The sequence below is a fragment of the Delphinus delphis genome, chromosome 9 (genome assembly GCF_949987515.2).
Source record: "Delphinus delphis chromosome 9, mDelDel1.2, whole genome shotgun sequence".
In the NCBI taxonomy this organism is placed as follows: domain Eukaryota; kingdom Metazoa; phylum Chordata; class Mammalia; order Artiodactyla; family Delphinidae; genus Delphinus; species Delphinus delphis.
Genome location: NC_082691.1, coordinates 43,393,789 through 43,682,146, shown reverse-complemented (window position 1 = coordinate 43,682,146; position 288,358 = coordinate 43,393,789). Strand labels below are relative to the sequence as shown.

Here is a 288,358-nt window from a genome sequence, read left to right as displayed (position 1 = left end):
ACTATTACAAGAGACAAGGAAAGACACTAAATAATTATCAAGGGATCAATCCAAGAAGAAGATATAACAATTATAAATATTTATACACCCAACATAGGAGGACCTCAATACACAAGGCAAATACCAACAGCCATAAAAGGGGAAATTGACAGTAACACAATCACAGTAGGGGACTTTAACACCCCACTTTCACCACTGGACAGATCATCCAAAATGAAAATAAATAAGAAAACACAAACTTTAAATGACACATTAAACAAGATGAACTTAATTGACATTTATAGGACATTTCATCCAAAAACAACAGAATGCACTTTCTTCTCAAGTGCTCAAATGCTTTGGCCACAAAAAAAGGGATAAAAGTCACATCAATAAAATTAGAACTAAAAAGGGAGAAGTAACAACCGACACTGCAGAACTACAAAGGATCATGAGAGATTACTACAAGCAACTATATGAAAATAACATGGACAACCTGAGAGAAATGGACAAATTCTTAGAAATGCACGACCTTCTGAGACTGAACCAGGAAGAAATAGAAAATATAAACAGACCAATCACAAGCACTGAAATTAAAACAATGATTAAAAATCTTCCAACAAACAAAAGCCCAGGACCAGATGGCTGCACAGGTGAATTCTATCAAACATTTAGAGAAGAGCTAACACCTATCCTTCTCAAAATCTTCCAAAATATAGCAGAGGGAGGAACACTCCGAAACTCATTCTGCCACCATCACCCTGATACCAAAACCAGACAAAGATGTCACAAAGAAAGAAAACTACAGGCCAATATCACTGATGAACATAGATGCAAAAATCCTCAACAAAATACCAGCAGACAGAATCCAACAGCACATTAAAAGGATCATACACCATGATCAAGTGGGGTTTATCCCAGGAATGCAAGGATTCTTCAATATATGCAAATCAATCAATGTGATACACCAGACTAACAAATTGAAGAATAAAAACCATATGATAATCTCAATAGATTCAGAAAAAGCTTTTGACAAAATTCAACACCGATTTATGATAAAAACTCTACAGAAAGTAGGCATAGAGGGAACTTTCCTCAACATAATAAAGGCCATATATGATAAATGCATACCAACATCATCCTCAATGGTGAAAAACTGAAACCATTTCCACTAAGATCAGGAGCAAGACAAGGTTGCCCACTCTCAACACTATTATTCACCATTGTTTTGGAAGTTTTAGTGACAGCAATCAGAGAAGAAAAATAAAAGGAATCCAAATCAGTAAAGAAGAAGTAAAGCTGTCACTGTTTCCACATGACATGATACTATACTAGAGACTCCTAAAGATGCTACCAAAAATCTACTAGAGCTAATCAATGAATCTGGTAAAGTAGCAGGATACAAAATTAATGCACAGAAATCTCTTGCATTCCTACACACTAATGATGAAAAATCTGAAAGTGAAATTAAGAAAACACTCCCATTTACCATTGCAACAAAAAGAATAAAATATCTAGGAATAAACCTACCTAAGGAGACAAAAGACCTGTATGCAAAAAATTATAAGACACTAATGAAAGAAATTAAAGATGATACAAATAGATGGAGTGATATACCATGTTCTTGGATTGGAAGAATCAACATTGAGAAAATGACTCTACTACCCAAAGCAATCTCCAGATTCAATGCAATCCCTATCAAACTACCACTGGCATTTTTCACAGAACTAGAATAAAAAATTTCACAATTTGTATGGAAACACAAAAGACCCCAAACAGCCAAAGCAATCTTCAGAAAGTAAAACGGAGCTGGAGGAATCAGGTGCCCTGACTTCAGACTATACTACAAAGCTACAGTAATCAAGACAGTATGGCACTGGCATGAAAACAGAAATATATATTAACAGAACAGGATATAAAGCCCAGAGATAAACCCACGCACATATGGTCACCTTATTTTTGATAAAGGAGGCAAGAATATACAATGGAGAAAAGACAGCTTCTTCAATAAGTGGAGCTGGGAAAACTGGACAGCTACATGTAAAAGAATGAAATTAGAACACTCCCTAACACCATATACAAAAATAAACTCAAAATGGATTAAAGACCTAAATGTAAGGCCAGACACTATCAAACTCTTAGAGGAAAACATAGGCAGAACACTCTATGACATAAATCACAGCAAGATCCTTTTTGACCCACCTCCTAGAGAAATGGAAATAAAAACAAAAATAAACAAATGGGACCTAATAAAACTTAAAAGCTTTTGCACAGCAAAGGAAACCATCAACAAGATGAAAAGACAACCCTCAGAATGGGAGAAAATATTTGCAAATGAAGCAACCAACAAAGGATTAATCTCCAAAATTTACAAGCAGCTCACTTCGTTCCATACCAAAAAAACAAACAACCCAATCTACAATGAGATATCACCTCACACCAGTCAGAATGGCCATCATCAAAAAATCTACAAACAATAGATGCTGGAGAGGGTGTGGAGAAAAGGGAACCCTCTTGCACTGTTGGTGGGAATGTAAATTGATACAGCCACTATGGAGAACAGGATGGAGGTTCCTTAAAAAACTAAAAATAGAACTACCATATGACCTAGCAATCCCACTACTGGGCATATACCCTGAGAAAACCATAATTCAAAAAGAGTCATGTACCAAAATGTTCATTGCAGCTCTACTTACAGTAGCCAGGACATGGAAGCAACCTAATTACCCATCAACAGATGAATGGATAAAGAAGATGTGGCACATATATACAATGGAATATTACTCAGCCATAAAAAGAAACGAAATTGAGTTATTTGTAGTGAGGTGGATGGACCTAGAGTGTTTCTTACAGAGTGAAGTAAATCAGAAAGAGAAAAACAAATACCATATGCTAACACATACATATGGAATCTAAAAGAAAAGAAAAAATGGTCATGAAGAACCTAGGGGCAGGACAGGCATAAAGACGCAGACCTATTAGAGAATAGACTTGAGGACACGGGGAGGGTGAAGGATAAGCTGGGACAAAGAGAGAGTGGCATGGACATATATACACACCATTGTAAAGCAATTATACTCCAATAAAATGTTTAAAAAAAAAAGCTTACACGGATTTCCCTCGTGGTTCAGTGGTTAAGAATCCACCTGCCAATGCAAGGGACATGGGTTTGATCCCCGGTGTGGGAAGATCCCACATGCCGCACAGAAACTAAGCCCATGCACCACAACTACTCAGCCTGCACCCTAAAGCCTGCATGCCGCAACTACTGAGCCTGCATGCCGCAACTACTGAGCCCACGTGCTGCAACTACTGAAGCCCACTTGCATAGAGCCCGTGCTCTGCAAGAAGAGGAGCCACCACAGTGAGAAGCCCATGCACCACAATGAAGAGTAGTCCCTACTCGCCGCACCTCAAGAAGCCTGAGCGCAGCATCGAAGACCTAATGCAGCCAAAAAAAAAAAGTCTACAAATAACAAATGCTGGAAAGGGTGTGGAGAAAAGGGAACCTTCCTACACTGTTGGTGGGAATGTACAGGTACTGTGGAAAAGAGTATGGAGGTTCCTCAGAAAACTAAAAATAGAATTACCATGTGATTCAGCAATCCCACTCCTGGGTATATATCCCGGAAAAAGCTCTAATTCAAAAAGATACATGCACCCTTATGTTCATAGCAGCACTATTAACAATAGCCAAATCATGGAAACAACCTAAATGTGCATTGACAAATGAATGGATAAAGAAGATGTGGAACATATATACAATGGGATACTACTCAGCCATAAAAAGAACGAAATAATGCCATTTGCAGCAACATGGATGCAACTAGAGATGATCATACTAAGTGAAGTAAGTCAGAAAAAGAAAGACAAATACCATAGCATGTATATATCTGTATAATTGAGTCACTTTGCTGCACAGCAGAAATTAACACAACACTGTGAATCAACTATACTTCAATAAAAAAATAAATTAAAAAAAGAAATACACAGCCATCAGTTGTAATTTGTTGAATAAAATCACCGCCTCTCATAAAATCAAAATTGAGTCACCTCTGGTTTTATTTATCTGAGTCTTCTTTCTTTGTTTCTTAGTAAACCTGGCTAAAGGGTTTTCAGATTTTGTTTATCTTTTCAAAAAAACAACTCTTGGTTTTGTTGATTTTTTTTTAATGCTTTTCTACTCTCTATTGTTTATTTCTGCTCTTCTGATAACTTTGGGTTTAGTTTGCTCTTTTTCTACTTCCTTTAGGTGTAAAGTTAAATTGTTTATCTGAGATCTTTCGTTTTGTTTTTGTTTTTTTTCTTTCACTTTTAATGTAGGCATTTATTGCTATGTACTTCCTCAGTAATGTTTTTCCTGCATCCCGTAAGTTTTGGTACGTAATGGTTCGATTTTCATTTGTCTCAAGATTTTTTTTATTTCCCTTCTGACTTCTTCTTTGACCCATTTGTTGTTCAAAAGTGTGCTGTTTAATTTCCACATGTTTGTGAATTTTCCAGTTTTCCTTCTGCTATTGACTTCTAAAATGGCCAACAGGTATGTGAAAGCTGCTCAATGTTACTATCATCAGGGGAATGCAAATCAAAACCACAATATGTTTTACAAATGTCAGGGTGGCTATTATAAAAAAAAAGAGAGAGAGAGAGACAAGTGTCAGCAGGCTGCAGAAAAAGTTTTGGAACTGTTGGTGGGAATACAAAATAGTTCAGCAGCCACTGTAGAAAGCAGTATGGAGATTCAATTCAAAAAACTTAAAATAGGGCTTCCCTGGTGGCACGGTGGTTGGGAGTACGCCTGCCGATGCGGGGGACATGGGTTCGTGCCCCGGTCCGGGAGGGTCCTGCTTGCCGCAGAGCGGCTGGGCCCGTGAGCCACGGCCGCTGGGCCTGCGCGTCCGGAGCCTGTGCTCCACGGCGGGAGAGGCCACAGCAGTGAGAGGCCCGCATACCGCAAAAAAAAGAAAAAAAAAGAAAATTAAGATAGAACTACCATATGATCCAGTGTTACCACTTCTGGGTATTTATCCAACAGAATTGAAGTCAGGATCTCAAAGAGATATATGTACTCTCATGTTCACTGCACTATTCATAATAGCCAAGATGCTGAAACAAACTCAATGTTCATCAACGGATAAATGGATAAAGAAAAAGTGCTATCTATATACAATGGAATATTACCCAGCCTTTAAAAAAAAAGACAATTTTGCAATATGTGACAACGCAGATGAACTTTGAGGACATTATGCTAAGTGAAATAAGCCAGTCAGAGAAGGACAAATACTGCATAATTCCACTTATATGAGGAAATCTAAAATAGTCAAATTCTCAGAATCAAAGAGTAGAATGGTGGTTGCCAGGGACTGGGAGAAGGAAGAAATGAGGAATTACTAACCAATGAGCATAAAGTTTCAGTTAAACAAGGTGAATAAGCTCTAGAGATCTGCAGTACAACATTGTACCTATACAGTTAAAAATACTGTATTGTAAATTTTAAATTTTGTTAAGAAGGTAGATCTCATGTAAAGTGTTCTTACCATAATAAAATAATGTTAAAAAAAAGAGAAAGTCACCACACAAGTAGCAACCTGAAGAAAAGAAAACACACCATGCAAAAGTATGCACACACATATGTGCATACATGCACATACTATACAGGAAGGGAAGAAAGAATGTGGAGCGGGAGGGATAGAAGAAGAAAGGGGTGAAAGGCAAGAAAATACCACATGAAAAAATTATCAAATAACACAGCCTAGTAAGAACAGATAACCTACAGAAGAAAATTCCCAACAATTTATAGATCAACTTAATAAACATCAGTTCAAGAAAACAAAAGTTCCAAGATTGAATAAGACAAGACCAGAAGGTAAGAGAAAAAGTGGTTGTGGAGGTGGACAAGTCTGAAATATGCAGGGCAGACTGGCAAACTTGAAATTCCAGCAGGAGTTGAGGACTCAGTCTTGAGTCTCAGTCTGCAGGCAGCCTGGATGTAAAACACTCTTCTTCTTCTGGTGACCTTGCTCTTTTAAAGACTTCAACTGATTGGATGAGTCCCACCCACATTATTGAGGGTAATCTACTTTACTTTAAGTCTACTGATTTAAATGTTAATTACATCTTAAAAACACCTTCACAGCAACACCTAGATTTGTGTTTGACCAAACAACTGGGTACCATAGCCTAGCTAAGTTGATACATAAAATCAGTTGAGAAAGAAAAATATTAAGAGGGAGGGAGAATGGGAGAGAAAGAGACAGAGGTTACAAGGAAATAAATTGAGGATCAAAGCAACATAATAAAGATTATAGCTAAATTTAAAAGGCAAAAGATTCATACGATCTGAAGAGAAACTAGAGTATATAAAATTAGAAACCATAAGTAACAGAATATATATAGCTAACAAATTACCAACCTAGAGGAAAAAAACAGAGAACATCATGATGACGACAGATTTTAAAATGCAAATATATCGAAAAATAAAAGCAAAGCAAATATATGAAGGAGAAAGAAGGATGATCCAAAATAAAGTTAATTGATGTCCTCTAAGTAGAAAACTTAATAAATAAATTTCCATGGGAAAAAAATGAATTAATCTTCAGATCCAAAAAGCATATCAGATTTCAGAAAAATCCTAGTTAACTTACTGAACTTCAATCAGGCTGGCCTTAGATTTCTACATATAACATTTTATGCCATAAGCATAAGAACAATGTCTACAAAATTCTATGACAGCCTGAAGCCATGATATTAGTCAAGTATAAAACCAACAGGCAGTCAGTCATTCTAAAACATTAAAGAATTTGGGGACCACAAAACTCATGAGCTTTTCTTCAAAAACTGCTTTTTAAAATATATCAAAATTTAAAATTACTTTCATAGAATGAATGAAAATAACAAACTAGGGAATGGTGAAACAATGTAAAAATGACAAGTGATGAGTTGTGTCTCCATTTAAGTAGAGTACAAAGAAAAGATAATGTTTACAGAATAGATTATGTTTACAGAATAGAATGTAAATGCCCAAAACCTTGGCAGTATGAAAATAATAATGTTACTAACAAATACCAGGAGATTAAAGAAAAGAAGTAAAAGGAAACATGAGAGCACTAATTCCCCATCATCAAAAAGTCAATCAACACCCTCTTAAATTGAAGATGTAGTTTTAAAAAGGCTCCAAACTCTTAATGATATCCATAATCCTTCTATTTAATCTTTTAATAGGGATCTTTTAAGAAATAATGATTCAAAACTTTTGATGTTTAGCAACTTCTTTCACTTCACCTTATTTTCATTTGCTAGCTCTAAATTCAAATAAAACTTAATTTAATACATTTTATTCTTAAAATATCACATACAACATGATCCTATTTCATGAAAAACATTTTTCAAAGCTTTCTTTCTAGCCTGTTTGCATACATATACAGAAAGATAATGGGATAATGCTCACTTAATACGACGATTGCTTGGGGTAGTGAGATTGGAGATCACTTCTATCACTTTTCTGTAATTTTTTGAATTGCTTAAACCCTTCATTACAAAAATAATAAAGTAATTTTTCTATGAAAAGAAGTTTTGATGTCAAATGACAAGAATGAGTTCTACAGACATAGTAATGTCTTCTACATACATTTGAAAGTTACAATACATTGCCATAAGTATTAACTTTTCAAAGGCATGTGTACCTCATTTCCGGAATTAGATCATAATTTTCTTGGGGAGGAAAATGAAGGTTTATAGCTGTTAATATGCCTAGCAAATAACTAAGCACTTTAAAGTTACACGTTTATAATTATATATTTATACACAAACACACAAAATTAAGCTTTGGGTTTTTGCATTTTGAACCATAGAGAATCATTCTGTTAGCAATCAAAAATTAATCTAGTTCCTGTGGGGAATACTGGGGAAGGCTAGGGAGTTCAGGGGGGGCCGATCACTAGAGCCATAACTTGTTCAGGTTCCTGCAATTGAACTGCCTGTTTTGCAATTTGATCAGCTTTGCTGTTCCATCCATCCCTCTGATGGCCCCTACAGGGGATGACGGCTACCTGGGTCAGAAGCTGCACTGCTTCTAAAAGAGCCAGAATCAAATCTTTATGTTTTATGGGGGAATTTTTAGCAGTTAACATTCCTCTTTCTTTCCAAATGGCAGCATGAGCATGTAGCGCGTGGAACCCGTATTTAGAGTCAGTAAAAATATTTAATTGCCTATCCTTCCCTAATTGCAAAGCTCTCATTAATGCAATTAGTTCAGCCTTCTGGGCTGACGTCTGGGGTGGCAGGGCCTTGGCTTTTATGACTTCATTTAGACTAACTATGGCATACCCCACCTTTCGGGTTCCCATTTGCACAAAACTGCTCCCATCAGTAAACCAGTTGACCCCAGATCTGTCAGGAGGTTCTTCTAGAAGATCAGACCTGCTGGAGTAAGTTTGTTCTATGGTCTCTATACACTGATGCAACGTCTCCACTTGCGACTGCCGGAAGCAGAGTTGCTGGGTTCAGGGTTTGGCACACCTTTAAGGTAATGTCAGGGATGTCCATTAGGAGGGCCTGATATCTTGTTAACTTTCTTCCTGACAACCAATGATGTCCTTTGACTTCCAGCACAGATCGTACCTGATGAGGGGTTAACACATCTAAGTGTTGTCCCCAGGTGAGCTTGGAAGCCTCATTAACCAACAGGGCTATGGCTGCTACTCCCCACAGGCAGCTTGGCCATCCCAGGGCCACTGAGTCCAGTTGTTTTGAAAAGTAAGCCACTGGTCTCTGATCTGGTCCCAGCTTTTGGGTCAGGACTCCTAGTGGATCCCTGACCTCTCATGAATGAATAGGATAAAGGACTTGTCCAAATTTGAGCTGGTGCTCTACGGGAAGACTGGCAGTTAGATTTCACCCAAATGCCACCAATTAGGATTAGGATATAAATATCTTCTGGTGTTTGTTCATACTTTCACAGGATAGGTTGAAGCCTTCCCCACCCAAACTGAAAAGGCTATGGAAGACTGTAAGTCCCTTTTAAAAGAAATAATTCCTTGGTTTGGACTTCCAAAGTCCCCCCAGAGCAATAACAGACCCTCTTTTATAGCCAAAATCACACAGGGGCTCACAATGGCTCTAAGGATAGACTACAAGCTACACACCTCTTGGCACCCCCAGTCCTCAGGGAAGGTAGAGAAAATGAACCATACTTTAAAGAAAACCTTAGCAAAGCTCTACCAAGAAACTCATGAACCCTGTACCAACCTGCTTCCTATTGCACTCCTCAGGGTCCGTGTAGCCCCCAGGAGTAGTCTGAGACTTAGTCCATTTGAAATGACCTATGTGAGGCCTTTTCTTACTACTGACATTGTACTGGATGAGGAAGTGAACCAGGCCCTGAGATATATTCTTAATCTAGGACAAGTTCAGAAGGCAATCCAGGACTGTTCCCACAAGGCACTGCCAGCTCCCACTAAAACTACAGAGGAAGGAGCAGTTCCTTCACAAATAAACCCCGGGAACCAAGTCCATCTTAAAACTTGGAAAGAGGGGTCCCCCCAAGACCAACTATTGCCAAAATGGAAGGACCCCTATAAAGTAATTTTAACCACCCCCACTGCTGTCAAACTGCAAGGGATATCTCTTTGGGTGCATTTGTCCAGACTAAAGCTTTTACCTCCAGAAACCCCACAGGTCACCTGTGAGCCAGTGGAATATCTGAGCTACCTATTCAAAAGACAGGCACCATTGACAGATAAGTAAAATGATGTAGTGGGTTGGCTATTTGAAGCCTTAAAGGGACCTGGGACCCTCTCTTGTTTCCCTGGTTGATGTGGTTCTTGACAATCGTCTGGGGCCCTTCACTACCTTCTGGCAGAACAAGGTAGAGTTTGCGTGACAAGTAATACTTCCTGCTGCACTTGGATCAATGTGACAAGACAGGTAAAAGTTAATATTAAGGAAATATGTTTCAGACATGGAAAACACAATATATTGGCTTCAAAATTTTTTTAAAGGCAAAATTAAAATGAATAAACATTAAAAAAAAAAAAAAAAAGGAAATATACACCCGGGCAGAGTGGCTTCACAATCTTGGCAGGGGCGAGACCTTGTCTGGTCAACAGTTAAGGAAGCCCAAAGTTAATCTGCTTCCTTCCCTTTCTAGGCCCTTTAATGGCTATTGTTCTTCTCCTTCTTAGCCCTTGTTTATTCAACCTTTTGGTTAAGTTTGTGTCTTTTAGGCTCTAACATTTTGAAGTAAGGCTCATGATGGCTCAAGGAATTCAGCCCATTCCAGCAGAAAGTGGCCCAGGTCCTTACAGCTCCTTGGAACAGTCAGTGAGGGGCTTCTACACCTCTAGGGTAGGCTAGGGTCTGCGGCCCCTGTCCAGCAGGAAGAAGTTCAGAAGAAGAGACCTTTGGCCTCTTACCCCTTAAGAATAAGGGTGTAGAGTCTCTCAGCGGGGAATGAGACAGGCTGGGACCTAGGACCCTTTGCTGCAGTGCTGCAATGCTTGCAACTGGACACACGTCTCTTCCAACAACAAAATACAAAGAAACTATACAGGACTAAAAATAACTTCGTGCATGCACAGTTGGGGCAAATTCTGGACCAAAAGATATAAAAGACCAAAAATAACTCAACTGCCCCTTCTGAAGAGTCAGGAGCAAATGCAGGGTGTCGGGAGAAAAAGCAGGGTACTGAGCATGCCCCCTGCCCACAACACCACTGGAGGGGTGGGCAAACGACCTAAACCACCCCTCAGGCCCAACCCCTGGACACACCCCTACCCTCGTCCCATATAAAGAACAAGCTTGGCCCCCCTCAGTGAGCGGGCAAGAAAGGAAAACTGTTGTTTTTTCTCACTCCCCCCTGTTGTAGCAGGGGCCCCAATAAAGCCTTGCCTGAAAAAAAATTAATCTAGTATTCAAATATACGCATGCTGTTTTTTAAAATACATGTAAAACTTTTAAAACATAACACACAGAGTAATGTTATAACATGATTTCTTTGAAGGAAGATAATAAAAAGATATTTATATTTGCTTGTAATTTATAAAGAACCTCTGGAAGAATAGAGAATAACAGTGCTAGTGATACATTACCTTAAATCTTGCTAATCAAGCATACTTCCATCATCACTCCCTACTCTTTTTGTCAGGATTTTTAAAAAATATCTAAAGTGGCCAAAGCAATGTTTTTCAGTAATGCTTATTACTCAAACTTCTATGAATCTAAGTGGCAGCTTCAGTAAAGCAAAACTCCCCAACCATTCCTCCTAACCTTATTGGTTCCCTTGCTAGTAAAAAGGGTGTGAAAAGTGATTAAATTCTCATTTACCCAAGAACTCTCTCAAGTGATGTTCAACTCAAGATGTCTGGACTATAGCTGCTAACAACTGCCGTAAGGGGGAAAGATGCACATGAGAAGAAGAATAGAAAATTATGTACAAGCCAAGTATACATTTAAATACTTCCTTTTTGAGTTGAGAGAGGACATAGAAATGCACACTAAGAAATAGTTAAATAAAATGGTTGATTAATTATGCCCTATTAACTCCATCTTTGCCTTCAACGAGGAGGGTAGCATAAACATATATCATAGTATTCTGGTATTTTTAATTAGTTTGAAACTGCAGAGAATGGAGGGGAAAGCAAATATTCTTTAAGTTTCCTCCGCTTTGGACTTAGAGCCTCATTTTAAAACCAGGGCTCTAAAGTTCAGACCCGGAAGACTTAGGATGAAAAGAGAGCAGTTATCTAGGCCAGATCTTCTCCATGCACTCACTCAGTGTGTTACATTTAACAGAACTGATGTACCTTTGCACAGGAATGAGAGCCAAGCCACAATAACAGCAGCTTTGTCTTCAGTCTGAATACTCTTTAAAAGAGAGCAGGATTTTTTTTAACTAATTCAATAAACAGTAGCATAGTGAGTCATTTGAGCAAAGCTGGGTCTATTCTCAGAAAATGGGGGTACCTCAGCAAGGCCATTAATGAAATGACTACAAAGAAGTATAGCTGGAATAATTGATTTGGATCACTAAGAAGGTCAAGTTGGACACATCAGTATTTCGTGATCCTATTAGTCAGTCAAAGATAAACACAGCACTTTAATCAAATGTAATTAAATTATTGCTGTAAGTCTAAGTCTTAATAACCACAGCCAAAATGCCAGATGAACCACAAAAAATTCTCCTAAGTGTTTAAAAAAACCTCAAAACACCATTCTGTAAATTAAATGAAACTCTTTTCATGTTTGTTCCCAAATGTCTGTGTCAATGTATTTATGGGTATGGTATATATATGGAGTTAGAGTCTGAAAAATGATGTATGGGTATGGTGTATGAAGATAACATATATGTATGATTTATAAAAAGTATATATAGTCTGAAAAATTATTTATAAAAATGTATCTATAATCTGAACTGAAAATGATTTTCCCATTCTTCAGTATAACTGAATTCCTTTCTTTATGTTTTATAATTATGCTTATTTCTTATCTTTACAAATAGAAAATTTTACTGTAAAACAGCTTAGTTTTCCATTATTGTTTAATTAAAGGTAAGCAATAAAAAATTCTTAGGGAAAAATAAATTCTAATCAGTTCTTTTATGTACATGACTGATTCACATTTGTATCCTTCCTAGGTAAGTTTTAGAAGCCGCTAATCTATAGTGCATTTAACACAAAGCAGATAAAACATGGGCTACAGATGTTATTATAATGTGGCATTCTGTTTCATGTTGCATATTGTTTGCCTCTTTTCTCATAATACCTTTCTAGCAGTTGCTAGATGCTAATTATAAATTTCAAAAACTCCCAATCATCCAAACAGACATGTAGACACTGATTTGTATTAAAATAGAAATTGTGCACTTTAGGCTTTAATCATATAAATGTATGAAGATGAATGCTAGTCTATCAATGCTTAAATTGTGTAGATTAATATGTTCCTACTGTTACAACTCATGGGTGTTTTGAAAGCTAACCAAGTTGAAAACACCACTCCCACCAATGCAAGGATGCTTTTGTTATTGCTGCTAAATCAGAGTTTTGTCTGTAAATATATATAACACAATAATTTGAAAGACTTAAAATTCTATGAAAATGCAGTGATTAGTAAAACATAAATGACCTTCTAAATCTCTTTTTAGGCCATAGTCAATTGTTTATGAGAAACTGGTAATCAAGATATAGAAAAACAAACCTGCAAAATGGAACACCCCTACTCTAATATGTGGATTACAGCTCCTCCCCTCCCTGATCTATACCAACAGATTAGTTTATTTTTAAAGAGCTCATAATTTATATGAAAAGACATGGGTTGAAATGACAATGTGTAGAAGAAAACAATCCTCATAAAATGAAAGAAGGGCTGGCTTGCTAAAGGATGACATAACATCTATCAGTAAAATGAAACAGCTGTCTCAGAAAACAAAGATAAAAGCTGAATACCTTCATAAAGGAAAAGTAGATGGAAAACCACGCTGTATTATTCAAACTCAAGAGTCCTGGAGACAAAGAAAGGTCAGTCATTAACAAGTACATCAGCTGTTGTAGAGCTACCCACACTGAACCCTGAGGTCCAGGGGGTCAACTTTGTTCTGAATGGTTTCAGTCTAAATGCCAACTGCACAGAGATCTTTCTGGGCCACCCTCCCTTATATAGTTGCAACTCATTCACCCAACCCAGCAGCACTATTATTTACCCCTACACCCCATTCATTTCCTTCAAGGAACTTAGTACTTTACTGTTTTCCCCTCTGTTCCAGGAGGGCAGAGTTCACTTTGAATTTGTTCACCAGTATATTCCCAGCATCTCTCACACAGGGCCTAGCACACATAGTAGGCATGCAAAAAATAGTTATTGAATAAATTAACAAATGTTCCACTGCCACAGAGAGAACACCTAGGCCCAAATAGTCCTAAAAAGATGAGCTGCAACTCCCTCAAGAGGGGTTCTGGATCTTTTACCTCATCATCACAGTTTTCTCCCCAACTGACTTTATAGTATCACTGAACTCATCATTGTTAAAAATGTTAACAGATTTTCAACAGACTCCCAATATTCAACACAAAAATTCTTTCCTAAAAGAAAATGCTGGCCTATGCCTCCAAGGAGAATCTATGAGCCCGTGAGAGAGGTTGGACCTATGGGTAGTAGGTTTTTTGTATCATCTGTATGCTAAAGATATTATAATTATGTTACAGAAAGAAATATTCATTTACTGACAAAATTGAGGAACTTTATACTTACTGCAGAACCAAAAAGAAAATGGGCTGCAATCTGTAATTCAAAGACAGATGTAATATTTTTTAAACTTCAATGTAATGATTATTTTGGTTCTAATTAAATATAATTAATTTCTAAAAAAAATAAATCTCAACAGAAAACATGAGTTAATGTACTTTCCCATTTAAAAAATTGTGCTTTTACTAGACAAAATGCAATAATCCTACTTAGAATACTTTGTCCTAATAGTCTATGCCATAAGTAGTAATAATTATCAAAAAATGAAAACATACTATCCACCAGGCATTTTATATAACTATTAATTCATAAGATTGTCACAATTCTATGAGATGACTATTTATAGCCCTGTTTTACATTCAAGAAACTGGAGGCTCAGATGAGTTTAAAAAAACCTTTGTCTAAGGCCAAGGTGCCAGTAAATGGTATATAGAGGCCTTGAAGTTAATAACAGCACGCAATGAAATGTTGTGATGGGACAAGCAATAATCTCATATCAGGAGAAAAATATTTATCTAGAAAAAATACGGAAGAAAAATCATCAGTTATTTTTAGATACTGAACATATATATAGGTTCTGCAAAGCAAAAACCATAATTCTTCCACACTTTGTGCCTTGGATAACTTTGTTAAACTCAGCCTGAAACCTATCCCATGCCTCTCTTCTTTGAAAAAACTCTTTTCTAAGTTACAAACTTCATATCTTAAAATATTGAAGAAAGATGTGAAAGAAGAGTGTAAGTAATTTTATTATTATCAATAAAACTCCAAATTCCAAAGGTGCACTGTGGACTCCCCTGCTGTTGGAAGGTTCACAGCACGGCCTGTTAAGGATATTACACCCCACAGAGAGCCACAGTGTTTAGAAGGTAGATCCTGGGAAGTAGGAACAATTCAAAGAAAATCGATTTTCTTTGTCCTTCCTGCCTACCTGGATTGAATGTAGATTTTTTTTTTTTTTTTACCTATTTAATTGTTCCCTTAAACACATCTGCAAATAGATGCATCATATCCTGAAACCATTATACGTTCATCCACGCAGCTTTTTCTTGAATCCAACAAAATACTTTTTTTATTTATGATCTCATGTGTCTTGAGTGAGCATTGACTTCCTAACAGATGACCATGAAGTCTGACACAGGTTGCTTAGCAACTGCCTTATGCCCAGAAGTAGAAATAACTCTTTGATATACTCACTATGTGTATTTCTCCTGATTTACTTCATTTGTGTTTAGCATGGTAGATCAAACAGAATCATTAGAATCCTACTAACACCCCCAAGGGTAGAAGAGTTCCTGGTCCACTTTAAGCTAAAGTACCCAGAGATCAAAACAGCTTACGTGTCATCACAGAACAGTACTGCAGAGTAAAAGAACAGTAAATACACTGTGCCTGTCCATTACCAAGGATAAGGTGGATACAGTCTCATCAGTGCTGACACTACAATGTTGTTTGAAACTTGAAAAGAATTCTCAAAATTGTTATTTGTAAGCCTCACTTTTTTTGAAATGATAAAGGACTGTATTCTTCCCATTATGTTGTTTGCTACAAAGTCTTTGATATCCTGAAGGACAATCCATTGTTTTAATGCGTGATATAATGTAATTCATCATGCAGCAAAAACAATACTAATTACCCTGCTTGTTTGCATCAACCATCACTCTTCGACCCTCACTGTATCTGATCCAACCTAAGCTCATTTGTATTATTTGTGACTTGTTTATATAGAAAGAAGTCAACCAAATATGCAGTGGTACTGTACCTCAGAACAATAATCCATGCAGAAGTGTCGTGGGTCTTAAATTCAAAAATGAAAAACTTAAAAGCTTTTAAAATAGAATTTGGGGGTGGAAATATGCAGTTAATATTATGATGTAATGAAAATTAAAACTTACAATATCAGCAAGGATAAAAATTAGAAAGAATTTTAATACAGGAAACCAGTTAGGTTTTTATAAAGCATACTGTGTTTAGCACAAGTTTTAAAATTTCAGTGTTCCGGAAACCTGCAAACTTTTTTATACCAAACAAAATAACAAGTGAAAAATCTTTTCAAATTGTACAATGTTAATTTAGAAACCATAAAGTTATTAAAATAATAACATCAAGGCAAAATTCACACTGTCACAAGACTAGCATTTAAGGAGCTATTTTGTTTTAGACAATAATTAAAAATCCCCCAAATTTCTATGAAATGGAGACTAGTTAAATAAATTATAATAATCCATGCAGTGGGGACTTCCCTGGTGGCACAGTGGTTAAGAATCCGCCTGCCAATGCAGGGGACACGGGTTCAAGCCCTGGTCCAGGAAGATCCCACATGCCATGGAGCAGCTAAGCCTGTGTGCCACAACTACTGAGCCTGCGCTCTAGAGCCCACGAGCCTCAACTACTGAAGCCAGTGCACGTATAGCCCGTGCTCCACAACAAGAGAAGCCACCGCAATGAGAAGCCTGCACACCGCAACGAAGAGTAGCCCCCGCTCATCGCAACTAGAGAAAGCCCGTGCGCAGCAAAGACACAACGCAGCCAAAAATAAATAAATTTATATATAAAAAAAAAATCCATACAGTAGAATATAGTTACATAAGTTTAATATATTTAACAATATATACAGTGGAATACTTTGCAATAGTTTTAGCTCTTTTTTTCTTTCTGTCAATGATGTAGATCTCTACAAACTGACACAGAAACATTCCCAAAATAAATTGCAAAGTGAATAGAGGGGGGTAGAACAGTGTGCTATTACATTTGTTACACTTGTGTTCAAAAAGGGAAGCTTTATATTTGTATGTGAGTGTAAATATTACAAATGTATGTGATACATATATCTCTATAAGAATCTATAAGGAACTGGTAATAAATTTTGCCTTTGGGAACTGGGAATATCCGTGACATTTTTCACTGTACAGTTAGACAAAACTTTATTTCTCTTTATGTTCTGTTCATGTGAGACAGAAAGGTGGGCAGTCTCTTTTTCTTTTTTTTTTTTTTTTTTTTTTGCGGTACACGGGCCTCTCACTGTTGTGGCCTCTCCCGTTGCGGAGCACAGGCTCCGGACGCGCAGGCTCAGCAGCCATGGCTCACGGGCCCAGCTGCTCCGCGGCATGTGGGATCTTCCTGGACCGGGGCACGAACCTGTGTCCCTTGCATCGGCAGGCAAACTCTCAACCACTGCGCCACCAGGGAAGCCCTCTTTTTCTTATTGATAGAGAAAGAGCACATAACACATAGTGCCCACTAGATCCCAAGCACAGGTTTATCAAGAAAGATTTAACCACGATAATAAAGTAAGCAGCCATTGGAGAAAAATCAGAATATCTAATTCCACTAACCCAAATGCCAGCAAACAGAATTAACAAGATTTCAGAATATGAAAAAATAGTACTTTTCTTTGAAATATTATTTCTCTTAGATCTGAAACCTGGCTTTTCAGAATCCTAACAACAAAGGAGAATTTAATAAGGAATTATTCTAAATCAGTGCAAAAGATCAAAACTTCTTTTAAGTGAGTTTAATAATTATGGCAACACAAATGTGCTGTGCAAAAAAAAAAAAAAGGAGAGTGAGATAGCTCTAAAGTAATACGTTCCAAAGTGGGTTCCACAGAACACAACTCTCATGAGAAACTGCCACAAGAGAAGGTTCCTTGGTCAAATAAGTTTAAAATATTGTACAGTATATTTGCAGAAAAAAAATGTATTGGAGGCTCTGGGTAACTGATGTAGTTAGGAACTTGTTTTAAACTTCTTTGTCCACAAAAATATTTTCACACATACACAACTATTAAAATTCCCAGGAACGAGTACTTCATTGATCCCATTTTGGGAAACACTGCTCTAAGAATATAAAAGCCAAATTGATGACCTTTCCAATGGGGAAAAAGGGAAAAACACACCTTATCAATGAATCAGTAAGGCTATTATTAAAAGGCTATGATTAAACTGATTATTCTACTTTAGTTGGAGTCACATGAAGTTATTTAATAAGGTATTGCAATTAATTTTCAAGAATAATTAAGCTACTCTTAATCTACACTCTCAGACCACTCTGTTTTGTTTTCCACTACCTGGTTTTTTTGTTTATTTATATGCTTGTTATTGTCTATTTATTCCCACTACAATGTAAGCTCTGTAAGAACTGCGATACTGTCTGTCTTACTCAATGCTGTATCTCCAGTACTTTGAACAGCATTTGTCTGTACTAGTTTCTCAACAAATGTTGATAGAATACTTGAATAAATCTAGTACTTTTCTCTTTGTTACCTCAAGTCAAAAGAATACTTGTCACTTTTTCTCCTAAGACATGAGCAGTTAAAGGAATTTCTGTACTGATTTACTAGCTGTGTCACATTGAGGAGGTTACTGCACTGCTCTATGCCTCCGTATCCCTGGCAATAACCAAATTGTTGAGGCAAAGTACTTACAACAGTATCTAGTGTATGGTAAGCACTTCATAAGTGTTAGCTGTGATGATGATGATGATGATGATGATGGTGGTGGTGGTGGTGGTGGAAAAAAGTCTTAAATTTAAATGAATTTGAGAAATGCCTGACTTATAAAATTAAACAGATATTTTACTGCATTTTTAAGAGCTTTTAATATGCCTCTGTGAATCTTCAAGTAGACACAGTTAGAACAATTCCAAAAACTGACCCTTAGACTGTCTTTCACAGAATACACATTAATGTCTCCTAGAATACCAACATTTCCAGAAACACAGTTTGGAAAGAACTCAATTAGAAGGTCTTGCATAAAGCAAATAAGTACAGAAGACCTCACTCCACCCACTCCAGAACACATAGAAATTCCCATGATTAATAAATTAGAAAGTGAGTGGATTCAAAAGGCACTTAGGTCTATGGTCCAGTTACTATTAATTTCTCTTTTACCTTAAGCTCTGGAGGTCAAGCATGCTTTGGCTGTGAATGTTGTCTTTCCTTGAGGTTCCCTAATATTATTCCCTTATCACTTTAGCAGTTGGCTGGATGGTTTCACTGAAGCCTAATACTTGGGCTCCCATCTTCTGACTTCTGTACACTGGCACTAGCTTGGGACTGTTGCCATTCTTGTCTTCCAGCTACCTTATTTTGCAAAAGATCTAAGTTAACATTCTTTACCACAGTCTTTTCAGTCAATGAGACTTCAAAGGATAAAAAAGAATTTTACCATGATCAAAAGACTAAAGCTGTAGTAAAAGAAAGAAAATCTGAAGGTCTTTCACCTAACAAGCCACTACATAAACGAAAAGGATTAACGGTTGAATTTTTAATGCCTCTTAAAGGAAAAGAATTTTTATTTAAACATAGATCAAGACAAAATTCGAATCCCAGGGGCCAATAATGGCACCTCCTGACAGGAAGGATGGGAGAGCAATGGTGATGAATCAAAGCATAGTAGTGTGGTGTAGTGAAAACATGGGCTCTGGAGCATAATAAACCTGAACTGGAATAACACCACCACCTTCTCCCAGCTGTGAGCCCTCTCTGAGTTTCCATACCACTGTCTACAGAATTATAAAACACTATATAGATAACATTCATTGAACAATTACTTGGTACCAGGCACTATTTTAAGTCTTTTACATGGATTAACTCATTCATTCCTCATGTCAATGCCCTCTATCCCAGGACCACCAGGAACACACCTTTGGTCAAACAAGGTTGGGTTTATTGACTTGTTACAATAAGGGAGGCCATATATTGGGGAGAATTGTAGGGCACGTTAGCAAGTGGGTGTTAGAAAGGACTAGGATTCAGGCTTGTGTCAGTAATTTAGGGAGAGTTCAAAGAACTAGAACATTGCTTTGTATTTGATATGGTCAGAAAGTGAAAGTAATTCTATAATTGGTGTCTTAATAATTCTTATCTAGAAGGCAGGAAGAATAAAGCTAGATTTGTTATTGGTAAAGAAGTTATAGTCATTCATTTTAGCCAGGAAAGGGGGATACTTGGTTATTTTTGTGGTTTGGGCAATGTGCTTGTTTTTGTCTGTACTCAGACATGATTATAGAGTAGTCTTGTTTTTCTCTTGGTTCATCACAATCACAGAGTGGCCTTGTCTGCCGTTGATGGTCTATGAACTTGTTTATATTCAGCAAACGCCACAGCCTAGCTGCAGTATCAAGCCAGCTACTAGAACACCAAGCCCTAGCTGATACAAATGGGCCAGCTCCTGGCTCTCAGGTGTTGCTCTCCTCTTTCTCACTTACAGCAACACTATGGGATAGGTACTACTTATCTAGATCGTAAAGATGAAGAAATGGAGGTCGCTCAGCCATTAAGCAAAAGTGTGCAACTCGAATCCAGACAGGTACCAGACACTATTCTATGTGACGGAGAACCAGTGCTCTTAACCTCTATGCTATTCTATCTCTCAATGTTAGCTATCACCACCTTATAGGGTGGCTGTAAAGATTGCAGTCGATCCATGTAAACACCTGGCTCATGACAGGACTTTGATGAAAAGTGGTACCTGTTATTACTAAACAGAGAAACTAAAACATTTTAAATTTAGGTTTATTTTCAGTTCCTCAGGAGGCCCTGCTTTGTGAATTGAGTATCTCAAGAGGAGGAGTAGGGACTTCCCTGGTGGCGCAGTGGTTAAGAATCCACCTGTCAATGCAGGAGACACGGGTTTGATTCTGCAACCTACAACGAACAGTAGCCCCGCTTGCCACAACTAGAGAAAGCCCGCACACAGCAATGAAGACCCAATGCAGCCTAAATAAATATATAAATAAATTTATTTAAAAAAAAAGAGAGAGAAGCAGGAAACTTGACTGTAGGCCAGAGTTTTGTCACTAATGAACCATGCAAGTATGAGCCGCAAGATTCTATAAAACCCTGCAATGGTCTGTTCCCAAGGAGTTCTAAGTGTTTTGTTTTTTTTAATCATTGCCATAGAAGAGTTCTAAATGTTTTTAGTCAAATTATTTAATTCTGTTTCTAAAGATGGCCTTCTCTAAATATTCTCTGAATGCAAATATAAAATACAAATATTATGAGTTTTTTCATGTATAAGACTGGAGTCGTTTTTTAATTATCTTTAAATATATGTATAATTTTCATTTTACTCTAGTGATGACTGCATATTAAAAGCAAGGTCTAGCCGTGAGGGTCCCTATGCTAGATTAGTATCAAAAACAGGTACAAAAATAAGGCATTTTCAAATATGTTCTTAAAAGCTTGATTTTCCTCCAAACATGAATTCTCTGTATATTACTAACTTAAAATTATGAATAAGACAAAATTCATTTATTCTTTGATTTCAGCTCTGGCTGTCATTGCCTGTCACTTGAGCGTTCTAAGTTCCATTGTCCTTCATCTTACCACTCTTCCAAATTTCCAAATTTTCTCATCCCTATTCTCTGTTGGTTAACAAAATAGTTCATGTTGACTTGGTTATGCTGACAATAAATTATTGTCTTAACCCTCCAAGATGACATTTTTGCATATTTTGATTTTAAAAAAAAAGGTCGATATGGGACTTCTAGGCATCATGGTAGCGAATGGCAAGAGATAGCTTTGGCTATATATATGGAGGGAAAGAAAGAGCTAGAGATAGTTCCACTCAGTTCCATGAGTGGGAGGTATAGGTAACCTATACTTTGATGTTTTAGGAGTACTCAAAATACTCTTCATTCTCACTTCTTGAAAACCATACGTGTGATACATGTTTATGGGCAGGAGTGGGAAGGCTGCTCTGCAATCAGCAAATACAAACACACACACACGCAGCGCAGTGTTACTATTTGCCTTCTATGGAGTCAGAATTTAAAGATTTTCTATTTTGCAAAGTTAGTATCTAATAAGTTTTAAGTCATGAAATGACAGTCACATCAACAGGCTGCTAAAACAAAATAATCTCTCAACTCTTATTCTTGAAGGATTCCAAAAAGAAAACAACAGTAAAGGACAATATCTTGGAACTTATATTCCAGGAAATATCCAGAATTTAGTTCCTTAAATCTGCTACCTGAGATGCCCCCTAAACTTAGATTTGTTCAGTTTAAGTGTCATCTAAGAAAAAACAAAAAACAGAGAAAAAAATCAACGAACCCAAGTTTCTAGATTCACTTTTTTGTGAGAAGTATAAACTTTACTGCATTCATTACCATAAACTCCTAAAGAAGAGGGAACACCCAATATTGTAGATAGAGCACTGCACTTGTATCAGCATAACTCTAAACAAATGATTAAGTTACTTATCTGTAAACTGAGAGAGGTAGGGAAAAGAAATAGTTCCCCAGGGTCCACTAGAGTCCTGAAGCTATTTTCAAAATCTCAAAACTATAATAGAATTAGTGTATTTTCTCACAGTAAGTCTGCACTAAATACTAGAATTTTTTTACATGGTAGAAATTCATCATCTCAGGATGGTGTCATTGCTGAACTCATGCTAAAGAGATCAGCAGTTGTATGTGTTCAGATTAATTTAAAATGAAAAACCTAATTATCATTTAAGGAGTGCTTTTGGTGAGGAAAAATAGACAAAATATTTCAAAATGTTGAATCACTGGAGAAAAATTAATTAAAGGAGCCTTTGGCAGTAAAAAGGTTGAGAACCACTTGTACCAGACAAGCCTATGATATCTTCCTGCTTTAAAAATCAATATAACTATGCATCATTTTTAATAAGGTTTTTGAATTCTTTATATAAATTAGATGAAAAAGCAGATCAGATTTTGTTTAAAGCAGATTTAAAGTTGTTTGAAATTTTTAAATGTCTATATTCTACATTCTTCCATGTCTACTCACAAGAGGTGGTTTTCAAAAAATGTTTGTAGTGTAATAACAATAAAACAGCTTCCTCAGCCTTATCTACCTATTAAACTCTTTCATAAACTTATAAAGTTCAAGCAGCAATAACTTCCACTTTAAAATAAGGTTACAAATAAATTTAAAAGAAATTTGAAAATAAAAAATTGTTTGTAATCCTACAGTGATAGTTAAGGAAATGAACATTTTGACAATGTGTTTATCATTATCTAGTACTTTAGAATTCAAAAATATAAGCTCTGATTAGAAAAGTCTAAAATATCCTGAAGATCGTTTAAAGTCATCCTAACTCTAACTCAAAGTGTCAACAACTAAAGAGTTTGGACTCCAAGAGTGGGTTTTTGTGCATTCTTTTTGTTTTTCTGGGGTTTTTTTGTAAAGATTTCCCAAAGGCACACACCAGTGTATTTAAAACAGGATCATCAAATTCTGGGAAACCTTGTTCCTTCTTCCTCTTACATGAGTACACAGTATGAAACATCAAGTAGTCTGGTTTCTGTTTTTTGCGGAAGTACAAATAAGAAATGGTGGGATTGTAACACTCTCTGGCTAGCTACATGAAGACAGTTTGTAGAGACTAAGGAAAGATGGATGCTGGACTGCTATCTCACTCTACCCACACAGTGTAACTGGGTGATAGTTTTGATGACTAATCACCAATCAATTCGCTCCTAGAATTTCAGATATCTTAGGTATCTTAGAATTCATCCAGTCCAACCCCCCAATTTGTCCATGATAAACCAGAAGCCCAAGAAATGTAAATCACTTGTTCACAGTCATATAACTAGTTAGTGGATAGACTTTAAATCCAGCTCTCAGGACTCCTGCCCAATGTTCTTTCTACTACCATAAGTTAGAAACCGTTTTACTAAAATGTTACCTCTTTCTATAGCTTCCAAACCTCCCAAGGTTCTTATGCCTTAACATTTGCTCAGTTGCTGCCCTCTCAAGTGGGCTCTTCTATGGAGGGTCTGCTCAGATGATGTCATGTTGTCATAGCCCTCTGACATCACCAGTTCTGTACAGACATCTTGCTTTCCTGATACACTCACTTCAAATCTTACCACAGCTTTAACTCTACCCTCTCCATCGAATGAATAACCTGGTAACCCATGGCTTTTGGCTTAAACTTGGTGATTCTTGTTAGTCTCCATTTGTTTGTTTCAATCCTCCAAAAGGTTTAAGGTAAGTGTCTAATAAGTACCTAACCCTTTTAACACTCTTGTTATTCCTTTATTTTGTTGCCTTCTCAAGTAACTGAAAAGACCTTATTGCAGACTCCTTGAACCCAATCTTCTGTCTCAACCCTGAACAGATGGTTCCCCAGAGGGAACCAGAGGCCTGGGCCTCTTCAGCCTATTCATGCTATTGCTTTTCCTGCCAGTTCCTGGCTTCTGCTGCCCTCTAGTAGTCATTAGTAGCATGGCAGGATTTGAAACAAGAATGTCATACTTTTGTTGAATTTAATTACTCAATAGGTTGTTTCAGCATCGTGTAAATACAACCTGAAAAACAAATTGTGACATGTAATTGGTGCCACTATTCTGTGACTCCTCCACCTCCAGGCCTGAGTCAGAACATGATTTTAAAGTTAGGGCTATAATGGGGCTAATGATCATGTCTATACATGCAACAGATTCTTTTACACCTCAGTTCATTTGCCCAACTCTGACGCCCATCAATAGTTCCTTTCAAGAGTCCAATTCTTTAATCCCTTCACCTGCTCAACTGAAATCCCAGCATAGGAACAGATCAAAAGGAAAAAGTGACAAAAGTGACCTAAATGTCCAACAATCAGGGTTTTTTTGAATAAATTTTGGCAACATGTAATTACAATGGTATATTTTGTGACTATTAAAAATTATGTTTTAAAAATCCCCAAAAGTTTAGAAAAATACTATAATATTAAGGTGCGATAGCTGAATATTAAAAAAAGAATTACAGTAAGATCCCAATAATATAGAAAGGAAAGAAATGGTCTGAAATGTTAGTTGGTTGTTAGTTTTTGTATTATCTATAAGCATGTGTAACATTTTATAATATATAAATTATAATAATTTATATTTTAATAATTTAATTATATAAAAGCTGCATCTGTGGGTACTAAATAGTGGGTCACTCATGCCTGACTGTAAGACTAAGTAACAGAGTAAGATCTCCGGAACTACTGTGGCCTGTGCCGGTTATCATAGTGATAATGCCATTATCATAGCCAAGGACATGGATAGTATTAGTGTGGGTGGAATAAAATGTTACAGTGGCAAGCTAAACCAGAGGGTTAGTCACATTCTTTTGTTGTCTTTCTGCCTAGAGAATCCCTGGGAAAGACAATCCCTTTTGGCCAATTAAACCTACTAAATTTTTCAACAATTTATATGCGAGCAACTTCAAAAGTGAGTGACCAGATGTTCTACTGCATTGAGCATGCAGAGGTGTGAGAAATTTACGTGAATCACACAATGTGACATTTTGTGTAACCAGGCTGGTGAAGCAGGCCAATCCATGTACATAAACAACCCTAAGGGGGATACGGAGTGGGAATCGTGGTGTCAACTATCACAAATATGTTTAAGATTTCCAATATATATACTGTCAATATCCTTCTAGAAACTTTGTACCAATTGACACTATGGGTGTGGGATAAATGAGATAGACTGCAGGCCATGTACATTTTCTAGCATACTTGCTGCAAATCTGCTTCTCTCTCTAGTTCAAAAGAAGGGAGACCCTGTTATAATAAAAATAATCACATTTGCTCGTATTTAATTCTTTTAAGCAAAATCCTACTCAAATTTTGGTTCTTCCTCCTTGTAGGTGGTAAATTTCTTACCACTCACACATATGCACAAGAATTCACATAAGCAGAGCAAGTGAGTACCGATACCCTCAAGTGAAGAACCACTGAACATAGTCATAACCTTTCAGTATTCCTTGGTTTGGTAACAGTAAATATTTAAAAGTATATTTTTATTGGCCTTCTTGAGTCCTTTTCACTGTACTCACCTCACATTTTATCAGTTGACTAAATATAGGTTTCCTAATATTTTTCAGTGGTAATTTCTACACCCGCCATTAAAGGAAAAGATGTAAATTCCCCAAAAAGTACAAAAACTCAGATTCCTCTCTACTTTTTACTTTTTTCATTCAACTATTCAACAACTACTTGTTAAATATTTGATACATGCCAGGTATTGTTCTAGGAATTGGGGATACAACAGTGAGCAAAACTGACTAAAAAAAAAAAAAAAAATCCCTGACTTCCTTAAGCTTACGTTTCAGTACTTAAGTATTTGTTATCTATATATCTTTCATACTAAGCTCTATATCTAACCCATCGCAAATCCCATCAGCTCTGCCTTCAAAATGTATCCAGAATCTGGCCACTTATCACCACCTCCACAGCTAATTTCTCTTCTGATCATTCTAGGAGTATTTTAGCTGTTCTCCTTGCTTTCAACTTTCCTCTCCCTCCACCCCTCATCACCACACACATACACACAGTCTATTCTCAACATAGGAACCAATGTCATCTTTTAATGCCGAAGTCAAATTACATCACTCCATTGCTCAAAATCCTCCTATGGCACTCCAGCTCACTTAGAGGAAAGCCAAGGCTGTACAATGATCTACAAGGCCCTACAGAGTCTGGCCCCCTGATACTTCTCTGACCTGATCTACTACTGTCTCCTTTGCTCACTGTGCTCCAGTGATGGTGGCCTCCTTGCCTTGAACTCACAGGGTACCTTTGTGCCTCGGGGCCTTTGCACGTGTTACTACTTCTGCCTGGAAAACTCTTGTCCAAAAACCCACAGGACTCACTCCCTCACCAACTTCAGACCTTCCCTCAAATCTGATCTTCTTAGCAAGGTGTTTCCTGACCACTCTATTGAAAATGGCAACCTTGTATTCTTCCTGCCTTCCTAATAATTTACTCCAAAGCCCAGAAAGGTAAACATTCATGCAGAGTGGGGTTGAGGGGTAGCAAACCTGTGCATTGTGTAGGAATCCATGAGGTGAGGAGGTCACCAGTGCAGGGGCCACTGGCAGAGGAAGCTTGAAGTCAGATGTCAAAGTCTTAAAAGGAAAAGATGGGTGGAGAGTGAAGAGTTCAGCCATGAGGAAGGAGGTTGGTAGCAGCATCCAGAGATTGGTTCTACTCAGAGAGGATTGATCTAACACATAAATATGTTAAAGGTAAGGCAGCCAAGTTTCACCCAGGGGGAGAAGGGGATTACCAATATGGAAAGGGATAAAACTAAAATGAACTGTGGTGTTGGATTGGAGCTGGAGGCAAATGTTAACTCATGCTTTCAGTATATACAGATATAGAAATAAATGTGTATGTAAATATGTGTGTATAAGTATTATGTATACATGTGTATAATCATACATATAACTCCAGCTCTGTCCACTAAAAAGATCTGGGAGCAGCAATACCTTACTAGCCATAAGCATACCTTGCACTCAGATCTTAGTTTCCAAATATCCAGTGTCATTATCCACTTATGGGGTCCAGGGATCTTTGAAAGTTGCTGATTACAGAGCTGGGCAGAGAAATTACAAGATAAGCCTGAAGCATATATGCTAGAGAGAAAGGAAGTTCTCGAAGAAGTGGTTTTGTCAATATGACACAGGTGCCAGCTTGAAAGGGCCCCCCACTGGCCAAATCTAGGAAAATTTGAGTAAGAAATTTAATAATAATGCTAAAAAGTATAACTTGCTGAATAAAACAAAATTCATGAATTCATCCTGATATAAAGTTTTAAAATAATAAATAAATGCAGAGAAGAACAAGATTTTCTCTATAGTATCAATAGAATAACCAATAAATATAATGAAAGTCATGGACCATCATAGTAATAATCAACCAAGAAATATCAACAGATGCTAAAGCTATTGGATGAAAATTGGTGCAAAATGGGATATTTACATACTCTCAAAATACCTCCCCATAAAATGCTTTTTTAATTACAAAAGGAAAAAGAGTAACTTTACAGTGGAGATTGCCTCACAGGTGTCTTCTTAATGAAGTGATCAAAGTTAACATTACCAATTATGAGACAAACTGAAATCACTTATCACTTGACAGGATGACATAAGAACACAACTTTACTTATGTGGCATTCTTACATGTATAATTGGCATCTAACCATGAGGAACCATTAGATATACCCATATACAGGGACATTCTACAAAATGTTTGGCCAGTGATCTTCACAAGTGACAAGATTGAAAGTCAAAGAAACACTGAACAACTAGGTTTTTCCCCCAGCTTTACTGAAGTATAATTGACAAATAAAATTGTAAGATATTTAACGTGTGCAATGTGATGATTTGATATACATATATATTGTGAAAGAATTCCCCCACTGATGAAAAACTGTTTTTGATTGAAGGACATTAAAAAGACATGACAACTAAATGTAATATGTGATCCTGGATAGGGTCCTATTGTATAAAGAACATTACTGGGACAACTGATGAAACGGGATGAGATGGCAGTAAAGGATCAGTGCTAATATCCTGATTGTGATGGCTGTATTATGGTTGTATAGCAGAACGTCTTTGTTTGTAGTAAACTAGTCAGGAGTGATAGCCACTTACTCTGAAATGGTTTGCAACAACAGCAGTTTCTTGTAGTATTTTTGTTTTTTCTGTAAGTTTAAAGTAATTTCTAAATAAATATATAAACAACATTGTGAATCCGTTCAACACATTCCCCACTCCCTGCTCCACTTTATTTTTCTCCAGAGCACTTATCAACATCTGATATACATTTTTACTTATTGTTGTTATCTGCCTTCTTCAACTAGAATACAGACTATATGGATTTTTGTATTACTTTTCCTTCTGTATTCTAGCACCTTCCACAGTGTCTGATCCATAGATGATGTTCTATAGGTATTTGTCCAATGAATTGACTTTTCCTGTCCACAGGTGCAGATTGCCTGTGAGCTGGGGCTAAAGCAAGCACACAGTCTCAGCAAGCCAGTTAGCAGGCACAGCTCTGTTTAATGACATACATAGAAAAAGAATCTCTTCTCGAAAGGAAACACTTTCTGCAGAAATGCAGATATGCCTACTCCTAGACAAACACTGATTCACTATAAGGACAGTTTAGCCCCTTAGAGCCAGAGATTCCCAAACTCCTCAAATTTCCTTGGTAGTTTTGTGTAACAAAATGGCCCACAGCAGTTTTTTTCCAGAACAAAGAAACAGTATGCTTCTGACTCACAGATATAGAGATCAAACTAGTGGACATCAGTGGGAGAGGAAACGGGGCATGGACAAGATAAGGGTAGGGGATAAAGAGGTACAAACTAGTATGACTAAAAATAAGCTACAAGGATATATTGTACAGCACAAGGAATATAGCCAATGTTTTATAATAAATTTAAATGAAGTATAACCTACAAAAATATTGAATCACTATGTTGTACACCTGAAACTAATATTATATTGTAAATCAACTATACTTCCATAAAATAACTAATAAATTAATTTTTAAAAAGAAACAGTCTGAAGTTTGCTTCTAAATCAATTCAAGTTACCTCATTTTCAAGCCAGATTTAAAAAAACAAAAAAAAAGCTTCTGGGCTTGAATGGACAGTTAATTGTTTTTTCTTCTTCTACTAATCTTAGCAAACTTTTCAACATTCTTAGAGAAAATTTAAGTAAAGACATCTTGTTCAATCATCTATTGAGATTTTTAAATGTACACTGGAAAAAGCCCTATAAAATTTCCATTTGAAAAAGCAGTATTAATCTGAAACGTTTTTACTTTATTTGTATTTTCTTTACTAGTCATACAGCTCTCCAGAATTTAGTTAAATTAGTATGAAAATATTATGGGAGGCAGCAGGAGTATTATAGCATAAGTCTTATAACATAAGAATATGAGTCTTATAGTCAGAAAGACAAGGATTCATTCCAGCTTCACCATTTATTAGCAGTATAATCACGGGCAGGTTATTTAACCTTTCTAAGTGTCTGTTTCTTTATTATAAACCTGGTATGATAATGATAGTGTCTACCTTATGGGCTAATTGTAAAGATAAAAAAATACATAAAACACTTAGCACAAGGTCAGCACATGGTGAGGAACATATAAATATTAGCTTTTATTTTTTGTAAGTGTAATTTAAATGTAAAATCCATATGTCAAATATAAATACGCAATAAACCTAATTGAAGGAAAATATATAACTTATGTTTTTTTCCTTCTAAGTTTCATTCTGGTAAATTTTATACATGGAGTCTCATTTTCTGTAACTCACATTAGCATATCCTTGAAAAATATCAAAGTGTGATATAAAGGTAAAGATGTAGCTTTGACTTTGCATTGTTAATATTTATGGGCAGCTCAAATTGTATGCAGAAATTATATTATTTCAGCTCGAAACTGATTTGTAAGATATGACATTTCATTTTCATTTGCACACATTTTGTCTCTAACTGATTAAATAACTTCCCAGATCAGCTTGTATTTGTCATATATGTTTATAGCTAAAGATAACAAACAAATTGTTTGGGGGCTAATTTACATAGTAAGTATAGTGGAATTTTTGTTCTATATGAAGTATCAGATATAAACATTATTTTAATAAAATGTTAAAGAAGTTAACAATGTAACTTAATTATATGATATGTGTATATTTGTATTCAAATCTCGTTAAAATGTTAAAAACAAAAAGTGTTACATGGGTTGCTCTTTTCTCTTTTTCAGTTGACATGGTTAACAAGTCTCATATTAAATCTGGTTTTGTAAAACTAGAACCAGTTGCTCCTAATGCATTTAACTCTAAAGTTGGACGAAGCAAAACATCTCCAATTCTCAGACCTAGTCTTGAGTTTCAAGTCTTCTGGCTTATGCCAAACTCAGCTAATGGCAGGAAAGCTTACACTGATTGATGATGTGATGATGGTAGGTAGATACCTCAGCAGCTACAGCCCACAGGTTCAATGCAATGTTATTTCAACTGTGCCTTAATTATCTACGAAAGGTTGGCCCTTTCTTGGAGGAGCAGTTAAGCTTGTGGTAAAGATTCGATCAACCTACTTTATATATTCAGATTTTCAAAAAAAGTTTCCATGAACTGCCAAACCAATGGCTTTTGCACAGTCAGGATAGGATAAGTTGTCCAGCAATAACAAAAATACTCTCATATAGTCTACTGCAGATCAGCTGGTGGGCCAGGGGTGGGGGTAAGGGTGTCAGCTGGGGTTGTCATCACACAGGGGCACAGGCTTTTACAGCTTCTACCTAGAAGTGACTTGGATCACTTCTGTTCACATTTCATTATTCAGTGCAAGTCACCTCCAGGTACAGGAAAGTGCAATCCTAACTGTATCTGGAAACACTTAATGACTAGAACTAATCACTCTCTTACCTATTACAATTAATTCAATTTACATGGAAAATTAATTCAATTTACATGGCTATATTGTTTGGACATCTCCCACTTCATCAGTACCTCATCACCCAGGGCTAATTCTGTCTAACGGAAGGATTTTTCTCTATCATCCTATGTACTTCCTTTTTACAGCTGTCACTCTCTTGAAGAGGAAGATTTATAGGATAGAAGCAAACCCTTCCTTAGTCTATAATAGCTATGCTCTTCTACATGGATCTCAGCCTACTTTTACGATTCCAATATAATCTCCAAAACATATTAGCTACTTAGCCAAAACAATTCTGGAAAAGAAGAAAAAGTAGAAAGACTCACACTCTCCAATTTCCAAATGTAATACAAAGCAATGGAAATCAAGACAGTGTGGCACCAGGAAAAAACAGACTTATAGATCAATGGAATAGAATTGAAAATTGAGAATTAAACATATACATCTATGGGTCAACTGATTTTTGACAAGGGTGCCAACACGATTCAATGGGAAAGGAATAATCTTTTCAACAAACGGAGCTGGTTGGTAACAACTGGATGGTTACATACAAAAAACTGAAGTTGTTTTCTTTGTATTTTAAGTCTAATATTTCCTGTGCTGCATTGACTTCTTTGAGCCTCACAGGGCCCTAAAGTGCTAACCATGAGATTCCTTGCTCTTGTGAGATATGCCCCCCCACCCAGCAGGAAAGGCTTCCCATCTGACTAGTTCCTCTATCAGCTGCACCAGCTGCAACCCACTCAGTCCTCAGTCTAATGGGTTTTATCTCTCTGCCAGACCTTGAAATTCAAACAAGCCAATCACAAACAAGCCAATGACCTCCCATGGGAACCAGGGATCACCTCATCCTCTGGATGCTATGAAGTCTGACTTCCACAGCCTCTACTTATTCCTACTATTCTAAAGCACAACCCCCATGTGACCCTGTATGATATGCTGTGTCCCGCCCTGGGGCTGCAAGTATGATTGATTAATAAACATCTATTTGATTTCATCTGTCTAGTGCTGAATATCATGTGTTCAGCCATCTCATACTATCTATGATAGGTGATACCTCCCTCACCAACTGGGTAAATAGGAGGTGATCAAAACATCCTTACCTAACGACAGATACCAAACTTAATTCAAAATGGATCAAAAACCTAAATGTAAAAGCTAAAACTATAAAACTCGTAGAAAACATAGGATTTGGCAAAGAATTCTTAGATATGACACTAAATCATGAGCAACAAAAGAAAAAATAGATAAATTTGACTTCATTAAAATTAAAAACGTCTGTGCTTCAAAAGACACCGTCAAAAAAGTAAGAACACACACAATGAGAGAAAATACTTGTAAATCATATATCTGATAAGGAACTTACATCTAGGTTATATAAAGAATTCTTACAACTCATTTTAAAAAAGACAAATAACCCAATTTTAAAAATGGGCAAAGAATTTTTTTAACATCTTTATTGGAGTATAATTGCTTTACAATGTTGTGTTAGTTTCTGCTGCATAACAAAGTGAATCAGCTATACGTAAACATATATACCCATATCCCCTCCCTCTTGCACCTCCCTCCCAACCTCCCTATCCACACCCATCCCACCCCTCTAGGTGGTCACAAAGTACTGAGCTGATCTCCCACTAGCAGCTTCCCACTAGCAATCTATTTGACATGTACTAGTGTATATATGTCAATGCTACTCTACAAATAACTCAATTTCATTTCCTTTTATGGCCAAGTAATATTCCATTGTATATATGTGCACTTCTTCTTTATCCATTTATCTGTCCATGGACACTTAGGTTGCTTCCATGTCCTGGCTATTTTAAACAGTGCTGCAATGAACATTGTGGTACATGTCTCTCTCTCCCTTTTTTTTTTAACATCTTTATTGGAGTATAATTGCTTTACAATGTTGTGTTAGTTTCTGCTTTATAACAAAGTGAATCAGCTATATGTAAACAAATATTCGCATATCCCTTCCCTCTTGCGTCTCCCTCCACCCTCTCTATCCCACCCCTCTAGGTAGTAACAAAGCACTGAGCTGATCTCCCTGTGCAATGCAGCTGCTTCTCACTAGCTATCTATTTCACATTTGATAGTGTATATATGCCCATGCCACTCTCTTACTTCGTTCCAGCTTACCCTTACCCCTCCCCATGTCCTCAAGTCCATTCTCTACGTCTGCATCTTTATTCTCGTCCTGCCCCTAGGTTCTTCAGAACCATTTTTTTTTTTAGATTCCATATATATGTGTTAGCACACGGTATTTTTCTCTTTCTGACTTATTTCTCTCTCTATGACAGATTCTAGGTCCATCCACTTCACTACAAATAATTCAGTTTCATTTCTTTTTATGGCTGAGTAATATTCCATTGTATATATGTGCCACATCTTCTTTATCTATTCATCTGTCGATGGATAATTAGGTTGCTTCCCCGTCCTGGCTATTATAAATAGTGCTGCAATGAACATTGTGTAAATAACTATTTGAATTATGGTTTTCTCAGGGTATATGCCCAGTAGTGGGATTGCTGGGTCATATGGTAGTTCTATTTTTAGTTTTTTAAGGAACCCCCATGCTGTTCTCCATAGTGGCTATATCAATTTACATTCCCACCAACAGTGCAAGAGGGCTCCCTTTTCTCCACACTCTCTCCAGCATTTATTGTTTGTAGATTTTTTGATGATGGCCATTCTGACTGGTGTGAGGTGATACCTCATTGTAGTTTTGATTTGCATTTCTCTAATGATTAGTGACATTGAGCATTCTTTCATGTGTTTGTTGGAAATCTGTATATCTTCTTTGGAGAAATGTCTGTTTAGGTCTTCTTTCCATTTTTGGATTGGGTTGTTTGTTTTTTTGATATTGAGCTGCATGAGCTGCTTGTATATTTTGGAGATTAAACCTTTGTCAATTGCTTCGTTTGTAAATGTTTTCTCCCATTACGAGGGTTGTCTTTTAGTCTTCTTTACAGTTTCCTTTGCTGTGCAAAAGTTTTTAAGTTTCATTAGGTCCCATTTGTCTGTTTTTATTTCCATTTCTCTAGGAGGTGGGTCAAAAAGGATCTTGCTGTGATTTATGTCATAGAGTGTTCTGCCTATGTTTTCCTCTAAGAGTTTGATAGTGTCTGGCCTTACATTTAGGTCTTTAATCCATTTTGAGTTTATTTTTGTGTATGGTGTTAGGAAGTGTTCTAATTTCATTCTTTTACATGTAGCTGTCCTGTTTTCCCAGCTCCACTTATTGAAGAGGCTATCTTTTCTCCACTGTATATTCTTGCCTCCTTTGTCAAAGATAAGGTGACCATATGTGCATGGGTTTATCTCTGGGCTTTCTATCCTGTTCCATTGATCTATATTTCTGTTTCTGTGCTAGTACCATACTGTTTTGATTACTGTAGCTTTGTAGTATAGTAGTATAGTCTGAAGTCAGGGAGTCTGATTCCTCCAGCTCCATTTTTCTTTCTCAAGATTGCTTTGGCTATTCGGGGTCTTTGTTTTTCCATACAAATTGTAATTTTTTTTGTTCTAATTCTGTTAAAAATGTCATTGGTAGCTTCATAGGGATTGTACTGAATCTGTAGATTGCTCTGGGTAGTAGAGTCATTTTCACAATGTTGATTCTTCCAATCCAAGAACATGGTATATCTCTCCATCTGTTTGTATAGTCTTTAATTTCTTTCATCAGTGTCATAGTTTTCTGCATACAGGTCTTTTGTCCCCTTAGGAAGGTTTATTCCTAGGTATTTTATTCCTTTTATTGAAATGATAAATGGGATTGTTTCCTTAATTTCTCTTTCAGATTTTTTATCATTAGTGTATAGGAATGCAAGAGGTTTCTGTGCATTAATTTTGTATCCTGCTACTTTACCAAATGCATTGAATAGCTCTAGTAGTTTTCTGGTAGCATCTTCAGGATTCTCTATGTATAGTATCATGTCATCTGCAAACAGTGACAGTTTTACTTCTTCTTTTCTGATTTGGATTCCTTTTATTTCTTTTTCTTATCTGATTGCTGTCACTAAAACTTCCAAAACTAAGTTGAATAATAGCAGTGAGAGTGGACAACTTTGTCTTGCTCCTGATCTTAGAGGAAATGGTTTCATTTTTTCACCATTGAGAATGATGTTGGCTGTGGGTTTGTCATACTGGCCTTTATTATGTTGAGGTAGGTTCACTCTATGCCCACTTTCTGGAGAGTGGGCAAAGAATTTTTTAAATGGGCCTTTCTCTAAGGAAGATATACAAGTAGCCAGTAAGCACATGAAAAGACTCTAAATATCATTAGTCAACAGGGAGGAGCAAATCCAAACCACAGTGAGATCCCACTTCACACCCACTATGATGGCTAGAATTAATGGGTCAGATAATAACAGGAGCTGATGATGATGTAGAGAAATCAGAGCACTCATACACTTTTGATGAGAGTATAAAATAATGTAGCCACTTTGGAAAACATTCTGGTAGGCCCTCAAACAATTAAACATAGAGTTACCACATGACCCAGCAATTCCACTTCTAGATATACACTCAAGAGACATGAAAATATATGCCCATGCAAAAACTTGTATAAGAATATTTATAGCAGCATTATTCATAATAGCCAAAATATGGGGGGGGAACCCAAATATCAATCAGTGGACAAATGGAGAAACAAAGTATGGTATATTCATACAATGAAATATTACTTGGCCATAAAAAGAAATGAAGTACTGATATATACTACAGTTTAAATGAATCTTAAAAAACATTATGTTAAGTGAAAGGAGTCAGTCACAAGAGTCTCCATATCAAATGATTCCATTCATACAAAAGACCAGAATAGGCAATCTATAGATGCAGAAGGTAGATCAGTGGTTGCTTAGAGCTAGGAAAGTTATGTGGGAGTAGGATGGTAATAGCTAAAGGTTACAGAGTTTCTTTATGAGGTGAAGAAAATGTTCTAAAATTGAATGTGGTGATAGTTGCACATATCTGTGAGCATATGAAAAATCATGAAATTATACACTTTTACAGGGGTGAATTATATGGTATGTGAATCATATCTCAATAAAGCTGTTTAAAAATACTAGAAGAGTATTGTAGTATATTCAAAAAGATTGACACAAATTCACAGATGACTTATCTATAATAGGTTGTTAAGAAAAGTAAGCAAATTTGGTTTTATTCCTTGTTCGAATAGAATTATGTTTTCCTATAAAATATTTCTTGGTGCTAGTATTCGAAAAGGATAGATTTGGATAATCCACTGCTCTAAATAAATATGGCATGTTGTGTTTTTATATGATAGACAAAACGGGGGAAAAAAGAAAATGGATAGGGTTTTCAGAATTTAAGCTCTGCGTAAAAGATCCTGCTCTTTTTCCTTATTACAACTTCTCCTAGTTCCTTGAAACCATCATCCCTCTTCTGATTTGAGTCACCTCTTTACAAAACTTAAACAGAGTTCCCTGAAATGATGCTCCCTTTAACCTTGGGGAGGCACGGTGGGGCCTGGATCAACTACAGCACCACTTGGTAACCTCTGGCAGATAGCAACCTCCTCTGGGGCTCCTCAGGGAGCAACCCAAGTGCTGCCCACAAAAAATGATGAGTAACCCTTTGTGCCTCCCGTTTTGTCATACAGTGATGAGCGTGGACAAGGATGTGTTTTTTCTATCGCTTGGACATCCTCAAAATCTGCTTCAGCACTCAGTCACTGCCCATTGCCCACAAGTGAACCAAGAAGCTGTTGAAGGAGTTTGTGTTCCAGGCAACCAAGTAATACAGTCCATGCTCCAGAATGTTGGGGTGAGGAGGTCAGGCAGAACACAGGGCAGGCACAGCTGCAGACTACATCTCCAAATAAACAAGTCATGGTTAATTTGCCCTTTCAGCAGCCACCAAGCTAGCTACATGATGATTCTTCTAACAATGCATATGCATTTAAATGCTTGGTCTGGAAAAGCTTAATTGGATTTGAAATCTCTTTCCACTATCTTAGAAAAAGTTCAACATTACATTTGTCAATGAAAAAAAAGAAGAAAAACACTTTTTTTAAGTCATTTTTGGAACTGATTTCAATTCCTATAAAATTTTGTCCTAAAATTTTGTTTTAATTTTTTATTATATACTTACATATTCCATCAATAATGACTATCAGGAATTTAAATGGATGATCACTTAAAAGTCTTGATCAGTAATTGCTCATGGCTATTCTAGGGGGAAAATCCTGCTATTAAAATGATATGCTCTGTAGACTTTTGAGTCTGGCTTCTTTCACTTTGTGAAATAGTGAGATTTATCTATGTTGTTCCATGTATCAACAGTTTGTTCCTTTTTATTGCTGAGTGATGTTTCATTGTATAGATGTTCCACAATTGGTTTATTCACCAACTGATGGACATTTGGATTGCTTCCATCTTTGGTGATTATAAAGTTGTCATAAACATTGCACATAGGTTTTTATGTGGGCATAAGTTTTCATGTCTCTTGCATGACACCTAGGAACAAAATTACTGGTCATATGCTAAGTGTGTGTTTAACTTTATGATAAACTGCCGTAACTGGTTAAAAAAAAAAAGGTGATATGCTCAGAAAACAATATAAAATATGCTTAGAAAACAAATTGAAGTTTTCCATTAAAACATTTTAAAGGATTTTATTTAAAATTGCAGACAAATGCAACAATAATATTTTCTGTAGTATTTGCTATTCATTATTCTCATTAAGTGTATGTTACTAAAAGGTAAAACTGATAGTACAAAATTTTTTCCACCAAGACCTATAAAGATGCCTCCAAATGCCACAAAAATTGTCATTTCTATGTCATTTTCCTGCCATGACATGAAAAGAGTTAGGAAAGCATTAGTTTAAATCCAATGGCCCGCCATTTTGAGGATGCCATCATTAACAATATTTTCTCCTCCCCGCATCTACCCCCACTCTCTCAGACATTCTTGTTTATGTCTACTAATTCAATTCCCAATCCTGTTTAACCTCTGGCATTTATACGAATTTCCAATCCCAGGCTGCTATGTCTTGCTTTAGAATGGAATCAAACTGTAGTGTGGGTACACAATCTTTCCATTTTTATTACATAAAGTCAATAGGAAATGCATCCTCCTTTTCTGAGAAAAGCAAAACCATCTGTTATGAACTGAATAGTCTTCCCCTCAAATTCATATGTTGAAGCTCAAACTCCCAAAGTGACTGTATTTGAAGACAGGGCCTTTAGGTAATGAAGGTTAAATGAGGTCATAAGGGTGGGACCCTAATCGGACAGGACTGGCGTTCTTATAAGAAGGGGAAAAGACATCAGAAATCTCTCTCTGTGTGCACGTGCACACATACACGCACACAAGAAAGGTCATGTGAGGACACAGGGAAAAGGCAGTCTGCAAGCCAGGAAAAGAGGTGTCACCAGAAACTGAATTTGTCAGCACCTTGATCTTGGATTTCCAACCTCCAGAAGTGTGATAAAATATATTTATTGTCTAAGCCATCCAGTCTGTCGTACCCTGTTATGGCAACCCAAGCTCCACACTTGGTCCATTACTACATATTTTGCTGTGTCTGATTGCATCCTATCGTCTTTACTTGTTTCTTAGGAAAAGACAAAAATCGAAAACTATCATCTCCAAAATGAATCCTTCCATCCTTTCAGTCTTCCATCAAAACTCCTCTCTTTTTTTTTTCTCTTCTCTCTGGTATCAGTCACTTTGGAACACAGAACTATTAGTGAGAAGGTCGTTTGGGAGGCAAGAAATCAAAGTGAAGAGAGATAAACAGTCTTGGGGAAATTTTTGATCAGACAATAGTGAAATATGAAGAATTGTCCTTGCTCTTCATCAAAGCCATCTCTATAGGGATGAAAGCAATTCTTTCCAGGTTCATCATCACTCTCCCTCTGAGCCTATTGGACTAACTGGTAGATTCCTGGACTTTGGTCTCCCTTTTCTAGGTTCTACACTCACTATCACCTTCTGTCAATTAATTTCCACCTAGAGATAAGTAATATAATTATGAACTGGTAAATGTTTTATTTACTGGAGTATATTAAGTTGCAATTTAATTATATTACAGCTGTTTATATTTGATATGATTAGTTTAGGCCTGGAGATTTTATCTACACTCACTGTCTCCATTTCCTCATTTTACACTCATTCCTCAACCTATTCCATAGAGATTGCTCTTGCAGTCTGCATGTTGCCAAATTTGATGGTTATTTTGCTTTTTTCTTATTGAACATTTCAGCAGCAATAGCACAATTCACCACCACCACTACTCCTTCTTAAAACAGCCTCCTCCATCGGTGTCCATTATACAACACTATGTCTCACCGAGCTGCATCTTCTCAATCTCCTTTCCTGTTCCTCTGTCTCCACAGAATCTCTAAATGCTGGAGTACTTCCAGATTGGCACAGGACTTCTTCTCTTCTGTACCTGCACATTCTCCCTATTTTTTCTTAACCACTACCTGACCTTATAATACCATCAATATGTTGATGTCTCATAATGTGTATCTCTCCAGGTCTCCAGAAACACATATCCAAGTGCTTACTTGACACACCCACTTGGATGTCCAAAAAGTAAATCAAATTATCTGTCCAAGCAGAATTCTTGATTTTTTCCACAGATACTGTTTCTTTCCAAGTTTTTCATAGGTCACTAAAGGGTATATCCACATATTAGGTTGCTCAAGCCAAAAACTAGAGTCATCCTTGATCCTTCTCTTTCTTTCCCCCCTTACATCCATCAGCAAGTCCCACTGCTGCTAGTTCCACATTATATCTAAAATCCATCCTCTTCTCTCCACCCCCATTGCCACCACCCTAATCAAAAGTCCACTATGTCTCACCAAGATTGTTAAAAGTGTCTTCTAACTAGTCTCCTTGCCTTTGCTCTTGCCCTCTTCCATCCATCCTCCAAATGGTAATCAGATTATTCTTTGTAAAACAAAAAGCAGATCATATCACTTACTGAATAAAAGTCTTTCTATTATCAGAATAAAGTCCAAATGCCTTACCCTGGCCTGGCTCTTGCCTCCTCTTCCACCTCTTTTTGTACCAATTTTCCCATGGCTACATTCTGGCCACGTGGGCTTTATTTGGTTCCTCTTTGAAGCGTCAGTGTCTTTGCACTTGCTAACACTTGCGGCTGTAAAGCTATTCCAGCTCTTCCCTTAGCAGCTCATTCCTACCCTTTAGGTTTCAGCTATATGACTTCCTCACAGAGAAACTCCATTATGATCTAATTCAAAATTCTTCCTACCTCTTCTTTGCCCTCTTTTTGTTCTCTATCTTGTCATCCTGTTTATTCCCCTCATTGTACTTATCACAATCTATAACTGACATATTTACCTGTTCATCTATTTCTTCCAATAAGAAGAGGGACATTTATGTCTACATCCTTAGTCTCTATCAAAGCTTTTGTCCCCCAGTAAATATTGAATAAATTGATAGATGAATAAATGATTGAATACTATTCTGAACTTATACTCTAGTAACTGATAGCTTTGGAACTCCTTAGTTCATTCTCACATTTGCAGAACTCAGAAAGACCAATTTTCACAGGTGGATGATTTGCATTCATTGCCTGTATATTCTCCAAAATTTCACTCTCAGAGAGTAACTGACCTTAAAATTATACGTGTATTATTTCCACCATCACATGCATATGTACATATACTAACTTGAACCAAGAAGGTACTTGTTGCTAAATTTATAGTTCAGCAGCAGATCTGTTATCTTTTGGATCTGATTTATTTTCTGGGTTTCCTTCTAAACATCTGCTTTTATCATTTCTAAATTGATTTTATTTGTACAACTTTTCATATGTTTTAATATCTTAAACCACCACAATCTCTTTTATATGCTATGATCTGACCAGATGCTTATCAATACACTTTGTCTTCTTCCTGGGCACAGAACTAGTGTGGTAGTTCTTTGTGTTGTTCACTAAATATTTCTGACTCTGCCTTAAAGACACATGGTCAGTTGCTCTTCTTTGCCCACCTTGATTTTAGGCAATGTCATCCGACTGACTTAACACTAACCAATGAGAGGAAGCAGAAGTTGCAGGTGTCATTATTAGGTGGATGCCTTAAACATAACATTTCCTTCCCACTACTGTAATGATTTTGTTGAGCGACCAACCACCCCAATTTTCCCAGAACTGAGGGATTTCCTGGGACACAGGACTTCGAGATTCAAGATCACAACAATACCAGACAAACTGCTCTGGTTTGACTGGGTTCATGGGAAGCAGGGTTTCACTGCTAAGTCTGGGAAAGATCCAGACAAATGAGAATAGCTTGGTCACCCTATGATTTTGCAAGAAAGTGTTTACATGAAACCTCCACTAGCCTTGATTCCTTAGTGATTATGAACAAAACCTGTTACCCAACCCACACTAAGCATGTAGCATGAAAGAAAAATAAATTCAGTTTAGTAAGCCACTGAGATTTGGGAGTTTTTGTTTATATATCATAATCTGGCCTACCATGAAAAATGCAGAAATTAGTACCCACCAGTGAGATGCTGCCATAACAATAAAACCTAACAAATGTGGCACTGGGTTCAGGCAACAGGTAATGAGGAAACTCTTTTCAAAGGCTGAAAATATGGTTGTCCAGTACTATGCCATGGCAAAACATCTGACAGACCTGCCACCTGAAATAACTTAGATGGAAGATTATATAGCTGATGAACTTGTGATCCTAAAGGGAAAGGTTAGAAAGAAGTTTAGCAACATGTTCTAGTTGGTGTTGCCTACATTCAATGAGGTATCACAAGAAAATGAGAAGCTCATGAAAAGAACTGGTTGGTAATAAGCAGAAATATACGATTTAGAAAGAATGTACAAATTCGATGATTTATAGGGTTGACAGAGGTAACTCTCCTCAAACCTAAATAGTAAAAGATAAAGCAGAGAATTAAAACTGATTAAAACTGAGTCTCTGGCAAAGATGAAAGCTAAGGTTTGTGAATAAATTGACTTGACACCCAGTTATATGCTTTCAGTTGGTCAAAATGACCCAAGGGAAAAAATTAAGGGTACGCTTCTGCCACCAAAGTCTGATAAGTCCAAGGTACTCCAATTAAGGTGAAACACCAAGAGATCGTAATAAGATGAGAGTAAGAGTAACAGAGAAGAATCAGATGATAAGAAGGAAAAGATATACAGAAAATATAAGAATGTCTAGAAAAGAACTAGTGTGTGATAGGCAAATAAAAGTACCTGGAATCAGATTAAATGCCTATTAAGTTTACAAGAACATTATTCTGTCAAATAAATCATGAGCCTAGACTAGAAATATCTGAGACTTTCTGAGTTTTAGAACAACCCCTGGCCTCCAACCTTCCTCAGACAGAAAGCAGGGTAGAAAAAAAGCTACTCAGCCTGTAGGGAGGGCATATTCTCCAACGTTCCTTTTAGGTGAGACCAAGAGGAATATTGGAAAGGAATACTCCTCAAAAGGGAAGACCTGAGAGACACAGAGAACAATGGACTGAGCAGCACCTTCCAGAAAACAGAATTACCCAATTAAGGGACATTCCCTATCCCTAGGGTAGGGGACCCTTAAAACATGGAAAGATTTCAGAATTTTAATGGACCAGAGACTGCTATGTGTTCCCATTCATCTTCTTTCTGAATGGGCATGTTTATTGGGGTTATCTTATATCTTATATGATTATATATTATATATTGAGTATGCAGACAGTTCATCTTGTAATTCTTAAGACTCTAGATCAAGAGGAGCTATATTCAGAGCTAGCTTAGAAATAACTACACATCACTCCCTGATGTAGAAACTACTATGTATCATGTGGGGATCAATCACAACTTTGAACATGACCCATATTGAAAACTTCCTGCCAAGGAACACAGGTTGGACTTCACTAAATTCTATTGTGTTAAGCCATGAACATTTGGGGTATTATGGACTGAATGTTTATGTTCCCCCAAAATGTATATGTTGAAGCTCTGAACTCCAGTGGCAATTTGTGTTCTGTGTAACCATAACTTACTTAACTTCACTACTCCAGTTTCTTCATCTGTTAACATCGGAATAAAAATACCCAAAGGCAATGAAAAGAGCAAGCTACAGTTAAGGCAAATTTAAGCCATTCCCACCAGGTTGTGGACTTGTAATGCCAGATCATTTTGTCAGTGGCGTCAAGACTCAAAATTATTGGCACCCTCTGATAAGCATAGCTGAAAATAAAGAGAATTCTTGCCACAGACGAGGCACGATGCAAAGAGAATGGACTTTAGAGCTATGTAGATCTAGATTCGAATGCCTGCTCTTATAAGGTAGTAGTGTGACTTTGAATCACTTATTCAACCAGCCTCCCTGAAGTTTATTTTTTTCTATATGGAAATGAGTATAATAATGCCAGCCCAATTGGACTGATGTGAGGGTAAAAAGTGAGATAACCCATGTAAACAGCCTTGCACATTTAAGCAAGAGCTCCCTTCTCTCCCTTCCCTATCCATTACAGAAAGCAAGAGAAAAATTAATCCTCCTAATTCCTTAAGCTTTACTTTTTATCCCTAGCAATCTGATCATTCAATGTTTCTCCATGTTCTTTGCTTTCTAAGCATTTCTTTCCTAACACAGCATTATATTAGGTTTGTGCTTTTAAGAAGCAGTATATATTAGCTAAAATGTCTTTCTGTTTTCTTTCCAGCGAACTAATTCTCACTGCAATCTAAAATATAAATAGCACTGTATTTCTTGCAATTGTTTGTGATCTGTGATCATGTTTACAAATTGATATGCCAGCAAATACCAAACTCATTTTCTTCTCCTGGCAACATTTAGCTGAACTCAAAAATTATACTTATTTGAAAATCAAGTTCAAAACTAGAATTAAAATTATATTTTGTACCAATATTGACCAGTAATATGATCTATTTTGTTTCCTTGTTTATGCACCTAAAAATTAATTATAGGCATCTAGTGCTTATTTCTCCATGGAGTAATTTATTCTCACTATCCATTAGGTCCTTTGTTTCATTTGCCTGCTGTAAGGAAACTAAAAGAAATGGGCATTTCATGCTCATAGTCATTTTGCTTCAATATGGAAAACAAGTCTATAAATTTATTCATGATTGTTAGGCACTGTGGGATTCTAGTAAAATAGAGGGGGAGTATCACCATATTATAATGATAAACTAAAAATGCCTCTACACATTATTTTTCTAGAGTAATTCAAATTAGTAGCTTCCATCTAGAAACATCATATAAGGTGTCTACATGGTAAACTGTCAGTAATTAGGGCTTTTCAGTAGCTATTTTATTGCTGTTTCATATATGAAAGCTTGGGTGTTTATAAAAAATATTTTACTGCATTTTATTTTCATTTTAATAACCTATAAACACTTGAGTTTTCACTTCTAAACATTCATTCAAAATTCAGCTATCATCTACAAATTAAGTTACACTATCACTCAGAAAATGTCTATAAATCAAAAGCCTCTGCAATCACATTATGTTCTATATATTCAATCAACGAATACTTGCAGGTCTATTAAGTGCAGACACTGTCAGGCCCTGGAGATACAATGATAAGCAAAACACAAACTCTGTTCTCATGGATACAAAGAAAACCTCAGTGCAGCACTCAAGATGTGTGGAATGCGGAAGTAGATTAACTCATCAAGTTTTTGTAGCTGTCATAAATATAAAGTCCATGGCCGTGTGTTATGAGAGGTGCAAAGGGGAAAAGAATTGCATATTGGCTGAAAGTCACTGTCTGGAATTTTTTAACCTTCCTTTCTTTTCTTCTCTTCATTTTAATTAAGATTTTATTTTTTTAAGAGCAGATTTAGGTTCAAAGAAAAACTGAGGGGAAGATGCAGAGATGTCCCATATAGCCCCTGCCCCCAAACATGCCCGTTCCCATATAGCCCCTGCCCCCAAACATGCCACACGCCCGTTATCAACATCCCCCACCAAAATGGTACATCTGTTACAGTTGATGAACCTAAACCGACACATCACAATCATCCAAAGTCCATAGTTTACATTATGGCTCATGCTTGGTATTCATTCTGTGGGTGTGGACAAATGTGTAATGACATGTATCCATCATTATGGTACCAAGCAGAGTATTTTCAGTACCTTAAAAATCCTCTGTATTCCACTTCCTTATCCCTTCCCCACCCCCTACCCTAATCCCTGGGAACTACTGAACTTTTTACTGTCTCCATAGTTTTGCCTTTTCCAGAGTGTCATATAGTTGGACTCATACAGTATGGAGTATTTTAGATTGGCTTCTTTCACTTAGTAATATGTATTTAAGATTCCTCCATGTCTTTTCATGGCTTGATAGCTCATATCTTTTTAGTGCTGAATAATATTCAGTTGTTGGATGTACCACACGTTATCCATTCACCTACTGAAGGGCATCTTGGTTTCTTCCAAGTTTTGACAATTAATGATACAGCTGCTATAAATATCCATGTACAGTTTTTCTGTGGGCACAAATTTACAATTCTTCTGGGTAAATATTAAGGAGAGAAGTTACTGGCTCCTATAGTAACAGTATGTTTAGGTATATAAGAACCCCATGAAGCTGTTTCCCAAAGTGGCTGTACCATTTTTTATGGATTCTCTATTCTATTTCATTAATCTATTTGTCTATTCTTTTCTAGTAACACATTTGATTACTGTGGTTTTCTATCAATAGTAAGCCTTGAAGCTGGGTACTGTCAGTTTTCCAACCTTGTTCTTCTCCTTCAATATTGCGTTGACTATTCTCTTTTGCGTCTCCATGAAAACTTTAGAATCAGTTTGTTCATATCCACAAAATAACCAAGATTTTGATTGCGACTGCATTGAATCCATAGCATATAATGAAATACATTACATTGTTATTATTATTATCTTGAACAAACTGTTATCTAGTAGATAAATTATGAAGAAAAATTAAAATTTTTATTTTACCTTCACTTATTCCTTCTTCCACATTCTCCCTTTCCTTTAAGTAAATCTGAGTTTCTGACCTACATTATTTCCCTTATCTTAAAGAACTTCTTTTTAACATTTCTTGCAAGGCAGATCTACTGGCAACAAATTCCATCAATTTTTGTTTGAGAAAGTCATTATAACTCCTTTGCTTTTGAATGATAATTTTGCAGGGCACAGAATTCTAGGGTGGTACATTTTTTTTTCTCAAAACATTAAAAATATTTCACTCCACTCTCTTCTTGCTTGCGTGGTTTCCAAGGGGAAGACAAATGTAATTCTTACCTCTGTTCCTCTATAAGTAATTGTTTTTTCTCTGGCTTCTTTAAGGATTTTTTTATCTTTTAACTTTCTGTAGTTTGAAAATGATATGCCTAGAGGTAGTTTTTTGTTTGTTTGTTTTTGCGGTATGCAGGCCTCTCACCTCTGTGGCCTCTCCCGCTCCGCAGCACGTGGGATCTTCTCGGACCAGGGCACGAACCCGTGTCCCCTGCATCGGCAGGCGGACTCTCAACCACTGTGCCACCAGGGAAGCCCACCTAGGGGTAGTTTTTTGGCATTTATCTGCTCAGTGTCCTCAAGCTTTGTGAATCTGTGAACTAGTTTATGACATTAATTTTGGAAAATTCTCAGTCATTACTATTCAAGTATTTCTTCTGCTCCTTTCTATCTTCTTCTATTTCCATCACATGTATGTGTGTAGCTGTCCCACAGTCCTTGGATATTCTGTCGTTTTTTTCAGTCTTCGTTCTTTTTGCTTTCCAGTTTCCAATGATTCTACTGACATATCATCCTCTAGCTCAGAGATTTTTTTCCTCAGCTCTGTCCAGTCTACATAGAGCCCATCAAAGGCATTCTTCATTTCTGTTATGGTGTTTTTGATCTCTTGAATTTCTTTTTGGTTCTTTGGCTGGACAGTGACTAAGACCAAGTTCTACATGATTCAAACCCCGTTCTCTTTTTTCTACATGATCCTGATTTTTGACTTAGTTTCTAGTGAACAGTTTAAAAGAAACACTGTATAAAAGAGCAGCAGTTTTCATATTTGTGTAAAAACCTAAAACTATGTTGAGGACTTAATGTTGTTCAACTAAATGGGACATCATTTGTACTGTAGTCCCCCTCAGGAGTTGTTCAACATGATGACCTCATCTCATTTTCTTTCCCCTCCCTAGTTGCTTCCCACTTCCTACCTTCCAGCTGCCTTAGGTCCTAAGAGGAAAAAACAACAACAACAAAACACAAGAAAAGTAAATACTAGGGAATAGCTTAATGATAGTATAAGGTTTTCAATTAGTCATTTTTTGTTGCATTTATTATTCTACTATGAAATATAAGGAGAAAATGAACAAAACTCTTCTTATTTGAGTCTACTCAGTGATGTGCCGAAGTCAGTTCACATCAGCTCTCAAGAGCTAATTCTTTTCATCTTTTTCCAACCTTTGATCAATAAAAACAAGATGGTACCTTAAACTCTGCCGCAGTGGATGTATTAGTTTTCCCTTTGCTGCTATAACAAATCACCATGAATTTAGTGGTTTAAAACAACACAAATTTCTATCTTACAGTTATATAGAAGTCTGTCACAGGTCTCATTGGGCTGAATTCCTTTCTGGAACCTCTAATAGAATCCACATCTATAGATTTTCCAGCTTCTAGAGGTGTCCCACATTCCTTGGCTCATGGCCTCCTTTCTCCATCTTTAAAGCCAGTAACAGTGCATTTCTTTGGCCATTCTTTTATAGTCACACCTCCCTTTGACTTTCCTCTTCAGGCTCCCTCTTCCACTTTTAAGAATTCTTCTGATTACACTGGACCCTGAATAATCCAGGATAATGCCCCTATTTTAAGGTCAGTTGATTAGCAACATTAATTTCATGTGCAACCTTCTTTCTCCTTTGAATATATAACTGAATATATTCTCAGGTTCCAGGGGTTAGGAGGTAGACTACTCTAGGGGAAGGCATTAAACTGCCAATCACAGAAACTGGCAAATGCTTAAAATCAGGACTTTTCCCCCTGGAGAGCCGGTTGTTGAACATTTACCTGCACACGACAGCTAGAAGTAATCATGAGGGAATATGAGGCAAGCCCCTTGTAAAAATTATAAGATTTAATTTAACAATTTAGCAATTTAACAGGATTCTTCTAACAAAATTGCTTTGTAATTTAAGATGTTGAAATATACTATATAACAAGGAAGGATAAATTACTCTTTGACCAGTCTAAACAAATTAAATTTGCAAAGTATCTTCATTTAGGATGGATTAATATGGAGTCTGAAAATCTTGTGAAGTATTAACTCTTTTCTTAGAAAAGATTTGGTTAGAAACAAACAGAAAAGCTTATTATAGAGCATACAAGCTGTTGCCTTTTAAGATTAAAAAACAATAGCTGGGAAAGAGACCTGAGATAAATTTTTCCAGATGTTATTTATCATTCAAATAGCATCAAAAAATTCTTTCAATATCAGGCATGGATTAACTCAGCATCATTTTCAACCAAGGAGAGATGACCTACATATAAAGATTTTAATTCACTGAGTCATAATGCAAATCAGAGAGGGTGGAACATTATTATGGCATGCTATGTGGGCAGGCGTTGCTTGAGCAAACCTAGGGAGAAACATAAATCACATTTCTTAGACTTACAGCTCTGGTATAAAAGGGGGTCACCTTGTCTACATGTTGAAATCAATGATATTTGCAATAAAGAGTTATTTGATCAGATTATTGGTAGTTGGATAAGCTTTTACTAAACAGTCCTTTTCTTTCCTTTAAGTTTTATATAATATGGCTTTTAGAAGTCTCCCATTAAAGTTTCTGATGGAAGGAGAGAAAGAAATGAATTCCAGGCTTTATAAATATAATAGCTAATATTTAAGTAATACTTATTCTGGCAGGAGATACATTAAGCCTCTTACATATATTATCTTATTTAATTTTAAAAACAACCTTATGAAACAGGTCTAGAGGGTTCAGGGAATGAACTTTTAGTCAAATTGTCTGGATTCAAAGCCTGGCTCCACTACTTCCTAGTTAAGTTTGACCTTGGGCATATTTTTATGCCTTGGTTTCCTCATTTGTCTAAAAAAGTGGCGGGGGGGGGGGTGGTGGTCCAGTAATAAGTGTGCCTTACAATGTTGTAATTAGTAGTAAATGAAGTAATACATATCGTGCCTGGCTCAATAATGTTATCCATTATAGTTAGTTTCATCCTGATACGAGATGCCTTCTTACAACCCTTTCTCTTGTCTTTTTTCTTTACCTTCTACCTAACCAAGAAAGGTGGAGATTTCCTCCAAAGATGAATTCTACCAACCACCTTAGAGGAAAGGAACGAACTGCTACAGTGGGAAATACCAAAGAGTAATAAATGTATATATAATTTCTATGTACACTTTTACTGGACTTGAAATTTAAATTTCAAATTTAGAGGTTCTGTTTTTCTATACAGCAACTGCTATTTGTTAAGATAACAAGGTTCCTGCATGCCATATTTAAGCATTTTTGAATAAGGGGTTACAGAGTAGCATTCTAACATATCCTCTTATACCACTAAAAGTAAGCCTTGGATATATAAAAATGTTTCCTGTGAATTATTTTAATTACACTGAGCATGCACTGCTTTTACAATTGGAAACAAAAGAAAAAATGCGAAAAAAGAAAATGGATATTTTTTGGCAATGGTGACTACGGTATGTGGATTCTAAGAAACATTTTGCTGTTGTTAATAAAAGGAGGACATATCTAGTTTTATTTGTGCTTGTACCTGATTTTTCCTTCATTCAGATTCATCCTGACTGAAATGTGAAATAAGAGAACAGGCTGCAAATACCCGGATAGATGTTGTTTTAGTACCAACATAATGCTCTAGTTGGAAATTTAAAAGACCTATTAAAAAATTATCCACTGGGGGGGTGGTGAAGTAAAGCTCAGAGCCCTTTTGCTAAAGGTGTTCCATAATCTCCAATTCTGATTCTCTGCCTCCATCAAGTCACTTGTAGCCACTTATGATTAGACACTCGATGAACTGGTCTTTTATAAGTATCTCTTGAACACCAACTATGTGCCTGGTCCCATTCTAGGTGTTGAGGATACATCAAACAAAACAAAGAAAACGGCAAAAATTCTTGTCATCATAGAGCTTACATTTTAGTGGAGGGAGATATATAGAACAAAATAAGCTAATTATGTAACATATTAGACAGTAATAAGTACTGAGATGAAAACAAAGAAGGGAAAGGAGATAAAAAGTGATGAGAATGCAGTAGGTGTGATATTTTGGACAGGGAAAGCCTCATTAAAAAGGCACTGGAGCAAAGACAAGAAAAAAGTGAGAGCAAGCCATGCCAATATTTGGGGAAGAGAATCCCAAGCCAGGAAAGGGCAAATGCAAAGCCCTGAGTCATGTAGAGGATCTAGGATATCCACTTGGTGGTGTGGGAGCAAAACGGAAAACAGTCAAAAGTCAGAACGTTTTCTTTTTTTAAAGTATCTAGCTTTTTTTTTGAGTAAAATAGGGAAATGTTGGGGGTTTTGAACAAAGGAATAAAGATCACTTTGAGTTTTGTATTAAAGATCAGTCTGACTGCTGTGCTGAGAACAGACTGTAGACAGGGAGACCAGCTGAGAGGTTATTTTAATATTCCAAGTTAGATGACAATGGCTTAGGACCAAGGTGACAGGAGAGGAATTGTGTGTTGAAAATAGTGAGATTCTGGGCATTATTCTTAAGGTAGGGCAAACGTAATCAATATATGGATATGGGGTGTTAAAGAGTTAATGAAGACTCCGAGGATTTCGGCCTGAACTACTGGAAGGATGGTGTGCCTATAAACTGACATAATTGAAAACAGCAGGAATGAAGATTGTGGATATGGGAACTGAGAAGTTCACAAGTTCAAGTTGGACATGTTAATCTGAAAAATTACTTTGGACAGCCAAAGCATAGTATTTGAAGACATGAGACTGGATAAAGAGTTCAAATAGTGAAAAGGTCCAAAGTGTTTTTCCTTTGGGGCACTCCAACACTAAGTGAAGGTGTATCACCAAGAGACTGAGTAGAAAAGCCAAGGACGTAAAAAAGAAAACACAGACGGCATGCTGTTCTAGAGAGTGAAGGAAGAAAATATTTCAAGGAGCTGGGTCAACTGTTACTATAAGGTCAAAGTGAGCAATGATAATTACCTTTTGAATTTAGAAACATAGAGGTCATTGATGTCCTAAACAGAAGCATTTTTAGTTGGGTAGAAAGGGTAAAACCTGATCAGGGTGGGCTAATAAACTTGAAAGCAGCAAAAGTCAGTATAATTTTTGCTTGGCTCTTGTTTCACGTACCTACTGGGAAGCATTTGTCAATTCCCAAAAATGCAATTTTTCAAATATACATAAATGTTACCCAAGGCAAGATCTGTATTTAAATGTAGCTCTGCCTAGTGACCTCATTAAGCTGAGGAACTGACAAAGCAGTCCGCTGTATATTTAAATAAGCAGCACAGTAAAAGCATAATTTTAAACAAATTCATTTAAGGAAAAAAAAAAAAAGAGCACGTTATCTTTCCTGGCAGCATTGATATTTGTTGCAGTCCTAAGTGACAGTCAACTTCCACTGCCATTGCAGCTTCCTGAATAGCAGTAATTGGATGTAATAGTTTCTTCAAGACATATCTCATGCCAAATTTTACATTGTTTTATGTGGGAAAGTCCAGGAATACTGAACACAAAGAGTTTACTTAAAGTTTAAGAATCTTAAAAGATCCATACAATTGTCTTCAATATTAGAAAATGCTATTACTAATTTCTTAATGCATTTATTCAAAACTGCTTAATAAAATGTTTGTCTTTCAATTACTTAGCTATTTGTAACTAATGTGTAGTTTTTTACACTTTTAAACTTGGAGGTGATCTGTGCCAAAGCATCCAGTGGTTCCCAACATGGGTGGAAATGAGACAATTTTGCCCACTAGGAAACATCTGGCAATGTCTACATGCATTTTTGGTTTTCATAACCTGGAGAGGGGAAGAGTGCCACTGGCATATAATGGCAGAGGACAAGGATGCTGCTAACTATGCTAAAATAAAAATGCACAGGACAGGCCACTACAGCAAATGGTCTGACTCAGAAAGTCAGCAGTGGCGAGGCTGAGAAACTCTGCTCTGGAGATTGAAATTACCCAAGACACAGGAGCTTAAAAGTATGGACAGTCAAGTAACTGAAATGCACTCTACATTCATTTCAAGACTACCTGGGTTCAAATACAGTTGGCCCTCCACAACCATGGGTTCTGCATTCATGGATACAGACGGCTGACTGCACTATGCTACTTTATATAAGGAACTTGAGCCATCTGTGGATTTTGGTGGCTGTGGGGGTAGGAGGGGGGTGGGTGGCCTGGAACAAATCCCCCATATACCGAGGGACGACTATATCCACATCTGACTAAGAGAATGAACTGGAATAATTTAATCCAAGTCTTGGTTTCCTTACTGTTTTTGAAAAAAATTTAAGTATCTGATATAATCCATATAACATTTAATTCAGTTCCTGACATGTAAAATGTGCTATTACTTTGTAAACACAAAGATTTATTATACCTACATATTAAAATCCAAAATTGTCTCACTAAATTCCTCAAGTTTCTATAATGTCATGATTTACATATACCTATGTGGAAACTTGATATATGACATGGTTAATTCTTGATTAGCCACCACTGAACCATTGAAATGTTCTGCTCATCTGATCATTTGAGATCCAGCTAAAAGGTCAGAGCTATGTAACAGGTAACATCAATATACACCCAAACATTTTCTCTTACCAAATTCCAATTCCACAGCCCATTCTTAAAAAGTTAACTCTCACTCAAAATTGCTACTAACATACTTTCTAGCCTTTAAAAACCTGCCAAGGCTCAGCAGAAGTTCTCAAGAGCTCTTCTTGGCCACTAGTTCCATGGTTAGTAGTGATGGACTCAGATCCAACTACAATCCCCAGCCAGACCACAGCGACTAACAACCTTAAAAATCTTCAGCAAAGAGAATGCCATGGTAAAAACCAGCATTAACAACTGCACATACTTCGACATCAGCCAGTAACAGAAATCTAGAGGTTTTCATTTTGCCCATGCCAAAGAGGCTTGAATAATCTTGCCAGTCTACATTTGATTTCCAGTTCTAGTTCTTAAATATGCCCTAGTGTTACCAATGGCCTACACACAAAATAAAAGTGTTTTATTACAGCAGCTTAAAGTCTTATTTTCAAATTACACGAATACACAGAAATTCAAGAAACTCCTTAAATTCTAATAGTTTATTTCCTATACCCTAAGTTATAAAATTCAGAGTAGAGTTTCAGCATTAAATAGTGACACACATCAAGTTTCAAACTATTTATTAATCAGTGTAAACCCCATCACAATACACCAACAGGATTTTGTGCGTTTAGAGGGGAAATATTTCCTGGTTAAGTGGAAAATTGTGCGGATGGCTTCTGGAAGACCTTCATTCTAAGCAGCTTTATAGTGAAACATTTCATTTAGAAGTCTGGACCTTCTTTCTTCAGTTTGCTGTAATCTACATTCACTGAGTAGAACTTGGAAAAGAAAAAAGATATTTTAGATAATCAATCAAATACACAAAGATGGTATAGAAGTTTAAGATTATTTTTATTCAGCTTTCTATAGTAACAATTACAGACATTAATTTTGTATTAGGAATATTTAACAATATAAAAGTCATTCAAACAAAGACATTAAAATTCCAGTTCTTTAATAATGGTTTTGGTAAGGTAAAAATATTCAATCTTCCTCAGAAGAGCAGTAGTAGTATAATCTGGTAGAACCTATAAAAAAATTCTTCTATTTCAAGGTGAATAACTATGAATTTCTTCTGATATATACTTCCAATTCTTATGTTTTTACTTCCATCTCCACTACGTACACAGGTCACTCTCCAACAGAATAGCGAAATACCAGTTATCATCCCTATTTGGTTAGGAAAGGGCTATAAATTTAGATGGGAAAGATTTATAGCAATAAAGATTGGCTAGTAATATAAAGTAATACTTTGTTGTGTGTGTGTATCCATAATTTTTAGATACAAATTGGCCTGCTTTGATGGCTTTTCTGTCCATTTTCTCTCTCTCACTTAGACATTTCCTTAATTTCCTAACCCAGAATGCATCAAAATCAAATTCACACCTGACCACCTTTGGTACAAAAGCTTTTAAACAGTACAGTATTTCTGCTTTTAAATAATACTGTATTTTGCAAACTTTGTAATTTCCATAAATTTCCTTATATTCAACTTAAATTAATTTTAGAAATATATCTTACTATCATTACTTAAAATAACTGCCTCTAACTCTCAACAACTTTAAAAAAAATGATTTATACTTGATACTGCTCTAGAATTCCTACTGAGGAAACATTAGGATTTATACATAAGCTAAGATTTATACATAAGCTATAATCTTGAGTTTACTCATTCTTGTGCCAAAGAAGACTGAATTGTGCTGTAGTTACTTGGAGACTACATTATTTAACTCCAAAAGAACCAAAACTGCAGAATTATCATCATTTTCTTCAGTTTTTAAGGAAGAAGCTCATAAATCTGTGTCCATTATTTCTTCAAACCCTTTTATTTCTCCAAACATACCCTAACTTCTTTATCTCTAATTGAAAAATTCTTATTTTATTTGACTTTAAAAAAAAGAAAAATTCCCAGGTTGTGAAGCTTATCCTTGAGATACGTACACAGACTTTTATCAAGTTTATAAACATAAAAGTATGAATCAGTCATAAAGCAGTATTTTTTGTTCTGACAGTGTTCTCCTATGAAGCAACTGAACTAGACAATGAGACTTAAAAAGAAACTGTATCATCTCTTACATATTAACAAAATATTAAAGGGAATATTTATAAAAGGAACTGCAGGTTATATTTTAAGAAATAAATATTTGTTAGGCTCTTCTAATAGATCCCAGGCACTGTAGGCAGAATGCTTTATGTTTATCTTAATTATCACAACCTTACTCATTCTTACTTTATAAAAGAAGACACTGAAGATCAAGTTATATGACTTGCCAGAAGCAGGATCAAGCCCCTACACCCAAGCAGAGTGGAAAGGTCACAGAACCTCTGCTAATTTTCTCAACACTAAGCAGGTTTCTGATGTATTTGCTTTTATTCGGTTCCATGTGCCAGTATCAAAATACTCCGTTGAAGTATTTTCAAATCTGATTTATTTTTCAGCTTCCATGTCCACATTTCTTTTCTCAATTTAATGGTGGCTACCTTTAAGTTTTTTGTAACAACAGCTGGGAAGGCACAACATATTCTGATCTTGGCTTTGGGGCATTTTATTCAGATGATAAGTGTTGCTAGGCCTTTAATGCTTAAATCCTATTTTAGTCACCTCTCTTGTTTGTATTAGTTAGCTTCTCCTAGATTGTGAAGTAGCAAAAAATAACCACCAAATCTTAGCGGCTTATAAGAAAGGTCTATTTTTCATTCACATTATATGCCATTTATAAGCTGACTGCCCTGTGTTCTCTTCATTCTAATCCTGGGCTGAATGAGTAGCCCTTAACTGTCAATTTGGTCTCATGACAGATGGAAAAGAACAATGGGGGAACTACACACTGGCTCAGAAGTGGCAGATAGCACTTCCCCTCACTTGATTTGCCAGAGCAAGTCACATGGCCAAATCTGATGTTAATGGGCCAGAAAAAAAATTATCTTAGGTGAGGGGAAGTGAATGATAGAGAAAGAATAATCTAGTCTACTAGTCTTCTAGTCTAGAAGCAGTAGTAGGCATCATCCACTCCAGGCTCACAAGCTTCTGGACCTGGTTCCCTTTTATTTCTGCTTGCAAATGTCCCAATTCTTCTAAACTCATCTCTTGGCAAGTAGAGCCAGCAACAGTCCACAAACATCCTGTTTTCCAAAAATCTTTTCTATAACAAACTCTTTAGGCAAATGGTCTTTCCAAGTAACAGCAGGTGACACCTTATCAAATATTTTGCCATTACACGATTCATTTTTCCAGGCTCTAATACCAGTATCTTAGCTATTCACAGCCCAGTCTATGCTGCACACATTAGTTTTTTGTTGCTGCAACGTTCCATTTCCAGCTCACATGGCCTCATATTGGCAGGTATTTTCATGTTCCAGAACATGATAATAATTAGCTTCATTATCATAATTACCTGAGAAGCTTTCTAAACTACATACGCAGAGACTCCAATATGCTCTTTGGTGGAAGGACTAAAGGCCTGTTTTGTTTTCTTTTCTTTTTTAAAGTTTATTGGATGTGGAATCATTTTCTCCAGAATGGACTAAAATTTATAGGAGAGAAAAAACAGGATGCCAGTGTATCATTTTTTGAGTCAAAATGTGACACAGATTAGATGGTTCACTTCAGCTTCACCAGTGCATTTTTGTTTGTTTCTTGTAGCAAGATCAGTTTAGAGACTTGGAAGCCAAATTATAATCAGAAGGTTGAGTGGACAGCTTGGAATCTGTAAAAGGTGACAGTTGTCTTAAAAGTTGTTGTCATCAGTAATGACAGCATCCATCTCCATCAAGGAGGTATATCTGCTAAGGGGCCCTGAACACTCCTCGGTCAAGACACCTCTTCTTGAGAGTGCTCAAAGAAACTGCTATTTTTTGATGAAGCAGCCTGGTATAATGGAAAATTCATGGCAAGTTATATACTGTAAATGGGTAAATTGTATGGTATGAGAATCACACCCTAATAAAGCTGTCCCCCACCCTTTTTGACATTGCAAGGATTGTTTCTTTGTATGCAAAAATTTTACAGGTAAGTAAAGCTGTGTTTGGGGAATCAACGGTCTCAGATTTTTAACTACATGGATGGACCTTAAGGGCATGATGCTAAGTGAGATAAGTGAGACAGAGAAAGACAAATACTGTATGATATCACTTAAATGGAATCTAAAAAACCTGAACTTGTAAAAACAGAAAGCAGAATGGCAGCTACCAAGGGATGGGGGGGCGGCGGGGAAATTAGGGAGATGTAAAGGTACAAACTTACCACTATTAGATCAACAAGTTCTGGAGATTTAATACACAATATAGTGATTATAGTCAACAATACTTTATTATAAACTTCAAAGTTGCTAAGGAACTATCTCTTAATTGTTCTCAACACAAAAAAGTGATAATTATGTAACATGATAAAGGTGTTAGCTAACACTACTGTAGTAATCACAGTGTAATACATAAATGCATCAAACAACAAGTCGTACACCTCGAGCTTATACAACGTTGCAGGTCAATCATGTATCAACAAAACAAATTAAAAAAAGTAAGTGGCCTCAGTCCATGAAGTTATTCTTTGGAAGAGTAGTTTCACAAACCAGTTTTCCAGAAAGATGTTAAAAAGTTTATCTAGAAGGTTTATGGTAAAATATAAGTTTCAACTGATTTTCATTTCTTCCTACTAATTCTCAGCTGAAATATGTCAACCATACCAAGAAGAAAGAACAGCCAACCAAACTAGCCACTAGATTAGTGCTACTCAAAGTGTGGTCCATGGACCAACAGCATCAACATCATCTGAAACCTTATTAAAAATGCAAATTCTCAGCCTCCGCAACAGATCAACTGAATCAGAATCTCTGGGGATGGAGCTGAAGAAGAAGATGCCTATGTATACTGAGGTTTGAGAACCACTGCACTACACTACCCAAGAACAAAGAAAATATTAAACAAGAACTATACTCTTTTTTTTCTTAGTCGAATCAGTACAATTAAGACATTATCTTCATTTCACATACAGAGTCTAAAGCCTGTGAATAAAATCCTTAGAAAAAATATTTATCAGAAAAATATGCCATTCTAATTTCACAGAACAATCTAGCAATTCTTCTAAGTTCATTGTAACAGAATCTTACTTGCAGATCCAATTTCAAAAAGAACCTACCCCATGACAAAGTTTATTAAAATACAATTTCCAGCAATTTTGAAGCAATTTTGTAGCTTACCTTGTACTGATCATTGGGACCCAGTTTGTTCCAGGGTTCTGGGTTATTCTTTTTGTCCCAACTAAAAGAAATAAAACATTATAACTGTTAGAGTAATAAAACACTATTTAAAACAGTCTTGTACTCAAGAAGCTAACATTTCAAATATATCAATCCCACCTCCTATCAGGTGAAGGACGGTGTTATTTTCATTATGGAGTTGAGAGGATTCATAATAAGCAATCTCACATAATCAATCAGAAAAAGGTACAACACAGAGCCTCTTGGGGCAGTTGTCCTTGTCCCTATCCCTGTCACAAAAAAAACTTTACACTTGGCTTTTACTAGTGTTTTCTATTTCATCAATGAAGTGATATATAGAAAACTGTATAGAAAAACAATGAAACAACCTTTTCCATGCCTGTTCTTTTACAACTTCAGAAAGAAGCATTCCCTATTGTGGAACACAGGCAAAAAACACTTAAACATACCAGCAACCCTGACTGTTTTATAAAAAGTTATTATTATCTCGATCCTCACGTTACAAAATAGGTATAAGCAGTTCTACTCAACCAATGAGAAAATGAGACTCAGAGAAATTTAGATAATTTCATGAACCAGGAAAAGTAAATGACAACAGTAGAACCGGGATCTGAACTTACTGTATGACAACAAATTTCAGGTTCTTTCTACTACTTGATGCTGCCTCCCTAAAAAGGCTGTGGCTCCTGAATCAGTTTGATAAACCATCAAAATTCTAAACATTTTCAAGCACTTACCTGACATCTGGATTGAACAACGCCAGGCGCAAAACATACAGTGCTGCTCCAGTACCTCCCGCTCCAATAAATAGGAAGAGGGGGATCAACTGGAACCAAAAACAAAATAGACAAGAATCAAGAATCATCTTCAAATACCTACATACTGATAAAAATAAACAGAAAGACTACAGTAGTTTCTACACATTGATTTCCAAGTCTCAAGCCACCTTTTTATTTTTTTAAAAACTTTAACAGCTTTATGGAGATTTAATTTACATGCCATAAAATTCATTAATTTCAAGTATGAAACCACCAATGATTTGTAGTAAATTTATAAAGTTGTACAACCATCGCACGATACAATTTTAGAACATTCTCATCACCCCAAGAATCTCTCACGGCCACTGCAGTCACTCCCCATCCCCCCCCCCAGCCTCAGGCAACCACTAATCTGCATTCTTTCTATCTCTACAATTTTACCTTCTCTTCAAACGTCTTTTTAATCTTGTCTTAAAATTTGAAAAAATATAGACCTCATATTGAGATAAGATTTCTTATAACTACATTCAAAAGAAAGAAATGTAATTTCCAAAGGATGTAAAGATAATTCTGGTTTAAATGTAGAAAAAGTTACATTCAAATTTTAAATTTTCCCAGAAAATATATCGCCTTCTTCACTTAATATTTATACATCACTCCCATTAAATTTCCCAACTCAAGGCTTGCAAAACAAGCTCTTGGCAAATGACTTAAGCTTGCTTCGATACAGACGTTACGAAAAATAAAAATTCTGTTAAATAAAGAGTCTGAATGAGCAAACAAAAACACACCTATTATAAATACCGGTTTTACGCATAATCTCTGAAAACGTACTGCTACCAACGCTTAATGCGTCGTTAGGCAACTGGGTTTAAGATAAAAATTAAATACTGCGTAATTGATTTTTAGGGCCACAGCACGTTTATATGCAGGGAAAAATGTGAGATTCAAAAGAACTCAACTGCGATTAAACTCCACACTACAAAAATCCTCCCAAATATCAAGACGTCCAGACAAACTGAGCATTCCAAGATTAGGGACCTTCATATTTGCCTCAAAGCCTCATGGTGCAATGCAGTGAAAACGAGACTCTAAACAGCACAACAAATAGGGTGCCTGACCTTTCCTGGTCTTTAACCCACACAGCGCACAACTATCCCTCTTGGTCCGACCAACCTGCAAGAGGACGCGCGCCCACCACACTGTTCCAACATTTTATTTTCCTCGAGAGCGTCCCTCACCTTCCGTGTGCCAGGCCAAACCCCGCAATGCAAGGCCTGGAAGGTCAGAGCTCAAGGTCTTGGGGCAACCAGCAGAATATGACAAAGTGAGACAGGGTCCAGCCCCGAGGAACGGTAAAAGGCTGCGAAGGAGAAAGCTCAGGGGAGGCAGCCGCAACCCGACACAGGATGCACAAGTGAAAACACTGGGAAAGGGTTTAAGAACTTACGCTAGGATGCTTCTTGGCCTGACCGATGATCTGGCGGATCATGGCTGCGGCAGAAGCCTCGAGTCCAGACGGAGAGAACGACAAACTTGCAAAGCCCGGGACTGAACAGCCTTCGCGCCGAGGAAGGGCGGACGTCCAAAGTCAACCAGCACCTCCTATCTGAAGGACCCCTGCCTCGGAGGACGGCTTGCGACAGGAGGGCCCGGATAAAGCTGTCCTAAACAGTGCCTGCTTTGATCCAGCAGCTCTCGCGCCCGCCTAACCTGTCCAAACCAACAGCGTTCAACTGCAAAGTGAAACATTCTCATTCCTATGCTACTCATACTTCTGATGGGTAATTTTTTGCGTCAAAAGTAGAATCCTCCGATTGACTACACAGGCACTTGCTCGGTAGGCCCCGTGTTTAAAGAGGGGGCGGACAGGCGGACGCACGGGCCTCGTGCTCTGCGAGCCGGGTCCTTTCACTAGCCTCCAGGGAGCCGGGTCGGCGCGCCGAGACGCTGGGGACGCGCGTGCGGCTCGGGCGCCGGCTGCTGTAACTGCCGCTGAGGGAGCTGCGAGGCGCCTTTGGCTGCTGAGCGCCGGGCGTCTGGAGGGCAGGTCGAGTCTTTAGCCGCCGAGGTCAGCCACTGCGGTTTAAAAATACTGCAGCTGTTTCCTGTCCTTGACTGTCGTTTACGGGCAGAAATTAGAAACTAGTAAATGACTTAAAGATGGCAGTTGTCCTGTCACTGTGATCTGTAAACAGTTCCTGAGCCTCGCTTAAGTGTTCAACGCTGCAAAGACCTTTGCGACATTGCCACTATTCTCTCCCCGGGCCTGAAATTGAATTCTAAAAATATGTTTTTATTGGTCGTGTCGCTACACATAATCTTTTCCTGTACCCCAATACAATTGTCATTTATCTGTTTGTTTTTGTTTTTTAACCCGGAAGTCTTCCCTGAGACGGGCTTTAGTGGACACTCTGAACCCCCTCCAACCCCATAGGTAACTTACAGCATCAATCAAATGATCACACAAGTAATTGGGCCTGGAAAGAATAGGAAAAGTCACCTCTGAAAAAGTAATGTTAGACCTGAAGGAGTAGACATTAACCGAGTGAAAGGAAGGATGTAGATATACAGAAGAGAGGTAATAGGAGTGACGGTCTGAAACTAAAGAGACTTTTTTGAGAAGCGGAAGGAGGTCTATACGTATGGTTGGAACTTGGAAAGCAAGGTGGGAATCAGATCTGCTGGACCAATGGTCATTTACACAGCATGGGTTTTATGCTGAGAGCATTAGGGAGTTAAGCAAAAGCAAGATGTTGTGCTTTTAAATGATTGCCTGGTCTATGAAGAATGAATTCGAGGAGATAAACATGAAAGGGGAGGGACTGGTTAAGGGGCCATTACAATAGTCCCTGTGAGATAATGGTAGCTTGGACTAGTATAGGGGATGTGATGATGACGAAAAGATTCCAGAGATATTTAGGATGTAGCACCAAGACTTGGTGATTGGTCAGACATAGGGGAGTGGGAAGATGGGGGAGTCCAGGATAGTTTCAGAGGTTCAGTTCTGGCTGTGTGGATTTTGATGCCTATTATTGAGATAAGAAACAATAGAGAATGATGGATATGTATTTATGTAAAACTCAAGTGGACTTCTGTAGGGCAGAAGAGACATATAAACTAGAAGAATACATTTAGGACTCTATTTATTTATTTATTTAAGCCCACCACGCGTCTTGTGAGATCTTAGTTCGCCAACCAGGGATTGAACCCGGGCCCTCAGCAGTGAGAGTGTGGAGTCCTAACCACTGGACCACCAGGGAATTCCCTAGGACTCATTTTATTAATAGGAAATGAAGTCATGTGACTGAATGAGATTGTTTAGGGAGAGAAGGTTGAGTGACAAGAGAGACAAAGGACGTGGAGCTGGGGAATGCCAATATGCAATGCTTAGGAGAGGGAGATATGGCTAGCGAGGTAGGAAAAAAATAATAAGTGGTGATTATTAAGATGACATGTCATGAAGCTTTTGAAGACTGGTGTCTTTTTCATTCATTCAGTAAATCTTTATTAAGTACCTACTCTGCATCTGGCACTGTTCTAACTAGGGAGATAGCAGTGAACGAAAAAATTGTTCCTCCCGAATGGAGTTTACATGCTGGTTAGGAAGACAAACCATAAACAAACAATTCAGATAATTTTAGAGAGTAACAAACCAATAAAATACAATAATGAGAGAGAAGGACATGGGGGAGTGGAGGAAAGAAGTTTACTTTAGTGAGAGTAGACATGGAAGTTTCCTCTGAGAAGGTAATATTTGAGCTGAAACCTAAATGAAAAGAAGGAGGTAAACTGCTGAAGATCTGAGGGAGGAATATTCCAACTGTCAAGAAAAATGGTTTTGAGATTTTAAAAAATAATAAATAAAATGCTCAAGGGAGGCCAGTGTGGCTGAGCCATAACAAAATGAGATCAGAGAGGTTATAAAGGTCTCTCTGACATTGACCTTATAAACTATGGTAAGGAGTATGGTTATGTTAAAAGAAAATATCAGCACAAAAATCATAAAAGATACTTAGAAGTGAACACAGAAGCCTGATAGCAATAAGTATAGGTAGGCTTTCATTAAAGAAATTAGAAGCAGAAGACCTTTCCTTGCAATATTTTATTTTTAATGATAACACTTGGTAATAAAATAAGTAGGCATACAAGAATGCCACTGTTTAAGGGGCCATTGTTAATAAGAAAGTAAAATCCAGTGGCTTTCTGTTAATAAGAAAGTAAAATCCTGTGGCTTACTCTTTTGTCATTGACCTAGTTTCTAGAAGTAACAATAATATAGGTAGTCAAGTGATGCCTTTGGAATTGTTAACAAAGCAGGGTTAGAGAATATAAATTTCGTTAAAAAAATTTTTTTTTTGGCCATGTGGCTTGGGGGATCTTAGTTCCCTGACCAGTGATTGAACCCGGCCCTCTGGCAGTGGAAGCGTGGTGTCCTAACCACTGGACCGCCAGGGAATTCCCTAAGTTGCATTAAAGATTAACCAAAATGTCCAATTGTAAAAGTTTAAATTTTGCACATTAAAGTTAGGGGAGTCTGTGAGCAATATTTTAAGCAGAGATTGGAAGATTAGAAGTGACAGTCTGGAAAAAGAAGCCATAGTAGAATATACATATTGTAAAAACAAACTTTAGCTTTAGCAGTAGGATTGGTATGTGTGGTAGATTATATTGTGTACAAATACCTGCTGCCTCTCCCTGGAAGGGGATATCACTTACTTGCCTCATTAATGTCAGGCTTGATAAGATGACTTGCTTTATTCGCAAATGAGATGTGAAAAGTAGCCTGTGTCATGCACAGGCAGAAGCTTTAAGAGTCAACAAATGCCGTGTTCTGTCTTTTCTCTCTGCTACAAGATCAGCAGTGTTGTAGATAGAGCCTTCTGTGTCAGGCTGAAAACAACTTGAAGCAGATATGTTGCTGACCTACGGTGGACATGTACTGAGAATGAAAAACAAACCTTTATTGTTGCAAGTCACCAGATTTGAGAGTAGTTTGTTACTGCAGCATAGCCTAGCCTACTGTGACTAATACAGAATTTGGCACTGAAAGTGTGGTGGTGTATTATCATGATAAAAATCCTAAAATATATGACATTGGATTCAGGACCCAACAACGTGTGATGAGGTAACTATTACCACAGGCTAGAAGGATGGCAATCTTTATTATGCAGTGCTGGAACATTTTGTGAAATAATTCTCAATTAATTAGAAGGCAGTTAACATCCCTGATGAACTCAGAGCTCTCAGTGAAATGGCAGGCAAAGGGTATGTTAGGAACATGTATCAGTTACTATTCTCAACAGTTGACAAAGTAGTGCAATAGAAAGAAGGACTCAGAAAATAAGTGATCCGTTTGCAAGTTATAATGATAGAGAATGGAGCATCTAGAAAGTTAGAGAAAAAAAAAAAAGGGAGATTTGCTTCCATATAGATGATATAGCCTGAACAAGGCAGAAGAAATAAAAGTTCATAGTGTAAGTGCATCGTGTAGAAGGAATTGAGATGAGTTCAATGTGAGGGAGCTTACGTTGCATAAGGAGGAGTTATAGAAAATGAAATGGAAAAGGTTAACCCAGATTTTTGAAAAGTTTATTTGGAACTTTATCTTTTAGGCGGTGAAGATTCATAAGTTTTATATCTAAATACAGGTAAAACGACTACAGGGCATACTGTCTTAATCAATGAATTGGAGCTGTTTTTTTACCATTCCACTCTGAAGACATGTGCCCTCTAGATTTCTTATTCCTTTGTTTGATTTAATTTTGTGAACAATTTAAAAATCCAAAATATCAGTTGTTCAAATTAAACGCAAGTTGTTCAGTGAATAAATCTAAAAAATCTAGGCAGTATATCAATAGCACCCCCCAAAAATTATTTCTCTTGCATGGTTTCTCTGAAGATTCAAGCCCAGAAAATTCTGGAAGGTATAGTAATTATATGTTATTAATGTGTGACAGGAAAGAAATAGCTTTATTCTTAGAGAAGAAAAATTTGATAAGTGAGCCATGGAGTGTGACTATATTAATGCAAATTGAAAGCAGGATCTTATATTTTTTACTCTGTTTGCATTTAGGCATTTAATTATTTTTCTAGCAGATAAATTGACAACCAGAGTTGTTTTTCTGATAACACAAATACAAATTATACCTTCACTTATTAATAAAGATTCTGTAGCTATACTTAATCTAAAAATAAAAATGTTCTTCCACTCGTATTGTGGTTGCTTAGTATAAACTGTAATTATAAAATTTCTATAGGAAAAATGAAAACATAGTTTGTTCTGTGAAAGTTTACTTCCGCTGTTATAAATCTCAGAGCCTCACATACTGTCATCAGTTTAAATTAAATACCTGAAGCATTTTATGTACAAAATTCAATGAATAGTAAAAAGTAAAGAAACTCTAGCAATTTAAAATTGTTGTACTTCTTTTCACTGAAAACTTCTTAAATAATATTTTGGGGAAACTGTGTATTTACAATTTTTGGAAAATTATGCCATACACGTAGATCTTTAAATTACAGCTTTTTGAAAATAACTATGTTCTATTCTTCTGTGTTGCCATTTATTATCTCTCTGCAATTTCTATCTTTTCTATGAGTCCATTCATCCAGTCATTTGGTCATTCATATATTCATTCATTAAACATATATTAAGTGCCTACTATGTATTGTTCATCATGCTAAGTGCTTAGGATAAAAATAACACAGTCCTGTCTTTCTTCAATATCTTGTAGTCTAGCGGGGCTGGGAGTACAATTATTACAAAGCTTTACGATAAGTGCTACAATAGGCACTGATACACAGCTTACGTTACTTGGTGTATAGTGTCCTAACCAAGGTTAGGAACATGAATTCATTTTTGGAAATGTTGGGTCTAGGATATCTACAAAATATCCAATCAGAGATGCTCTGAAGGCTGGCAGAAATACCACTCTTGAGCTCAAGAGAAAAGTTTGGTCTAGAGGTACAATATAAAAGGAAAGGTCACGTATGTGAGAGTTACAGGAATTGATGAGCTTGGCTACAAAGAATGTGTAAGAAGGAAAGTGTAAGGAAAGAAGAGGGTCAGTGATAAAAGTCTAGAGAATACTAACAAAATGAGGACCAGGCCAAGAAGGAGAAGTCAGAACAGAAAAGCTAGAACGAGTTAGAAATATAGGCAGATATATCCATCAGGGTTCAACCAGAGAAACAGAGCTTCTAGGACATATGCATGTATAATGAGGGATTTATTATAAGGAATTGACATTATGCAATTGTGGGACATTATGCAATTGTGGGACATATGCATGTATAATGAGGGATTTATTATAAGGAATTGACATTATGCAATTGTGGGAGCATTTATTATAAGGAATTGACATTATGCAATTGTGGGAGCATTTCTTATTGCATCTTGAAGTTAGTGGGAAAGGTAGTCAAGAAAGGAGGAGGACATGAGTCACAGAAGCAAAGACACATTAGAACCTATGGGGATGGGTGGGACCCATGAGGACAGAGAGACCACGTTGGTCTCTCATTGCCCCCAGGCTCTCAACGTCAATGATGTGGGTATCCTGCCAAAGACACTAGAGCCCTTTGTCACAGAACTAGATATAAACCTAGTTTAGGAGTATAGAAACTGAAGGAGGAATTTGGCAAGAACTGGAATACTAAGAGCTACCCCAGATCTCCTGCATTTCTGACATACCTACTCCTCCCTACCCTCATTGAGTTGTAGTGTCCCAATTTCCCCTTGCTAATCAAAGTCAGTTACCCAAGCTAATAGAGTAACCTCCCATATGGCTGTTGATTGACTGGAATGAAGAGCGCCAAGTGACCAGGAGGCAGTTTCAACTTCCAGTTTAATAGAATCATTGCCCTACTCCCTGACAGAAGCATTCTTTTCTTGAAACTAAGGCTTCTAGACCAGCTAAGCTACAGTTGCAGGGGTGGTCAGAATTTCACTAGTGGATTATTAGGGAAAATAATAAGAGCCACTCCCATATTATCTGTCACTACTGTTCTTCAGGGTTAATCCAGAGTGGAACTAAAGTGCTACAGCTGTCTATTTGATATTGACAGCATTTCATACAGAAACATCTGTAAAACAGGCTCAAATATTTCTCAGTTAACTGGTCAAAGAGAGTGCTCTATGTAACCACAGGTGCAGGTTGAGAGGGGAGGGGGCATTATTGCAGGAGATAAACGCAGGCATCTGTAACAGTTACTCATGCAATTTACTTATACCTTCAAGACCAGCTCAAACTCATCTAGTTTCCATTTGGTGATGCAATGCTGCTCTGCATATTCAGTCTTACAGCTTTGTTGGTCAGACAAAACCCAGTTCATGATGGATAACTCAGGTAGCATGGTAATTTGCTTCAAGTACCAACAGATCTGCTAGGTTATTTTTATTATTGAAGTATAGTTGTTTTACAATGTTGTGTAGGTTTCTGGTGTACAGTTTACAGTGATTCTGTTATATATGTGTATGACCAAATATATATATGTATTCTTTTTCAGATTCTTTTCCATTATAGGTTATTAAAAGATATTGAATATAGTTCCCTGTGATATACAGTAGGACCTTGTTATTTATCTATTTTATATTATAGTAGCATGTGTCTGCTAATCCTAAACTCCTAATTTATTCCTCCCTTGCTTTCCACTTTGGTAACCATAAGTGTGTTTTCCATGTCTGTGAGTCTGTTTATGTTTTGTAAGTAAGTTAATTTGTACCATTTTTTTTAGATTCCACATATAAGTGATATCATATGATACTTATCTTTGTCTGACTTACTTCACTTAGTATGATAATCTCTAGGTCCATCCATGTTCCTGCAAATGGCATTATTTCATTCTTTTTTATGGCTGAGTAATATTCTATTGTATATATATACCACTTCTTCTTTATCCATTCTTCTGTTGATGGACACCTAGGTTGCTTCCATGTCTTGGCTATTGCAAATAGTGCTGCTGTGAACATTGGGGTGCACATATTGTTTCAAATTAGAGTTTTCTCTGAATAAATGCCCAGGAGTGGGATTGCTGGATAATATGATAACTCTATTTTTAATTTTTTTAAGGAACTTCCGTACTGTTTTCCATAGTGGCTGCACCAGTTCACATTCTCACCAACAGTGCAGGAGGGTTCCCTTTTCTCCAAACCTCGTACAGCATTTGTTATTTGTAGACTTTTTCATTATGGCCATTCTGACCAGTGTGAGATGATACCTCCTGGTAGTTTTGATTTGCATTTCTCTAATAATTAGCAATGTTGAGCATCTTTTCATGTGCTTGTTGGCCAATTGTATGTCTTCTTTGGAGAAATGTCTATTTAGGTCTTCTGCCCATTTTTTTAAAAATTTATTTATTTTTGGCTGCGTTGGGTCTTCGTTGCTGCATTCCGGCTTTCTCTAGTTGTGGCGAGTGGGGGCTGCTCTTCGTTGCGGTGTGCGGGCTTCTCATTGCAGTGGCTTCTCTTGTTGCAGAGCACGGGCTCTAAGCACATGGGCACATGGGCTTCAGTAGTTGTGGCATGTGGGCTCAGTAGTTGTGGCTCACGGGCTTTAGAGTGCAGGCTCAGTAGTTGTGACACATGGGCTTAGTTGCTCTGCGGCACATGGGATCTTCCCAGACCAGGGCTCGAACCCATGTCCCCTGCATTGGCAGGTGGATTCTTAAACACTGAGCCACCAGGGAAGCCCATTCTTCTGCCCATTTTTTGATACAGTTGTTTGCTTTTTTGATATTGAGTTGTATGAGCTGTTTGTGTATTTTGAACTTAAGCCCTTGTTGGTTGCATCATTTGCAAATATTTTCTCCCAGTCTGTAGGTTGTCTTTTCATTTTGTTTATGGTTTCCTTTGCTGTGCAAAAGCTTACAAGTTTGATTAGGGCCCATTTGTTTATTTTGCTTTTATTTCTTTTGCCTTGGGAGACTGACCTAAGAAAATATTGCTACGATTTATGTCAGAGAATGTTTTGCCTATGTTCTCTTCTAGGAGTTTTATGGTGTCATTTCTTATATTTAAGTTTTTAAGCCACTTTGAGTTTATTTTTGTGTATGGCATGAGGGAGTGTTCTAACTTCATTGATTTACATGCAGCTATCCAGCTTTCCCAGCACTACTTGCTAAAGAGACTGTCTTTTCTCCATTGTATATTCTTGCCTCATTTTTCAAAGATTAATTGACCATAGATGTGTGGGTTTATTTCTGGGCTCTCTATTCTGTTCCACTCATCTATATGTCTGTTTTTGTGCCAATACCATGCTGTTTTGGTTGCTATAGCTTTGCAGTATTTTCTAAAGTCTTGGAGGGTTATGCCTCCACCTTTGTTCTTTTTCCTCAGGATTGCTTTGGTAATTCTGGGTCTTTTGTGGTTCCATATAAATTTTAGGATTATTTGTTCTAGTTATGTGAGAAATGTCATGGGTAATTTGATAGGCATTACATCAAATCTGTAGATTGCTTTGGGTAGTATGGCCATTTTAACTGTATTAACTGTTCCCATCCAAAAGCATGGAATATCTTTCCATTTCTTTGAATCATCTTCAGTTTCCTTTATTAATCTTTTATAGTCTGCATGTAAGTTTTTCACCTTCTTGGTCAGGTTTACTCCTAAGTATTTTTTTTAGCATCTTTATTGGAGTATAATTGCTTTACAATAGTGTGTTCGTTTCTGCTTTATAACAAAGTGAATCAGTTATACATATACATATATCCCCATATCCCCTCCCTCTTGAGCCTCCCTCCCACTCTCCCTATCCCACCCCTCTAGGTGGTCACAAAGCACTGAGCTGATCTCCCTGTGTTATGTGGCTGCTTACCACTAGCTATCTATTTTACATTTGGTAGTATACAGAAGTCCATGCCACCCTCTCACTTCATCCCAGCTTACCCTTCCCCTTTCCCATGTCCTCAAGTCCATTCTCTACATCTGTGTCTTTATTCCTGTCCTGCCCCTAGGTTCTTCATAACCTTTTTTTTTTTTTTAGATTCCATGTATATGTGTTAGCATATGATATCTGTTTTTCTCTTTCTGAGTTACTTCATTCTGTATGACAGACTCTTGGTCCATCCACCTCACTACAAATAACTCAAGTTCGTTTCTTTTTATGGCTGAGTAATATTCCATTGTATATATGTGCCACATCTTCTTTATCCATTCATCTGCTGATGGATAATTAGGTTGCTTCCATGTCCTGGCTATTGTAAATAGTGCTGTAATGAACACTGTGTAAATGAATTTTTGAATTATGGTTTTCTCAGGGTATATGCCCAGTAATGGGATTGCTGGGTTGTATGGTATTTCTATTTTTAGTTTTTTAAGGAACCTCCTACTGTTCTCCATAGTGGCTGTATCAATTTACATTCCCACCAACAGTGCAAGAGGCTTCCCTTTTCTTTTTTTTTTTTTTTTGTGGTATGCAGGCCTCTCACTGTTGTGGCCTCTCCCATTGCGGAGCACAGGCTACGGACGCGCAGGCTCAGAGGCCATGGCTCAGGGGCCCAGCCGCTCCGCGGCATGTGGGATCTTCCCAGACCAGGGCATGAACCCGTGTCCCCTGCATCGGCAGGCGGACTCTCAACCACTGCGCCACCAGGGAGAGGCTTCCCTTTTCTCCATGCCCTCTCCAGCATTTATTGTTTGTAGATTTTTGATGATGTCCATTCTCACTGGTGTGAGGTGATACCTCATTGTAGTTTTGATTTACATTTCTCTAATGATTAGTGATGTTGAGCATTCTTCCATGTGTTTGTTGACAATCTGTATATCTTCTTTGGAGAAATGTCTATTTAGGTCTTCTGCCCATTTTTGGATTGGGTTGTTTGTTTTTTTGATATTGAGCTGCATGAGCTGCTTATAAATTTTAGAGTTTAATCCTTTGTCAGTTGCTTCATTTGAAAATATTTTCTCCCATTCTGAGGGTTGTCTTTTCTTCTTGTTTATGATTTCCTTTGCTGTGCAAAAGCTTTTTAAGTTTCATTAGGTCCCATTTGTTTATTTTTGTTTTTATTTCCATTTCTCTAGGAGGTGGGTCAAAAAGGATCTTGCTGTGATTTACGTCAGAGTGTTCTGCCTATGTTTTTCTCTAAGAGTTTGATAGTGTCTGGCATTACATTTAGGTCTTTAATCCATTTTGAGTTTATTTTTGTGTATGGTGTTAGGGAGTGTTCTAATTTCATTCTTTTACATGTAGCTCTCCAGTTTTCCCAGCACCACTTATTGATACCATTTTAAAAGGGCTTTTTTTTTTTTTACTTTCTCTTTTTGGTATTTCATTGTAAGTATAAAGAAATGCAACAGATTTCTGTATATTAATCTTCTATCCTGTTACCTTGCTGAATTCATTTAGCAGTTCTAATAGTTTTTGTGTGGAGTCTTTATGGTTTTCTATTCAGAGTATCATGACATCTGCATATAATGACTGTTTTACCTCTTCCTTCCCAATTTGGATACCTTTTATTTCTTTTTCTTGTCTGATTGCTGTGGCTAGGACTTCCAATACTATGTTTCATAGAAGTGATGAGAGTGGGCATCCTTGTCTTGGTCCAGATTTTAGCAGGAAGGCTTTCAGTTTTTCACCATTGAGTATTACATTGGCTGTGGGTTTGTCATAAATAGCTTTTATTACTTTGAGATATGATCCCTCTATACCCACTTTGGTGAGAGTTTTTTATCATGAATCAATGTTGAATTTTATCAAATGCTTTTTCTGCATCTATTGAGATGATCATGTGGTTTTTGTCTTTTCTTTTGTTGATGTGGTGTATCACATTGATTGACGTGCGTATGTTGAACGGTCCTTCTGACGCTGGGGTGAATCCAACTTGATCATGGTGTATTCCCCTTTTTATGTGTTGTTGGATTCGGTTTGCCAATATTTTGTGGAGGATTTTTGCATCTATATTCATCAAAAACATTGTCCTGTAATTTTCTTTTTTGGTAGTGTCTTTGTCTGGTTTTTGTATCTGGGTAATGGTGGCTTCATAGAATGACTTTGGGAATGTTCCCTCCTTTTTTGGAAGAGTTTGAGAAGGATCAGTATAAGTTCTTCTTTGTACATTTGGTAGAATTGCCCAGAGAAGCCATCGAGTCCTAGACTTTTGTTTGCAAGGAGTTTTTTTTTTCTTACAGATTTTATTTCACTTCTAGTGCAGATTGACTAGGTTATATCAGTAGATCTCAGTTGAAGAGCAATTCGCATGGCAACTGAGACCTGTTGCAGAGCCCTGCCAAAAACTAGCAGCTCTTCAGGCTACTCAGTAAATGGGTCAGAATAACACCCGGATGAGGTAAATGTTGCCTCCAAAATCTAAAGAGACCCACATAGTATTATGCATTTTTGTGATAAGAGGAAGCAAATGCAGTAACAGATTCCTCACTTTGAAAGGCTATCTTGACATGTCCCAGGCCATTGGAACCCTCGAAATTTCACTGAGGTGGCAGAAATACGATTTTTTGATCATGTTTACTTCCCACAATCTAGCCTACAATTATCAATATGTTAGACTAGGTGTTATTTCATTTTTAGTAGATCAATTCAATATGATACCATCAGTGTAACTGGCCAGCATGATTTCTTGTGGGAAAAAAAAAAACCACAAGGACACTGCAGGAGGGCTGCCAAGTTGATATATCCCTGAGGTAAGACAGTCAGAGTGTATTACTAATCAACAGGAAGCAAACTGCTTTTGATGGTCTCTAATAACAGCAGTAGATACAGAAGCATTCTCCAGTCCAAGATCAAGGTGCCAGCAGATTGTGTTTTTGGTGAGAACCATCTTTTAGGCTTGCAGATGGGGGACTTTTCACTGTGTCCTCACGTAGTGAAAAGAGAGAGCTCTGGTCTCTCTTCTTATGCTTATAACAACAGTAATTCCATCATGGGGACTCCACCCTCATTACCTTTCTAAACCTAATTATGTCCCAAGGGCCCCATTTACAAATACTGGCATATTGGGAGTCAGAGCTTCAACATATGAATTTTCAGGAGACACAAACATTCATATGCATAGCTGTTCAGAACAGCTATCAAACCTTCAAGGGATAGATAATTCCTATTAAATGTAACTATAACATTGAAAAAAAGAATCTTCCATATTTATAAAGCATTAACCTCATAATAAAACTTGACAAGAATCATCCACCCATACTTTCTTTAATCCCCACCAGACTAATTACAGCAATTTTATTAAAGAAATATCAAATTCCTCAAAACGTGGGTCCCTAGTAAAACATTATGGGTTAAAATTACTTGATCTTAAAACTGTTTACAGGGACTTCCCTGGTGGTCCAATGGTTAAAAAATCCGCCTTCCAGTGCAGGGGACAAAGATTCCATCCCTGGTTGGGGAACTAAGATCCCATATGCTGCGAGGCAACTAAGCCCATGCACCACAATGAGAGAGTCCACGTGCCATAACTAGAGAGAAGCCCGTGTGCCACAACTACAGAGCCCACGCACTCTGGAGCCCACGTGCTCTGGAGCCCATGCACCACAACTAGAGAGAAGCCTGTGCACCACAACTAAGACCTGACACAGCCAAAAATAAATAAAATAAATAAATAAATATATTTAAAACTGTTCACAACTTGAACTTCCAAGATTAGCAGATTAGGTTATTCAGACAATGCAGACTATATTTTTCTGTTCAAAAATTTTGAAGAGTATAGTGGGTTGAATAGTGTCCACTAAAAATTCGTGAACACCTGGAACCTCAGAATGTGAACTTACTTGGGAATAGGCTCTTTGCAGATGTAATTAGTTAAAGTAAGGTCATATTGGATTAGGGTGGGCACTAAGTTCAATGTTTGGTATCCTTATAAGTAGAGGAAGGGACACAGAGGCACAGAAAGAAGGCCATGTGAAGATGGAGACAGGTTGGATTTATGCTACCAATAAGCACAGGAACACCAGGAGTCACTAGGAAATGGAAGAGGCAGGGAAATTTTCTCTCCTAGAGCCTCTGGAGGAAATATGGCCCTGTTAACACCTCGATTTCAGACCTCTGACCTCCAGAACTGTAAGAAATTAAATTATTTTTATTGTAAGCCACCCAATTTACACTTGCAGTCCTTGAAAACTAATACAGATTTTGGTACCAGAAGTGAGGTCCTGTTGTAACAAATACCTAAAAATGAGGAAATGTCTTTGGAATTGGGTAATGGGTAGAGGCTGGAAGAATTTTGAAGTACATGATAGAAAAAGCCTACAATGCGTTGAAGAGAAAGTTGGTAGAAATATGTATATCAAATGCAGTTCTGGTAAGGGTTCAGATGGAAGTGAGGAGCACAGTAGAGAAAGTTTCTATCATCTTGGAGAACACATGTATTGTCATGAACAGAACATTGGTAGAAATATGAACATTAAAGGTGCTTCTGGTGAGGTTGTAGAAAGAGAACATGTTATTGTACATTGGAGGAAAGGTGATCTTTGTTATTAGTGGCAGACAACTTGACTGAATTTTGTTCTTTTGTTGGGTGTGAAGTAGACCTTGTAAATAGTGAACTCGGATATTTAGCTGAGGAGATTTCCAAGCAAAGTGATGAAGGTACAGCCTTGTTTTTCCTTGCTACTTATAGTAAAATGCAAGAGGAAAGAGATAAGGCTGAGAAAAATGAAGACAGTGCAAGATAGTGCCCAATATGTATGAAATTGAAGTCTTGGAAAAGACTAGGAGAATAGAGAAGAAAAAATATTTGGAGCTATGATAACAAAGGTTATTCCAAATCTGATGTAATATGTCAAAAAAGATTCAAGACTCTCTTCAAGTACCATGTAGAAGAAAAAGAAAACCACACCTAAATACATTGCTGATGTATACTTCATATACTTTTGAAGTATACTTCTTGTATACTTCAAAAATCTGCTTGACTTTTTCACTAAAGTTTAATATTTGAATACTATATGACCCACTAATTTCACTTTGAGATATAAACCCAACGGAAATGTGCGCTTATGTGCACCGAGACATGAACAAGAATACGTATAGAATCATTATCTATAATAGCATAAACTGGAAAGAGCCAAAATGTTTATCAGGGTAAATGAAAAATAGATTGTGGTACATTCAAGCATGTGCTTCCACAATGCAAATGAACTACAAATACACACAACAACATAGATGATCCTCACAAAAAAATATTAGTCAAAGAAACCAGAAACGAAACAATATATACTGTATGAGTCCACGTACATAAAAGTTGAAAAAATAGTGTTAGACTCAAGAAAATGACTATATTTATAGACTGCAGAGGGTATTCATTGAGGGGGCTCAAGAGAGGCTTTTTTGGTCTTGGCATGGATGGTGTTTATAAGGGCGTTTTGTTTCTTGATCCTTTCATCTGTATGTTTATTTTTCGCTTTCCTCCGATATTTTCCAGTAAAAGTTTTTTTTTAACTGAGTTGTGTAGATTTAGAACAGTGTTAGGGAGTTTGCTTATGTTCTGTCACTTAAAGACCTGATGGATTAAAAAGAACAGAAGGTATCATTTACATAGTCTTGTTTCTTTGAAAGCTTCACCACCTGTTGAGTTGATGACATGAAACCTCCTGTCTCTAACTAACCTTATTTGTCTAACATAAAATATTGTACACTTTATGATGTTGTGTCGCTGATGCTGTCTTCCATCTGCTTTGCTTTCTTGGGACTTGCCCCTTGTGAAACTCAGCCCCTAAGACTGCCATTCATATGCACCAAAGCATAATTAACTATCTCGGCTTGTCTAAGAGATCTAATACACAACTATTATAGCAAATATTGAAATACCTCTCAATTTCATCTTTTCCTCATGCAGAACAAATACTGATAACATTTCACAGTATCATTGTTAGTTTAAAAACAAGCTGTGTTACAGTGTGAACGAAACACTGAAAACACTATGAACAACATGAAAACACTATGCTAGGTAAAAGAAGCCAGACACATAAGATCATTTGTATGAAAAGTCTAGAATAGGCAAATCCCAAAGACAGAAAGTAGGTTAGTGATTGCCAGGGTCTAGAAATAAGGAAACAAGGAGTAACTGCTAATGGGTTTGGGCTATCTTTCTGTGGTGATGTTATAAATGTTCTAGAATTAGATAGTGGTAATGATTGTACAACTTTTGAATATGCTAAAAACCGCGAATTTTACACCATGAAAGGGTGAATTTTATGGTATGTGAATTGTATCTCAATAAAGCTATTATAAAAACTCAGTCCGGAGCTAAGCACCTTTTTTTTTTAATAGATCTTTATTGGAGTATAATTGCTTTGCAATACTGTGTTAGTTTCTGTGGTACACCAAAGTGAATCAGCCATAATGCATACATATGTCCCCATATCCCCTCCCTCTTGAGCCCTATCCCACCCCTCTAGGTAAGCACCTTTTTAAAAAAAGTTAATCTTGTTATGTCTAGAGAGATGACTAACTGGCTAGGGCACAAAGATTATTTTCATAATTTTTTGTGCATTAAAATTTTTTTACTGTGTGTACATATTATCTATGAAAAATTAATTAATTAAAAATTTTCATTATTGTTCCTTTTTTATATATGTGGAAAGTTTTTACTCTGTAATGCTAGAGCAGATCCTTGCTGCCTTGGGGGAAATTCTGTAGTCAGTATATTTTATATTATTTGAAAAGAGTGATTATCAATGAACCCTTTATTAGGAAACATTGAAATAATTTTAGAAGTTCCCAGTTATCCAAAGTTGCAGTTGAGAATTCTGATTCAAACCTGACTTCTATTCCTTTGTAGATATTCTGTCCTTTCGCTGTGGAAGCACTTAGGATTCTCTTGAAGATCAGATATTTCAGCACTATCTTTTTGTACTTCATCAATATTGTTTTCTCCTGAATATCTCTGAAAACATTAATTATCGCAAGATAAAATGATCCATGGACTCTGTACAGGGAATACCCTTAAGGCAGGGGTCCCCAACCCCCGGGCCTCAGACCAGTATCGGGTTGGGCCTGTTAGGAACCAGGCCGCACAGCAGGAGGTGAGCGGTGAGAAAGCGAGCAAAGCTTCATCTGCCGCTCCCCATCGCTCCCCATAGTTCGCCTTACTGCCTGAACCATTCCCCCCATTGCTCACATTGCTGCCTGAACCATACCCTCCCCCAAGCTGGGGAAAAACTGTCTTCCACGAAACAGGTCCCTAGTGCCAAAAAGGTTGGGGACCCCTGCCTTAAGGGATCACAAACGACAGCCATTTGTTTGGCTAGCTGCCTGCTCCAGCCCAAGTCAGTATTTCTTATTTTAATCCTAATAAAATAATAATTTCCTTCTGTCATAGCAAGCACTTGTTACCAAAGGCTTGCCTTCAACAGCCACCTCATTCCAGATGATCGCATTTCATACTGTGAGTAACTGTTCTACCACTGCATCTGTATCTTATTTTCCACTGGTCATGAAGTTGTCACTGATTTTTGACACACACCAAGTCAATTAATAAACTTTTAATTCCCATTGTTGAGAAGTTGGTTTATTTTCTGAACACCTTTCTGTAGCAAGCACTGTGTCAAACAAGATTTTAGTAGAAGAAATGGAAACCACTCTAAGTACTTTATTCTGAAAAGAAATTTGGTACATACAAACTCATTAGAAAGGCTGAAAGAGTGAAAGTCAGTGATCCAAAGAGGCTTTTAGTTTCAAGATCATACAACTGTAGCTGAGATCTAGAAGTCAGAAAACAAAGTGCAGCTGTTGCTGCTAACCTTTTCCAGATCTGGTTCTCCACCATGACCTTATTTATACCTTTGAAACTGGTGAGTAGATGCCAGAACGCAGATTCTATTTTCATAGATAACGGATCTTGATTTGCTGCTGCTACAGCTAAAAGAAGGTGGTCTCTGTCTCCTTTTCACCTTCTATATCTCATGATGTACACAAGAGACCTGATATAGATGAATTATATAATTGTCTTAAAGGTTTTTTAAAATTTAAAACCTCTCATGTTGGTAGTTTTACTTAAATGTTTATTGATTCTTGGTTGCCTATATGTTTGTATACATAATGTGGTTTTGGTAGACAGAATTTATATATGTTGCCTAAATAAGAAGTCCCGTTCATCTGGCAGGTAATGAATGCAAGTTCTGTTTGTAGATGTCCTTGCTCTGATGGTGGTTGTGTGTGGGAAAAAGATCAGTGATGTAGGGAGGGAGCATGTGAGTAGGCTCTCCTTTGTGGTTTATGAGTAGTTTTATATGCCGGATCTTCCTATTCCTTATGGCAGTTCATGACACTGGGTTCATTATCCTTCTTTCTCCTATAAACCTGGTGCCCACTCTGGTAATTTCTGTAATCAGACTTCTCACTTAATAAAACTGAACTTCAAATTATATACTGGGGAGAAACACTATTTTCAGCTCCTCTGAAACTGGACTGTATGTGGCTTTTTTTCCTTCTTATGAATCACCCAGCCCATTATCCAAGTCTTAGCTCTTCTCACAGCCCTCATTATCTCTCATCTGAGTGTTAGGCAGAGACTTTACTGGAAAAAAAACTCATTTCAGTAACTCATCTATTTCACCTGGATGCGATGATTCACTTTTTAATCAGGTGGGTTTCGTTGGCAATCTGAGCCTACCTCCATAACTGTCAACATTATTTTCTAGCCCTCAAAAGTTTGCTTGTGACACTCTTCTAAGATGTATAGCAGTATTATGCTTTTATGGCTTTATTTCTATTTTTGTGTCTCTTCTGTGATTTCAGTGAAATTTGGGGAGGGTAGAAAGGTAACTGACATGTTCAGTTACCCTTTGTGAGCCAGACCTATTATCCTTAGGTTTATAACAAACTGATTTCTACTTTTCTGGCTGCTTAAAAAACTAATCAGGATCTACAGCTTCTCACTCAAACCAGATAATACAATTCAACTTTTTTTTCATTTCTCTTGCTTTACTTCCACCAAGCACCCCATCTCTTTATCTCCAAATATCCTGTATTTGATTATAATCATTTTGAATTACGACTCTTCTATTTTACTTACCCTTGCTTATTAATTGTATTAAAACCCACACTTTTATTATCAATAATTATTCACATTTAATTGTAACTTTTATTTTCCTTTCCTTTTTACATCATGTTTTGCATTGCATGCCCTCCTATTTCTTGGATTTTTTTTCCTCCATTTTCCTGGAGTAATTATGGAGATAAGTTACTTTGTCATTTACTTCTCAAAAATTTTATTTAATGAGAGAGTCTATTATTTTCGTCTCCAGATTCTAAATGAAGAATCAGAGGCTCAAAGAATTCAAGTTGACTTTCTAAAGAAATTTCTAAACAGAAATTTGTTTCTTTCTAAACAGAAATTCAGTGGCAAAGCTCTGACTCAAATTCAGTTCTCCAGACTGTTTGTTGTTTCTTATGTATGTTTTTCCTATAGCAAGTGTCTACAACAACAGTTTGCTGTTTATGTCACTACCTTTTGTAGGAGTAGCTTGAAGGGCCATTTCTAAATATATATCTCCTTTTTATAATTATTGTTGATGATGCTTGTACAATCACATTAGGCTTGCTTCGTTGAACAGAATTGCGAATATTAAGAGTATTCTTTGGCAAAACTCTATTAAGACTGTGGTTGCAGCTATTAGGAAGTAATTATTCTTATAATATGTGTAGTAATGCATGAATACCTCAAATTTTAATGCAGAACAAAAAAAGAAACATGATGGATTATATAATAAAAATATTTTAAGAAGATAGCCGATTATTACAAGATTCAAAATTTTCTAAGAATGCACAAATTTATCATGTGTGCTTTCAAGATGTACAAAAAATTTATAGGAGATGATATAATTGCAGTTAATAAACAATAAAAATTCTTTATCTGACATAAAAATAATATTAAGTAATGCAATATCTCTTATGAATATAGATGCAAAAATAGTCAACAAAATACTAGCAAAACTGAAACCAGTAATATTCACCATGAGAAAGAGGAATTTAAACAAGTAATGCAAGGTTGGTTCAACATACGAAAATCAGTCACTGTATTATTGTACCGTATTGAAAAACAAACTGCAAAAACGCATGATCATCTCAATAGACACAGAAAGAGAGTTTAATAAAACTCAAAACTCTTTCATATAAAAACAACCAACAACCTAGAAACAGAAAAGAAGTTTCTCCACCTGATAAAGGGCACGTGTGAAAACCCACAGCTAAATATAATTAAATAGTGAAAGACTGGAGGCTTTCCAGAGAGAGAATTCAAGATGGCAGCATAGGAAGATACTGAACTCACCTCCTCCCACAGACACAACAAATCTAGAACTACATATGGACTAATTTCCTCTAAAAGGGACCTAAAAATTGGATGAACAGAACCTACACAAGAAAGGGTAAAAGGACAGCATTAAGATGCATAGGAGAGGCAAAAATACGATCTCACCAAGGGAAAAAAAGTTACACCTGAGCTGTGGTGATCCACAATCAGGAGGGATTATAAAGTTACAAATCTTTTCCCTGACGAGCAAGGGATTTGAGCTCCACATCAGGCATCCCAACCCTTAGATCCTGCACAGGAGAGAAGAGCCCTCAAACACCTAGCTTTGAAAACCAACAGGGAGTGGGGAGAACACATCCAGGAAAACTATAAAACTTTATAGTTTTATGGCTTTATGGAGGGAATGGAAAACCTGCTCTTAGAGGGCCCATGTGTAGACTCAATTGACCCAAAAACTAGCCCCAAAACACCAGATTAAAAAGTGCATGGACCATAGATAAAGGGGATGCATTTAGTAATATTGGAGTATCTACCAGAGAAGGAGGAACCAGTTGGGACATTCCCCAGGGACTGAGACACTGGCAGGAGCCGTTTTTGCAATCTCGCCAGCACTGGCAGGCACCATTTTGAAACTACTCTCCCTTTAACTGTCAGCACCAGGGGTCAAACCCCACTGAGAGCCCTGCCCAGCCCCGTTCCTTGGCTCGGCGGTAGCTTTGCCCACCAGCACTCTGCGGCAGTCATGGCATCACCACAACAGGACGGCACAAGCAGCCCACATAGGAGACACCCCTAGAGCACCTGGCTCTGTTGGCTGGGAGGGATTGTGCTTCCCAGCTCAACAGGGTGTCTCTTACATAAGGCCACTCTGTTAAGGCTGAAAAAGGTAGCTGATTTACCTAACACTAAGAAATGAACGCAGAGAATTAGACAAAATGAGACAGAGGAATATGTTCCAATTGAAAGAACAAGACAAACCCTCAGAAAATGAACTCAACAAAATTGAGATAAGCAATCCACCTGATAAAAGAGTTCAAAGTAATGGGCATATAAATGCTTACCAAGCTCATAAGAAGAATGGGTGAACACAGCAAGAACTTCAACAAGGAGATGATAGAAAATATAAGAAAGTACCAAACGGAAGTTATAATTGAACTGAAAAATACACTAGAGGGGTTCAATGGCAGACTGAATGAGGTAGAGGAGTGAATCAGTGAACTGGAGACAAAGTAATGGACTCACCCAGACAAAGCAGCAAAATGAGAAAAGAATTTTAAAAAGTGAAGATATCTTAGGAAGCCTTTGGGACAACATTAAGCAAAATAACATTCCCACTATAGGGGTCCCAGAAGTAAGAGAGAGAGAGAAAGGGTCAGTATGGCAATTCCTCAAAAAATTAAAAATAGAACTATCATATGACCCAGCTATTCCATTTCTGTGTATTTATTCAAAGAACATGAAAATACTGATTGACAAAAGATATATGTACCCCTATATTCATTGCAGCATTATTTACAATAGCCAAGATTGGAAGTAACCTAAGTGTCCATTGATTGATAAATGGATAAAGAAATTGTGGTATACAATTGTCCCTTGAACAACACGGGTTTGAACCGTACAGGTTTACTTGTACTCAGATTTTTTTCAATAAATATAGTACCTATATTTTCTTTTTAGAGATCTTTAAGTGTGGGGAAAAGTTTGTATTCAATTAGAGATCACAATATGTGGAATCAAAGGATCTAAAGTTTAAGTCCTGATTCTATCCGAACTGTTTCTGCTTCCTGCCCTTGGGTGAGTCATTTATCCACTTCTTTGTTTTTGAGGTAGAGATAGCAGTACTCATACTTTGATTGCAAGGGGGGGGACGGTCAGTGCCCCTAACCTCTGAGTTGCTCAGGGGTCAACTATACACACACACACACACACACACACACACACACACACACACACATATATGTATACACACATACACACACACACAAAGAAATACTACTCAGCCATTAAAAAAATGAAATCCTGCCATTTGTGACAACACAGATGGACCTTGTTGGTATTATACTAAGTGAAATGAGCCAGAGAAAGACAAATACCATATAATTTCACTAATATGTGGAATCTAAAAAACAAAACAAAACAAATGAACAAACAAAATAAAACAAAAACAAACTCATGTATACAGAGAACAGATTAGTTGTTACCAGAGGGGAAGAGGTTGAGGAGTGGGTGAAATGGGTGAAGGGGGTCAACTGTATGGTGATGGATGGTAACTAAGCTCGTGGTGGCGATTACTTTGAAGTGTATACTGATGTCAAATTATAATGCTGTACACCTATAACATATTCTTATATATGTAAGTTTTCTCAAAAACCTGTAAACTTTCCTCCTAAGATCAGAACAAAACAAGGAAGTCAACTCTCCCTACTTTTGTTCAATAGCATACTGGATATTCTAGCAAGGGGAGTTAGGCAAGAAAAAAAAAAAAAGGGAACTAGAAAAGGGGGGAAAATTTAATGCCATCTCCTGGAAGTTGCACGTACCTCTTCTGCTAACATTGCATTAGCCAGAACATAATTACATAACTGCACATAACTTCAAGTTATGAAATGAAGTATTCTTGGAAAGCTTGTGCCTATTTAAAATTTAGGGCTTTCATTTTTGAAGAAGAAAGGGATAAAAGGTACTGGGAGACAACTGTCAGTCTCTTCCATATTTATTAAATGCACATCAAAAAAGCAATTAGCTATTTTAAAATCCTTTCTTTCTTTTTTCTTTCTTTCCTTCCTTCCTTCTTTCCTTCCCTTTCCTTTCCCCTTCCCCTTCCCTCTCCCCCTCCCTTCGTTCATTCCTTTTTTTTTTTTCTTTTTAACACATGGATTGCAAAGTTTAAAAAGGTTGTCAATCTAAATGCAATATAGCCCCCTGAATTGGATCTTGGAACAGAAAAAGGATGTTAGTGGAAAAACTAGTGAAATTCAAATTTTACTTAATAATATTGTACTAATATTAATAAATAAAAACTAATAATTTTGTAAATGTTCCAGGGTTATGCAAGATGTTGACATTAGTGGAAGCTGGGCAAAGAATATACAGGAACTCAGTATTATCTTTGTGTACTTCAATAAATCTAAAATTACTTCAAAAGTTAAAAGAATGATTGCTAATATTCAATGATGAGGAGTTTGGAAAATTGGAGAGAATTCTCATGAACTCTTGGTGGTAATATATGTTAATATAGCCTGTTTTTAGAGAACAATTAAGCAGTATTTATAAAATTAAATGGTTTATGTATTTTCATTGAGAAAATCTACTTCTAAGATTTTCTCTTATAGAAACTTGAATGCCAGCTTTAGAAATCTCTTTTCCCTTTTAAAATAATTCAGAATAATTCCTCCCAATGAATGTAGGAGGTTGCCAGAGAGAGGAATGTTTGGTTTTATAATTTCAGGGATTAAACAATCCATAGTATGGTTAATGTTTGAAGCATGTAGAATGGAAATGAAGTTCCTGGAGTGGAGTTGTTTAAATATTTAAGTCGCTAGGCTTTTGACTGGAGAAATAACAGATCTGAAAGGCAGTGGGGAACATTAAGGACCAGATGCCACATTTGGATGTTGAGAAGATGAGTGGCTTCCATCTGAGGGGGCTGCAGGGTAACTTTCCACTTTATACAAGGAGGTACAAGAACGATCATTGAAAGGGAAAAGGATTTACTAAGGTTTTAAAATTTTGGAATGGAAGTTTCCTCAGCACGATAGAAAGATTTGAGCGGGTACATAGCAGTGGTAGTTTGGGTCAGGGAACTAAAGTTTCAGAGAGATTGGAGGGTCAGAGAGACTGCATTTTTAGCAGTGATTAGGAACACAAATATGAGGTTGCAGTAACTACTATTGTGGTGGAATATCCTGAGGCATTAGAGGTAGTCCTGCTTTCAGGGAATCTGACTAGTCATACTCTCTTCATCCTGGTCATTTGCACATGTCCTTTCTTTGGTCTGGAACCTCTGTCTCTTTTTCTCCCTTCTCTAGCTGGTTCAGACACTATGTCTGGATCTAAATATAACTTTCTGCAGGAAGACTTAGCATGTGTACTTTTTCTCTGGCAGTCCTTTTCACAATTGCTCACTGACTTCTTTGTATCCTCAACTGTACCTTAAGCTCTGGCAGGGAAAAGATAACAGCTTTCTTGCTGAAGGTTCAGCCTGTATGTAATCATCCCATGACTTGTACTATATAGGTATTTACTAATTTTTCAGATTTGTTATAAAATTTAATTACAGTTTACAAAAGAATTCAACACGTTTTCTTTAAAGAATAAGCGCCACTACTGCAATGTATGATTTGATTCCTGTATATTTCATTTACAGCCCTTTGTGACACGGTATTTCCCTATGTTACAAACATTACCACTCAGTGTGTATCTGGGGAATAAATGAATCAATTGAATCGGCTTCATTCAAATCTTCCTCTATCCTTGATATATAAACATTTAGAAAGTATTAATACTGCTCAGATTCTAACATTTTAACATTGTTTTTAAACATTGTTTTTAAAAATAATTAACCTGTATGTGAATAAACGTGGCGTTTGAAACTGTTGAAGGCCTGACATCCGATTGTACATACTCTCCTCATATATTTACGGATTTAAAAATTCTCCTTATAAAATAAATTATCTAAATGTATGCAAGGCAGTATTCCACATTCATGGGGCCACACATCCTGCTCCATCTTGTCAGACACAAAAATTGGCCTTCCACGGATTTGGACTGAGGGCCGGGCCTCAGGGACTTATTGGCCGAGAGTCTAGAACTCTCTACTCCCCCCTCCCACTGCTCCGCTCCTCTTGGCTCCCTCTCGCCTTCCGTTCGGTTCCTTCCGGCTCCGTTCGGCTCCTCCTCCCTGAGGGAGAGCGGAGGCGAGGCCGGCGCACGCGCCCTCGGCCCCTGCTGCTCTTAGGGCCGCTCTCTGTCTGGTGTTTTCACTTCCTTCTCTTCAGAGCTGTATCCGGGTCGTTGTTTTCCCTATTGTTTTAGGCAACCGGCCTCGGATTGTGTAAATTCTGAGTCTTTTGTTGCTTTTGTTGCAGGCTAATAAAGTTTTTCTTTCGTTTATTTTTTTTCTAAGAGTTTAAACAGGGGAAGTTAACTCCCCAGGGCTGCCGGGTTAGCCGCGCTGCCTGGGCCGGAGGGCGCCTTTGGCCGAGGAAGCGCCAAAGGAAGCCGCGCTAGCGGCCGGGGTCCGTTCTGCGAGGACCAGGGGCCGGGGGGCGGGAGGGGAACTGCGGGGCTGCACCTGGGGCGCCCCGGTCTGGTCCGCGGCGCCGCCTATTTTTAATAGCATCTTTTGGACTCGTTTACCTTGGTCTCAGTCCTCGACCTCGGCGCTGCCTGGGCTCTCGCAGCCTCTCCCTAGGTCTACTCCAAACGACCACCTCGGATTCCTTAGTAAGTGTGTCGGAGGCGTCCGCGGGGCGAGAGGTCCATTTCAGTCCTTCTAGAAGTCAGGGCCGGCTGGAGCAGGGCGGGGGTGGGAGTGTCCTGCGGGAAGCTGGACCCTTCGTGAACCTCCCCCTCCACGGTCCGTGGGAATGAACATAGCTTCTCATACTCCCTGGGCTTTGCAATTTCTATTGACTGTTACGATGTCTCAGTGAGGGATTACAAGCGAGTTTCAGAAGCAAGATGTTTAAGAGGGCCAGTTTCGATTTTGGTCGGCTTGGGTTCGTCTTTGCTGCACCTCGGGGCTGGAGCTGCCCGTGGAGCTGCCCGGCCCTCCCCAGCCAGTGTTCCCACCCCAACCTTCCCCCACACCTTTTGCTGAGAACTGAATTAAGACAGAGATTTGCACCACCTGCACGAGGTCATCTGTACCTTCCCTCAGTACCACAGCTCTCCCCCGTGCTTGCCGTGATTATGAATGACGGTGTAATGTTTTTCTCTTAACAGTGGATCGCAGCTCCAAGAGGAGGCAGGTGAAGCCTTTGGCAGCTTCTCTGCTAGAAGCTCTCGATTATGATAGTTCAGATGACAGTGATTTTAAAGTTGGAGATGCTTCAGGTAAATGTTTCCTTCTCGCTTCCCTTTTCCCAGCTTTCTGCAGTTGAGCTGATTTTCAGACTTTTCTTAAAAAGAATCCGTTTAATTAAAATGCCAATATAAAGTTAAAGCACATAAACTTTATTTTGTCTGTTTATTTCCCACCTTTCCCTAAGATCGTATCACTAGATACTGTCACTGCTTCTGGTTTTTTGATATTTACTTAGATAATTATCAGAGAAGGCCTTATTCCAAAGATGCAGTAAATACTGTAAATCACCTATACCTTATTAAAAAACAGAAAGATACAAAGATGCAAAAGTGTTTTCTCTGTTCTTTACTTTAAAATATATTCATGCTTATTTTATGGACAGAGGGGAAAAAAAATCTAGAGATATCCTGAAGTAGAGTGACATCCTGAGAATAACATGAGCCATGAACAGCCCAGGAACAGAGTTCTTCTCTTTTCAGATCACTTGGCATCCTCTTGAGGGGAGTTTTGCTTTTTGTCTGTTAGCTCCTTTACCAGAATAGAATTGACCAAAAAAAGTTGTACTTTGGTAGGTGCTGGATCTTGTGGATTGGGCCTTTTAAAAATATGAGGTACAAAGTATGCGTGCTTGCTTGTTATATTTTGTGATTTTAAGAACAATAGACTTCTTTAAAGAGTCGTATATTCACATGGTACAAAATTGAAAAACAGAAAAGTGTGGTTTTCCTTTTATCTTCTGTTCATTGTAACACACACACGGACACATATATACATATAAAGTTTTCATTGCAGGAATCTGAGAAATACAAATTATGTTTAAATATTTTATGTGAAAAATACAAATACATGAACAATAAAAATTACTTAATTCTGTCCCTTTTGACAGAAATTTAAATAAAGTGAGAAATTAGAGCCCTTTCAGTCTTATCTTTTTAACAGTTTTAAAATATTCTTCCAGAGAATTTTTGTTGCTTAGTCATATCTCTCTCCTTTCCTCTGGTTTTTCTTTTTCTTTCTTTCTTTCTTTTTTTTTTTTTTCTGTTCGGTATGGTAGGAAGGGATGAAATTTGGTTGTGTTTTGTTACTATTTTACTTTTAATGGCATCAGCAAGCAGAATTTGCATTGTGATTTACCAAGAACTTTTTGTTTCCACAATCTCATTTAATTTTTACAGTAACTCTGTGGAGGAGATATTATTTGACAGATAACAGGGGCACTGAGTTTAAGGAATTTGCATGAGGCCACTTAGGCCTAAATGGATCTAATCCAATTCTTTCGACTCCCAACATTTAGAATCTTTTTATTGCTTAGATCCTAAAAGTAGATAGGTGTAATCTTAAATTGAAACTACTTACTTACTGTATCAAGGTGACTAACTGAGGTTACTTCCAACAATCAAAAGTTAAGTTTGTCTTGATCAATTTTTTTAAAACTTTACTTCTCAGCTTTTTCATCTCCCATTTCGTTTACTGTTGTTTGGTACTTCCAAAGAAGAGAAAGAAAGGGAAGGTAAAGGAAGTAAAATTCAAACCTATTTTAGTGCTCTTGGTGAAAACCTTGGCAGAAAAGAATATTCTTGGCTAGAATGTAGCTTTGGTTTGTCATGGTTGAGATTGTAAACTGACAAAAATAGTTAGGTCTCAGAAGTTATGACTTAATTTGAATACCATTAGGGAAAAACTCCAAAGCTTAATTTCTTTAAGTATTCCATAATTGTTTTTATGAAAATAAATCCTGACTTTGTATATAATTTTTCTCTTTGTTTATTGACATGTATCACTTCCCTTTACAAGGGTTAAAACAATCTAATGATACAAATTACTTTCTCAAAATAATGTTTGGTATCAAGCAAATTAGAAACTCCTGACCTTGTTAAAGCTTAATCATGGTTGATGGGAATTATCTGTTACTTGTGACAGTGGTAGAATGAGTTTCGTTAGTTTTTTTGAATCTCCTAAAAGCACTCAAAAATGTATACTTTCTGTTACCTAGTCTGCTATACTTGTAATTTACTTCCTGGGCCCCAAAGGTCACAAATTTATTTGTGTAGTTCTTGATATGTTATCATAACTGAGAGTTTAGAAGAGAATGATTTTGTTTGAAATAGGTATTAGTAGAAATTGAGTTGTATTTTACACTCTTGGTTAAGGTGCATTGTTGTCTCCCATAGCTGAGATGTTGGCTTACTCTAGATTACCAGTGTTTCCTGTTTGAATCCTTTCTCGTCTCTGTGTAAGACAGTTGGACTCTTACAGGAAATAAGACATTAGACTTATCACTGTTTTCCAAACATGCTGAAGTTGTGGGATCCCAACCCTATTTAGTAATAGGTGATTAAACTGGAGGTGGAGAAATAATAGCTAAATAATCATCTTTAATGATAGCTAATAATAATCTTTCTGATCATAGCTTCTTTCAGAACAATCTGTAGACATGACTAACTCAGTGAACTACTGACTTCCTTCAAACTTAATGTTAAAATGGTTAGATTAGTGGCCCTCAAGTTTTAACTGATTCTGTGCATCAGTTTATTCTGATTTTCATTTTGAATTCTGAAATTCTGACGACAAAACTTTATATTTCTGTTTGGCTTTAAGAATAAATATAGAGGGACTTCCCTGGTGGTCCAGTGGTTAAGACTCTGAGCTTCCGGTGCAGGCGGTGTGGGTTCCATCCCTGGTTGGGGAACTAAGATCCTACATGCCGCAGAGTGCAGTCAAAAAGTAAATAAATAAATAAACAAGAATAAATATAGACATTTCTGAAAAGTTATTACCCTTGCTGATAGACATTATTTTTGTGCTTCTCAGATGATAACATAGAGAAAGATAAATATTATTCAAAAATGACCTGCCAATAAGATTAGCAGGTGATTATAAAGAGTTAATAATTATCAGGTTCTACCTTTAGAAAATTGTGAACTAAAAATAGATCATCTTTTATTTTATCTTTAATGTGAAAGTAGGGCTAAATTTCTCATTTTTGATTGAGGACAGTCAATAAATACATTTTCAAATTAGTCCTAAAACAGTGTGTAAGTGTATTAGAGTTATGGTGGTAACCACCAGAAGAACTGTATGTAGAAAAGTGAGCTGGTACCATATGAAATTATCAGCTTTATAGGTCTAACACAGTTGATTATTGGCAGTTTCATGGTTTGGCCTAGTTAAAGTGGTTATATTTGAGACTTGGACTTAAGATTGGGTATAGGATAGGAGATACTTAAGATAGGATTGATTACATTTAGTAATCTACATAATGAATGATTATGAAAATCAGTGCATATATTACTTTTATTAAACAAGACAAAATAGCAGTGCTGTGTCTTCCCAACCCCCTAGCCAAAGTAAGATGGCTAATTTTAGATCTTGAGCCATAGTTTAGTTGGTCCAAATTGCCAGAAAGCAATTTAACTGGAAGAGTCAGGCTGAGAGTTTGCCTTGGTAGTATTTTGTGCTTAACTTCATTTGGCTAAATGGATCAAGATATGTTCATTGACCTACTGTAGCTTTGTTTAAAAGCACTTTGCTGGACGTTATGGTGAATTCACAAAGAAATAATGATAATGTTAGAATAATTAAATAAAATAGCAGATAGATGTTATAAGGCATGATCAATCACTTGTGTAGTTCAAGTCTTTCAGAGGAGATGGGACTACTTGAGACTGGATTTACAATGATTCTTTGAGGAGATGAGACTTGAACTAGGAAATGAAAGAGAAGCAACCTAGGTAGGGGAAACATTAGGTGTTAAAAATGTGGAGGATGGAAAATATCGTTTATCCATGGAGATCAGGTTTCGAGTAAAAGCGCAGTAGAAGAGATGAGCCTGGGGAAGTAGAATGAGGTCAAATTGAGGTCTTACATGCTAGACCAGTGTTTCTCAATCTCAGCAATATTGGCATTTTGAGTTGGTTAAATCTTTGTTGTGAAGGCTTGTCTTTTGTATTGGAGGATGTTTAGCAGCATCCCTGTCTTCTACCTACTCAATGCTAGTAGCACTTACTGTACCTAACCCCTACCCTAACCCTGCCCTTTTGTGGCAACCACTGTCTCTAGACATTGCCAGATGTTTTCTGTGGGAAAAATTGTACCCACTTGAGAACCACTGGTTTAGATCTCTAAGAAGATGTAAAATGACACAGCTGGAACTGGAGTCAGAAGTAGAAGATGAGTTGTGTTCACTGATTGGCTTTTTAGAAAGAGATATACTAGATGAGTTAAAAATGTTTCCAAGATGATAACTGAATAGCAGACTGGTGATCTGTCTGTTATCTGTTATATATATTTATAATCCTCAATACTGTTGCACCAGATCAATAAACAGAATAGTTAAATAATTAAGGTTGATGAACAAAGATGATTTTTTATATTGCAAAGTTAACATAAAACTCTGAATTAAATCATATTGATTTTATTATTTAATATTTATCATGGGGGAAACTTAAGCATTGAATATTGTGAAGGGATTCTTGAAGGTTGGTTTCTAATCTCTGTAATTGTAAAACATTTAACTGTCTGTTAGCTGAAATAGCTATTGCTTAGAGAGGTTTTGATATATTGTGTGTTTTTTTTTTTTTTTCTTTTGCGGTACGCGGGCCTCTCACTGTTGTGGCCTCGGCAGGCGGACTCTCAACCACTGCGCCACCAGGGAAGCCCTGATATATTGTGTTTGAGAAAGGTTACCTTTTATTTAACTGAATAGGAGGTAGGGATTTCCATTTTAAAGATTTTTCTTCTAATGTAAACATTTTTATTGTAGACTTAGAATTAACTCTGTTCTTATGCCTGAAATAGCTGTATTTGAAATATCTGGTTTATTTCTCTAGTCTGTTATTACTTTTTTCTTTTATTTAAGGTTGTAAGAGTGATGGATTTGAAACGTTGTTTGAGTTGGTAGGAATGGGAAATTTTTCATTACAGCCTACAAAAATAGAATTATAGACAGCCAAGGACAGTGATTTTCTCATTGTCATTATTACTAAGTAGTGCCATAACTAAATATTGTTTATCTCCATCCCTCAAGTGTGTATGTACCAAAAAGAACTTATGACTAATCAGTTGAAGAAGTTATTTTTCAGAAATCAAAGAAAGATAAAATTTGATATATTCCTGATCCCAGCAGTTGGAGTATGGAGAATGTGATATATTTGGAGAATGAAGGGTTGGGTAAGCTACTAGGATTTAATTCGTGGAAAAATCTCACATTCTTCTAATAATGTTAACAAATATAAAGCATTTAAATCTTTTTAAAATTCTGCTTTCTATTTAGGCATGATAACAAAACAAAATCAGAATCAAAGAGTATCAATTTCCCTGTACTTTTGAAAATAATCGATTGGCATTGGCAACAACAACCAAAGCAAAATTGCAGAAATTCTTGACATTCTGTAAAATTTACAACTAATAGCAAAGTTGGATTGGTCTCAGTTTTGATCAGGAGCCCACGTTTGTGCCCCACTTGATCGTTCTTTTATATCTACTGTTATGTTTTTATTGGTGAAAATTATTAGGAGTACTTTTTAGTTACTTAAGAAAAAATTCTACAAGGTTAATCCAGAGGAAAAGTTCCTTTTCTCCATTTCCCAGGGCTGTTAATTATAGCATTGCTTGCTTTAGTCAGTGTGCACAAGGATCTATCTTTGCCTTAGAAGCGTTTGGTCAACTCTGCTTATTATTATATCCTTATCTAAAAATATCTAGGAACTATTATTTTTTACCAGGGGTATTTTTCTTGGTAGGTTGGATTTAATTGTTGTGAGTGGTATAAAAAAATCACTTCTTTTCCTAATGATTTGTAGAGCTGTTGGACTGAAAATAAGTCCCCTATTTGTAAGTGACATTGGGTCCACGCTCTTTTGGAAATTTAAGAAGCTCACAAATCCAAAGATGTTTCCTAAGTTTGGCATGAATTTATTTGATGGTAAAACCTGACTGGAACTGATAGGAGTTTATTTGTAGCATTTACTTATCATACTTGTAAATATTCATACTTTTCACTGCAGATGTAACGTATTTGATTACAGTACAGTACCATAGACCTCACTGGAGGTGTTAGTGTAATATATTGTGCATACACAATGCTACCTTTCTAAAATCTGAAAAAATCTAAATTCTGTAACATGTGTGGCTCCAAAATTCAGATAAGGGATTGTTGGCCTACATGATATTGCTCTTGTGTCCTTTACAAGATTGTTCAGGATGACAGTGTTTTGTCACAACAGTCCTGAATAAGATGTAGGCACCTGTATGATAATCTTGAGATTGACAGTGATTTTATAGGTTTGATCAACATCCACTAAATGTTAGTCTTTATTTTTTATGTGATTTAACTTGCAGGATTTTTTTCATCAGCCATTTTTAAAGGATTTCTGAGATATTTTAGAAACCAGATACTAATTACAGACAACTTTTTTTTACTTTGAACACCCAGGCAATTATAGAGGCTAACACTGGTTGAGTTAACAGAAATTAAAATGGTATGGAAACATGAATTTTTTTCACCATTTTATTATTAGCCTTATCTTGGTTATAGGTGCAAAATATTCATCACCCTACAGATTTTACTATTGATGTTGGCTACAACTTGACTGTGACTGGTTTGTTTCCCACTTCCTCCTGCTCCCCTTCCACCAATAACCCTCTCCACAAATATTTTAGATTTTTATTTATTTGATTATGTGTAAAGAGGATTAGAATGTTACTGAGCAGTGTTGGTCTAAGAGGGCCTGAGCTGCCCTAGACAGGAATGGAAGGCACTTGCTAGGAAGCTTATGGTCCTGCATGAACTCTTTAAAGTCCTCAACCTATCTTTTTAGTGACTACTGTGCTTGCTCATTTCCGAGATGGATTAGGTTTTAAAAAAATGCATTGATCTCTTTCATTCTAGGGTCTGTAGTAGTTACTGCCTAGAATTTTTGGAAGTTTTGGTAACTCTTTTATTGATATGAACAGTATCCTGATAATCAGAAAAATTGATAACTTATCTTGCAACTTCCATTTTCTGTGCCATTGCTATTGTCTGTTTTTCACTTGTGTATTTGGTGATCCTAAAATTGATTGGTATATTAGGGATGTGGTACAAATTGACTGTCATAAATGTCTATGTTCATTTTTGCTGGGTAAAGAGCGAGATAAATGGAACAAAGTTTTTGGGTCATATTTTTCTTGTTCTGAATGTGACTCAGTGCATGTAAGTCCATATAATTTATGAAAGAAAGATGTAAGAGAAGAACAATTTGGTATGTATTACATTATCATAAAGTTAAAATCAAGTGCTCAATTTAAAAAGAAGCACATTTACTTTTCAAAAAAAATTGCCTCTAGGGTACCAAGTATAGCATGAGATGTATGACACAAAATAGTGGTCCTCGTTTTAAAGCATATTTTAATTTAGAGTTACATATATTCATCTTCATTAGTGCTATATTGAACTAGAACCATTATTCCAGCTTCATTGATTTATTTAATCAGGTTGGGAACGTCTACCATTCTTTGACTTAAATTTGTTTATATTGTTTTGCAAGTTATTCACAAATTTTGGTGGTTTCATTTGTGTCAGCGTTGTGTGTGTGTGTGTGTATGTATATACATATGTGTGGTTTTTTTTTTTCTCATATTTTCAACAGATTCTGAAGGGAGTGGTAATGGAAGTGAAGATCCTTCAAAGGACAGTGGAGAAGGTTCCTGTAGTGATTCTGAAGAAAATATTTTAGAGGAAGAACTGAATGAAGATATTAAAGTAAAAGAAGAACAACTTAAAATTTCTGCAGAGGAAGAAATACTATCATCAGAAAAACAGTTAATTAAAGTGGAAAAGAAGGAGGAAGAAGAGAATGGAGAGAGACCTAGAAAGAAAAAGGAAAAAGAGAAGGAGAAAGAAAAAGATAAAGAGAAGGAGAGAGAGAAGGATAAAGAAAAAGCAACAACATCTGATAACGTGGCTGCTTCTGCTGCTTCCACCACACCAGCCACAAGTCCTCCTGCTGCTAACACATCTCCTTCAGTCCCCACGACAACAACTACAGAGGAGCAAGTCAGTGAGCCAAAAAAGTGGAACCTGCGTCGCAACCGACCACTTTTGGATTTTGTATCCATGGAAGAGCTGAATGACATGGATGACTATGATAGTGAAGATGACAATGATTGGCGACCCACTGTAGTAAAAAGAAAGGGAAGATCTGCATCTCAGAAGGAAGGAAGTGACGGAGACAATGAGGATGATGAAGATGAGGGAAGTGGGAGTGATGAGGATGAGAATGATGAAGGCAATGATGAAGATCATAGCAGCCCTGCCAGTGAAGGGGGTTGCAAGAAGAAGAAGAGTAAAGTTCTTAGCAGAAACAGTGCTGATGATGAGGAACTGACCAATGATAGCCTGACACTATCTCAGAGCAAGAGTAATGAGGTAGATCAACCCAATTTTTATGATATCTGTCTGTCTGGGGAAAAGGGAATTCTTCTTTAAACCATTCTACCCGTTATATTAAGTGGCTTCCTTGAAATCCTGTTATAGACAGCTGTGGTAGTGAGTGAGCACCCTAAATGTAACATTTATTCATTTGGTCAGCCCGCCTTTATTGAGTATCTGCTGTTTGTCACCGTCCTCAAGGAGCTCACAATCACCGTCCTCAAGGAGCTCAGTCTCTATTCTTAGAGAAATATTTCTATATCCATACCCTTGGGAAATAGTAGAGTTTTCCTTTCCTTTTTCTGTCCTCTCACTCCATTGTTCATAGGACTGCTGAATGGTGCTGAGTGGATTATGAAAACAAAGGTCACCTTTCTTTCAACTTAGTTACATCCATATCCGCATAAAAATTTAGACTTTTAGAATACTTTTGAGCAGGGCAACAAACAACTTAATGATTGTCTCAGGCTTTTAGAGATTCATTTTAAAGGTTAATTCCTTTTTCAGTTGTAGCACCCATCTGAATAGTCACCAGATTTTTGCTTTAGATGTATGGGAGTAAATACAAACTATATATTTACATATTTTTAGTGAATAAGTTCTCTCTACAAAGAAATGAAAACAAACAAACATTTCTTATCCTAAAACAAACATTACTATCATAAAACTACAGTAATGACTCAGTTCTTCCACTTGAAGTTCTACTACTGAAAGTTAGGTTTATCCATTGGGCCCAAGATGCAACATTCAAGACTCTTCAGTCAAACACATTTGTGTCTCTTTGTCTGTGTGTTTATGTATATGTTTTTCTTCAAAAGAAAGATTGAGTTGTCGTCTTACATGTAGATGTACCTGTTACATCACATGTAGAACTATAATAAGTCTGTCATGCCATTAATGTGTTTATAGTCTTAAAAATTCACTTCTTTAACAAGCACTTATTTTTTTGTTTTTTCATATTATTGAAATAGGTTAAATTGGTAGAAAGATTTTCCTTCTATGCTTTATTCTTTTACATTTCTTCTGTTTACAAATTTTACATAGCAGTGATTTTCTATTTTAAGTTTCATTAAAAAATTTGGTGTTTTACCAAAATAATATATAGCAGATTAAGAGGTGTTGTATGTCAGTAGAGAAGAAGCAGTTTATATTTTATATTATAAACATTGGTTAACTTCCAGGTTGCCCATTTTCTTAAGAAGAACATTGCCTGATTCCAGTGCTTACCTAATTCCTATCTTTAGGTAAAGGAAAATCGTCATTTGGAATATAGTATTCATAATGATGTAGCACAGACAGTTCCATATTTCCAATTTAAGGAAACAGAAGTATGGAAAATCTAATTGTTCATACTTGATTTAAACATGTATTCAGTTTATTTTATAGCACTTAATACTAACCTGTATCTACTGACTAAGTTTACCTTCTGCAGTATCACGTTCTTCATTTTTATTAGCCTGACATTCATAAAAGGAGGCTGGCTAGGATAGAGGCAGTATGGATTAGATTTATGCTAAGATGTGGGGGAACACCTGCATATGTCTAGAAATTTGCCATGTAAAATGTATACAAATTATCCATTTGTTAATAATCTGTAATACATAACAAATTGCTTAAGAGGTTGTAGACTCTTCTTTATGATGCATTTAAAGGCCACATGTGCTGTTTAGTTTTTTTCCTACTAAACAGAAGAGATTTTAGTAAATAATGGGACTTTATTTATTTAGGTTAATAGTCCGAAAGGAATGAGATTCCAGGGCATTTCTTGGATAAGTGCCTTGATACAGTTGTCAAGAAGATCCTTCTTATAGTAACTAAATTAATTCCTTTTGTGTTAATTTATGTTAATTTTCCTTTTGCTCTACCCTATGCAGAAATGTAGAAGAATTTATGTAAGGTTAATTTTCCCTCAATAATATTCTACCTGAAAGCTTGATAACTGGTTTTTTCCAAGACTGTTATTCAAACTCTTCAATAATTTTTGATGATTCTAGTCCTATATAAATGTCATTTAAATTAGATATTAAATTTTAAGAAAGAACTAATCGAAATTATTTTATATTTCTAAATTTCCTGTTCTTATAATCTTGATTTTGTAAAAAAGATGACTAAAGGTAATCCTTGTTGTCTTCTGGCCAATGTTTGTAGTTTAATCTTCCTGGTTATTTTAGGTAGTGATACCTTGCCAAGTGTGCATTAGTTAATATGTATATATTTGATTATATTTGAAGTTTTATTTTTCTATGCTTTTACTTTGTTTTCAAATACTACTTTGTAATAGAGATAGCTGAAAATGTGGTTTTAGAATACATAATAGAATTGTATTTAGTCTGTATGCAGGAAATTTTTTCTTGGATGCTATGTCAGGTGCTTTTGTAGGGATATGGTTTTGGGTATCATGTAAATGATGCCCAGGAACTTTCATAATTTTGAAATTTCTTAGGGGAATTTGACATTTTTTTTTTTTGAGTGGAGGCCTTTTATAATTATTGGCTCTTAATGGTCTTACCATGCCTATGCTGTAGGCCTTGAAATGCTCTAGAGCAGTGGTTCTCAAACTATTTGGTTCAGGACACCTTTATAGTCTTAAAAATTGAGGACCCCGATTATTATTCATATAGGTTATATCTTTTGATATTTGCCATTTCCAGTTAAAACTCAGAAATTTAAAAAAATGAGATGTATAGAAACACAAAAGTTATTAGATTGATGACACTGTCACGTGTCATGTAACTTCTGGAAATCTTCACCATACACCATGAGAGAGAGTGAAAAGGCAAATATCCTTAGTATTTACCTTTTGGATCCCCTGGAAGAGAGTTCCCCAGACCACGCTTTGGGAACTACTGTTCTAGATTTGGGCATTTGATAGCCTGCATTTTCTTCACATGGGCATATACCTTTGTCAGTGGCATTACGGCATTTTAGTGCTATCTGAAACAAACCCATTGGAATATGGTTACATGTCTTTTTCAAACTTTTATCTTGAAGTTTTTGAGATTCACCAAGGTTATCTTGCCTTTAGTTTTCTGAAATAAATTTTTTGGGGAGGGCTGTGTAGTATTTTCAGATAATGGTTCCCATTTTCAGGACTTTGAAACTAGAGCTTTGAATGAGAATTAGTATATGATAGAAAATCATCTCAGTATACATTTTCAGGTGGAAGTTTTTTGGGTTTTTTTTTCATAATGTTAAATAGATTAGATGTCTTGCCATGTGAAGAAATACCAATTGTCATCTGAATTTTGCTAATTAAAATGTAAACATTTTGCCAAAATTTTTAAATAGCCATTTCTTTTGGGGGCTTCTGACTTATTAATCATTTGTCTTTTTACACATTTCAAAATAAAACAAATTGCTCTAAAGCCTAAAAAAAATCAGTTTGTAACATTGTACAAAAATTACTTGAGATTCTTGAAAATTTAACCGTCTTTAGAAACTTCTAGGAAGAACTATTGGTCAAACTTGGTATAATAATTTTTTCTCATTTTCAGAGCAATAGGATTCTTTTAATTCTGGTTTTTATATGAAGGGTGCTGGAATTTCCTCCTATTAAACACACATATAGCTTAGTTAGAATTTACCCTGTTGTATATGTTATTTATAATAATCTTTGTGGAATACATATATAAATGAACACTAAACATATTTGAGAGCTGATAAAAAACATTGGGCAGAATCATTTTTGGTGTAAATTTTAAATCCCAAGGAGAAAAATGAAATAATTTACAATAAGGAGTCATTGATTTATTACTATAGTGCTCCATTTAATCTTAATAATTACCATTAGAGTCCATTAAATTATCCCATAGTATTAAAGTTATATCCTAGATGTGCCATTCAAAACCCATTTTCCCAAATTCTATTTTTATGTAAAAATCATATTTTCAAATGATGTATTTTGTGGTAAAAACTTTAGCTTAAATATTTTCTCCAGAAACTTGAAAAATGATATGTCTTTAGAAATACGCTATTAAAAATTGATACTAAATTGACTTTTGTATTCTGATCAGAAGTGCGCTTCAAGCCATGTTTGATCTATTGAAGACAACCTAGATAACTTTTTGAGAGGATGTATTGTTTAGATTTTCCCATTGAAACATTGTCAGCCATTTGGTTAGGGTAATATTGTAGGACTCTAAGTTATCCCCATTTCTATCTGTTTGTATTTAATGTCTAGTAAGAGTCTCAAATGATGGGGATCAGAGGGTCAAAATTGCCAGTTAATTTTGTTTTCTCTGCCTCTAAATGATAATATGTGTAGAGAGAAAATGGAATAGAGATAATTTAGACATTTACTGTTTTTCTGAGCAAAATGGCCAAATAGGAAAATAATAGAACTATCTGTTGATGCCAGTTTTTCTGATCCATAGACGTTTACTTGTTTCCCACATGGGTAAACCTTTTTTTTCAAGGGCTGATTAGTTGTAGTTCCACCAGGGAAATACTGGCAGAGCCCATAAACATGAATAGCCTCTCAGTCATCAAACTCTGGTTGTTTGCTAGATCTTTTTCTGCTCTGTGATTTTTTTTAACCTAGATGTGGTACTTTAAGAAAAAAAATTTTTTGGACTTATCATGGGAAAATATTTAAAGTACCAGTGTTCATTGAGGCTTATAACCTTTCTTTTGGGGTTCCAAGGAAGATTCCCCAGTGTAATAAATGGTCAGCTCATGTTTCTCTTTTTGGACCACCTACAAAGAAGTACAGAGGAAAGGAGAATGGGAATGAACATTTATTGAGTACCTAGTATGTCTCAGGAACATTCTTGCCATACATTATCTTGTTAAGTCTCACAACAACCTGATGAGGTAGGTTTTATTTTTATCATCCCATTTTACAGATGAGAAAACTATAGCTTCGAGGTTCAATAGCTATTAAGTGAGAGCTGAGAATGAAACCCAAGAACATTTGATTTTAAGGCAAATGCTGTTACATTTGAAGCATTGCTAATGGGATGAAAATCTGGGCAGATTTTTGTTTTGCTCACTGTACTAAAGTACTTTAAAACATGAGTTTTCTTTTTAGGAAGTTTTAATCTTTATTTGCTAGCCACGTCCAAAGCCCCAAACTATTGATACTTTGGTTTTATAACAAAAAGGAGCAAAATACAAAATTTTAAAGTACTAGAATTCTCAAGAGAAATGATGCCTCCTTGTTAACTTCTGCATTCTTTTTTGATTTGTTTTTTACATTAGCTGCAAGTTTAGATTTATTACACAGAAAATATATTGAAAGAATGTTATTGTGACAGTCACGTGTCTTTCAAATGTTATTTACAAATTGCTATTGAAATGACTCTAAAGGTTACGTTTGGATATTGGTCAGTTTAAAAGAATATAGAAATATAAAAATGTTAACATGAAACAATATAGTTAATGTGTGATATGGAACTAATTTATTTTGTTTCTGAATATGGTTAGGTTCTTAAATGAAAATATATAGACTCAAGTGCCATCTTTTATTATATGTAATGCTGAGCCCAGTGTGTTGAATATGACAAGAATCGTCATCATGTTAATTTGTCATTTAAAGTTTAAATTCATAATGCCGAAGGTTTAAATTAAATGGAGCACACTCTTCCCTTTATTTTTTTATATTCATTAATACATCTTCCTTTCTCCTTTTATATTACAATTAACTAGGTATCTTTATTACCAGTTTTCACTAGATATTTCTTGACATAAACCTAATAGAGTACTCTGACTCTTCTAGCAATCAGTCAATCTGGATTCTTTTTGAGATGGTTTTCTGTACCTGTATACACAGATTTCCTATGCAGGCTTTCATGGATCTATCATCCAGTGGTTTGATGACCCTGGAAATTCTGGATTCCCCAGCACTAAAGGAGTGTAGTCTGTAATATGCCATCACATACATATTTGCTTATACGTTATCTTGATTTTTTTTAACTGTTTAATATGTGTGTGTCTTGTCTCCCCAAGATAAGATTATAAGCTTCCTAAGTGTAGGAAACATGTCTTATAGTTTTAAAACCCATATATAGGGTTAGTAATTACTTATGGGTTAATTTTTCCTTTCTTGTAGTTTCAGGGGTCAGACTATATCCAGAATGGCAAAGCAGATGAAGGGTTGTTGGTTATAAGCTTGGTTTTATATTTCCTAGAGGAGAGAGAATATGGGACTTGGAGAGAAGTGAAAAATTAGAGAGAGGGTGCTTAGAGGGTCCTTTGACAAAGAGGTTCACTTCTCAAACGTACCATACTTTGAAATTACTAAAATAATGGAGTATGCAGCATAATTTTGAAAATGCGTAAAATGATTTAAGGTGCGAATTTTATTTATTAAAATCACCTTTTAAATATGTGATTTTCTGATATTTTAATATTAGGACTCGCTGATTCTTGAGAAGAGTCAAAACTGGAGTTCTCAAAAAATGGACCATATTCTGATTTGCTGTGTTTGTCTTGGAGATAATAGTGAGGATGCTGATGAAATAATTCAGTGTGACAATTGTGGCATTACAGTCCATGAAGGTAATTTTGCTTTGTTTTGTTTCCTTTTAGAAATGGCTGGTTGATACTGCATTTATATAAGTAATATCAGTTACTTTACGTATGTACTATACTAAGGTTTTCCTGTAATATTTTATGATATTTGAACTAAGACATACTGAATTTTCAAAGTATAATGGGTGTTATTTTTCAGATTACGTTCACTTAAAATGTGTTTAAAAAATTAAAATAGATTATTACTGTATGGAAATCAGTATTTCTTTGAAGGTCATTGTTACGATATTTTCCATCATGGCATTATTTCTAGTTTTTAACTGAAATTTAGATATAGGAAAACATCTAGTATGTTAGTCTAGTAGAATGTATTATTTAAAAAGTTATTGTTGAAGTCTAGTGGTATTATAGTTTCTTCTTTAATAGTTACACTTTTAAATTTTGAACTTGAAAGGAGAATTTGTAGAGTTCATCTTTTAAAATTTGAATATGTTGAAATATGTTGAACATATTTTTATATGTAATGTGTAATTACATATTACGTATAATATGTTGAAAATATTTTTCCTGATTATGAATTTTGAACCTTTTTTTATGTATTTTTTTGTTGTACTTTATTTAAAATTTTTTATTTTGACATAATTTCTGACTTACAGAAAAGTTATAAGAGTAATAGAATTTCCATATACTTGTCAGTCAGATTTCCAAGATGGTGACATTTTGCTGTATTTGTTTTATCTTCTCTCATATAATAATTTTTTCCTCACCTCTCTGAGGGTAAATTGTAGACAAAATGTTCAGCTCTACCCCTAATACCTCAATGTATATTTCTTAAGAACAAAGAACAAGGGCATTCTTTTACACAATCACATAATTATCAAAGTCAGGAAATCAGCATTGATAGAATACTATAATCTACCGATTATATTCACATTTTGCCAATCATCCCAATAATGATGATTCTAGCAAAATAAAATCCAGGATTATGAATTGCATTCAGTTGTCATGTCTGTGTAGTTTCCTTTAATCTAGAACATATTTTGAGTCTTTTGTGTTTCATGCCATTGGCATTTTTGAAGAATACAGGCCAGTTCTTTTATAGAATGTCCTCAATATTGGGGTTTTCTTACGTTTTCTCATGATTAGGTTCAGGTTATGTGCTTTTGGCAGGGGTGCCATAGAAGTTATGTTGTGCTGTCAATGCATGTATGTTTGTTTGTCCAGTTACTGGTGATGTTATTTTGATCACTTGGTTGAGAGGGTGTCTTCCAGGTTTCCCTGTGGTAAAGTTATTCTTTTTTCCTATCAGTTAATTTTTTCTTATCAGGGCCATGACTACTGCAAAACAGTGTTTCTATGGCCTTTTCTTACTGGCCTTTCTGGTATTATAGTCCTTCTCCCAAATAGTTCTGGGTGTCTGCTGGGCTTGAGACCTGTGGGGCCTGTGCTTCTTTAACCAGTCCTCTTGCCTTCATGTGAAGCTCCCCTCCCTTGCTGCTAAGACTCACTGTGGGAATGTCTCCTATTACTGTTATTCATTCATTTATTTTTTTCAGTAATGTTTGTTTAGTACCTTCTGTGTGCTAGGCATTCTGTTGGTTTTAGGCATGTAAAATAAATATAGACATTGCCAAAGTACAGTAAGAGAGACAGGAATGAAAACATAAAACAATAAGTATGTATCAGGTGGTCTGGACTATGGAGAAAATAAATCAGGAAAAGGAATATTGGGAGTGCTACGAATGGGGGTGGTTGAGTGGGTAGGTGGAAGTTTGTATTCATAAAAGCTTACACAGGAAATCCTCTCTGTTACGGTGATATTTGGGCAGTGACCTGAAGGATGTGAGTGAGCAAACCATGTGAATATTTGGGGAAAGAGCACTCCAGAATGAGGGAGTAGTGAGTAAAGATGTTGAAGTGGAAATGTGTTCAAGGTGTTTGTATAATGACATGAAGATTAGTGTGGCTAGAACTGAGTGAGTGAGCTGATTAGTGGTAGAGGCAGAGCTGGGGGCAAGCCAGATGAGGCCTTGAAAGTCATAGGTTTCAGATTTTACTGTGATGGATCTGGGAAGACCGACATGAGTTTTGAGCAGAGGATTAATATGCTTTGATATATGTTTTGGAAGGATCACTCTGACTGCTGGGTTGAGAGTAGACTGAAGTGGGTCCAAAGTGGGAATTTGGGAGACCATTTAGGAGACCATAGCAATGATCCAAGAGAGGAATAGGTTTTGAGGTGGAGAGTAAAAGTTTGGTTTTAAATTTTTAGAGTTTAGGTAACATATAGGGACTGGCGAGATAAATTTGGGACTCATCAGTCTGCAGATGTTATTTAAAACTGTGAGCCTGGACGTGCTATCTAGGGAGTAGTAAAGTGGTCCTAGCACGTCAGAGGAGATGGGGAACACATTGCCAGTGAGATAGAAGAACCTTAAGTAGTGACCTGGAGGTTAAGTAAGGAAGATGTTTCAAAAGAGAAGGTAGCTCTCAAATACTGTTTTTAGAGTAAGATGGAAACTGTCTTGTGGGAAATTACTCTAATGCAACCATAGACACCCAGTACACTAGCAGGCAAGCCATCCCAAAGGTCATGGGAAAAAAAGGGTTACGGACAAAATGTTTATATCACATGATTTATTAAATAAATGTAAAATACATAAAAGCAAGGGGAAAGATACAAAATTAGTTAACAGACTATGTACTATCATTTCTGCCATATTCTGTTGTTCACACAGAACAACGCTAGTCAAATGTAGGAGGGGACATTCCAAGAATGTTAATACTGTGGGCCATCTTAGAAGCTGCCTACCACAGATGCAGATTATATGGCATGTTAGTGTGCTGATGGAAGTGACCAGTGGAGAGAGAAAGTTGAAAATTGATGATGTAAGGAGAGAAAGGGGAGCAGTTGGTGGAGCAAGGGCTTTGAGTACAAGGCTAGAGAGGATGGGATCCAGTACCGTGGAGACATTTAATAGATAAAGGTAGCCATAGTAACTGGAGGGAAAAGAAAATATATGGATACAGATGTAGGTAGGATGTTAGATGTGGTGGTCAGAGCATGTGGAAGTTATTTTTTGAATGCTTCTTTTCAGTGAAATAGGAAGCAGTCATTAGCAGAGTGTTGGAGATTTGAGGAGTGAGAGGTAGGTGTAAAATAGTTATTTGGGGGAATAACACAATACTTAATATTGTGTGTGTGTGTATACATACATACATGTATTCACATGTATATATTATGTGTATATATCATTACTAGATAGCAATAAGGAACCGCTTTAGATTAGTAATGAATATAAATTGAGACCAGTCAACATGGTTGTATGTATGCATTTTTTTTTTCCCTCCAGGAGTGGTTCAGATTTCTTGGAGGAGTTGCAGAATAGTTGAACATCAAAAGCAGCAGCTGTGCTGCCATTGTTGTATTGATCACCACTGATGGTCACAAGTATGTTACCATTGCTTGTATTCATGACTGTCATTGCTGATGTGTGATGCAGGCATGATCAGTACTATTAGTGTTGTTGACATTTCATCATGCTGAGGGCACTATCTCTACTTCATAGGTCATAGGTTTGACAATGGATGTGATTTTTAAGGCTAGCACAATGGTTTTAAGAAATTGAATTGATTGCTAACATTTAAAAACTGGGAGATTTTGTTTTGCACATTCTGGAATTCGTTCTCTTGAAGTTCTGACAGCAGTAGGTTTTCACTCTCTTACGGCAACAATCCTCTGGAGCTGAATAGGGCTGCCTCCTGCTGGTGAAGCCTACAATCTTCAGTTTACCACTGTCTTCTCTCAAATCCCTTGCTCATTTTTGATAGTTGCCTGTTCCCTAGAAGTATTTGACTGTATAGTTCCTCATCTACTTTGAGGGTGATGTGTCTTGCTGCTGGTAGGCAGGCTCCTACGGCCATGCGGTCTCAATGTCCCACAGCTATGATAGTAAAGCAACTGTTTATTGTACTATAGGTCCTTCATTTTGGACTCAGGCCTGAGTCTCCTGGGGACTAGTACCATGTACAAATCAGAATGAACCCTCCCCTCTGACCTCTTGTCTTATTTATTTATTTATTGAAGTATAGTGGATTTATAATATTATATTAATTTAAGATGTATGAAGTAGTGATTCAGTGTTTTTATAGATTTTACTCCGTTTAAAGTTATTACAAAATAATGGCTATATTTCCATGTGCTGTACAATGTATCCTTGTTACTTATTTATTTCATACATAGTAGTTTGTATCTCTTAATCTCCTACCCTTATCTTGCCCCTCCTCCCTTCCCTCTCCCCACTGGTAACTGCTAGTTTGTTTTCTATATATTGAGTCTGTTTTGTTACATATGTTTGCTGTTTTATTTTTTTAGATTCCACATATAAGTGATAACATAGGTATTTGTCCTTTTCTGGCTGACTTATTCGCCTAAGCATAATATTTACTCTCTAGGTCCATCCACATTGTTGCAAATGGCAGAATTTCATTCTTTTTAATGGCTGAGTAATATTCAATTGTGTATACCAGATCTTCTTTATCCATTCATCTGTTGATGTACACTAAGGTTGCTTCCATATCTTGGCTGTTGTAAATAATGGTGCTGTGAACATTGGGGTTCATGTATCTTTTCGAATTAGTGTTTCTGTTTTCTTTGTATATATACCCAGCAGTGGAATTGCTGGTTCATATGGTAGTTCTATTTTTAGTTTTTTAAGGAACGTCCATACTGTTTTCCATAGTGGCTGCACCAATTTACAATCCCACCAACAGTGTACGAGGGTTCCCTTTTCTCTGTATCCTCACCAACATTGTCTTTGTCTTTGATTTAGTCTTGTACCTCTTCGATTCTTGGTATGAGTTCTTTCCCAATAGATTCTTGTTTAAATGAATGTAGATTTCTGGAAGGACACCCCATTAGTTCTCCTTATGTGTCTAGAGCTATTAAAAGTTCATAATGATACTTGTGCTTCAGATGAATAGTCTCAATAATGGCAACTCTACTTTCTTTCTAAGGAAGCTTTGATATTTTAGAAACAGCCAAAAAATCTTTGAGTCAAGGCAGACAAAGAAGATTATCAAACTGAGTGCTAATTTCATTTAGGTCAAAAGCAAGTTGTGTCTATAAAGTCATGTAGCATTTTTTCTTGTGTTATTCATTTAAATGGCTCTGATGGCACTTGAGCATTTGCTAATGATTGCTCATTTTTCTCCCAAGACTAACTCATTAGAATAGGTGAACTATTTTTATTATGAGAGAAGGAAGAAGGGAAGACACGGAAAGGGAAATTAATACTCCTGAGTGTGATGCTTTGTAGGCTTTTTGGGAGCAAGCTAATATGTGGAAAAAATAAATAGGGAAAACAATAAATAGAGAAACTGAGTAGTTTCTCTATTCAGAAACTGAATACGTTGTAGTATAATTGCTTTGTTGGGAGTATTGTTAATTCTGTGAACTTCAGATACATTCAAAGTTAAAGATGCAAATTGTAAATCAAAGTAAAAAATAAATCTTGAGTTTTTTATTTTATTGTTACTACTTTCTTCCTTTAGTGTAATTTTCCCTTTCTCTCATTAATTTTGGGGTTTCTATTGTATGATTGTGATTATATAATTCTCTTTCTCAGTTTCTTAGTAGCTTTTCTTTCTTTTCTTAGTAGTAGTATTAGAGCTAATATCTTGAAAGATTCCTAGTTTTGGAGATTTTAAATGATCTGTTTTGGTTTAAGGGAGAAGTATTATTAAACATCAATGTATATTTTTATAAACCTAATGAATTAAAGTTATGATTAATATAGTGTTCTAATAAAATTGTTATTCCCTGTTTGTTACTAAACATACCAAATATGGTATTTGGGATCCTTTTTAATGTAATTTCCTGTAGGTCATTTTTATCTACTAGTGCAAAAGATTCCTTGCCAAATATCACTATTCGTTTGAGAAGGGGTTGTTTTAATATGGATATACTCCCGACTTTTCCATTTAAGTTTTTTTAGTAGCATTTGGATAGCATCACTAAGAAATTGTGTTGATTAGTAGATCTGTGAAGACTTTTTCATCTTCCACTAGCTTTGTAGCAGTCTTGTCTACTAAATAGAAAAAGAAAAAAAAAAACACATCAAACCCTGCTTAATAATCTTTGGTTACATGGTTGAATTTCTCTTTTGAGGAAAAGTAACAATAATCCTCAGTACAGTAATGTGCAGCCTGATCAGCGTATATATATCCTGGAGATGTTTTGGGTCAAGTCTTACTGACACTGTTATGCACTGTTGCCACCCCACATATTAATTGGAACCTGGGTTGAAAATATATGTAATGATGTGTGACCTGGTCCAAATAACGTAGATTTTTTTGTTTTTTATCTTTTTTCTAGGTGGACCATGGTCTTACTCCCTTTTAGCTTTTAATCTTGTGTATAGTGTTAGGGAGTGTTCAAATTTCATTCTTTTACATGTAGCTATCCAGTTTTCCCAGCAGCATTTACTGAAGAGGCTGTCTTTTCTCCATTGTATATTCTTGCCTCCTTTATCAAAAATAAGGTGACCATATGTGCGTGGGTTTGTCTCTGGGCTTTCTATCCTGTTCCATTGATCTAGATTTCTGTTTTTGTGCCACTACCATACTGTCTTGATTACTGTAGCTTTGTAGTCTAGTCTGAAGTCAGGGAGCCTGATTCCTCCAGCACTGTTTTTCTTTCTCAAGATTGCTTTGGCTATTTGGGGTCCTTTGTGTTTCTATACAAATTGTGAAATTTTTAATTCTAGTTCTGTGAAAAATGCCATTGGTAGTTTGATAGGGACTGCATTGAATCTGTAGATTGCTTTGGGTAGTATAGTCATTTTCACAATGTTGATTCTTCCAATCCAAGAACATGGTATATCTCTCCATCTGTTTGTATCATCTTTAATTTCTTTCATCAGTGTCTTCTAGTTTTCTGCATACAGGTCTTTTGTCTCCTTAGGTAGGTTTATTCCTAGATATTTTATTCTTTTTGTTGCAATGGTAAATGGGAGTGTTTTCTTAATTTCACTTTCAGATTTTTCATCATTAGTGTATAGGAATGCAAGAGATTTCTGTGCATTAATTTTGTATCCTGCAACTTTACCAAATTCATTGATTAGCTCTAGTAGTTTTCTGGTAGCATCTTTAGGATTCTCTATGTGTAGTATCATGTCATCTGCAAACAGTGACAGCTTCACTTCTTCTTTTCCAATTTGATTCCTTTTATTTCTTTTTCATCTCTGATTGCTGTGGCTAAAACTTCCAAAACTATGTTGAATAATAGTGGTGAGAGTGGGCAGCCTTGTCTTGTTCCTGATGTTAGTGGAAATGGTTTCAGTTTTTCACCATTGAGGATGATATTGGCTGTGGGTTTATCATATATGGCCTTTATTATGTGGAGGTAAGTTCCCTCTGTGCCTACTTTCTGCAGGGTTTTTATCATAATTGGGTGTTGAATTTTGTCTAAAACTTTTTCTGCATCTATTGAGATGATCATATGGTTTTTCTCCTTCAGTTTGTTAATATGGTGTATCTCATTGATTGATTTGCGTATATTGAGGAATCCTTGCATTCCTGGAATAAACCCCACTTGACCATGCTGTATGATCCTTTTAATGTGCTGTTGGTTTCAGTTTGCTAGTATTTTGTTGAGGATTTTTGCATCTACGTTCATCAGTGATACTGGCCTGTAGTTTTCTTTGTGACATCTTTGTCTGGTTTTGGTATCAGGGTGATGGTGGCCTCATAGAATGAGTTTAGGAGTGTTCCTCCCTCCGCTATATTTTGGAAGAGTTTGAGAAAGAGAGGTGTTAGCTCTTCTCTAAATGTTTGATAGAATTCACCTGTGAAGCCATCTGGTTGTGCACTTTTGTTTGTTGGAAGATTTTTAATCACAGTTCAATTTCAGTGCTTGTGATTGGTCTGTTTATATTTTCTATTTCTTCCTGGTTCAGTCTCAGTAGGGTGGGGATTTTCTAATTCTATCATTCCTTCTACATTTATCAGGCAGCATTTATTTTGTAGAGAACTTCTCCCCTTTTATCCTTTTCAGTATTACTGTGGTCTCACACATTATCATCTACAACCTCATTACTCTTTGTGATTCTTAGATTGTCCAGATTTGACCAGTGAAGAGCCCCTTTCGTCAGGCTCTTACTTACATGCACGTGTGCACATATGCATATGCATATTTGCACAGTCCCTGCCCAATAAGTAAATAAATAAGATAAATTCCATGGGATTTTCCTCCCGTATAACTCACTTTATTTCACTCATCTCTTTATTTCACTCACTCATCTCTTAATCTTGAGATTCTTTTCATATGAGTACATATGGATATTTTATTATTATTTTTTTAATGGTATGTATTTAGCTATAGTGTGGTTCAACCATAATGTATTTACTTTTTTTGTTTGTAGTTTTTTGCTTACATATAGTGCTAACAAATATGTCATATACATGTAATAATTTCTGTGGGGTAGATTCCTAGAATGAATCAAAAGGTAAGTGCATTTAAACTTTTAACAAACTTTGCCAGATTGCCCTTCAAAAAGACTGTATTTATTTGTGTTCTTACCAACAGTGTACAAACTACTTGATAACTCTGCAACACTGCATATTAATAAATTAAAAAAAATATTTTGGAGACTATCTCTTAATTATGTGTTCACCTTATTTGTATTGAAGTTTGGTATCTGTGGCTATTTTCTTTTTTCTGTTACTTTCTATATATTTCTCTTGTCATTTCCTGTCTTTTTCTCATTGACTTCTTGGAATTTTTTTTTTTTTTAATGTTAATCCTTTGTTAGCTATATGTGTTACAAATAGTTTTCATCCTTGCGAATACTTTTTCCACCCTGTTCTGTACCTTTTAACTTCGTAATATTTTTCACTGTTCAGAATGTTCATTTTTATACACATATGTAGATATTTCTCTGATACTTTTAAAGTTCCAAAATAAATTTTTATCTAAAATTAATGAATTCAGAAGAAGTGAAATTTTCTAAGGCATAATAGGAAACTAGTGTTGCTAGGTTTTATGTTTTTGGTTTTTAATCAGGTGCCTAAGTGACAGACTTCCGTATTGTAAATCGGCCATGCAACTTTTCCTTAAACATTTCATGGTTAAACATGAGCGTATTAAATGTTTTATTTTATAGAAAGCTAATTCTCCTTCATAATATATTGCATGAATAGTAAATAAAATGTGGGAACTATAGAACAGAGAGAAGATAAAACATTTCTAACAGTCCTAATATCCAGACAACCATAGTTAGTGCTTTTGTGTATTTGCTTTATCATTTCTTTTTCTTTTTTCCCTTTTTTAAAAAAATATACTTATGGCTTAAGTAATTATAATTTAGGTAAGTTTTTTTAAAAATTAATTAATTAATTAATTTTATTTTTGGCTGTGTTGTGTCTTTCTTGCTGTGCGTGGGCTTTCTTTAGTTGCAGCGAGAGGGGGCTACTCTTCATTGCGGTGCACGGGCTTCTCACTGCAGTAGCTTCTCTTGTTGCGGAGCACGGGCTCTAGGCGCGCGGGCTTCAGTAGTTGCAGCACACAGTCTCCGTAGTTGTGGCTCATGGGCTCTAGAGCGCAGGCTCAGTAGTTGCGGCGCAGGGGCTTAGTTGCTCCGCGGCATGTGGAATCTTCCTGCACCAGGGTTCGAACCCATGTCCCCTGCATTGGCAGGCAGATTCTTAACCACTGCGCCACCAGGGAAGTCCTAGGTAAGTTTTTAAGTTGAGATTTTGCTAAAAGATAGTTTTCCAAATGTGGTTATTAAATGCATAACTGTCTGTTTTTCAGAGTACTTATTTCATCTAAATGTAGATGAATTTCTTTTCTGTTTGGGTTGCAGCTTGTCACTTAGTATAAGCACCTTTGTGACAAGATCTTGTAACTGGCTTGTAATAGTAGGGTACCCCTGACTGTGATGTCAGTTATCCTGATGTATTGATTGTACTGTCTGAAGAAAAATGCTACTTACATGTCATAGTACATGACAGATCATTAGGTAGCACACTTGACAGCAATGCATTAAATAAGGTCTACTAAGATGTTTTCCCCCCTTTGTTTATTTTTCAGTCTGCTGTTAGCCTAGCCCTAGACTATTTTTATTTCTTAGCATATGCAAAAATATATTCTTATGAGTGTTTATTGGGTAGTAAAGTATGTTCAAGTTATAACCATTTGGACTTTATATGTGAGCAGGCACTTTTGCTCTTTTATGCTTTAGGATATATTTGTGACAGGTATCATGCATGTTATAAGTTCTTTTCTCATAAACAACAATATTACTCAATTTAAAATCTTTTATTTTAGCGGGTTTTGTAATCAGAGTTCTAGTGATAGGATGTTAAGTACAGAAAAATGTTTTAAATTTTAAAATGGCAAATATTTTGTTCCTGTTTTTAAATTTTCTATACTGAGAGACAGTTAGAATAGATGTTAAATACTTACTGCAGATGAGGTAACTCAGCCTCAGAGATGTGGTTTGTCTACAGTTACATAGCTAGGAAGTAGAAGACTGTAGGTCTTTTGGTCTCCCATGCCAGGCTGAATGGGAATATTTCCACTGATTTGGATTATACGTATTCTTGTATAACTCAAAACAATTGTAAGCACATTTTATATTATTTTGCATTAAATATGATTTGTATAAGTTGCATGTACTCCCCAGAGGTTGATTGTTAGACAGCCATAGAACCATGTTTTCTCTGTTTACCCATTTAAAAACATGAAAAACCTATATGAAATAGGTTTTATATATCTATAAATTTTTTATTTTATATGTTTACCCATATAAAAAAAGACTTTTTTTCTGTAATCATATTGAAAGTGTACTTTTTGCATCTTTTACTCAAAATTAGATAGGTAGAAGAGAATAAACCTTGTTTTATGGTAGTTTAAATTCTTTTGTCTATGGAAGAAAAAAATATTTTAAAATGTATTTAATCATTAATTAAAATGGATTAGAGTGGATATAAATGCTAGAACTTTGGTCTAGAGCTCAGTAAACCCAACAGGTATGGCAGAGAAATAGGGGAAAAGTGGCAAGTAAAGAACTCTATAAAGGTAATAACACAGTGTGGATTATTTTTCAAGGGCAGTGAAGCTGAAGAAGAAATACTTTTCCACTTGCTGGTTGTTCTTTGTGCTTATATAATACCAGCCTTCTAGGTTACAAAGTAGGAATTTCCTAGGTTGAAATCACTTCTCAGGTTGTTTGTAGGTGGTTTAATCATTATGCAGGTGTTTGTCAGGTTTGTGGTATATTCTTTAAAAATTAGAATTGAAACTGCTTTATTTTAAAAGAGTGAACTGCTGTGATTTACCTTGATATTGGTGAATGAGATGAATAAAATGGATAGTCACTTGGGGGTTTTATTATCTTGGGACTTTGTGTGAATACAAATGAAAGAATTTGCCTCGAAGGAATATTATTTTGTAAAGAAAATAGACTTTTCTCTTTGTAGTATTGCATAACCTTTTGAGAAATCAAATTGACTGTTTTTATTGTTTTATGATTTTTTTGAATAAAATGTTTTGCTTACTGTTGCCTTTACTGAAGAATATTCTTCTATTGGTGATGGTTAATAATAACTACTCCCAGAAGAAAATTTTATTTCTTTTTCATTTTATAATTTATCATTTAAAAAATGTATATCTAAACAGAAGTGATGAAGTTGATAATTATTACCAAGCACAATTTAATTATATTAAAGAAATTAATAGTTTGATTCCTTTTCTTATCTTGTGCATGATAGTCTAGCTCCTTTAAAATCTTTTCTCTGGCATTCTTTCGTATGACTTTTCAGATTATGTTAAGGTTCACCATTATAAAGCCTTTGAATAACATAAGCTTGGCAGTAATTAAGGGATTTGCATGAGGCAGCTTATGTAAATCACAGTTGCAAACAACTTTTTAGTTTTCTGCCTACTAGGATATTTTAATATAATCTATATGGAGTGGTACTACTGTGTGAATAAAATACTTATGCATGACTGTTGACCTACTAACGACATCTAGTTAATGTTGGTAGTTTAAAATTATTTATTAATGTGTATGGGTCTTTTTCTTTCTGGGTGACTTGTTCAACTCAGTATTTATTTACATACTTATTTATTTGTTTTAACTTGGATGTCTTTGGTGGTTATGTGAAGATGCTTTTCAACAGGCTCCTGTTGTCTGTGTAGTGTATAACCAGTTTCAGTAATCACATGATCTTACATTGGATGCATATAAACTTACCTACATGGTGAGTCCTTTTGAGAGATGCTTGTTACTTATATATGTTTCTCACAGTGTTTTTTTTTAATGGCTTCAGTTTATTGAAGGGTACTTTGGGTACTTAGTGCCCTTTCGAGTTTGGCACTAAGACTACCCTCTTAGAATAAACCTGGTGAAAAGTATCCTGGGAAGGTTGATTATAGGCTCTATGTAGAAGTGACCTGTCTTGACAGGAAATAAATGTGTCTTAGGATATCAGAGAAATGCCCAAGCCTAAAGATGATGGGGCATACATTGGAACTAGAATAAGATTGTAATCTTTTTAATTACTACATATACATTAAATTATTTTTCTTAAGTATGTTTTGTCATTAGGGCAGTGTCTTCCTTTTTGGAAAAAGAGTTAGATAATATGAAGTTTGTGGTATATCCAGCACTATTTAGGTAAAAGAAAACAATTTAGGAGTCATGATTATTGTAGTCACCAGGGAGGTACTCTTTATTACAAGCCATCAATAATAGTTGATGTCCTACTCTAAAATGTAAAGAACTATGCTACATTATCTTCTTTGTTTGGTATGTTCATGGGGATATTTAAAAATTTTTTAATCACATTAGCTGCTTAAATAATTTAACCCTCAGAATATTGAGTTATCAGTGAATGAAAAGAGGGAAAAGAGTATTCTCTTTTCATTCATTTCGGTTATGGATACATTTTTACAGAAGATAGAAGAATTATAAATGTTTAAAAAGATCAGATACCTTATATAGTTCTAGACTGGCTCAGCTGTGAATAGAACTCACTTGTCTAACTCTAGTCTGAGCTATTCAAATTGTTCTGTAGGCTTAATTTATCTGTGTGCGTGTTTCTGTATTATTTTCCTTTTACTAATACTAACTTTGCATTTGTGGTTGTATGAATTTGTGTTTTAATCTGCCACCTCCAAAATTAGATTAGAGGCTTTTTGTTTGTATGTTTTGCATGATCATGGTCTTTTATATATGTGTTCAGTACAAAGGGAGCTCAAAAATATTTACTAATTAACAGTTCCTAGACTAAATAGTTCTGATTTCTTTTTAATGAAAACGCATATTTTTATGTATTTTTTTAATTAAAAATTTTTTTAAAGAACCGTAAAATTTCCTCCTCCTGTAATGCTTTCCAGTAGGTCTAAAATTATCTTAAAGAGTCATTTATTTCATTGCATATACTATGGTAGGTGAAAAAATATTTTTATAAAATGATTTCACTTATGTGTTTTGACTTTAATATTCTTATAAACCATTAATTTTTCAGAATTTTTCTCTACTTCCTTTCCCTTTTTCTTTTGTAACTTTATAAATGTGAGTTTAAAAAATAAACTCTATTTAATCATACTCTTTTTTCCTTTTAGGTTGTTATGGAGTTGATGGAGAGAGTGACTCTATTATGAGTTCAGCTTCTGAAAACTCCACTGAACCTTGGTTTTGCGATGCCTGTAAATGTGGTGTTTCCCCTAGCTGTGAACTATGTCCCAATCAGGATGGAATTTTCAAGGAGACAGATGCTGGAAGGTTGATGTCATAATTCTGTTGGGTTAATATGCCTGCTTTATAATGAGTATGCTTCTGACTATTTTTCTATTTATGATTTTCTGAGTTACACACTTTCATTTGATTGCTTCTTTGTGTCTTTTTGGCATAGACTAAATGGACAGGAGGCTACAGATCAGGGCAGGGAGGAGAAAAGATCATTTATTGAGGATCTGCATTTGCCTTTATAACCCATAATCCCATTTAATCTTAGTAATGACCATAAGATAAGAGAGATGGTAAAGTTTCCTATTTTATAGGTAGTACCTGAGGCTCAGATCATTACATAGTTTTAATTTGAACAAGTCCATAGTTAAATCTGAACTCAGATCTGTTTGACTTCAAGCATATATCAGGAAACAGAACCCATACAGTGATTTTAAAAGGGGATGTTTAGTGTAAAGAATTACTAAGCTATGATAAACATAAGATATAAAAGAACTCTAAAGAATAATACCGTAGGGCTGAGGGAGAGTATCCAGGGAATGACAAACTTGGAATGAAGACACCTTCCCCAAGGCTGGGGTTCAGGCCTTGTTAGAGAAAGTGTAGTTCCAGCCTACTGGATGGCAGAGAAGTTGGCTGGTTTGCCTGGGTCACTACCTAGTCTACAGTTCTTGGCAAGTGGGTGGCTGGGCAGTGGTTCAAAGCCTGGAATGTATGGTGTCTGTGTTGAGAGGCCCACAGAAAAGTGATCTCCAGCCTGGGCCTGCAGGGTCACTGAGGGACGATGCATGTGGTGGGGCAGAGCACTGGCGGATGTCCTCTTCCCATCCTGCAGAGAAGCCCCTTCCTCCTACAGTGCCTTCTACCACTCCCTACTGAGACAGCTTAGTATGATGTGATGCTTACTGTAAAGGAGAATTGCTGAAGGGATTCTGTTCGTTGTTGCAAAGCAGATATTGAAGGGTGGATTTGAGCTGAGAGGCAATAAATTGATAACTGGCACAAAGACCTATGTTCTTTTCACTATATTCACACTCATCTTTATTACCACATTTGAGCAGTTGTCATCATCATAGCATTGGCATCTTTCATGTTTTTTTTTCTAAGGAGACTACCAACTAGGATGGGTGACTGATGTATAAGAGTAGTTTCTAACCTTTTATATTTTATGGATCACTACTTACCTTCCTCCCCCATGTAAGAGGGGGTGCTCAATTTTTTATTTTGCCACATATGTATATTTCAGTATTTTTACAAAACATTTAATATTTTAACAAGAATAACAAAATAACTTATACAAATTATCACCATTATTTTTCATATTTTAACATCTTGAAAAGGATAGGATACATTTTATCCCAAAATAAAGGACAGTCTTTTAAATTTAATAATTTTATTTTAGTAAAGTAAGAAATATTTTTCTTATTTTTCTCATTTTTACCTCAATTGGTGGACAGGGCCTTGAGAAATATTGCCATACAAGATTGTTGGGATTGCATAGGGTCTACCATGGAATCTTACAGAACCCTGTGTTGATGTTTAGGAAAAATGACTAAAAATCTTACCTCTTGTGTGTCATAAGCTTATCCCCAAAATAAAATAAATATGTAACAAATTATTTGATGTATTGACTTGAGTCTCTGGTCTGTATCGTGGACATGAGCATTATTTTATGTTTGGAGTGACTTTGGCCTAGAATTAGGGAATTTAGTACAACATGAAAAGCGTGTACTTCCAGGTTGGACCACCTATATTTGAATTCTAGTCTTTTCTTACTAACTGTGAATTTAGATTTAACCATTTTATGCCTCAGTTTCCTAGCACTTTTGAGAGAATTAAATGAGATGATTTCTGTAAGCAGTGTACTTTCTGGAGTGTAGTAAGTGTTTTAATAAATATCTCCTTAGTTTTGCTACTGCTACTACTAGTGATTTTTATCACCAATATTATTCTACTTAAGGTAATCATAGAATACCAACTGCATAAATTCTTTCTTAGTAACTCTTTAGTCTTGAGATTTGAAATTTACGGTGATAAATTGTTGTGAATAAGTATGGCAGCTTTGGAAAACACAGAGCTTCGTTTTAGGGAAGAGCGTTTATTTTACCTTTTTTCTCGTCAGTAATTTGAAATTTCTATTGAAAAGCAACTATAAAGTAGCTCTCTTATCACACTAATATATAATATATACTAATACATAGTCCACAAAATAACTTGGAAAGTTCTTCTGAATGAAGAAAAGGGAGGCCTCTTTAACCATTTAGTTTTACTGGGAGATATTTGTATTGACTTCTGTGGATCTTACATGTATGTAGACACCTCCCTTCATGGTGCAGCCTGGCAAGTTTTTTTTATACTGTTTGAACATTTTATTTGTGTTGATGTTCACACTCACCTGTAGGCTAGTGTGCAAATTACAGGTCTTGATATAGTTTGAAGGATGTAATACTAGCTTTAATCAAGGCAAAAAAAGCCAAGAAATTTGACAAGCTATTTAGTATTGTAGCTAAAATGCAAAACAGATGAAAAGAAAGAACAATGCATGGAAAGAATGAAAAAGGTTTTGAAATTGACTTCTATTATGTAGTCTAATTAGACTTTTCCCCCCTCTGTTTCTGATGGGAGCCACAAATTCTACAATAGAAGATGATGTGATTTAATGTGAGAAGACCATCAGCACATTCTTACCATTAAATTTTTATTTTTTTCTTAGGGAGAGTGTTTTATCCTGTGTTAATGGTATTAAAAACCTGATTATAGGAAGTATTAGACATACTTTAATATAATAGGGTACCACACCCTATGCTGCAAACATTTCACATAAATCATTGTAACTTCCAGACTTCCTGCATGGTGCTCCATTCCTAGTAGACACTTAGTAATTAATTACTGAATGAATAAATGAAGGAATGAAAATAACATCCTGGAAGTGAATTTTTTAATATGTTATAAAGGCACTACAAATACAAGACATTGCAAAATCAAATTTGATTGATGAATATAGTTCCCATTCTGAAATGAGTTTTTTGAGAAGTAGCTTTCTACTTAGTTTGCTTTATTAAAATATGTAAATTTAAAAGAATCTATTAATAGCTTCTATGCTAGAATGACAATTCTGTCTCTTTGTTTTTTGGTGGATTTATGGGATGCTTGTTTTCTGATCCTTTCCCTAATCAACATCTGTCTTCATAGCTCCAAGCAGAATGGATGGTAAAGTAACAAGGAAAATTAGTCCTTTTTGATTTCTCAGTTTGTCTTAATTAAAAGGTTCTAAAGTATGTGCAGCTAAACAAATGAACAAAGAACTATATACAATGTATATTAAAAAGGACCAAAATTGTCTCAGCTGTTTGATATGTATTTTAATAAAGAGTCAAGTTGGCATCCTCACATGAGTGGTTGGGGGAAATGATACGCTTGTGTGCCAATCACACTGAAATGGCAGTTTAAATCTGTAGTACTGTGTGACTTGTACTAAAACATTTTAAGAAGGTCAGTAGGAAGCAAGCAGCCAGCTGTTGGGTTTATCAAAGATGAACTTGTACAGAGTACAGCAGCATTTAACACACCAGTGGAGCATGAGAAAACTGTGCAAATTAAATTGAGAAAGCAGCTGCTTGTTGAAGATGTGTATCTTTATAGTGAACTCCACAGGATGCATTTGGGAGGTTGGATTGAAACATTTTATCAAGAAAATCACAAAACCTTGGAGTTTCTTCCCAATAAAAAAAAATAATTTTTAAAGATTTATAACTATTTTCCCCAGTACATCTATAAAGTGATTCTTAGTCTTATTTCTTTAAAACTCATAATGCATCACAAAACAGAACCATGTAGCAATGATAGCCTCTCAAGCTGTGCTAAAGCAAAATTTGTTGTTAATATTTTCACAAGGTTAAGAGATATTTGCCATCTCATTTTTACCCTGTGTCTTGCAGAAGTGATATAGATCTATTTACATTTCAGAATCTAGTGATCCTGTGTTTTGTTTGATTGTAAGCAAACAGGGTGCCTAATATATTTTAAAAATGTTCAGAGCAGTTTTTAAAAAATGGAATTAGAATCAACTCCTATTTATTTTTTCTGTTTAGTATACTGAAACTGAACATTCTTTATTTAGTGTTGTAGCATCATTCAGACTTCAAAAAATATATGTGGGGCACATACGTTTTAGTATATAGGTTGTATGGTGAACAGATAAGTTGAATGAAATATGACCTTCTTATGTTATTACAACTGCTCTGTACCATCTTCTAGCAATCAGTTTCAACCTGAGAAGAAATAAAGTTAAGATGCACACCAAAAATTGTTTTAAAATATGTCCTTAAGGGTTATCTAGTAGCTTTTAGAAAAAAGTAACAGGAAAGAGCAATTTTATGTGATTTATGCAGAGTAACTTCACAAGTCTTAAATTAGGATCCTTAATTCTCAGAGTGCTTAAAATAATGAATGTGAATACCTTTCCATGCATATGAAAATGATGTTTCATTTGAATAGTGGTTTTGTGCAAATATTTAAGAATAACAGATAAGTGCAAAGTGTGATGAATTTTAAGTGAAAGGCAATTATAGATGTTAACTCTCACCTTTGGCTAAGCTGCTGGAAAAGTAATGCTTATTGCAGTCCCTTTTTCTGTAAATGATATCATTGTATAGGTGTTCCATATTCTTTAGTTGTGTGTCTGAGATTTTGAAATCTGATCATAAAATTCTTGGAGTAGTTATTTGAGATGACACATAATTTTACATTTATTTTCCTGTGGGCATTTTTTCCAAAGGTCTGATAGCAAAATCATATCTTTTCTCCTTATAGATGGGTTCATATTGTCTGTGCCCTGTATGTTCCTGGTGTAGCCTTTGGAGATATTGACAAATTGCGACCAGTAACGCTAACAGAAATGAACTATTCCAAATATGGTGCCAAGGTAAGACAAAGTGTTTTTGATTGTCTAAGAGAAAGTTTTTACTTGTTAGTTTACATGACTTTTTACTAATATCATGGTTGACTACAGAAATGCTTATTACTAATTGTGCTATTGGAGAGCAGTTAGCACTAAATCATTTAGTATTGATAGTAATTTTCCCAGAGAGCCAATAATGTATAAATTCTTCTATATATTTGTATAACTTGGGTAAAATGGTAGTTAATGCCACTGCTGTTTTCCTTGTATTTAGCACACTGCTTAGTGCATAATGAATTCTCAGACTACATCCATATTTTTAATCAGTTGGATCAAATACAAGCTTAATTTCTGACTTTACTTTTGAAGTGGAATTTATTAAAATTATGAAAAGAGTACAGGAAGCACCCATTATTTTACTTCTACTGCAGAAGGCCAACAGAATTTTTTTTTTTTTACTAGCAAATGATCCTCATCCTCCATAGTTTATAAATAGGTTTTTAATTATGACTGAGTTTTAGGATTATAAGTGATAAGATTACTCACTTATGAATTTAAACTTAAGTATATAATTATTGCAAACATCTTCGGAATACTAGAACTAATTAGGCAATGATATATTCTCTTTCCATTACTATGTATTGGGCAGTTGGGAAGGAAAACTCTTAAAGAGCATTAGTAACATATTAAAGGTGGGGTGGGAAACGTACAGATTGTTGGAAAATTCTGATTTGAAATTTTTAAAATTTCACAGTTTCTGCTGTTATATCCAGAATATCCTCTTTGGGCTTTAAACACCATCCCCATCCGTCACCTTCTACCCTCGAATAATCTTGTGCTTTAGTTTGGGAGGTTGCAGCTTCCCTCTCCAGAATTAGATAAAGCTTCCAGGCCCTAGTATTGAACTTAACTTTCCTGGTGCTCAAGTAATTGTACACTATCTTGTTACCTCTCTTAAATGCCTTTAAACTATAACAAAATAATTTGTCCACATTTTCTAGTTGAGTAGGAATAATACAAATTACCTGGTCCACCAGTGTTGGAAATGGAAGTTACTACCTTTTGAGGGCAGTTTCATAATTCAAGAGCACATAGCCTAGAAGCGAGTAGCTTCCATCTTTTTCAATAAGCACATGTTTTTACCATAAATATAAATCTAGAAGCAATTAAAGAACAGTAACCAGATATTACTTCATATAACTGAGACCAGCAGAGACCTCTGGATTGAAAAGGAGAGTCATTAAATGTATAATTATCAGCTGATTATTTTTATTATCACCTGCTTTTGTTTTGAAGTATTACTGGGACATGGAGTCAAAAAATTACGTACTCTCTAGCTCATCTGCAAAATCAAACCCAGTGCTGTGAATTATATCTGGGATAGCTCTCTAGATCACATTGTCTATCCATTTCCTCCTCCTGATTACTTTCTCCCCTGTGTTCTCAGTTGCTTAGTTCCCTAGCATTTTATTTATTTACTTATTTTTAAATTTATTTATTTATTTTTGGCTGTGTTGGGTCTTCGTTGCTGTGTGTGGGCTTTCTCTAGTTGTGGCGAGCATGGGCTACTCTTCGTTGGGTGCACAGGCTTCTCATTGCGGTGGCTTCTCTTTGTTGTGGAGCACAAGCTGTAGGCACATGGGCTTCAGTAGTTGTGGCTCCCGAGCTCTAGAGCGCAGGCTCAGTAGTTGTGGCACATGGGCTTAATTGATCCGTGGCATGTGGGACCTTCCCAGACCTGGGCTTGAACCCGTGTCCCCTGCATTGGCAGGCTGATTCTCAACCACTGTGCCACCAGGGAAGCCCGTTCCCTTGCATTTTAAATGATTCAAGCAATTGAGGAAGACTCTATTTTCTTTATTAGATTGTTGTATTGTCTTATGAGACTTCATTGTTGGAAATTTTTTCTTTGTGTTCACTCTGAAATCCCTTGCCCAATTTCATCATACTACGTTAAATTACTCAGGGGACTATCCTAAACAATTTGATTCTGTTCATAGTATTGACATCCTTTAAATAGTTTAATTTCTCCATTTCTCCCTCTCTGACCCCCTCTCCTTCTCTCTATCTCTTTTCTTTCTCTCTCTTTCTCAATTTTTTGGTTTTCATGTTTAGATTAGTATTTGCTGGAATTTTTACCATACATATACTACTGTTGGTGGAAAAAGACCCATAATTAGGCAGTAGAGTGTCAGGTGTTGGGAATGTTTTCACATCTGTACCCAGAGTCCTGTTCCTGTTATTTTTATTCATTGCTGATACATCAGTTTGGTGCTGTATACCAAGTAGGTACTCACTAACTGTTATAGTATTAATATGATGTTTTTAGTGTCTATTGAAACTTTTTAATTTTTTAAAAAATGTTTCTCTCATATTTAATTTACGTAGAATGCATTTATTAAGCAGTTCTTCCTTAGTTGTCTACTGGCAATCTTTCACAATTTAGCAGGTTTTTTTGTGAAGGTTCCTATTACCAGAGTAGTGTATATTTTGAGACTAGGTTTTTCTTTTTCTCTCTCTGTGGCTTAGTTAAAAGTATAAAAAAAATAAATCGGGGTGGTGGCATTTGGGGTAATTTCAACAGTTTATGCCTTTAGTTTTGCAGATTTTCCCTTTGTATACAGAAAGAATGTAAATAATTGGCTATATTGTGTATTACTACCAACTTCACAAAATTGTTTACTTAAGATTACTTTTAATTCTCTTAAATATATTTTTTAAATGCATTATATCTTTGGTTGCAATGCCTAGATCTTTCAGTGAATTTTCTCTGGCTTCTTATTTATTTTCCTTAATTTTTCCAAGTAGTATTACATTGTTCAAATCAGTGTAGCTTAATGGTTAAGAGCATGGACTTAAAGTAAGATTATCCTGGTTTGAAAACTGTCTTTACCTCAGTTTTCTCATGTGTAAAATTTTCTCATATGTAAAATGGAAATATAGTACCGTTTCCACATATTATTGTGGAATAGAGTGTCAAATGATTATATATATTAATACTTATAAAGTGCTTAGAATAGTGCCTAGCACATGGTAAGCCCTCAAATGATATTATTATTATCCTCATTACTATATCAGTGGAATTTTGTTTTTTAGAACTATATAGAGAATTACTTTTTTCATATAAATACTTGCCTATAGTTATTGTTTGTATTGATATACTGTTGGTTCACTATTTGTATTTTGTAGATGCTTTGTATGAGAATGCAGTTTCTGTTCTGGAAATATTTTTGCTCTGAGACTTTTCCTGTTATTCCATTGTAGGAGTGTAGCTTCTGTGAAGACCCTCGTTTTGCTAGAACTGGAGTTTGCATTAGCTGTGATGCAGGGATGTGCAGAGCCTATTTCCATGTGACCTGCGCTCAGAAGGAAGGTCTGCTTTCAGAGGCAGCAGCAGAGGAGGTAGGTTGATTTAAATCCATAGTTGGTGAATATGTTCATGAGACTTCTCGTGACTTCATTATATCCTACAAACAGGTATGCATCATAAAATAAATTTACGAGTTTATTCTTAAAATCTTTGTCTAGGTCACAGATCTAAAACTTTAAGAGTAAACAGTATATATGAGTTTCTTCAGTCTTAAACCTAGCCAGACATTTAGAAAACATGTTAAAAATTTTATAGTGAAATCTGACAGATAAAATGAAACATAATTCAAGGTGTTTTAAAGCATTATAATGTCAGCATATTTTATATGAGAATCTGAAATTATATTTGAGTAATAACCTTGCTCTGTTACTCTTTAAATGAAATCATTACCCTGTCTTCAGTCTTCAGTATTTGCATTTCTATTTCTTTACAATTATTTTTAATTCTAAAATTTTCCTACCAGAAATTTACATTAAGCAGTCAGTTGTTTTCATAGTATGTATTCGGGACTCTTTAATATTCTTTCAAGGTCTTTGAGGTCAAAACTGTCTTCATAACAGTATTAAAATAGTATATACTTTTTTTTGCTCCTAATATTCTCACATGTAATAGTGGAGATTTCTAGAGATTATATAGCTATCTTCTTTAATGTCCACTATTGAGATATTAAAGAGGTTTGTAAAAATGTAAAACAGTGCCACTCTTCTCACTAAATTTTTTTTGTGTATAAATTATAGTATTTTTCATAAAAATGTTATTTTTGTTAACATGTAATGGCTTTATTGTTATTTTAAAAATTACTCAATTTTAACTTCTAATATGCTATCTATAAATATAACTCACATAAGCTCTTTGGGGTCTTCAGAACATTTTAATACTGTAAGGAGTCCTGAGAGCAAGTTTTGTTGATTCTTTAAGCACTTTATATAGGCAGGTAATTGAGTATTCTGTAGTTCTTACTTTATATTTGGGATATATTGTTATGTATATATGTTATGTTCCATCTTTTATTGGGTAAATTTTCAGTGTCATGTAAAAATATGTTTTTTATGTTGGACTTTCATCTTATTCCATTTATTTCATAGACAGGAAACAAGTAAAAAAGATAATCTGATGAAGAAAATTTGTTAAGCAAATTTTGAAGGATATATTTTATCAATATAGGGATCCTATTGAAATTATATTTTGGGTACATAAATCTGTTTTTGTGTCAGTCTCTGATTCTGATGAGTTGTACTTTAATTGAAGAAGGGTACTAAATGAACACTGAGCATTTTCACAGCTGTTTGGTAGACATAGAGGTACAATTATAAAATAGGGTTGTGCGGATTAGTGATGGCTGTAACTCAAGATGGTGAGCAAAAGTGCAGAGAGACAATACAAGTAAGACTCAAGATCAGATAAATCTCAGTGAACAGCTGGAGAAGCCTGGATTTCTTACTTCTTAATGGCTGTTTTATATAGGCAGTAAAAGAAAGGTTGAAAAAGAGAATAAGTACCTCAGTTTCATCCAATGACATCATACACCTTAGCATATTTTCATGTTTTTTTATAGCCTTCTGACATAGTACTTTATCTTACTGGTGAGAATGCATTTGAAGTTTCTATTCTTTTTGATCCACTTTGTGAAAATTCTAGATTATTTGGAATATTTAACCATGTTATGTTACAGCATATTATTATTAAAACTGAACTATAGGGCTTCCCTGGTGGCGCAGTGGTTGAGTCTGCCTGCCGATGCAGGGGACACGGGTTCGTGCCCCAGTCCAGGAGGATCCCACATGCTGTGGAGCAGCTGGGCCTGGGAGCCATGGCCGCTGAGCCTGCGCGTCCAGAGCCCGTGCTCCGCAACGGGGAGAGGCCACAACAGTGAGAGGCTCGTGTAGCGCAAAAAAAAAAAAAAAACCCAAAAAACAAAAAAAGACTGAACTATAGCACAGACTCAGTTATGACTGAAACTTATATTATTATGGTTCACATCATATAGTTGACTTAAGGTTACTTATATTTCATTTAAACCATATGGTAGTATGGTAGTATGATAAAGTATGATTTTGGTACTGTGAACATTGTTATAATTTGTTACCATGTAGAAAATTCTCTTTGAAACATGTAAGATAATTTATCGATTTTTTTCCCACAGCCTTTGATAATGCATTGAAATCATTCATGGATTAAATTTCAAAGGCTCAAATTAGATCTTTAGCTGTTGAACTGATGCCTTAATATTGCTAGAAGAACCAGGATGGGTAGGAATGGCTCGTGGTGGATCAAAAACTTTTTAAATGAATTCATCAAGAAGTTATGTTACTTAAAGTTAGACATTTTATATCAGATCTTCAGTGATACCTTTATGTGGCTGTGTTAGGCATTATTTTAAAAATTATTCTGGATGAACTCTATGAGAGTTACTCAGATCACTTTCTCTCTCACTCCACGTCTAATCCATTAGCATATCCTGTCTTCAAAGTATACCTAGTATATGTCCAAATTCTTCTTACCACATTCATTGCTGCTATCCTAGTCTGTCATCTTTCGTCACCTGGATTAATACAACAACCTCCTAACTCTTTCTACCCTTGCCTTGCTAGAGCAGAGGGTGGTAATTTTTTACTACAAAGAGCCAGATGTAAATATGTTAGGCTTTGTGGGCCTATGGCTTGTATATAACTATTTAACTTTGCCATTGATTATGAAAACAGCCATAGACAATACATAAACGAATGAACGTGGCTGTGTTCAAATAAAACTGTATTTCCAAAAACAGGCAGCACCAGATTTGGCTTTCAGGTCATAGTTTGCCAATCCTTTTCCAGAGAATAGAGGACATTTTCAGTAGCAGCTAGTATTATCCCATTAAAATCTAAGTCAGATCTGGTCACTCCTTTGCTCAAAACCCTTTAGTGGCCTTCTGTCTGATTCAGATTAGAGGCCAGTTTCTCTGCTGATTTATAAGATTCTGTGTGATCTTCACATTACCTCTCTGACTTCATCATTTCCCCTTATTCAGCCTCATTGGTCTACTTGCTGCTCCTTTAATGAATGGCCAGGTGAGCTCCTACTCTGGGCCTCTGTACTTGTTTCTCTGCATGGGCTGCTCTTCCCTCACACGTCTCATTCCCTCACTTTTTTCGGGTCCTCATTCCATGTCTACTACTCGCTGGTCTAAAGTTAAAACCCTCTGCCTCCCATTACACTTTCTATTCCCCTTTCCTGCTTTATTCTTCCCTTTTAAAAATACCTAACGAGTATCTAATATAGCTCTAGTAGTTTTCTGGTAGTGTCTTTTGGATTTTCTATGTATAACATCATGTCATCTGCAAACAGTGACAGTTTTACTTCTTCTTTTCCAATTTGGATTCCGTTTATTTCTTTTTCTTCTGTGATTGCTGTGGCTAGGACTTCCAAAACCATGTTGAATAAAAGTGCTGAGAGTGGACATCTTATCTTGTTCCTGATCTCAGAGGAAATGCTTTCAGCTTTTCACCATTGAGTATGATGTTAGCTGTGGATTTGTCATATATGGCCTTTATTATGTTGAGGTACGTTCCTTCTATGCCCACTTTCTGAGGAGTTTTTATCATAAATAGATGTTGAATTTTGTCAAAAGCCTTTTCTGCATCTATTTAGATGATCATATGGGTTTTTAAAAATAAATTTATTTTATTTGTTATTTATTTTTGGCTGTGTTGGGTCTTTGTTGCTGTGCCTGGGCTTTCTCTAGTTGACAGCGAGCGGGGTCTGCTCTTCCTTGGTTGCGGTGCACAGCCTTCTCATTGCGGTGGCTTCTCTTGTTGCGGAGCACAGGCTCTAAGTGCGCGGGCTTCAGTAGTTGTAGCACGCAGGCTCAGCAGTTGTGGCTTGCGGGCTCTAGAGCACAGGCTCAGTAGTTGTGGCGCACGGACTTAGTTGCTTCGTGTCATGTGGGATCTTCCCAGACTGGGGCTTGAACCTGTGTCCCCTGCATTGGCAGGCGGATTCTTAACCACTGCACCACCAGGGAAGTCACGATCATATGGTTTTTATTTTTCAATTTGTTAATGTGGTGTGTCACATTGATTGATTTGCAGATATTGAAAAATCCTTGCATCTTTGGAATGAGTCCCACTTGATCATGGTGTGTGATAATATATATGATTCTTATTTATCTTGTTTATTGTCTGTCACTTTCATTAGGATATAGATTCATGAGGACAAGGATGTTTTGTTCTTTTTTATTTTTCACTGTATCCTCAGTGCTTAAAATACAAGTTGAGGGACAAGCTCTCTTTTGTCATTCAGCTTTTATTTGGTCAGCTGTTTAGCATTTAAGGTCTTTTTTTTTTTTTAAGATTTTATTTAAAAAAGAATTCTAGGGTAAAATTAGTTTTCAAACCATCATTTTAAGTATAGTGCCTTGCATATTTGATTTCCCATTTTTCCTTGTTTTGATTTCCTATTTATCTACGGGCATGGACTGAGAATATTTCCTTGGCACATTTTCTTGTGGTATTGGAATAACTTTATTCATAAACGTGTCTCTTTATCTCTTTGGTTTGCTTAAGTTGATGTTCACTGCTACCCCAGCTCAGTTACCTGTTAAAGCGTGTGTTAGCAAATAGATCACTTTCACTTTGGTACTTCTCTAAGAATCTTATTTAACGTTTATTTGAAGTTTGACTGTAAGAAATATGATTTATTTGGAATATATACAGAATATCCACTCCTCTAAACATTCTATGTAAGCCATATTATTAGATGCTTACATACCTGGACAAAATTATTTTGATTCATACTATTATTCCTTTTGCTGATGTGTGCTTTTTACATTTTTGTTGTTGTTGAAAGCCTTACTGATTTTTTTCTTTTGTATTAACTGGGAATGTTGATGGGCCTATTTCTCAGCACAGTATTCTTTCTCTCAGTTCTCGATAGTATGTATAGCAGTGTGTTTGCTTACTAATTGGTTTGTGATATTGTGAATTATGTAACTGTATTAATAACTTCTTTAATTTTCTGGAAGTTTCAGAGTCACATTTGGAGTCTACTACCAATGTGCATGTGGCCTTTAAGATAAATGCTGTGGTGGTTCATCTTCTTGATGTTGTATCTTACCTAGGCTTTTGGCAGCAAGTAATAGAATACTTAACTGCAGTAGCATAAGTAGTTATTAACTATCTCATATGATAGGAGGCATAAACATAAGTAGTTCTGGGGCTGTTTGAGCAGCTAAATGATGAAGTCTTATTTTATCCTTCTCTCCCACCGGCATCAACATATTTTTCTTTTTAGTTCCTAACCTTGTTGTCTCATGGTCTCAATATTGCTGAAATAGCTCTTAGCACTGTGTTCTTTCATTATAGAATTCAAAGCCAAAGAGAAGGGAAAGGGTTCTGTTATTATTAGGAATGAAAAATTTTCTCATACATTCACACCACTAGATTTTCCCATCATGTCATGTATTGAAACAGTCATTATGGCCATTGTTAGCAATGAGATAAGTTGGGAAGGTGAAACCTGACATTTTTAGTTTCTGTCAAAGAAAATGGATTTTACAAAAAAGGAATATGTTGGAAGGGGATGACTGGGGTGGGGGGGTCAGCAACTAACAGTTTGCTACCACTAGCCTAAGAAGTTGGCAGTTTATTTCCATTCACTGTAGCTCATACCTAGACCAAATGAAGAAGTCTTTATATCAGCTATTAAAAGAAGGAAAAGAAGAATCAGGTGTTGTGAATTAAAACAAAAAACAAGTAAAAAGGTCACCTTTCCCGTTTTTCCCTTCTTTGTTTCAGAGTAGAATTCTAATATTCTGGGCCTTCTTTTTTCTGGGTCTGATCTGTTTCCTGGTCTTTGCCTTTTAATAGTGTCATACCCTCTCCTTCCAAGCTCCCTCATCAAGCCTTTTTTTTTTTCTCATGGGGCTTTTTACCCCAGTCAGAGGGGGGGTCAAGTTAATACTGGCTCAGTTACTTTGTGTTTTTTAAGGGAATTCAGTTTAATAAATCAGAACATTGTTTAGTCAAGATTATTGTTATTTTTGATTTATGGTACATTTTATGTCAAAAGAGATCACCTGTCTAAACTCCAAACATTAGTATGGCTTTAGCATCTGTTAGTCAAGGAAAGAAAACAACATTCTACATTGAAAAAATAATTCCATAGACTGAATAGTACTGGCTTTATCTTTTATCATCACAGCCCCAAGTTAGTTCTATAATCTTACACAGAGCTTTGAGGGATACTCTTTTTGTTTGTCAGGGAGCATAAAAATAGCTTTAAGTTACAGTATCAACCTAGGTGGGGATAGATAGTAAACACAATAAAATGTTCAACAGTCTTTCAAGATGGCAGTAAAAGATGTCACAGGTGCCTAGTGTGGACAGGAAGTGGTGTAAGTACAGAAAGAAGGTTCCCTGGAAGAATCAGAAACTTCAGCTGGACCTTCCTGACCTATCTGTCTCTTACCTTTGAACTATCTAAGGATTAGAAATTAATGTTTTTACTGTCATTCATTCAGTATATTTATTCAACAGATATATTGACCTACTGTGTATTAGGCATTGCTATGGACCAGGGGTCCCCAACCCCCAGACCGTAGACCAGTACTGGTCTGTGGCCTGTTAGGACCCGGGCCGCACAGCAGGAGGTGAGCAGTGAGCAAGTGAAGCTTCATCTGCTGCTCCCCATCGCTTGTATTACCGCCTGAGCCATCACACCCCTCACCCCACTCCACCCCACCCCACCCCCGGTCTGTGGAAAAATTGTCTTCCATGAAACCGGACCCTGGTGCCAAAAGGTTGGGGACTGCTGCTATAGACCCTGTAGAGGTAACAGTGAACAAAACAAACTGTGCTCTTAAGGTAGCTTACATTTTAGTGGCAGGTGGGCTCTCCTCTGACAGAGAGTGAAAAAGTTAGCAAAAAAAATATTGTGATAAGTATTGTGGAGAAATATAAAGCAGGATAAAGTATTTAGGGAGTAAGGGAGGTAGGGCAATGCTGCTTTATATGGGGAGATCAGAGAAGGACTCTCTAATAAGGTGACATTTTATGGAAATATGTAAGGAAAATTGTAGGGAGCATATGTTTATTTGAGAGGAGAGCATTACAGGCAGGGGGAACAGAAATACAGAGGCTCTGAGGTAGGAACATGCTTGGTTTGAGGACCAAGAAGAAGACTGGAATGGCTGGTACAGAGTTAGGGGCTAGGGTTTGGTAAGAGGAGAGGAGGAGGTCATAGAGGTAGCAGGGAGCTACTTCATGTAGGGCCTGGAAAGATATGGGAATGACTTTGGATTTGCACTCTGAGTGGGGTGGAAGGCCATAAGAGTTGCATAGAGTACATATGAACCAACTGATGTTTAAAAGGACTGCCCTGATAACTGTATTGAGTACAGGCAGTAGGGAGGCAAGGGTGAAAGCAGGGAGACCAGTTAGAACTTTTATTGTAACAGGTTTTAGGATGGAGGTAATGAGAAATGAGAAATTTTATAGGTATTTGCTGAAGGATTGTGGAATGTAACAGAAAGAGAGGGTAAAAAGGGTGACTTCTTTCTGGCCTGAGCTTCTAGCAGAATGGAGTTGTGGTTTACTGAGGTGGAGAAGACTGAAGGAAGAGCAGATCTGTTGCAGGAGAAAAGGCAACTGAGGACAGTTTTGGACATGTTGAGTTCAAAATGCCTATTAGACATGTAAGTGGAGAGATCAGGTAGGTTGTTGGCTATCAGAGTCTGAAGTTTAGGGAAGCAGTCAAGGCTACAGATATAAATTTGGGAGCTGTCAGGGTATAGATAGTATTTATGGTGAGATGACTAGATGAAATTATCTAGGTTATAAGAGTAGAAGGAGATGGGAAGAGGTCTGATGACAGTCATAGGGCTACCTCAGCATTCAACAGCATTCAAATTTGGGAAAATAAGGAATCTACCAAGGAGACTGAGGAGGAGTGATCAGTGAGGTAAAGAAAAGAACTAAGAGAGGTATTTCAAAGAAGTGTTTCAAAGAGGGAGTGAGCAAATTGTGTCAAAGGAGTAAGATTAAGATTGAGAAATGACCATTGGAATTGGCAAAATGAGGGTCATTTTTCACTTGACAGGAGCTATTGGAGTGATTGGGAGTAGTCAATGAAAACTTAGGAATGGAATAGAATTGAAGATAGCTAATATGGACAGGTCTTTAGATTTTTCCTTTTAAGAGAAGCTTAGAAGTGGAACAACATGTGGGAGCCCAAGGAAGGTCTTTTAAGTATTTTTAAAGGATATTACAGTATGTTTAGCATGCCAGTGGAGAGAAAAAAATGTGTAAGAGAGATAGAATTGCTGTAGGGAAGACGGTGTGGGATATTATCGCAACTGAAGGTTAACCTTAGAGAGGAACATTGGGCAGCTTATCCATAGTAACAGGAGATTAGTCAGAGGATATGTGTAGACATGCAGATAGGTTGAGGTATATGGTGATTGGAGGTTGTGGAAGTTTTTGTTTTGTTGCTTTTCTCCTCTCTTTGAAACCCTCTCCAGTGAAATAAATAAGGTCATCGTCTGCAAGTTAGGAATAGGGGGGAGATATTGAAGGTTTGACAGAGAGATAAAGCTATTCAATAATTATCTACAAAAATGGAATACAAATTAATTTGAGAATGTGTTCAGCTGCTCAGGGACAGGTACAAAATAGGGGAAGAGTTGGTGCCTTAGGTTTTGTCAAGTGAAGCTAGTTGAGGAAGAGAGGAACAAGCGAACCGATGCGCCATGCAAAGGAGTAATTAATTGATGGACCATGAAATAATCAGGTAAAGAGGGCAATCATGTGCATGGGCTCTCGGACAGTCAGAAGACAGAAAGTCCGTACATTGGAGACCTGAAAGGTGTTAAAAACTTGTTTGAGTCTTAGAGAGAGTGATCAGGAAAGATAAAAGATGATGCTCAGAGGGCTTCCCTGGTGGCGCGGTGGTTGAGAGTCCACTTGCTGATGCAGGGGACGTGGGTTCGTGCCCCGGTCTGGGAGGATCCCACATGACGCGGAGCGACTGGGCCTGTGAGCCATGGCCGCTGAGCCTGCGCGTCCGGAGCCTGTGCTCTGCAACGGGAGAGGCCACAACAGTGAGAGGCCCACGTACAGCAAAAAAAAAAAAAAAAAAAAAAAAGACAACCTTGAGTTGAGGGGCATTCCACTTTGTCACATTGCTCATAGTCCCCACCATTTACCCTGCATCCCCCCTCCCCCCCACCCCCATCATTACTTTTGTCTTATAATCTTCCAGCGTCTTTTAGGCCCCTTTGCACATTTACGTTTACTGGTACTTTTTCTCAAGGCATTCATGTTTAAAACTCTTTGCCTTAGACCTACTGAATCACAATCTCCAGAGTTGGGCTTTTGTCATTTCTGTTTGGAAACATCCATAAGTAAATCTGATGACAGATAGTGGTTGAAAAAGATCTTAACTTGCTAGCAGTGGATCTTGGGTCAGCAACTTAACCTCTCTTGTTTTCAGTTTTCTATCCATAAAATTCATATTAAAATAATAGAACCCACCTCATGTGGTAGTGTTAAAGGATAAATGAGATAGTATGAAAAAAGGCACCTGTGCCTGGTACATGGTAGATATTCAGAAAAATGTTTTTCCCTTTCTATTTTCCATTGGGGAATAGGATCTTGAAAGTTTCTCTAGGCAAGTTAAAGGGATATTCCAAGTCAACCAATGCCTTAATTAGGACACTATTTTGAATGGTTTAACAAAAGCAAATAGCCAGTGACTTAAACAAAGAAGAAGTTGAATTCTTGCTACATTCCGGACTGATTTGATATTGGGGGAGTTTGGTTCCAGGGACCAGGTGCCTTCTTACTTGTTGCTTCATCTTCCCTTAGTCTGTCGCACTTTCTTACATGGTCAGAGATGGTTTATCACACCTTGACTGGGTTCCACCCCATTGGAAGGAAGGAAGAAAAGGTTAAGAGTAGGCAGTTTCCTTTCAAAGGTATGGTTAGGAAATTTCACAAACCTCATTGGCTGGAACTTATCACATGCCCATATCCAGATGCTGAGAGTCTGGAGCAGAGGTTTTCTAGCAAGGTCGTCAAGTACCCAGTAGAAACTCAGAAGATTCTAGTACTAAGGAGAAGAAGGAGAGGGTAGATATCAGAAGACAGTGGTTTCTGTCACAGTTAATATTTGCTTGGTATATCTGTTCCACTGTCTAAACAAGGTTAATCCCTTGGTCATTCTAGCCTTAGACTTAGGGTTTATTGTCCCGCAATCCCAAATAATGAAAACAAACAAAAAATTACTTGGGCTACCTAGTCCCCTTCAGATACCTTTTTTTTTTTTTTTTTTTTTTTGCTGTACTTGGGCTCTCACTGTTGTGGCCTCTCCCGTTGCGGAGCACAAGCTCCGGACGCGCAGGCTCAGCGGCCACGGCTCACGGGCCCAGCCGCTCCGCGGCACGCGGGATCCTCCCAGACCGGGGCACGAACCCATGTCCCCTGCATCGGCAGGCGGACTCTCAACCACTGCACCACCAGGGAAGCCCCCAGATACCTTTTTGACCAGAGATGACTGGTCTTTTTAGCGAGTCAGAGTCTAGGTCCTAATGCTTAACTCATCTATACAAGCATGAATCCTATCTCTGATAAGTCAATTTCAACCATACCTACTACTTTAAAACAGTAGAATAGTTCTCCAGATCATTTTGACTACGCTTCAATGTGTTCTTTATTTCCATTAGCCTATTCTGTGACCAGGATGTAGAGTATGTTGTGAGAAAGCAACTGTGTGTGTGTGTGTGCATGCATTTTAATGCAATCTCCTGCCCATGTTTTTGTACTGTGTACCTATGTGAAGTAGTTATTATTAAATCTGTTTTACTAATGAGTTAACAGAGACCCAGAGATGTTTTGCAACTTGTTTGAAGCCACAAAAATCAGTAAATGGTGGAGCCAGGATTTATCTCCAGGTTTTTATATTTCCAAATTCTGTGATCACAGTGTTCACAGTGCCATATTGTTACATCTTTGGATATCACACTACAGAACTGCATCATATGCGTTTTTTTTTTTTTTTTGAATGTCAAGGACACTTTAGTTTTATTATTACGATGATTTCTCTTTTTGTACTTTCTCATTTGTTTCTTCTTTTCTTAGTGTCATCATTTCTCTTTGGGCTGTAAAACCCTACCTTACTAAGAGACCCTTTAACATAACTTAGATAAAAACCTATATGGATAGCTTATCTTTATTATTCTCTTTGGGACAGACCTAAAGAATGAACTGCCTGTTACTTTGCTGGCAATCACATTGCACATTACTTTTTTTGGCTACATATTTACAATTTATTTCTATTTTTGATAGTAAATTTCTTTTATTTTTGATACCCTACTATTTATGAATAAAAAATGTACCCATTAAGGTAGTATCATGAAATATGACTGTGAGAGAGCTGTGTTTCCATCTGAGATTTTAGGGTTTCATGAAGAGTTAAAGGGAATATCTAAAGTGTTTTATTGACAAGTCCTGGCCTTCTTTTTTTTTTTTTTTTTTTTTGTGGTACGCTGGCCTCTCACTGTTGTGGCCGCTCCTGCTGCGGAGCACAGGCTCCGGACGCACAGGCTTAGCAGCCATGGCTCACAGGCCCAGCCGCTCCGCGGCATGTGGGATCTTCCCGGACTGGGGCACAAACCCGTGTCCCCTGCATCGGCAGGTGGACTCTCAACCACTGTGCCACCACGGAAGCCCCAGGCTTGGCCTTCTTAATCCATTTTTGTCCCAGGTGGAATCTGCCTGTGCATTTCTAGTCAATTAGAAGTACCCTACTTATCTGTGTTGGCTAGTCCTGTATTTTCTAGATATACTGTTGTTTTATAATATTTATGTATGCATAACTTTAATATTTAATGATGATTTCTACCTAAGATTATTGAAATCTTATTTGTTTTAAACCGTGATTATTTTTTTAGGTAACAAATATATCTAAATGGTAATACCTAAGATTTGATTTCAGTATTTTTAAATCCACAAGGCCCTTTAAAAAAAATTGCTAATTTGAACTTGATATATAGGATTAAGTTTCTAAAGCAGCAGTTTTTATCATTATGTATAAAAATTACTTTTGCAATTTATTTTAGGAATAACCAACACTGTGGGCTGTTCTTCAAAAAGGAAATATTATCTATTACTGTTTTTTTAATGACCCTTTGAAGTAAAAATGTTTACTTTTTCCCCCCTGTTTTTTGATATAGGATATAGCAGATCCATTTTTTGCTTATTGTAAGCAACATGCAGATAGGTTAGACAGAAAGTGGAAGAGAAAAAACTACTTGGCTCTACAATCCTATTGTAAAATGTCTTTACAAGAGAGAGAGAAGCAACTATCACCAGAAGCACAGGTATGGATGGGATTCATGCCAAAACTCATGTTTTTTTCTTTCAATGTTATAGATTTCAGGGAATTCCCTGGCGCTCCAGTGGTTAGGAGTCCACACTGTCACTGCTGAGGGCCTGGGTTTGATCCCTGGTCAGGGAACTAAGATCCCACAAGCTACACAGCATGGCCAAAAAAAAAAAAAAAAAAATCAAGGTTATAAATTTCAGATCTCATGTGTGTTTGCCAATGACATGTGAAGTATAATTGTGAAATTTGGTTAGTTACCTAGGAAGTGGATCGTCATTAAGATAAATGGTGAGTATAGTTTGTGGTTGAATATATTACTCGTCACCTAGTCAACAAAGCAGTCATTTGTAAAGCATGCTTCCAGTACATTAAAGAATATGGCTTAGAGGAAATTATTCTATCAGTGCAATATGTTGACCACATCTTTTTTCAGTCTGTTCTAATGTTCTTTTATGCAAAGAATTTGATTAGTTTGCCCATCATATAAAATGTATTTTTATGTAAATTAAGTACATTTGTGGAGACTAGTGCAAGGCTGGTTGAGAAGAGAAACTTCAGCTTAATCATATTAGTTTTTGACAATTCTGATCATAGACTAGGACAGTTGTTACTAGGGGTAGACCTGGTTTATTATAGCCCAAGAATTATACAGTATACCTTAAGGACTGTGGATAGATATAATTTGCCTTGATATGTGAAATTCTGGTTATCTTTACTTTTTCTAAATGTGGAAGTAAAAATCATAAGGAGTATGTTCCATTTTAGTATCTTTTAAAATTTGTATACATTTCTTTTATAGGCAAGGATCAATGCCCGGCTTCAGCAATATCGTGCCAAAGCAGAACTAGCTCGATCCACCAGACCCCAGGCCTGGGTTCCAAGGGAAAAATTGCCCAGACCACTCACTAGCAGTGCTTCGGCCATTCGTAAACTTATGCGGAAAGCAGAACTGATGGGGATCAGTACAGATATCTTCCCAGTGGACAATTCAGATACTAGTTCTAGTGTGGATGGAAGGAGAAAACATAAGCAACCTGCTCTCACTGCTGATTTTGTGAATTATTATTTTGGTCAGTATAGACACTGATTCATGCACGTTTTCATTGATGACAATTTGCCGATGGAGATTTCGATATGCTGTCAATTTTTAGAAATTTACTAGCAATGTTACATATATCAAGTAAAACATGTTTATTTTCCTAATAAGTTGTGGGTTGCTGTAAAATGCTAAGCTAATTTGTGAATAGAGTTAAAAGTGTTTTGAATGATGTAGATTTATCCATGTGATCATCCCTATGGCTAGCTTCTTCCTTTGTGTATTTTGTGTATCAGCTTTTATTTTCTACTAAAGTAAAATTGGATATTTAATTTAAATAGAGAGAAATATGCGCATGATTCAAATTCAAGAAAATATGGCTGAACAAAAGAATATAAAGGATAAATTAGAGAATGAACAAGAAAAGCTTCATGTGGAATATAATAAGGTAAGTTGGCTATAAAACAAACAACATAATATATTACATCTTATTGATGATTTCTTTTTTGATTTTATAACGTTTTTATTTATGTTTTATTTTGAAATTCCTCTGGAGTTCTTACAACTTGCCTACAATTCCGACCCCTCATTATTTTCATTACCATCATTAACACATACTGAGTACTTTCTATGTGCCAGGCACAATTTTGAGCACTTTTACTTATATTAACTCATTTAATTCTGATTTCAGCTTTATAATATGGCTTAGGATTACTGCTCCCATTTTCAGAGGAGTAAACTGAGTCCTAAACAGGCTCACATAGGTAGTCAAGTCATAGAGTTGGGGTTTGAAGCCCAGCAGTCTGACTCCATTCCTTATTCCTAACCACTGTACTATGGAACTTCTCTTTCTGAGTTGTAGAAAACTTGAAAACTTATTTTGAAATTACTGTTTTTTTCTTGAATTGTTTTGTTACTTTTGATTAAAAAAAAAAACCTCCTAATTTAAATTTCCCTTCTACCCCTTCATTCTAAAGATGAGGAAGGTCAAAAAGAAATATATAAAAGCAAGTTGTGACTAACTTTTAGGTAATAAGTAACATGAGCATATAAAACCAGGATTGACTTACTGATAAATAATATTTTAAGTGATAAAAATATTTGTAGGAAGTAAATTTCCAATAATCAGCCACACTGTATTGAAAAGAGTACTGGGATTCAATTCAAAAGACCTAAGGATTCTTGCTAGTCTTATGATTTTAGCTAAGTCACAAAAACCTTGTTATCCTTAGTTTTCTCATCGGGAAAATGATGGGAGTGCGTCTTGATAGACTCATAGGATTAATTAGCAGAACGTTTCTGAAATTATATAGTAAACTATAATAGAATATATAAATGTAGGCATCATTATCATTAGTGAAAATGGTAACATAAAACAAAATGCTTACATTTTGTTGGTGCTGCTTAGATAATTGGAGACCCTCATTTTTCAGTGTATTGTACTTGCATGTGTTAAAAATATATGGACTATAAATATAGATATTTTGGGACATTTATTAATAAATTATTTACATTTTCACATACTTTACTGTATATTTTAATGGTTTACTAATTTGAATTATTTACGTTGTAGCTGTGTGAATCTTTAGAAGAACTACAAAACCTGAATGGAAAACTTCGAAGTGAAGGACAAGGAATATGGGCCTTACTAGGCAGAATCACAGGGCAGGTTAGTTTCTTTCCAATTGCTATCTTTCTCTTCTTGCTCTCTATATGATTTCAAAGATCAGAACTCTAATACAACTGTCTCTTCACTAACTAAAGAATTCCGTTTAATCAGGGTCAACTAATCCTCTGGGATAATGATTCCTGCCTGCGGTACATCTAGAGCTTTGGAAGCTGCCTACTGAGAACTTGTAGCTTAATTTGGCTGTTTTAACAGCTGTCTTGTTTGCAGATTTTTTCATTTGCTCTAACTGATTGACCTGTCATTTGTGATGAAGCTAAGATTTGAAGCATGAGTTACTTCTACCATATTCTTCTGCCTCTAATGTAGCGGTTTTAGATTCCTTGCCACATTTCTTCTGTCCTGTTCTTGTGCTATAATTAGTTCTTTTTTAAAAAATTTTTTTTGGACCGGGGGTGTGTGTAAAATTTAAACAGAAAACTGGAGAGATTTATTTTCATGTTGATTTGATTTTGAACTGCATAAGAAATGGTTTTTGAAACTGTAATGTTAAAGTGTAGTTTTTCTCCTTCAGTAGCTATTATTGTAGTTATGAAAAAAATTAACTTTATCCTTGAACATATTTAGCCTTTTATAGTTCTTGGTATTGAAAAGAAGAATCATTGCCAAATGGCTTTCTTTGAATGCTTTTTTTTGATACTGTGTATATAATTCTTAAATTAAGAATTCATTTGAATAATTTCAGTTATTTTTTTAAGGATGATGGAGACTCACTGTGGTCCTTTCACTATGAAAATAGTTTTGTTTGTGAAGGAAGGTTTTCAAAGAACAGATATTTTTCATTGTACTTGTTTTAAAGGTTTACAAAGATTCAAATTCATTAAACAATTTGTGTAGACATATTATTTTAGAAGGTAACGCATACTGATATGTATTGTGCCATGCTGGCTTTGAAGATGCTGCTTTTGTGAACAAGGTGTATATGGCTTATATTATAATGAATAACATAATATAAAAGGTGAGAATGAAGTTGCGTATGGAGAATTGACCTTTGTTTCTATTGATAAGTTGTTGATGAATTTTTGGAAGATTATGGTGTTTTATATTTTATATTTAGATAAGTTAATATTGAATGCAAGCCTATTATTAGTTTATTTGGCAAGCTAACATTATCTTTTGGCTTGGTTTGCAAGTTTGTCTCATAAGAATTTCCTGTTTAGTATAGAACATTATCTACTATAAAAGAGCATTTTCACTTATTAAATCACTTGTAACAGAAGCGCATACATTTCCTTGTGCAAATGTAAAATACACAGCCGAAGTAGAATTCATTTGTACCACTTGCAGGACACTTTCTTCCAGTTGGTTAAACAGATGCCAGCCCACCGGGCCACTGAGAAATGACTTTGATAGATGGTTGCTGTCTGGGAAGCCAGCATACTACTGATTAGTAGAAACCCAAAGAGAATCTACTTCACTTTGTGGAGAGTTTGGTCCAATAAGATAATTTTTCTAATTAACCTTTGGAGCACCAGTGTAGCTGAGATGTTGAGGAAAATAAACGGCCTCAATATTCTTTTTGTCAAGTGTACTTTTTTTTCTTTTAAGTTCTTAAATTCTTGTCCTTGTCTTTCATTTTTAAAGCTAAAGTAGAAGTTTAATTTTCATAATGTTTTAGTGGTCCACTGAAAATCGATGAAAGTATGTTATTATAGGCTTCTAACGGCAGTGACTGAGATAAAAACTCATTTTAGTCCTTTTTGCCAATGTAAACGCTTGTAAAAGATTTCCCCCTCACAATCCTAGCATATTAGTTGACTTGAGCAGTGCATAGAGGAAAGTTGCTTTATATTTTTTCTTTAAAACAAAATAAACTGCATTTGTTCAAATCAATAGAAGTTGAACATACCGGCAATTTTGCGAGCACCCAAGGAGAGAAAACCAAGTAAAAAAGAAGGAGGCACACAAAAGACATCTACTCTTCCTGCAGTACTTTATAGGCAAGTAATGAAATTATGATAGATTAATATTGTGTATTTTTTTCATTTTTAAAAATATTATTTATTTTTGGCTGCATTGGGTCTTGGCTGCTGTGCGTGGGCCTCTCATTGCGGTGGCCTCTTTTGTTGAGGAGCACGGGCTCTAGGTGTGTGTGCTTCAGTAGTTGTGGCACACAGGCTCAGTAGTTGTGGCTTGCGGGCTCTAGAGCGCAGGCTCAGTAGCTGTGGTACACAAGCCTAGCTGTTCCGCGGCACGTGGGGTCCTCCCTGACCAGGGCTTGAACCCACGTCCCCTGCATTGGCAGGCAGGTTCTTAACCACTGTGCCACCAGGGAAGCCCTTGTGTATTTTTTAACTAATACTTTTTAGTAACAAGATGCTTCAGATATTTGTGAATGAATTACGTTTATATTGGAATTTAAGTTAAATGCATTTGAAGTTCATTTTATTAAAACCATCAAAGATGCTTTCCAGATTGAATGATGATAGAAGAGATTTTGCTCCTCTTTTAATGACAAGCTAAATCACTTTTTGTATCCTTTAAGTAACTGGTGCTATGTGTGCATATGCTCCATGGAAATGAACTGTCCTCTTTGGGGAATTGGAAAGTGACTTTAAATAATGTAGATGATTATTTTCTTAAATAGTTAAAATGATATGTTAGGTAAATGGGCATTTATATTTTATTTTACTTGAATGAGTTTTAGAGGTTTACATGTGTTTTTAGGTAGTGATGGGTACTATAATATAGCTTGAATTACTGCCTTTGCACAGTGGTGGATAATGAAGATAAGTTTTAGATTTGAATCTGTCTACATTTTTTTCTCTCTTGGCTCAGTTGTAATAATTTCATTCTCCCAAATATTTTTGTTCTTGGCTCAGTATTTTACAGTATTCACAATTATAGCAGTTTTACGTAGCTATTAAGACTTCTTTCCATACTTCAGTAGGTTTGGATCTCACTATTTTTTCCATGTAACTGATGATATTAATTGAGAAAAGTCTAGAAGATGCTAGTATATGTTTTTGTGTGTGTATACATACACAGATCTATTCACATACACAAGTATATGCTTATGTAAATTTATAAATATTCTCCCCACAACCTCTTCCTTTCTCAGAAATAGCAGCAGTAGCAACAATATCAATCTGTATAATTACTTTCTCTTCTTGATTGGAGGCTCTCTCCATAGGTAATAGCAGATAACTTCCTTGAACTGTGGAAGCCCACTAGTGTTTTAGTGTACTTTATGAAGACTAGCACATTCTCAGTCTAGCTTTTCCAAATAAAATTGGTTCATTTGGAACCGTCAGGCATATCACTTATGCTCCTGACTTTTTATCACTACAGTTCATTTTTATTTCAGAATATACTTTAAGTAATTTTCCATTTTTACTCTGAGCAACTTTGAGACCCAGTACTGGTCTTTGTTGTCATTGTTGTATATGTGTGTATGTGATCTTTTTTTCTAGGATTATTTAAAAATTCAAACATCATTGCTGTTTCTGTATATATATGGCTTTTTTAGGTTCTCAACAACTTTTTCCTCAACCTTCACATTCTTAATATAAATATACCCTAGATTTTTAGGTCATAGTGTTTGTGCTCTCAGGAGTAGTTAACTTGTCCTTCTGCCCAAGAAAAGTTGGATTTCTTAAGAACAAACAAAAATGTAGAATAACAGTAACAGGGACTTTCCTGGTGGTCCAGTGGTTAAGACTTCGCCTTCCAACACAGGGGGTGCGGGTTCGATCCCTTGTCGGGGAGCTAAGATCCTACATATCTCGTGGCCAAAAAACCAAAACATAAAAAAAAAAAAAACCACCTGGAAGCAATATTGTAACAAATTCAATAAAGACTTTAAAAATGGTCCATATAAACAAATAATGTAACATAACAGTAACAACAACAGTGAAACTTCCCATTCTTTATAATAAATAATCAATTGGTATATTTTTAAGACTCAAAGTCTGATTTTGTAAAGAGACTTATATATGTAGCTTATTTACATGTTGAAGGTTCTTTGAAAGATTTATAATTAATGGTAGAAAATAAACTGAATTTTGTTTGTAAAGTAACTGCTTTTGTAGTTTTAGAGACGTAGAAAATTGAAAGATTTTTTTGTTTAATAATTTGTTTCTAGAAAAAAATTGGTCTAATGTTAAATGGGTTTTAAAGTGATAATTAAAATTAAGATAAAGACAACGTTAACATAAGTATCTAACATATGCCCTTCTCTGAAAAGTATGACACCAGCAATATTTAAATTTATACTAGATCCAGGCTATTTTTCTACATTCTCAAAAGTATATAGAACTAATAATTATTGACATTATAAAAAGACATGTTATGAAAAAATATTTGATTTCAATAAAAGAAAAATTAATATGGTGAAATTTTGAAATTTTAAAAATATGCTGTAAGTTAACTGTTCACTATGATGATAATTATTCTAATCCTTTATTTGCTGCCTTTATTCAAAGTTGTGGAATTTGTAAGAAGAACCATGATCAGCATCTTCTTTTATTGTGTGATACCTGTAAACTCCATTACCATCTTGGATGTCTGGACCCTCCTCTTACAAGGATGCCAAGAAAGACCAAAAACAGTTATTGGTAAGTAAAATGGAGAGAATTTAGATGTTAGAACTGCTTTGCTCTTAGTTTCAACAGTGTAAGTGTTATATCATATTGCTTCATATAAAGTTTTCAGTAAGTTTTTAATTGATATTTTTATAATTTTTTCCAATTTTATTGAGATATAATTGACAGTTAAAAATTGTGTAGTTTTAAAAATAAACAAATGGGACCTAATGAAACTTAAAAGCTTTTGCACAGCAAAGGAAACCATAAACAAGATGAAAAGAGACAACCCTCAGAATGGGAGAAAACATTTGCAAATGAATCAACTGACAAAGGATTAATCTCCAAAATATACAAGCAGCTCATGCAGCAAAATATCAAAAAAACAAACAACCCAATCCAAAAATGGGCAGAAGACCTAAGTAGGCATTTCTCCAAAGAAGATATACAGATTGCCAACAAACACATGAAAGAATGCTCAACATCATTAATCATTAGAGAAACGCAAATCAAAACTACAATGTGATATCATCTCACACCGGTCAGAATGGCTATCATTAAAAAGTCTAGAAACAGTAAATGCTGGAGAGGGTGTGGAGAAAAGGGAACCCTCTTGCTCTGTTGGTGGGAATGTAAATTGATACAGCCACTATGGAGAATAGTATGGAGGTTCCTTATAAAACTAAAAATAGAACTCCCCTATGACCCAGCAATCCCACTACTGGGCATATACCCTGAGAAAACCATAATTCAAAAAGAGTCATGTACCACAATGTTCATTGCAGCTCTATTTACAATAGACAGGACATGGAAGCAACCTAAGTGTCCATCAACAGATGAATGGATAAAGAAGATGTGGCACATATATACAATGGAATATTACTCCACCATAAAAAGAAACGAAATTGAGTTATTTGTAGTGAGGTGGATGGACCTAGAGTCTGTCATACAGAGTGAAGTAAGTCAGAAAGAGAAAAACAAATACCATATGCTAACACATATATATGGAATCTAAGAAAAAAAATGGTCATGAAGAACCTAGGGGCAAGACAGGAATAAAGACACAGACCTACTAGAGAATGGACTTGAGGATATGGGGAGGAGGAAGGGTAAGCTGTGACAAAGTGAGAGAGTGGCATGGACAGACATACACTACCAAATGTAAAACAGATAGCTAGTGGGAAGCAGCCACATAGCACAGGGAGATCAGCTCAGTGCTCTGTGACCACCTAGAGGGGTGGGATAGGGAGGGTGGGAGGGAGGGAGACGAAGAGAGAAGAGATATGGGAACATATGTGTAACTGATTCACTTTGTTATAAAGCAGAAACTAACACACCATTGTAAAGCAATTATACTCCAATAAAGATGTTAAAAAAAATTGTAGTTTTAAGTTTTACAACCTAATGATTTGATATATATATGTATACATTATGAAATAATCACCACAATCAAGCTAATTAGCATAGTCATCACCTCACATAGTTACCATTTTTTTGTGGTGAGAACATTTCAGACATAAATATTTATTATAGCATTATATGAATAAAGATGTAGCAGTTTTTTGATAAATGAATTTTAAGTTAATTGAGGCTATTTTGGTATCTTAGCAATGGTTTCTTAAAGCATGAATTCTGTTTATAATTCTCTTGCTTTATTATACATTTTTTAAAATGCTTTAATTTTGTTTTGAAATTGAATGAATTTATCAAGAATTTGCCTCCATATTCATGCTTTTATTTGTAATTTAGTATTTTATTTCTAAATTAGTGTCACCGAAGGCTTTACTTCTGGTACTTGTCATTTGTGCTAGTTGTGTATTTAAGTTCAGCCATTCTTTGCAAATCTAGAAACATTTGACATATGTTTCTGAATTATTTTTTCATTAACTTAGGCATGTTGAATCACTACAGATGTTTGATAAAAGCTTATGATATTTATAACTTTTATGCTTAATTTTAGTCCAAGCAAGAGACAGATGTTCAAATTCTAATAGATTGATTCCATACAGGAAGAATATAGGCCACAGAAAGCTCAGGAATGAACATGACTATTCTTTTTATACAAACTTTATACAAATTCTAGTTTTGGAAAAGACTTTTAAATGGTAATTTAAAAGTGAGGTTTTAAATTTAAAAGTGATTATTTAAAAGTGATTATTTAAAAGTGATTATTTAAAAGTGGTAATTTAAAAGTCCCTGTTACACCAGCTTTTTAATGGTAATCTATACAAAAAGGTGTGTATTCTTCAAACACATTAAAGCAAGTTTTCTGACCTCATTGTTTTATTTCATAAACCTACCTCTGTTCATTTTATTAAGAAGCTCACATTCTTTCACCATTTTCACATGATTGCTTTTTCATAGTGTTCTTTTATCAGTTTGTCTTGAGCCAGTCATACTGATCAACTCTTTTTCAAGTATAGTGGAATGTATTACTTTTGATACATGTGTGATTTTGAAAGCAGAATTTAAGAAAAACTTGCTGTCACTTATTAGAATGCCTGCAGTGTTAATAAACATCCTATGTGGGTTTCTAAATTGAAAGCCAGTTTGGTAGTCTCCAGGGCCAGGAAGCTTTGTCATGATCTTGGAAGTGTAGATAATGCATTTCTCTTCTTAAATGAGGTTATTAATTTGTCTAATCCCACTGTGCTTGCAGAGTTTGTTTTCCAGTGTGTAAGAGTTTCTGGAAGAATATCAGATGAAAGTGCATAGCCTGGGATGTTTTAGTGAAAGCTCCCCCCAGAGAACCTAAATTATTTCAGGTTCTATGCATTAGTTGCAATGTTTTAAAGTAAAAGTGGAAGCTAATATTGCAGCAAAGTGAAGTCTTCACTATCTTGTAGCTTCTAGTGATCAAACTTCCTTTGGCCTCTAAAGTCAACTTAGCTTTGCTTAGCAATTAATTGGATGTATTACTTTTGGAGTAATTTTTGGAGAATATTATTTTCTTCAGTTCTCTCAAATGTGGGAGGCAGTTCTTACTTTTTGCTTTTCAACATTTCCAGTTTATTTTTGAAATTATATTAAAGATGATAAATACTAAAAAAAACTTCACCTCCTACATACTTTACCATTAACTATGCTTTTTAGTTTATTTAAATCTATTGTGTGTATATATATATATGTTAGAAAAACTGTGTAATGGTGTGGTACTACATCTTTTCCTCATTCTGTGCACGATAGCTTGAAATTGACCACAGGTAGGAGTATTCCTATCACAGAAATTGGCAAAAGCTACAAATTAGGACTTTTGCCCATATTTACCATCACACCGTTGCCTAATTTCTGCTTTAATCTCTACCTTAGTTTTCAGTCTTTTACTTAGGGAAAGAGGTCCTGTTACTGGGTCCTTATTTCATGACTAAGCCCTAGTTTGGGGCTTAAATTTCTACAGAGCCCACTGGTATACATTTCTGATGTCACCAGTTTCTGCTTTTGCTATCTTTATGCTATGCAAGCCTGTGTTAACACCCTTACTGCTATATACCCCTTATGTTTGCTGCCAGCTAGAATTACTATGCAGTATGTTGCTTTACTTCTCAAATACCATATTCTGCTTGATAGACTATTCTAAGCAACTAGTCCAGTCAATAGTCCAGTCTACTATTCTAAGCAAATAGTCCAGTCTAAGCTGGACTATTCTATCCAGCTCTTTCTTCCAGTATCAGCACTGCTTTCCTGAAGATACTGGTTCTAGATCTGGATGCTTTCTGTTTGGTCCATTCCACAATAGTTCACAGCGCTATGCTGGACTGAGTTAAGACATGTGACAGGAAAGAAGAGATGGTTAAAGCTACAGAAGTAGTTATTGGTGGAGAATAGGGAACTTGAGTGAGTTCATGTTAGATAGACTTTTCAGTGAAATAGAAGTAGTCTTGAGAGGGGAAAGGACCTGGGATGATGATAATGGGGGCTTGAGAAGAGAGGAAATAGTTTGCACCAGGTACTGTGGGAAAAAAATCAGAGATAACTGACTTGCTGAGGCTATATAGCAAGAATGTTCAGTGAATTTGTTTAGTAAGTGTGATTAATTGATTTTTCTCCAGTAATGCTGAGCTGACCAGGAGGAGGAGAGGGGAAAACCCAAGGACTTCTTAGGTTAGATTAGAGATGGGCAAATCAGATGAAGAAGAATATTAGGTGGGTGAGGCATTTGGCAGGGGGTAGAGGGACTAGTAAAGGTGTAATCTAGGCTCTGTTTTGTTTATACCTACTCCCAGTGTTTGAAATGTATTTTGTTTCACTTTTAGTTTATGTTATCTTGGTTTGCTTTTTAAAATATATAATTTTGAACACTACCTTACATTCTTTCTAAGACAAGCCTGGTAAGGTATAAATAAATAGGGTTTGATTCGTTAGAGTAGTTCAAATAGTAAATACTTATTTTAATTTTGGGGTACTAATCTTATGTTTCCACCACCTATCTGATCAGAATTTGTCTTGCATTTTCTAATTATTTAAAGAATATTATGAAGAGTATTACTTGACAGAGAATTGAGTAATATTACTTAAAAAATATTACTCAGCATAATGTCCTCAAGGTCTATCCATGAAAAAAACTGTGGTGTGAAATCTTTGAAGACTGAAAGAGGTAATTTGTAAAGGAAAAAAAAGTAAATCATAAATTATTTATAATATTTGGGAAATAGAGCGTTACTAGATTTATTACGTTTAAAATTCATAAAATCATTTTTTCTTTTATCCTTTTATTCTCTGGATATACTTTTATTCTTTTAAGACAAAAAGAAAATATGTAGCACAAACTCTTCTATGAAGAATTTTGCAAGTAGTTTTTTCCATGTTTTTCTTCATAATTTGTCTTCCCTTTCTCCCATTAACTCTTTTTTTTAATTGAGATATAATTGACATTTAACATTTTATTAGTTTTAGGTGTACAACATAATGATTTGATATAGATATATTGTGAAGTAATTACCAGATTAAGTTTAGTTGACATCCATCACCAAACAATTTTTTTTTTCTTGTGATGAGAACTTTTAAGATCTACTTTTTTAGCAACTTTTAAACATACAGTGTAGTAGTATTAACTGTAGTAACCATACTGTACATTACATCTCAGGACTTATTTATTTTGTAACTGGAAGTCTGTCCCTTTTGACCACGTTTACCCATTTTGCCCACTCCCTCCGCTTGCCTCTGGCAACCACCTGTCCATTCTCTGTGAGTTTGTTTTTGTTTTTAATATTTCACATATAAGTGAGATTATACAGTATTTGCCTTGGACTTATTTCATTTAACATAATGTCCTCAAAGTCCATCCATGTTGTTGCAAATGCCAGGATTTTCTTCTTTTTTATGGCTGAATAATACTCTATTGTATATATAGACCACATTTTCTTTATCCGTTTATCTGTTGATGGACACAGGTTGTTTCCATGCCTTGGCTATTGTAAATAATGATGCAGTGAATATGGGAGTGCAGATATCTTTTCAAGATAGTGATTTCATTTGCTTTGGATAAATACCCAGAAGTGGAATTGCTCATATGATAGTTCCATTTTTAATTTTTTGAGGAATCTCCACACTGCTTTTCAGAGTGGCTGTACCAGTTTACATTCCCAACAGTACATGAGGTTTCCCTTTTTCCATATCCTCGGCAGCACTTGTTATCCCTTGTCTTTTTTATGACAGTCATTCTAACAGGTTTGAGGTGATATCTCATTGTAGTTTTTATTTGTATTTCCCTGATGTAGTTTTCTATAGGCACCTTTGAAGATTTCCCTCTAAAAAGTGGGGAAAGCATGGGAAAAGGCTTAGAAATAAGAAAAAAAAACTATGGTGTGAAATCTTTGAAGACCGAAAGAGGTAATTTATAAAGGAAAAAAAAGTAAATCATAAATTATTTATAATATTTGGGAAATAGAGTGTTACTGGATTTATTATGTTTAAAAATTCATAAAATCTTTTTTTCTTTGCCTGATGCAAATTATATTTTCTAAAGATTAAATTAGCATTCTTCCTTGTTTTAGCATTATACAATAAAAATTATTTTACTTTAGTAATTAAGATTTTTAAAACCTCCTTAGGTAATTATTATGAACATAAGTTACAGTGTAGGGTGCTGGGGATCAAGAAGGTACAGCAAATTGAGGAAAATCTCTTAGTATTTCAGTATGAAGGTAGTGCTTTGGCATAAATTCCTTACCTGAATTTTCATTATTTATACTTAAAAATCCATTTTTAATTAATGGAATTTTTGATTACTTAAGGTTACCTTTAGTACTATGCATAGGAATTATAGATTTTATACATTCTCTTCCCTAATAGAATATATTAAGTAAAAATATACAGGATTAAGGTGAGTTTAGCTAAATTCATAGGTAATAGCAGCTTAGTGGATTTTTTTTTCTATTTTTTAAATTAATTTATTTTTTAGTGGATTACTAAAAGAAGGCAGTTATGTGTTTTGATATTATGAAGGATAATTATGACTTTCCCCCCAATATATGTAATTCCATGGAATTGGACAGGCCATGGCTTTATCCTCAGTTATTATTTCTTAGGCTCTTGTGTACCGGTTAATGTAGCAGAGATGCTTTTTCATATCTTAAAGGCTATTTATAAGATGAGGACTATAGGGACTTCCCTGGCGGTCCAGTGGTTAAGACATCGCCTTCCAATGCAGGGGCGGGGTCGATCCCTGGTCATGGAGCTAAGATCCCACATGCCTTGTGGCCAAAAAACCAAAACATAAAACAAACAATATTGTAACAAATTCAATAAAGACTTTAGAAATGGTCCATGTCAAACAAAAACAAAAAAAAACAAACCAGAAACAATATTGTAAAAAATTCAATAAAGACTGTAGAAATGGTCCATGTCAAAACAAAACAAAACAAAACAAAGATGAGGACTATAGAGTTTAAAAGATTGCTGAAAGAGTTGCAGGTAGTGTTTTCATCTGTGTTGGCTTTTTGTACTGCAAGTATCATGTGGCAGTTGTCTTGAAATAGGAATAGATAAATTTCTGTTTGGCAGTTACATTTTGTTTAGATTTTTCTGAGTTGTTCAGTGTTTTGTGGTTTTCAGAGCATAATATTTCTATTATCTGAGTGCTCTAAAACAAGTTTCTCTGTCACCTAAATGTATTACTTTTGGTGGGGGTGAGAATGAGCATGAGAAGTTGGAGAATGTACTGACAAAGGTTATAGTTACGAAATGAGAAACAGAGGGGAAACAATGGAAATAATGGAAATGAGATGTCCATTTTCCTGGAAATGAGGTTCTCCTCCATCCGCAGGGCTTGCTGTGTTTTGTTATTTATTTGCTTGTTTGTTTTTATTGTAGCGGGCTGTCTTTGTGCTGGGTAACAGCCTGAAGTATAAACTTGTGGTTTTCTCATGTCTTTTCTGAGCCTTTCCCTGGGCAAGTGTGGTCATTTAAAATTTTTTCCCATATATGCATTTTCTTTTGAAGGTCCTAGTCTTTAATGTCTGGTTCCCAAAAGGGGAAAAAGAAACATGAAGGTGGGGGGTAAAGGGTACCAGTCTGCTAAGTCCTGGAAGTCACTTTGGACCAACGGGTGGGGTTTGCAATAATAGGAGGGGTCACCCACCTCTTTGTCTGCCATCATGTGATGAGAAGCAGCAATCAGTGATCAGAGCACATATCCCCAATATTTGGAGGACAGGGTTCATTTTGTCCAACCTGGCTCCTAAAAGCTGTGACGTGCTGCTGCAGGAACATGTGCACAGCTGCCTGCCATGTGGCTTAGGATGGGGGATAGGTAGCTACTACTGTACTAAGAGCTGAAATTGACCAAAATTAACTGTAATTTACCTGTGCCAGCCTTTCCCTGGAAGTTGCAAGCCTTCAGTAGACTCCAGAGTTCCAAAATAGATAAGTCAGGCAGACTCTGCTAATGTAATTGTTGTCTAGGTTGAGATTCAGATTCCTATTGCTTTCTATTCTTCCATCTTCCCCCCATATTTTTAAAAACGCTACTTTTTAAAGTTAATTAATTAACTTATTTGCTTATTTTTGGCTGCATTGGGTCTTTGTTACTGTGCACGGGCTTTCTCTAGTTGGCGGCGAGCGGGGGCTGCTCTTAGTTGTGGTGCGCGGGCTTCTCATTGCGGTGGCTTCTCTTGTTGTGGAGCACGGGCTTGAGGTGTGCGGGCTTTGGTAGTTGTGGCACACGGGCTCGGTAGCTGTGGCTTGCAGGCTCAGTAGTTGTAGCTCACAGGCCTAACTGCTTTGTGGCATGTGGGATCTTCCCGGACCAGGGCATGAACCTGTGTCCCCTGCATTGGCAGGCAGGTTCTTAACCACTGTGCCACCAGGGAAGCCCTAAAAATGCTACTTTAATACATTCTTTTCATAAATAAATTTATATATTTTCTTTTATACGTAGTAAAGGCCACCAACCAAAATGATCCATTTATTTTTGTTCACTTCTGAGAGTCTGTTTTTACAGAACTTCCTTAGTTGGTATATTCAGTACAGCTTGCTATTAATTAAGATTCAAGGATATTATAGCTGTGACAAGACGTAGAGTCAGGGTCAATGAATACTTTGATTTTCTGGTGTCACAGTATATGTCACTTGAGGAAAAATCATGATTTCCTAATGGAAACTATCTGGGCTTCTTATGTTGGTTCACTTAAACATGTAGCAGTATTACATGTGTTTTTATTATACTTATTAGGGATACATGGAATTGCTTGATACATTATACTTATTTTTGTTTCTCTTACAAGAATGTATGTGCTTTTCTGTATGTATAATCATTGTATACTCTATGGTCACATGTTCCTGTGTATATTTTCATATATTCTAAACATATACCTGAATTTTGTATTTATAGAAAACATAGCTAATGCTGGAAGGTAAAAATAAATGTATGAACTTATATTTTTTTCTTTATGTAGGCAGTGTTCAGAATGTGACCAGGCAGGGAGCAGTGACATGGAAGCAGACATGGCCATGGAAACCTTACCAGATGGGACCAAACGATCAAGGAGGCAGATTAAGGAACCAGTGAAATTTGTTCCACAGGATATGCCTCCAGAACCCAAGAAGATTCCAATAAGAAACACGGTAATTTATTCCCTAGTTATCATAAACATTACAAAATTCTGAGGTCAGAATTTAAGGGGTGAGAAAGACAAAGGGTAAACATATACTCAGTAGCCAATGAAAGAAACATGTATATTGCTATTGGTTATTCTTAAAAGTTTATTTTATATTATGAAATATAGCAATCATACATGAGAATGTACAGTTTTTATGTTCAACATAAAGCATAATAATAATGAAGGCCCATTGTGTTCACAAACCCACTTCAAAAATAGAATATTACCAAAGCCTTTGAAGTCACCTTTGAATCCATCGGTACTCACTTCACCATCCATCTAGCCCAGAGGTCACCACGTTTCTCAACTTTGTATTTTTCATTCACTCCTTTTTTTATACGTATTGATAAGTATGTATATATGTATTCATAAATAATACATAGTTTTTCAGCGTTTGAACTTCATATAAATGGAGTCAGACTTTTTTCCTGTTATTTGATACTTTGACCAACGTTATCTTAATTTGATTCACACATGCTGATCTGTGTAATTGTAGTTCATTTATTTTCACTAATATGTAGTTTTTTATTGAAACAATAGATCATTATTAATTTATCTTTCGTTCTATAGTTTGGCAGTTTTGTTGTCTCCATCTTTTTACTTTTATAAACAACTCATTTTTAAATATCTTTCTAAATGTCTCCTGCAGCATGGTAACAGGGAGTTAGGGTATATAGCAAGGCATGGATTTGCTTAGTTATAGGATATCTGCATCTTCAGTTTTGCTAGGTAATTCCAATATTTTCCAAACCAGTTTACACTTATACCAGTAATGAATAAGTGGTATAAGTTTTGCTCCCAAACATGTTTTGTCCAATGTTTTAATGCTTTCCAGTGTGATACATGTAAAATAGTACATGGACATTTTATTTTGCATTTCCCTCAACACTTAGATGACTTAGAGCATGTATTTATGTATTTTTGGTCAGTTGTATTTCCTCTTCTAGGATATGTATGTGCAAGTCTTATTCAGCTTTTCTATCAGGTTGTTAGCCTATTTCTCATTGAAAATTCTTTGAGGTCAGAGTTATTACCAGGTGCCTGGGAGCTCTACCAACCTAAGACCATTTTAAATAAAAGTTTAGCATGTGTGTCTCTTCCATTACATGAGTAGTGTTAATTTCTACTCCAAACCCATGAGGGGTGGCTTGCAGTTATGAATTCTAAGGGGAGACATTTTTCACCTTTTTACCTTGAGCCAAAGCAGGCACATTTAAAAAATCTGCCTTCCCCTGAGGGAGATGTAAATATGTATTTAGGGTTAGTTATCATCATTCATTTGTTTTATCTGTTTGGTTTTAGAGAGTCTTAATTTTTTTTTCCTTAAACTAACAGTTTTCTCAAAAGTTTTTTTTAATCTGTAGTCTATATTACAATATAATCACTTAAAAGATTTTGTTTAAGAGAAATCACTTAGATTATTTCATTCAGTTTTGTGTTATGGACTCATTTGAAATCAAAGAGGCAAATCTGGGAATTTTTATCTTTTAGATAATTGAAGTAGTTAATTTTGAGTGCTCTAAATTGATCAACTTGAAATAGTTTTATCTATAATTTCTACTACTTTAAAACATTTTTTAGACTTCACAAATATATTTGGTTTACAGATGAACTAGAGAGAATTTTCCTTCTTTAAATAAGCCTGTTTGTTTCTATTTCTAAAATATTTTCTATAACTGTTTGTTGCTACTATCTGAAGCTATTCTTAAAATCTTAGAGAAAAACTTCTTATGTCTACAAAATTATCCTCTTATGAAACATTTTTTCTAGTTTATTGTTTAAAGAAATCCTTAGGAACAGTACTATCATTTTTTAACTTTGGAGTTATCATATAGAGGGGAATTTTGTACATATTATAGTGATATTTATGTGCCCATAGTTTAGTATTACTTAAGATAAATGAGGATTCTGTTTTTTTTTTTCTAATTTACCTGTCTGCTTTTCCAGCCTAGAATTACAAGGAAGCTTTTAAATTTTCTAATTTAGTCCAATTCCTCTCATCTTATTCTTTGTCTCTAGTTTTCTTGTGTTAAAGTTTTGTAGATGTTGGTAGGTAAAAGACGAGAAAGGATTCTATGCCCAGTAATTTTAGGAAATATAGTATGGTTATTTTTTCTTTGGGGGGAATTCAAATGCATATTGAAGCTTTGAGAAATACTAATGTTTAGAAAAATGATTACTTTTCCTTATTTATCCTTTTTCCTAACTTATTTTATCAAAGAGCACTTTTTTTCAAGATAATATTTTATTGTGGCATAGAGCACCATGAGGTACCATCTTTGGAAATGGTATTCTAGAGGCCACAGATTCCTTGCATCAGGATCACCTGGGGTGTTTGTTGAAATGTAGACTTTGGGTTCATCCTAGAGCTAATGAATTAGAATTAGGGGGTTGGGCTAAGCAGATATCTTAGGTGTTAGTCTTATGCAGACTAAAGTCTGAAAGTAACTCTCTGGATAACATTTATGATTATTACTCTTACTCTTTTCATTCTTCTCTGCCTTTGCTCCATCAGTCTGTACAGCAGTTCAGAAAACTTGTGATAAGCATATTCAGTTGGTCAGGTAACAGACTGAGGAACTTAAGAATTGAGAGATGTAAAAGAGAATGATCAGTCTCTTGATCTTGATCTTGGCTGAGTTTCTATTGTTACCTTAATTTTTTTTTTATTAAATTTATTTATTTATTTTTTGTTTTGGCTGCATTCGGTCTTCGTTGCTGCCCGTGGCCTTTCTCTAGTTGCAGTGAGTGGGGTCTACTCTTCGTTGCAGTACACAGGCTTCTCACTGCGGTGCCTTCTCTTGTTGCAGAGCACAGGCTCTAGGCACTGGGCTTCAGTAATTGTGGGTCGCAGGCTCAGTAGTTGTGGCTCGCAGGCTCCAGAGCGCAGGCTCAGTAGTTGTGGCACACGGGCTTAGCTGTTCCGCTTCATGTGGGATCTTCCCAGACCAGGGCTCAAACCCATGTCCCCTGCATTGGCAGGTGGATTCTTAACCACTGCACCACTAAGGAAGTCCCTACCTTAATTTTTTATTGGTCATTTTTGTTTTGAGTTGTATTAACATTTTAAAGTTTCTTTTCTTAGCACTCTGTTAATTATGGGAATTCAAGTATATTACTGCCTAATAATAATTTGTCTAGTCAAGTACCTTTCACAATAAATAACTGATTTATCTCTTCCTTTAATTTTTTAATTGTTGTTCCTAGTATCTTCCTACTTACACCTTTTATTTTAGTACATATGTTACATTTTGGGATATTCCATCCTTAAATTCTTTCTAATAGTATTTTTGCTTTTGCTAGTTTTTTGTTTTTCCGGCCATTATTCATCAAAATATAGTTCATTTCACAGTAGTCATAGTATTCTATCTGAATTTTCAAGAAAATTTTACCCTTGTGACATAGGGGATTCATGACAGAACTTAAACTTCAGTTTCTCATTTCAAAGTAATATCTCACTCAGTAAAACTGTTGAAATGATCATCTCTTCTAAAACTTTCCATTTCTGTTAAGTTTGTTATGTTCCCTTGGGTTATAGTGATAGCACAGTTTTTAGAAAAGTAGTTTGGGGTTATTTCATGCTAGTAAAAATGATTTCATCTTGTTTCAGAAATCCATCTTGTGCGATATATGAATTGATATTCTGTTAGAATAATTTTATTTTTAAAAATTCAGACTTTGCAGTATAATTAAGTATATATAGCCCTTTAATCTGTTTTTTTGAAGTCTGTCTCTGTCCAAGAATCATCAAAAACAAAAAATGATCAGAGAGCTACTATAGATTGAAGTTCCATTTTTATTGAATATCTTTTCTTACCATCTGTTATTACTTTCTCTCCTTTTATACTTTATATCTTTATGTTTAAAAATAACATCATGGTGGTAGTAAGGGAGTGAAAGGGAGAAGGAAGGGATTCACGTGTTGGAATATTTGAGTAAATCCTGGTATATTACTACTATTAATTTAACATCTTTTAAATCTATATTGCTAATAAATCCAACCATTATTCTCTATTTCTTCCTATTATTTGACCTTTGTGTATTTTACTTCATTACATTTTTCAAAGGTAGGTAAGTCAGAAGTGGATGTGGGGAATTAGTTTACTTTTATATAAGATGGTTTAATAATAATAATACCTAACATTTGCTGAGGACTGATCATATACCAGATACTGTAGTAATCCTCCACCCTACTCCCTCTTTAAAAAAATAAGTTACTTTTAACTTTTCATAACTCCTATATTACTCAAAATGAATCTGAGGCACAGAAACCTTAAGTAATTTACCTGTGATCTTACAGATAGTAAGTGGAATAGGAATTGAACCCAGACAGCCTGAATTAAGAACTAGTGTCTTTTCTGAGGTCTGTAAAAGAGCATTTAGTTGAGGTACAAATGGAGTAGTTATAAAAACATTTGATCATTAGATAGCATAGTTGGGAATGTGATATTCTGATCTTATACCAAAATGGTCATGTGTCGTTCCATACCCTAGTGTTATCTGTGGGAAGCCAGGCATATATCCACTTATAACTCATGTAACTGAGTTCATCCACATTAAATATTACATTTAACACTCCTTTTCTTTGTACTTTCATTTAGGTGTGAACAATTTTCCTTTTCAAGCTTGCGCAAGCGCATTGGCATTAATCTTGTCAGTTACAGTGTAATAGTGTAGAAGTTAATAAAATGTTTGAAGGTTATTTTACCTCGAGGAAATTGGTATTTAAAAAGATCAAACAAAAAGAAAAAAAATTAGAAGCAGCAAATCAATAAGTACACTGACAGCATGTGTATGTATGAACTGCCAGTATATGTTTGTTTTGCTGTTCTCTGTTTTGGTTTGCTTTTTTTCCCACCTAATTGAGTACTATGAAACCTGCTGTGGGAAAAAAAGAGTGTATGCTCTGCATTGAGAGTGAAGTTGGAGAAGTACATAGTGGTTTTCTTTACTATTTTTTTTCTTTCCTAACTAGTCTCTCCAAATCTACCTAAAACATTTGGCTTACCACATCTCAGGTTTTTTTGATTAAGCAACAAATATCTTTTTGATTGTTTCACTTGGTTTGATCAGTGTTAAGAGAGATGAGCCCATAGACTCAGTCTCTGTGCTCCAGTGCCGCTTTTATGCCAAACAAGGCTGCTGTTAGAAAAATGGCATCCACTTTTTCCTGCTGACAGGCAGTTGCCATTTATCATGGCCAACGTGTACAATGGGAGTAGAACACTTCGTTAAACCGTACTATATTTTTATTATTTGGATACTGAGGAAAGTCATTTTTTATTTCATTCTACTCTGATTTCCTTAATAAGGATTTATAGAAATCTGAAGGAATACAGCATATTTTGAGACAGTTGATTTAATATGATATAGATGCTTTTCAAAGTGAATAGTCTCGGTGTTACTTTTTTCTCCTAGATTATTTGTACCCAAAGATCATAAAAAGATTAGCCAGAAAAGTTGTTTGAAAAAAATTATAGCACTAAAGATTTAGTATTTTTTTTAAATGGGGTAAAAGAGCTATTTATCTGTATAAGAATGAAAATAGTATACTTTCAGAAAATACCCTTCTTAAACAAACATGGAGATTCTCTCTGTTTCACATTTTAATGTTATCATATTTAATTGTTAGTTATCAATGTTTTTGAAATTTATCATTCTGAATGTTAGAATTATTTTTAAATTAAGTTTTAACTATAAAAGTAATATGTGAATACTTTTTGTTCTAATAAATTAAAAATAGAATTAAAGTCTTCTTTAACTTTTCTCCCAACATTCCCCTTCTCCAACCCAATTCACATGCCTTGAATCTATCTTTATTATGAGGGCACATATTTTGAACTTTGATTATCTGACATTTCTATAGGTATATCTGTCAAAAAAAATAAGAAAAAAATTGAAGAATGAGCCATATGGAAAAACAGTATGGAGATAGTTCAAAAAACATAGAAATATTCAAGTATTAATAAATAAAAGAGGAATGATCTGGTTTTAGAAAATTCTTCACATGTTGTTTCCTGCTCCAGAGATAAGACTTTGTAACATCTTCCTAGATTGGCTCACAAATATCCCATCTCCAGTATTTAAGCATCTCAGTAGCCATTATTCTCTTTTATTACTGGGTACAAATAGGAGGACTAAGTCTAAAGAAGAAAAAGGGTTGAAAAGCGTATTTCTGTTTAACCTTTACCTGTTACTTACTGTGTATTTTATATTTATTCAATTGTCGTAGCTACCCTGTGAAGCAGTAACTAATATCATTGCCATTTACAAATGAGAAACTGAGGCAGAGAGTTTAAGTAACCTATCTAATAAGAACATACAGCTTCAAAGTGGTAGAAACAGGAATCAAATTTAGCTAGCTCCTGAGCCCATACTTTAATTACTTTATTAGGCTGCCTTTCTAGACAAGATTACTAGTAGTTGTTCCTGGTATTTCTTGGGCTAGGGTCACAGTATCTTCATGCTTCCAGCAGCTTAGTGACTAAGGGTTTGGTCAGGAAAATGGAAGTCACTCTATGGAGAATTATGGCCTTATACTACTGTTGGCATAGCTGAGGGCGTGGCTATCAAGAAAGCTGTCACCATAGGTCAGAGGAGCTCTACTGAACATCAGAGAAACTGTCAATGAAATATCTATCCTGAAGCACCAAGCAGGTGGTAGGAGCTGACATTAGGTCAGAGAACTTGACAGTGAAGACCTCAGGTGAACATCACTGGTGAGTGGGTAGAAAAGTGAGAGTTTGTGGGGAAGTCTGCAAAGCCTGCCAGGACTGTGAAGTGGGAGCTGATGGAAAGGTCAGCAAGGCTACAGCATCTGAAAAAGCCAAGCATCTGACTCCCATGACTTCCTGAGAAAAAATGGCCTTCACTTTACTTAACTGCTTCAAATATGAGGTTACAGACATGGAACTTTCCAGGGAAGGGGGACTGTGGGGAATGTGGTTTCCACCCTTAGAGTAAGCAAGGGTGGTGGGGGTGGTGGTGTGTGCCGGACTGACCACAGACAATCTAGCATAGTAACCAACTGCAGCTTAAAAAGTGCTTAATGTAGTGCTTACTTGGCACATGGTGGGTGCCCTAAAAAGCAACATTTTAGACTCCTTTCCCCACCCCCCACTCCTGCCCCCTTTCCTTTCCTCTTAGAGGACTGTGATACCGTCTTCATCCATATTCTCCCAGCTCTGAGCCCTCTGCAAGGCAAGCTTGAAGTTCTTAATAAAACGGTTATATGCATCACTGACAGCATAAATACAGACCTGAAGAGTTATAAAATACCAAGAGGATAACCTCAGTGTAGGCCAAAGAGGGTGAACGTGGGCTTTTTACAGGCTTAGCAGTATTTAAGAGCGAGAAGTTTAACTCCTTCCCTAGCTTGCTGCATATCCAGTGGAGCCCTCACAGTGTTTGCCGTTGATTTACAGGTGAGTCACAGGTTTTTTCTCACCCTTGTATTTCTTTTCATTTCTTTCTTTTTTTAGTTAATTAAAAGGAGGCATGAGAGAAGTAGAGAATCTTAAAAGATAAAGGTTCTTGTGATAGATGTCAGCGTTGTTAACTCAATGACTCTCTTCCTCTGTTCCTCTTATAAAAGCTACACAAATGAATATAGGGCTTTTCTCATTAGAGATTTTGACAAAGAGAGTCCCTTTTATTTTGATTACATTAAGCAATTCTTTCTTCCAGAATTCCTACAATTTATACCATCCATTGCCAATGTATATTTTAGAAGTCGGCTTTGATGTAATTTATTTATTTTTTAGTGGTTGAGCCTATGCTTTGGATCCATATATTCAGTATAAATGGTATAATACCACTTTATAAAATAATAGCTGTCATATGTCTAATTATACATTCTGGAGAAAGCTAGCAGTTTTCTCTAATGGTTTTAACTTCTGCGTTAGCCAGTAATAATAATTGGGGATAATTTTTAAATATAGTTTTCATTTACTGTAGGAATGAAAATGTTTCGTTTGGGGAACTGGGATCTCATTTATCATAATATAATTCAGCTTCTTTTGCTCTGGGAGAATTGCTTTACTTCTCCTGCATGAAAGCCTTTTTATACGTATTAGTTTTATATACGTAGCGCACCTTTAAATGTAAAATGACCATACTTCATACATACTGTTTTCCTTTGATTCCTATATTAGATAAAATATTTTTTCTCGAACTTCTTAAAATGTTACGTGGTTCTAATCTTTCAACTATGAATTTTTATTATAGTACTTTCTTTCTACTAGTTTAAAATAGTATCTTTTTCCTTCCACTTTTCCAGTTTGTTTCTATGGCATCAAGCCAGAACAACTTGTAATACCACTGACCTTGTAGGTTGCTGTTTTAGTGATATGTGATGCAGTCACTGTCTAGTATCACACAGTCTGTTTTATGATGTTATAGTATTCTAGTTTTAAGACTTAATTGCTTTGTTTTTTACACCTTTACGGATCCCAGTAATTCTGTATTTATTTCATCTCCCCTGATTTTGCTAATTTTCAGCTTTATCTCACATCACTTAGAGGGTAGATAGTGACTTGTAATGCATACAACACAATTCTCAGCCTCAGTGGTTTGATCTTTATTTTGTCCTCTTGGGAAAACCTTCAGAGTCCAGTGAAGGGAAGACAGTACTTTAAGATGAACGTCTGTTTATAATGTATAGAAGCATGAATTGACGTTATATTTTCTTCACAATTGTCAAAATTGTAGGTAATTATCTTTTGTGTGAGTGCTTTATATTTATTCCTGAGTTTAATAGTTAAGCAGTAAAAATTGCCTGAGTGGGAATCCACGTCTTTCCATACTCTCTGGTCTTTGTGACTCCTTGTCCTACTCTTGAACCATGGATCAGGTTAATTTTTTCAGTATACACCTGTTGAGCAACTAACGAGGTAAGGCACCGGGCAGTAGATGCTGAATAGAACACTAAAGTGAAGACATGGTCTATGTCCTCAAAGAACTATGGTGATAGAAAGTTGACCCTCAAATAATGTAATATAAACTAGAAGGTAGAGTGTCCAGATGAGAGGTACATTAAATTACCCTAGAGGTAACATAACTGAAATGGAAGAGGAAAGACAGAAGATTGAGGTGAGCAACAAAACTAGAAGTTGACTATTAATACTAGTAGGAAAGTATTCTACTGGCTGAGAAATTATTTATTTTCCACTGCCTCAAACCTTTGTATTAAGAAGTTGAAATTTTTAAAGTAACAGCAAGCTGAACACCTGTAAAAGCATTGGAGCCTTTAGCATAAAATTTAGTGTAAAAATTTTGAACCACATTTAGATATCATCTAACACCCGTATTTGTCTTTCTTACAATATGTTTTTATTATAGGCATCTTGATGGCTGGCAACAGCTTCTTGCATTAGTAACTTGGCAAAATTTTAAAGAAGTTAATTGGATCAAATCTTAATAGCTTAGTGTTAGTACAGATTCACTTATCAATTAAGGTTATTGATGATTAATGACTTAGAGCACCTTCAGCAAAAAGTCACTTAATATTTCATTCATTCAGTTTTTTCAGGTAAATAGGTGTGAACATTTTTTAAGATAGCTCATTTCTCTTTAAATTTTTCCTGTGTTAAGGAAATTTTGATCATTAGTATATTGATTGATTGAAGTGGTTTTTTTTTAACTTAAATAACTCATATTTATTTAATTAGAAATATATATGGATATAACTTCTAATTATACTTGAGAAAATAATCAACCATTTAAAATGTAATGGTATTTTCCTCTCTAGGACAATTTTTTTGTAGCATTATTCCCTGTAAAAGATAAATGGTACAAAATCAAATTCTTAAGTGTTTTAGACAGCATCAAAACCTGTAAGATAGCCTAGTGTGTGGTGGAAAGTACCTGGACTAGCACATGATAAATTCGAATTCTAGTCCATACTCTGGCAATAACCCTGTATGTGGCCTTGGATAAGTAATTTAACTTACCCTGTTTGCGCTCAGTATCCTCATTTATAAAATAAATTAGATGATCTGCAATCTTTTCTAGAACCAAAAGCCTCTTTCTAAATTTCACAATTGTATTCATTTTTTATCCCTAAGACTGTTTACGGGAGGGTTAAAATATACACATCGACATTCAAATAATCTGGAAACGGTAATACTTTGTAATTATACTATACTTCAGGGTTTTAATTTATTTGTGTATTTATTTTATCATTTTAATCATTTTAAATGTACAGTTCAGAGGCATTATGTACATTCACAGGGTGTGCAACATCACCACCATCCACTTCCAGAAGTTTTTCATCATCCCAAACAGAAACTCCATACCCATTAAACGATAATTCCCTGTTCCTTCTTATGCCCAGCCTCTTGCAACCACCATTCTATTTTCTATCTCTGTCAGTTTGCCTTTTCTGCATACCTCATGTAAGTGACTGGCTTATTTCACTTAGCATAATATCCTCAAGCTTCATCCACGTTGTAGCATGTGTCAGAATTTCAGTCCTTTTTAAGGCTGAATTACATTTCTTTGTATGTCTGTACCACATTTTGTTTGTCCATTCATCTGTTGGTGAACATTTGGGTTGCTTCCACCTCTTGACTGTTGTCAGTAATGCTGCTATGAGCATGGGGTATACAAACACCTGTTTGAGTTCCTGCTTTCAGTTCTTTTGGCTATAAACATAAGAGTATAATTGCTGGATCATATGGTAATTCTGTGTTATACTCTTTGAGTGACTACCAAACTGTTTTCCACAGCACTACACAATTTTACATTTTCACCAGCACTACACAAGGATTCTAATTTCTCCATATTCTTTTTTTTTTTTTTTTTTTTGCGGTACGCGGGCTGCTCACTGTTGTGGCCTCTCCCATTGTGGAGCACAGGCTCCGGACGTGCAGGCCTAGCATCCATGGCTCACGGGCCCAGCCGCTCTGCGGCATGTGGGATCTTCCCAGACCGGGGCACGAACCTGCGTCCCCTGCATCGGCAGGCGGACTCTCAGTCACTGCGCCACCAGGGAAGCCCTCTCCATATTCTTGCCAACACTTTTTTTTTTTTTAAATTTTAATTTGTTGATAATAGACATTCTAATGGGTGTGATGTTGTATCTCTTAGTTTTGGTTTGCATTTCCCTAATGACTAATGTTGAGCATCTTTTCATGTGTTTATTGGCCATTTGTATATTTTGTTTGGAGAAAAGCTTATTCAAGTCCTTTCTCATTTTTTGATATAGTAGTTTGTCTTGGCATTCTTGTGGAAAATCTGTTAGAAATGTGAGGTATAGGGGCTTCCCTGGCAGTCCAGTGGTTTAAGACTCTGCGCTTCCACTGTAGGGGGCGTGGGTTCAGTCCCTGCTTGGGGAACTAAGATCCTGTATGCAGCGTGAAATGGTAATGCTTTGTGATTTTATTTTACTTTACTTTAGGGTTTTTAGTTTTGTTTTATTTTTAAAGATCACATTGGTTGGTAACCTTTATTTTTTCCCTTTTTGGCACTTACCTTTATTATAATCATTGTCTTCTGAAAAAATCGTATGAATGATTACAAGAAACATTTGTGATCAAGTGGGCCACCAGATGTATATACTGCAGGGTGATTTATTTTCAAGATTTTATTTTTTTGAAATTTTCCTTTTGCTTCATTTACAAGTGACATTTGATTGGCTTAGCCCATTTTCTTCATGATAGAAACTTCCCAAAGATAAAATATTGTTTAAGAATAATAGAGCCATGCTCTCTGAACACTTTATAAACTTTTAAACAATAGCACACTTTTTACCCTATTACTGGTCTAAGGCTGGGTAGGCAGGAGTGAGGCGGATTCTGAAGGAAGGAATACAGTCAGACTGTCTCACTAATTAAGTTTTGAGGATCCTCATTCATTCAGTTTATTTTTAAAGAAAGGAATGAATAGTTTTAAAAATAAACCATTTGCCCTTCATTGTATTTTCAATTTGTTTAGTTTCTTTGAATCTAAGACTGAGTCTTCTCATAGCCTTCAACTACCTTGTAAAATATCTCTGATAGACAGTTTTCCATATGGTCAGCCATGTCAGATAATTTCTTAGATATTTTCTCTGAGCCCTCTCTGCTCCAGCTCTAATGTGAATTGTTTTTTTTATGTTATCCTTGAACTTTATTTCATCATCATTCTGGTAATTCCTTTTAACCTTTGGTGGGTGGAATTTTCTGTTGCTTGCATTTCAGTTTCTTTTTTCATTTAGTCCCTGATCTTGACGGGGCAATGCTTTCAATGACTTATTGAGTAAAGATTAATGAGAGGTAAATTTTTTGAGATGTTACATGTCTAAAATTTTTTTAATTTCTTATACTTTATTAGTTATTTGGCTGTGTATAAAATACTGCATATTTTTTAAAGCATCACTCTACTGACTCCTGGCTTCCATTATTGCTTTCTGCATTTCTAACTTTTTTTTCCCTTCCCTTGAAACTCTTAGGATTTTCTCTTTCTGAGTTAGGATGAGTATGTACTTTCTCTGTTTCTTTTAATAGTAGATGTTCTTATTTCATGATTGCAAAGACTTCTTTTATATCTTTATGAATATTAATTATATTTTCAAAATTTTTTTCTGTATCGTGCATTGTCTGTGTTTTCTGTGGTTTCATTATTTCTATTCATGGTCATCTCTTTCATGTTGATGCTTTCAGGTGCCTAAGGACCTTTGGATGTCCACTCCTATTTTGTTCTAAAAAAGGTAATTAGGTTTGTATAGGGCTGATAACCCCATTGTTTTCCCTGTGGTGTGATTTTATGATCAGGGGGCTTTTTCTTTGGGAACCTTCTTAATGTCAGTATCTGTAGGTTTTTTTCTACAATAATTCAGTAGAAGTATTCTCTCATCTCCTAACTGATAGGTATAATTTTGACTGTCAGACTCCTGGACAGGTGAGGAGAAAGGGGCTAAAGGTCTCATGGTTTAGAAAGCAGAATTGCATTTAAGCTTCCTGGTTTCTGTTTGCTACCTCATTGCTCCCTTCTCTGTGCCTGATAAACCCTTGTACAGAGTCTGTCTGGTTCTTTTTCTCCAGAGGATATGCCTACTGTGTCCTATGGGAGAAGGGTAATCTCTTGACTGCATAGAGAGGGAGTGAAATCCTTATACTTTTATGTTATTGAAGTTTAACCCAAAGTAGCATTTTGTTTCTTACCTATGCACGTTTGTGTGATTGTAATATACTTAGGGATTTTTGTTTTTCAAGTGTTACTACTGTTAAATGCCCCATTTCCATCTATAGGATGGTAGTTTTAATAAATTAATTTAGTGTATAAATTTGATTTCCACAGTGTTGAGTATTGTAGGCAGAATAATACCCCCCCACAAAGATATCTGTGTCCTAATCCCCAGAACCTGTTTATGTGTTACCTTACATGGCAAAAGGGGCTTTGCAGGTATGATTAAAGTTATGGACCTTGAGATGGGAAGATTAAGCAGTATTATGTGGGCTCAAACTAATTACATGTGGACCCAAAAGGCGAGGACCTTCCCTGACTGTAAGTAAGAGGGAGATGTGACTACAGACAATGGGTCTGAGATATACAGCATCCCTGCCTTTAAAGATGGAAGAAGGGGGTCTTGGACCAAGGAATGTTGGCAATCTCTAGGAGATGGAATAACCAAGCAAACTGATTCTCTTCCTAGAGCCTCCAGAAAGGAATGCAGCCTGCCAACACCTTGATTTTAGCCCAGCAACACTTGTGTTGTATCGCTGTGTTTTTTTGTTTGTTTGTTTTTTGTTTTTGCGGTACGCGGGCCTCTCACTGTTGTGGCCTCTCCCATTGCGGAGCACGAGCTCCGGACGTGCAGGCTCAGCGGCCATGGCTCACGGGCCCAGCCGCTCCGCGGCATGTGGGATCTTCGCGGACTGGGGCACGAACCCGTGTCCCCTGCATTGGCAGGCGGACTCTCAACCACTGAGCCACCAGGGAAGCCCTCACTGTGTTTTGTTTTGTTTTGTTTTGTTTTGTTTTGCGGTATGCGGGCCTCTCAGTGTTGTGGCCTCTCCCGTTGCGGAGCACAGGCTCCGGATGCGCAGGCTCAGTGGCAATGGCTCATGGGCCCAGCCGCTCCGCAGCATGTGGGATCTTCCCGGACTGGGGCACGAACCCGTGTCCCCTGCATCGGCAGGCGGACTCTCAACCACTGCGCCACAAGGGAAGCCCCTCACTGTGGTTTTGATATGCATTTCTTTGTTGGCTAATGGTACTGTTGATATTGTAAAAGAAAAAAAAAATGGTGCAGGCCCTTTTCCCTTTCTGCTATCTATGCTATGTTACATAGTGCAAAAATGATATTCTAATTGGACTCTTTAACAAATGAAAAATGACAGAGATTGTAGATCTGTTGTAAAGTGTTAATTAATCCTCTGTCATTATTGCCATCATCCCTCAATTTTAGCTCATATGAACTAAGAAAGCAAAACCTAATGTGATACTATGATGAAGTTCTAGAAAAGCACTCTGAGGAGTAATTAATTGAAACATTGTACACATAACACTATTTTATTTTGCTGCCCTTGTCACAAGTGTAATTACGTTTTTTTGGTATGTTTATTAGTTTAATAAATGAATAAACAGACTCTTTACATAATAAAGACCTGGTCATTTATCTTTAAATATTTAAACTTCTGTTACATGAATTCTAGGATAAGTTCAGATAGTAAAACTGGGACCAACAATTAGAACTGTGTCATATGGAACATGCTTCCTTGTTATCCAGAATAATTGAGGCTATATGACTATCAGGGATATTTTTGGAAGAGTTTTCTGCATTGGGTAGAGAGTATTATATGAAATAATATTTGATTTTAATTTTAAGATGCTTGTGAAATAATCATGATTAAATTCATTTGACCTCAGTATGTTGCGGGTTTCTTCTTTACGTTTCTAGTCCAATAGCCATCTTTATTCTCACAGTTACTCAGCAGCCTGGTTATCTAGGTACCTCATGCCTTCACTTAGAGTTCCAGTATCTTTTCTCGATCCTGTGTTCAGTTATTTTAGTAATGCTTTTGCTGCTGTCCTTGATTCTTTTATCCTCTTGCCAATCTGAACTCTTTCTTTTTCCATTCCTGCCTGAGGGTTGCCAGAGTCACACATAAGTGTGTTCCTTTGAGAATTTTTTTTTCCAATTTGTTAGGCATTTTCTCCATATGCATCTTTAAGGTGAATGTAGTTTTATATCATTATTAAGGGCATTAAAATTATGATTGATTCTTAAATTTAAGAACAGTTTTGATTATAGTGAGATTTTGAAAGATCTGAGCAGTATGTGACTGTTTTTATCCTTCACTTTAGTTGCACTTACCGTATTTATAAATCATTATCCATTTAATTATTTGTTTGGTATCTGTAGACTCATGGACCTGAACCCAGGTGGACAGGAGCTGTCCTGTTCACCACTATATTTTCATTACCTACCACAGAAGGTACTTATTTTGTATTTCACAAATGAGTTCTTTTCTCTTCCACTGTGGCTATGCATCTGAAGACAGTGTACTTTGAAAGAGTCTTTTTTTCTGGCCCTTTATAGTTAGGAAGGGAATTAGTCCCTTTCTCCTTGTATATTAATCATATTTCATTGGTGAAACTGTAGAATTACTCTAAAGGTAGCCTGGGATACTTCTTTTTAAGTACCTTGTTAGACATTTTCTCTGCATTTTTTTTTTTTAATGTGGAAACTTTTCACTTGCTTTTAGAGAAGGAAATTACTTTTTTTTTTGTTTTGCGGTACGTGGGCCTCTCACTGCTGTGGCCTCTCCTGTTGCAGAGCACAGGCTCCGGACGCGCAGGCTCAGCGGCCATGGCTCACGGGCCCAGCCGCTCCGCGGCACGTGGGATCCTCCCAGACCGGGGCACAAACCTGTGTCCCCTGCATCGGCAGGCAGACTCTCAACCACTGCGCCATCAGGGAAGCCCAGGAAATTACTTTTGAAGAAAATATAAATTAGCTTAATGTTCCCTTTGAAGTTACTTTAAAATTGACCTTTGTACTTTTTGGCATATTTTCTAATAACTTTAATGTAACTTGAAAGCTTTCAGATTTTCTTTTCGTTTTCTTTTCACTCTATGTCATCTAGTGACTTTTCATCTTTTATACAAGTGCCAAAGGGACTTGTTGAGACTATCTTTCCATAGTCTTTTACACAGTGTATCATCTTCTACTCTCTTTGAAGTTGTCAGATCTTTCTTACTGTCTCATACATTTTTATATTGTTTTGTATCTCTCCTTTTTTGGGAAGATAAATGCAGTAAAAAGTCAAAGTACTTTTTAGCAGCTTTGACTGAAACCATATTGTTTTTCAGGATGCACCTTTTCTTATAGATCATTTTTTTTGGAAATAAACTTAAACACATCGTTAATCTGTTTTCCATTTTATTTAACAGTATAAATCAATAGCCTGTTAAAAGTGCAGTCTTCATTTGAGAGATAATCAAATATCCTAGAGTCTGCTTTCGTTATGTTTGTTTTTAAAATATTTTTTAGATGCTAGTTCAGTAGAAATATAGAAACGTTTAGATTCAGCCCTATTGAAATGACTAAAGTGTACTAGGCATTCATGATGCCCATGTCTTAATTTACTTGTTATCTTTATACTAATTGTTTTGATTAAATTAATGCAGTTCTGGAAAGAAAGGGTTATACATGGGGGCTTTAGATATCAAGAGTTATTATTGAGTTTATTATCAGACCCAAGGTGACCTCTGAAGTACTAAACAGATCATATAACCTGTGTCTGTCACAGAACCTTAGAAGAAACCCTAGCAAAAATTTTTGTGGTGAACTAAACCATACTTAAGTCACTTTGGCTCACTTGGAAGAGATCTACTGTGGGTGTCCTTAGGGCAAGTAATCGTATTCAGAACCCAAAGGCTCCTGCTATGCTTTTTGCCTCCTGGAAATTCATCATTTTTATTTATTTCCAGGAGCATGGAATAAAGGAGACAGGGACGAGGCAGAGCTTCAGGATTTTACTTATTTTGAATATACCGTTATCTGTGAGAAGAGTTTTATAGAAACATTTATTATGTAGGATGTATCTTTTATATTTTTAGGCTTGTGGTTATTTTAATTAATAGTGTTAAGCCAATTAGATCATGATGTTCTTTTTATTTTCCACCTATTTTCCTAACCCTGTTAACATAAATTAGGTTAGATAAAAAGAAACTCTACAGCCAACTGACAAGAAGGGAAAACACTCATTTTGGGGGATCACCATTCCATCTGTTGTATGCCGATAGCCCAACGGAAACTGGTGGTGCTTTTGTTCACACTTTGTTTATATATGTAACATTTTTCTTTTGAATATTTTATTAGCTTTAATATGTGATTGTTTTCAATATATTGTTTTATAATTGGAAAACAAATACTTACTTTTTAAGGAAATACATATACTGTATGTATTTCATTGAAGCATTTTGAACAGCTGCCAGACAGCCCCAACATTTATTCCTCAGCATAAATCTGAAGATATTTTAGCTTGATAGGTTTTCAAGGTTTGGCTGTTGTCCTAATTAACATTGAATTTGGAATTTTCTCATAAATAAGCATGTTCTCTTTTTATATATAAATTACGTAGGAGGGTATCTTTTTGTTTCATCTAACCATGTATGGCTTATTTATTGTCATTTGTATAAATATTGATTTGTCGTCAAAAAAATAAGTGTTGAATTTAGAGAAATCAGTGTACAAATGAATATGTGAAATCCATCTTAGTGATCTCAAAGATGCTGAGACACTGTCTTTTAGTTTTAAATTTAGTTCATTTGTGAAATGAATCATTCTAACCTTGGAAAAATCATCATGCATCTGACTTAATTATAAATTAAAACAACCCAGCTCTAAACAATTAATTAAAATTTGTTGCATGTTTTCTAGTCCAAATGAGTGAAGTTATTGAAACATTTAATTATTTGTTTTAGCTGAATAAACTATTAAAATGATGCCTATAGTTAAAAATGTTTTAATCTCTCCTAACTTAGATACATTGTCTCTAATATCATGCCACTCTTTGTGGATGATTTTATCACATCCTGTTTTCAAGTAAATGTACCAAAGACAGATAAAGAGCCAGATGATCTAAGCAGCTCAGATTGTCAGTGTTCCCTAAGAAAATAAAGTTCTTAAAAACTAACAAGAAAAAAATAGGAATGTGTCAAGATTTGGAATGATTTTCAAACTTTCTTTTACTTTTAACAGTTTAATAATTGCAAAAGGAAGCACAATTTGGAAATATACCGTCAATCATTTGGAATGTCTAGATAATTTATCTGTGTTAAGTTCTAAAGCACATACTTGTTAAATAATGTTTTTCCTTCTTCCACACCCTGTGTTCTCCCTTCTGCTTTATTTATCTTGTTTCTAAAATAGTGTCAGCCTCAATGTATACCATGAAATGACAACCTGGTTACAAATACTTCTGTACATCTAAGATGGGGCAAGCTCTTTGATTATTGAAATTATTATTTGATTATTGAAATTTGTTGGATGAGCCAAGCATGGTTTTTTTCTTTTTTCCATCGTTTCTCCCTCTTTTTAACTCCCCTTATATTTTCTGATTCATTCAGGGATACCATGTTTAAGATATCTTATCTGTTATGATCGTAGGCAGGTATGAGTTATAACAGTTACAGTTGCTGCCACTTCATTAAAACTAGAAAAAAACCCCACAACTCTCAGCATTTTCTTGGTTGGGGAACTTGATATTGTGAAACATTGTGTTTGGATTAAATCCTCTTATTTTCAATTTTTGGAAATACTAGTTGTGTGATAAATGCTAAGGCTTGCTGCAAGTTATTTCGGTAATGGATCATGTTAGTCATTGTATGTGTAAGGTACCAAATTGGATAGAATATAGTGTCAGTTTGAAGTATTCAGGTCTCCTCTCCATTGGGTAAATTGTCTCATTTACTTGTTTCAAAATATAAAAACTCTTCATTTATGCGTCACGGTATTACAGTTTATTTACATATTCAAGTGAGAATAAGAGATTTGCTTTCTTATGATAATTTGCTCATCTCTATTTGGGATTAAATTATTAATCTTGGATTTGTCATGCAAGAAAAATCACTGAATTGAGAGTTGAGAGACCTGGGTTGAAGTTTACCTCTGTCAGTTTTCAGCTGTCTGATCATCAAGTCATTTCCCTGGCCTGCTATCTCAGAGCTCTAAGATGCTGTAATTTCGTATGGCTTGTAACAACTCTGGTTTTCTGGCTAGAATTTGTTTATGTTGCTTATGTTTAGTTATTTAAAATTACTGCAGGAGTACATCAGTGATTACCTTTTTGTAATATTGATACATGCATTTAAAATGACTGTTTTAGATAATTATATTTTTATTCATTTAAAAATATTTAATAAAATATAATAAAAAGGAATTTATAAATGCAGAGGTATGTAACTATGTCATTGTGTGATAGGATCATTCTGTGGCATTATGCTTTTTGATGCTAACTGCAGTATGGGTTTGAAGAACTTCCAATTGACGGAATCAAACCAGATGTTCAAAGATTTAAAGTATTAATCAGAAATGGTAAATAATTATATATCTTCAAAAGAATTGAAAACATGAACTTGGAGCATTCACACATATACTTCAAAAATTAATTCAGTGATTAGATGATTCAAAAACTAGATGACTCAACAAAAGATGGGTTGAATGAAGAGAAATATGGAAATGTGTGAAGGCCTTTTGAGCATTCTTTAGATGTTTATAGAATTAAGATAAGTAATTTGAATATTTTCCCTGTGATATTGGTTATTAATTTTGATCACCTTTTTGAAATGGATGGCTATATGCATAAATTATGCAAATTGAAAATAGATTACCAGAGAAGGGAACAATAATTTACCCTTTTTGTCAGTTGTTTTATCATTTGTATTATCTAGCGTGTTCATCTGTGAGTTTCAATCAAAACACTTATTATTTATTTTATTAAAACAAATTTATTGAACTTTTATGTAATATGTATTGTATTAAATTTAAGTCTAGAAAGATGAATATGACATGGTCCTTACCAGTTTTGGGATAAACTGCATTGGGGGACAGAAATTGAAGCATGAGGAAAGGAGTGTCACAGAAGGGAAAGATGACTATACAAAGGGCTAGCCATAAGGTTTTAATTAGGACTTGGAGAAGTGTTGTCAATATTAAGGGCTGTTTTCAAACTTTAACGTGTGTATGACTTACTTGGGGATCTTTTTAAATGGCAGGTTCTAATTCAGTATGTTGTTCCGGGCATGAGATTCTTCATTTCTAACGAACTTCCTGGGGATGCCAGTGCTTATGAACCATGATTGATATTTTGAGGAGCAAGGCTTAGTACTAATTCTTTGGAAGTAAGAACAGATGTAGGGCCTGCATTTAAAACTTTTTCCTAGGTATAGTCTTACTTTTTCTTCCTTATTTCTTCCATAATGTAATTAAAACATACTGATTGGCAATATAAATGTAAATGAATATGTAGTCTATAAATTTACTTATTTTGAACGGCTAATTTAGTCAACTCTTGGTTATCTAGGGGCAGATTAAACAGAGTGCAGTTAGCCTGGGTACTGAATAACAAGTGACTCGGTATTGTAGAGAATTGAAACGACAGTAATTTAGAAAAACATTAATGTTTTTTATATTGGACAGCAATTCTCTTTAGAATTATTTGGTACCTACTCTAACGTGGGAATGATCTTTGGTCTCAACAGTCAGGTAAAGTAATTTTGGGGAGTGGTGCCTCCTTTTTCTTCCAGTCTCTCTAAAGAGCAGTGATCTTCACATGGGGATTATAAACCTCCAGAGGCTGTGCTACATGGGTGGAGATTTTTAACATATTGGCTGCAAATCCTATTGTACTTACATTACTTTCAAACATATGGATGGCATCTTTCAAATGGGAAATGTGTTCCAAAATACAGGATATAAATTTTAAGGAAATAAGCTTGAGTCACTTATACCATGTTTTTTTTAGTTAGTTGTATTTTAACTAGGATTGGGAGACATCTGAGACCTTTGCCTCCCACTTATTTACAGCTGTTAAAGATTGTTTCTTTATGTTATTCAAACATGTTTGTGCACGCACGCACACACACACAGAGGCATACAATAGATGTGAGTCCAGGTTTAGCATTTTAGCTCTAGAAGTCGTGTAAGTTATGAAAATTTAAATGTTCTGCATAAATCATCATTGTGTGATGTGTATGAGGTGTTCAGAAATATTCAAGCTAATTTTGTAGAACTTATTTTTCTTATCAGATACCTGTGTTATTTAACAGTAAAACACTGTCACTGTTGAGTGTATTTAATTTGTCTTGTGTTTATTTCCTCTGGCATAAATTGTAATAAAGTGCAATAGAGCAGTACAGCATTAATTAGAAATGCTAATTTTCCAAGTGCTTAACCGAAGCAGTAACATTTAACAGAGAAAATTTATTTTTATTATTAATTAAACATTAGATATTTTTGTGGATTTTTCTCTTTTTTTTCTTTCTTTTTTTTTTTTCTTTTTTTTTTTTTAGAGAACCAGAGGACGAAAACGAAGCTTCATTCCTGAGGAAGAAAAACATGAGGTTGGAATAAGTTAAGCATATTTTACAGAATCTAAATTTGAGAAACTTTCTTGCTTAAAATTATTTCTGTTTTCCTCATATCCTGATTTTATGTTTTGTTTCATCCTCCCTTGTATGGCAGGAGAGAGTTCCTAGAGAGAGGAGACAAAGGCAGTCTGTGTTACAAAAGAAGCCCAAGGCTGAGGATTTACGAACTGAATGTGCAACTTGCAAGGGAACTGGAGACAATGAAAACCTTGTCAGGTAAACTGGATGCTGAGACCTTGGCTTTGGGGGATTAAGGCTCCATCTTCATCATTTTCTCATCACAGATATAATGGGGAAAACAAATCACAGCATAGGACCTTTCTTAAAGTCTTATTTAGTGGAAACAGTACTTCAGAAACAGATTTCATCCACTTAGTAACCTGCCACACATGGTTATTCTCTGGATTTAGATGTAATTAAGAGTGATTATCTGGATTTTGAACAAAAGAGAATTAATTTCCCATTGACAAGAGAAGTTGACCGTGCTCTGCATATAGAGGCCACAAAAATATATAATTTGATCCAAACCCTTTGTGCTAAGATTATTATGTTTTATCTCATAAAACAATAAAATTACTAAGTTCTGTTAGCATGTTATAAAAGTTGAAGTTTATTAGAGATAATGATGACAGATACTTTTTCTTGACAAAAACTTCGTTAGCACTTCCTTATCATTTTTCAAAACAATGTGTTAAATGCTTCTCTCTTATGAAATAAAGAAAGGTGAAAAGATGGCCTAGATAGACATTTTTTGTTTTTTGTTTGGTTTTCTTCTTTGCTTCTTTGTTTTGTTCTGTTACTTTTTTTTTTTTTTAAATCAGACATAATTCTAATCAGGAATCTCAGCTGATACGGCACAGTGGCTATTCCTGAGGGTCCAGAGACTGCTAATTTTAGCCATTTGCCTCTCTTGCTGAGATGAAGAAATTGCTCAAAGCCCTGGGTGAGATGAAGGAGTGGGGGGGGTGATCAAAAGGAGACCTCATCTAAATAAAAGAGGTATCCTCTTTTCAAAGGACAGTGACACAAAGAATCTTTTAGTATGTTACAGGAACGCTTTCTGATTTCCTTCAAAAATTGTCTTTTGATAAAGCCCTATTGAACTAACTCATGGCACAGAAATTAAATGTTTCAAAAAGAGTAAGTTGATAAAATGCATATTAGTACTGTTACAGGATTTTAAATATTTGCTTCCAAAATGATGTCATTAAAAGTATAATTTGTTTGTTTTAATTCCTCAAGTAAAGGCACCTGGTTTTAAATTTCATGGGGTTTTTATAATGTCGCTGAGGAAGGTAATGAGAAAGTAAAAATTCCGGTAAAGAAATACAAAGTGCTTCAACAAAGTTGAGAAAGTCTATCATATTAGGCCACTGTTTTTTGAAGTAGTTTATGTAGAATATCATGAGAGCTCTCCTGGAGGTTAAGCTCATTTAAGTTTAAGGTAAATTAGTTCTAATGTCAGAAGATACACATGAATAATTCTGACTGCAACATAATTTTCTGATTTGTGTAAAAAAAAGAAAGCATAAGCATAACAGAGTGGAGTACATAAAACAACAAAAATAAACAGAAGAAAAAATTATAAAAACAGTCTTACGTAATGAAGAAAAATTCAGTCTAGAAGAAAATTCCCATGGGGGTTGAGGGTGGCATTATAGGGCATGATCATTTTGAAACACTAGTTAAAAACTTAAGAGACCTGGTTATACTCTTTAATTACTTAAACCTATGTAAATATCTACCTCTAATTTTTTTTTTTTAAGATAGTAGCTTGATTCAGGCCTTGTTGCTATAGGCCCTATATGTTTTTGCCAGGTTTTTATTTTATTTTTTTGGTCATGTATTTGAAAGAACCTAGGAAATAAGTACAATTTTATTTTAAAAGCCACTTAATACAAGAGCATCTCCAAGACATTGTATTATATAGTTGTTTTAAAAAAAATAGGTATTGGGCTTCCCTGGTGGTGCAGTGGTTGAGAGTCCGCCTGCCGATGCAGGGGACACGGGTTCGTGCCCCGGTCCGGGAAGATCCCACATGCCACGGAGCGGCTAGGCCCGTGAGCCATGGCCGCTGAGCCTGCATGTCCGGAGCCTGTGCTGCACAACGGGAGAGGCCACAACAGTGAGAGGCCCGCGTACCGCAAAAAAAAAAAAAAAAAGTATCATGTTTCTTTGATTCTTGATAAGATTTTTAATTAGTATTAGCCTTTCCTCTCATTTAATTAGTTCCTGTTATAAAATTTTCATCCTTAATTACATTATTATAACATTCCAGTGTCTGGGGTTTTTGTGAAAGTCTCGTGAAAGGTAAAGATATTTTTGTTACTCTAGAAATGATGGATATACAAAGTCTTTTTCCTTGGTTTTGCCTTGTTAAGAAGATAACATCACAGATTTTATGCAAAGATTTTAAAAAGGTTATGAAGAGGGAATTAAATGTTTTATAAATATTATATATTGATAATGTTTCTGAGGATAAAACAAGCTGGATATAAAGCAGTGCCATCAAGTGTTTTATGGTTATAATATGATTGTTCTTTAAATATGTACGCACACACACACACACACACACACACACACACACACACACACACATACATTCAGTTTAAGCACTTTGCTCTTGGGATAAAGAAGAATTTTATGTAGAATTTCATGTGTTTAAAAAGGTACTCATAAGCTAATATCTGCCATTTCCCTTAACATCTCTTTTATTTAGTAATTGGCACCATCATTTTTGCAAATCTGCCCCAAAAGCGCACACTTTTATGATTAAGTTGCATCTTAAATATTATGTATACACGCTATTTTTAACTTTATTTTAAGACATTTTAAATTACACTTTATTTTCCCTAAAGATATATTTCAGTGCTTGATCATTATACTTACTATGTATGTCTATTAAGTTCTCTTATAAAATTAAACTTCTTGGATCATAATTTAATTAATTTACTTAATTTTTTATTGAATTTACTGTATTTTCTCAAGTTCCTCTGAACTAATATACATGACTCTTTAGAATCAGCAGTTTAGCAGTTTTGATTTTGAAACCACACTTCTCTATGTAATTCAGGCTGTATAAAAAATTTCTTTCTTATTTTTTTTCCTTTCTATTTCAGTTATTTGTATATATGTATACATTAATTTACATGTATAATTTTTAATATCACTAGGAAATTGCAATCAATTTATCAGTTAACTGTAATAATAGGTTCCAAATGTTATTTTCTGCTTTGTCTTTAAGTTTTTCTCAGGCCTTTGGCAAGTAATTTAGTATTTCTGGGTCTTAGTTTTTCCATCTGTTGTACATGATAAGAATTGTACTATGTTCCATTACAAGCTTTGTGAGTAATTCTGTATGAAATAGTAGGGCAGTGGTATTACTTAGTAATTTAAAGAATACAGGGCTTCCCTGGTGGTGCAGTGGCTGAGAGTCCACCTGCCGATGCAGGGGACATGGGTTCGTCCCCCAGTTCAGGAAGATACCACATGCCGCAGAGCGGCTGGGCCCGTGAGCCATGGCCGCTAAGCCTGCGCATCCGGAGCCTGTGCTCCGCAACTGGAGAGGCCACAACAGTGAGAGGCCTGCGTACCGCCAAAAAAAAAAAAAAAGAAAAAGAAAAAGAATACATATATGTGGGCTCTGAAATAAGGGTTCCTGTTGGTAAATATGATACAGTAATAATATAAATGCATATTTTTTACTTTTCAGAGAATGTGCATGTTTTTTTATTTAATTATTCCTGCAATATGGAGGACAAAAAATTTGAATTTGTTGAAACACGTTCCCTAAAACGATTAGACTAATAAACTATTTCCGCTAAACATGGGAAATATGAAAATTACCACAAGGTGTTAAAGACAAAGATAGTTTACAGTATCATATGGATTTTTTTAAAAAAAATAGTGCTTCCTATTTTTGCCATCTACTTTTTAAACTTAATTAAAATTTGTCTGCAAAGTTTACAGTCGAAAATATATTCCTTTATGTTATTTAGTGCAATTAAATGCTGAAGGCCAAATTGAAACTGTCTTGGAATTGTGAGGTCCTTTGGGGTATTTATCTCCTTGCTGTGGATATTCATTGTTGGAGGTAGTTTTGAGCCTTTAGTGATATCTTACTTGGTTTTGCTTCCACAGTTCCTGGGACATTTAATGCTCAGTAAATGCTTGGTAAATGAATGACTGTGCCACATAAGTAGTGACTGATTATTCTTTGCTGAATTAATTAAAAAAAAAACCTTTTACTATTATAATTTATTCCTAGAACAAATTGGTCACTCAGTGTAAGTATTTGATGAAGACGTTTAAAAGGCTTAATAAAGGAGGATTACTTTCCTGTCACTAAAGAATAGTGGATGAGTTTTTTCTGTGTCTTAGGTAAAGAACTAGGAATCACAGAGTTGAGATTAGTTGATACACTCATGTGACAGTAGAAATGATTCTTCTTTTTGAACATATTTAATTTTCAAAGGGTAGATTTTAGAGGTAGGTAGGCTTTTCTTCTCTATAATTCTTCATTAAACTATCAAATTAGGAATAAGACCAAACTTGTAGGCCTCAAATTTTATCTTAACTGTGTAAACTCATTGTGACACATTTTATTACTTAATGGGAGATAGGAAGGAGCAAAAAGGTCTCCTAAAACTAAGAACCTTAAAATCCATTGGTCCTCTTAAATAGCATCTTTAATTTTTATCTTGTATTGTGGCCATTACTTAGAAGCAGTGAAGGTAGGAAATGATCTATGAAGCTATTTTACTTTTATAGCTAAGTTTACACCATTAAATGTTTGCTGTATTCTCTTCCTTATTTGAAGATATGGCAAGTTATATAGATATTGAACCATTTTGGTTACAAGGTTAGGATGTTTGTTTGGTCTGTTAACAATGTTGTTAGCACTTTTATTTATTTCACAATTTAAACATATAGCTTCTGAGTGCCTTCCCCAAAACCAAATTTGATGGTATCATAAGTTATTAGGAGCACCAGCACAAATTCATATTTATCAGATTTTTATTTCAAATATTAGTCTCTTTGATAAATCAGATTTTTAAATTTTTAATTACGTGTCCTGTTCTCACTGGTATGGAGGCTTATAGACTGCCTGGGTCATAGTAAGGGGTGTTTTCCCCCAGAGATTTGATTAGACCAACAGAGCAAGGTTTAGTTGTAACTTTAGTTACTGTGTTCACAGAATATAAGGTCACTTTAAATAGATTGTTTTAGTGAATGAAATGAAACCTAGTTTCATTTCTTTTAAGAACACTTAAGATTGCATTTGATAGGTTGCTTAAAACAAATACAATGAATTATTTTATTTTGATTATAGACTTACCAGTTTACTGTTTTTTATGCAGTTTATCACATAATAATCACTCTAAATGGTAAAATTTGCTTATTCATGTAGGAATATCAAATGATTGTAAAGTGATGGTGCAAATGTATATTATTTGGATACTTATAAATTAGAACTTAGAAACAAATAGAAATTTTAAAATTATTTGTCATCTAATAAATTTCAAATTATTAAAAACATTTCCTGCACAAAGACATTTCTGGCTAATCTTCTGTTTCTTTTCCTTACTTCTACCAACAATTTCAGGGATAAGTTTTAGGTTTTTGTTTTGTTTTGTCTTGTAACCCTGAGTCAGTGATTGGTATAGTACAAATTACTGTATTCTAAAGGATTGTTTCCAAAGTTTAGATTTCTAATATTTCTTTCAATTGTGTGTGGTAAAATATATCCCCTCTTGTCACCCTGATGTCCTGTGTGATATGCCTCTTTCTTCAAGTTTCACTGCTGTTAGCTCTGGAATATGTTTCACTTGAAAGTATGACCATCTTAAAGGCAAGATCTCTGTTTTACTTATCTTTACAGCTCCCATGTTCTTACTCCAAGTCACTGAGCAAGGGGTGCCTCCCCATGGTGGTTAGTGACTTACACACTTCATAGGAGGTTGCGTTAAGGAATCATTGGCCAGATATTAAATCTTCCTAATTTTTATTTTTAATATAAAATAGATTTAAAATAAAAATCTGATCTAAAAATAGATTTAATATACAAGGCAAAGATAAAGTAGCATATCAAGATGTCTCAGAAAGCATATAGACTTATTGTAACCCATAGCCTGTGGAAATATGCTGCCTAATTCTTTTAACAGGGAAGATAGGGCTTCCCCGGTGGCGCAGTGGTTGAGAGTCCGCCTGCCGATGCAGGGAACACGGGTTCGTGCCCAGGTCCGGGAAGATCCCACATGCCGCGGAGCGGCTGGGCCGGTGAGCCATGGCCTCTGAGCCTGTGCGTCCTGAGCCTGTGCTCCGCAACGGGAGAGGCCACAACAGTGAGAGGCCCACGTACCGCTAAAAAAAAAAAAAAAGGGAAGATAAGTGTAGCATTCTAAATACAAGCTGATGAAGCATTAGGAATTATTTGAAAATTTAAACAAAGGAATATAATTATGACCTGAAACTTTGTTTTCTTAGATTTTTAACTGTTTAAAAAACTTTTACATTTACGTTATTTTTTAAATAAGCATTATAAGAAATAGTTTATAGAAACAGCTTTTCAAGGAAATTCTGATATGAATACCAAACAATAACATCATCTAATGCTTAAGTAAAATTGAAATTCAATAAAATTCAGGACACGTATTTCTGTCACATTCTGGAGGGTTTAACATAATTATGTCCCTATTTTGAGACAATATTTCTAAATTTTCATTTTGTTTAACAGTTCATTTTTAAGGTTTTTGATTTAAAAACAATAAATTATCCGTTCTACTTTAGTTTTGAAAGTTTATTATAGTTTTTGAAAACCAGGTCATTTAATTGTATTAACATAAAAAAAAAAAACAACTAGTTAATTGAATCAGCTTAATACCAGAAGTAAAACTCTCTAAGAATGCCAATATTTAATATATGAATAATGCTAGAATGTGTGAAGAAATCAGCCTGAGCATTAATAAACAAAAGATAGTTTTCTTTCTTTTTTTTTGTCAAAGATAAGTAGGAAAAAATGCAAATATTACAACTACTTAAAGTTTCATAATGTATCACCCTTCCTGATATGTTTTTTTAAATAGGTATTTTGACAAAATATGATCTTAGTAATTTTGGTATAGACCAAAAAATTAAAAATCAAGTAACAAAAATGGCTGTATCTACTTAGAAACGTAATTACATGTGCTTTGTTTCAGTGTTTTTAAATCCAGACTGTGTAAACTACTTAGAGAAACAATAATTCAACTTCCCAAAAGTTGTAAATTCTGAATTAATGATGAAACAAGCTTAAACAGTTTCATGGAAATATTTTTTTCAATTATTAAAATGTATTTATAAATTGTCTTGTCCGATTTAGGTCTCAGGACAATATATTTTCCTATTTGCTCAAGCTTAGAATATATAGGAAGTAGTTTCAGAATTGCCAACCCAAACCACGGCAAAAAAGTAAATCTAAGTTCAGTAGTTGTTTGGGTGTGTGTGTGTGGTAAAAGTTACATACAATGAAATGCCTAAATGTTAAGTGAATAAAGTAGTGAATTTTAACAAAAGCATGCACTCATGTAACCCCCATTTCTATCAAAGTATAGAACATTTTCATCACTCCCCAAAAGCTGTGCCCTTTCCTGGTCAGTCCCTCTTCTCAAAGGCAACCACTTTTCTATTTTTTTCCCTTATAAGTTGCCTCCTATAGAGTTTCATATAACTGGCATGTTTAGTATTTATTTGATGTCTGCCATTTTAATGAGTGTGTGAGGGAATCCCACTGTGGTTTTAGTTTGCATTACCCTGATGTATAATGATGTTGAGCACATTTTCATGTGCTCACTGGCTATTTGTATGTCTTCCTTTGTGAACTAATTCTTTTGCTGATTAAAAAAAAAATTGGGTTGTATGTTTAGTATTGAGTTATAGGAACTTTTAATATGTTCTGGATTTAAGTTTTTTTACAAATGCATGTTTTTCAAACATATGCTCCTTATCTATGGCCTGCCTATTCATTTTCTTAATGGTGTTAAAGAGCAGAAGTTACTAATTTTACTAAGTCCAGTTTAGCAACTTTTATGATTATTGCTCTTGTTTCCTATCTAAGAAGTCTTGGCCTAGGTCCAGGTCACAAAAATTATCTCCTTCGTTTTCTTCTAGAAGCTTTATGATTTATCTTTTATATTGAGATATGTGATTCATCTGACATTAATTTTTATGGTCTCAGGTAGAGTTAAGGAAGGTTTGTTTATTATCCCATGTGGGTTTCCAGTTTTCCAGTGCCATTTGTTGAAAACGCTTGCCTTTCCACATTAAGTTGCTTTCGTTCCACTGTTAAATATCAATCGACTTTTTAAATGAGGGTCGATTTCTAGACTTTGTGTTGTGTTCCATCAAGCTATGTACTTATTTCTGTGCCAGTACCAGTCGTCTTGATTCTTGGGGCCTTATGATAAGCTCTTTTGTTTTTCTGGATCCTTTGCATTTTCATATGTGTTAGAAAGAGCTTTTTATTTTCATTAAAAAGAATAAAGTCTGTATATAATACCAAAAAAGCACAGGCAGCAACAGCAACAACAAAAATATATAAGTTGGACTTCATTCAAAATTAAAAATGTTTGTGTATCAAAAGAATCTATCAACAGAGTGAAAAGGCAACCCACAAAATGGGAGAGATATTTGCAAATCATATATCTGATGAGGTATTGATATCAAGAATATAAAAAGCACAAGAAATCATTCACAGCAATAAGGAAAAAACCTGATTAAAAATGAGTAAAGGACTTGAATAGACATTTCTCCAAAGAAGATATACAAATGAGTAATAAGCACATGAAAAGATGCTAAACATTAATCATTAGTGTAACTCAAATCAAAACCACAATGAGATACTGCTTCAGACCCATTAAAATGGCTATTATTAAACAAACAAACAAAAGTCGAAAAATAAGTTTTGGGGAGGATGTGGAGAAGAAGGAATTTCATTTCTGAGTGTATACCCAAAAGAATTGAAAGCAGGGACTTAAAGAGATACTGTACGTTCATATTCATGGCAGCATTATTGGCAGTAGCCGAATGGTGGAAGCAACCCAAGTGTCCATCAATGGATGGATGGATAAACAAAATGTGGTATATGCGTACAGTGGGATATTATTCAACCATAACAAGGAAGGAAATTCTGACGCATGCTGTAACATGGATGAACATTGGAGACCTTATGCTGAGTGAAATAAGCCAGTCACAAAAGAACAAATGTATGATTCTACTTAATATGGGATACTTAGTCAAGTTCATAGGGAAAGAAAATAGAATGGTGGTTGCCAGGAGCAGGGTGACTGTGGAGTTAGTGTTTAATGGGTACAGAGTTTCAGTTGGGTAAAATGAAAAAGTTCTGGAGATGGTTGGTGGTGATGGTTGCACAACAGTGTGAAAATACTTAATGCTTCAGAAATATACACTTAAAAATGGTTAAAATGGTAAGTTTTATGTATATTTAACCAAATTTTTTCAAAAGAAGCCTACTGGGATTTTGATTAGCTTTGTGTTGAATACATGGATGAATTTGGGGGAACATTAACATCTTAACAGTATTGTTTTCTGATCCATGAACTAGGTATATCTCTACATTTATTCAGATTTTCAAATATCCATTATTTTTTCTCATTGGATGTTTTTGTAGTTTTCATTGTAGAAGTCTTGTATGTCTATTATTAAATGTATTCCTAAGTATTTAATGTTTTTTGATGCTATTGTATAAGAATAAAATATGATTTCTTTTAACTGTTTATGCAAGTTTTGAGAGCTACCAGGAGTTGAGGTAGTCAATTAGGATCACAAGCCAAGCTGAAAGTTACAATTAAAATTATTAATTTGTTGCAGTAGTATAAGCAAGAGGCCAAACGTTTAGGAAAGGTTGCTGGTTCCCAGAATGTTCCATTTCCCCCCACTGATAAGGGTCTAGTGGATCGGTGCCGAAATGGGGAGGGGTTGGGGCATTAAGGTCACTACTGAGGCAGCCTGGACAGAAGGTCCTTGCTGTTTAATGGACCCAGGGGCTGGAGGGGAGGAAAAGGAGAAGCGGTAGGCAATAGAACAGTACTGAGTCGATGGAGCAAAGTGTCTTTAAGACCCCTCAATGAGGAGATCTTGGCAGAGGTGCACAAGCAGTCTTTCAGTCTGGCTTTTCCATTCCCCACGGAAAGAGGCCTCAAAAGTTAGATCAGCCTTACAGTCCTGGGGTAAACCCCTCTTGGTCGTGAGGTGTTGCCTCTTTTATATGTGTATTTTTTTATTTTTTGGATTTCATTTGCTAATATTTTGATAAGGGTTTTGTGTCTCTATTCACGAAAGTATTATTCTTTTAATTTCTTAAGTCTTTATCAGGTTTTGTTATCAGGTTATATTGGCCTTCTAAAAGGTGTTACAAAGTATTCTGGTTTTTTTTTTTTTTTGAAGCATTTTTGATTGATTTTATTTCTTCATTGAGTTTTCATTGAATTCCTCAATGAAACTATCTGGACCAGAGTTTCTTTGTTGGGACGTTTTTGGTAATTAATTCAATTTTTAAAATAGGTAATAGAGCTATTGAAATTTTTTCTTCTGTCTTATGCTAGTTTTGGTAAGCGTGTTTTTTCAAGCAATTTATTCATTTCATTTCAGTTGGAAGTTGCTTCCTTTCTTTAGTCTTGCTTTTATTTTGAATGTGCACTACAACTATTTGCTTGAGACTTTCCAGCTTCCTATAATATTTCGGATCATATTCTCTTCTTCCTTCTAATACTAGGTCAGTATTTACTTCTTTCATGTATCCTTCCAGACTTACATGATCCCATAATGATCTTTTTCTTACTTTGATTGCCCTTGGGACCCACATAAAATCCCACATCATGCTGTTATCCACTTGCTTGCAAATTGTCTGTAAATTTTTACTTTTTTCACTAGATTAGGTCAGGCCTTCTATTTAGTCATGATGATTTCCTTAGTTTATACAATATGGCACAAGAAGTTAATTCAGAATAAATGCTTATTAAATTATTTACTGATGCATTGCTAAATCTGTATGCATTGCAGCTTTATACACTGAAATAGTATGTAATCTCTTTGAGGGCAGAGACATTTCTTTAAGTCCAAATTGTTTCTTTTCATTTTTAATTATTAAAAACAAGCTTTAAAATAGTATATATATGTTGCAAACAACAGCAAAAAAGAGTGGTAAAAAATGGTTTCTGGTTGACTGCGATTACTTCACTCAGAGTAGGAGATCTCAATTAGTCCAAGCTTCTCACTTGCCAGTGCTGGCAAGTCACTTAATCTCTATGGATCTCAGTTTTCTTATTTTACTGGAGAAGATATCAGGCTATATCATCTCTGAGGTCTAACACACTAGCTCTGATATTCAAAGATTATGTGATATTCCAAGTTCCCAAATAAATACTGCCTATGTGTTTACATTCCGTCACAGCTCTCCTGTAAACACCTACTTTCAGAATCTCTTGCTAGAGTATTCTGTAACTGTGTAGAATATGATTAATGATCAAGTCTCTTAGAGTGGAAGCCATTCTTGTTGCCCTTTCTCTCATTTAGCTAGAGAGGAGTGGAAGTTATTTCCTTTGATAAAGCGTACTTCCTTTGATAAAGAGCAAATATCTCTTTTCTTTTTTAAAATAACTATATTGAGATCTCATTTTCATACCATACAAATTCAGCCATTTTAAGTTTTGACTGTAGTAATTTTTAATAAATTTATAGAAGTGTTCAGCTATCACTACAATCCTATTTTAGAGCAATTCCATCACCTCAAAAAGTGCTGTGCCTCTACACTGTAAATCCTAGCTTCCACCCCAGCCCCAGACAACCATGGCAAATGTTCTCTTGTCTCTGGTTCCTCATAGCCTATTCCTTTCCTGATCCTTTTTTTTTTTCATCTTAATATTATGCTTATACATGTTTCTAGTTTTGGGTTTTTTTTTTTTTTTCAAAAAAAGTTTAATGCACTAAAGGCAACAAAGATTCTTTTCTAGAGGAAACTTTAGTCAGGTTACTGAACTTTCTCCTCAGCTCATCTGTATATTTCCTTATAAAGTCCAGTGTTAGCAAGAACCCTGCTAAGTTACTTTAAGCAGAACCCCCCACCCTTGATATCTGATCACCCTAGATACCTGATCAGGTTCCTCATCCTCTACTATTCTGATCACCTTGGCCTGTCTTAAGCAAAAATCCTTTTAGGTCAGTTTAGCCAGAACCCCCTTAGCCCTGATGTTTCCGCTTACTAATTTTCTATCCACTGATCCCCACCGTGTTCTTTGGCTATAAATTCCCACTTGCCCGTACTGTATTCAGAGTTGAGCCCAATCTTTCTCCCCCAATATAAAATCCCATTGCAGTGGTTCTTAAATCTATCATGATGGTCCTAAATAAAGCCTGCCATACCATCTTGAACAGCTGTCATTGAATCTGTTTTTTGTTTAACAATGGAATTTCTAATTAAAGAGATATTTCTAATTAAAGTGAGTCTTGAAATGTGAACAAATTACTCCATTTCATTCCTTCTTCAGCTTGATATTTTACATTGGATGTTTTTAAAACAAGCCTGCTAAATTTATGTGACGAGCCTAAATGTTATTAAATTTTAAAGTCTTTCTACATTTTGGGAGAGAGTTTTATATAATGGATGATTAAGTGGGGATTTATCGACACTCTGCTGGGTATGAAACCTGTTTCTGTTATTTGTGAACTCTGCCTTTATGTTCCCTGTGGCTTAGTTTCTTTATCTGTAAAATAACCATAATCAGTAGTACCTAACCCATAGATTGTTGGAGGATTAATTGAGATAAATACAAGTAAGTGGCTTGGCACAAGTGTTAGAGAATTCTAAATGCCTTATATATGCAAATGACAACTGTAATAAACCATTTATATAATGCTTACTATGGGTCAGGTACCTCATGTATACATTTTGAATCATTTAATCCTTACAGCTTCCCTGTTAGGTGAGCAGTAGTATTATCTCCTTTGAATTGTCAGAGAAACTAAGGCATAGGGAGCTTAAATAACTTCCCAAAAGAAAGTAGAGAATCACTCAGATTCAGGTAGTCTGGCTCCAGAGCCTATGCTCTTAACCTATACAGTCTCAACATAAATTTACATTTCAGCTCCCTGGTAGAATAAAACTTGCCTTTGTTAAATGTATTTGTTTCAGGCTAAATGATGACATCTCTTTCAAGATCATATCTGATGTTCTGTTTATATTATGGTTTTCAGGACTATTTGATGTTCATTGAGATTGCAGTGCTATAATCTTTATTCTTCTAACTATGCTATTTGATTTTCTTTGATATTAAAAGGACCTATTTAAATAACTCCTTTTCCTTTTTAACTTTAGATGTTATTAAATTATCCTTTATTTGTATTTATATTAAATGAGGATCATAGCACTCATAATAAATCCGACCTTTGTAGATGTTTATCTCTGGGACATTTGTGTTCTTTGTTTTTTATTTTGTTTTCGGCTGTGTTGGGTCTTAGTTGAGGCATGCGGGATCTTTCACTGCAGCGCGGGCTCTTCGTTGTGGCATGCAGGCTTCTTGCTAGTTGTGCATGGATGGGCTTCTCTCTAGTTGTGGTGCATGGGCTACAGAGTGCGTGGGCTCTGTAGTTTGAGGCACACCAGCTCAGTAGTTGTGGCACACGGGCTTAGTTGCCTCGTGGCATGTGGAATCTTAGTTCCCTGACCAGGGATCGAACCCAAGTACCCTGCATTGGAAGGCAGATTCTTTACCACCGGACTACCAGGGAAGTCCCTGGGACATTTGCTTTTAACAAAATATACTCTGTCCTTTTTTAGCTGCAAGTTACATCTTTTACAAATAACTTCAAGATTGAAGGATATATGAATATTATATTCATTCATGTATATGAATGAATATAATATATTTACATTGTATTTATGTTATATATACACACATTAAAATGGCATATGTGTACATACTTAATTCACACATATGATACATAATACCATATATATTAATTGAAGTAGCTATTTGTGAAGATCTGTTATGCCATCTGTATTTTTACCTTTTTGGTCACAAGTAATTTTAATTGTGATCATCTATTTACTGAATGCTTTTGTAGTCCCTCTATCTTGAAGAACAACGCACATCGCTCTAATTATAGATGAAGAAATCTGAGTATACAGGCACAATGATGTGAAATTTTAGAGAGGTGAGTATTTGCATTAACCACCAGTTGTGCGGGGGTGGGGAAAGATGACAGCACAGTGTAATTACATTTGGTAGATCAAATTTGGAGAATAGATATACCTCACAGATAGCCTCTTGATTACCTGTGATCTGAGGGTTTTATTTTGTTTTGAGAAGAGAGGTCATTTAAATGAGTAGAACAATACAAGATAATAGACAAAGAATTGCAGTCCTTTGAAATTTAGTGAGCTTAGCAAACAAGAACATTGTTATTTCAGAATCTTCATAAAATAAATGTCAGTTTGTTCCTTAGTTGAGAAGTTTTGCATCAACTTGATTCCTTCTTCAGCATATGTGAAACAGAGACTTAAATCTCAAGAAATACATAACCTCAGAATTATATAACCTTAGGGTGATCTTGTTCAGGTTTTAAAACGTGCGTGTGTGTGTGTGTGTGTATGTGTGTCTGTATTATAACATTGTTGTATTTAAACAATGCTTTCATATTTCTATCTCTATTTCACGATTCAAGATAAAAATGAGAAGATTTCAAGCCTCATTTTTTCCCTCATTTCACCTGATTCACTTATTCTTTATATGTGATACGTGTTGTTAGTATACCTCTACTTTTCTACTTAATGTTTTTGACGTATATGGAGAGGTTGTTAATTAGGAAAAGCAAGAATATAATTTTCTTGCTTATTAAGGACAGTTTCTCTCTCTCTCTCTTTTTTTGTGGTAGTGCATTTAGTATTTATCTTAATAGGCTCAAAAAATGAACCTCACTTGACAACTTAATTAGGTAACTAACCAGGAAAAATGGTGGGGAAGGTATAGGGCTAAAATTGGGAGGTTGAAGACTGTGTCAACCATGAGGATGCAGATAACTTTTCTGGGAACCAGTTGTCTCATAAAATGAGCAGTGTGTTAGATTGATTTGAAAATCCTTTTTAATTTTCACATTCTATGATTTTATTATACCATAGGAATGAAGAAAAAGAGAAAGAAATTCTGGGATTCTGAATAATTTACAGCATAAACCTCCCACCAACAGTGCTATTTTTTATTGTATTAACTCATAATATTTTTTCTAATTTTAATTCAGTTATATACTTTATAGGTCATAGCCTACCAGAAACATATGAGTTAATTATAAGGCAGCCACTTTTCATTTTTTACTAATTGAGATATAGGTTTGTGAGGAATGGTTTATAGTAGAAAATGTTTTCTTTCAATCTGAAAAGTTTTTTTTCTTCTTAACTCTGTAAAACAAAATATTATAGATTGAGCTTTTAAATAGACTAAAACATTTATAGATAATAATAACATGCTATTTGGATATTTATAGCATATCTCGTATTTACTGTAGCTTTATAGCTCCTAATAGGTTTACATGTATGATGTATGGTTCCTTTTCATTTTAATTCTTAATTTTTCTTTTAATTCTTCATTTTAATCCTTTTTGTGAAACAGTTTCAAGAAGCAATTACACTTATCCTAAATTGGAAGGAATTAATATTATCAATTTCTGAATTAGCTCTTCCTATTACAATGCAGTTAATAGGATTTAAAGTTAAATATAGTATACATGTACACAGCAGGCTCCCATTTAAAATGAGTTTTCTCCAATTCCAGACTCACTTTCTAGACTGACCTCCTGTAAGAAAATACACAATCAAGAATTAGGTTGACATTGTGAAATGACTTGGTAGCTGACTTTTATCATTGCACATAAACAGCACAGTTATTCTAAGTCACAGTATCACTTTCAGTCAGATAACCACTAAAATCACTGCACTGTGGTTTCCTGAAAATGCCATAATCCTTCAAATGCCACATTAAACTGAGAGAGAAAACCATCAGTAGTGCCTGCACGGTTATGTAGAAGGATGAGCTATGAACCAAGTGAAAAGATGTTCTGGCAGAACAGTAACCTTTCCCTTGATGTGTGCATTTCCCATTACATTTTTGACACAGAATGTTGCAGAATGATTTAATGGTGGCATTTTGTTTTGCTGACTTGTTTTTTCATTAAAAAGAAACCAAAGTTTAGGATAGGAATGTAGAGGAAGAGTGACCAAGCACTGAATTCTATTACAGGAATCTGTTTTCAAAATAAATAAGTTAAGTTTGTTTTAGGAACATGGCTTTTACCCCTTAACATTTTATGTTAACTGTGATAGACAAATCATTTAGTTTTATTATATCTTTAAAACAATGTTGTTTGTTCTTTAAAGTTAATTTTTTTCCTCCATTGTTCTCCCCTCTTCTTTTTTCCTTCCTAGTAACTCTTGATCAGAAATGACATGTCAATAAATAGGAAAGCTTTGTTCAGTAATTACATAGACTGCACATATCGCATGTAACCCAGAAAGTGTCCTACTTTTTATTGTCACTTTAGATGTATATTACTAGAGCTGATTTTACAGAGAAACAAAATACGAATATCACTGGTCTAAAAGATCAATGCCTATTAACTTTGAGAGGGCACATTTCTATTGGGAATGAAGTCATAAAGTTGTCCCACATAAAAGTAGTACAAAGCTTTTTTGCACCTATGAAAACACGCTGAGAAAGAGAAAGAACCTTGCCAAAATATATTTTGTAAGACTTGCAGCATTGGACTTTCAGTTTTAATGTTAATATGGAGTGCCTGGATATGGGCCCTGCCACACAATTATTTAAAAAACAAAAACAAAAACTTGGGAATTTATTTTGCAAATACATATTTCTTAAAATCTCACTTTTGATAAAAAGATACATCAGATAGTGTTTGACTAAACACTACTTTGTTCCCCCCCATCCCCCAGGATTATAAGAATATTCATAAAAGGTGCAATTTCAACTAAAGAAATGGAAATTTGACTTGGAATTTCTCACTCAGTATGCCCTTTTTCCCAGCTGACTAACTTTTTAAACAGGAGACTGTCGCTCTTTATGAACTCTGTTAAGTGTCCATTATATTTAGTTTCCTGACGTGCTTTAATTCTGCTGCTCTTTCTTCCAAATGTCACAAAATGGAAGGGTTTACATTGAGTTCAACAATTCTTTATCTTCAAACTGTTACCTAGATCAAAAGAACTAATCAGAACAATATGCAGTGTGGATATATGTTTTCAACTGAAAGTGACTTAGGGGCTTGTTAGTGATATAATTAAAGTATACCTTACTGAACAAATACCTTTATTTTTCTTTCCTTTCCTTTTTCTCTTTCTTCCTTTTTTCCTTTGTTCCCCTTCCTCTCACTCTCCTTTCCTCTTCCTTCTTCCTTTCTCCTCCTTCCCCTCCTCTCCCCCTGACCCCGTCCCACCACCCACCCGCTCTCTCCATCATCAGGACAGGAAGCCACAGAAATTTGTTACATAGAAATAATGTGTTTTCTGAAAAATCCCACGTAATGGGAACTCAGTATAGGATTACCCGGAAAGATAATTGGGAAAAAAACAAAACAAAACAAAACAAAAAAACAGTGGTAAGCAGTAAAACCAATGAAGTTGTAAAATAATGGGTAGGTTTAAGTAAGTAGGGAAGAATGGAGCAAGACATTCCAGAAGAGAAAAGAGACTTTGTAAGCATACTCAGGAAGATGGGAAGTCCTTTTATGGCAGTAGGTAGTTTCAAGCAGAGATCTGTGCAGAATTATTTGACCTAAAATAGCACAATTTATGGTTGTTTTTTGGGATTGTAACGTTACATAAGTAAGATATAAAAAGATACTTTATAAGATGCTATTTGCATAGCTATTACTATTTGCTAAAAATGTAGTTAAAAATAATTACAAAACTTAAACATGTTCAGGAAGAAAATATATACACACATACAGTACACATACATTCTGGAAAAAATAAAAACCATTAGTAAAACAAATGTTTTGCGTATACAGATAACCTTTTATTTCGGAGATACTGTCATACTGGCTTTAGAACGCATTTATTAATTTATCAGGTTGTTTTTTAAGTACCAAAGCAATATATGTTGTTTGTAATCACTTAACTAATAAGTGTAGGGCTTCCCTGGTGGCGCAGTGGTTGAGAGTCCGCTTGCCATTGCGGGGGACATGGGTTCGTGCCCCGGTGCAGGAGGATCCCACATGCCGCGGAGCGGCTGGGCCCGTGAGCCATGGCCGCTGAGCCTGCGCGTCCGGAGCCTGTGCTCCTCAACGGGAGAGGCCACAGCAGTGAGAGGCCTGCGTACCAAAAAAAAAAAATAAAAATAAAAAGTGTATAGGGGAATGTTATTTTCACCCTACTTACTCAAAACCCTGTCCATTTGGGGTAACAGACATAGTTTAGTGTATATTCATCCATACTTCTTTCTTCTATGTGCAAACAAAAAATTCAGGGCCCATTGGCTGGCCTCCTCCCTCTCTCCCTTCTATAGCTTTTGTAGGCTTTACTCTGAAATTTGTTTTTTGTTTTTTTTAACTTGAGAACACATAATGGACTTTTTCAGTAAATATAGAACTAAGCCAGTCTTTTAAATAGCTACAAAATAATGTGGATGTGCCATAATTAATTGTAGTATTTCCCTATAAGTAGAAATTCATGGGTTTTTTCTGTTTGATTTCTATCCCAAACTGAGTTTGCTAGACCAAAGTATATGCATATTTTACATTTTAATGGATACTGTTATTTCTTTTCCCAATAGACATGATTGTGTGAGGATGTTATTGCATAACTTTTTGAGAGTCTGGTGGGTAGAAATTGACACTTTGATTTTATTTTGTGACTGCCTGTGAGGTTGAGTGTTTATTCATATATTGATTAGCTATCTGGATTTTCTCATCCATGTGTTGTCTTTCCACATCCTGTGCCTCTTTATTTATTGAGATGTTTTCTCTTTTTTAAAAATGAGTTTATCACATATCTTTGTATAAGTTGCAGATCTTTTCTTTCAGGTATTTTGTGTGTGTGTTTGTACTTTGCTTGCTGATGGTACTTTTTGCAAAATTGAAATTTTAATTTTTGTATGTTGTGATATTTATGTCTAAAAACTAATATGATGTGTTATTATGACAACCAACTAATATCTCATACGTTATTTAAGCAGGCAGTGCATATTATTTGTCTTTGCCCTTTAGATGATCTTTGTGCAGTTTTGCTTGAAATATTTTTAAAGATCTGAGTTACTATGTCATTAAAAAATAATTTATTTTACATTTTTGCCTTAGCATAATATAAAACTGTTATTTTGCTTTACTAGTATATGTCAAATTCTTCTGTTGATTTAAAAACATAATTTGTTTTACAGAGACTGTATTTTGTTAATTTTATGTGTTGAGAATGCAAATTTTCAAGCATGTTGAAGCTACTTGTCAATGTTGTAACCTTTTGTATGGTGTTTCAGACCTTGAGGAAGTTGAATACATGTTTGGTGATTGGACCTTGAGGAAGTTGAATATATGTTTGGTGGTTGATTACAGAGGCAAAAATTATTGTTTTCATTGAAGAAGTCACTGGCAAACTCTGAATTGCTAAATTCAATGGCCTTTTAATTTTCTATGTACTCTTCGTATTTGGTCTCATTTCAGCATTTAACATTGGTGACCAACGTTCCTTCTTAAAACTTTTGGTTTTCATAGTTTCAGTGTTTTACTCTAGTTCTTATCAGTGGCAAAACTGTGGTTCAAATAGTTGTATTTGGGAGCCAAATTATTTGGGTTCAAATCCTCGGCCAGTAGTTATTAGTTTTGACTTTGAGTTAGTTATATTCTCTCTGTGCCTTAGTTTCCTCATTTATAAACTGGGAATAGTAATCACTCCTATCCATGGAATTGCTGTGAGGATTAAATGAATAGAAATAGAAGTTATATGCCTTCATTAACTCCCTCTTAGTCTATTACAGTAACCAGCACCTTTACTAGTTTGAATGTCACCAGTCTCCATCTAGTTGTATAAAGAATTTGTTCATGTTGTACTTAAATTTGTCCAGAAGCTTCTCATTTCTTACAAGGTAAATCCAGAGTTTAAAACATGGCTTCTAAGGCCCTCCAAACCTGACCCCCGTCTTTTTATCTTCATTTCAGTTATTCACAGCTCCAGATAACCTAGTTCTCCTTCCTAAAACTTTCCTGTTAGTTTCATGCCATCTTGCTTTAACTTTAACTTGCTCTTATCTAAAATGATCGCCTGTTTTTCTCTGGAATGAGGGCTTCTCCGTCATTTATATTTAGTCTATATTTCTTGTTCCACCCATGATTCTTAGTGTATAAGTACCATATCTTAATAATTAAGTTAATTTTAATATTCCCAGTCCCAGGCTCCATGCTTATGACATGGTATGCCCTTTACATAACTGTAGAGAATAGAGAATCTACAGATTTTAATTAAAGGCATTCGTATTTAATATTTTAGAGTAACAGTCATCAGATATTAGTGGTAACTTGGCTTAGTTACGTTATTTTTATGTACAAAATGTCAAAGCCTTATTTATTGGGTTGGCCAAAAAGTGCCCTCGGTTTTTTAAGTAAAAATAAAAGACACATTTTTCATTTTTGCCAGGAACTTTATTGACCAGCATATTCACCCTTTTGTTCCACTACCCTCTGCCGTTTTTCAGGCAACTTCATAATTCCATCTTCCCAAAACTTTTTATCTTTTTGAGCAAAGAACTGTTCCAGGTGCCTTTTACAGTCTTCCAGGGAATCAAAATTTTTTCCATTAAGAGAATTTTGTACAGACCTAAATAAATTGAAATCTGCAGATGCAATGTCTGGTGAATACGGTGGATGAATCAGAACTTCCCACCCAAGCTGTAGCAGTTTTTGCCTGGTCATCAAAGAAGCATGTGGTCTTGCGTTATCCTGCTGGAAGATTATGCGTTTTCTGTTGACTAAATCTGGACGCTTTTCGACAAGTGCTACTTTCAGTTGGTCTAATTGGGAGTGGTACTTGCTGGAATTAATCCTTTGGTTTTCCAGAAGGAGCTCATAATAGAGGACTCCCTTCCACTCCCATCATATATACACAACATCACCTTCTTTGGATGAAGACCGGCCTTCGGTGTGGTTGGTGGTGGTTCATTTTCCTTGCGCCACGATCTCTTCCATTCCACATTATCGTACAGTATCCACTTTTCATTGCCCATCACAATTTGTTCTAAAAACGGAACGTTTTCATTACATTTAAGTAGAGAATCGCATGTGGAAATACGGTCAAGGTTTTTTTCGCTTAACTTATGTGCAGCCCAAACATCAAAGTGATGAACATAACCAAGCTGGTACAGATGACTTTCAATGCTTGATTTGGAAATTTTGAGTATGTCGGCTATCTCCTGCATGGTATAACGTTGATTGTTCTCAGTTAATGTCTCAATTTGATCACTGTCAACTTCAACTGATCTACCCGACCATGGAGCATCGTCCAGCGAGAAATCTCCAGCATGAAACTTCACAAACTACTTTTGACACATTCAGTCAGTCACAGCACATTCTCCCTACAATGCACAAATCTTGTTCTGTGTTTCAGTTGCATTTTTACCTTTCTTGAAATAATAAAGCATAATATGCTTAAAATGTTGGGGTTTTTTCCTTCCATCTTCAACGTTAAAATGGCTACACAAAAATTCACCAATTTTGATAAGTCTTTTTTTTAAATGCACGCTGATATGACAGCGGTCACATACACTCTAACAAAATTGTTTCGAATGAAATTAAAAACAACTAAGTGCTACTAGAGCCATCTTATGGAAAAAAACAAATGAAACTTTTGGCCCACCCAATAGATCGGGATAGTAGTTTTTGTCATACTTTGTTTTATTATAGTTTGTGTAGTAATTCAGTTCATTTTTTTCTTCATGGCTGTATTGTTCTATGAGTTAAGATATATTTAAAGTCTTAAATGAGTTTTATTACCCTTAACATTTCTCTTGTGTTTCTAAGGATAGTACCTACTTCATTGAAATCTGAATTATCTTTAATCTGAAAATATGTATGTTTACCATTAATTTTTGCTAATTTTAACTGCTTGGGCAATGCAGAGTCAGTTAAGTTAGATCTGACTAAGTCATAATCTAATTTTAGTCAGAGTAGAGGAAATAAAACTGTACTTTGTTTTATAATTTTAATGGTCTGGATCTCCTTTCCATTTTAATCTGAAAGAAAATTATTAACAGGTTGAGAATTTCTAATTTGGCTTCTGGGGTAATTCCACAGCAATAAAAGACACTGTGATTCTTTCTTTATCTTTTTTTTTTTTATTTGTTTGCTTTGTTTTTTGATGTGCAACTTGAACCTTCATTCCTGACAGCACCTATTTCCATTCTTCTCATGCTCCTTATTTCATCACCTTTTCTCTTCCTTCTTCATATTTAACAAATGACCTCGTCTCCTGCTTCACATAGGAAACAGAAGCCATCAGACAGAAATGCCTAAACTTTCTGACATGGAACCTGTAACTTACATATAACCTTATTGATATCCATAGGCATCTCTCTTCCACCACCCTTCCCTCTCTTTTCATAACAGTACAGTAGAAGAGGTGTTCCCTGTCACTTTTATCCAACAAGTACTCTTAACTCCAACCTACCAAACTATGTGGATTTTCTGACATACTCTTCTTAAAAATTCCTCTGTACTTTCCTTCTGCATCAAATTTTACCCCACATATTCTCTCCCTGATAAATTCCTACTTACCTTTTAACACTTGCTTTAATCCTCTGTTAATCTTTTTTGTTTTGTTTTGTTAATCCTTTCCTCAACCTGCTCTCTCCTACTCATCAAGCAAGATAGTCTGTCTACCTGATATGCTTCATTGGCAGTTTATATAGGCCTCTATGCTAATAATACTTACCACTCTGTATTGAATCTCTCCTATTCAGAGTCTTACACTTTTGTTCACTTGACCCCTCCATCAGACTGTGAATTTAATGAAGAGTTATACTTATATCTCAAGTGCTGGGATAAAATTTGGCATACTATAATCTTTCCGTACTTCTTTGGATGGTTAGTTTGTAAAAGATCACTTGGTTAGTGTGAATTAGGTTTAGGACCCAGACCTCTTGACTTCAGCATTCATTATCATGCTGTTTCTACAGGTTCTGTGTTATTAAGTCCTTACAATAATCCTACTCTTTTTAAAGAGACTCTTATAGTGCACAATTGTGTCCTTACATGCCCTATTAACAGTATTATTAGTTTTAATGAAATGTTTATACTTTTTAACACTTTTAGTCTAGTATCTGGACTGTTCATCATTTTAGTTGTCATTTTAGTTTTAGAGAATATAGCTCCTTCTGGATTAACTGCACAAGTCTTTTCATTGTTTAAATACTGGAAATAACTTTTGCAGTGTCATGTCACTGTATGTCATTGGGTTTCCACATTTCCCTTTTGTGACAGTAGCTACTTTTATTCTGTGACATTTAGTCTGGTCACTTGAGTGGAAGTGGTACAAAAAAACTTAATTCTTCATGCATTGTTTGACCTTTAATCTTCACAGTCACATCTTTTTAAATTCTGCACCCATTATAGTAGTAGTAGTATATCCCATGTATAAAATTGCTCACTTTATAAATTTCCTACTTCTTGTTCTGATGTTGTTTGGCGGTCTTAAATCCCTGAAAATAATTTTTGGTAACGATGTGTGGTTTATTGATATCAGCCAGACATGTTATCTGTGGGCAAACTTTTCAGTCTCATTAAGCCTCTTTTTATACTGGTAAATAAGAATAACTCTTCTTTTATATATAAATATATATAAACACACATATGTATACATAAAATATACATAACATTGCTCCCTTTATACTTCACTTCTTAACGTGTAGTACTCGAAGATACGAATTAGATTTGGGGGAATTTCCTGGCAGTCCAGTGGTTAGGACTCGGTGCTTTCACTGCTGTGGCCAGAGTTCAATCCATGGTTGGGGAACTAAGATCCCTCAAGCCGTGCAGTGCGGCCAAAAAAAAAAAAAAAAGAAGTTAGATTTGGAATTAGATTGTTTTCATCTTGTTTTTTTAACTTTATCAACTACAATTTTGATTTATACTGACTTTATTAGTTAATAGAACTAGAGTTAGAAACTAGAACACAGTAAGTGAAATAATTACCAGAATCTTCTGAAAATTGCCAGAATTTTCAAAAGATTCATTTACTGTTAAATAGGATTTTTTTTTTTCATTTCAAAGATAATACATGAAGGGCCCTAAGTGTGATTTAGCCAGTTTTGATACATTGAACTACATAAAAGTAACTCTTTAAGTATGTTCTCTCCAAATAATAGCAAATGGAGGAGGACTTCTGCTTTGAGTGAAATTGTTAGGCACTCCCTGTAGCGCTCAGTAAATTAGATGGACACAGACAGCTGCACAAGGAAGATAGGCCTAGGAAAGACTAAATAAGTGGGGTTCAGTCACATCCAAGTGAAATTATATCAGTCAATGACTTTCTTTTTAAGTGATTGGAATCTTCCAGACCCATTTCTTTTGTCCGTTTACTCATTGGTGTCAATTATTAAAGAATTGAAAAATTGCCTGATTATATCAAGAACCTTGTTGTGACATGACCTGTAAATGTAGATCTTTTTAAAAGGAAAGTTGAGTTTCATGTAGTGAGAGCCTTGAGCACTCTGACCAAAAATTTATTTGACTGTGCTTTTGACGCTTTCATTTGTAAAGAAAGTATAGAATCTATTTTCTCCCTATTTTTTTAAAAATAAGATTCCTATGTTTATTCTCATCAAATTTATTTTCTAAACTATTCAATATTTATTAAGGATATTAAAATGCATTTATTTATTCATACATCAAACTGTTATATGGAAGGTATATAAGAGACATCAGAATTTAGAGGATGATGGGAATATTCCTAAAAGGATGAGGGAGAAATCTTATGTAAACCAAGGAGAAATTTGAGTTGCATGTTGAAGTATGTATGAGCAGGTTTCAGAAGATTGAGATGGGAGGTACCAAATCCTTCAAGAGAATGAATATGAATAAAGAAATAGCGTGGGATCCTTGGAGTCATTTGTAATGTAGGTTAAAGGTAGATTGGGGCCTGGATTCAGTCTAAAGATTTTAAGAGTCATAATGGGGATTTATTGAAGGTAAGAGATAATAGGGAGAATAGTCCTTTAGGAGATTGATATTGTGGTGCCCTGTGTGATGAAGGAATGGGCAGCTGGAGATAGACCAATTTGGGGGCCTAGAACTTAGACTGATGGAAAAATAAATGGAAAGGATTCAGTAGATTCAGGAGACGTAAGTTCACAGTAGAAGTTACAGCAGATAATTAACGAAAATGAGGAGGCAAGGAAGAAAGGGGAGTGTTAAACCAAACTATCCGACTTTAAGGTAACTAATTTGAAAGAATGGTGATACCAATAACAGAAAGATTAGTGGCTATATTTATTTTTTGGAGACAAATACAATAGGTGAATGACATCATAGGGAATTGTGAGGTTTCTTTTTAGGAGCTATTGAAGTAGAAATTTTCAGAATGCACTTAAAGTTATGTGATTATAAATACAGAGAGGAATCCAAACCCTGGAAATAGATCTAGTAACTGTTACAGATCTGTTCTGTACAACTCAAGTATCCAATCCTAATTTTCCTACCTTTACTTTAAGTAAATGACTGTGTCTCTGTGTCTCTGAAGGTCTGGTAAGGAATCATGTTCCATAAGAACAGAGGAACTGAAAGAATTGGGTAGATGTCCTTGGTTTAGTTGGACCACAGGCTGAGTCCAGAGAAATTGAATTATCTCATAGGAGATCCTCAAGATGAGATTGTTTAATATTCTGTGGGGTTTTTTTTAAAGCTTTGTTTTGGTGACCACAGTATTTATGTATACAAATAATATTTGTCTGTGCTTAGTTGAATGTCAACTGGAATATTTGTAATTTGTCTCCTACCTCCCTTTATTTTTTTTAGCTTTTGTTTCTATGCCTCTTTCTTTGTGATTTCTTCACAGCAGCTGAATTTAGTCTACTTTAAGGCTCTTAATCTTTAGGGTACATTGAAATCACCAGAAAGGCTTATTAAACCACAGAATTTCTGCTTTGGACGCTCTGGAGTGGTGCCCAAGAATTTGTATTTGTAATAAATTCTCAGCTGTTGCTCATTCTGATGATTCGGGGACCATACTCTGAGAACCACTGCTTTGTTCCAGAAGCCCTTTAGCTGAAGCTTTAAGATAGTGGTTCTCAGCTTGGCTAGAGATGCAAGTTACCCATAGGAAGAATTACAAACAACATGATCATAAAATTATTCTTGGAGATTCTGAATCAGTAGGTTCTAAATCTGTGGAGTAGAGTTTGGCAGAGGCAGAGTTAAGGCTGGCTTAATCCTCATCTGAAAGTCTCCCTTTCTTTCACATTCTCAAGTTCATTGTTTATCCCCATTGCATGTAACTCAGCAACTTTTTCAATATCATCACACTGAATAAGAATCAGTGAAATGTGAACACTCCCAAATCTTGGCATATTTGTCTCTTCCTCTATTTCTGTCTTTCTGGCATTCTTTGCCTTCATTTTTCTCTACCCCTGATCTATCAAAGGCACCATGATGTGAAAATGAAGACTTTAACATTTAAATTTAAATTTAAAGGGAGATGTGGTGGGGGGAAGGGGGGGAGTGTATGTGCTCAATTTTTCTGTAAATCTAAAACTTCTAAAAAATAAAGTCCATTAATTAAAATTTAAAGGCAGGTAAGTGAAATTTTCATGTATATTTAAAAATTTTTGTTATAAAAATATACTTACAAAAAATCAAAAATATAAAAAAAGTTTGAATTACTATGATCTTATAGCATCTTAGTATATTTACTTTTATTCATATAATTTTAATAATTGTGTTCAAAAAGTTTAAAATATATACCTGCTGTGCATTATTTGAAAACTAAAAATATCAGAGTAATTGGGGAACCATTTTCCATCATAACGTTTCTTGATCTCCATTTCTTTTTTTCCCATTTTTTCGGCTTACTTAAGACCTTTCTCAGTGTCTACACTGTTCTCTGTGATGTTATTCTGTACACCTTAGCTGCTTCAGTGTTTCCTCTTGCCTTCTTTCTATGTTTCTCACTTCTGATTAGGCCTCCTTGGATCCCACTCTCTTTGCCTTGGCTGTCCACATTTTTTATTGCTAGAGTATAACTGCTTTCTGTAGCTCTAATGTATCTTGATTCCTCCAACCTTCTGGGTTCTTCTCTTGCCTGATTAAATGGCCTAAACCCAAACTCCAGTCATTGAAGAAATTCTACCAGAATCCTCCCTAACTTTCAGAGCAGGCCATGCATTCTCCTGCTTCTTCATTTTCTGTTGAGCCCAGCTGTTCTTTATTCTCCAAATACAATTATTCCAAGGCTGTCTTGAACATTTACTGAACCATTCAGGGTAAAAGAGTCTAAAATTTAAAATTAAATGCTTTTTACCACTGTTCTTAGGAGTTACTTGGCCATCCCTAACACTAAGAGTGTTCCCGTTATGCCCTAGACCTGGCTTTATAAAAAGCAGTGATCAATGATTTTAGTTAATGTCTTTAGAACTAAATTGATGCTGTATTGTACATCATGAAGAGATTAGATTCTAAAGAGGAAATTAGAAAATAAACTGGGTCTTGTGAAGGAAACAACTTAGAAGTTACATTTTAAGAATGCTTTTCTATTAGTAAAAATTGGAAAAGAGATGTTTAATATTCAAAATATTTATATTTGGATAATGAAAGTAGACAAGCTGCCACTGAATCTGTCTTATTAAGGTGGTATTCTGATAAAATTTGGATTGAAAAGAAAATGTTTATTCAGTATATTTTTTTCCTTTATAATTAAGTTGATTTGATGATTTGTTAGACATGTGGAATAGCTAACCTGCTTCACACATTTAATATTCAATGTATGACATTCTTTGATTTTCATATCTATATTAAAACATTAAACCTTTAAGTAACTTAGTGTGATTTATAAATATTTTTATGTTACATTATCAGTGTTTGAATTTTTAAATTTTCTTTTTCTCTTTAAAATAAATGCATTATAGACAAGTAAATTGTATTTAAAGAAAACAGAAGCCTGAACATGGTAACCATTAATTACATAGTGAAGTGTGGTATTTCTGGAGTATGCAGTTTTAGAGTAGTAAACATCATAATTTCTAGCATATATAGCAATGAAATATTTCTCGTTTCACTCATTTATTTTTCTGTAAAATTTATTTTTTGTAATTACAAACTCATTTTCTATTGCAATGTGGTAATATTGTTAACTTACACAAAAGGGATTATCTATTGTTAAGAAAGACTGGGACTCCACCCATAGTTCTGCTACTGGCTAGATGAATGACCTTGAATTAAGTTACCGTGATAGTCATTTTTTCATCTATAAAGTGAAGGCATCAACCTCAATTTTTCCCCAGGTTTTGTAACTTTTGTAACTCAAAGCAATTTCAAAACAAGTATTAATACAATACAGTTCTGAAAAGGATCTCACTATTCTTTGACACTTGAATCATCTGCTCAGTATCACTACTAAAGCCACAGGGAAAAAGCTACTGCCAGGGATAGAAGTGTATAAGTAACCCATTCCCTCTTGAGGCAGCTCTGACCACTGGCAATTTCTTTCTCCAAGTGAGCTAACATATCTCTTCTTAATAATTTCAATCCTTGGAATCATATAAAACAAGCATAATCCAGCTTCTAGTATTAGAAACCAACTATATTGTTTTCTGGTTTTTCTTTCTTTTTTATTTTGAAACATCCTGTTAAATCTGTTCCTCCTATAACAAGGTTTTGATCTGTGTTGGTTTTTTATAGTTTCAGACATATAAAATAGACATATTAATGGAATTAGAATTTGTAGATAAGATTGGATATAAATTTTGGAGTTGATGATGAATTTTGATATCTAGGTAATAATGTATAAGAATCTCATATTTTTAACATTTTAATTGAACCCCATAGACATGTTAAAAGTCTGTATGAACTGGAATTTAAAATAATGCTAGTGTTAGATGCTTACTATATCCCAGGCTCTATTCTCTGCTTTCTAAGTGTATTATCTCATTCAGTTTTTAACAACAGTCCTCTGAGGTATGACCATCTCCATTTTGGAGATTAGGTAACTGAGGTACAGAGGCACTAAGCATCATGAAATAGAAATTATTCCAATTATATATTGAAATTCTGTTCTATAAATTGTTATATATTAGAATACAGTTTTTTCCTTCCATTAAATACTACTAGTGTTTGATAAATTTACTGTTGTTCATATTAGTTGCTGAGATTTATAGAGTGCTTATTAAGGGCCAATGTGCTAATGCTTTGTATAGTTGATCTCATGTAGTCCTCAAGGAAACTCCATTACACAGATATTGATTTTATCCCTATCTTATGGGTGAGGAAATTGAGAAGTATTCCTTGTTCAAGATCATACAGCTAGGAAGTGGTAGAGTTAGAGTTTTGAGTCTAGGCAGTCTTGACTGTGTTGCTAATGCTCTAATCATTAGGCATACCGCTCACCAAACTGTGCTCCTTTAGCATATTTGACTTCATTGGGGCAAAAGTAGGTGCTTTTTCTTGGTAGGCATCCAACTATACAGGATAACAGACCATTGGTGCTTGCATCAGGGAAGCCCTTTGAAAATAGTTAATTCCCTTTTTTCTACATTAATTTGTAAGTAAGCTTATTAGAAGCATATGGAATAAATAGAAAGCCAAGACTTGAACTCTGATATAAGAGACCACATAGTAGTCTTTTGTCCTAAGACGGTAGCAGCCAAGACAAGTCATGTTGCTTACTCTGAATATTAAGTGAAATTTTAGGATGGAAGAATACTAGTTAGAGCTTTTCAGTTTTTTTCAAAGTTAAATTTAGATTTAATTAGAATTTAAAGCAGATTTCTGTGACATCTAATGTATCTATTGGGTTGGCCAAAAAGTTCATTCAGTTAGTGAATCGTTCAATAAAATTCTTGGTGAAAATGAAAAATGTCTTTTACTTTTACTTAAAACCAAACGAATTTTTTGGCCAACCCAATATATATTTAAATTCCTATCAGTGTTAACTACAAATGAATCTTTGGGTTGTCTGCTACTCTCTATCGTTTGTGCATGTAATTAAAACTTAAATGTACTTCTGTGGTAAATGATGTGGTTGCTTCCTCTTTCATTTTGCTTATCTAGTAGTGCTTAACCTGCAGGCAAAGCGCTTCTCAGAATATCAGATTTAGAATGTGCTTACATTTCATCACTTGGAGCCTGAAGCACTGAGAAAAGTTAGCACATGTGACTATTTAGCAAGGGAATTCAGCTCTTCCTATCTATTTCCTTGTTACTCAACGAGGGAATTCTGTTCTTTCTGTTTACTTCTCATATGCTGATAAGTACATGTCTCTGAAAACTATGTTTCACGTTATATTCTTTTTTTCTTGTACAATTTTATTTTTCCTTTCTTTGGAATTTATTCATTTTGGCATGGTAGCTCGTCGATGGCATAGTAGTGCTTTATTTATCTGTGATTGTGCCACTTTTCACTTTCTTTTTCTCAGTAGAACTTAGAAGCATTAAACACATCTCTCTAATACTTAAATATTGAAATGAACTTTTTCTATACTGTGTGACTAGTTGGTAATTTAATCTCATCTGCACAGATGTAAATATCTGAAGGAAATGATAAAATTTTGTTTTCCACAATCAAAAAGAAAGTTACTTCTCATCACCAGGCATCTAAAATTTCTCCTCTGAAAATGCGTCGGTAGGGAAATAAATATAAGAAAAACTAAAGAAAGTTTTGAAAAATAAATGCAAGTGAATGACTTGAAAATTTGGCCAAAATTAGTGTTGTATAATCAATGACCAGGTCTTTACAGTGAGGTGTATTCTCTGTTACTTTTGTTGCACAAATCTACTAAAATAGCTAGCTAGGGATATACTTTTCATAATTGTAAGCAAACGTTTCCAATATAGTCTTTAAAAAAAGGAAGGCAAGTATAGGCCCAGGGAATAAGAATCATCTGAATATTTCCTCCCTGAGACTCTGTACTTGAGTAGAACCACTCCTGTAATGTACTGATTAGGTGTGCTTGTTCTCAGTATATTGCATGCTTTCTCAAGCATTGTTAACTTGCCATATTTGATGAAAAAATAGCAAACTGCTATTATTTAAAGCATCTATTAACCAAATTACATGTTTGCTTATATAAATACAAACCCCTCATCATTTTTATATTTTCTTTTTTGTTCTACTAAGATAGATTTATTGTGACAACTAAAAGTAATAATAATACAAGAGGCAACTCAGTGTTTCAAATGATGAAATAGTTCCAATTCAACTAGTAAGAACCTTTACAAGATCATGGCATTTAGGTTTAGGGCATCTGTCTCTTTGGACCAGATCATATGTTATTTGAATCTACTATGGTATTGTTAGTGTGTTTCATAAGACATAGTGCAGAGCTGCTGTGATCTTTAAATGTTAATGTTCTTTTCTTATCACTTTACTGTGTAGATACCCTTCATGAGACCCAACTCTGCCACAGCTCATCCTCGGAGGCAATCCTGGAAACCTCTTTTATAAGTGTGATTTTAAAAATGTGGATAACACTCTCAATAGAGTATATAAAGTAAAGGAGAACAGCTATCTTGTCTTTCCCATAAGCTTATCACTGCAAAAAGTTGCCTTTGCTTGTCAGGTTTGGATAGAATGTAATTGATTGGTTTGTTACTTGGACTGACAAGGCAGTTAATTTGCCTGTGTGGATTTTTTTCTCCTTTTTTTCTTTTGCACTAATCAGAAACATTTGATATGTGCATTGTTGAAAAATACTAGATGATGTCTTGTCAGAATTGTCCTATTAAGTAATGTCTTCCCCTCTTGCTTCTTTGGCAAATGATAGACAGTATTTGGACTTACTTAAGAGTTACTGAAGCCTGTGGGACTTACATGCAATGTGCTACTTGTTGTTGAACAAATCTAGTAACAAACAAGAAAGATAATGCATTCCATGAGTCTGCTATTCTGTTTCATCCAACTTAATACATATATTCATATATGAAATACTGCATTGGGAAACAACTGTAGACTATATTAAATGTTACTTCTATTTATCATATTCAGCAAAAGTGAAAGACTTGTGAAAGCGTATGCCATTCTAGTTTTGACTCATTAGTTCTAGTGTGAAAGCACTAATATTAGTAGCATGCAGTTTTTGCAACTTCAGATTTTAAGCTTGTAAATAAGAATATATCTGTGTTGATCTCTAGATATTTTTTAGTAATAACCAAATATATTCACTCTTTATTGATTCAATACAAACTTTCTCTGTTCAGTATAATTTTATTTTTCTCAACCTTAAGTATGAGGTTACAAAATAAGGAGAGAGACACAAAGCTTTTGACTATACAGCCTGCCAACTGAAAGATCTTCATCAACATTTGTATCTTTCCAAAGGTTTACAGAATTAAAATTTGGTCTTCAAGCTTTAATGAACAAGTCTTAAATCAACGACAGAAATATGTTGAATATTTCATCACTTCATCTTGAACTGATTTAGAAGAGACTGTTTGCTGAAATTGAAATACATATATACATGTAAATTGTCAACATGTCTCTTGGAATTTCCTGATTTATAAATGTGGTTTGGGACATCTTTTCAGGTATAGTGGCATTGAAAATAGTTCAAACATTAGGAATAGAGTAGGAAATGTTATAGATAATTAAAAGCAAGTGTAAATATAAAGTTGCTGTATGCTAGTAATCTTTAGTTATACTAAGGAACCATATTATTGGATATTTAATAAAAGCAGTATGTATATAAAATATGTATAAACTGAGATTATTAACTTATTGAAAGACCTAACATTGGAGGAAAAATATTAATAACCTGTAGCAAAACCAGTAGGCTTTTTTTTTTTAGAAAAAGAATTCATTATTTATCACTGCATAAGCTTAAGAAAAAGTTGGTAGTTATTACTATTGCTGAACTGCAGCTGATTTTAAGAAAAATGTCAGATTGCCATTTCCTTAAAAAAGAATATGCTAGTGCATTTGGACCTGACTCTCCTTTGATATATGGTAAGATATTACTAGTGGTCATTTTATTTTAGATTTTTTTGAAAAATCATTAAACCTTGTGGTTTTGGTGACACTATTAATCAAAGTCCTTTCCACCTGGTTCTATTTAGAATACCATATTATCATCATTCTCCATCTTACTGTTCGGTGGTGGATATGTGGTTCCATATTTGGTGCTAGCCCTAAGAATCTTTGTCACACATCACGAATATAAACCACATAATATTCATAAGATCATTGGTCCTGCAAATGTGTATTTGGAGTAGAACTTTTGAAGAGAGTAGAATGAAACACTTTCTCCTAATCATCTCCTAGACACTCTCATATTTCCATGGTACAAAATTAACCCTTTTCTGTAATTGGTCCAGTTGTTATTCAAAGGAGATATTAATGTGTATATCAAGAGAATATACACTAAATAGTTCATATTTTACATACATGTATAAGAGAAAGCAGTCCAACAGGTAAATGATGGTTATTTGTCGCATGATAGGGAAAGAAAAAAACACTGAAATATCAAGAAGTAAAATAAATAACTCTGAACTACAAGAAGAATGACATGGCAGTATATATAGCAGTGCTTCTCAAACTTTATAGTACATCAGAATCAAGGATTTGTTTAAAAGCAGATCGCTCACCTACTCCCCTCCTCATTTTCCTCCTCATTTTCCTCCCTCTTACTTCTCCCTGCAGTTTCTGATTAAGTGGGTCTGGGATGAGGCCTGAAAATCTGCATTTCTAAAAGTTCCCAAGTGATGCTGAAGCTGGCCAGGGACATCCTTTGAGAACCATTTGTGTATAATATTTTGAAAAGAATCATGGTATTGTGGTTGACATTGATTGATTGAATGTGGCTTTAATCTTGTTAAAAGGGCCCTTAAATTTTCAAAAATACTTGTTTCTAGGTAAAAGGGATTATAGTAGTTTATAGCACATAGAGTATAACTTCTTTATTATACATAAGTTTAGTTAAGCAGGTGTTTATTTTATACCTATTTTGGACACAGCACCATTTTAGGTACAGAAATTAATCAAGGAACATAGCCTTTGTCCATAATTCACTAATTCCTTTGTTAGGAAAAGATTTGAAATTAGGATTATGTTTAACATGAAAACAAATTTAGCCTTAACCTTTATCCATTTTGTTTGTAAATGAAATTTATTTATCATTTATATATCATTGTTATTCGTGTTTCTTGAGTGTTTATCTGATTTTACAATTATAATGTTAAAAATAGATCACTGACCAATAAATAATAAGAATATTCACACTCATTATCCTATTTCCCTGTTTTTACATCCTATTACTTACTAGATCACTCTTTTTAAACTCTTAATGTTTTTTATTTGACAAAACTTACCACTGTTTTACTTGATTCTCAGTATGGGAATATTTTATTAATATTTCACCAAAATCTATTCAAGGAATTCAGAAGGAGTCTCTAGCAGAATGGAATACTAACATTACTAATTTTTCTTTAAACTTTCTGAAATCATTTTGACAATTAAAACTTGTTTAAGAGACTCAGCTTTAGAGTTGCATGGCATATGAAGGCAGAAATTTTTTCCTACCCAGTCAACACTTTATCAATTTACATAATACTAAGGATTGCAATTAAAAATATTTCTGAGATAGACATGCTTTGCAAATACTTTTTTTTTTTTAAATAAACATATAGACCTCTTTCTCCCAGTACACAGTCTTAAGACTTTCTGCAGGCCTGCTGTAAGATTCACTGCTGTTCAGGTACATAGGATATAATGAAACTGGATGTTCATGCTGGGCTTTGTGAATAAAATGAGACTGACCTCCAGCCATTATCTCATTTATCTGATTTACATTGTAAAATCAAGATCTACACTATTGATTAGAGAATAATTAGTTAATTATGAGCAGGGAAATACAAAGTTATGTGGGGCTTGAGCACAGCGGGTTGTACTGCTGAAAAATTTCCAAGGGCATGAGCAGATGGAGATCAGTTTATTAAAGAACAGAGCAGATGTGTTTCAGGTATGAAAATGTCTAATCATTCTCTCATGCTGTGAAGAGGTACTTGACCTTATTGTGTATTTTTATATGAATTCTTTTATTTCATGTTTTAGTTTTGCCTTTCACTTTTAATCTTGTAACTTGACTACTGCAGATGTAGCTAACTGAATTGATCCCATTATTTAAGTGATCATTAAACATGAATTTGGATTTCAATAATTATCCAAATATTTTTTCCAGTTAATATACTTTACAGAATATTTTTGTCTTTCCTACCACTCATTCATTCATTATTGCATGTGATGAGAGTCTATAGTGACATTAATGAAAATATGTTCAAGACCTCCACATTAGCCTTTATTTGTGAAATATCATATAAAAGACATTTTCTAATTATTTTGAAAATGCTCATATAGGTGATTTGCACTAAAAGTGTTGTAAAAAGGAATAAAGTTTGCCTTTATTGATATTAAATGTTATTCTAATATTTGTAGAATGCAGAATTTTTTGCAAGCTTGTATTTTAAAAGTGATTTAACTCATGGGCCACAAACCTGCATTTTCTCCATCTGTTAAAAGGAATAATTGAATTGGCTACTGTTCAATGAAAGAGTCTGTCACTACTGGTTAATACATTTGTGTAGGTGTTTCAGTTGCTAGTAAGATTTTATGTAAGTAATATTAAGACCAATTCTTTTGGTCATTCTTCTATAGAATTTTTGCGTAGAAATGATGAAAAAGTAAGAAAATCCAACCCATCTATTCTCTTGATATTTAGTTGTGAGTTTTTTGTTTTTTTTAATTAAATGGATGTAACAGTATATATTTTCAAGGTTGGTTCTTTATTTTACTGTATATAGACTTGGAAGGGACCTAAACCAAATGTTCATTGCCATAAAAAATATCTGTGATTATGGATCAACCTGGTCATAAAACATGTACATTACTTTTCAAGTCCATGTTACGGATTTCTCTTCTTCATGAAATTTAGCTAATCATCTGGCTATAAATTATATATATAGGAGGTACACCTTTTTTTTGGTTAGTTTTGAAAACTAGTTATTTAGTGTACTCTTCTAGTGAAATTATCAATTGGAAATTAAGGGAATTTAAGAAACCCTTTGGAACACTGGCCTGTCTCTTAGGTGTAGACAGAAATAAATAAGTTGTTTCTTTTTACTTGTGTGTATATTCTCAGTAATCAGATAAACACATGACTGATTGCTCCCATGGATCATAGGACATAGGAACATAAATCATTTTCTTCCTCTTTTATGTCTAGGGTGCTATACTTAACCATATCTAAGTAAGTATTTTAAATACATATAGAACTATGTTTATTTGGTCACTGCATTTTGTTAAATGAATGTGTAAAAGACCATATACATATAGCTGCTTTATTATTGACATCTGTATCCATTATGAGTCTGATGCCTAGGAAGTTGTATTTAGTAAAAATCTAATTAAACAATGAGGTTTCCTTTTCTTATAAATGGGATTTATCTTATCTCACTTACAATTGTAATTTTAGAATGTCCCATAATATGTTAATGTGTACAGTTTTATTAGATGTTTAGAGGATATTCTTTAAGCATCCAGTTTGCATTTTATTAAAAAACATAGTGTATCTTTATAGGTTAGTTTTATATTTTTTAATTTAAGACATTGTCTTCCTATTTAATATATGTGCTATTGGTATAATAGTCCGTTTTTATTACATAGACATTTGTGTTATTTAATAAAGTATATTGTGTTATATCACAGCTTTTGTGGGTCAGTGACTGCTTTTGCACAAGATTTATTATTTTGATACATTAAATATGTACTATATTATGTGTTGTAATTACGTATTTCCAAGTATGTGTGAGAAGTAGATGTAGAGGTCATAAATAATAATTTGATCAATAACTACTTCAACTCTATTTCAGCTTTTAGGTAGCAGAATGATTGCAGATCCTTACGAGCTTCTGATTTTTGAGTTTTTAAAATGACCTATATTTGTAACTTAGCCATAATTTGTTGGCTGACAAAATTTGCTAAAGTTTACAAAATGGTGTGTGTGTGCATGAAATAAATAATTTACTATTTTTACCATCTAAATTGTTCTTTGATTTCTAGGGTTCTTAATGGCATTCCTTACGTTTGTCTATGGTGAATTAATTCTTCCAAATTCTGCTGGAGTTCCCTTGTATCACTCAGGATATTTTTGTTACCAGCACACGAAGCTATAGATTTATTCAATTAAATATTTTAGTGTAGAAACAACTATATTTTTTCCATATGGAAATAATTTTAGTCGTTTTTAGAAAAGGCTCATATTTATATGTTTGTTTATTAACAGAGTTATTGATTTCAAGATTGGGTTATTTCTTTTTCTTTTTCATTTTCTTTTTTCCTCTCCTGGATTTTGGCAGTTACTAAGTGTATTAACTACTCCTTTCTGCTGCTTAGTCTTGGAATTACAGTTTTTATTTACTGCTGAGTGAGCTATAACTTGAGAGAACTTCCATATCACCCCTGATTCTATCAAGCAGATTCTTCCTTTCCTCTGGAACCCATCACTACTACATGAGTTCCATGTGTAGACTAAGTCATTCTAAAAAGTATAACTAATGAAGGAATCAGTAAGGATTAGGTCACTTCCAAATGGCATATACTTCAACATTATCTTCTAACAAATCTAGCATATAAAGTCTTTCTTTTCCCTTTTGCATTTATTATTGAGCTGAAAGATAACTTGAGTTTACAGTTAATTGAAATCAGCTACAAATTTGAACTATATCAGTGTAGCAAACTTGTTTTTAATTTATTAGCTTGAAATATATATATGTACATATACATAATACGTACACACACACACACACACACCAGCAAGAACCATCTTAGTACATGAAGGTAAAAGGTAATGAATTATTATTCACCTTTATATTCATCATAGTGTTTGACTCTAGTTGTACACTAGAAACCATAATTTGCAAGTTATTATGGCACAGACTTATAAAGTAAATATGTAGTAATTAGGTTGTAATTTGATATGAACTAGGAAAGCATTAATACTATAACTCTTCACTTATCAAAAGCCCAGGTTATTGGCAATCTGAACTTGCTTAAAAACCCTAAGTTAAGCAAAAAAGACTATAGTTAACCCACATTGAGTCCATGTACTTAGTAGTCCTCATTTTCATGTTTTTATAAACTGTCAATTTGCATAGTCTTATGTCCAGTGATCTGGTTTCTGAATCCACAGTGAATTATTGTCGGAGAAATGCTGCTTAGACAGATGACACTGACAATACCAGAAAGTAGTGACTGATATTTTTTAAGCAAGTGAGGAGGACCTATAAAAGTTGAATACAAGAATTCAAACAGAACAGCAGACTGATGATATTCATGTCCAAACACAAAAGGCTGTCACATTGTTAGACATGTAGCAGCATCTATTACTCATACTTGTGACCCTGGAATGATAAAGATAGAGTAAATTATATTTAATGGATTTTCTTGATGAAGCAAAGAATGTGATTCTCTTTAAATTTCCCATTAAAAATGACTGAAATACTATTTTCCATGCTTGAAGGACTACGCCCTCAGCTAACTAGAAATCTCAACCTTCTCATAACTCATAAATGCTTATACGCTGAAGGGTCCTCTAACTATGTGTTTAATGTAATTGGAATTTTAACTATTGAAGGGTAAATAAGTTGAATTGAGAAGAACAAAATTTTGTGGGCTTGCCATTTAGTTTTATGTAATGTTTTATGTTAGCTATATATTATCTATTATTTTTCTTAATACTAGAACAACAGGTATTTAAACAGTTTAAGTGCTTTTAAATATATTTTTGGGTGGTTTATTTATAATATTGGCACAGTAAATAAAGTACTGTTTGTTATTACTATTTGATTTGATTTTTTTGTATAGCTAGAATTATTATAGTAAACATTTTTATTCAAGTCCATCTCTTGAGTCTAAGTGAAGGTTTTTGGAAAAGTACATAAGTTTATTTGGTTTATGAGAAGGAAGTTGTAGGGGAAGGATTGCCTAAACGTAAGATATATAATTGTGTTTTAAACTTCTGTATACCTGAATAACTTAGCTAAGTTGCTAAACTTTCTGAAACTTTTGATTTCTGAAATGGGTCTTTGGGAGATTGGGTTTTATAGAATGACATGAAATTTTTACTATAAATGTAGATTTATAGTTCCCTTTATTGTGAAAATAAATTGCTTTTCTTTGCATGTTGTTTATCACAATAACTCCTTCTCCTTTTTTTCTAATAAAAGTTATTTAAGAGTAATTTTGTACTTTAAGTAATATATGTCCTATAAAATATCCTCCTTGCTTTCTTAGTTATGGATTCCTCAACTTTTTAGGTTTAAATCAGTAAGAGTATATATAAAGAGAATGTGACAGATTGGTTTGGAGAAAGTATTATTTTTTTTAACTTACAAAAAAATAGCACAAAGAATAAGAGGAATATAACCCTTTCTATAAAATGTATACATCTTTGTTATTTGTTGTTAAATTTTGGTCTTGTTATTCCAACTGATGCAAAATTCTTTTTAAAAAACACTGAAATAATACAGATCTTTCTTCATTGTCAGCAGGATGAGATTGTCTGAAACGAAGAATAGGTATGATAGTTTTCTTAGATTTTGTACATCATAGGTGGCAAAGACACTGTCAAAACATTTGTTAATAAGCTTTAAAATGTACTAAGAGGTACTTTGAAAAACCAATTGCACTGAAAGTGACAGGTAAATTTTTGAGAAAATTTATATTTTAGAAAATAAACTTCTTAGAATGGTTTTTATTTGCTGTAGATTATGTTAGCATGCTATACACATTAGAAATTTTATTTACAATCTACCTTAACTTAGAGAAAGAGAGTGATGAGGTATATCAATTGTATAGAATTAAGCTTAGTGTAGCCTAGTAGAATTAATTAGATTTAAAAGTTTTTTAAAATAATCACAATATGTTAGATTGAATTCATAATCTTGAATTATATGTATCTTATATTAGTTTTAAAACCATCTAATGGGCAAGTGATTATTATTGAAGTTCAAAATTGAAAATGTTAATGTTTGTTAGTTTTGAACACATAGGGTTATACACATAAATTTATTCCTATGCTGTTAACATTTCTACTATCAAAATGTTCTGAATGATATTTGTTTTGTTTATTTTATTGTTTTGGTATTTTGTTTTTCCTAAAGCATTTATTTCAGGTTTAGATTGTCTTTTCATAAACATTAATTTAATAATCTTGTCAGCTAAGGATAGAATTAACAGTGTTACAGTTGAAATATACAGTAGTTTGCTGTTTTTCTCTGAAAAAAAGTGTTTTTTAATATTATTTAAATATAGTATAAATCTGTTTACCCTGCAGGTGTGATGAATGTAGACTGTGCTACCATTTTGGTTGTTTGGATCCTCCTTTGAAAAAGTCTCCTAAACAAACAGGCTATGGATGGATATGTCAGGAGTGTGATTCTTCATCTTCTAAGGTAAGGGGAGAAACTTATAAGAAAAAGTGTTGTTTCCCTTTATTTTGATAGCTTTTCTGTATCTCACCAATGGCTTCCTAACTTTAAGGAGAATTGGAATATGAAGGACCAACAATTTACTCTATGCACTTTAAGAATATATTGCCTTGATGATTTTATTGCCCTTAAATTAAGGAGTAAAGAGCTCTACTGACTTATATAAATTTTCTCTATGAAATATTTTAGCTGTTTCGTGTATTCTCTATATTACTGTAGCATGTTAAATAGTTCTCTAGTAGCCAGTCACCCTCTGCTAATTTACCACCCCTAGGGAATAACCAATAAAATCCAATTTAGGGGCTTCCCTGGTGGCGCAGTGGTTGGGAGTCCGCCTGCCGATGCAGGGGACAGGGGTTCGTGCCCCGGTCCGGGAGGATCCCACATGCCGTGGAGCGGCTGGGCCTGTGAGCCATGGCCGCTGAGCCTGCGCGTCCCGAGCCTGTGCTCTGCAACGGGAGAGGCCACAACAGTGAGAGGCCCGCGTATGGCAAAAAAAAAAAAAAAAAAAATCCAATTTAATTTTACAGATGACTCATCTTAAGATATAGTAGGTATATTGTGAATGTTCTATAAGGTTTGCTCTTTGAGAAAACTAGTTTTTATATCATAAAATTTTTTTCTGGTAATTATTTTAGATAAGTAGAAAGGATGAAATATCTAATAAGGTTGTTTCGTAGTTTATCTCCAATAATAAACTATTGAAATCTTTTGAATATCAATCTTATAACCTTAAATTGTGACGATTGACATTTTAAGATTATTATATGCTTTTTTAAAGTGTGTGAGTAAATAGCTGGACCCCTGATGCTTTGACTTATTTGACAGAAATATTAAATATATTCGAACTAAGACAATATGGTCACCTGTGGGTTAATCAAATTATTCTTCTTTAAATAGACAACAGAAGTTAACTGTCTGTTGTAATGTGGACCTCAAGCCATCTCTCCTAAATGCCACTTAAGTGCATTTGTTTTTCCTAGAGTGAATTAAAATTGATACTGAATTCCTGTCTGATCATGGAATCAAAAATACTCTTTTTATCAGTTAAAACGATTTATTCCAGCTTACCACAGAAGCCATCTGTAAAGTTTATTTATTAAAAACTGCAGAAAAGCATTTGGCTATAGGAAAAAAAAAAGCTATTTAAAGGGTTTTTTAAATAACCAAATTTATTAAAAATTTTACAAATCTGTATAATGATTATTAATATAGAATCTTATGCATTTTATTTAATAATCAAGCATTTTTGCTCAAGGTTTTAAACTATACAATATCAAGAATTATTTAAGAGGGAGATTTAAGAGGGAGATTTAAGAGGGAGCGTATTTAATATCAAAAACTTTTATTACATAATTAAAAAATGTTTTCCAGAAATTGTATTTAAATGAGAAAAAAATAATGGTGTACTATAGATTTTAAATAGTTGTCTTATGGGACTCTTTATGGTATAATATAATTTTTCTAAGTGTGTTTTTTGTTTGGAGTTTTCTTCTACCCTCAGAAAGCAATTAGGAAAGCAATTTTTGAAAAAAAGATTTATTGCATTTATAAATAAGCCTTTTTGTGTACATTCTTTTGAAAAGGTTTTATACTACTGTAAATATGGAGCATTGTATTAACTGCAGAGTGCCTTTGTTAAGTTATATAGTAATTTTGTTAATGAACATTGAAAATGCAAGAGGACATTTCACATATGTTGGGAATATACAAAATGAATATTTTGTAAGTGCAGTAGGTGCATGCCAGTAGCCATTGAGATGTTCTTGTATTTTGCTTTTCCCTGTCTACCAGAGAATAAGATCTTTGGACTCAGAATGGAAATCCATTAGGAAGGCACATTGTTAGAAAAGTTGCATTGTACTCTGACTTGTGATTGAATGAATCCCAGATATAAACAGCCAAGACTTTTAAAATATCCAAATATGGTATCTAACTGACAAATGTCACAGCAGTTTATTGTAAGGATTACAGCAGTGAAATGGATTTGTATTTTTATCATATCAAGATGAATATTACATACTTCTTTTTCTAATGAAAAATTAAGCTTAATATAATAGTTAAGCTGAAAGTTAAGGAAAATTAATTCATTCCCTTGAATACTTGTGTTACATCAACTCTGTTTTGCTCACTTTGAAAACTTTATTCCTGACAAGTAAATTTCTGTTTACATTTTCTCTTGTAAGGTGTTTGCTAGTATTGGGTCCCAAGAAGAAAACATTGATAGATAATGTCATGCTTTATAATTCAGTAAATTGCTGCAGAAGCTTTTAAATTCAGAAAGCAGTATATTATTCATACCTGAGTCAAGAAAATTAGTATCATTTGGGGGCCTAAAAGAAATCCACAATAAAAGTTAATATATTTTGCTTGTCCTTCATTCTGCTCTATTTGCTTTGGTGGAATGGTATTTTTTAGGTAATACTAAGTATATATGCCATGTTCATTTATTTTAATAGTATGAAAAGCTAAGGTAGAAGTAGTTATTTCCAGGAGAAAGGAATCAGTTGCCAATAAACTTAGGTGGGGAAAAGTGAATATAAAATTGTTATAGCCATAAAATATATATCCAACCTTCTTTCTTTATGGTAGTCAGGATTAAGTCCAAGAAGTCTTAACTTTTATTATAAAAGTTTGACTCCCAAGTAATAAATTATTTATTTTGCTTAGAATTTTAGATTATATATGGTATGGGTGTGTAGTTGAAAATGTACTTGAAAATGCATTGCACTTTAAATATTATTTAACTGTTGACATTGTCTCCAAATTTTGCATACCAGGGGAAACTCTAAAATATTGCCATGTATACTCTGAGCAGCATAATGTATTGATATATGACTTTGTCTTTCAAGTAATGGGTTTTTTTGCTGTGACCTTTATGAGAGCAAAAATCTTCTGTCGCTAATCCTGCCTATTGCTTTTAATTATAGAAAGTATAGAAATTCCACAAAAGTCTAACAAGATTCATCATATCTCAATCCATATTAAGCTTTAGCTCATGAAAGATAAAATATACTATATTAAATTAATAATATACAATTAATGATAATAAATTAATGATATTTCATAACAGTTTAGCTAACAGTAGAATGATATTTTAATTGAGATATAATTGACTTATTATGTTTCAGATATACAACATAATGATTCAATATTTGTATATAGAATGACTTTTATTCTACCCAGACCCACAAAGTATGGCATGATAAGACTTTCTCTGCATTATCAATCCTTCATAAACCTAGGTAGTCACTTTAGGTTTCATGAAAAATGACCAGCTACATGGATTCAGATATATACATTACATGTAACACACACAGAGACACAAATCTACACACATACAAACACATGCACAAAATATACTTTCTCCCATAGGCTATGCTTCAAAGATACTTCACTAAGGTAGCAGCTATCCAAGACAGTGTGCTATGTTTTTATTCAGTGGGGCTAGTTCATTGCTACTGATCACCATGCATTAGGTTTTTTTCTCTTGCTCTTTACTGTGTTGTGAAAATACTGTTACAAATGAATGCTATATGCCTGGAAAAGCAATGTATTTTATTCTTTCTCCTCCACCTCACCCATCTTTTATATTTTCTTTCATCTTTACTTTCATCCATTCTCCTAAGCCAAATACCTGGAATCATCTTCAAGTCTTCTTCATCCTGTCCCAAATAGAAAATCACTTGCTGAGTCCTGTAAAAGTGTTCTTGCTTAAATATTTCTCCGGTTTACTCTTTGCTCCTTTTCTCCACTGTTAACTGCCTTGATTCGGTGCCTCACCTTTTCCTCATTCTACCAGTTCCTCCTATTTTAGAGGCTATCTAAATAAGTCTACCAGACTCTTCACTAGGTTCCTTCAAAATGAAGTGTTTGTACCTCAGGAGATAGACAAATGACTAATTAAATTAATTCTATATAGCATCCCATTTTAATTTCTGTGTCTGAGTGTGTTTTCTAATGTAACAGGTTACTGCTGTAGAATAGGTATATAACTTCACACATATATACTTATTAAGGTATGTATTTAAAATGTTTTAGTATTGGGGTACATAAACAACAGTGTTTGGAGATCATAGTCCCACACTGCTACTAGAGTAATCTTCCTGAAAGTCTTTTTGACACACCACTGCTTTACATTTGTCAGTGTTTTCTCATCCTCCTACATATCCAGAATATAACTGACAAAATCAGGAAATTAACATTGATACACTATTACCGTCTAATCCTCAGACCTCATTCAAGGTTTGCTATTTGTCCCAGTAACGTCCTTAATAGCAAAATGATCCAATACAGAATCATTCATTGCATTTAATTTTTATGTTTCTTCAGTCTTTAATCTGGAAAGTCCCTTAGTCTTTCCTTGACTGTCATTTCATTGCCACTTTTGAAGATTACAGGGCACTTATTTTGTAGAATGTCTTTTACTTTGCATTTTTATGATCTTCTCTTGTGGTTAGATTTATTTTATGCATCTCTGATAAAAATACCACAGATGTGATGCAGTATGCATTCTATCAGGTGACACATGATTTCAATATGAACCATAAATGGTGATGTTAACTTTAATCACTTGACTGAAGAGTTCTCTGCAAGTCTTCTCCATTCTCTTCCCCTTTCTAATTAATAAGTAATTTGTAGGGAAGAACCTTGAGACTGTGTAAATATCCTATTCCTTATCAGACTTTCATTTTCTGTTTTCAGTGGTTTATATTGGTTATTATCATTATTTATTTTGATGTTTGAATTGTCTCAAATTTGGCTAATGAGAGCCACTTCAGGCTGGCTTCTGTGTTCTTTTCATATGGATCCCAGAAATATTTGAGTGCTTCCTTACTAAAGGTGTTCTAGGCTCAACTTGGTCTTTCCCTTCCCCTACTCCTGGAACCAGTGATTTCTCCAAGGAGCTCTGCTTCCCTTTTAGTGGAAAATGGTATTTAGAAACTAAGATCATGGTACTAGATGTGCTCATTGTTACTGGGATGTTGCTTCTCTTAGGTCTTCTCAGTAGACATAGCCAAGGACTAGATGTATGTATGTACATTCATAGACATACACATTTACTTTTCTTTGTCTTCATAGATATTGGAAACCATTCTGGTTTTTTCCCTTTTCATATTTATAACTCCCTCACTGAAAACTGGCTCCCATTATCCTTGATATATATTAGAAGATTAATCCCCTGACGTAAAACTAATCTCCTATCACCCTCCATTCCCCTGCTGCATGGACACCTTCTTTGCTTGCCATAACCTGAAGGCTTTTAGATTGAATTGTTCAGGAAGGAGGGGAGAGAGAGGGATTGAAGACAGACATTTTTATTTTTTACAAGCTTCTAAAATTATTTTAATGAGCAGTTAGGAATAAGAACCATTGTTTTATGTATTTTAAAAATTGTTCAGTTATTAAAAAGTTTTTAAGCTAAAAATGAATGTTTTGCAATTTTAAAACAAATATGCACAAGGCATATAACCCAAGGCAAATTTCAACAAACTGATACTTTAAAATTATGTTGTATACTTAAATATAAGATATAGACTTAATATTATTTTGTTTTAAATTTTTATTTTATTTTGGAGTAGAGTTGATAAACAATGTTGTGTTAGTTTCAGGTGTAGGGTAAAGTAATTTAGTTATTCATATACATGTATTTATTCTTTTAAAAATTCTTTGCCCATTTAGGTTATTAGAGTATTGAGCAGAGTTCCCTGTGCTATACAGTAGGTCCTTGTTGGTTGCCTATTTTAAATACAGCAGTGTGTACATGTCAATCCCAAAGTCCCTAACTATACCTTCCCCCAGCCCTTCCCCCCGGTAACCATAAGTCCATTCTCTGAGTCTGTTTCTATTTTGTAAATAAGTTTGTATCATTTTTTTTTAGATTTTGCATATAAGTGATATCATATGATATTTGTCTTTCTCTGTCTGACTTACTTCACTTAATACGATAATCTCCAGGTCCATCCATGTTGCTGCAAATGGCATTATTTCATTCTTTTTAATGGCTTAGTAATATTCCATTGTGTATATGCACCACATCTTCTTTATCCATTCCTCTGTCAATGGACATTTAGGTTGCTTCCATTTCTTGGCTATCATAAATAGTGCAGCAATGAACATTGGGGTGCGTATATCTTTTTGAATTATAGTTTTGTCTGGATATATGCCCAGGAGTGAGATTTCTGGATCATATGGTAATTCTATTTTTAGTTTTCTGAGGAACCTCCGTACTGTTTTCCATAGAGGTTGTACCAATTTACATTCCCACCAACAGTGTAGGAGGGTTCCCTTTTCTCCACACCTACTCCAGCATTCGTTATTTGTAGACTTTTTTAAAATAAATGTATGTATTTATTTGTTTTTGGCTGCATTGGGTCTTCGTTTCTGTATGTGGGCTTTCTCTAGCTGTGGCAGGTGGGGGCTACTCTTCGTTGCAGTGAGCAGGCTTCTCATTGCAGTGGCTTCTCTTGTTGCGGAGCATGGGCTGTAGGCGTGCGGGCTTAAGTAGTTGTGGCTCATGGGCTCTAGAGTGCAGCCTCAGTAGTTGTGGCACATGGGCTTAGTTGCTCCGTGGCATGTGAGATCTTCCCAGACCAAGGCTTGAACCCGTGTCCCTTGCATTGACAGGTGATTCTTAACCACTTTGCCACCAGGGAAGTCCCTGTTATTTGTAGACTTTTTAATGATGGCCATACTGACTGGTGTGTGGTGGTACCTCATTGTACTTTTGATATGCATTTCTCTAATAATTAGTGATGTTGAGCATCTTTTCATGTGCCTAGTGGCCATGTGTATGTTTTCTTGGAGAACTGTCTATTTACATATTCTGCCTGTTATTTCCATTGGGTTGTTGTTTTTTTGATATTCAACTGCATGAACTATTTGTAAATTTTGGAGATTAATCCCTTGTCAGTCTCATTGTTTGCAAATATTTTCTCCCATTCTGTGGGTTTTGTTATTTTGTTTATGGTTTCCTTTGATGTGCAAAAGATTTGAGTTTGATTAGGTTCTATTTGTTTATTTTCATTTTTATTTCCCTTACTCTAGGAGAGACAGATCAAAAAAGATATTGCTGCGATTTATGTCAAAGAGTGTCTGCCTACATTATCCTCTAAGAGTTTTGTAGCATCTGGTCTTACATTTAGGTCTTTAATGCATTTGGAGTTTATTTTTGTGTATGGTATTAAAGAATATTATAATTTCATTTGTTTACATGTATCTCTTCAGTTTTCCCAGCACCACTTACTGAAAAGGCTGTTTTTTCTCCATTGTATAGTCTTGCCTTTGTCTTAGATTAACTGACCATAGGTGCATGGGTTTACTTCTGGGCTTTCTATGCTGTTCCATTGATCTATATTTCTGCTTTTGTGCCAGTACTATACTGTTTTGATGACTGTAGCTTTGTAGTATAGTCTGCAGTCAGGTAGCCAGATTCCACTAGCTCCATTTTTCTTTCTGAAGATTGCCTTGTCTCTTTGGGGTCTTTTGTGTTTCCATACAAATTGTAAAAAATTTTTTGTTCTAGTTCTGTGAAAAATGCCATTGGTAATTTGATAGGGATTGCACTGAATCTGTAGATTGCCTTGGGTAGTATAGCCATTTTGGCAGTAATGATTCTTCCAATCCAAGAACACAGTATATCTTTCCATCTGTTTGTGTCATCTTTGATTTCTTTCATCAGTGTCTTATAGTTTTCAGAGTACAGAACTTTTGCTTCCTTTTGTAGGTTTCTTCCTAGGTATTTTATTCTTTTTGATGTGACTGTAAATGGCATTGTTTCTTTAATTTCTTTCTGATCTTTTGTTGTTAGTGTATAGAAATGCAACAGATTTCTGTGTGTTAATTTTGTATCCTGCAACTGTACCAAATTCATTGATGAGCTCTAGTAGTTTTCTGGTAGCATCTTTATGATTTTCTATGTATAGTGTCATGTCATCTGCAAACAGTGACAGTTTTACTTCTTCTTTTCCAATTTGGATTCCCTTTATTTCTTTTTCTTCTCTGATTGCCATAGCTAGGACTTCCAAAACTATGTTGAATAAAAGTGGCAAGAGTGGAAATCCTTGTCTTGTTCCTGATCTTAGAGAAAATGCTTTCAGCTTTTCACGGTTGAGTATGATGTTAGCTGTAGTTTGTCATATATGGCCTTTATTACGTTGAGGTATGTTTCCTCTATGCCCACTTCCTGGAGAGTTTTTATCCTAAATCAGTGTTGAATTTTGTCAGATTTTTCTGCATTTATTGAGATGGTCATGTGGTTTTTATTCTTAAATTTGTTGATGTGGTATATCACACTGATTGATTTACAGACATTGACAAATCCTTGCATCCCTGGGATAAATCCCACTTGATTATGGTGTATGATCCTTTTAATGTATTGTTGGATTTGGTTTGCTGGTATTTTGTTGAGGATTTTTGCATCTACGTTCATCAGTGATATTGGCCTGTAATTTTCTTTGTGTGTGTGTGTGGTATCTTTTTCTGGTTTTGGTATCACGGTGGTGGTGGCCTCATAGAATTAGTTTGGGAGTGTTCCTTCCTCTGAGACTTTTTGGTAGTTTGAGAAGCATAGGCATTAACTCTTCTCTAAATGTTTGATAGAATTTGCCTGTAAAGCCATCTGGTCCTGGACTTTTGTTTGTTGGGAGGTTTTAATCCCAGTTTCAATTTCAGTACTTGTGATTGGTCTGTTCATATTTTCTATTTCTTCCTGGTTCAGTCTTGGGAGATTGTACCTTTCTAAGAATTTGTCCATTTTATTAGCATATAGTTGCTTGTAGTAGTCTTTTGTGATCCTTTATCTTTCTCTGTTGTCCGTTGTAACTTCTTATTTCTAATTTTATTGATCTGAGCCCTCTCCCTCTTTTTCTGTATTAATATAGGGCACAGTTCACTATTCTCTTTTTTCTAGGGTATACTTGATATAGAGCTCAACACCTTCTGTGTACTGAAACACCCCAAATGAAGATAACTTCTTTTGGCGTGGTTAAATGAACAGGTATTACTATAAATATTTCTTTTAAAAGGACATCATCCAAGTGATATATATTCACAGGTGCCACTGAGAATTTAAATACACATCATATACTTTACAGTGACTGTGCCAGTTATGATTCTAGCTTTTCGTCCCTGTTCACGTTCTGTTTTGTGAAAAGCCAAAAGGTGTACATGACAGGTCATTGTCTGAATACTACAAGATGAGCTATCTTAGCTTGGAGACCTCCATTTGGTTCACTCTTATTTGATCTTTCTAGTATAGTACTCTTTTTGAGTGGTAATAAGTTGACTTCATATGCATGAAGATCTCATTTAAATTCTTATGGAAGATTTTCTGGCACTACAAATGTATGACATACCAGCTCAGGCAAGTGTGGTACTTTTTGGTAATCATTTGTATTAGAAATCCCTGAGTAGGGAAGTCTGATTTTTTAAAAATTTTTGTTCTATTTTTCCAATTTTTTTTGCATTGAGCAACTAGAATTCTGTAACTGAAATGCTTGTGTCCAATGACATATATAAATACTTACTATCAAGCAAAATAGTCATTGAGAATTTTGCCTCTTTAAAAACTGAACAGAACAATCTCTCCAAGGAGTATCTTGCCACAATATTAAACAAGCACATTTAATTGAACCTGGTGATACTGGAAATTAAATGTCTGAGTTTTATGTATTATGAAGATTTATAAAAAATATAAAATTAAAATGAATTATCCTTTAAAGTTCTTTTAAATTTGAATCATATAACTGACCCATAAAAAAGGACTTTTTAATACTTTATTCATTTGACCTCTGGGATTTTATCTGGCATTAGGTTAGATTTTAAGTTTCTAAATTTAGCATAGTTGACAGATAAGTCATTTCCAGGTGTAACTTATACCACTTAACTGTCTTAATTCAGTATTCTTCTAGGACTTGTGTGACATTAGAGGTTATAACAATATGTTTTATCAAGCTTTACTGAGTTTTTTGATTTGCCTTTTTACTGATACAGTTATGTAAAGTCTGGAGGAAAGTTGTTTACACAGTATCCTAAATTAGAATCCCATAGGAAAATCTTTGGTAGTTTGTAGACTTACGAAAAGTCTGAGAATTAAAACTATGGTGTGGTTGTCCTTGATGATGGCTATAGTTAAATATTTAAACTTTAGATTTCATCTTTGCTTTACACCACAGGTGTAAAGCCCAAACACTTCCAGGTGATCTTGTACCTTATCCTAGGCCAAGTCTGGCTGTTGCTGGTTACTCTAGCACTTTTCCTGGCAGGAAAAATTGTTTGTATAAATGTCTTTTAAGTCTTAATTTCTAATAGAGTGCTGTACTTTGAGACTAGTAACAGTGTTTTGTGAATTCAGTAAAAAGTAATAGCCATTAACAATTCTACTAACTGTAGATGCTACTGTGCTTTAAAAAAAAAAACAAAGTGTTATTTGTATAAATTGAATGTTTATGTACTGAACTGAACTTTTTATTTGTCATTATTGCCTGCTCAAAAAAGTTGTTTACTTGATTGTCCTAGACATGTTTCTGAACCCTGTCTCTAGGTAATATTTTCGCCAAGTCGCAATTTTCAACAAAACATTGTTTATGGTTATTCTTTATAACAGAATTGGAATCTACACTGATCTGTTAGTTCTTTAACCTAGGGTAATTTTCATGGGGACTGTGCAATACACATTAAGCACACTGGTATACTGCAATAAGTCATGGTCAGGTATTCCTTAAGAATCTTTTCAAAAACAGGATTTCTTTCCTCCAGATAAAATTTGTTAGTGTTTATGATGTCCATTTTTATATATCTCAGAATATTTATAGAGAAAGAAAATGATTAGAACCTCTAAAATTATACAGATGTTTTCTGTATTAATATTTTGAAAAAAATGGAAAGACTACATCATCTTTTAAGTTACACTTTCTACAAACTGGGAAAACCAAGCCATTTTCTAATTCGGATGGCATGTGGGCTTGATGTGTTTGCATAGCGTGCTGTAAACCATGCTGTGGAATACCATATGATGAGAAACTGAATCATAACTGAGATAAATAATCAAAGTACCGTAGGGTGCCATATATAGGACTACCTTTTAGAGCTCACTAACTTCATACTATCCTTTGGTTTAAAAAATTTATCTTTTTATTTTTATTTTGGAGAAAAAGTTACCTACTAAAAATCTGATGGCTAAGCTGAAGGATATTTCATTACAGCTTTTAAAAAGTTAATAAGAATATTTTTACCTTATTAACCCAACATTTGACATACTAATTTGGGGTTATATAATATACCAAGAAGGAATGTAGGATATATTATTTATGTAAACATATTATTTTTAGTATTCATATGTAATGTGAGTGTGAGAGACATTGTTCATTGCAGAGATGGTCTTAGTTGAATTAAGTGAGCCCATTCCCAGAGTTGTGAAAGTAACACCTGAATGATAGGAATGACTTAAATCCTAGCTTCAAAAAACAGAGTGAGAGTTCATGTATTCTAGATGTAGATACAGTTAGATAGTTACTTCTAATTTTAACATTTAGTTTTACTATTTCATCATTTTGTAGAATTACTTATCTCTTAAAAAATTGTCTTTCTGACCTATGTATTGTGGTTTAAGAAGTACCCTTTTGCTAAAACTTAGTCGTCTTTAAATCTAAGCTAAGAAAATTAGAAGTATGAACTCAGTTAATGAAATTGAGTTCGGAAATCAAATATATTTAAGCATTCTAGTCTTGATTTTCTGATAAAATCTTATCAAGGTTAATAAGAAACTACAGATTAGGAGTTAGTGTGTTATGCTATGTTACATTTTAAGACACTCATTTTTTGACATCTCTCAAATTAGGATGTGTATCTATAAGTGGTTTATTTCTTTGTGATAATATTTCTTTTTTCCATAAAAATTTGCCATTAAATTTATGGAGTTATAATCTGAGGCATTGTTGAGTAAGAATATTGAGTAATTTAAAATGCACAGAAAGTCAAAGTATGCAGTGTGATGCAGAGGAAAGAGCTTTATGAGCTTTGAAAAAGAAGCAAACTGAGTTCAGATATTAACCATTTACAATGTTTGTGACTTTCAGCAAGTTGCTTCACTTCAGTGAGTTTCAGGTTGCTCATTTGTGAAAGGTTTAATGGCAATATTTAGAATAATAGAGACACTCAGTAAATGACACATCTTCTTATTCTTAAAAATAAACAATCATTGGGCTTCCCTGGTGGCGCAGTGGTTAAGAATCTGCCTGCCAATGCAGGGGACATGGGTTCAAGCCCTGGCCTGGGAAGATCCCACGTGTGGCGGCAGAGCAACTAAGCCAGTGAGCCACAGCTACTGAAGCCTGCACGCCTAGAGCCCGTACTCTGCAACAAGAGTTGCCATGACAATGAGAAGCCCGCACAGTACAACAAAGAGTAGCCCCCATTCACCGCAACTAGAGAAAGCCCACGCGCAACAACGAAGACACAACACAGACAAAAAAAATTTAAAAATTAATAAATAAAGTAAAAAAATAAATAAGCAATAATTTTAGCCACAGAGAGGAGAGTTCAAAATCAGTGATAATGTTCTGATTTTTCAAATGTAAAAAATGTTTTTTAAAAGGAATCTGAAGAACAGTTTCCTGTGTTTTATTTTTTATCTTCACACATACCAAGTAAAAATCTTTCTTGTCTCTTTCAGAGTTTCACACCAAATAGAGTAAGGTCATGTCTAACTTTTTCATTCACGAAAAGGTCCATTTGTTTTAATTTCTTGCTAGAGCTTAAGAGGCATTGAAAGCTATTTTTATATTTAATCTATTTTTAAACTAAGGCACTTGTAGCTCTCCAAACTTTTTAAATTATATACTATTCTATAAGGTGTCTCTTCTAAATTTATTGTATAACATTAGCAAATAGTTGGTATTTTTTATATTGATGGCAATGACTGTTTCGCATTAAATATAGAATTATGGTGCTCTGTGAATCGCACTCATCATATACTAACGTGTTTATTTTGTAAGTAGAAGGAATGATATTTAGAAAGTAAAGGTTTACTATTATATTTAAACCACTGACTCTACCAAGTATTGACTAATAGGAAAAGACATAACTGATACAGGCAAAAGTTCCCTTGTAGGGAAGGAAACTTGTTTTTAACTGCAGACATTATTTTAATAGGTGAAGAAATATCAAAGAAATTTCCCATAGACAGGAGAGGTATTATTTCTGTGTCAAGGTCATGAAAGCTATAAACTTGAAACTGAAATGAAAATAAAAAGTTAATAAAATTTAAAAGTAGTGAACCACGAAAGACAGCTTTGAGATAACTTATGAATTCACTTTGTCAACGTGTATACAGTTTTTGATAACAGAAGATTCATCAAGCCTAACAAATAGCTTTTAGAGAATAGGCATATATATAAGCAACACATCCTTTTATTGTATAAATGTTTGAATACTTTTAAGGATGGAAATGTGGGAAGTTACGGGCTAGCACTTTTACATTCCTGTGGAATCTGGAAATTAAGGTAATTTGCTCTTAGGGCATACTGTGTAAATACATTTAGAATGCCATAAAGTGATTATGTGCCTTCAGTATGTCTTACAAGCATTTGTGCCAAGAGAAATCCTCATTCTTAAGTAAATAAGGAAATTTGTACTCATTCTCAGGTGCTACTAATGTCTTTCTTTTAAAAATGTAGAATCTCAATATGTGCTTTATATGTAAGAGTTAAAGGGCAGTGATTTATACATGTAAATTCTTTAGAACCCTATCTTTACACCCCATACCTCTCTCTCTCTGCCACCTGCTCCCTTGATTCCCAGTGGAAGAAACCATTAATAATGTACTTCCTTAATCATAGCATATATATTTCTCTATTTGTTTGTTACTTTAAAAGTGGAATATCCCTTTCTGGGAATATCAAATATGCTGTTCTTAACATATTTTCTGCTGGTAACATGCTAAGTAAGGCAGATTATAAGACTGTGGTTCACACTATCCTCCCACTGCCCCATAGCCCCATCTTAGTCCAGTCCTGTTCTATATTAGCTTCAGTTCTTATTTTGACAGGACCGTATGAACTACCTGTAACTAACTTTAATTAGTTAGGTTAGGTGAACACCACTTTATTTCTCCTTGTGCTTTATTTATCAAAAAATTTTTTTTGATCTTCTGATTTACATCATAGTTTGAGATTTTCATCACTTGTCAATCTACGTAGCCCAGATTTCTGTGATTTCTCCTCAAAGTATAGTCTACAAACCACCTGCACTAGGATCGTCCAGAGTAGTTCTGTTAAGTAGGCAGCTTGGACGGCCCATGAAGATCTGCTAAATCAGTATCTCTGGAATGGTACCCAGGAATCAGCATTATTATAAGCACCACAGGTGACAATTATGCTTATTAACATTAAAGAACCACTTCTGTGACCCTCATCTCTGTTAAATTCCTTACATATAGTTTTGTCTCTAACTGAAGTATTCACTTATTGTAACTACAGGATATCATTCACTCTCAGACTTTACTCTTCTCTAATAGAACTTTCTTTCAACCCCACAGGCAGGTTCAAGATAGGTTGATGACATCTGATTCAGGTTCAGTACCGTAGCATTTCTGGATTGCTGATATCCTATATTCCCTTTCTTCTTTCCAAGTTCTGGAATTGCCCAGCAACAGCTCAAGGATCTTCTCTGAGCTATAGATACAGTTTGTCCCCATCAATCTTCTTCAGTTACTCAGCTTCATCTTTTTTCTACTTCTGTGTGGCTGTTGATACTGTTGGTAACATCTTCCTTCTTATAAACTCCTTCCTTGCCTTCATTGAACCTGTTCTCTTCCTGGTTTTCTCCCTTCTTGGCACACCTTTTTTTTTTTTGGTCTTTTTGATAAGCTTCTTTGGCCTGTTTTCAGTCTCTTCTCACTCTGCAGGTGACAGCACCCGTACCTGCTCACTACCCTACCAGTTTTGCTACAGGAAAACCTGGGACTTAAGATTAAATGATCCATCTACTTTCTCTGAGTTCATGTTCATCAAGAGAGAGACTTTCTGCCTTTTAAAATATTATCCTTTAGTCTAATAATTAAGACATAATGTAGTGATAAATTTACTAATAAGTTTTAGTTGGCCATTTCCACTGTCTATTAGTCTCCTTTTATTATAAAGCTTAAAAAGTATTTGCTTAACTAGGAAAATACATTACAACATGATCTCCAAGGGAGATATTAGTGTGGAGATATGATTAAATTGATATAACTGAGGTGTCAGACTCTATTTGAGTTTTGTTTAAAGCTAGAGAGTAATAATTCAGAATAGCAAATTTTTAGTGTAATAAAACTAATATCCTTTATATAAAATATTGCTTTAAAAAATGCTTCTTACTCTTTTTTTCTCCTTTTTTCTTTCCTCTGACTCTACCTTTCTGGAGAAATTTGAAGTCAGAAAAAAATTACGTGTGTGTTTTTTAATTTCTTAGAAATGGAATACATGGTTATTGTAGAATATTTAGAAAATTTTAAAAAGATAAAAATATTTAAGGGCTTCCCTGGTGGTGCAGTGGTTGGGGGTCCGCCTGCCGATGCAGGGGACGCGGGTTCGTGCCCCGGTCTGGGAGGATCCCACATGCCGCGGAGCGGCTGGGCCCGTGAGCCATGGCCGCTGGGCCTGTGTGTCCGGAGCCTGTGCTCCGCGGCGGGAGAGGCTGCAGCAGTGAGAGGCCTGCGTACTGCAAAAACAAAAAAATTTAAAATTACCTGCAATTATAGCACCTAAATGTATTTGTATTTCTGCTCATATTTTAGTGGTATATTCTATCTCAACCTCCTCTCTAAAAATGGCAATTATATTATACATTCTGTTACATACTTTTTTTCATATAATTGCATTATATGACAGTTTTCTATAGTGTTAAATACTCTTTTCTAATGAGATTTTTTAAGTACTATACAATATTATTTTGCTCAGATATACTCTCAGTGTAATTTCTGGGTCAAAAAAATGAACATTTTAAAAATAAGAAAGTGCCCTACTGATCTCAGTTGGCCTTGGCGTGCAGCAGCGGCTTGAAGCAGGATTTTCGTTCCCAGACAGAGATTGAAGTCAAGCCACAGCAGTGAGAGCGCTGAATCCTAGCCACTAGACCAGTGGCCAGGGACCAGGCCCTGGCGCATCAGCTGTGTAGAAATGAATTTCCACATAGAGTTGGAAAGTAGTGAAGCAAGTAAAGTGTTTATTAGGAGGAAAAAGGGTACCTGTGGATAGACACATGGGTGGGCTCAGAGGGAGTGAGTTGCACCCTCATGGTAGTTTGAATCACTTTTATGGGGCATTTCTTCTGGGTTTCCTTTGGCCAGTCATCTTGATTTGCCTGGTTCTGAGTCCGTATTTGGTATATGTCAGGAACCTCCCATGTGTGCATGCGCATCTCTTAGCCAAGATGGATTCCAGTGAAGAGGTCTGTGGGTAACCTGACATCACTTACTATGAGGTGACTCCCCCTTTAGACCTTTGAGGAGCCTTTCTGTGCATGAATAGTTGGGAAGGTCTCCTTGACTTCAAGAATGAGGAATATGTGGTCTTTTATCTGTTATCTGGGCAGGGCTCAGCTCTTCTCTCGCTCCTGCTGTTTTGGAGTATCTGTCCACAGGGGAGAAACTCCAGCTGTTCAGACTGGGGCCCATCTGTCTCCTGCCTCACTACTAGTAATAATATTAGTAGTTAACATTTATTGAGTACCTCTATGTGCCTAGCATTATCTAAGCACTTAAAATGTATACTCATTTAATCCTCACCATAGTCTTTATGTTAGTTACTGTTTTTCATCTCTTCTCTGTGGATTAAAAAAAATGAGGTTCAAAGAAGTTCAACATTACACAGCTAGTAAGTGGTACAACAGTGATTCAAACCCATATCTGCCTGATTCAAGAGCCTGTATTTTAGAAACTTTTCATATATTGAAATAGGAATTCTCTATTCCTTGTTGCAAGAGCTTCTCAAATTAGATTTTGTCCTGAAGCCATTTTAGATTTTCATCATGTAGAAACTCAGATAATTTTTCTATTATAAATAAACACTACTAGTAATAGGAAAAAGAAAAATACTTTTATTGTTAAGTGCGATCTATTTTGGTCTTTTTAATGAATAGGAGACTAAATCCTGGAGGTAATTCTTAAATGAATCGATTAAGGATGGTACTACTGTAAGATATTAAAAGATAGACTATAACTCCTCAAGGCCCTTTCTTTATAAAATTCAGTGAAGTATGTGTCTTTGCTTAGGGAGCTGCTGCTTGACAACATAGATGATTTATGTGGACCCAGCAGAATCTAATCTGTTGCACTTGGAGGGAGGTGAGGGAAAGGGATCTAGAAGTGAATTTTTTTTTAAATTAGGTATTAAGCATTGTATTTTAGCTGAGTCAAATATTACCGTCTAATGTTTGTCATGAGTTGTGAACCTTTGAAAACCTGTACTGTAAAAAGAAACTAAAACCAACCATATTCAACCTCTTTGCAAAGATAGTTTAAGAATATTCTGATTTGTGCAGTGTTAGCCATTTTATGTATAAACGGGAAGATTTTGTATATTTTTTTTCAGTATTAGCATTATTTTGCAGTAAAAAATCCTCTTATTCAAAAATAATACCTTGTCTGTCAATGGATCAAATACTAATTATCATGCAGTTTTAGATTCATTTGGGTTAGTTCTTTTCATACCAAAGAGTATGAAATTATTTCCTCACCTATAAAAAAGTTAAAAAATGTTTCCCTCCTCCTTGACAGATAAAGATCCATATATGTAACTGTTTTTATTCCACCGTATTTCCACCTGTGACCTAGCTCAGCCATCTACGTTCTTTTGTGATTTCAGACTTCTACAAACTATTTTAGCTAGATTTAATATATTGTTCTCTTTTTTCCTCTGGACCATATCCATATGCTAAATTTAAACTCTGGTCACCTAAGATGCAATCTATTTTAATGTTTTCTCTGAAGGTTTCTTAAAGGTTTATGTTGTAGTGTTATATCGTCATTGAAGTTAAGTTGGTTTTTTGTTAAATGTACCTTCAGTAATGGCTACAAATGATTATCTGCTTCGCTGGTGTGAAAACTCTTTAAAGTATGCTTATAGAGGTTAAATTTTTTAAGAATCACTTTGAAAACTTCAAACTTCATCAAAGCATTTTATCAGTTCACTTTTGTGTTCCTGAGGGACTGGACTATTTTCTCAGCTTCTAAAGACAGATGGTATTCTGTAAATTCTGTTTCTAAAATCAGTTTTTTAAATGTAGATTAGCAGATATTTGTGAACCAGATCCAAAGTATAGATATATAGTCTAAAGCAAGTCATGAACATGGGATGTTTCAGCATTATTTTCTTATTTTAATGCAGTGGTTTCAACATACACACACCAACAAAAAATCATTAATAACTCAATTCAAACTTTATTCCAGCATCCAGTCATTAGTTTAGTTATCATTAATCAATTTTTCCCCACTTCATGTCATCTTAGGATTGTGAATGAAGTAAATATTTTTAGAAAACTTTCTTTTTTCCTTTAAAGAAAGCAAAGTGGTATATAATTTAGACATTTTCCTACCCTTTCCCTGTGACATTTAATGACAATGTGGAAGCTTTAACCTGTTTACAGCATAAATACTATATTAAGTACCATCTTATCCTCCATTTCTTTTTGAGTGCTTCTTTTTGAGTTCTACTGCTCATGAATCTAATTTTTTCTGTGAGGTAAACTTTCTTCATGATTTAGCTGTTCCCAAATCCCCAAATTTTCTCCTTTCCTACTCTTTCTCCCCTCCTCATTTTTCCCAGACTTAATGAAAACAGCATTTGGAAACATGACATTCTGTATATTTATCAAGTGTATTTGTGTTCCTTCATCAGTAAAAAGCTTCCCTAAGATAGGAACCTTCCTAATAGGGCCAAATACAATTAGTTGCCTTTTTTTAAAACTCACCATGGCAATTTGAGGGGAAAAAAAAATCCTGTAGTCTGAAACCTACACCTTTAAACAAAATTAATTTAAATAAAAGGAGACAATAGAAATGGTCTTATCTGTTCTCTATATTAAATGCTTTAAGGACTAACCAAATTACTGTTTTTTTAATAAGCTTTATTTATTTATTTATTTGACTGTGCCGGGTCTTAGTTGCACACGGACACAGATCCTTAGTTGTGGCACGCAAGATCCTTAGTCGCGGCACACGGGATCTTTTAGTTGTGGCATGCGGGCTCTTAATTGTGGAAGAGACCACATGCCAGATCTACTTCCCTGACCAGGGATCTAACCTGGGCCCCCTGCATTGGGAGCATGGAGTCTTAACCGCTGGACCACCAGGGAAGTCCCAGACTACTATTTTAAAAAGACTGATTTTCCTTTTTTATTCCGATCTAAGTAAATTTTTTTCCTGAATTCAAGACAAGATGCACATAGAAAGCAACTTAATTCTTTCATCCCTGTGCCTTTAAACAAGCTCTGATAGATTTTCTTTTTTCGAGTGACTCATGGGTTTTCCAGTCTTCTGAGGTATTAATAGTCTTCTTTTTCAATATCAAAAATCTAGTCCAATTTAATATCAAGGTTTCAGTCTCTCAACCAGTTTAAAGCTTCTCCTCTCACCACCTCAGATCTGCTTCAAACTGGGAAATCTATAGTTTGGAAGGGGCGCATGCTGGAGTTTGACTCTTGTGCCTGCTTCCTTCTGTGGGTTTTTAGTGATTTCTCATTGCTAGGGCTTTCCTACCTGCTGTTCCCTTGAAGTGAGAGATGTGTTCTATTGTGGGTTACCTGTAACTCATTTTCTGAACGTAAGTCCCTTTTGGCTCCTCTCTGATTGGCATCACCCCACTCCCACTAGGCTGTCCTCTTTGGCCCAGATCCCTTTCTAGACAATAGAGTCTTGCTCTCTTTCACGTGTCTTTCTCATTGGTCTTAAGGTAAGCACATGCAACCCCTTGCCCTGTAAGCTTAGAAGTGCAGTCATTCCCCCTGCATCTTTGCTGCTCAACTATATAGATGCATCACCAGCTCAACTCTATGTCCCTCAAAACTCCTAGAGGACAAGTTCTCTGAGTACTCTTCAGAAGCCTCTCCAACCAGTCTCAGTGTCCCTGAAACTTCTAGGGGACAAAAACTTTGAATACTTTTCAGAAAGACTCTCTTATATAGGGACTTCCTCTATAGTACCTCTGTTAAAGAAATCCTCTCCAATCTCACCTTTCCTCATTCTTCAGGCTTCTTTCTCCTTTGATGAATTACCAGACCAATCTTTGTGTGTGTGAGGCTTTGAAGAAAATATTTTCTGAAGTATTTTATCAGTGTATATCTTTTAAAAATGAAATTTTAGACTGTTTATGAGAGGTAAATGTCACCTACCCAATAGTCCTTTACTGTGAAAATGTCATATACCCAATCATCGTGACTCAGATCATCATCTTTTTTCTTAGTTCTTCCACTTTTTCAGATACTTTCCACTATTTCCTCAAGACGCCAGGACATCATCTTTCTGATTTTACCTCCCTCCCCCTTTTTAAGCTATTATTTGGCATTTTAATGGATACTTTTCAAAAACATTAGAGCCCTCTATTATAATTCCTCAACTTTCTCTGGATCCACTGTGTTGTTTCATCTCAATTTTTTTTTTCCTTCTGACTAGAAATAACTGGAGGAATTCATGGACTTAGGTTCACTACAAATTTTATGGCTCCTAAGTTAAACCAAGCCTCATTGCTGTCTTTTATGAGCTCTTGGATCAGATTTCTTAGAGCAGTTACTTCAGATTTTTGCCACATACCTCAAGTCTCAGTTGTATTTACAGCACCCTCGTTTTTTCTAGATGACTGTCTTCACTGAGAAAAAAGGGGCCATACCCTTATCTTATCTCCTCCCAACTTTAGAAATAGTCCTTGTTACTTTTCCTACTTCAACCTTTGTTACTTTCAAAATACCTCCATCTCGTTTCTTTTCTCAGAAGAAAAAAAAAATGTCACTTACTTTTGTTCTTTATCTCCAAAATCTTTCTCTTCAGAATCTAAGTTTCTATTCTCATTAAGCCCTCCTACAGAGTTTTCCAAATCAGCCTTTTTGCAAGGTCACTTTTTGCATGTCCTTCCAGGTTAGAAAACTCAAAGAAGGAGCTCTTCATTGTCCACTACTGTAAGACAGACATCACAGTTTTATCCCTGACTTTCAAGGCCATCTATAATCTGGACCCATGCTAATATTCCAGACAGGTCTTCCTCTGTCTCTCTCTCTCCCTGCCTCCCTCCTTCCTTTCCTCTCCCTTTTACAGATATCATCAGGGTGTCATGCTTGTTTGTTTGTTTAATTGAATGTTCAGCTTAAAACCTAGTTTTCCCAGCAATCCATAGGACTACACTAAAATTCTTTTGCATTTTGCTAGACTGTTCATTTGACATTTGGTAGATGTTTCTTTGTATTGTTATTCATCTTTTTATGTCTAGGCTCTTTTTACCAACTGCAAACTCTTATGGCAGAAGGATATTTTTCATAATTCCTTGAAGACAAGGAACCTGAATGTTGCACGTAATTTTTTTCCGAGATAGATTTAAAATTGCTCCTGGTAGTTCTTCACTGCTAGCCTGTTTCCTGTTTGTTGGGATTGAAATTATTTTTTAAACTTTCATTTCGCTGAATGGCAGTAGAAGTGGTACAGCTTCTAGTTTTTGCCTTAGATGCCCAAGGCTGTTTGGTGAACAACAGATGGATGTCTGAAACATAAATTTCTGCCAGCCATGACCCAAATATGCAGAAAAGACCTACAATAAGAGACATAAGAGAATATCTATTCAGCAAGTTTAAAATAATATCCTTTCTTAGAATTGTTTCTGTCTAGATCAGTCAGAATTTCTGACTGTACCTACCAAAACTACCTATTGATTATAGTAAATTTCCTTGGAATAGAGATATAGTTTTAAATTAAAAGGAAACTGTCTCCTCCAGAATGAAGAACACTGGGGTTGTCTAAGAGTTTAAAACTAATCTGAAAGAAAATGTCTATTTCATATTTTGTACACAACATTTGATAAGAAACATAATATTTGATAAGAAACAGTAACTTTTATTTATACAGATATTTTCTTTGTCTTGATGGACCTACCAATATAATCTGCAATAGGAACCTCATTTTACTGAAAGAAATCTGTGTAGTATTCAAAAGGTATGCCACATACTCTGCTAGGTGCTTGAGATGTACTAAAATAATTAGACATGAATCTGACCCTTAAAAAATTATGTTCTATAGGATAGATAAGGCATGTATGGATATAATTATAGGATTTAAAGTATTAATACAAGATTTAAAGTGTTAAATGCCATTAGAAGGTACAGATAAACTACTGGGAATTAGAAGGCTAGAAACATTGCTTTCAGATCCAAGAATCAAAAAGATTGTGGATAATGTGACATCTGAATGGAATTATGAAAATTAGGTTGGATTTGATAGGAATGTAAGTCAGGATAGGCTAGGTTAAGCAGCACACACAAAAAAATCCCAGATTTTCTGTGAACTAACACAAGTTGATTTCTCACACAAGTAACATGTCAATACAGGTTGACAGAGCAACTCTGTACATCATAGTCACTTGAGGACCAAAGCTGATGGCAGTTTTATTTCAACATCTGTGGTCCAAGGCACTGTAGCAGGAAATATGGCAAATTATATAATGGCTTCTAAAATCATATCTGGAAATTGACACATTTAACTCCATACAAATTATATAGTTATACCTAATGTTAAGAGGCCAGGAAAGTATAATGCTACCATGTGCTACCGTATTTCAAAGGCCTTTCCGGTGTTTGAAGCAGCATAGGGGGAATCCTTGGAGAGAAGGAGTGTGTGTACAATTTGTATTGGGGAAATGGCATAATAATTTGAAAAGCAGTAATTATACTAATAATAAATGCTAAGATGTTTAATTTTTTTCTTTCTGTTTTTTTTAATAGACTTTTTTGGAGCAGTTTTAGGTTTACAGAAAAATTGAGTGGAAAGTACAGAGTTCCCCATATGCCCCCTCATTCCTGAGCCCACCCCTGTAATGTATGAAGCTGTAGTAATAGTTTCCCCTGTTATTAACATCTTGCGTTAGTGTGGTACATTTGTTACAATTAATGAGACAATTAATACATTATTACTAACTAATGTCCACAGTTTACATTAGGATTCACTCTTCATGTTGTATATTCTGTGGGTTTTGAAAAATGTGTGACAGCATATATATACCATTACAGTATCATAGAGGATAGTTTCACTGCCTAAAAATCCCTCGTGTTCCACCTATTTGCCCCTCCTTCCCTCCCCCCTAAACTCCTGGCAGTCACAGATCTTTTTACTGTCTCCATACTTTTGCCTTTTCCAGAATGTCATATAGTTGGAATTACATAGTACATAGACTTTTCACATTGGCTTCTTTTACTTAGTAATACACATTTTTCTCCATGTTTTTTCATGGTTTGATAGCTCATTTCTTTCTTTCTTTCATTTTTTTTTTTCCTTTACGTTTTAGGTTCACAGCAAAATTGAGTGGACCATACAGAGAGTTTCCATGTATCACCTGTTCCCACAGATGCACAGCCAACCTCCCCCACTTGTGACATCCCGCACCTCAGTGTTACATTTGTTACCATTGAGGAACCTCCACTATATATGTGCCACATCTTCTTTATCCCTTCATCCATTGATAGACATTTAGGTTGCTTTTGTTTCAGAAGTTTTTAATTTTAATGAAGTTCAACTTAATTTTTTTTCTCTCATGGGTGGTTCTTTTGTTGTATCTAAAAAGTCATGGTCAAATCCATGGTCAGCTAGATCTTCTCTTGTTTCTTCTAGGAACTTTATATAGTTTTGCATTTTACATTTAGGTTTCTGAACCATTTTGAGTTAATTTTTGTGAAAAGTATAAGATCAGTATGTAGACTCTTTTTTTTTTTTCTTTTTTTCACATGGATGTCCAAGTGTACTAATGCCAATTTTTCTTTTTTTTCCTTAACATCTTTATTGGAGTATAATTGCTTTACAGTGGTGTGTTAGTTTCTGCTGTATAACAAAGTGAATCAGCTATACATATACATACCATCTTTAATATTCAAAAGTCAATTACTTTTTTATATCCAGCAATGAACAATTGGAATTTGAAATTAAAAACACAATACCAATTTCCTTAGCACCAAAAAAAAAATCATATACTTATATATGTCTAACAAAATATGTACAAGATCCATATGAGGAAAACTACAAAGAAATAAATCAATATCAAATGGGGAAAGAAATCAAAATCAAATGGAGAAATATTCCATGTACATAGATAGAAAGACTTTACTTGATACTCTCAAGATGACAGTTCTTCCCAACTTCAACGATAGATTCAGTGCAAACCCAGTCAGATTCCTAGCAAGTTATTTTGTTGATATTGACAAACAGATCTAAAGTTTATATAGAAAGATGTAAGTCCTTGAATAGCTAAGACAGTATTGAAGGAGAAGAACAAAGTTGGAGGACTGAAACTATCTGATTTCAAGACTTACTATAAAGCTACAGTAACCAAGGCAGTGTGGTATAGGCAAAAGAACAGACATAGATCAGTGGAACAGAATAGACAGCCCAGAAACAGACCCATGTATATGTAATAACCCAATCTTTGGCAAAGGAGTAAAGGCAATTCAATGGAGAAAATGTAGTCTTTTCAGCTAATATGTTTTTAATGCAAAGCAAGTGGTTGGGAGGGTAGATGGAGACCATATCATAAAGGGTTACAAATATTATACCATGAATTTGTAACCACCGAAGTTCTGTTTGCCCTTTAGAGGATGTTAGGGGTCAGGAGAGGAGACATTATTTAGACCAGTGATTCACAAGCTTTTTCAGTCACAGATTTATTTTATATAGTTTGCTACATATAACCTAAAGATTTTACAGAATAAAAAGCATGCTGATAATTTTTGTTCTTTTCTTTTTACATTAAAAAATGCTGATCAGTCTCCACTAAATTGATTTTACTACCACTTGTAGCATTAAATAATTTGAAAAATATCTGGTCAAAGTGCTTTATTTTATAGTTAAGAGAAGTAAGACTCACAGAAGTAACCTCTTGTTAATCTCAGGTTTACACAGCTAGTTAATGGCAGAGCAATGACTAGGTTAGTGTCAGTTAGTGCTCTTTTTACAGTCATTTATTAATCTATCACTGAGCACTTCAGAAATTATTTTATATTGTCACTAAATCTGTTCAGTAATTAAAAACAAGTTCAGTGCTAAAATATAGATGTCTAAAATCATTTTGCAAATCATGAGTAAACTCAAACTATGGAAGGGTACACAGTGATTGATTAGGTAGAGCAACACATAGTCCTCTGATTAAACTTTGTCAAAGACTGAACGCATTCTTGTGTTATATGAGTACTTGCACATAAACGTGCTGGTTTGTCTGTTGTCACTGGAATCCACCTCTGTCTTCACCTGACATACTCTTCTAAGTCTCTGAACTTGATTTTATTCCTTCCCTCATCAGTGTCCTTCATTAGTACTTCTGGTACAGTTTCCTGAAAAATTTGTTTCTTAGATGTACTTGGTGTCCCTGTACTCTTAGTCACATAGTCTGCTTTAAGAATAGACTTGGAATCAAATTGTCTAGGTAACTGTGTAAATTTGGGCAAGTGACTTAATGTCTCTGTACCTCATTTGCTCACTTTAAAATGGAGACAGCAATAAATAATACCTACTCGTTAGGGCTTTTTTTTTTTTTTTTTTGGCTCTTTTATCAGTGGTTTAGAGTCTAGTAACAATGACAATGAACCTAACTAATACCTAATTCAGTTTTGTATTTAGTTGCACAGGAAAAAGAAATGAAATAGTTTTCACTAAGATAAAGATGAAATATACATTTATGTCTAGTATTTCTGAAACACTGAGAATAGCACATCCATTGTGTTTTTTTTTTCTTTATCTGAGGACCATTTAAAATTATTTTAATAGAATGTTGGCTTTAACTATATTTCTTCAGTATTCTATAAAATTTAATTTTAATCAAGTATTAATTTTTTGTACATTTTTCACAGTATAGAAACATCTTTTTTTCCTTTGAAACTCCAACTTTGTTAAGGAGCAACAATTTCCTGCATTGGTAATGTTAAGTGTAACTTTAGCTTTCAATTCATTGCTGCAGTTACGTTTCCAGAGCCTGCTGTAAGAGATAAACCCATTGCAAATGAAGACAGTATTCATTTCCTTCCACCTCAGGCCACACTGAATTGATTGAGGTAATAAAATGACAGCACCTTGTAATATACTGAAGGCTCTTTAATTCAAAAACCAGTTCTAGCCTGATTCAGAGCTTGTTTAAAGCTAATTTATAGCTTGCATAATTTTCAGCAGGCCAAGGTAAAGGATGATATATGAAAACTGATAAAGAATTAACTTATGACACATTCAGACCTGTCTTGTTAAAGTCAACGGGTATTAAAAAAACAGAGGTGGGGGGATGGTGGAAAAAATAATTGGTAATCTTTTGCTTCACATAAGTAACATTGTTGACAACAGTTTAAATTGCCCACCGTCTTATTTCAAACCTAGCTTCTTGTCCTTTCTTTGTAAAATCAGTTCTATTTGCATTTCTTATATTGTAAAGTCCTTCATTTTTCATGACATATTAAGGCCAGTGTGAGGCTGAGTACAGTTAGCAGCTGTTGTGACTTCCATAGCGTCAAATATATTGTATGCCGCATTGGCAATGCTGCTGCTAAATAGTTCTCTGTCGGTATTTTAATTACAAATAATCTTTTTCAAGGTGCAAGCTGGAAGGAGTGAGGGCTCTTCATTTTTATTTGGGCTGAAAATTCAGGATTAGTCCTTTTGCCTTTGTGGGCTGTTTTTGCTCTCTTTATTCCAGCATATTTCTTCACTTTTGACCCACAAATAATACAACTACGATAGTAAAGTATTCTGTACTATGTATGAAGCCAGATTCTCAGAAATTTCATGTCAGCATTCACAAGTGAAACACGGATTACATTTTCCTTTTTAATGTTTAAATCTTTTGCATAGTTATTTTTTCCTTAAAGAACAAGACAACAGTGGAGGATGGGCATAGCTTTTGCCATATTCCATTATTATAGGATCCTAGAAAGTGTTGAAAACTTTCAGAAATGCGTTTACCACTAGTAACCATGTGAATCACACTGTATATTGGAAATATTTTATATATCAAAGCTAAAAAAGTCAATGAATAGATATATAAATGTAAGGTTAGATATATGAGACTGAGAAATTTTTTGTTTCTTCAGTGTAACTTGTCTATTTAGGTATTAAGATGAAAAGATTTTGTTTAGTCTAATTATGTCTATGGTAAGTGGTCATAATTTTAATTACTTTTTTGAAAGTTATAAGCATACGTGCTTATTATAGAATAATATATAAAGATGAAAATAAAAATCACTCAGGGAATAACCACTACTAATATTTTGTTATTTTTACAACTTGAAGATTTCTATATTTTAGATACAAGCTCCATTTTCATTTGGTTCACTGTCACTAAAACGTTAACTCCTTGACTTGAGCCATAAAATATAAAAACTTTCTTTTCAAAAAGTGCACTCCTTTTTAAGTGAATTTGGAGCCCATGTGTAACAAGTGATTTCGGAGCCCTAGTAATCCAAACAGAAAAATACGGTTGTAGTATTTTTCCTGCTTTTATAGCTTGGGGAGAATGTTGTTTTTAGAACAAATATTTTATTTTTCCCACATATGAGTTTGAAAAATCTAATGAAGCCAAAGGCTTGAAGATATTACAAAAAATTCAGGGAGCAGGAATATCTGTGAGAAAGTATTATTGTTGCTTTTATATTCAAAATATTTATATATAAGAAAAATTTTTACAGCAGAAATTTTTTTTAGATAGGTTCTTTTAGCCTCACTGGAATTAACAATAGAAAGCCATTAGTTTTGAGTTAATTTAAAGCAAATTTTGTCCCTGGCAAAGAATTGATTTATTTCATTTTTTTTTATACATCTTTATTGGAGTATAATTGCTTCATAATGCTGTGTTAGTTTCTGTTGTACAACAAACTGAATCAGCCATATGCATACATATATCCCCATATCCCCTACCTCTTGAGCCTCCCTCCCACCCTCCCTATCCCACCCCTCTAGGTCATTGCAAAGCACCAAGCTGATCTCACTGTGCTATGTGTCTGCTTCCCACTAGCTATCTATTTTACATTTCGTAGTGTGTATCTATCGATGCTACTCTCACTTTGCCCCAGCTTCCCCTTCCCCATACCCCTGTGTCCTCAACTCCTTTCTCTATGTCTATGTCTTTATTCCTGCCCTGCCACTGCGTTCATCAGTACCATATATTTTAGATTCCATATGTATCCTTTAGCATATGATATTTGTTTTTCTCTTTCTGACTTACTATACTCTGTATGACAGACTCTAGGTCCATCAACCTCACTACAAATAATTCAATTTTATATTTTTATGGCTGAGTAATATTCCATTGTATATATGTGCCACATTTCTTAATCCATTCATCTTTTGATGCACAATTAGGTTGCTTCCCCGTCCTGGCTATTGTACATAGTGCTGCAGTGAATATTGTGGTACATGTCTCTTTTTGAATTATGGTTTTCTCAGGGTATATGCCCAGTAGTGGGATTACTGGGTCATATGGTAGTTCTATTTTTAGTTTTTTAAGGAATCTCCATACTGTTTTCCATAGTGGCTGTATCAATTTACATTCCCACCAACAGTGCAGGAGGATTGCCTTTTCACCACACCCTTTCCAGCATTTATTGTTTCTAGATTTTTTGATAATGGACATTCTGACTGCTCTGAAGTGATACCTCATTGTACTTGATTTGCATTTCTCTGATAATTAAAATGATGTTGAGCATCTTTTCATGTGCCTCTTGGCCATCTGTGTGTCTTCCTTGGTGAAATGTCTGTTTAGGTCTTCCACCCATTTTTTAATTAGGTTGTTTGTTTTTTGATATTAAGCTCCATGAGCTGTTTGCATATTTTGGAGATTAATCCTTTGTCAGTTGTTTCATTTGCAAATATTTACTCCCATTCTGAGGGTTATCTTTTTGTCTTGTTTATGGTTTCCTTTGCTGTGCAAAAGATTTTAAGTTTCATTAGGTCCCATTTGTTTATTTTGGTTTTTATTTTCGTTACTCTAGGAGGTGGATCAAAAAAGATCTTGCTGTGGTTTATGTCAAAGAGTGTTTTTCCTATGTTTTCCTCTAAAAGTTTTATAGTGTCTGGTCTTACATTTAGGTCTTTAATCCATTTGGAGTTTATTTTTGCGTATGGTATCAGGTAGTGTTCTAATTTCATTCTTTACATGTAACTGTCTAGCTTCCCAGCACCACTTATTGAAGAGGCTGTCTTTTCCATTGTATGTTCTTGCCTCCTTTGTCATAAATTATGTGACCATATGTGCATGGATTTATCTATGGGCTTTCTATCCTGTTCCATTGATCTATATTTCTGTTTTTGTGCCAGGGCCATACTGTCTGGATTACTGTAGCTTTGTAGTATAGTTTGAAGTCAGGGAGCCTGATTCCTCTAGCTCCATTTTTCTTTCTCAAGATTGCTTTGGGTATTCGGGGTCTTTTGTGTTTCCATACAAATTGTAAACTTTTTTCTAATTCTGTGAAGAATGCCATTGGTAATTTGATAGGGATTGCATGGAATCTGTAGATTGCTTTGGGTAGTATAGTCATTTTCACAATATTGATTCTTCCAATCCAAGAACATGGTATACTCTCCATCTTTTTATGTCATCTTTGATTTCCTTTATCAGTGTTTTATAGTTTTCTGGGTACAGGTCTTTCACCTCCTTAGTTAGGTTTATTCCTAGGTATTTCATTCTTTTTGTTGCAGTGGTAAATGGGATTGTTTAATTTCTCTTTCTGATTTTTCGTTGTTAGTATATAGGAATGCCAGAGATTTCTGTGCATTAATTTTGTATCCTGCAACCTTACCAAATTCATTCATTAGTTCTAGTAGTTTTCTGGTGGCATCTTTAGGATTTTCTATGTATAGTATTATGTCATCTTCAGACAGTCACAGTTTTACTTCTTTTCCAAATTGTATTCCTTTTATTTCTTTTTTTTCTCTGTTTGCCATGGCTAGGACTTCCAAAACTATGTTGGATAAGAGTGGCAAGAGTGGACATCCTTGTCTTGTTCCTGATCTTAGTGGAAATGTTTTTTACCATTGAGTGTGATGTTTGCTGCAGGTTTGTCATATATGGCCTTTATTATGTTGAGGTAGGTTCCCTCTGTGCCCATTTTCTGGAGAGTTTTTATCATAAATGGGTGTTGAATTTTGTCTAAAACTTTTTCTGCATCTATTGAGATGATTATATGGTTTTTATTCTGTAATTTGTTAATATGGTGTATCACATTGATTGATTTGCATATATTGAAGAATCCTTGCATTCCTGGGATAAATCTCACTTGATCATGGTGTGTGATCCTTTTAATATGTTGTTGGATTTTGTTAGCTAGTATTTTATTCAGGAATTTTGCATCTATGTTCAGCAGTGATATTGGTCTATAATTTTCTTTTTTTGTGATATATTTTTCTGGTTTTGGCATCAGGGTGATGGTGGCTTCATAGAACAAATTTGGAGTGTTCATCCCTCTGCAATTTTTGGAAGAGTTTGAGAAGGATCAGTGTTATCTTTTCTCTAAATGTTTGATAGAATTCACCTGTGAAGCCATCTGGTCCTGGACTTTTGTTTGTTGGAAGATTTTTAATTACAGTTTCAATTTTGTTACTTGTGATAGGTCTGTTTATATTTTCTAATTCTCCCTGGTTCAGTCTTGGAAAATTGTACCTTTCCAAGAATTTGTCCATTTCTTCGTGCTTGTCCATTTTATTGGCATATAGTTGTTTGTAGTCGTCTCTTATAATCCTTTGTATTTCTGTGGTGTCAGTTGTGATTTCTACTTTTTCATTTCTAATTTTATTGATTTGCGTCCTCTCCCTTTTATTCTTGATGAGACTGGCTAAAGGTTTATCAATTTTGTTTATCTTCTCAAAGAACCAACTTTTAGTTTTATTGATCTTTGCTATTGTTTTCTTCATTTCTGTTTCATTTATTTCTGCCCTGATATTTATGATTTCTTTCCTTGTACTGACTTCGGGTTTTCTTTGTTCTTCTTTCTCTAGTTACTTTAGGTGTAAGGTTAGATTGTTTATTTGATATTTTTCTTGTTTCTTGGGGTGAGTTTGAATTGCTATAAACTTCCCTCTTTGAATTGCTTTTGCTCTGTCCCATAGGTTTTGAGTCATCATATTTTCGTTGTCATTCATTTCTAAGTATTTTCTAGTTTTGAGTAATTTAAAGCAAAATTTGTCCCTAGCAAAGAATTCATTTGTTTTAAATTAACAGATTTATTAATGAGTCATACTAAAAGAAAATGTTTAAGTAATTTGTGTTGTTACTGTTATTAAAAATTGAGTATTTACCCATATTTAACCTTTTAGTCACTGTATTTATTTCAATGTATACTCACTTATTTCTTCTGATATTGAGGTATTTAATAATGATTTAGTATTATTTTCATTGTATAGGAAGATTAATTTTTTAAGCTCTGCTCTCTATTTGAGTAACTTTACATATTGATCTGGGGAGAACATGATCAAGTTAGCCTAATGAAGTTAACTAATTGTCACCCTCTTATGAACTCCATATTGAGAGGAAATTAAAGACAGAGAGAAATCATCAGGCTTTGGTTTGAAATCAAATTTAAAGTATTTTACAAAGTTGTAGTAAATTTAAATGAAGAATGTATCTATTTTAAACTAACCCTAAATGTAGGTAATTTAAAATGTTAAAACTCAAATGTCTGGAGCATGCCAGGCATTTAGCTTTGTTTCCAAAAGAAATGAAAAATAAATTACAAAAAATGAAATATATGACAAGTAATTTTTTGAACCTTTTAAGGTACAAAAAGTATAGTAAATCAAAACAGAATTGATGAGAGTTGAGTAATATTTTCCATAGGATATGACTTAATGTACTATTCCTAATAATGTACTAATGCATCATTGTCATCATCAAGTCCACACATTGACTTCTAGATTCCTGTCTTTGTGTGGGGATAACCTGGCTTATGAGGACCCTACACACATTCATATACATGATTATACACATACATCAACCTTCTCATACCCCTGTACACACCTCCACATACATTCCTACAGATGTTCCTATGTACAGCTCTACACATAGCCCTTCACACACCCGCTACTCTTTACAAGACTCTATCATGCACACACCCTGTACATATATGTACACACTCTACACTAAAACAAAACTTACTTTGTTATCCTTACTAGGTGTGATGTACCTGATTTTATTCTTTTTAATTAAATTTCACTTTTAAAACAACTCACTAAACTCACTAGACCCACATTTCATCTAGACTAGAGCTGTTACAGTAGATCCTGACATATACAGGCCTATATTTTTGCTAGGTGTCTATGTATATGAATACAGATAGAGAAGAAAATACAATCTAGGAGGAAGTAATATTTTGCTTACATTCTTAATTTTGTGTAGATATTTTTGAAGCTTTTATGTTGTGATCTTTCATTGTTCAGCAAGGATGAGCTATAGATTTGTAAATTTCCTTTTTTTTTTTTTTTTTTTTTTTTACCATGCAGTGGACAAACTACAAGAATATTCTACGTAGAAGTATTTAAAGAAACTAAGAGTTCAAGCAAAGAGGTTTAAATTATACGATTTGAAAGCAGTTCATATAATAGGATTGATATTTGTACTTTATGATAAAATGAAAGGCTTTGTGCTGGTAAAGTGGCAGTACACTGCAGATTTTGGCATTATCTGAAATTTTTCCCAAGTACTTACTGACACTGAGAAATGTTCAATTCCTGGGAAACATCTCTTGTATACAGTCAGTCTTCTCATATAAATGTCAAGAAGCCAATATTGTTTTATGTTTATTATCTGTGAGTTAAACCTCTTTTTTTATATGTCAGTTTTTATAAAATTGAACTTAAGTAAAACTTGCCTGTGGAACATCAGGTTTATAATCAGATAGACCTGGATTTGAATATCTGCTCCTCCACTTAGTAGCTTTGCCACTCTGGGGCAAATTCCTTAAGGCTTCTGAGTTTGTATTTCCTCATCAGTAAAGTAAAGGTAATATTGTGTAGGCAAGTTCTGAACATCAGAGAATAGCATATGTAGAATGCCTAGCATAATTGCTGGCCCATTAAATTATCTATAAATTGTAACACATACCATTGTGATTATTATTATTATAATTATTACTATCGTTATTAACCCTGTGTTATTTTTATCCAGATTTGTGAGCAAAACCAAACTATTTTGTTGCATGTGTGTTTGATTTTTCATAACCCAAAGGATAAGAGATGCCTAAGAACTTAGAGAAGCTCTTTATGTAACAGTTGTCAAGATTGAGAAAAATAGGATCATGTATAAATTTGATTATAGACTTATAACCTATGGTTTCTAGATTAATATGGAATCATATATGGAAATAGTACTATTTCATGGTTTTTTCAACAGGATTATGTGAATACTTATTTTCTAGTATCTCAATTTTTAACTCAGGCTCTTACTGTTGAATTTCATATGATATTAAATTATTGCTAATAAAAGATGTCAGTAGATACTGCAGATGTGCTCAGGCTTACCTAAAAAAGTAATGTCTGCCTTAAAAATTCAGTTTGTTAGAATTATAAAGCATTTACCCAGGGAGAGACTTGGTGCCCCAAGGTTATTTGAGGAAAATACGAGTTTCACCTTGAGTCTTATTCATAATGGTTTACTTCTCATTCATTTAAAATAGTGGAATCTTAGAGTTTAAATCTAGAAGTGACTTTATAAAGTTACAGCTCAACTGGTCAAATTCCCTTAGACCTTTTTTCCCTCAAGGTTATCACTAGTTAAGAAATCTAGACAGATTTTAGGAAGATGGCTCAAGAGTAAGACGTGGAGATCACCTTCCTCCCCACAGATACATCAGAAATACATCTACACGTGGAACAACTCCTATAGAACACCTACTGAACGCTGGCAGAAGACCCCAGACCTCCCAAAAGGCAAGAAACTCCCCCACGTACCTGGGTAGGGCAAAAGAAAAAACAGAGACAAAAGAATAGAGACGGGAGAGAGTGGGAGGGAGCTGTGAAGGAGGAAAGGTTTCCACACACTAGGAAGCCTCCTTGCAGGCAGAGACTGCGGGTGGCAGAGGAGGGAAGCTTCAGAGCTGCAGAGAACAGCACAGCAACAGGGGTGTGGAGGGCGAAGCGGAGAGATTCCCACACAGAGAATCGGTGCTGACCTGCACTCACCAGCCCAAGAGGCTTGCTGCTCACCCGCCGGGGCAGGCGGGGCTGGGAGCTGAGGCTCTGGCTTCAGTCGGATCCCAGGGAGAGAACTGGGGTTGGCTGCGTGAATACAGCCTGAAGGGGTCAGTGCACCACGGCTAGCCGGGAGGGAGTCCAGGAAAAAGTCTGGACCTGCCAAAGAGGCAAGAGACTTTTTCTTCCCTCTTTGTTTCCTGGTGTGCGATGAGAGGGTATTAAGAGCGCTGCTTAAAGGAACTCCAGAGACGGGCGTGAGCCGCGTCTATCAGCGTGGACCCCAGAGATGGGCATGAGTTGCTAAGGCTGCTGCTGCAGCCACCAAGAAGCCTGTGTGCGAGCACAGGTCACTAGCCCCACCTCTGCTCCCGCAAGTCTGTGTAGCCCGCCACTGCCAGGGTCCTCTGATCCAGGGACAACTTCCCCGGGAGAACGCACAGCACGCCTCAGGCTGGTGCAATGTCATGCTGGCCTCTGCCGCCGCAGGCTCATCCCACATCCGTATCCCTCCCTCCCCCCGGCCTGAGTGAGCCAGAGCCCCAGAAGCAGCTGCTTCTTTAACCCCGTCCTGTCTGAGCGAAGAAGAGACGCCCTCCTGCGACCTACACGCAGAGGCGGGGCCAAATCCAAAGCTGAAACCCGGGAGCTGTGCAAACAAAGAGGAGAAAGGGAAGGTTCTCCCAGCAGCCTCAGGAGCAGCAGATTCAATCTCCACAGTCAATTTGATGTACCCTGCATCTGTGGAATACCTGAGTAGACAACGAATCATCCCAAATTGAGGAGGTGGACTTTGGGACCAATATAGACTATTTTTTCCCCTTTTCCTCTTTTGGTGAGTGTGTATGTGTATGCTTCTGTGTGTGATTTTGTCTGTATAGCTTTGCTTTCACCATTTGTCCTAGGGTTCTGTCTGTTTTTTTTTTTTGTTTTTTACTTAAAAATTTTTTTTTCTTAATAATTATTTTTTATTTTAATACCTTTATTTTATTTTATCCTCTTTCTTCTCTTTCTTTCTTTCTTTTCTTTCTTTCTTTCCTTTCTTTCTTTCCTTCCTTTCTTTCTTTCTTCCTCCCTTCCTCCCTTCCACCCTTCCTTTCTTTCATTTTTTCTCCCCTTTTAATCTGATCTATGTGGAGGACAGGCTCTTGGTGCCCCAGCCAGGCATCAGGGCTGTGCCACTGAGGTGGGAGAGCGAACTCCAGGACACTGGTCCACAAGCGACCTCTCAGCTCCATGTAATATCAAACAGCGAAAATCTCCCAGAGATCTCCATCTCAACACCAAGACCCAGCTTCACTCCACGACCAGCAAGCTACAGTGTTGGACACCCTATGCCAAACAACTAGCAAGACAGGAACACAACCCCACCCATTAGCAGAGAGGTTACCTAAAATCATAATAAGTCCACAGACACCCCAAAACACACCACCAGACGTGGACCTGCCCACCAGAAAGACAAGATCCAGCCTCATCCACCAGAACACAGGCACTAGTCCCCTCCACCAGGAAGCCTACACAACCCACTGAACCAACCTTAGCCACTGGGGACAGACATCAAAAACAACGGGAACTATGAACCTTCAGCCTGCAAAAAGGAGACGCCAAACACAGTAAGATATGCAAAATGAGAAGACAGAAAAACACACAGCAGATGAAGGAGCAAGGTAAAAACCCACGAGACCTAACAAATGAAGAGGAAATAGGCAGTCTACCTGAAAGAGAATTCAGAATAATGATAGTAAAGATGATCCAAAATCTTGGAAATAGAATAGAGAAAATGCAAGAAACATTTAAGAAGGAACTAGAAGAACTACAGAGGAAATAAGCAATGATGAACAACACAATAAATGAAATTAAAAACACTCTAGAAGGGATCAATAGCAGAATAACTGAGGCAGAAGAACGTATAAGTGCCCTGGGAGATAAAATAGTGGAAGTAAATACTGCAGAGGAGAATAAAGAAAAAAGAGTGAAAAGAACTGAGGACAGTCTCAGAGACCTCTGAATGTACCAACATTCGAATTATAGGGGTTCCAGAAGAAGAAGAGAAAAAGGGACTGAGAAAAAATTTGAAGAGATTATAGTTGAAAACTTCCCTAATATGGCAAAGAAAATAGTTAATCAAGTCCAGGAAGCACAGAGAGTCCCATACAGGATAAATCCAAGGAGAAACACGCCAAGACACATATTAATCAAACTATCAAAAATTAAATACAAAGAAAACATATTAAAAGCAGCAAGGGAAAACCAACAAATAACACACAAGGGAATCCCCATAAGGTTAACAGCTGATCTTTCAGCAGAGACTCTGCAAGCCAGAAGGGAGTGGCAGGACATATTTAAAGTGATGAAGGAGAAGAACCTACAACCAAGATTACTCTACCCAGCAAGGATCTCATTCAGATTTGATGCAGAAATTAAAACCTTTACAGACAAGCAAAAGCTGAGCGAGTTCAGCGCCATGAAACCAGCTTTACAACAGATGCTAAAGGAACTTCTCTAGGCAAGAAACACAAGAGAAAGAACAGACTTAAAATAACAAACCCAAAACAGTTAAGAAAATGGGAATAGGAACATACATATCGATAATTACCTTAAACATGAATGGATTAAATTCTCCCACCAAAAGACACAGACTGGCTGAATGGATACAAAAACAAGACCCATATATATGCTGTCTACAAGAGACCCACTTCAGACCTAGGGACACATACAGACTGAAAGTGAGGGGATGGAAAAAGATTTTCCATGCAAATGGAAATCAAAAGAAAGCTGGAGTAGCAATTCTCATATCAGACAAAATAGACTTTAAAATAAAGACTATTACAAGAGACAAAGAAGAACAATACATAATGATCGAGGTTTCAATCCAAGAAGAAGATATAACAATTGTAAATATTTATGCACCCAACATAGCAGCACCTCAATACAGAAGACAAATACTAAAGCCCTAAAAGGGGAAATTGACAGTAACACAATCATAGTAGGGGACTTTAACACCCCACTTTCACCAATGGACATATCACCTAAAATGAAAATAAATAAGAAAACACAAGCATTAAATGATACATTAAACAAGATGGACTTAATTGATATTTATAGGACATTCCATCCAAAAACAACAGAAAACAGATTTTCCTCAAGTGCTCATGGAACATCCTCCAGGATAGATCATATCTTGGGTCACAAATCAAGCCTTGGTAAATTTAAGAAAATTGAAATTGTATCAAGTATCTTTTCCAACCACACCGCTATGAGACTAGATATCAATTACAGGAAAAGATCTGTAAAAAATACAAACACATGGAGCCTCAACAATACACTACTTAATAACGAAGTGATCACTGAAGAAATCAAAGATGAAATCAAAAAATACCTAGAAACAAATGACAATGGAGACACGATGACCCAAAAGCTATGGGATGCAGCAAAAGCAGTTCTAAGAGGGAAGTTTATAGCAATAAAATCCTACCTTAAGAAACAGGAAACATCTCAAATAACCTAACCTGGCACCTAAAGTAAGTAGAGAAAGAAGAACAAAAAACCCTAAAGTTAGCAGAAGGAAAGAAATCATAAAGATCAGATCAGAAATCAATGAAAAGAAATGAAGGAAATGATAGCAAAGATCAATAAAACCAGAAGCTCATTCTTTGAGAAGATAAACAAAATTGATAAACCATTAGCCAGACTCATCAAAAAAAAAAAAGGGAGAAGACTCAAATCAATAGAATTAGAAATGAAAAAGGGAGAAGTAACAACTGACCATGCAGAAATACAAAGGATCATGAGAGATTACTACAAGTAACTCTATGCCAATAAAATGGACAACCTGGAAGAAATGAACAAATTCTTAGAAATGCACAACCTGCTGAGACTGAACCAGGAAGAAAGAGAAAATATGAACAGACCAGTCACAAGCAGTGAAATTGAAACTGTGATTTAAAATCTTCCAACAAACAGAAGCCCAGGACCAGACAGCTTCACAGGCGAATTCTATCAAACATTTAGAGAAGAGCTAACACCTGTTGTTCTCAAACTCTTCCAAAATATAGCAGAGGGAGGAACAGTCCCAAACTCATTCTATGAGGCCACCATCACCCTGTTACCAAAACCAAAGAGGTCACAAAGAAAGAAAACTACAGGCCAATATCACTGATGAACATAGATGCAAAAATCCTCAACAAAATACTAGCAAACCGAATCCAACAGCACATTAAAAGGATCATAACACCATGATCAAGTGGGGTTTATTCCAGGAATGCAAGGATTCTTCAATATACGCAAATCAATCAATGTGATACACTGTATTAACTAATTGAAGGAGAAAAACCATGTGATCATCTCAATAGATGCAGATAAAGCTTTTGACAAAATTCAACACCCATTTATGATAAAAAACCCTGCAGAAAGTAGGCATAGAGAGCACTTTCCTCAGCATAATAAAGGCCATATATGACAAACCCACAGCCAACATCATCCTTGATGGTGAAAAACTGAAACAATTTCCACTAAGATCAGGAACAAGACAAAGTTGGCCACTCTCACCACTCTTATTCAACATAGTTTTGGAAGTTTTAGCCACAGCATTCAGAGAAGAAATAGAAATAAAAGGAATACACATCAGAAAAGAAGAAGTAAAGCTGTCACTGTTTGCAGATGACATGATACTCTACATAGAGAATCCTAAAGATGCTACCAGGAAACTACTAGAGCTAATTAATGAATTTGGTAAAGTAGCAGGATACAAAATTAATGCACAGAAATCTCTGGCATTCCTATACACTAATGATGAAAAATCTGAAAGTGAAATTAAGAAAACACTCCCATTTACCACTGCAAGAAAAAGAATAAAATATCTAGGAATAAACCTACCTAAGGAGACAAAAGACCTGTATGCAGAAAATTATAAGACACTGATGAAAGAAATTAAAGATGATACAAATAGGGCTTCCCTGTTGGCGCAGTGGTTGAGAGTCCACCTGCCGATGCAGGGGACACAGGTTCGTGCCCCGGTGCGGGAAGATCCCACATGCTGTGGAGTGGCTAGGCCCGTGAGCCATGGCTGCTGAGCCTGTGCATCCGGAGCCTGTGCTCCACAATGGGAGAGGCCACAACGGTGAGAGACCCACGTACCGCAAAAAAAAAAACAAAAAAAAAAACGATGATACAAATAGATGGAGAGATTTACCATGTTCTTGGATTGGAAGAATCAACATTCTGAAAATGGTTCTACTACCCAAAGCAATCTACAGATTGAATGCAATCCCTGTCAAACTACCACTGGCATTTTCCACAGAACTAGAACAAAAAATTTCAAAATTTGTATGGAAACACAAAAGACCCCAAATAGCCAAAGCAATCTTGAGAACAAAAAACTGTGCTGGAGGAATCAGGCTCCCTGACTTCAGACTATACTACAAAGCTACAGTAATCAAGACAGTATGGTACTGGGACAAAAACAGATATGTAGATCAATGGAACAGGATAGAAAGCCCAGAGATTAGCCCACGCACATATGGTCACCTAATCTTTGATAAAGGAGGCACGAATATACAGTGGAGAAAAAACAGCCTGTTCAATAAGTGGTGCTGGGAAAACTGGACAGCTACATGTAAAAGTATGAAATTGGAACACTCCCTAACACCATACACAAAAATAAACTCAAAATGGATTAAAGACCTAAATGTAAGGCCAGACACTGTCAGACTCTTAGAGGAAAACATAGGCAGAACACTCTATGACATTAATCACAGCAAGATCCTTTTTGACCCACCTCCTAGAGAAATGGAAATAAAAACAAAAATAAAGAAATGGGACCTAATGAAACTTAAAAGCTTTTGCACAGCACAGGAAACCATAAACAAGACAAAAAGACAACCCTCAGAATGGGAGAAAATATTTGCAAATGAAGCAACTGAGAAAGGATTAATCTCCAAGATTTAAAAGTAGCTCATGCATCTCAATCTCAAAAAAACAAAGATCTCAATCCAAAAGTTGGCAGAAGACCTAAATAGACATTTCTCCAAAGAAGATATACAGATTTCCAACAAACTCATGAAAGTATGCTCAACATCATTAATCATTAGAGAAATGCAAATCAAAACTACAGTGAGATATCATCTCACACCGGTCAGAATGGCCATTATCAAAAATTCTAGAAACAATAAATTCTGGAGAAGGTGTGGAGAAAAGGGAACACTCTTGCACTGTTGGTGGGAATGTAAATTGATACAGCCACTATGGAGAACAGTATGGAGGTTTCTTAAAAATCTAAAAAATAGAACTGCCATACGACCCAGCAATCCCACTACTGGGCATATACCCTGAGAAAACCATAATTCAAAAAGAGTCATGTACCACAATGTTCATTGCAGCTCTATTTACAATAGACAGGACATGGAAGCAACTGAAGTGTCCATCATCTGATGAGTGGATAAAGAAGATGTGGCACATATATACAATGAAATATTACTCAGCCATAAAAAGAAACAAAATTGAGATATTTGTAGTGAGGTGGATGGACCTAGAGTCTGTCATACAGAGTGAAGTAAGAAAGAGAAAAATAAATACTGTATGCTAACATATATATGGAATCTAAGGAAAACAATAAAAAAGGTCATGAAGAACCTAGGTGTAAGATGGATATAAAAATACAGACCTAATAGAGAATGGAGTTGAAGATATGGGGAGGGGAAGGGTAAGCTGTGACAAAGTGAGAGAGTGGCATGGACATATATACACTACCAAATGTAAAATAGCTCATGAGAAGCAGCTGCATAGCACAGGGAGATCATCTCAGTGCTTTGTGACCACCTAGTGGAGTGGGATAGGGACGGTGGGAGGGAGGGAGATGCAAGAGGGAAGAGATATGGGAACATATGTATATGTATAACTGATTCACTTTGTTATAAAGCAGAAACTAACACACCGTTGTAAAGCAATTTTACTCCAATAAAGATGTTAAAAAATCTAGAGTTCCAAGAGGTTTGTGAATCAATTGTTGAAGACCCATGATAAGTGGCAGGGCCACCAATGATGACTTTGACTTTCTGTGTCCAAGTCCTTTGGTCTTTCTCCTATATAGTACTAATGTCCAGTGCTTGTTTATGTACATTTGTGGTTAAATATCTTACAGTACCTATATAATTCTTAAGTATTATGTACATCCCATGATTATCTAATTGCGCTTATAATGTTTGGCATATGTAGACAAAATAAAAATATTATCATTTTGATATGTTTGTTTAAAATTTTCAATGCATTGTGTTATATTATAGTCTGAATTTCATGAAGAGTGTAATTTGATACACAGTTTTTCCAGGAGGTTTAATCAAGATACAGATTTCTTTCTTTGAATATATCAGCTTCATTTTGCATCAGTGTAGCATGTGAATCTCTGATTTTAGGTATTTTTGTGTTTCATTCTTTAAAACCTAGTTTAAAATTATTTCTAGCACCTGTACATTTTTATGCTTAGGTGACTTTATTAATGATATTGCTGTTTCTACTTAATATTGCCTTCTCCTTTCCATGTAGTCTCTCCAAATGTGTAAAACTACTGCTTCATGGGAAAAAAAATGCTAGCATATTTTCCTCAAATTATCAGAGTATGAGAATTTGCCTGCACAGTTTTTGAATGGTTACCTTTTGAATATCTAGATATCAGAAATGGCAAAGTAAAGGAATAATTTACTTAAATAGCTTCACTGTTTATTATTTTTACATTAGGATTTCTTAAACTTTTTTTTGGTGCGGGTTGTGGTTCTTTTGATGCTACAGATGCTTCTCAATTAAAGCAAAGTTTTATTGAGTTTCCTCCTAAGTATGCTGTAGAGAATAATGTTAAATTTATTATCAATGCAAAATTATGAACCACAAACACATTATCCCAAACACATAAAATTACAGATTTTTTATTTTCTCAGTAACTTTAGGTATCCTCAGATTTAAAGGTGGTAGAAATCCTTGATGCCCTTTTCTCTTCGAATGGTGATACAAATAGCAATTATTCACTGCTCCATAATGGATCATTTTTATCTACATCTTGCATCTGTTCTGTTTATATAGAATAAATATTTATGTTTTCTCATTTTTCTCAACTAAGAGATACAGATAAAAGAGATTTGAAGTATCAGCTATAATTCATTTCTTGAAAAGAAAGGCCTTATACTGATACTGCATGGAAGAGAAAACTATCTAAATCATTTCAGCAGCAAGCTTATAACAAAGATAACATCAGCATTTTCCTTCTTGAAAATGTATCTTCCCTATATTAAAGTAAGGAAGCAGTATTTTATTAAAAATAGTATGAGAAGCTCAACCTGTCATCACAAACCTAGCTTAAAGAAGATCCTGTTATGTTTGATAGGGAAAAAATAATGATAAGGTTTTGTTTTAGTCACTATACAAGATCATCCAAAAATTCCTAAAATGCAAAAACAAAAAAAAAAGTGAAATAGTTCTTATGTTAATTGTTTTCTACTTTTAAGTTGTCAAAACCAAATTATTATTCTACATAGATACACAGTGATAAGAAATTACTGACTTAATGGCTAGTGAGCTAATGTCAAAAAAGTTATCAGTTTGAAAAATCTAGAATTTTCTTTTCTGCTCAGACACACGATGTAGCCCTGTAATTTAGTACTGCTAGCTGCTTATCTATTGCTGCTTACCTATTTTTTTGTAGTTAAATATTTGTTTAGGATAGGAAAAAGCTATATAACACTTGATCTGCATTACTTTAAAATTAGACATTAAAAGGTGTTAGTTACGTTAGAAATATTTCACATGCTTTGTGACTTCAGATTACATTTCCTGACTTTGACTTGGTATTGCCTTTTCCTAATGAAGAACAAAATTTCATTGAACTAGGATCTATATACTAAAATACATCCTTAGGTAATTTTTTGAAGATGGTGTGTTACAGTAATTTACAAATAAAATATATAAACTTCATTTAGCATAAATGTTTTCTATAAATAACTAGCATTAATATATTTTAATTACTTTTTCATATTGCTTATCTATTGTGTAAGGAATTTAGTGAAAAATTACTTTGAACTGTGTTTTTAAATGTATTAATTATTTTGTTCGCATTATGCAACTAATACATGTTCATTACAGATAATTTGAAAAATGCAGAGAAATGGATAAAACAAAAGTCATAATCTACTTCCCAGGGATTACCACTGTTGGCATATTGATGTATTTGTTTTTAGCGTTTCTTCTTGCCTTCATTTTACAAATATTTACTGAGCCTCTTGTAAGTGTAGGGCCCAGTAGTAGTTGTTGGGAGTACTGTGGTATCCATGAAAGGACATAACCCCTTCCTCTTGATGCTTATAGTCTAAAAGAGAATATAGACAAATGAGAAGAAAACTATGGAAGAACTCAAGATACTGTTAAAACCAGGAGCAGTGGAAATAACCTGGTTTGATGGGTCCCAGCAAATATTCTTGGTATTTTTAGAAAGTGGTAGGAATCTTCCCTCAGTTCCACTACTATTATAGGTGTATGTTCTTACTTACATCCCCTTCCTCCCTCTTTCCCTCCTTCCCTCCTTCCCTCCTTCCTTCCTTCCTTCCTTCCTTCCCTCTCTCTCTTTCTGTGTCTCATGTTTTTAAAATTCCATTGGCCATTTCAGTGAGGATCTAGAAGGAAAAACAATTCTTATGTGCATATACCTTCATATCTGAAAAATGCACATTATTTTAAAACCACTGTGCATCATTGTCATTTCTACAAACTTAAATAAACTGAGCTAACTTCCAAAATGTCTACAAGGCAATTACTTCACTATGAGCAGAAAAGAATTTAGCATTTCCAAATTATTTTTATGATATAAATATATAAAATATACATAGTATATATGTTGTAAAATAACATAGTATAATAAATATATTTTATAAATATTTATATAAATATATAAACTGTTATAATTTGTATTATATGTGAAATATATAATACTACAAAAAGTTGCTGATTCACTTGTTATAATTTATGGAAGTATTTTATTTTATCCAGTTTTAACACTGTCATTTGCCTAAAGCAGCACAGTTTTGTAGCATTTTGTAAAGAAAATTTTGTATTAATATAATTAATTTAATCAAACAAAGAACTGTTTCTCTAATCAAATAATCATGTGCTTTGTTTTTATCATCATGAAGTAGTCTAATGAAAGTGAAAACTAACATGTGTTATAGATATATGTGATAGTACCACTAGGGAAAATGTAAAAGCATATTTTATAAGAAAAAAATTTTTAAAAACCAATGGCAAATAGGCTCTTGCATGTGTTGAGACTAAATTCTTTATTATGAATTATTAACTATATTAAATTAATTCTAGTGTTATTTTAGAATGTTTCATTGGAAAATCTAGGCTTATGACAGTATGTTTATGACATAGTTCCTAGTACTTTACAATTAAAATATGAGAATTCCTATAATAGAATATTTATTTACATGTTACAGAATTATATTTTGAAAGCAAATAATTTTGGTATGTTCTAAGACTTTATATTTGAAACTAGTACCAGAGGAATATCAGATAGAAAATATCTTAGTTCCTTCAAGAAGAATTTCTTCATTTCCTTTGACATGTTTTAACATTTCCCAATCTTTTAGAGAACTTCACCTCATCCCTTCTCCAGTTATTGCCCATTTCTGTACTACAGCAAAACTTCTAAATAGTTGTCTATCCTCAGTACCTCCATTTTCTCTTTTTTCCTCTAAAATTGGAAATGTTTATAAAAAAATAAGTGAAAGAGTACAAAAATATTATATACCTCCTGATTACAGTCATGTAGAGTTAATTTTCAGAGTACTCAATTAAAGTTGGAAAGATCATTCTGATTTGACTGTTTATGGTTGAAGGTATAAAGGAACACATCTGCACTTGTTTTTAAAAGCATTTATAGAACTCTGCTATGTGTGAAAGTTTTCCTTTCATACCTACATTCAGCTCCATATGTTCATTTTCAGCATAACTAGGACATGCAAACTTAAAAGGAGATAATGAAAAGGTATTCTTTTTAAAGTAAATGCAGTAGACTCACTGTTAGTGCAAATCAGTGCTGCAGTTGTTTTTTGTTTTTTATTCAGACTGAAAGTCTTAGAGACCAGGAGAGAAAACATACCATATATTACTTTTAGGGAAGGGATATTTTTATGCTGCAGGAAAGGTTTGATTAATATAGAGATATAAAATATAACACATAACAGAAAGCCCAAAGAAATAGTATTTTCAGCAGCCCAGGCTACCGGGAGTAATTTTATCATGATTCTTTTGGTTTTTCCATCATAGTTCAAAGATGGCTGCTATAGCCCCAGTCATTACATCTTTGTTCTTGAAATTAAAGAGGAAGAACAAAGTGCAAAATGGGATCTCCCTCTTTAACTATTTCAGCCAGCCTTTGATCCCTACTACTCCATTAAAATAGCTCTTGTTAAGATCACTTGCTATCTCTTTCTCAGTAGTCATGCCTGTCCTGAATCTTATCTGACCTCTCAACATCATTTGACAATGTCCACCATTCCCTCTTTCCTGAAACATTTTCTTATCTTGGTTTCTATGACCCTCAGAGTCCCCTAATATTCTTCCTACATAAATGGGAACTCTTTCTCAGTCTTCTTAGCTGAATTCTCTACCTGTACCCAAGTTTTATTATCATGGCGTAGTCCTTGGGACCCTTTTCTTCTCTGTATGCCATTCCCTACATGAATGCATATAGTCTCATCTATAAGTTGAGAACTTCCAGATTTCTCTTGGTAGCCCTGAACTCTTCCCTCAATATCTAAATTCATGTATCCTGATGTTTGCCTGACATTCCCATTGGATAGCTAAAGATTGTCTCAAGCTTAATGTTGCTGAAATAGAATTTTTTTTCCTGATCCTTCCTCACTCCCACTCCCATCACGACTTGCTTCTCTCTTAGTCTTTCCTAACTTACTACTACCATTTTTGTGTGCCCCAAACAGGAATCATTCCTAATTACTCTTTTTTTTATCCCCCACTTTCTACCTTGCAGCCTGTCCTGACTCAGAACCATGTCATACATCTTTCCATTCCCACCACTACTGCAGTGCTCCACACCACCGTCATTTCTGATTTGTACTGTTGCAGTTGTCTTCTGCCTTATTTCCCTATTTTCATTCTTACCTATAACCTCTACCCTTCCTTCTCTGTACAGCAACTAAAATAAGCTTAAAGCTCAAAATCATATTACTAGTATTAAACCCTTCAGTGGCTTCTCACTGTAAATGGAATAACCAGTGTGGCTTACAAAGGTAACCTAACATTGCCTCCTGCCAGATATACTGGTGGTCATACATGCTGAGCTCATTTGTACTATAGGGCCCTTTGCCCTTGTTGCCTATGCCTGGACATTCTCTTCTCACAGATTAGTACCTAACTGGCTCTTTCAAATCATTCACGTCTCAGCCTGAATGTCACCTCTTTAGTAGAGGAACTTCCCTCACTACCTTGTCTAAGGAAAACCGTGCTCCCACACATTGTATTCCTTTCCTTTGTTTTTTCTACTACATCAAAATATGAAATTATTTATCTGTTAACAGTTTATTGTCTCTTTCCTATTGAAGTTTAAGATCTCTGAGGACAAAGACATGCTGTTGTTTACCACTTGTTTCTCTGTCTCCTAGAACAGAACCTGGCACATAGTAGACATTCACATATTTGTAGGTTAATAAACAGTAGAAAACATTTCTATATTATAAGTTTAAGTAATTCTTTTTTTAACACCTTTATTGGAGTATAATTGCTTTACAATGGTGTGTTTCTGCTTTATAACAAAGTGAATCAGTTATACATATACATATACATATGTTCCTATATCTCTTCCCTCTTGCGTCTCCCTATAAGTTTAAGTAATTCTTAACATTATAATTACCATTTGTATTGAAATACTAAAACTGTAGTTAGAAAAGGAAGCAAAACTGATCATTTTTATCCTGGTAAAAAGAAAAAGCACTTTCTCCAACCATGTACATCTGAGCTCAACTTTCGACCCTGGTTTTTGGAAATGTATTTTAAATTCTATAATATAATAGCTACCATTGTTTTGAGCACCTACTGTGTAACACATTTTACTAGTAAATGTAAACATTTTACTAGTATAATTTGCATGCATAATCGTACTTCTAATCCCCAAAGCTGTTTTTTGAGGTTAGTTTTTAATTTTTTTACATTTTACAGGTAAGGAAACTGAGACTGAGAGGTCATGTGACTTTCCCAAGGTCACACCAATAGTAAGTGCCAAAACAGGATTCAGATAGATTTGTCTGAGGCCTAATGTATATACACTCTCCATTGTGCTCATGTAGATACTTTGGGTAAGAATACACAATTATTTTACAATATAAGATCAGTTCAATTCTTAGAATACCTAAATGCACACCACCCCCACACACACAACGTCAGCAACATTTTTTGTTTTTATGTATGCTCTATTTTTGCCAACATTTATTTTTATTTTATTTTATTTATTTATTTATTTTGGCTGCACCAGATCTTAGTTGTGGCACGTGGGATCTTTGTTGTGGCATGTGGGATCATTAGTTATGGCATGTTGACTTATTATTTGCATCTTGTGGCATGCAGACTCTTAGCTGTGGCATGAGAACTCTTAGTTGCGGCATGCATGCATAATCTAGTCCGACCAGGGATCAAACCCGGGCTCCCTGCGTTGGGAGCGCAGACTCTTACCCACTGGACCACCAGGGAAGTCCCCAGCATTAGATTTAAAATCATATTGATTTATTATGGTCACTACTGGCTCATCATGAAAAACAGTTCCAGACAGCAACTTAGGAGACTTGAATTCTGATTCCAGCTCTACTATTAAGTAACTGTGGGACCTTGGGGAGGTAAATTATGTATTTTAAGAATGGCTTCTCTATCAGTAGAGTAAAAAGAGTGGATCAAATGAACCATCCTGTAAGTAAAATACCTTTTGTCTCTATAATTTTATGGCTCTTAATAGAGAAGAGTGGTCTGGAAAACCACTGAAATCTGTTGTAACTTATGTCAGCATCTGATTTATCTCTTAAATGTGAATTGCTTATTTAATATATTGATTTGCTCTTCTTAGAAATACACACAATGAGTAGTATTCTTGCTTTAATCAGTCTTGAAATTTAGAGAGGTAATTAGAAGAATATGGATATAGAATTTAATAGTTGTCTTGAATAATCTATATTATTTTATTTTTTGTTATCTACCTTTGATTTTCCTCATATTACAAATAGAGGTGCTCACTGAATTCTCTTCTGCTTATTGCAGTGCTTCAGTTGATTCTCTTGACATTTCCAGGTATAAACAAATAGGGATGGTTTTATTTCCTCTTTTATAATTTTATACTTCATGTCCTTCTCTTGTCTAATTGTGTTGGCCAGTATCTCCAAAACAAGATTAAATAATAGTGGTATATTTGTCATCACCTTGACTTGGATTGTTTCTAGCGTGTTTCTTGGATTGTTGCTAGCTTTTGAGCTGAAAACGTGTATGTTATTTTTAAAAAGTATAACAAATAAATATATAAAATATAATAATGAAAATAAACTGGAAGTTGTAGAAGTATAATATGATGCCATTCATATAAAATGTTAAAATAAAAAAAAATACCAGGGAGTGATTAATGTCCAATTCAGCGTATTGGTTACATCTGGTAAAAAGGAAGGAAGAGTAATGGGATGGGGAAGGAATATCCAGAGGGCTTCAATAAGTGTTATAAGTTATGGTTATGATTATTGCTATGTTTGCAACATTTTATAACAAAATAATTGGACTTGCTGAAGAAACAAGGAGGTGTCTGTTGAGGAATAGAGAAGATAGGAGGCATAAATTGAACTCACTTTCACAATTCAAGTGCATAAATTTCCTGAGAGCAGGGATCAGCTCTGTTTGTTCTCCTCTCTACCATGAACATATGCACAGCACATAGTAGGTATTCACTTAATAATTTTTGAATGAAAAATAGAGGAAAGAAAGGATATTTTTCATTAGTTTTCCCTATTCCTTCTTTCTCCTTATTCTTTCATACACATCATTAATTTTTTTTAAGTAAAGCTTAAATAATTAAGGCATATAGATCTATTTTATATATTAGAAGCCTACATTTTTTCTAAATGTACAAAATGTTACCAAGTTTTCCATACAGCTTTCTGGAACTCAACATATTATTACATATTTATTGTGCTGCTTGTGATGTGTAAAACACATAACACAAATTAATTATTGGGTACACTACTTGTGTGCTGAGTCCTAAAAATGATTCATGCTACCTATGTTCAGAGGAGGCAAAATGGTATTGCAGTCTCAAATGCCTGCTGTTGCTCAGTTATATTCCTGCTTTATCATTCTTTTGAAATTGAATATGTCATATATCAACAAGACATTTCAGACTGTGGTGAAATACAGCTTATTTTTTTTATTTTAAAAGAAAATTGGAATAAAAAGGTCACATTCTGTTTATGTACTTTCTGTGTGATAAAATACAAAACAGTAATTTAAAAAGTTAAGAAAAGTAAAATCATTTTTTAATGCTTTCATAATTCAGTGGAGAATTAGAAATTTATGTTTCCTAGGTAATTGTTGAACACCTGTATTACGAAAATTAGCACTTTCCAAATGTTTAACGAATTTTCATTGAACAATATGGTTGCCACATAATGTGGCCATGAGATCATTAACTTTTATTTTCTCATTTTTATATATTTAAATTTATAATTTAATTTTCATTAACTGTTCCATTTTGTCAGTTTTATATTCAATATTATACCAGGATTTTCTTTTGAGACCCTTCAGTTTGAACTCTCAACGTTTCCAAGAGCTTCCAAGAGTCCTTCATGTACCTACCTCTGTAGAAGCTTATGATTCTTCTTCTTAAAAAAGAGGCTATTTTTTCTTTCTCAGCAAGTAAGCTTTTGTGTTAATAACTGTCAAAGAATTGAGAAAGCCGAGGACCTCAATAATAAATCCTCTTTACATGAGCTTATTTGAAGACAAAAGAGCAGCCATCCCAAGGTAATGGTAGAATTTTATGTTTCTCAGAAACTGATTCTTGCAACATTTTCCCAGTACCCCTTTTTGTTCTCAACTATTCCTGTATCCTCATGAGATTTAGGAAATATAACACAACAAATCCTAATATTGTCAGAATGCTTGAAAAAATGAAAAGGCAGTTGGTATGTTTATCAGGATTTCTCATAAATAATCTTCAGGTAGCAGAATTCTAAACTGTTTTGGATTTAAAGATTGCTTTTCAATGATTTCTGCAAGACAGACTTAGGATCTTTTTGTATAACTGAGTAATGTGGTCAGTATCTGTTGGGCAAAAATTGAATTATTTTGGAAAAATATGTGAGGTTTAAAATTTATTGATCATGAGCAGTTCTTCTTGTCTGCGTGGTATGTTGGAAAGAGAACTCTTTGGAGTCAGACAGAGCTGAGTTTAAATCCCAGCTCCTCTTATATTTTTAGGTACGTGACCGAGGGCAGTTCTTTAATGTCTTCAATTCTCAATTTTCTAGATGGGAAACGGGAATAAGACTTATCTTGCCTGGCATTTGTGAGGATTACATACAATGCATGTAAATACTCTGTATTTAATAAGTACTCAAAAAGTCAAAACTACTATTTGTTTCCCATGCATCTATATAGTAGAGAATTTATTCATATAGTCAAAGGAAATATTAATTGAGACACTGTGATATGATAGAAATGACACTAGCTTCTGAGGATACTATGGTTAGCAAGACAGAGAAAATCTGCTATCCTGGAGCTTCCACTCTAGTGAAGGAAGACAGATAGTATATAAAATAAGTAAGTAAGTGATCATTTCATTGTGATAAATGTTATGAGGAATGATCTGTTTGGTGGAGGAAGGGCAGGTTCCGTGCATGAAGTCAGAGAACTCACTGATTAAGACCGTATAACAAAAACAAAAAACAAAAAAAAACTAGGCATATAAAATTAAAGGCAGAGGAAGGAGCTAGTGCTGTTTGTTCAGGAATCACAAGGAAGACCAGCATGTTTGGAGCTGCTTAAGCAAGTTGGAGAACTGTCCAAGATGAAGCCAGAAACGTGGAAGGGGCCAGATGATAATAGGACTTTGTAGGCCATGGCAGGAGTTTGGATTCTACTCTAAACACAGTGCTGTTGGAGGGTTTCAAGCAAAGGTGGGATGTGATATTCTCTGTGTCTTACAAAAATTGCTGCCTACTATATGGACAATAGGTTGTACAACTATGAAATGGAAGCAAGAAGGCTGATTAGGAAGCTATTAAAGTAATCCAGGCAAGAAATATGATAGCATGGACTAAGATGGTAACAATGGAGATGGAAAGCACTAGACAGATTTTAGATACTCTGTGGTGATAGAGACAACAGGAGTTGGTTGTGGGGTGTGAGAGAAAAGAATCAAGGAATGACTCCTAGAGTTTGCATTTGAGCAGTTGGGTAAATTATAGACCAAGAGAGGTATAAGGCTGTTTGGGGAGGTTGTCAGTGGTTAGGAAGAGGAATCAAGTTTGGCTTTGTACATGGTATGTTTGAGGTGCCTATTTAAAGTTCAGTGAAGACATCAAGTAGCATTGGACATACGAGTTTAAAGCATGGAATATACGCCAGGCTGAAGATATAAATTGGAGAGTCATCATAAAATAGATGGCATTTGAAGCCCTTTAGAGCCATCTCCAGATAACAGTAACAGAGTTCTAAAGACAGGGATGAAAAGAAGTTAAAAGAAATAAAAGATATGGGGAAAATTCAGAGAACTAGGAGAAGAAAATTAAGAAAGATGCCAATGTTGTATTGGTAAGAATGCTTTAACTGCAAGTAATAGAAACGCAACTACTTTTTAAATATTTCATACCTTGTAGATTCAGAATTGAGAATATTAGATGGTTATAAGGTGAAAAAAGACATTTTCTTTGTTTTCTGATGTTATCTGTGTGTTGACTTTAGGTTTGCCACTCCTTCTTATTCTTCAGGTCTCAATGTATCTGTCGTTTTCCGGAGGGGGAGGAGCTTCTATGAAATTCTTAGGTCCTTCTAGTAAAACCCTCATAGCACTATACTTTCATTGAACATATCATAATTGCAGTTAGATAGTTGCTCGAGTAACCATTGTTTTGGACACAGATTACAAGCTCCATAATGCTGGGAGTCTGTCTCTTATATATCATTTTTTCTGTTTAGCACCTATCACAATACCTGACACATAGTTGATAGGGAAGAATGTAAATGGCTTTTGTAGCTCTCTGAATGCTCTTTTCAAATAGGGTTTTAAAATGTCATTGTATGAAACATTTTTTCTAATGTTGTATAGCCTAGATCATGGACTATTGAGAAACACTTTATACTTATAGAATAACTCACTGGTCATAGAAAACATTAGTTAACTAAGTACATTTTCAGGCAGGCTTTATAAGTGATTTGGTACTTGCCACATGGCCTACTTTTTGGAATCATTTAAGAACATAGCAGTTCATGGTTTTCATTATGGTAACAGTTTAAAACAAGGAGTTTAAAACATTTAATATTTTTCTTTAAAAAGCAAAATAGTGTTTATATGGTTATCTGTGAATTCAAGATGTGGAAATGTGGCTGTTAGGTTTGACACTGATCATGAAATACAACTATTAGAGAAATTTTCTTGTGTGGAATTTTCTAAAATACTATTTTTAATTTTTCTTGAAGCAAAATCTACTTTTTGTCACCCATGAAAAATTATGCCATAAGAAATGTGTTACTTGGACGTCTAATGAGCTATTAATTTCCAATAAAACTGTGAAGATTAATGGATTCACTCTAGGGAAAATAGCATTCAACTTGAAATAGAGATATTTGAGGCAACTTAATCTGTTCACTTTGGAGTAAAGATTTTAAAATTCACTTTCTAAACATAAGTTTACTTCTCAAAGATACAGTCCTTTGATGTTGTTAATCTTAATAAAAGAGCAGTCAGTGTAAGTTACATTGAGAGGTATTTGTTTTAAAGATTCACAATACCACTCTTTGAGAATGAAGGAGGGTATATTATTTCGATGCCATACCTGAACTCTAGAATATCAATCATTAAAAAAAAAAACAAAAAACTCTCCTTATGTATTGTCATGGTTTAGTTTTTTTCTCTTAACATTTTATGCCTGATAGACTTTATAATATACTTTCTCCATTGCACTGTAATTCTGTGCCTCCCTGTCTTCCACATTGGAACACGGGCTCCTCTAGGCAGCAAGACATTTCATTCATCTTTGTTATTTCCAATACCTTTCCCAGTGTCCGACACACAATCATTGTTCAATAAATTTTTGCAGGAGGAAGAAAGGAACGATTCTAGGAATAGAATTTACTTCAAGAGTTAAGATTATCTTAAAAAGATAAAATGTTTAATATGAGTCAAGGATGAAATGTATTCCAGACTCTTCTAGAATGAGGAAATTATTTACCATAACAGTTGAATCTGGTTCTCATGGTTCTTAAACTTCATGAATCCACAAAACACAGCAATGAGTTTCATGTGTGAAACATCACTCAGTATTACTGAATGACTGTGATTTTACTAGTGAGCAGTAAATACTGATTTATATTGTGGAATCTGTAATGAGCTGTCCATATCACAGAAATGCCAAAACTCTGCTATTCATAAGTCTGATTACCTCTGCATACTATTTTGGTGGGAAACTTTATAGTATTTAAAACATAAGTATACTTATGTCTAAATCATCTAACAAAGCTCATTGCTTGCTTGTCTGGTTTTATTTTTTGTGTTGAGATAACTTTGATTTTAAAAGCATTGCAAAAATTGTATGGAGAGTATGAAGCACCCAGTTTCTCCTTATGGTAACATCTTATGTAATAGGACAGTTATCAAACCTAAACATCAAGTTACATAAATAACAACATTTTCATTAAGGGAGTTTGTGTTACCTTTCACTTTTTGAACGTCTTCTACCTCTTCTCTAAAGTAGCACTAAGATTGTGATATTACCATTTATGTAAATTCTGTTTATTTCTATGACAGTGATTTGATACTATGAGCTATAACTGTCCTTTGTTTAGAACGTCAAAACTCAGCAAAGGAAGTGTAAAACTTCCGTATTTTCTCATATTTTTTTTATTATGGCATTAATTAAAATGGCCAAAGATTATGCTTTTTCTAATGGCAATATAGAAATTAGTTTGAGTAAAATTTAACTGTAGGGCTTGACTAAGCCAAAAAAAAATTTTGTTTAATTGAAATATAGTTGATTTACAATATTGTGTTAGTTTCAGGTGTACAGCAAAGTAATTTGTTTATACACACACACATACATACAATATATTCTTTTTTTAATGCTTTTCCATTATAGGTTATTAAAAGATACTGAATATAGTTCCCTATGGTATACAGTAAATCCTTGTTGTTTATTTTACGTATGATAGTATGTATCTGTTAATCCCATACTCCTAATTTATCCTCCCCATGCCCCCTTCCCTTTTGGTAACCATAAATTTTCTCTGTCTACGAGTCTGCTTCTGTTTTGTAAATAGATTCATTTGTATTATTTTTTAGATTCCACATATGTTATTTGTCTTTCTCAGTCTGCCTTACTTCACTTAGTATGATAATCTCTAGATCCACCCACGTTGCTGCAAAGGGCATTATTCTTTTTTGTGGATGAGTAATATTCCATTGTGTGTGTATATATATATATATATATATATATATATACACACACAGACACTTCTTCTTTATGCATTCATCTGTTGGACACTAAGGTTGCTTCCATGTCTTGGCTATTGTAAATACTGCTGCAGTGAACATTGGGGTGCATATATCTTTTCAAATTAGAGTTTTTGTCTTTTCTGGATATGTGCACAGGAGTGGGATTGCTGGATCATACAGTAACTCTATTTTTAGGTTTTTAAGGGACACATACCATTTTCCTTAGTGGCTGCACCAATTTATATTCCCACCAATAGTGTAGGAGTGTTCCCTTTTCTCCAAACCCTGTACAGCATTTGTTATTTGTAGACTTTTTCATGATGGCCATTCTGAGCAGTGTGAGATGATACCTCATTGTAGTTTTTGATTTACATTTCTCTAATAATCAGCGATGTTGAGCATCTTTTCATGTGCCTGTTGGTCATCTGTATGTCTTCTTTGGAGAAATGTCTATTTAGGTCTTCTGCCCATTTTTTGATTGGGTTGTTTGTGGTTTGGTTTTTTTTTATTGAGTTGTATGAGCTGTTTGTATATTTTGGAAATTAAGCCCTTGTCGGTCACATGTTTGCAAATATTTTCTCCCAGTCCATAGGTTGTCTTTTCATTTTGTTTATGGTTTGCTTTGCTGTGCAAAAGCTTATAAGTTTGATTAGGGCCCATTTGTTTATCTTTGCTTTTATTTCTTTTGCCTTGGGAGACTGATTTAAGAAAATATTGCTACCGTTTATGTCAGAGAATATTTTGTCTGTGTTCTCTTCTAGGAGTTTTATGGTATCACGTCTTATATTTAAGTCTTTAAGCCACTTTAATTTTGTGCATGGTGTGAGGGAGTGTTCTAACTTCATTGATTAACATGTGGCTGTCTAGCTTTCCCAACACCACTTGCTGAAGAAACTGTCTTTTCTCCATTATATATTTTTGCCTACTTTGTTGAAGATTAATTGACCATTAATTTATTTCTGGGCTCTCTAATCTGCTCCATTGATCCATATGTCTGTTTTTGTGCCCGTACCATGCTGTTTTGATTACTGTAGCTTTATAGTATTATCTGAAGTCTGGAAGGGTTATACCTCCAGCTTTGTTCTTCTCTCTCAGAATTGCTTTGGCAATTCTGGGTCTTTAGTGATTGCATATAAATATTACAATTATTTGTTTAGTTCTGTGAAAAATGTCATGGGTAAATTGATAGGGATAACATTAAACCTGTAGATTGCTTTTGGTAATATGGCCATTTTAACTATGTTAATTCTTCCAATCCAAGAGCATGGGATATCTTTCCATTTCCTTGAACCATCTTTGATTTCTTTTATCAATGTTTTATAGTTCTCAGAGTATAAGTCTTTCACCTGCTTGGTCAGGTTTATCCCTAGGTTTTCTTTTCTTTGTTTGTTTGTTTTTAATGCAATTTTGAACAGGGCTTTTTCTTTTGTACTTCCTGATATTTCATTGTTAATGCAAAGAAATGCAACAGATTTCTGTATATTAATCTTGTATCCTGCTACCTTGCTGAATTCATCTATCACTTCTAATAGTTTTTGTATGGAGTCTTTAGGGTTTTCTACATAGAGTATCATGTCATCTGCATATAATGACAATTTTACCTCTTCCCTTTTGACTTAGATACATTTTGTTTCTTTTTCTTGTCTGATTGCTGTGGCTAGGACTTCCAATACAATGTTGAATAGAAGTGGTGAGAGTGGGTGTCCTTGTCTTGTCCCAGAATTTAGTGGGAAGGCATTCAGCTTTTCACCATTGAGTATTATGTTGGCTGTGGGTTTGTCACAAATGGCTTTTATTGTGTTGAGATATGTTCCCTCTGTACCCAGTTTGGCAAGAGTTTTTATCATGAATGGATGTTGAATTTTATCATATGCTTTTTCTGCCATCTATTGAGATGATCATGTGGTTTGTGTCTTTTGTTGATGTGGTCTATCACATTGATTGATTTGTGTATGTTGAACCATCTTTGTGACCCTAGAATGAATCCAACTTGATCATGGTGTATGATTCTTTTTATGAATTGTTGGATTCAGTTTGCTAATATTTTGTTGAGGATTTTTGCATCTATATTCATCAAAGATATTGGCCTGTAATTTTCTTAGTGTCTGTCTTTTTGGTATCAGGGTGATGGTGGCTTCATAGAATGACTTTGGGAGTGTTCCCTCCTCTTCAGTCTTTTGGAAGAGTTTAAGAAAGAGTTTAAGAAGTATAAGTTCTTCTTTGTATGTTTGGTAGAATTCCTCAGTGAAGCCATCCAGTCCTGGACTTTTATTTGCAGGGACTTTTAAAAAAATTACAGATTGTATTTTACTTCTAGTGATTGGTCTGTTCAAATTATCTGTTTTTTCTTGATTCAGTTTTGTCAGACTGTATGTTTCTAGAAACTTGTCCATTCCTTCTGGGTTGTCCATTTTGTTGGCATGTAACTTTATAATATTTTCTTATGATTTTTGTATCAATATTTATGCATTATTCATTGTTATTTCTCCTTCTTCAGTTCTTAATTTATTTGGGTCCTCTCTCTTTTCTTCTTGGTGAGCCTAGCCAGAGGTTTGTTGATTTTATTTATCCTGTCAAAGAACCAGCTCTTGGTTTTATTGATTTTTTCTATTGTTTTTTAATCTCTTTTATTTATTTCTCTCTGATCTTTATTATTTCCTTCCTTCCACTGACTGTAGATTTTGTTTGTTTTTCTTTTTCTAATTCTTTTAGGTAGTAGTTTAGGGTGTTTATTTGGGATTTTTCTTATTTTCTGAGAAAGGCCTGTATTTCTATGAACTTCTCTCTTAGAACTTCTTTTGCTGTGTCCCATTGATTTTGTATGGTTGTGTTTTTATTGTCTTTTATCTTGAGGTATTTTTTTTATTTCATTGTTGACCCACTGGTTTTTTAGCAGTGTGTTGTTTGGTCTCCATGTAATCATTTTTTGTTCTCATTTCTCTTTCTGTGATTGATTTCTATTTTCATTCCACTATGGTCAAAAAAGATGCTTGAAATTTCTATCCTTTTAAATTTGTGGAGGTTTGTTTTGTGGCCTAGTATGTGGTGTATCCTAGAGAATGTTGCATATACACTTGAAAAGAATGTGTATTCTGGGTTTTTTGGATGTAATGTCCTATAGATATCAACTAAGTCTAACTGTTTTATTGTGTCATTTAGTATCTCTGTTGCCTTATTGATTTTCTGTCTGGAAGATCTGTCCATTGATGTCAGTGGAGTGTTAAAGTCTCCTACTATTATTGTATTCCCATCAATTTCTCCCTTTATGTCTGTTAGTATTTATTTTATGTATTTAGGTACTTCTCTGTTGGGCGCATATATGTTAACAAGTATGATATCTTCTTCTTGTATTGATCTTTTTATCATTATGTAGTGTCCTTCTTTGTCTTTCTTTATGGCCTTTGTTTTATTTTATTTATTTTTTAATTTATTTATTTTTGGCTACGTTGGGTCTTTGTTGCTGTGCACAGGCTTTCTCTAGCCATATTGAGCGGGTTCTACTCTTTCTTGCAGTGCACAGGCTTCTCACTGTGGTGGCTTCTCTTGTTGGAGAGCATGGGGTCTAGGCACGCGGGCACAGTTGTTGCGGCATGCAGGCCCTAGAGCATGCGGGCATCAGTAGTTGTTGCGTGTGGGCTCAGTAGTTGTGGTGCATGGGCTCTGGGGTGTGCAGGCTTCAGTAGTTGTGGCGCACGGGCTCGGTAGTTGTGGATCACGGGCTCTAGAGCGCAGGCTCAGTGGTTGTGGCTCACAGACTTAGTTGCTCCATGGCATGTGGGATATTCCTGGACCAGGGCTCAAACCTGTGTCCCCTGCATTGGCAGGCAGATTCTTAACCACTGCACCATGAGGGAAGTCCCTGGTCTTTATTTTAAAGTCTATTTTGTCTGATATGACTATTGCTACCTTAGCTTTCTTGTCATTTCCATTTGCATGAAATACCTTTTTCCATCCCCTCACTTTCAATCTATGTGTGTCTTTTTCCCTAAAGTATATCTCTTGTAGGCAGCATATTGTAGGTCCTTATTCTATTATCCAATCTGCCACTCTCTCTCTTGATTGGAGCATTTAGTCAGTTGACATTTAAAGTACTTATTGATGATTATGTATTTGTCATTTTAAACCTTGTTTTCCAGTTGATTTTGTAGTTTTTCTTTGTCCCTGTCTTCCTTTTGATTTTCCTTTTATGGTTTGATGGTTTTCTTTTGTATTATGCTAGAGTTCCTTTCTTTTTGGTTTTTGTGAAGCTGTTGTATGTTTTTGATTTGTTATCCTGGTTTTCAAGTATGCTAACCCATAACTATACCTACTTGCTTTAGACTGGTAGTCATATAAACAAACATTCTAAAAGGTCTACCTTTTCTTACTTCCCTCCCTGACATTTTGTGATTTCGATGTCCTATTTTACATCTTCATGTTTATCCTTTGGCTGTTCATTGTAGTTATAATCGCCTTCACTGATTTTTTTTCATTTTTATTCTATGTACTGGCTTATTTAAGGGATCTTCAATCCTTTTATAAATTTGTCTTTCCTGTTGTGACTTTCCCTTTCCTGTAGATTCTTACTTCTTTTCTATTTAGAGAAGACCTTTCAATATTTCTTTTAGGATTGGTTTACCATTGCTATATGCTTTTAGTTTTTGCTTGTCTGAGAAATTCTTTCTCTCTCCTTCTGTTCTAAATGATAATCTTGCCTGGTATCCTAGGTTGCATGCTTTTCCCTTTCAGGACTTTGACTATATCTCGTCACTCCCTCCGGGCCTGCAAAGTTCTGTAGAGAAAACAGCTGATAGCCTTGTGGGAGTTCCACTGTAACTCACTGTTTTTCTCTTGCTGCCTTTATAATCCTCTCTTTAACTTTCGCCACTTTAATTACCATATGTCTTACAGTAGGGCTGTTTGGGTTCATCTTGTTTGAGACCTTCTGTGCTTCCTGTACCTGGATATCTGTTTCCTTCTTTAGGTTTCGGAAGTTGTCAGCCATAATTTTTTCAAATATATTTTTGATCCCCTTTTCTCTTTCTTCTCCTTCTGGAATTCCTGTTATGTGTAGATTGGCATGCTTTGTATTATCCCATAGATCTCATATATTGCTTTTATTTTTTAAATTTGTCTGTCTGCTGTTCTGATTGGGTGATTTCTGTTATTCTGTCTTCCAGATCACTTATTCATTCTTCTACATTCTTTAGTTTGCTATTTTTTGCCTTTAGCTCAGTTTTCACCTCAGAAATTGAGTTGTCTAATTTTGATTGGCTCCTCTTTATGGTTTCTAGTTCCTTGTTACAGTGATCTACATTTCTATTGATAGTCTTTCTTAATTCCTTCAGCATTTTTATTACCTCCTTTTTGAAATCAGGGTCTGGTAGACTGGTGAGGTCTGTATCATTGTTTGTTCATTTAGGGGGATTCTATTGTCTTTTAAATTGGCAGTAGTTCCTCTACTTTTTCATTTTACTTATATTTCTCTGACTCTATGAATTTAGGAGAAACAGTTATCTACTGTAGTTTTAAAGGGCTGTTTTTATGTGTGAGTGACCCTGTGTAGACCATGTGAGTCCAGTATTGTTGGTACCAGGGTTGTTTTTGGTATGGCTGCTTGCCAAGTCTTTCCTCGGGGTGTGCTGGCCCTTGTCTCCTTGATAGATGGGTGTGTTTGGTGTTTTGGTGACCAGAGCCTGTGCTGGATGTTGGGCAGGGCCTCCTCTTTGCCCTGTGGTTCTCACAGCCCTGTTGGGGTTAGAGTCTGCTCCCCAGTTGTTGGAATAGAGGCTCCAGATCCAATTCTGAGCTGTGGTGTGAGATAGGTGGGACTGGAGTGCTCCCTCTGGGAAAGGAGCCACTGTGTGTTCTTCCCCAGGAGACTTCTGCCAGGATGTGTGACTCTGTGATGCTGCCTGTCACCTGGTTTGTGCCCACAGAAATCACTGTTGCTGCTGCTGCACTCAGGGGCCACCTCCACTACAGGAGCGCTAATAATCAGTTCAGATTTCAGCCCTGCCTCCACTTGAGTGTGCACGAAATTCGCAAAACCCATGGTGGCAGAAGCTATGCCCTGCTGTGAGCACACTGATAATGAGGATGCTATGGTAGATCCACACCTCTCCCTTACTGAGTTGACAGTGGGGCTCCTATGAAAGATCTGCCCTCCATCCTGTGCGTGCCCCCTGTTGTGGCCCAGGCCCACTCCAGGACCTTCGGGCTGTCTCCCCACAGCCAAACTGGTTCTTCTCCCTAGGTCTGTCTGCTGAAGCCCAAGTTTCAGCACCTAGCCACTGCACACACCAGGAGGCGCGTGTCTCCGGCTGTGCTGGTCTCTCTACCCTGGGGGGCTGCAGGCCAGCTCCCACACTCTCCTCCCCAGCCTCTGAAGCTCCCTGTGTGTTTCAGCACATTTCCCAGCTGGTGAAGGAGGTTCCCAGGGGTGCAGGTCCTGTCCCTATTCCTCCTCTTCTCCCTTTTCCCTTTGTCTTACTGGTTATGTAGGCATCTTTCCAGCAGCTTTGGTTGTATGAGATCTTCTGCAAGCTTTGCAGTATGTATTCTGTGAGAATTATTCCACATGTAGGTGTATTTTTGATGTATTTGTGAGAGGAGGTGAGCTCCATATCCCTCTACTCCGCCATCTTGATCTCCTTCACCCAAATTCTTTTAATATATATAAAATGCCTTTTAAATCTATGTTCCATTAAAGTCCTCATTGTATTGTGAAGGATAAACAAAATGCTATCACATCCTATTGAAGAGGGCACTTCTTCCACAATGGCCAGTTCCAGTATCAATGGCTGTTGCTTATATTAATAAATAAATAAAATATGCTACCTATAAGTATTTTCCAGCTTGTATAATGAACTCAGTTATTGCTGAATAATTTCTAGTCATAAAACAGTGCATGTATGACTGGAAATTTTAATGAGCCAATCACTGATTTTTATACAACCTAGAAATTTCTTAGCTGTGGAACTATAATTCGACTGGTGAGCTTGCATATCTTAAAACATTTTTAGACTTTATTTCTGCCTCATTTTTGCTTGATGGAATTTTTTTAACTCCTGGGAATTTAAACCTGTATGTGTATGTTTAGAACAAAAAATAAAACAACATAAATTTAGAAATGTCTCTTCTTCTCCTTGAGTACCTGTGGGAAAAGTAGAGGTTCATATGTATTGTCTTCAAATATTAGTACATTTAGGATTTTTGAAATGTTACATTTAGTGAATAGATGATTTATGCAAAAATATTTTCTAAAGAGCCTCTTTAAATGTTATTTCTTAATATACCATAATCTTTTAATTCATATACATTGGACTTATGCTATTCTCATTTGAAAATATACTTATATTGCCCCCTTATAGAATTTGAGGGGTTTTATTTGTTTTATTTTTCTCTAGAGTCAGTACTGACTACCCACCAACTTCAAAAGCAGGTAGCATTTTTTCTTCCAGTTTAATTGAGATATAATTGACACACAGCAGTCTATATGTTTAAGGTATACAGCAAAATGATTTGATTTATATACATCGTGAAGTAATTATCACAAGTTTAAGTGAACATCTATCTCATATACACACAAAATTAAATAGAAAAAAAATTTTTCTTGTGATGAGAACTCTTATGGTTTACTCTCTTAACAGCTTACATATATAACATACAGTGTTAATTATAGTTATCATGTTGTACATTACATCCCTAGTGCTTATTTATCTTATAAGTGGAAGTTTGTACCTTTTGACTACCTTCATCCAGTTTCCTCCCCATTCACTTCTCCTCACCCCACCCCCTAACCCAAATCTGATCTCTTTTTCTATGAGTTTGTTTTTGAAATTTAATTGATGTCCAATACTGTTAGTTCCTGTTGCATAACATTCAGTATTTCTATATATTTCAAGGTGATCACCATGATAAGCCTGGTTATGTATGTTAGCATACAAAGATATTACATAGTTATTGACTATATTCCCCACACTGTACATTTCATCAAAAGCAGGTAATATCTTTTAAACCAAAGTGTTACATATGATGGAAAGTTAGGGGCCTCTAATGTTCATTTCCAGCATACACTTCTATGCTTATTTCCTAGATATTAGATAGTCTGCCAGAGAAGGAAAATATTTTTATCTTTAAGACCATAAGTTCCGTAGGGGTTATCAAACATAAGCCTTATACAGAAACTCATCTGTCAGAGAAGAAAAGAGTGTGATGGTATTCTTAGCCCCAGCAGGTTAGCACCATATCTTAAACGTATCTTAAATACCTAAAACTTCATATTATGAAAGTTATGCTTTTCTTCATATTTATGAGAAGATATAAGCTTATAGAATTAGGTTTATGCTCATTAAGTGTCTAACCTAACTCACACTTATCATCCATCATTCATTTTCTTTTTTCCAATCCTATTTTGCCAGAGTCTTACCTTCCACTCACTGTTCTTCCTTTCCATTCCTATTAATATGCCCTCCCTAGATGACTGTACCAATCCTTAGGGCCTTCCTTCTCAGGTCATAGAGATTCTCTCTTGATCTGAAATCATACATGGGAAACCCAAAGTCTTATTTTTAACTGTCCCATTTCCATGCCACCAAAAGCCACCACAAAGAAGTAAAAAGTAACAGGAGGAACTAAAGACTTAGAAAAGCAAACCTACTTTACTAGATCTGCTCCAGAATCACAAATTGAGAGGTAAGTGATTGCTCAACAAATGAAAAAGAATTATTCATATATACTCATACGTGAAATTAGAAATTTATTACTGTCCTTTATCTACTTGCTATTAAAATAAAAGGCCGTGATTCTGTAATGTTAGGTAATGGGATATTTCTTTGATTAACTATCTTTTGAGTCACTAAGTAGAGAAAAAAGGTAGAAATTTACAAAATAGCTCCATTTTGTTTATCGACTTATGTGTTTGAGCTAGGTTTACTAAGAACATCCCAGGTTACTTGAATTTTACAGTAGCCCTAGAGTTTTTTTTTTTTAATGTATCTATTTTATTTAGTTTTGGCTGTGTTGGGTCTTCATTGCTGCACGCATCCTTTCTCTAGTTGCAGCAAGCAGGGACTACTATTCGTTGAGGTACTCAGGCTTCTCATTGCAGTGGCTTCTCTTGTTGTGGAGCACAGGCTCTAGGAGCGCGGGCTTCAGTAGTTGTGGCACGTGGGCTCAGTAGTTGTGGCTCACGGGCTCTAGAGTGCAGGCTCAGTAGTTGTGGTGCATGAGCTTAGTTGCTCTTGTGGGATCAACCCTTGAACCCTTGTCCCCGGCATTGGCAGGTGGATTCTTAACCACTGCGCCACCAGGGAAGTCCTAGACTTTCTAATTAAATATGCAACTTCTGTCATAAGAACCTCTTACGCTTTTTACTGTGAATTTAATTAAGCATTTCTTGTAAGTTCATTTCAGCATCTCTCATGGCCCACTGAAGTTGAGATTCAGTTGTAAAATGGTAGATTAATTGCCTTTTGTATTAAATGAAATAAGAATCTCAAATATGCAACATCAGGAAATTTAATTGTGGTCTTCAATTGCTTATTCAATGCATTGGAAAACTGAATACAGAAGTACAGAAAAAAGGGCCAAAGGTTGTTAAATGTAGCACATCACACACATTTTGCACTTAATGATCCAAGTGTTTATTACTATGAAGTAAATGCACCACTTAAAGAATTAGAGTGGAATTGTAAAATGTTAAAAACTCTAATTAATTTTAGTCTGAAGCATGCAACATGCTCATTTTTGCCTAAAACATTTTCATTATTGTATTTTTCCAGTTAAGAAAATTTTTTTCCTTATTGTGCAGCACTAGCATATTTTCTTTATTAAAAGCACAATCTTAAATGCCATTGAGAGTTATATCTGGTATACTTTTTTTTTTTAAGTTTAATTTATTTTTGGCTGCGTTGGGTCTTTTTTGCTGTACATGGGCTTTCTCTAGTTGCGGTGAGCGGGAGCTACTCTTCGTTGCAGTATGTGTGCTTCTCATTGCTGTGGCGTCTCTTGTTGTGGAGCACAGGCTCTAGGCACGCAGGCTTCAGTAGTTGCAGCACGCAGGCTCAGTAGTTGTGGCTCGCCGGCTCTAGAGCACAGGCTCAGGAGTTGTGGCGCACGGGCTTAGTTGCTTCACAGCATGTGGGATCTTCCTGGACCAGGGCTCGAACCCGTGTCCCCTGCGTTGGCAGGCGGATTCCTAACCGCTGTGTCACCAGGGAAGTCCCTCTGGTTTATGTTTTAAATGAATAAAAGAGCGTAGTTTTTGACCTCAGATCAGAACAATATATTATATATTGCTTTTCTATACTTAGTCTACAACTAACAGAACAGGTTAAGTGTGTCTTCATATTTTTCACCAAAAGCTGTGTATATACTACAGTTTTAAAGGACCATTATCAAAGCATACAGATAATTTCAACTATTAATTTGAATCCAATTACAGTAACTTTTCTCTGATTAAAGGAATATTTAAAATCTAAAGAAAATATCATAAGAAAATAGAAATATTTTAAGTTAGTACTTAGTTGTACCTTCTCACTTTATTTTACTGTTTGTACCACCATGTGTCTTTATCTGCTGTGAATAGCAAATTCTGTAAAGTAAAAACAACTGACATCATTCTCTTTGAAAACAGACTCCCATTATGCTTACTTATTTCTGGAAATAAAGCTTATGTTTTCTAATTGTGAAAGTAATCTGTGCTCAGAGTAGAAATGTAAGATAAATGCATGGAAGCACAGACAAGAAAATAAAAACTAATATCATCACCATTATAAACATTTGAGGTACTTAAGGAATTTTAAATAGAAAAATGGAAAGCAAACAGTTTATTTTAGCGTGTATTTTTAATATAGAGGTGACAGTTACCTTGAATTTTCTTCCACATAAACTCTTTGTGCATACAATCACACTTACTTTGAATTTAGAAAACTTTCATTAAATAGTCATTTCTATTTTGTTTTTTTAAATCTTTTTATTTTGAAATAATTTTAAACTTACAAAAAGTTGCAAAAACAGCACAGATAATTCCCATTTGCCCTTCATCCAGCTTCCTGTAGTGTTATTATCTTCTACTGTTCAATTATTTTATAGAGTGTTTATCTGATGTTTTCTCCTTATTAGATTTAGGTTCATGCATTATTGGGAAGGATACCACAGACCAGAATTAATGTGCCCTTTTTAGTGCATCTTACCAAAGAGTTAATGTTAATATGTATTACTGGTAATGTTAACCTTCATCATTTGGTTAAGGTAATGTTTGACAGATTTCTCCACTCTAAAGGTACTCATAAAGTCATCTTTAAAGATATAATGAAATAATGGGGAAAGTGTGTCCCTTTGTATAATCCAACCTTTAAAAGAAATAATTTACAACTTGACAGTCTGTAGGGTAAATACAGAGTCAGCTGTATTCATAGACTAATTTGAGTCCAAATATTACCTGAGCAGTAGAAATTCCAGCTGCTAAAATAATTGCTCTTTGTTTGGAGTCGGTTACCTCAAGAGAAGGGAAAAGCAGGAGTGGATAGGTTTTATTAATTGACATCAATTCTTTGAACTGTTATGAGTCAAATTTGTAAATAAGGAAAAATAGAGGGCCTTCTCTTCCAGATTGATGTTGCAAGCTGAGTAGGATTTAAACAGACTCTGTGGGTTTTACTTGGTGGTAAAAGGAATCTAGTTTAGATAAAAATGGCAGTATTGTTACTTACTTCTCTGTTATAATAACTCTTTTAGTCTCATGTTGCCACCTGGAGCATTAGCCCATAATTACATGGTCCATGTGTGCTTAGAAATTTTCATTCTCCTCACTACAGCAATGCTGTCAGTGTCCAAAGAGCAGGAAGGCCAAGGAACCACTTTTAACTGTGTGGCATTATGAGCGTTATTGTTATGTGCGTATTCCTGAAATTCCACATGTAACTAGCAGATCTGCAAGGTTGCTATAATCAACATGTTTTCTGGAGTATGAATTAACAAGCTTAAACATTAAGAGGTAAACCTGTCTGCTTTCCAGCAGCCCCAAAGGGTACATTTTCTTGTTGGCTGCTTCAGAACACTTGATGAAACAAATGTCAAACTTGTCAGGGCTGTCACTAAGAAAATGATCCGTGTAGCAAGGGTCTTCTTTCACTGGGAAAAAAAACAGATGTCTTATCTTAGCAAAGAGTGACAAGAACCTACCATCTATCAGAAGAAAATTTTGCCTGCCTTTAATATCCAGTAGTGAAGAAATACTTTGGTAAAAAAACTTCCTTTCTTTGCAGTTTCATTCATTATGCATTCACTTGTGAATGATATTTGATTTGCTGCCTGAGGTATTTTAATGATTGTATTAATCTTGAACGGTTATAAAGTTCTTATAAAAATTGATGTCTATAGAGAATGGGCTTGAGGACACGGGGATGGGGAAGGGTAGGCTGGGACGAAGTGAGAGAGTGGCATGGACATATATACACTACCAGATGTTATATAGATAGCTAGTGGGAAGCAGCCACATAGCACAGGGAGATCAGCTCGGTGCTTTGTGACCACCTAGAGGGGTGGGATAGGGAGGGTGGGAGGGAGACGCAAGAGGGAGTGGATATGGGGATATATGTATATGTATAGCTGATTCACTTTGTTATAAAGCAGAAACTAACACACCATTGTAAAGCAATTATACTCCAATAAAGATGTTAAAAAAAAATTGATGTGTAAACTTAGAAACACAAATTAGCACTCCCCAAAAAAGGAAAAAAACAAAGCAACTTCTAAAATCCTTTCTGGAGCATTATTATATCTAATTCCAGTGTTTTATTTACAGTGATTAAAGTCTTTGGCTGTTATTATTTTGATGATATTATACCGTAGCAATTATGATGTGTTGGACTCTAGCAGTGGATTAAATGCCTTCTCTGCCCCTCCATAATCCTTTTCTGTATCCAGATCACAGCTATTCTTATACAAAGGAAGAAAGAGATTGTATCTTGTTAACTTACACAAATAGTTTAAAGGCAAAGAAAGGCAAGATATTTTAAGACATTTTCTCTGCATAAAGAAACTTTTGTACCTGTCCTGAACAGGAGGCAGTATTAGGCATGCATTTATTAACTATACTTTATTACTAAGAAAAATTCAACAACAAAAAGACTGACATTATATGAAGAATGTTAGTTAATTATGAAAGTAAATATTATAGATACTTCCTAGTCCTCAGGATCATCAGGGTAACCAAGCTTGTTAAACCAGTAAGTCATATTGCTGTGGGAACTTAGCAGACTGTCCACGTGATAAAGCCTCCACTTTTTTTCAAAAATTAAAGAATATGAATTCGATAACGGTGAGTTTGGCTTATGATGTTTCAAATATTTTTGCTTATTTCTGTTTTCAATAATGTTTTAGTAAATTCAGAAGTGTAACTACTGGATAAGGAAGGATATTATGCTTTTCCAAATTACAGACCTCTCTTTTACTCATCTTTTATTCCACTGTTTCACATAGTTCAGGAAACATTTATTGGACCCCCCCCCATACACTAAATGTGCCCTGCCTTGAACAACTAGGAATATAAGATAAAGAAGATAAAGCCCTGCCTTGAACAACATATAAACAAATTCAGTGCTACCTAACAAAAATTTCTTGCCACCTTTACCTGCTGTTTTAACACTTTCTGTCAGTGTTTCACTGACAGAAGACGACAGTGGTAAGTGTGGAATAGGATTTGCTTTTTATTGGGTTGTAATTAAAGTGTAATCTCTACAGACTCTTATCTTAGACTCTTAAAGTGGAAACTACCTTCATTAATAGATTTTCAAGAGTCAATTGAACATAATATCTCTATTCAGTAGAGACAAATTGGAAAAAAAATTAAACAGCACACAGTGGCTATTGCGCTTAGATAAATATATTAAAATTACATTGCCAAAATTGATAGTCAGAAACCCCATTCCTTGCAGCCAACATATCTGTAATGATTCAGGTTGATTGATAATATTGATAATTTCTCTGCTTTCCTGGTGTTGACAAAGGCTAAATCACAGGTGCTGTTGAAATTTAGAGACAATGTATATAAAGGAAGCTTTCTCCACCTTAATGTTTATGGGCAAGGGTGTGGTCTTTCGTGGAAAACAAATATATATATATATATATATGACACTTAACATATATATGTTATGTATAAACATTATATAAATATGTTATACATATTAACATATATATAACAAATATATATTTGTTATATATATACACCTTGATTTTCATTTACTTAATAAAGTCAGTTTACTTAATAATTATTTGTTAGCAAAGCTTAATAATTATTTAATTGAATTTGGTTTTTATACAGAGATGCAGGGTGATGTGTAGTAATATTGATGTTATTACTGCTGTCCAGAGATACTTAAGAAATTAAGCTACTCATACTTTAATTAACTCAGTAAAGAGTTAGACAGTGTTCTTTACTTCCATTAATAAAAATGGCAGGCCTATCAGAAATATTAGAAAAGCAAGACTGCTTTGTACTTACGTGTTGTTGAAGGAACATATATGATGAGATGGGTTATAAAATGTAAGATGAAATATTTTTCCAGATTCTCATTATTTATACTTTGGAGGTCACCATTTAATATTGAACACAAGATACACTTCATTCCTATGGAAGCAGACATTATGATGTCACTTTATTTATTCACCATGTTCCACAGGAACCTGCTATGAATTATGAGGCCACCACTTAGAATGAAACTGTAGAATGTAAGCATTCTGTCGCCTCACGTGCCCATTTTAGAGTTTCCTATTTTAGAACTGACTGATCTTCAGATAACATGGTGGCACAAGTAATTGGAAAATTGGCAGACCTGTCAAGAAAGTATGCTGGATGAGACCAAAATGCCATGCTGGGTACATAAAATGTCTCAGAAGTTAAATTTACTGTTTTTTATCAAATAGTGAAGTAAAAATATCTGGTTGACCCCCTAAAAAGGACACTTTTTAGTAGCAGGTGCTTTCAAAAGTAATTCTTAAGTCATTGATAAAATAAGTTGTTTTTAAAAACATACAGAAATTTTTAGTCAATGTGTAGTATAAAACAGCACCCACTGAGAATGTTAATGTTTAAATGTTGCATAATTGTGCCATTTTGTTTATAGCCTTCCCCCTACGATTACTGGAGTCATGATAGTTAATTCATCAGAGAAATGAAGTTAAAGTGTATTAAGTATAGGTGATAAAATGCCCTGAAGTTTATATTTTAATGTTTTCTAAAATTTATTTCACAGGAAGATGAAAATGAAGCTGAAAGAAAAAATACATCTCAGGAGCTCAACATGGAACAGAAAAATCCAAAGAAATAAAGGATTTTCTGTAGTGTTTTGAAAAGTTTGCAACTTACGTAGTAGCAGATGAAATTTCTAATTGTAAAATGTTAAATTGTAAAATCTAATTTGCAAAATGTTCTCAATAAAGTCATTGAAAATGAAATAGGAACGTGCGTTTGGAATTTGTATTTTTTAAGAGCGATTTAAACTTTTATATAAAGGTTAGACCGTTAAAATATTTTTTTAAATTCTTTACTGAAATTTGAGAATAAGAGACAGAATTTTATCTGTAACCCAAGTGTTAACACATGTGGATGACTTTAAAAAAAAAAAAACTGAAAGTCTTTTCCCCTTACAAGCCTGTTGTCTTCTTCAAGGACCTTAACAGAATTCCAATTAATATAAAGAAAGTCCAACATAGTTCAAAAATGAACAGGAAATGCTTGCATGTGAAAACACTGAAAACCAACTACTGCCACAAGATTAAATACCATTTTCTGATTTCTGCCAATGTTTTTGGCAGATGTCTTTGGTTATTTAAAGCAGAGTTTCTTAAAATTAGAAGCAGAGTTTCTTAAAATGGGAAGCAGAACTTTGGAAGGCTTATAAGAGAATGCCAGCATACACTTCTTCCCTGTGAGAATGAAATCTGTATACTTAGCCTGGAGCCATAGTTTTATCACAAGCATCTGAGGAGCTCAGTAAAGGTGTGACAGTGGGACAGGCTGGCAGCTCTGATACAGTAGGCTGAAATGGGGAAAACTGCAAGTAGGCAAGATAGAAAAGTCATTGATGTATAGCCTCAAATAATGTAACTATGGATATCAGGAAAACAGCTATATCCCACAGACTAGACTCCCTGGATGAATTTTGAAGCAGAGTTTGAGCCAAAGAAAAGCCTGAGTAGGCATGTCAGAGTCTGAGGAGGGCCTGTGCAATAAGCAAATACAAAGATTAATTTGACTTTTTCCCATTTTTTTCCTATTTTTTGGAATAGATACTACTCTATTTCAAAATACCCATATTCACTTAGATTGGAGTTACATTAGCGGTGTCACATTTGAAAAGAAACAATAATACATGATTCATATTATCATTAAAATCTATTACATATACTATGTTGTAGGTACTGTGCTAAACAGTATTCTTTATACCACTAATCATCCCTATTAACATATAAGATAGTTATTACTTTTCTTCACGTTACCAATGATCAATCTGAGACTTAGGGAAAATAAGTTAACCAAGGTTATGGAGCGTGTAATTGGCAGAGCAAAACTTCAAACCCAAGCAGTCTCACCCCAGAATATCACATTTAATTATTGTGAACTACCTATGTCATACCTCTTTCAATTCACTATCTTCCCCAAAAACATAGTCTTTGTTGTTAGCACCTTATTTACCACCTGCTACCTCCTGTTTAATTATTTTTCTTCCCTAAATTCTTAGCCATGCTTAATTTGAAAACTTTGGCTTAAGTGAAGTAATTAACTACTATTCCAGCTCCCCTAAAACATGAAAATCCTGCTTTATCTTTTCTACGTTGAGTTACGATGGAACAAGTGTAAAAGCATCTTACTGCTTCTCTACAATTTTTCAGTAACTTTTTGGCCATATTTTTCAGTAGACTGTTTATTTAGTTACTAGTGTGCTGTCATCTCATCTCTTAATACTTTCATTTCTAAAATAAGTTGCTGAGTATGAGAAGAGGGACACTCAGCCACCCAACAGGCATTTTAAATATTTATATTTGTGATACCTTTAATCATTTAAAACTCTAGTTTTCCTTTTTAGAAATATTTTAAAATATGTATGTATCCCTTGGCTTATGGACAATGAGTAATAAAGTAAATCACTGTAAATTTCCTTTAGGGAAAATCTGCCATATGAATTTATCAAATTTTTAGGGTTTATACACTTATGTCTAAGTATATACACATAAATCTTGTTATAATGCTAAAAGATTGCCCACATTATATGACTAAGCTGGTACTTTTTTTGAATCAAATTTTGCATATTATGTAGTTTTTTTATAGGATATAACATATTGTAATAGCTCAGGTTGCCATAACAACATACCTCAGGCTGCTTGGCTTCAAAAGCAGAAATGTATTTTTTCACAGTTCTGGAGGCTGGAAGTCCCAGATCAGGATTCAGCAGGTTCTGGGTTCTGGTGAGGACTCTCTTCCTGGCTTGCAGATGGTGGCCTTGCTTCATCCTCACATGGTCTTTCCTAGGTGAGTACACATAGAAAGAGGGCAGGTGAGCTCTCTGGTCTCTTTTTATAAAGACACTAATCCTATCGGATCAGGACTCCCAACTTCACGACCTCATTTAACCTTAAGTACTTCCTTACTCCAAATACAGCCATACTGGGAACCAGAGCTTCAACATGTGAGAATTGGCAGAGGTGGGGATGGGGGAGGGGCACATTCAGTCCATAACTTATTTAAATAAGTCTAAATGCCTGTTATAACAATTCCAGTTATGTTAAGGAACACTAGAGTGAAGTCCCAATGAAATGTTTATGGCAATGTGGATTATATATATTTAGGATCCTTAGAAACATTAACAATTAGAATATGATCTAACAATTGATTTCTAAAGAAGACAAACCACTACACAGTTATATATACATGTTTTATCTCCACATCCCCATTACTTAGCTTGTTTCCTGACCCATATTGGGTAAGTTAGCTAAGTAACTAGCTTAGTTAGTTACAGCTAAGTCAGCCTGTAACAATGTAGAATACCTGAAAGACAAAACTTCTTTATACTTCATGATGCCTGTATAATTTCCACCCACTCAACTGAATTGTATTTTCTTCATGTTAATTATTGAGCTATACTTCTTCACATTTTCAAAGAATTTAAAAGTAAAACAACTTTTAATCAGTATTTGTCTCTATCATATTTACATACATCATTTAAAAAAAAAAAACTATACAGAATTCTACTCTCTCCTCAGGTCTGTGGAACACAGAGCAGAAGTAGGAAGAGGTGTTAATGCTGTCCTTGAAAGGAAGTTGCTGTGCACTAAAATGCCCACATTCTTAAATTCATCCAACAAAATTGTATTGGAACCTACTATATGCCATGCACTCTCTATCACCGGGGAATCATAACAAACTCCCTCTGCTGTCACTGTCTTAAAATTCTTAATACTTTTTGAATAAGGGATCCCACAGTTTTACTTTGCACTGGGCCTGGAAATTACATAGCAGGTACTAACATATGTTGCTTTTACTCTTTAAATCAGTTTTATTGGAGTATAATTTACATACAACAACATGCACCTATTTTGAATTAGCAGTTCAATAAAGTTTGATAAATGTACATATCTACATAGGTACATTTATAGCATTTCAAGATATAAAGCATTTCCATCACTCCAGAAAGTTCTCTTTTGCAGTTTTACAATCATTCACACACCTCTACTATAGCAGTGGATTTGCTTTATTTTTCTTGATTAGTTTGCCTGTTTTAAAATTTCATGCAAATGGAATCATTTCATCTGTATTCTTTTGTGCCTGGCTTTCTTCACTCAACATAATATTTTGAGATTCATCCAGGTTATTTAATGAATCAATAGTTTATTCCTTTTTATTACTGAGTACTTTTTCATTGTATGAATATACCACAATTTGTGAATCACCATTGTGTGAATATACCACCTGTTGCTGGACATTTGA

General features: G+C 35.2%; 3 protein-coding genes across 13 annotated transcripts; 1 reads left to right on the top strand and 2 right to left on the bottom strand.

Moving 5' to 3' along the window:
* Positions 1 to 7,898: 7,898 nt before the first annotated feature.
* LOC138414165 (ribonuclease H-like) lies at positions 7,899 to 8,701 on the bottom strand. Its single transcript, XM_069540998.1, has 2 exons — positions 8,663 to 8,701; positions 7,899 to 8,474 (listed from the first exon to the last, which is right to left on the bottom strand). The coding sequence occupies exons 1-2, from the start codon at positions 8,699 to 8,701 to the stop codon at positions 7,899 to 7,901; spliced, it is 615 nt and encodes a 204-aa protein (XP_069397099.1).
* Positions 8,702 to 53,723: 45,022 nt separating this feature from the next.
* On the bottom strand, positions 53,724 to 60,746 carry NDUFA4 (NDUFA4 mitochondrial complex associated). Its single transcript, XM_060020453.1, has 4 exons — positions 60,585 to 60,746; positions 59,114 to 59,202; positions 58,356 to 58,416; positions 53,724 to 53,939 (listed from the first exon to the last, which is right to left on the bottom strand). The coding sequence occupies exons 1-4, from the start codon at positions 60,624 to 60,626 to the stop codon at positions 53,883 to 53,885; spliced, it is 249 nt and encodes an 82-aa protein (XP_059876436.1). The 5' UTR covers positions 60,627 to 60,746; the 3' UTR covers positions 53,724 to 53,882.
* Positions 60,747 to 85,237: 24,491 nt separating this feature from the next.
* On the top strand, positions 85,238 to 284,829 carry PHF14 (PHD finger protein 14). Of its 11 annotated transcripts, none has more exons than XR_009520605.1 (19): positions 85,238 to 85,786; positions 86,288 to 86,398; positions 93,998 to 94,776; positions 101,133 to 101,277; positions 114,884 to 115,043; positions 119,820 to 119,931; positions 123,172 to 123,309; positions 135,486 to 135,632; positions 136,437 to 136,707; positions 137,015 to 137,121; positions 138,247 to 138,342; positions 140,197 to 140,300; positions 142,785 to 142,916; positions 151,778 to 151,946; positions 173,483 to 173,533; positions 173,655 to 173,776; positions 205,185 to 206,332; positions 213,347 to 213,373; positions 214,132 to 214,235. XR_009520605.1 is itself a non-coding variant. In XM_060020447.1 (19 exons), coding segments are annotated over exons 1-19 (2,865 nt in total). In that variant the 5' UTR covers positions 85,239 to 85,785; the 3' UTR covers positions 284,703 to 284,829. The 11 variants fall into 11 exon arrangements, 7 of the variants coding, with proteins under 7 accessions (XP_059876432.1, XP_059876433.1, XP_059876434.1 ...); XR_009520606.1 differs by having other exon boundaries at positions 213,344 to 213,373; positions 214,132 to 214,215; XM_060020447.1 differs by lacking the exon at positions 205,185 to 206,332 and adding an exon at positions 284,628 to 284,829 and having other exon boundaries at positions 85,239 to 85,786; positions 214,132 to 214,249.
* The last annotated feature ends 3,529 nt before the right edge of the window (positions 284,830 to 288,358 follow it).

Bases quoted from the DNA above. Each gene is read 5' to 3' on its own strand.
- LOC138414165 (XM_069540998.1), bottom strand. From the start codon at position 8,701: ATGGCCAAGCTGCCTGTGGGGAGTAGCAGCCATAGCCCT. The intron at 8,475-8,662 runs GTTGGTTAATGA...CCCTGAACCCAG, and splicing joins GGAGTAGCAGCCATAGCCCT to CAACTCTGCTTCCGGCAGTC.
- NDUFA4 (XM_060020453.1), bottom strand. From the start codon at position 60,626: ATGATCCGCCAGATCATCGGTCAGGCCAAGAAGCATCCTAGC. The intron at 58,417-59,113 runs GTAAGTGCTTGA...TATTTCTTTTAG, and splicing joins TTGTTCAATCCAGATGTCAG to TTGGGACAAAAAGAATAACC. The intron at 53,940-58,355 runs GTAAGCTACAAA...TTCTTTTCCAAG, and splicing joins GTCCCAATGATCAGTACAAG to TTCTACTCAGTGAATGTAGA.
- PHF14 (XM_060020452.1), top strand. From the start codon at position 86,024: ATGTTTAAGAGGGCCAGTTTCGATTTTGGTCGGCTTGGGTTCGTCTTT. The intron at 119,932-123,171 runs GTAAGACAAAGT...ATTCCATTGTAG, and splicing joins ATTCCAAATATGGTGCCAAG to GAGTGTAGCTTCTGTGAAGA. The intron at 173,534-173,654 runs GTTGGAATAAGT...CTTGTATGGCAG, and splicing joins CTGAGGAAGAAAAACATGAG to GAGAGAGTTCCTAGAGAGAG.